The following is a 258614-nucleotide window of genomic DNA, read 5'->3' as shown; positions in this document are numbered from 1 at the left end:
TAACCCGCGATCGATGGTCAAATCGGCGGTAAACGTATACAGGTAATATTGGTACAATTAGTGGAGGAAAAGGTAAATGGGTGATAGAATACATCTGCAACAACGGCTCCAGATAAAACCTATACCCATGTTCCTTTTTGAAATCACGCCAACACACATTTATTTAACAAAGTTCGTAAACGACATGTAACCCGTGATCGTTGGTCAAATCGGCGTTACACGTGTACAGGTAATATTGGTACAATTAGTGGAGGAAAAGGTAAATGGGTGTTAGAGAGAATACATCTGCAACAACAATAGCTCCAGATAAAACCTGCACCCATGTTCATTTTGGAAATCAAGCCAACACACATTTATTTAACAAAACTCGTAAACGACATGCAACCCACGATCGTTGGTCACATCGGCGGTGAACGTATACAGGTAATATTGGTATAGTTAATGGAGGAAAAGATAAATGGGTGCTAGAGAGAATAAACCTGAAACAACAACAGCTCAAGAAAAAACCTGTACCCATGTTCTTTTTGGAAATCACGCCAACACACATTTATTTAACAAAACTCGTAAACGACATGCAACCCGCGATCGTTGGGATCGTTGGTCACATCGGCGGTGAATATACAATGAGTTTTGTAGTCACATTTTATTATTATTGTTGAAAACTTTAACGAAGACACACAAAAAAAATAAAGTAAATACTACAATATACTTGCTTCAAAATTTGTGGCAGCACCTGAAAAGGTATCATAAAACATACCAATAGACTTAACGGGGATCAAATACCATATATGTAATGTATTTTATTGGCCAAACAAGAAAATTAATAAAATTTGAAAACTAACGCCCCAGCGAATATATTCGACATCCCAGGCCTGTGGGAATTTAGGTGGACGGGGGGGGCAGCCTGCCCCGCTTGCACTCAAGGACAAAAATAAAGTAAAAATATGGCTTGTGTCCCATCTCCACACTATGGGGGCTGTGATCCCCCGCTAAGTTGTGCACCCTACCCCTATTCCTACGGACCTGGGAACCTGATTCCCTCCGACAAATAAAACAATATCCATAGCTGCCCATGACATTCGTCACTAGGCAAAAGCAAACGTATTATTATTTTTAAATATTTATTAACACGCAGTATGCCCCCCCCCCCCCTTCTAAAAACACTTATTTTTATCATTTTCTCTTTTATTATTATTATTATTTATTTAACTTTTATAAATGTAGTAAACGTAAAAACAGATTCGACACCCCTCACAAATGAAATGAACTGTCCGCTGCTGTGCTAATTGTCACGTACGCAAAAGCAAGCTTATTCTTTCGTTTCCCCCTTTTTCTCTCGATTTCACTTCTTTCCTTAGTAAACCGAAGAACTCTTCCTTCTCCATACACTCCTGTTCATTGTTTGTTTATTGTAATCGTTTCCAACTGAACGATTTACAAGGGCTATTGGTTAATAAAAATCTATTATTTAATTATTATTTTAAATGTAGTGTGAATGCCTTGTAAACACGTCAATCGCGATTTAAAACCCCCCACGTGAAATAAATATATATATATTTTTTTTTTTTTTTTTTTTTTTTTTTTCATAACATCATGTAGTGGCAATTGACAACCCACAAAAAAAACTTAGAGGCTCAAATCAAGTAGCTCGTGCACGTTTTCAGTGTCTGCAGCTACCGCCGATCAACCGTCTAAACAGGAAATTTTAAAATTTTGCCGACTAGTCTAGACGCCGTCTAGCTTGGACTGAGTCGCCGTCTAGACGCAATTATGGTTTGTTCGTGTACTGTAGGTCCATATAGTTACCGCACAATTGTTTTGGGGGACTGTGTCGATGTTCTAAAAAACGGTTGATAACTGTTGCATGGGAAAAAAATTGGACCTCGCAGTGATGGTGTGTATATCCCTGACGCATCCACACCAATTGGTACCATACAGGCCTGATGTACTAATCATAAGCGTACGGGATCCTGTTTTGTTTTGTAGGGGTAGAAGGGCAGGCTAATCTGTGCCCGAATTAAACGAAAATATCACCAACTAAAAATACTACATTTAATAGTTTTAGCGTTACTGCCAGCCAGCTATATATAATATAGGGTTTCAAACGAAGCACTACACATTTTTACATGGATTTAATTACAACTACCGTATTGTTCATATTTGTAGCGCCCGGGCGCGATGCAAAACACAAAGGGGGCGCGCTAATTAGAGTACTAGAACATGTTTCGTAATATGTGTGAAAAATCCTCGTATCAAACTGTCAATGCATCTGGCTCGCTGAGACATCAAAAGCTTTGCCGCCGAGTCACTCCACCAGTTGAAATGACGTAGCGTACCGTACATCGTCAGCTGATTTATCGAAATACATGGTACTGTGCACGTAGGCATATAGGGCCTGCGGAGTGTATTTGATAGCTCTGGCCGGTAGTTTGTAACTGACACGTTTCGATTGTCACTGTGTACACAAATTATTGTCATTTGACTCCAGTTTGCAGTTTAAAGTTATTATTTACCAGTTTTTTACCCATTTACCCATTTTTTAAGCGGTGTTACGGTGTCGGTGTAAATACCTACCGGTATGTTTGTACTTCCTGTTTTGAACAGCGTTAACGGAGTGTCGTGCGTTCATTCTGCGTGGCGATAACAGCGACATACATTTGATAAACGACATGTGTGACATACTGTTAGCCCATACTAGTGTCGTAGTGCTTCACCTGTTTGGATTTTATTTGTTTACCGATTATAATCATTGCAAGTCGGCAGTCAGGTAAGCCAGTTTTACTATTTTACGGGTACCGTTTCATGATACATTTCTCGTGATCATAGGGGGCGCTTATATTAGAGGGGGCGCTACAAATAGGAACAATACGGTAGTATTGTGAGAGAAATGTTGGAAATACTAGTACATGATGAAAAGGTTTCTGGCCAGCTCAATTTGCCCGAATTTTAGATTTTGGTACTAATAAATTTATCAAAATACAATAGATCCAACACAACTACAGTTTACCTCATGATGATTAATTTATCTTGATAACATTTGCAGATGTGTGTGCAGGGAATGGGTCGACCCCCCCCCCCCCCCCCCCCCCCTTCTGGTCTCCGCTCGAGCAGATTAAAAAAACAAAAACAAATTCAATATATATCCCAGCGGAGCATGACTGAACTCCCCTTCACTCTCTAAGACACCCCTACCTTAAATCCCAGCACACATGCCTGATTTTTTTTAAATTGTCATCCACCATACAAACATAATTACAAAACATTCACTGCTTATATACGCTAACTTATTTATAAAAAGCCATGCACGGCGCCTTCCCCCCCCCCCCCACACACACACACACACACACACAATCCTTGGATCCGCGACTGGTACAGTATATTACATGCTTTAATCTATTTCAATAATAAAACAAAAAACCGGTGGCACCACATAATTGTGTGACACGCAACGAGAATGTTTTGTGATTGGTTATTGAAAATAATGTACATCAAGGTATTCCCCAGACTAAAAAATGAGAACAAATATATATCCACTCAGTAGAGATTAATACCAATGTGAATGTAATATGTCATGTTGAAAAAGGAAAAACTAGCAGAAAAACAACACACAACAAAACGACGACGAACACCAAGTACATGTACGTATTCGATCATATAGTCGACATAACTGTTCAAGCAAACATAGCTAGTTCGAATATCGTCTGCTGTAGTATAAGTAACCACGTTGTAATTATTAATGAAAACAGTTAGCAGCACATGCAAGCAATGTGTACTACTGCTGTCAAATTGTATGGCGGGAAATGTGCTGTCACATGACCTGTTGTTTATAAATAGAAATAGGGAAATGGCGCTTTTTGATGACTGTTTATGTCGTCTGATTACAAATATTTTATTGTGTTTGTACCTTTTTTTAGGCATTAAAAGTGATACTTGTTCTCTTTTAATGCAACTGTCATAATGTAGTTCATATATAATAGTATGTTATGACAACTTTGTAGAGATAAAAGAAACCGCTACCAAAAAACAAGGAACAATAACAAACAATAGCATGCATCATTTGACGGGTCATTTTTGTTTTTAAAAAAACATAAGATGTACAACAATTTAGCAAATATTTGGATATGTCATTCTAAGACTATTTATTGACATTTTCTTACTTTGTTTTTGACAAAAATGTCTACAATTAATTTAGAAAAAGATTTTTAAATGAAAACAATGCAGTGACGTCCTTGTGATGAACGTCAATGGCAGGAAACAGGTTAAATTAAAGATTTATTCATTCATTCATTCACGTAGTTATTTTCATGTTTATATTAAGGATCAAAATCTATTTTACTGTATACTTGTATTCCCAATAACGAGTAAAATGTTGTACTCCTAAGTTTGCTTTTACGCAAGTGCGTCAAAAATCTACTTTAAATGTTCCAAATATTTTCAGAAAACGAGGACGCCTTATAAACATGTGATCTGTCATTCTAATGTTTTCAGTACATACACTATACAGCAAAATCAAACAAATTATGTCACTATTCAAGAAATAAATCATAAGAACTGTGTCATTATTTAAAAGAGTTAACGATTTCCTTTTAACTAAAAAGCTATATTAATGCAGGATTTTCAATATTTTTTAAAATAAAATTTAAATAGCCTTTATTGCAAATGAAAACATATGTAATGTAATTTTCCGATATTTGACTACAACTTGGTAATACATTTTCGGTACGATTTTAACTTTTCTTTATGATAAAGTTAACCTCTTTAAATACAGTAAAGGTTAGTAGTTTCTAACTGTGTTTAGCATTTGGGAAACAAAAAAAATTTGCACATGCGCCGTTTAACATTTTCAATTTTTAAAAATAACTACATGATAAAATATATATTTCTGAACTATGCACAATGGACAAACGCTTTGTTTAATTTTTGTTTTAAAAGGAAAAAATCAGTTTGCCCAGCATTCTGGTCTGGTCCGCGTTTTACCAACGGTTCCACAGGGAACACCTTTTTTCATACTATGAAATTTACTACATGCTATTTATTTCTGAGCCGATTGTTTTATAAATTGGACACAAAAATAGTATTTAATTTTTATTTCCAAAACACTTTTACTTGTCTTCTTACATCAAACCAAACTGGAATTATTAACAAAAAAAATGACCCCCAAAACCCCCACTTAAATTGTAGAAGGATGGGACGTACCATAGTAGCCTAAACTTAATAGTTTTAGGGGTTTGTAAAGTTTTGTATTTACATACTTACTTGTCTGAACTTTATGGTTAATGGAAATCTTCACTAACTGTGAAGAAAAACCTCACAAATTAACGACAAGCAGACAACAACAAATCAGATGTTAATTGCGCAAACCAAGCATAACACAATTAGGGACGTTGAAGATATACTCTTTACATTCCAGCAAAACAATTATTTTACCCAAACTGCCATTATGCAACTATGATGCTGCACAAGTCCCTTTAATTTTCAAATCATCTTCACAAATATGCAAAGCGAGCAAAACAGCATCTTATTCACTCATTGTCATTGGTGTTACTCAGTACCTGGTAACAACAATGATAAATAAGTGCATAATTAATTCATGCTCTCTAAAGAAACAGTTGAAAAAACTGAAAAAGTGCATGTTGTAGCAGACATACGATGTCTACAATAATATACAAAAAGTTTATTAAAATTATTAACCATTACATAAATACGATCATAACACCAATGACAGTGAATAAACCTTCTTTTATATTTTGACAACACATTCATTGCATTTAAAGAAAACTATTCACAGCTGTTCATATATCTGATGTGTTTGACAAATAAGTCTGATGGCCGATATCTACCGGTGGAATGTTTCATCCAGAGAGCATTTAGTTTCTTTTTTCTCATAATTATATACAGTAACACCAATGATATAGAACTCCAGGGACAAGCTTATACTGCCCACCATCTTTTGAATACGGAAAATATTTACAAGATTCCTTCTTTAGTAAGTCAGCCATCAGTACGTATTACATTAAAGGTGTTTAGTGTTATGTCTTCTGTTATATATTTTAACAGTGCATGTTATGTATAGTGTTGTGCTTGGGACTGGTAACAATAACATCCATGACATTTTACACTAATCTCAAATAAAATCTCTATCAAAGCTGATTACCAGAGAGAAAAAAATGCTATGACAGGATGATATTATTAATAAGGTATTATTACAGACAACAACAAATTTAGTTTTCTATATATAAATAAAAAAGAATCTGTGCAGGGACATAAAAGTGACACTTTCTGTAGAATGACCCTATTATGTGTGGTATGTGCTTCCCCATTTTTAACCTGTATTTTTTTTTTTTAAAGTGTGCATAATATATGGGAAAATACGGTACTGCTAAAACAATACAAAACAAGGCCCAAAAAGTTCAAGGGCCACAACTCTGTGAAAAATGGGTAAATTGTTATGAAAGTCAAACCTAATTTGTAAATGAACATGATAAAGCTATTCACAAACTTCCAGCTCAAAATTTTGAGGCATTGCCTCTATTTTGCCGCCCTCCTTTCACGTTCCCCACCCTCCTTTATTTTTGAGCGCCCTCCTTTATTTTTGAGCGCCCCTCTTTATTTTCCAGCACCTATCTCTGCTATTTCCAAATGCACTTTTTTCCACACAAAATACAACGATCAGTCTGCACACTGGACATCAAAGGAAACAAGCCGCGTTGTGTACGAAAAAGCAATTGACGAAACATTTACGACAGTTACCGTAACGTAATTTAACAGTATTTTTAACAGCCTCTATTTTGTCCAATATCTGTATCCATTTGTATGTTTGATAGACACAATAAAAGTTATATTTTATGTAAGCAATGAAAACATTTTATTTTTTACGGATTCGACAATCTCCGATTGAAAAAAAACCTCTTATTTGGCGCCAAATTTGTCATGTGATCAGAACAGTCATTCTGTCTTTTGTTTCCACTAACTATCGTTTGATATTTTGTCCTCAGTTGCAGATATAATTGGTTGAAACTGATGATTTTTACTTTCTGTTATTCTGTTTATTCAGCAGTTCTTTATAAAATATTGTAAACTTTTCATTTTGAGGGGATATGAACGCTTATAAAAACAACGGAAGTGGTAGTGTTTATCATTAAAATCATTTATCTTGAGTGCCAAATAATATATACACCGTCTTTACAAAAACGAAACTACTTTTTATCAGCTGGCGATAATATTTTATCACAGCGATCGATTCATTCGATGAAGATGGAAATAACAAAAATGTATCTGACATTAGGAGATCACTTGACAAACATCTTTATTGTTTTTCGTATATCTTGAAATCTTTATTAAAAATAATAATATTAAAACTTTGATCGGTCCAGCAAAAAAATGTCAGACCGATATCATCTTCGGTTCAATTAAAAGACGAGTCATTTTATAAACCCCATTGCACTTTTTTGTAGGCAAAATAAGGAGTATGTCTTTTCTCAAAGTCTACCAGTCTACCAACACACAACAATATGGTAACCAAACTACTCCCCCCCTTTCGTTTATTGGTGTGGGTTTTTGTGGGTTTTTTTGGAAGGGTGTGGTGCCGAGCGGCCGCCCTCCTTTAATTTTCACCCAGCGAGAACACTGTATATATGTACCAAGTTTTGACTTTGTGGCTCAACTCCTTGATAGTTAAATGAACTTACATTTATAACCCCTGTACAAGAGCTCGTGAAATTGTTATGTGATTTCGGAGGCTTTTTGGATGCTAGTAAACTTTTTAATTATAACGATATCAAGTTGCAATTTGCTGTATTAGCTAATTCATACCTTGGGAAACTATAATTGTACTAATTTTTTACATATCTGTCACAGTTTCTGATTAGGAGACCCCTAAAGTTTAGTTTTTTGTCATTCGGAAATGATATTTTTAAAATTTTGGGGGACTATTACTCCCCGATTATTTATCACTGATACAAACTGTTATTTGACTGATTTTTTTTCTCTCGTTACAACCAGTGCACCACATCTGGTCAAAGGCTGTGGTATGTGCTTTTCTGAATGTGGGAAAATGCTTAAAAAGATCCCTTGCTGCATTAGAAAAAAATGTAGTGGGGTTTTCTCTGATGACTACATGTCAGAATTACAAAATGTTTGATATCCAATAGCCGATGATTAATGTGCTCTAGTGCTCTCTGTAAACAAAACACTTTAACTTTTAACAATATTAAAATACTGATAAATTTTCACAAAGGGTCAATTATTTAAGAACAATACAGTAAAATTGAGTAATATAAACATATATTATGTAGTAACATGAAAATAACTGCGATTTAGCGTAGTTGTTCTCGGCTCTATTTTTGACGTACAAGCCCAAATCAAAACCAAAACAATGTCTATTTCTGAACAGTTCTAACAGATTGTCTGGCAGGGCTAGCCCTGGGTTGCTATTTTTGTTCGCCAAAAAAATCGCCTATCTTCAATTTCTTTCGCCAATCTAAATATATATTCGCCAGTAACGTATCGGTAAAAAGATTTTTAAAATTTTCAATCTCGTTGTTTATGATAATATAGTATATGCTAAAATGTACTTATTATTCAGTTTACGTCTTGTAATCTAATAATGAAATGCTGCTGATGTCAAGGGCTGGCTGTAGCCCAGTGGTAAAGTGCTCATATGATGTGCAGTCGGTCTAGGGTCGATCCCCGTCCGTGCACCATGAGTGGTAGTACCCAGTCTAATGCTATGCCATAACAATATCTCACCCAACTTGTACCCAGTCTAATGCTATGCCATAACAATATCTCACCCAACTTGTACCCAGTCTAATGCTATGCCATAACAATATCTCACCCAACTTGTACCCAGTCTAATGCTATGCCATAACAATATCTCACCCAACTTGTAACCAGTCTAATGCTATGCCATAACAATATCTCACCCAACTTGTACCCAGTCTAATGCTATGCCATAACAATATCTCACCCAACTTGTACCCAGTCTAATTGCTATGCCATAACAATATCTCACCCAACTTGTACCCAGTCTAATGCTATGCCATAACAATATCTCACCCAACTTGTACCCAGTCTAATGCTATGCCATAACAATATCTCACCCAACTTGTACCCAGTCTAATGCTATGCCATAACAATATCTCACCCAACTTGTACCCAGTCTAATGCTACATTGGAGCAATAGCAGCATAGCAATGGACTGGGAACAGGTAAGTCGCTGTTGTTTTTGTTGGATGTTTCCTTCCTTCAAATTTTATTTGAGATATTGATATATCTGCAGAAAATTGATACAGGTAGATTTATCATTAGTAATGTCAGAAACACTTATAGATTACTGTTAAATATTAATTTATGTCAGTATTACTCAAAAATAGATGCAGCGATTTTGATTACGGCGTAGCAATAGACTGGGAACGAGAACAGTGTCATCCAAGTTTGTTACGATGTTATTTATGAATTTCATTTACGTTGGATACTAAATTCTCAGGTGGGATACCAGATTTTGAAATGTTAGTATCCAACTGGGATGCTGCCCAAAATTTGTAATCTCGAATACTGATACATTTGCCTATATTTTTTCATAAAAGATTCTGTTATGCATACTCGAACCCATAAACTGATCTGCTGGCAGGGTCATGGATTTTTTTAATTATTAAAGTGACCACAAATAAAATTCATTCTTCCTGTGTTATTATTGCAACTGTGTTTTTAAATTCCTGACATTCTTGATATGTGTTTTGATAGCTCCCCCTCCCTGCTTTGTTTAACACGTGCATGTGAATTATAGTTATTATTAATTAATTTGAATACATATTTTATAATCAATTAAAAAGAAATTAAGACATTCCCCTCCGTAAACTCTTAATGTATATTTCACAAAATTATTTATATTTTGCCCAATGTGCTGAGAATGTATTAACATTACCTGGTAATGACCTCAGTTTGAGATCTGTTTGGTTCCATTTTGATTCTAATTGATATTTATATGTCTGTCTTTTCAGATTACCTGAATTTGGCAGTAATCTTTGGATCCTGATGAAAGACGACTGAACCAATGAAAATTTGGCTTCACCCTTTATATAGAATAGCTGTCGCATTTGTACCATTATATTAAATAAATGTATCAATGTACTTCTTTATATCAAGGAAGAATGTTTATTAAATAGCACTGAAAATGCATAGCAGTCCAAAAGTTTTACCTGACTATTTCTGAATATATAAACAAAATTTTAATTCAGTAAACGGAAAAGACATTTTATAAGCGGAATTGGCAATTTTCATAAGCGGAATTGGCAATTTTTATAAGCGGAAAATCAACACCGCTATATAGTTATTTGATAAATGTCAAAATAATCAAATGATATACAATAATGTGACACCACAGCCAGCACAATGACATAACTATAAGACATCACAACCACAGCCAGCACAATGATATATTATAAGACATCACAACCACAGCTAGAACAATGACATATTATAAGACATCACAACCACAGCCAGCACAATGACATAATTATAAGACATCACAACCACAGCAGCACAATGATATATATACTCTGTTAAAAAAGAAACTCAAAGGTAAAATATTCATGGAATTATCTCTTTAATACCAAGTGGCATAATTTTGTTATTTATGATCGTATCACAGTAAAATTTGACATGAGTATGTGACAATGTTCACCAAAAAGCGTCGCACAAGGGTGCTGAAATCAGTACCTTGTGTGGCCACCAGCAGCAGCAATCACTGTGCGACATCTCCTTAGCATAGACTGAATGAGTCTCTGAATCCGGGCACATGGAATCCTAGCCCATTCTTCCTGCAATGCATGTGACAGTGCATGTGACAGTTGCGGAAGCGTCTGAGGCTCCAGGTCACGCTGGCATACACGTCTGTCCAGTTCATCCCATAGATGTTCAACGGGGTCGAGATCTGGCGATCTTGATGGCCATGGCAGCACATTAATGTTCTCATTCTGTAGGAAATCCATTGTTACACGTACCATATGCGGCCTGGCATTGTCCTGCTGAAAGAGTTCTCTCTGTCCATCCAAAATGGGAAGCATGTGACGGCACAGAATTTCATCCTGGTAGCATACAACTGTCAGGTTGCCGTGTACGAACACGAGTTCACTTCTGCCGGTGTATGAGATGGCTCCCCATACAGGCATCGAAATAAGCATTGTGTCTGGTAACCCATTTACATGTAACCAGAAAATATAGCCTGGTAACCTAGTTAGAACTGAATTCCTGTTATTGGTAAGACTAATGAAATCTGGAAGTAAATTTATTTAGTGGGCGCTGCTTAAACACAGATTGCTGAAATTGCTTTGCAATTGCACAAGTGTGCATGACCATCGGTGCAATTTCATACGAGAAAACAAAACGCGGAAGTAAATTCAGCTAGCGGACGCTGCTTAAACGCGGAATGACTATAATTGCATGTGAATATCGATGCAATTCCTTACAAGAAAATGAAACACGAAGTCCGGAATGAATTGCCTGGTTTACATTCGGAATTGAAACTGCCGTTTTTGAAACTTTTGTCGAGAATGAAAGACCGTTCTTAACTTTTCTTACATGTGGTAACCTCCCGTTAACCTGAACGACTGTTTTCACCTTATTTCGATGCCTATCCACATCATGACACTCCCTCCACCGAGTCTGTCAACTTGGGCGACGCAGTTGTTGGCAAAACGTTCATTGCGGCATCTGTAAACTCGTTGTCGTCCATCACGTTGCTGTAAAAGGAAACGTGACTCGTTGCTGAACCATACTCGCAGCCAGTTCCCCAAGTTCCACCCCTGTACATTCGTGCACCAGCGAACACATAAATGTCGATGTTGACATCACAGGACGGAGCCAACATATGGTCTCCTAGCCCGTAAACTTCTCAAACCAGGTATGCATCCAGCAGTGTTCGTTGCTGTGGCAGTTCAGTGACGCAAGTGCAGAACCCGGATGTAGTAATCTTGTGCTGCAGTTGTTATGCAAGGTCTTCCACTTCTGGGCCGGTCTTCAGCTGACTGAAACTGCTGGTACCTGTCCGAGAGATGTGAAATGGTACTCTGATGGACGTTCATGTGGCATGCGACTGCTGACTGCGATTCACCTAACTGGAGGTAGCCTATTGCAATGTTTTGATTCGGTAGGCTTAGTCTTGGCATCTTGCAACTCGTCCACGTCAAAATGGAAATGAGGCATCACTGCGAGCATTGCAGGTTTAAATACCCATCACTACCCCAAACTTTTCCCCAAGTTTCACGTGCATTTGCCAAAATCTGGCCATTTCACGCAGATTTCCTGCAATTGTCACACAATGTGCCACAACGTGCATTAAATTTGTTTTAGGGTGCATTTGGGCATGACGTCCCATTCCAGGAACATTAAGAAACATGGTCATTCAGCAACATTGTACAAAAAAACTATATTTTGTAAAATCAAACACTTTTCTTCTTTCCCTATCACCTATGTGATTCTTTTTTGACAGAGTATAATTATAAGACATCACAACCACAGCTAGAACAATAACATATAACTATAAGACATTACAACAACAGCAGCACAATGACATATTATAAGTCATCACAACCACAGCCAGCACAATGACATATAATCCTGTTTAAAAAAACTAAACTTTTCCGGTGAGTGCCTTGTGCAAAATGGCTAAACTATATACAGTGCATTCCCCAATTCATACTTCCCACCAATTTGTTCAAGGCACTCACCGGAAAAGTTTAATTTTTTTAAACAGGATTTCGCCTCAGGTCTCTGAAAATTGTGAGACCGAGTTTCATTCGCCGGCTAGACTAGAGCCTGCCACCATTACAATAATTTTAAAAAACAACATTTTAGCTGTGGATCAAGTTACTATGAGATAAAATCTCTGCCAACATACCTCCTCAAAGTGATCTTTTAGAGACTTTTTCTTCATTTCCATCTCCTCAGCCAGGTCGGCACTAGCTTTCCCTGGCGTACCGATTTCGTCTTCTGCATCTTCGCCCAGGAAGATTCGCTCATCGAAATCACCAACACTCAGTACATACTCCTCATACCGGCTATTCATAACTTTGCTGAAATCACCAAAACACACACTTAATTAATCTATGTACTATTTGAGGTCATTAACAGCTGCTGTAGAGTTGTGAATATTTAGAAATGCATGCCAAGTTATTTTAATCTAATTAAAATTTTTAGTTGTTTTGAGGTGAAATATTTTGAGATCAACATGTTTCTACTTAAATTTGGGCGTGAGGGCTAGGATATTTAAAACTTTAGACTACTGGATTAATTTTGGATAAAAAACACATTTATAACTTTTTCTCACATATTTTTACTTAAATTTGGTTTTTAAATACATAAAACAAAATTCATATATGAAAGAATAAGCATTATTTACTTGGGGTTTTCTCATTTTTATTTTAATGTTATTTAAAATAATATCTATTTTTCCAATCACTGTATTTTGCTGACCACAATTTTTGTTGGAAACAAACCACAATTCATATCCCAATATTTCGTGATTTTCGTTGATGGTAAAACAGTCAAATTTATTATCAAAATAGCGGTTACAATTAGCTATGAATATCTCGCCTGCAGTATCCTAAAGGTTAGAAAACATTTATTGAGCCTGATGCATGGTCGGTCTCGGATCAATACCCATTGGTGGACCCATTTGGCTATTTCTCATTCTAAGCAGTGCACCATAACTGATATATCAAAGGCTGTGGTATGTGCTATCCTGTCTGTGGGATGGTGCATATAAAAGATCCCTTGCTACTAATGGAAAAATGTAGTGGGTTTCCTCAGACTACACGTTAAAATTACCAAATGTTTGGCAAGCAATAGCTGATAATTAATAAATCAATGTGCTCTAGTGGTGTCGTTAAACAAAACAAACATTAAATTTATTGGATTTGTGCTCAATTTTTATTTTTATTTTAAATTAATTTTTGAAAAATAACACTGAAATTTTGCATTCATGGTCTTATTTCATTATCATTCTACTTTGTAATTTTCTACTACTAAAAGTTTGTTTTTAACAAACCTATTCACTTCAAAGTTTCCTATTTCCAGCATTGCTGACAAAGTTTCAACTTTTCCCTTTAAAATCTGAAAAACAAAAACATAATTTAAAAAAATATTTTGTCTGCCAGAGCACAGATGTCTAAAATAGTATTTCATCCTTAATGCAAAAATTATTCTTGTATTTTAAAATCCAACACATTATACGACACCAACCACACTTCTATTTTAATGTTATTCTTAATGTTTATTCATCCCATGTTTATTATGTCGATTAAAAAATTTAAAAAATGTATCTATATGTAATATATATATATATATATATACAGTTAAACCTGGTCTAACGGTCACCTGTACATAACGGTCACCTGCCTATAATGGCCACTATAAATCCCCCCAATGCGTTTCCTTCTTTATTTGACCTGTACATAACGGTCACATGTCCTTAACGACCAGCGGTCACTATTTTCCACCCAAAATCACAGGTTGAACTTGCTATAACGGTCACAAGATAATCGTCGTAAAGACGTTTTTTGCTTTATGTTTTGACGCTGGTTATGTCTTTACTTTTTCGGTCATCTTAAAAATTATAAATTAAATGTGTTTATATGGCCATGTCATGTAAAAGCTTTGGGTTTATTTTCTGTCAAAGTAAAGTTCCATTGTAATTCTCTGATCGTAATTGAAAAACAAACGGACACTCAGTAACTTCCGTTACTGGTGGGGTAATTCGATTGGTTCTCAGCATCCTTACTGAATAGTAGACGACTTCCCATTGGCTGTACATAATGTAATCTGTATGTATGGTCACTCTATTGAGTCTCGAGAAACTAAACAAATGAGGTATTATGTTAGGTGTTTCATTGTGTCTAGCCAGTCATGATTGTTAAATAAACATGAATTGTTGAAGGCGGCGGTCATTGCAGATGTCCCGTGTTCGGATTATTTAAGCGACTCCTGATCTTATTCAGCTGTAATCAACGGTCATACTCCACTGAAGGATTAGCAGTGACATAAAACAAACAAATGAGTCAAACATGTCACATGGGTAATAACCTTCAATTACACAAAATATCTTCTGCAAGTCAATGTTAGCGTTTGTGAAATATATCAACGAATATGCAAAATGCCACCGAAAAATCGTACTTTAATGTTAGAACAGAGAATCGACGTTAAACAAATCTGAGAAAGGCAATTTAAGTGCGCGAAAGATCGCCGATCATTTTGGTGTAGGACGTTTTCAGATTAAGTCTATTTTAAAAAGGAAAGCTGATGTTCTGGCCGATTTTGACAATAATGTTTCAGCCGAAAGAAAAAGGCAGAAGAAAGCAACAGGCAATGATGACATAAACAAGCTAGTGTGGGAATGGTTTAAAAATGCGACATCTTTTTTTATGACAGTTGTGATATTCTTTAATATATGGGTTCTAATTTTGAACTTGTATATAAGGGTCACCTCTCTATAACGGCCACTTTTGTTAGGTCCCTTGGACAGTTTCTTCTTTCTGTTCATCATTATCTGATAGGCCAAACTATCAACAATGTATATTAATATAAACTGTTGATGGATGACAATAGATAGGATTTCAACGACACAACTGATTTGAATTCCCCCAACCCAAGTTTTATGTTCCACATATATCTTTATCAGTTACATCCTTCACTGGAGAAATGTTAGTTTATATATTCCAATTCATGTTTGGATACCTGTATCTGCCAAGGAATAAACTTAAGATTCTAGCAGCACATTGTATTTGAACAATTCTTTGACACAATATTTATTGTGCGTATACACCAGTTTGGATTCACAGAATGGAACATTTGGTATAAATACAATATTCTTTAAATTGGTGGATTATCAATAATTCATTATTTGGGTAAAACATAGACACATAGAATTAGTTGATAACAGTATTTTTGTTATGCTCCCCCAAACGTCCAGTTTCTCTGTTTTCGATTCTTGATGGTGAGAGCAAAAATATTGAAAATAAAAGTAATTTCTTTTAGGTACATGTGAATTATCTAGCCAGTTTTGCCAGTTTCTCTATATAGAGAGATTTAATACATTTTTAATCTTTACTCAGTTTAACTTGCCATCTTGAATGTCACGTCCTGGCTCAAAGTTTGAGGTGGTTATTTTAATCATTTAATACAACCATTCATCATTATACCTTTTATTTATACTTGAAACATTGAGAAGGAGGAGAATTAAAACGGATTTTTATTTCTGAAAAATAGTTTTTAAATAAAACTAACTTTTATATGTCAAATCAGACAGGACGTGACATTAAATATTTAGAAAAATAATTTAAGATACTAATTATGATATGAAAGAAGGGAAAGTAATATTTTCATTTGCAGTATATTTTAGATATGATGTCCTGATACCTAATTTTTAAATTTAACATAACAGTAATGAAATATTACCAAAAAACAAATGTCACGTCCTGGCTTACAAAAATTATTTTTTCAAATAAAACTGTCATTAACACCCATAAAACGTAAGTAAATTGGCAATAAAAGTATATTTGTATGTGCTTAAGGGTGTTAATTCTAAGCTATAATAAAAATTTAGTATAACGGATCATTTTGAAATTTTCACACCCATGGACCAAATACCACGGAATGGCCGAAATGTGTAATGTCACACTAACTGGTAATGTCTTTTACAAAATAACAAATTACAAAACTCTATAAGAAAAGGAAAGGAAATATTTTATTTAACAATGTGCACAACACATTTTATTTATGGTTATATGGCGTTGGACATATGGCCAAGGACAAAAAAATAATGAGAGGAAACCCGCTGTCGGCACTTCATGGGCTACTCTTTTGGATTACCAGCAAGGGATCTTTTATATGCACCATACCAGACAGGATATTAAATACCACGTCCTTTGCTACACCAGTTGTGGAGCACTGGCTGGAACAAGAAATAGCCCAATGGGTCCACCGAAAGGGATCGATCCTAGACCGACCGCGCATCAAGTGAACGCTTTACCACAAATCTCTATAAGATGCAAACACCACCTGCAACTCAATAAAAATAATACTAGTAATAAAGATGCAAATAAATAATATCCGGCCATTTCGTTCTGTTGATCAATGCAACTTGAAATATATTTAGTTAAATAGTTTATTATATTATCACGTCATTTATGTGGTTTTACAAGTCAGATTGATCAAAGAGAAGCGCCTTGTCGTAAATTACTTGTTTACACTATGCATACAGGAGTTGGTCGGAACTGATGTCACTTCACCCCAAGCTAGAGTACTGGACGCCTCGAAAACAAAAGAAAATGGCTGCCCCCAGTTAGCAGGAATAATCACGTTTTTTTTTTTAACTCTAAAATTACACATTTATCATTTGTTAAAGTGTCAGTATGTGTTGGTGGTCCAGGTATGCATCTTTCCAACACGTTTGAGTTTACTCTCCCTTTAACAACCAATTTTCATTGTACATGACCTTCCTCAATCCTAACTCAATATTTCACGACTTTCCAGGCCTAGAAAATGACAGTTGTAAATTACACACAACTTTCCACGATTACCATGACCCGTGTGAACCCTCATACTCCAGTTGGCGATTTTGAGGAGAGTCCGGCAGTCTGAGGCTCGCAAAAATCATATAAGACTCTCTAGCTTGGTTAGCATATGAGCCCGGCTCTAAATTTCTTCCAACTTTTATTGGGAATATTCACATACTCTTTTTTGTCAGTCAGTCTGTGTTAGTGTAATGTCGTCTGATATATTTTTAGTGTTTTACTTAATGGCATGAATATTTTTCAATACCAAAATTTCTGTATTTTGAGGTTTACCCAGTATAGTAAATCGGTACTGATACTATACCGATACCGAACGATATACCACCCAGCTCTAAAATAAAGTATAGCAAGTATTGTTAAGAGATCAAATATTGCAGTTATCATTAGAGGTAGCAGAAGTGGTGGTCTCCATTGTTAAAACCACTGTACTTACTTTGCGGTCGAAGAGTTTCTTTATGTGTGGTTTCCACCAGTGTTCTTTGATAGTCTTCGCCTCGACGACCAGTCCATCATGTTTCTCACAAAGCAGTTTAATAACACACGGGGGTTCAGCAGGCGGCCTCCAGTCTCTCGAATGATAGCCACTCGGTAGGCCTGAAACAAACACAAGACTGATTTCCACTGTAGAATTTAAACAGTACTCATCCAGAGCTGCCAACCCTTAGCCACAAGTGAGAGTAGCATACTTGACAAGCTGAGCGTAGCAAATGATATTTGAGCGTAGCATGGCCGAATGTCATGAACAACAGCAAAAGAAAACACCAAATAACACCAAATGACTACGTCATTGTAACTGTAAATGACTGGGTCGTGCAATTTTTAGCATAGATAAGGCTTGTTGTCGGTTAAGGGATACGGACATACCCGAAATGTAACGAATGTTGTCAAATAAGTCGGGTGATTTGAACAGGATTATGAATTACCAGAATTTTGTTTTTAAAACAGCATCGAAATGCAATAAACCCAAAATTAACTGTCGTGCGATAATGTGATCAATACTAAATTTCAATGCTTATATTCTTATTTCAAATTAAAATTAAAATTACTCTATTCCTAACTGGCATACGTTCACATACAAACTTCTATATTCACGACATGCAAGAGTAACATAACTAAAGAACAGTTCTTTGAAGGTTTTACAGTATGCGACACTGGGGTCAGCCTACAGTAAAACTACATGTCGGTTATTGAATACATCTTACTGTAACTGTTTTAAAATGGTTCTTAATCCGCAAATTATACTTTTATATGTTGGAATAAAAAATTGAAAAAGCCACAGAAATGTATTCTGTAGACCTATAATTTGTGATAAAGATAAAACGTATACGCTTGCCAAATAAAACAATTTGTTAGCAGTTATGTTTATCTGTTGCAAAAGTTATTACTGGTTTTCATTAGCGTATCATACTTGATTTTTTTCAACTGAGAGTAGCAATCTGGGCATGAGCGTAGCAAATGTCGACTAAGCGTAGCAAACTACGCCCAAAGCGTAGCAGTTGGCAGCTCTGCTCATCAACTGAGCAACACATCATAATTCATGGAGGGTGGCTTTACTGAACCCACATTCTTGTGTCTGTAAATGTGGAGAGTTGAAAGTGGGTTACAAACAACAAATAATGGCCCCCATTCAGAATGTATGCAAAGCATCAAGTGAAACCATAACCAGTGTTCGAGATTAACGGTATCCCGATATCCCGGGGATACCAGAATTTAATTTTGGATACCAGACTTCAATAAAACAGTATCCCACCGGGATACCATATAATGTTGTTTTTTTGTTTTTTAATCCTGCATTTTTATTTTTCTCTGAAACAATGAAAGTCATTATTTACTGGTGAAGTTAAGTGACAGTGTCGTCCAAGTTTATGAATTTCATTTAAGTGGGATACTAAATTCTTAGGTGGGATACCAGATTTTAAAATGTTAGTATCCAACTGGGATACTGCCCCAAATTTTTAATCTCGAACACTGCATAACCAGGGCTAGCTCTCACCAAATGAATTTTTTTTTAAACTTTCATATAGTTGTGGTAACCTATAGGTTTTTGGGTTTTTTTCTCCAAATTCTGTATTAACCCACAGGGCTAAAAATTTCAGAGAAGAACTATCAACAGTGTCAGTATATAGCATATGCTACTAATTGTATAAGGATTAAAAAAAAAAAACCTTATTATTTACTGGAAAGAATAACCAATTTGTCAGTAAAAAACCAACAACATTTTTTTTTAGTTGTTGGTTCCATTTTTTCTTCACAGTCGTTTTTAGGTGTCTTACCAGCCCCAAGTTAGCCAGCAAACGTTTCGCAAGCTATCTGATTGGTTTCCAGTGTGGCCATTTGGTTTACCGTGAACCGCACAAACCAGTCTGGCCGACGTTTTTCCGCTCGGTCTGACTGACGCAGCCCATTACTTTTCGAAGATTGCTTGTTCATAAACAGCGTATGGGATACTTTTGCCGAAGTATTTTGCGCATTGGTTCAGTGTTTGTATTGATATTACTGAAGCACATTTCCACAACCGACAAAAAGATGTATTGATGTAAAGAGCAGGTAATTCAAGGTTAGGAACATAATATCAGCTAACTAACATAGGAATGTCTGATGTATTACTAAATTTGAGAAAACTTAATTACTGTCTATTATTATGTAAGAACTGAACAAACATGTTCCTTTCAGTTCTCTTCGTTGGCAATTTGGTTCATAGAAATGGGCCAACCACCACTTGGCTCCATGCCAGTCTCGATAAAGCCAGGGGTTCTAGAATATTCAGGGCTAAAAATTTGGCTTTTTTCACAAGAATCCATGTGGATTCCCATGGAAGCAGTCCACAGGAATCCTCCGATTCTAAACATTTCCAGTGAAGAACTTTATCAACAGTGTTAGTGCAGTGTTCTCGCTGCTCCATTTAAGCGGGGCGCCCCACCCCGCTATTCCATTTTGCCGCCCTCCTTTCACGTTCCCCACCCTCCTTTATTTTTGAGCGCCCTCCTTTATTTTTAAGCGCCCCTCTTTATTTTCCAGCACCTATCTCTGCTATTTCCAAATGCACTTTTTTCCACACAAAAAACAACGATCAGTCTGCATACTGGACATCAAAGGAAACAAGCCGCATTGTGTACGAAAAAGCAATTGACGAAACATTTACGTCAGTTACCGTAACGTAATTTAACAGTATTTTTAACAGCCTCTATTTTGTCCAATATCTGTATCCATTTGTATGTTTGATAGACACAATAAATGTTATATTTTATGTAAGCAATGAAAACATTTTATTTTTTACGGATTCGACAATCTCCGATTGAAAAAACCCCTCTTATTTGGCGCCAAATTTGTCATGTGATCAGAACAGTCATTCTGTCTTTTGTTTCCACTAACTATCGTTTGATATTTTGTCCTCAGTTGCAGATATAATTGGTTGAAACTGATGATTTTTACTTTCTGTTATTCTGTTTATTCAGCAGTTCTTTATAAAATATTGTAAACTTTTCATTTTGAGGGGATATGAACGCTTATAAAAACAACGGAAGTGGTAGTGTTTATCATTAAAATCACTTATCTTGAGTGCCAAATAATATATACACCGTCTTTACAAAAACGAAACTACTTTTTATCAGCTGGCGATAATATTTTATCACAGCGATCGATTCATTCGATGAAGATGGAAATAACAAAAATGTATCTGACATTAGGAGATCACTTGACAAACATCTTTATTGTTTTTCGTATATCTTGAAATCTTTATTAAAAATAATAATATTAAAACTTTGATCGGTCCAGCAAAACCGGAACTGTCCGTGAATGTCAGACCAATATCATCTTTGGTTCAATTAAAAGAGTCTTTTCATAAACCCCATTGCACTTTTTTGTAGGCAAAATAAGGAGTATGTCTTTTCTCAAAGTCTACCAACACACAACAATATAGTAACCAAACTACTCACTGCGCCCCCCCCCCCCCCCACCCTTTTTCTTTCTTTTCGTTTATTGGTGGGTTGGGTTTTTTTAGGGGTGTTTTTTTAAGGGTGTGGTGCTGAACGGCCACCCTCCTTTAATTTTCACCAAGCGAGAACTTTGTAGTGTAGAGAATTATGTGTCATATGCTGCTAACTGTATATGGATTAAAAAATAAAAAAACCTTACTATTTACTGCAAAGAATAACCAATTTGCCACTGACAGTTTATTCAATTTTAAAGCAAAAAACAACAAAACCTAACAGGTTTTTTTAGTTGTTTGTTCCATTTTTTTTCTTTACAGTCAGTTTTTTTAGGTGTCTTACCAGCCCCAAGTTCAGCCAGCAAACGTTTTGCTAACATTAGCAAACTACTTGATTGGTTTCCAATGTGGCCATTTGGTTTACTGTGAACTACACAAACCAGTCTGGCGGACGTTTTTCCACTCGGTCTAGCCAAATTCTTAACATACAGCAATTTTGAGCATGCCTACAGCAATTCTTAACCAGTAACTTTTGAAACAAATATAAAAATGCAAAAGGTTGTCTCTTCAACCAATGACAGTAATATTTATCCAGCGTCATAAAACTGTCACCTGTAAAGTGTCTGACCTGTGACGATTCATATCTCAACAACGACGACTGTTGCCCGTGCCATCGTTCAGTTCAAGCCCTGTAACACCATAAATGGTTTATGCAAACTTTTAATTCTCAGAGGCCAGTGCACGTAATTTCAAAACCGTATTTCAAACATTGATGTTACCCATTCTAAGTTCATATTAATCATAAATAACATTCATCATTCACTGACCCGAGAAACCCGAATTGAGCAGATCTTTGCGGGCACCAAGCAGAGCGTTTGCATAGAACCAGTCTACACAGCACAACAGCAAGTGGTACGAATTCACCAGATCATCACTGATTGCAGGGAAATGTCCTGAAATAAACAACCATGCATTCAATTATAATTCAAATTTAAAATACTCTGTTGCTATACATGCTTGAATTAGTCCAAATGATATCATGTGACTTTAACAGTAAACGATATGATTCAAAACGTGAATCTCAATCCTGTGTCACTTTCAACAATGCTTAGAAAACAAAGTAGATCATTTCAGCCGTTTTCATTTGTTCATATTAATAAAATGACAGTTCAATGTTGAATCGGTAAATATTATTGTTTAAAATTGTTTGCATTAATGTACGACAGAATGTGAGAATTCCCTCATTTGAAAAAACCCACCTACATATATTTAGGAGAACAGTTTACTGCTCACCTGATTTCAAGCCATAAGAATTGCTAACATGCTTTAGTTTTTGTAATTATGTACCTTTCACTTGAACAAACATTGTCCAGGCAAAGTTGAAAACATCATTTGAAGAGCAGGGAAGTCTCCTACAATTGAAAATTAAAAGGTTAATAACAATTATGCTTGTAAGGCCAAATACCAAAAATACATGTAGTTCCAAGTACTTAACTGACCCTGTATTTACCCAGCCATTTTCACCTACCGTAAACTTTACCCCCACCCCCCACCCCCCATTTACTGATCTTCATAACAGTGACAGGATGCAGCATTTGTTTGAAATGTTATTTTATTGTACTTTGCCAAGACCAGTTTCACAAATTTTAGGAATAAACAAAAAAAAATGTGTTAAGTTATAGCTTATCCTAAAAAACGTTCAACATGTAACCAGAACTACATTATTTTGTTTGGCCTATTCACATTCCGATCAACTAAAAACATTTTTTTATCAATATACACTATAGGCATTTGTTATGCAATTCTAAAACATTAAATACTTGTTGATAATAATTTGTAAATGGTTTAGAAGCTGTCACTAAAATGAAACTAAAATGTTACTTCTCAGGGCTAAAAATTTGGCTTTTTTCACGAGAAACTGTGGATTCCCATGGAAGCAGTCCATGAGAATCCTCCGATTTTAAACATTTTCAGAGAAGAACTTTATCAACTGTGTTAATATATAGAATTCTGTATCATATGCTAATAACTGTATATGGATTACAGTGATAGAAATAAGCCAAAAAAAAATACAAAATCTATTTGTCCGCCAATATTTTCACATGTCCATTAATGAAGGGCTGGAAAATAATTGTTTGGCAGCGATTGTCGAAATGACCTATCATAAATGAAAATGTGACTCACCAAATGTTAAAATAATGTTACTGCTGTCCTTTATTAATTATGTACTGTTACACATACTAGTACGTATAAGTTTACATGATGCAGTGAATCTCCTCTAAACTGTAGCCTAACCCAATGTGCCAAATTGGGCCCAAGTACATTCAATGGATATCCAGTTTACAGGGGAATTGACGTAAGTCTTTGTTGTATTCTGTTCACTGTTAAATATGGAAAAAGTAATAAAACTGTCAAATAACAACTACAATCAAATGTGGTTAAAGTGATGCAATTTATTGTGAGGTCGGGGTGTTTTCATCATCAACCGGGTGCGTTTTCGTCATCAAACAAGTTGACGTTTTGTGAAACATTTGATATGTTGTAATTTCATTTGAAAATAAAATACGGTCGACATCTTTCCACAAATCCAAGCCAAAGTATTTACTTTGTAAAAGACACGTTAAAAACTTAAAGGAATGCTAAAGCAAGGCTTTTGGACTGGTATGCATATTCAACGATACATAATGCACATTATTGCTTAATATTAACAAGTATTTAATCGTATAGTTAATTAATAAAACAGTTAAATTTGACGGCTATTATATATAACGGGCGCAGTCAATGTATACCACCCCAGTGAATACACCCTCTGGCGAGCTGGTGGTTACTTAATACCTAACTTGTCACATCAGGAATTAGTCTTTGAACTGGAGAAACAAAACATACCTGATTTTTGCAGATGCATCGCAATGTTCTGTAATAATATCCATCCTAGTAACACAGCAACGTGTATATGTGGTTTATTTTTCAATACAAAATAAACCACCATTGTCAAAGTGTTGAAATAACTGTATTATGTTTTGTACACAACTTAACCCCCATACTGAAATAATAGTCGGAGTGTTTTCTTGGTTAATTGGTCTTTTCTTTCTGTGGTTCCTGATTGGCAGGTGTATATTTAGACGGTCCCCAGACACTGTATTTAGACAAACTAAAAAGACGTGCCTCTTTTATTAAGATCACAGGGTATTGTGTGATAATGTCAAATCATAATGGACTTGATCAGCCGTCTGCTTTATTACTGTAAGTAATTCTGTAAAATCCTTGATTAAGTAGACTTTCCCATCTAAAATCACAAAACTGACCAATTACGTAGTTCCCCCAAAAAGAAAATTATCACTTGGGTATTTTGAGTGGTCATTTTTGCTCGAACGTATCCTACCAATAGGCCTAATAACATGCATTTTTTCTTTGGATTTTTTAAAAGAAAAAAATACTATTGATATACAGTCGAGCACCGTTGTGTCGATCTTGCTTGAGTCGATATATTGTTTGTGTCGATATGACTGGCAGGTCCCGGCCGAAACGTGTATTAAAAATCATGTTTTTTACTCTGTTGAGTCGATACGATCGAGTCGATATTACGTTTGTGTCGATATATTTTTTGGTCCCTAATTAAACGATGTGTCGATAGTAAAATTATTTGTTAAAATAAATAAAATATTTAAAAGGGTAAGTATAAATTGCACGATCTATAATTAACGCTCTGACGGTATTTTGGGCATGTAACCAAACCATTGCCGACATTCCACTGTAAACAGATATGATTTGTAATTACTGTTCACATGTGAGATCAATGAGTGAAGTTATATAAAACAGTAATCAAGGTCAAGGTAATAAATGGCCTCACCGATCTTAAAATTAACCGCGGTAATCGAGCAGACGAAATGATTGTTACAGAATGCAGCAAGCCACGTGACTTATGGCTTTCATAAATTGAGGACTGGTAAAATGAACTGGGATTAAAGTAGCATTAATTCGTGGTGGTCGGTTATTTGGTTGTTAATTAACAAATAAGCGATGTCGGTGTTTCTTTAATGACACCTATTCTATTTAAGCAAAGTGGACCGTTGGTCACTTCACCAGAGCACCACGTCTGAGCCATCTAGTGAAGGACCTGGCTTATCTGGGGGGAAAACTGGATCAGATAATGCTCCAAAGAAACGTTGACGGTAAAATCCATTGAAACAAAATTAGAAGCTATCCAAGCTGTTGAGAGAGGTGAAAAATCAAAAAGCGTTATTGCAAAAGAATTTGGCATTCCTCAAAATACTTTTGTCTACATGGTTAAAAAATTCTGATAAAATTAAAGGGGCTATTGCAATTTCATCCTTTTCTCCATCTAGAAAAAGAATGCGAACAGCTAAGTTTGAAGATGTAGACGAAGCTGTATTAAAGCTGCACACCCTAGTTCCATCCAGCGAAAATAAATTATAATTTGGTTAATTTACAAACCTGTAACACACTTAGATCACGTTTTTATCAAATGGAGTGAAAAAGCAGGTTTTATATCAATAAATACCATGGGAATCTCCATGTCCCAATTGCTTGAAATAATTTTGAAAGTTAGTATTCTGATGTCACCGGTAGATGTCGCTCGAAGCACAACAATGCCTACGTCACGACAAATTTCACAGACTTGGGGTGCGTTCGTTTCACCTCTCCTGGACATGTTCCAACTGTTCTGTCCTGGTTGTATCCCCTCTCCAGATATCGTAAGACTTAGCAAAATTATTGGTTTTAAGGGTTTGTAACGTTTTGTATTGAGACACTTACTTGTCTGAACTTTATTGTTACTGAAAATGTTCACGAACTGTGAAGAAAAATCTCACAAATGAACAACAACAAATCGGATGTTGATTGCGCGAACCGTGCACGAGAAAACAAACCGAACCAAAATGATAACAGTCACGTGATATACCAACATCTGTTGGACCTCGCTTGCTTAACGTTTTTCTCTCGACAGCACGTCTTGTGAAAAAATGCAAAAAATGCATTTCGTGGTTTTACAAACATCAGGATTACCAAAAAGAACTTCAGGTGAATGGAAATGTGTATTCTAAATAATAAAATGTAAGTAAGTGCAATTTTATTTGTGAAAAATGGGGTTTAATAGCGAAAAACAACGCCGTAATGGTTAACAAATAACCTAACTAGGGTGTGTCCCTTTAAAATGGTTCAAATTAGCTAGGGACAGCAATGTTGCAATTTCTGGGGCTCACATAATGGCTAAAGCAGAAGAATTAGCAAAGAAATTGGGTAGAAATTATTTTACTTGTTCGACTGGGTGGTTGGATAGGTTTAAAGAAAGACACGACATAACTTTTAAAAAAGTCTGTGGTGAGGCGAACTCCGTTAACAATCGATCAGATGCTATGAATAACTGGAAACAGGCTTTGCGAACAGTACTCATGTCTTACAGCGAGGACGACATCTACAATGCCGACGAGACAGGCATTTTCTTTAAACTAATGCCAGACAAAACCTTAGAGCTTAGGGGTGTGAAATGTCACGGTGGCAAATGCAGTAAAGATCGCATTACCGCTCTAGTAACTGCCAACATGTCTGGCATGGATAAGCTCTCACTTTTGATTATTGGCAAATCACAAAAGCCACATTGTTTTAAAAATGTCAAATCATTACCCACGGAGTACCTGGCCAACAACGGCTTTTTAAAATTGACAAAAAATTACGTAGAGAAGGACAAAAAAATCGCAATGATTGTTGATAACTGCCCCGCCCACCCTCATGTCACTGGTCTTACCAATGTAGAACTGATATTTCTCCCCCAAAACACCACGAGTCATACTCAACCAATGGATCAGGGTATCTAAAAGTGCACTATCGAAAACATATTATTGTCAGACACCTTGCCGCCATAGAAAAAAAAAACTGAAGTTAAACTTTCGGTTTTGGATGCCCTCCGATTTTTAAAACTTGTGTGGGATAACGTATCAGTAGGGACAATTAACCACTGTTTCCGCCATGCAGGCTTCATTAATACAACTGAGTCGGCCGATCCGGAGTATGAAAGTGACCCCGACGACGATGTTCCCATGTCACACCTAGTAACCAACAGTGTGACTTTAATGGAATATGCACGTGCCGATGACAGCCTGGAACCTGTGCTCCCATGTCCGACGACAGCATTGTTGAAGAGGTGTTGGCTGCCCGGACCCATGTTGTAGCAGAACCAGAGCCAGAGAGTGATACGGAAAATGACGACACTGCCGATCTTCCCCCCGCCGTTGTTGACGTCAGCAACAGAGGCACTGGAGTTATTAACTCGATTTGTGGACAGCAGAAATTCCAATGGAAATCCCGTCCATGCTATTGGGGACTTAACAAACTTTCTGAGCTGAGTACCTTTCATGCCTTGTTCTAATGTGTGACAGACATTATTTAACAGACTTTGTGTATTAAGTGTTGTGATAGTTGTGATTGTTATTTATTCTTCCAGTGTGTATAATTGCATTTTGTTCTTAATCCTTTATTTATTTAGTAATTTTTTGTTTAATTGTCTCCATATCCAGTCATTTTGATTCCACAATTTATAAAAACTTTTAACAGATTCAGTAAGCTTGTGCACATTGGTATTATTGATTGATTACTTTGTTATTATTAATTTCAGAACATTTTTCTTTGTGTTACATTATGTTATTGTGAAATTAAATGAAATTCTTGATTTGATTTAAACAAATAAATTATATTTCATTTTTAAATTTGACATCTTTTGTTTGTAAGTTTTTATTTACATACTTGACTGAACGTTTGAGTCGATATTTGGTTAACTCGATATTTATATGCGGTCCCCACGATATCGACACAACGGTGCTCGACTGTAACTCCATTTCGTTATATTGATGCAAATTGAAATATATTTAGTTAAATAGTTTATTATACTATCAAGTCATTCAGTGTTCTCATGTCATCCCACCTTTTCCAGGGTTTGTTGATTGATCGTAATTTTGTTTTGTCATACTGAAGAGATATATGCAAATATAACTTACACCTAAATAATAAAATGATCAATGTTAACTAATATGTTTCATAATCGTAGATTAACCCGTCTAACAGGCTTTTGTTGTATCACAATACCGATGATGTAATCAGTAATTCACATAAATCAAAGGAAAACTGCCTTTTACATTTGTGGTAAACAGACAACTACTTCGTTTTTAAAAACGAATATAATTTGTTAATCAAATAAATTATTCATGTCAGCCGAGATGTTCCAAGCGGGGAATTTGGAACTCAATTGCAACGCCAAGGTATTCCGAATATTCACGACCTAAGACTATTGTGTTATCAAGACCATGTTTATTAACTCTCAAACCACAATATTTGTATAACATTTTGCGACGAGACACCACTGATTTCGGCTGTTGTTTTTCAAGTACAGCCATTGCTATAAATTATGATACTGTTCTTTAAAAAAAAAAAAAATTACATGTCCGCCGGATAACCACTAAAGTAAATTATGTTTGTCTGAGTAAATTTTCACTTACTATTTACTGGAAAGAATAACCAATTTGTCAGTAACAGTGTATCCAATTTTAAAGGTCCAAGTTTATCAAAAACGTAATTCACTATTGTTTGGTATATATGTATACCTTTTACAATATATATGAAGTATCAATAAAATAGATTTTAAAACATTTACCCGTATTTAATATATTCGCAATAAAAAGTCACGTTTCCCCCCCCCCCCCCCCCGTCACTTGCCAAAACGCCTGTCGACTCCAAGAGCTAAGTCACATGACCTCGTGACACACTAACCGGCATAATATGAAAGCGTGATTCACAGCCTTTAAGACATTTTACTGGGAAGGTGGAACACATGTATTTTTAAAATGCGAACATTTTATTTTATTGAATTGAATTGTATGGATGGAGTATTCTTTTGGAGACAGTTTTCAAATGTAAAAATATGGTAAACCGTTATTTAGTGTTTCAATGTATCAAAGCAGCAGTTTTTCCAAACTTTAAACAAACCGACAATCACAGGGTTTGCGTGGAAGTGGTTCTTAAACAGAACCTGTGCGTAATGGAAAGGACCATCACGATGGAATGGGATCTGCAATGACCACTTCATCCCTGGGGATTATGACAATTATTTAAGGTGGTCAATAAATATAACACCTATATATATTTTTTTTAAACATATCTGTTCCAAGCCTGCATCCCCACCTGCACATTCTAGGATTGCACATGATACAGCAAACAAGTAACTACGAGGAGCATGAGCTAAACAAGAGCTCAAAAGGGTGAGGGGGCAGGATGCATGGAGGGTACCAGAGCAGGGGCGGCAGTGTAAAATATAGTGGTATGACTTGAGGATGCCAGACTCTTCCTTTCAAATTCATTTGAGGACATTTTCACAGATAAAACAAATATCTGCAGTGCCGTAGGGATGGGGCCACAGGAACACCCCCCATCAAACTTTTTTTTTAAACTATTAAATTTTATATAATCATACATACACATGTATACACATATATGTGGGTTGCCCCCCCCCCCCCCCCCCCCCCCATCCCAATATAAATTCCTGCCTGTGCCAGTGGAAGGTCCCAAGCCTAGAACAATAAAAAAATATGGTGTGTGTGTGTATGTGTGTGTGTATATATATATGTGTGGCTGCACGACAAAAGGTGCCGGATGTCGCGCATTGTAATATCGCGTAACAGCCAATTATAATAAAATACATGAAACAAATATTTTTTTCGTTTTTAGCACAAACAGTTTTTAAAACAACTTAACTTTCATACTAATACATAGTTTTTCCAAAAATAAAACAATAAAACATGTTATTTGGTGATTGTGTACAACCTGTCAAATTCTAATTGTCTTTAATTACGCAAGAATTAATCACTTATTTGGCTGAGTTTATTATAAATCTTGGACTTTTCAACGCCAAGTATTGCATACCACTGGAAAGGTCGTGAACTCTACTTTCTAAATATAGCAAGTGCGCAGATATATTTGTCACGTAGGAGTAATGCGCATTGAGACAATTTCCGTGGCAAAATTCAACAATTACTTTTTCCCAAACTACAAAACAAGAAAAACGTGCGATCGACTGTTCAATTTATGAAGTAAAAATGCATTTGAAGTAGTACTAAGACTGTGTATGTTGTAATGCGAGACGTGAAACGTATTTAAATCGAGCTAAATTGAGACGAACATGTAAAAAAAACAAGTGCATGCTCGATTCACGATATCAACTGAAAAAATAGCGGCGCCCGTGAGACCAGCATGTGTAATGACAAAGGAATCTGAGGTGGCTCGCCAGTTGAATTCGCTGTTAAACATCAATGCCAGTATGAGAAACATTGCTTCTGACGATGTGTTACAAGACATTATTATGGACTACTTTGTAAGTAGAAATCTGAGTGAGTCAGAACCGGATTTCGAATCAAACGACAGTGAAGGCGAAATGGAGGCACCATCATTGGAGACTACACAAGATGAAAGTGAGTATTTTTAATATTTCGATATCTGATTACATCTGTTTTCATTATTATGCTATTAGATTTCGTCATTTGATTTCAGAAATGCAGTCACAGAGGTAGATGCAGGATTGGGTAGTTTTTTTTTACCCCTACCCCCACCCCCCCCCCCCCCCACCCCCACCCCACCCATACCCCCAATGTATAAATTATTATAATATTTTTTTTAATGTTTGATATAGTGGCTATTTCCTGTGCCTGTTTTGGGGTTGGGGTGGCCAGATGGCAGGTTTTACTTTCCATTTAGGGGCAATACTTATAATGTGAAATATTCATTTTGAAATCAAATTTATGCAGAAGCTTTGCCCAATTTTTAATATGCTTTAAAAACTTAGAATTATTTATGGCATGTGCATGATTCAGGCTAGAGATGTAACTAGAAAACAATATTTAAAATGTTATTAGGTAGGTGTGATATTTGTTTAGAAATCCAATTTTGGCTGGAACTATGCCCAATTTGTTTTTGATTTTTAAACACTACGCGGGAGCTATGCTAAAAAAAAGTTCATGTTTAAACACTGCGGGAGCTATGCTGATTTTTTTTCTGATTTTAAAACTACGCGGGAGCTATGCAAATTGTTTTTCCTTTTTAAACACCATGTGGAGACTGCTCATTTAAAAAAAAATTTAAACATTACGAGGCAGCTATTCTTTTTTTTCTTTCTTTCTTTTTAAACACTACGCGGGAGCTATCCTAATATTTGTTTTCTTTTTTAAACACTATGCAGGAACTGCTCGTTAAAAAAAAGAAGTTTAAACACTAGGAGCAGCTATGCTCTTTTTTTTCCCCTTCTTAAACACTACGCAGGAGCTATGCTCATTTTTTAAAATCATTTTTAAACACCAGGTGGGAGCTATGCTCATTTTGTTTCCATTTTTAAACACCTGGGATTATTTATGGAGGATAGTATTGAGCAAGATGTAACTACACTTGTTTTAATTGATGTTATTAGGTAGGTGCAATATTTGTTTAGAAATTCATTTTACGCGGGAGCTATGCACATTTTTTATCGTTTTGTTTTTTTAAACACTTGTCTTCCATAACAAAATGCATTGGTTCGATATTTGTAAATCCAGTAACGTGCGAGTTAAGCTTGTTTTAATTTTTAATTTTTAATTTATTAGCTTATTATTGTTTTTTCCAGGTGGAGCTGAAAGTGAAGATGCTTTTCAGCAATGTACAATTGAAAATCTTGTTGATGGGATGGGTCTGCAGCTCAATCCGGAACTACAAGAGGAAAAAGAATTCCAATGCAGTTGCAAGTATTACGACGGCCAACCATGTAGCATTCAGTTTACAGTTGATGAACTGCAGAATGTTCGGCTTAGCTTCATGGAGTTGACACGTGAGGAACTAGATGTTGCGATTCTAGCTAAACTTTCATGTGGAATGCATCTTAGTACATCAACCTCAAGATCGCGGAAAAAGGTGCAAACTGAACGTAAGGCTCACCGAACAGATTTTTATTTTCATGGCCACCGTATTTGCAGAGATACATTTAAATACCTTCACAACATCGGGCAGAAAAAGCTAAACAACCTGATGAAGCACTACAAGGAAAACGGTATCCAGCCACGAGCCCATAAAAATTCAAAGTCAGTACCTCGTCATGCACTGAAGTTGGACGAATCAAGAGCTGTGGTGGATTTTATTTTGAACTATGCAGAGATAAACTGTATAATACTGCCTGGCCGTGCCCCTAGGCACTGGAGAACGGATTTGAAGCTTCTGCCCTCCAACTGCAGCAAGCGTACAGTGTACGATAAGTACTGTGCTGCAGTCGAACTGACTGGTATGCGAAAAGTTGCATTACGTACATTTCGACATCTGTGGGCAAAGCTTGTTCCATTTGTTTCAACAATGCGTCCTGCCACTGACCTATGTTGGTTCTGCCAAAAGAACTTATATAAAATCACGCGATCAGTGAACTTGCCTGATGAAGAGAAAAGTAGTGCAATAAGAGAGGCAGAAGACCATCTTGAGAGAGCCAGCATGGAGCGTAACCTATATGTTGGAATCACCAAGCAAGTATTAGTCAATCTCCTACCTGGCAGTGTACTTGGCCCTCATCCCATTTGTTCGTACAATGGCTTGATGCACTACAGTTTTGACTTTGCACAGCAGGTTCACTACCCCAGTAACCCGTTGCAACCTGGACCTATTTTCTTTAAGACCCCAAGAAAATGTGCACTCTTTGGTGTCTGCTGTGAAGCTTTTCCAAAACAAATTAACTATCTTATTGACGAAAGTGTACAAACCGGCAAAGGTGCTAATTGCGTGATCTCGCTACTCCATCACTTCTTCGAACACTATGGCCTTGGAGAAACAGATGTGCATCTGCATGCAGATAACTGTGCAGGTCTAAAATAAAAATTCGGTGATGATGTGGTATTTGCTTTGGCGAGTCTTGACTGGTAGGCACAGATCGGTGAAAATCTCTTTCCTGCTGACTGGCCACACAAAGTTCAGCTGTGACTGGTGTTTTGGTTTAGTGAAAAGGCTCTTCAGGAAGACAGAGGTGAACTGCCTGGCCGAAATTTCCGAAGTCGTTAATGCTTCATCAAATGTTAACATAGCACAGTTGTGTGGACATGAAAGTGGTGAAGTGATTGTCGATACATTTGACTGGACACATTATCTTGGTACTTACTTCAGGAAACTTGTTGGCATAAAGAAGTACCATCACTTAACATTCCATGATAATAAAGTGACAGTTATGGAATTTGCAGACAGTGAGGCAAAGGAAATTGACTTATTCAAAGGTGAAATTCCTCCTGGTAGCATGCCAAACAAGATTAAGCCAAAAGGGTTGGATGCCAAGCGTCGCTGGTATCTGTATGATGAAATTCGTCAGTTTGCATCTGAGGAAAGTCGGGATACTATAGCCCCGCTTCCCCAAGTTCCCAAACCTGGTCGTGGTACAGCTGCTGACGGTATTGGAAGTAACTCCAGTGAGGATGATGTTCCCCCTCCCCCGAAACGTGGACGTGGCAGGAGCAGAGCTCTTAATCGAGGTGGTCGTCAGGCTCGAGGCACTGGCCGTGGTACAACTGCCGACGGTGTCGGAAGTAACTCCAGTGAGGATGATGTTCCCCCTCCCCCAAAACGTGGACGTGGCAGGAGCAGAGCTCTTAATCGAGGTGGTCGTCAGGCTCGAGGCACTGGCCGTGGTACAACTGCCGACGGTGTCGGAAGTGACTCCAGTGAGGATGATGTTCCCCCTCCCCCGAAACGTGGACGTGGCAGGAGCAGAGCTCTTAATCGAGGTGGTCGTCAGGCTCGAGGCACTGGCCGTGGTACAACTGCCGACGGTGTCGGAAGTAACTCCAGTGAGGATGATGTTCCCCCTCCCCCGAAACGTGGACGTGGCAGGAGCAGAGCTCTTAATCGAGGTGGTCGTCAGGCTCGAGGCACTGGCCGTGGTACAACTGCCGACGGTGTCGGAAGTGACTCCAGTGAGGATGATGTTCCCCCTCCCCCGAAACGTGGACGTGGCAGGAGCAGAGCTCTTAATCGAGGTGGTCGTCAGGCTCGAGGCACTGGCCGTGGTACAACTGCCGACGGTGTCGGAAGTGACTCCAGTGAGGATGATGTTCCCCCTCCCCCGAAACGTGGACGTGGCAGGAGCAGAGCTCTTAATCGAGGTGGTCGTCAGGCTCGAGGCACTGGCCGTGGTACAACTGCCGACGGTGTCGGAAGTAACTCCAGTGAGGATGATGTTCCCCCTCCCCCGAAACGTGGACGTGGCAGGAGCAGAGCTCTTAATCGAGGTGGTCGTCAGGCTCGAGGCACTGGCCGTGGTACAACTGCCGACGGTGTCGGAAGTAACTCCAGTGAGGATGATGTTCCCCCTCCCCCGAAACGTGGACGTGGCAGGAGCAGAGCTCTTAATCGAGGTGGTCGTCAGGCTCGAGGCACTGGCCGTGGTACAACTGCCGACGGTGTCGGAAGTAACTCCAGTGAGGATGATGTTCCCCCTCCCCCGAAACGTGGACGTGGCAGGAGCAGAGCTCTTAATCGAGGTGGTCGTCAGGCTCGAGGCACTGGCCGTGGTACAACCTCATAATATGAGAACTTATTTATGTTCAAAGCTGGAGAACTATCAATTTAAATGTATATTTGACTAAATATCCCTGTCTTGTCATAGTATTCATAGTGATGGTGGATATTATTGTGCTCATTTCTATTTACTGAAATCGAGGTGGTCATCGGGCTCATAGTCATACTGTATACATGTTCAAAGCTGGAGAACTATTGACTTATGTTTGACTAAATATTCCTGTCTAGTCATAGCATTCATATTTGGTGTGAGTACTGATAGTTTCTCATTTTATTGATGGTGGATAGTGCTTTTTTTTTATTTTATTTTTATTATTATTATTATTTTTTTTTAAAGGGGGGGGTGGGGGGAATGTATAATGGAGGTTCAATATGAAATTCTTGTCAATGGCATATACTGTTAAAACAAATATTACATGGTTACAGAGTACAGAATAACTTGGTTGGCATATATTATTATTATTAATGAAGATTTCAAGCAATAATGAATCAGGTTTTTTGTGTAAAACTTCGGACTTCATTTTCGCAAAGATGGTCCTTTGGAAAAAATCATAATTGTCTGTACAAAAAGTTCAATATTTCGAAAAGTTTGCATCCGATTTTCATAATTAAAACAGAATTTTGCTCTGTAGAATGTGCTTTATCTTATTCCTTCAAAAACACCTCTTTTTTTTTTTTTGACCATGTGGCACCTTATGTCATGCAGCCACACATATATATATATATATATATATATACAGGGGTAGAACTAAAAAAAATTCAGGGCAAGGCCATTTTGGCTTTGGGTTTGAGGAATGCTGCAAAGTTCAATTTAGTTGGTACCAGGCATGAGAAGGGCACTAGGGCATACAAGGAAGGCAACCACGGCTACTTATGGCCGTGGACACGGTCCAATTTATCAGGGCACCGCGTCCAGTAATAAGGGCACCTACGGCAATAGCCGTAGTGCCGTGGGCCAAAACGGCTGCAACATGATGGCGCCATGTTGACCTTGAAGGAACGGGAGCACATGCAGTCTTATGATCTCATCCCTGTAGCGTACGGCAGTCAGATTTCCAGCCACAATCACCAGCTGCATCCTCCCGTATGATGTGATGCCTCCCCAAACCATGACGCTTCCACCGCCGAAACCTGCACGCTGCACAACGCAAGCGTCAGCGTAGCGTTCGTTAACACGTCTGTAGACACCATTTCAACCGTCACTACCGTCCAAATGGAATCTGGACTCGTTGGTGAATAGCACACCTGACCAGTCGCGACAGGTGAATCGTAAGTGCTGTCTATTCCATGCTAGACACGCATTTTGGTGATGTCATAGCAGAATAGGACGTATTGCTGGGCGTCGCGGCCTGATGTTTGTGCTCCAATAAACGGTTGTGAACTGTCCTGGCACTGATTACTCTCAACCCAGGGATGGTTCTGGCTGTCAAAGTTGCCGCCCGAAATCGATTCAGAAGATGTGTTACCCGAATATGGTTGTCCTGTGCTTGTGACGTCACACGCAGACGACCTGAACGTGGTCTGTCTGTGGTGTTACCCTGCTGTTGGTAACGTCGCCACAAATTCTGTATCGCGTTTCGATGCACACCAAAACATCTTGCAACCTCGTTATGCGCCATTCCAGTTTCGAGCATACCGACTATGCGGCGACGTTCAAATTCAGATAGGTGTGGCATGGCGTCAACGCAATTTAGAATTAATCAAAGGTTTTTTTCTAGCCAGTGGTTTTGTCCTCTACCGTTTTCCGTTGCAAAATGAACAAGGACATGTGCACCTGTACCACGTGATCAGCAAATCAGGTTACGAGTTGTGCACGTGCAGCACATGACAAACACGTGCATTTGCAACATAATGGTTGGGCACGTCTCCTGAAAATGTTATTATTTTACAACTTGCGATTATGATTTTATTCAACTTTTTACCATGCACAGGAACTTTTTTTCACTAGTATATATATATATATATATATATATATACATATACATACACACACACACATAGTGGACTGTCTAAACCGGACTCACTTCGTACCGTCGAAATAGTCCAGTTTTCATAGAGGACTGGTTTAGACATAATTCATACAGAGTTATGGTTCTTGAATGATCGACAACTCGCAATCAACAATGCCATTTGAACCCATGGATAGTTGGGAAACACAGTCATACAAGCCAGACTTGCAATCGATTATTTCACAGACATAAAAAATATACTTAAAGGGACATTCCTAAATTTGCTGCAATTTTTAAGATGTTGTCTACTAACAGAGACTTTTTAACGATTGTAATTACATATAAAATAAATTTTTCTGCATAAAATATTAGTGGCTGCATATTAAACGCGTTAATTCTTATATTAATTTGACTTTAGTTTCTAACGAAAGTTTGATACGTTGCCGTTTTTTGGGTCCACCATTATAAATGAAATAAGGCAACACAAAATATATGAGCAACTCGCACCTATTTATACATGCGTTAGGTTGACAAGTATAACTCGCCGAATTCATAAGAGTGAAATCAGTTGGGTATCAACACACACACACACTAACATTAATCTGATTGATCTAACGGCCTACCAAAATAAGAGTAAACTTCACACAAGTGTGATTACATTTTGTATTTGATCTTGTGACGGCGTCCTGATTACTTCACAACTGACGATCATTGTTCAACTAATTAAGCAGCCCGTCGTTCAGTCAAATCCCAATCTGGTGAAGACAGAGGTAATTAATGCGTGTACTGTTCTTTCGTTCTTGATTTTTTATCCGGAGTCCGGAGTAGACAGAATACGGCAGAAATGGACCAGTTTACACAGAGATCCGGATTACACAGAATCCAGTTTAGACAGAGTCCACTGTATATATACACACCCACACATACACAAAGTTTGTATATATACACACACAGTTTTTGTGTGTGTGTGTGTGTGTGTGTGTGTGTGTGTGTTTGTGTGTATATGTATGTGTGTATGTATGTATGTGTATATATATATATATATTTGGTTTACTGTGAAGCGCATAAACCAGCCATGCGGTCGTTTTATCCACTCGGTCTGGCTTAGGGGTGCACCGGGACAACCAAAATATGTTGTGGGCAACCATTCTTTGTCAAACAGTTGCTCGACGGGCAACCAAGAAAATCATAAAACAAAACTTCCCGACACTCGGACAGTCACGGGCAATTCAAAAGTATCGAAACTGATAACTTGACTGACAAATATAAATATCCACCCTAACGCTGCCATCCACTCAGCGTCCACCGTGCATGTTTTGACGAGTTCAATGCAGACAGATACGTTTCAGAATGGTGGCTATTAGCAAAGGGCACAAGACATGTGAAAGGCCACAAACTACGCCAACAACCATCCAGTTCTGAGCTAAAAATTTGGCTAAGCCATTTTCTATCTTCCGATGTGAACAATCGGTTACATAATCTATCCGACACCTAATATAAAAGATCCCTTGCTGCATTAGGAAAAATGTAGTGGGTTTCCTCTGATGACTACGAGTCAGAATTACTAAATGTTCGACATCCAATAGCCGATGATTAATTAATCAGTGTGTTCCAGTGGTGTCGTTAAACAAAACACTTTTTTTCAGCCTAAGCGAAGATGAGCTGTAGATAAACAATGTTAAAAAAGAAATAAAACTAAACTGATAAGTAATGATAATAATAAAAACATTTTAAATTTCAGTTTCATTTTAAAGACGGTTCAAAATTATATTCATAAAACGTTTTATGAAATATGTGGGCAACCAAGAGATGATGTTGGGCAACCAAACTTCAGCTACTGGTTGCCCACCGGGCAACCTATCACAATTTCACATTTGTGCACCCCTGTGGCTGAACGCAGCCCAGGTTACTTTTCGAAGATTGCTTATTCGTAAACAGCGCATTTTTGTATGGATATTACTGAAGTACATTTCTGTAACCGACAAAAATATTTATTGATTAAAAAAAGCAGGTATTTCAAGGTTAGGAACATAATATCAGCGAACTAACATAGAAATGGTTGATGTATTATTAAATTTGGCACACTAAATTAGTCTTTGTTATTATGTAAGAACTGAATAAACATGTTCCTTTTGGTTCTCTTCGTTGGCAATTTGGTTCATAGAAATAGGCCAACCACTGCTTGGCTTCAGGCCAGACTAGTCTCGATAAACCACTGTTTCGAACATGCATGGATTCGAATGTATGGTAAGCTTTTGAAGCCAGTTTAAACTGGAGATTGATAACCAGACTTTTTTTTTTTTAATTCGGTAACGTTTTACTCACTGACTTCAATTTAATAAATTTGTGGAAATAGTTCACACGAATCCAAATAGATTCAGATGTTTTATGCTTGCGCGAATTGGATTCACACATGAATTTTTAGCCCGGCTTCCTTTTACTTTAGTCGTAACTACTGACTGAAATAAAGATTGTTCTAGAAGGTACTTATAGGTCCTGATGACGTAAGACATCAATTTCTATTTTTCATGATCAGTATTCAAGATATTTTTTTTTTAATTACAAATAGCTAAACATATTCTGTAAAGCTCTATTTTTTAAACAAATATTCTTATCAATTTCATTTAACTTTTTAATGAAGTATGGTTTAGGTTGGATAAATAAATGTTATCAGTAAATTCTAGTTGAAAAAGTGTAGTCTAATTCTATTTGAATTAATCTAAAAAATAGTAATTTTAAATGCTAATTCTTAAATTCTGGTGTTTTGTTTTGGGGTGGGTTTTTTAAAGGAAAATTCATCATCAAATATTTGCACAAAATCCAAATGTATATCAAACAGCTTGAAATTAAACCCTGAAATATAGATCTAGAGTTGTATAATGCTTGGTCTGAAAAAGTAACAAGGAAATTGCCAGAACACATATATCTTGGTTGCCATTAACATCCATGCATATAAATTCAATATTCATCATAAAATTAGTGAATAACTGAAATTAATATACTGAGATCTATCAAGTGCATTACAGAACAATCAGCTGAAATAGAAAAATGAAGACCATCACCATGAATAAATTAGTGTGAATGGATCCAGATATTCTGCAAACTTGTAACCATCGCTCGCTCACACACACACACACCCAATATAACTGATTTTTTTTATTCTGACAGTCTTTGGAATGGGACAGTGTTGAAGTGCTTGCTTGATTCACAATCGGTCCAGGATCGATCCCCGCTAGTGAACCCTGGGCTATTTCTCTTTTTATTAGTGTACCAAGACTGGTACATCAAAGGTTATGGTATGTGCTATCCTGTCTGTGGGATAGTGCATATGAAAGATCCCAGGCTACTAATGGAAAAATTTATGTTTCCTCTCTAAGCCTATATGACCCAATAACCAGTGATGAATAAATCAGTCCTCTAATGGTGTCATTAAACAAACCAAACTTTTAACTTTCGCCATGAGCAAAATCAAGGTAAGCTAAAAATACACTCTCCTGAAAAAGTGCTAGGTGAGCAGTCACATGAAGTTTCAAATAAAATGTATTAAAAATACTATTGCTAGGATCAATTTGCCACTCTCGTAAAATATTCCAGGCAAGTGTAAAGGTGAACAAAAGTGAGCACTCTTTTCCTTGCAAAGAATGCTTGATGGGTATCACATCAAACTGAATACAGTACCTCACTGCTTATCAGTTTGTAACAAATTGAAAATATCAATCAAATATTAATTACAGAATCATGTTTGGATTAGTTGACTCACTTATTATGCAAACATACTTCACTCAACCAAAAGACGGTGATAAAAGTCATGTGAACCAACTTCTAGTTACCTAAAATTATGAAATATTTTGCTGTGATACAGTTAGACTGTAAATTCTGGATCCATTCATGAGTTAATTCAACAATTAGTTACACAAAGATGCAAAACAAATGTCAGCTGGTAGTAGACTTCAAACAAGTTGCATTCAGAACAGTCTCGTTAACTTTGTTTTAAGTCAAATATAATAAAGTGCATACAAAAACAAGTGTTGGTCTTTTCAAACAGTCATGTATGCAAGTCTTGGTAATTTCAAATAGGTATATATATAATTGTCATAGGTAAAATGTAACGGCATTTTAACTGTATTCTAACCTCTAATTTGACAGCCGTGACATAAACTTTTTAAGTTAATTTTGTTCCCGAGTCAAGCATGACTGAGGCAACTTAAATATAGTCGTATTATTTTGTTCCGAGTCAAGGATGACAACAGCACCTTTGTATAGTGTCATGAATGTTGTTCCAAGTCAAGCATGATAGCGGCAACTTAAATAGACTTGTTAATTTTGTTCCAAGTCAAGCATGACTACAGCAACTTAAATAGTCATATTAATTTTGTTCCGAGTCAAGCATGACTGCGGCACCTTAAATACAGTCTTGTTAATTTTGTTCCAAGTCAAGCATGACCGCGGCAACTTAAATACAGTCTCGTTAATTTCGTTCCGAGTCGAGCATGACCGCGGCAACTTAAATACCTGTCACTGTTGGATAAAGTTAACTGCTGCCTGTTACTCCTGCATGGTCTGGAAGGAAAGTATGAGAAGAAAAATGTGTTTAATGACCAGGGATATAATAAACAGGGATGTGATACCCAAATTTAAAATTAAAATCTGAAATGCTCTTTCTGATGCTGAAACACAGGTAATTTTTCAGCATTTCAGATCAAATTAAATCCATTTAAAAAGTATTTTATGCGAAAGAAAATAAACTGAAACTAAATAAAAGGCTGAACAATCACCTCCCTGAATAAAGAATTAACCTATCTGGGTTTGGTCTCTGGAATTGAATCTTAAACTCCAGACTTTTGTAGTAAAAATATAGAATGAAAGAATAAATGTTTATGGATGCCACAGCATATAAATTGGATAGCCATTGCATGTCAGGCAAAGGTAATAAAGTTGATTCAAATATTTTGTCAAAAATGTGTATAGACAGCTGTAGTGAATGAATGGAACCGTAAAATATGTTTGTATTATTATATTTTAAAATGTTATCATCAAAAATGTTTTATATACAATTGACATGCATAAATAAAAGTTTAACAAGCCTCTAAGAATTGAAAATTTGTGTAACCCATTTATGCGTTAAGCAAAATTAATTTCAGGTAACCCATTTTCTCTTGACCAGTGTTTCTGCTAGAAAGAAAAGTTTGGGTATGGCACTATGGAAGTGAATGCAACCACAGTCAACAGGGTGTATGAGAGGCCTCCCCCAGAAAGAAAATGGGTTAGGGTTAAGAAAATAATACATTAATGATAAGAGTAATTAATTTTGTCAAAAGGTTAACTTAAAAAAAAAAATCTGCCCAAAAATCGGGGTATGGCGCCATACCCATTTTACCCTCTGGCAGAAACCCTGTTGACCTAACCTGTTATGTCAATGTAAACAGTTCCCTGAATTTTGCGCAAACAAAAAATAGCTTACGCAAAATTTGATTTGCACGGAGTTCGCACAAATGAAACAATCGTTCTCGTATTTAACAACATTCAGCACAAAGTTATATCAATTAAAGATCCAACGATACAACAACATTCAGCACATAGTTTTTTCAATTAAAAATCCAACGATACAACAACATTCAGCACACAGTTTTATCAATTAAAGATCCAACAACATTCAGCATATAGTTATGTCAATTAAAGATCCAACGATACAACAACATTCAGCACATAGTTATATCAATTGAAGATCCAACGATACAACATTCCGCATATAGTTATATCAATTAAAGATCCAACAATATAACATTCAGCACACAGGTATATTAATTAAAGATCCAATGATACAATATTCAGCACAGTTTTATCAATTAAAGATCCAATGATGTACAACAACATTCAGCACATAGTTTTATCAATTAAAAATCCAACGATACAACAACATTCAGCACATAGTTTTATCAATTAAAGAATCAAAGATACAACATTCAGCACACAGTTTTATCAATTAACGTTCCAACAATACACACAAAACTGAAATAATCTATGGTAAAATCTTAGCAACAATGTATATTTTTTTCATATTCAGACAAACCATGATCAAACTAACAGGTATAAATATCACTGGCCAACATTATTGTACTTGTTTTAAAGCCATTAAGAGACCCCAGTGATCGTGTGCTGTATTGACAATAGGATGCAGTTCGAAAAAAAACTTAATGCAGAAATTGCAGCAGAGACAGAACACCACAAAAAATGTCATGTCTAAGAAATAACATAAAAATGACATTATTTCAAAAAGCAATAGTCAGGACAATCATTTTTTAAAAGCCAGAAATGTTCGCTAACAAAGTTGTCACGTCCAGAATAGCAGCCACACTGCAACACAATTTTCAAAAAGAATAAAGCAGGGGTTATAATTGAGTTATTTGCGATAGTTTGAAAGTAAACCAAGCTCTACAAATAAATAGTGATATACGAACCTCTGTTTCCTACTCCGCTGTTGTTTGTTGGTTTCTAGGGGGTTTTGAAAAATGTCCAGAAATATTGGTTCGAACTTTTTGAATATCACTGTGGAAACTGCAAAGTTTCTCTCTAGCTTGTCAACTTTATCTCGGAACTCCTGTGGTAAATTTGCCATGTCAGACCATTTTTTCATTTTGCTGAAGAACTGGATAAGACTAAAATAACAGAGAGAAAAAGAAACAGAAATATTTGTTTGGGTCATCAAAGGCAATTACATTTTTGAGTAGGCACCTAGGAATAATAATGTTTAATTGCCAATGGCTTCTAAATTGTCCTCTGAACCTTCTCATATTACTTCAAACCTTCTTTATGATCTGCGACATGAAGACATGGTGAAGTCAGCAGAGCAATGCTATAGCTAGTGGAGGGGTGGGATTTAACACAGTTGTTTGAGTGCTTGCTTGAGATGTTTGTGTCACAGGATCGAACCACCTTGGTGGATCCATACAACTGATTGGGGTTTTTTCTCATTCCAACCAGTGCACAACTGATCAAAGCCGCTGCATGTGCTTTTCTGTCTGGGAAAGCGCATATAAAAGATCCTTTGCTGCATTAGGAAAAATGTAGCAGGTTACCTCTGATGACATCCAATAACCGATAATAAATAGTGTGTAGTGTAAATCAAATGAAAGATTAATTTGATGGAAATATTTCTTAACTACTAAAAATCTAATTCAAGAACTAGCTACACATTTCAAGAGGATTTATTTTGTTTGGTTAAGGAAATTAAGGAAATGTTTTATTTAACGACACACTCAACACATTTTATTTACAGTTATATGGCGTCGAACATATGGTTACGGACCACACAGATATTGAGAAGAAACCTGCTGTCACCACTTCATGGGCTACTCTTTTCAATTAGCAGCAATGGATCTTTCTATATGCACCATCCCACAGGCAGGATACCACATACCACGGCCTTTGATATACTAGGTGTGGTGCACTGGCTGGAACGAGAAACAGCCCAATGGGCCCACCAATGGGGATCGATTCCAGACAGACCGCACAGCAAACGAGCACTGTACCACCGAGCTACGTCCCGCCCCCTTGTTTGGTTAAGATGAGATGCATTTGACTTGCTACACTGTTCAACAATGACAGATTGCATGCCATCTGTTAGTTAAAGCTAGCAGTTTCAAATGTCTGCAAAATGTTTTATTAGTATTAGCTAAGAATGTGCAGTTTTGCCCTTAGTAAGTCAATTGCTGTACAATCCTGGGCTTGAATTAGCAACCTGCGAAAAACAAAAACCAGTCCCATTTTGTAGACGTAGAATCTGTAATATTTTAATTCCATGATGCTCTAAAATGTACCTTAGAGGAACTTATTTTTCACACACTATGCAAAACCCTCCCATTATCCTATGTTGTTTTATTTTCAGCAGGCCACATTTCTTTTGGCCTCCTATTTTAAAAAATAATAATAGGCCATATTTTACTTATTTCGAGCGTTGTGACCTGACCTTTAACTAATTAGACTACGGCTTAATTACCTGAATCTTGCCGATCGAAGAAGACGAGTGAGAGAAACACAATTGCCTTCCACTTGACCTCGACCTACTGTGGGCACGACACTTCGCCGACACGACTCGTACAGAGCACATGCAAGCCAGTGCATCTGATCTCCCTGTAAGACAAACATTTTCACTAGAATTTACAGTCAATCATGCTTATATCCACTTCCAGCATAAGGGAGTTCGAACATATTGTATTTAAAGGTCCATATACTTATTTATGTAGCAAATTCCATGCCCGATATGATGAAAACATTTTATGTAATAAATGACATTTTTAAATAGAGCTGAGTGGTATTGAAACAAAACCACCTTGTTCACTTAGAAATATAATTATAAAGGCTGTCCAACTTCCCGCCATACACAGAAGTTATCTTGAATCCAATGGTGTGATATTGTTACCAATTGTTAGGTTTCAAAAATCCATACAAACTTCCCATATCTCTATCGACACGGTTGTCAGCTAAGCGGTTCTCTCAGCGCTGAGCACGTACAATGTGCACCTGGTTCAGGCGAGATTTCACTTTCGTATGTTCTCGGACCAGGGTTCGACAAATACACTAACCCTCAGTCCCAGCTAGTGAATTTTTAGTCTGAGCTAGTAGAAATTATCACCTGTATTACTATAATCATAAGGCACTAGTCAAAAAGCTTCTGTGAGGGCTAGTGACTTTCTCAAACATTTGTTCAAAAAAAATTAAAAAATTGTCAAACACTGGTTTTCGGACCAAAACAAGGCAAATTATATTGAATGGTAAAATTTGGTTTCTACATTTCGAATAGGCCAAAGAGTTCCATGTGAAGGCTTTTTTTTTTTTTTCTCTCTCTCTCTCTATTAGTTTAACGAAGGCATTAAAATGTGCCATTGCATATCAATTTTAGAGTAACTTTTGCAGAAGCATTGCCAGTTGCCACTCCAAAATTTCGAATGGTATGACTTTCCAGGATTTCCACAACTCAAGCAAGCCATGTGTATAGTATCACGCTGCAATTCAGCATTCTCACTGCTGCAAGATTGTCTTTAAATCAGTGGTTTCCTGATGTTTAAAAGTAGAACACCCAAAATTAATCAAAAATTAATCAAACATGTTGCATACTCCAATTATTACTGCTATGGTTTCCTTAGTCCGAATGGACATAGAAAATACAGAGTTAGGGGAGATTCGGGTAATTGCGGACACTCTGGCTTCCGCTGTATTTCCCACATGGAAACAGAACACTACATGATTGGCTGTTTTTCCTGTCACTATATATCACAACCAGCCATTGGGTAGATTCTATTTTGTTACCGTAAATTACAATAAAGTACGAATGGTAAGAGGAGGCGAAATGCGGACGTACGTCGGCAAAATGCAGACATGGTCAATGGATACAATTTTCTTTTGATCCACAGCATTTTTAAACATTTATTTTGTTACAAAATATAAATAACTAAACTAGTAAATCTGTAAAATTATCTTTTATCATCTTCTGAAGAAACAAACCAAGTAAAACAGTAATTATATGCAATTAAGTTAAAAGTTATTTTCCGAACCCACGTTTTTGTCTATTGTGCCATTCAAACCGCATATCCAAATGTTGCTATTTTAAAGGGATGCAGTCGATTCGTCCACTGGACAATTCGTCCACAGACGATTCGTCCACTGAAAATTCATCCATTGAGGAACTCGAGACGATTCGTCCACTACACAAAATCAGTTCCGGACGATTCGTCCACTGGGTTTTTATTTCCCCAGTACATTTCGTCCATGGCCTAAATAATGTGTACTACACGTACGTGGGGGCTAAATAAATTATTAGATATATTTTACCCCGTATTTTTTTTGCTGTGTCATAAATTTACAAAGGTGAAAATAAATGATATTGCATTAGATTACGCTTGGTAGATGTTTTTGTAACAATGCTCTGCAGACATAATTCTTTGGTGTTTCTATTTATTCGGTTATTGTTTGTTTCTATAATGTACGCCTTTCACGCTACATGTCGTAAGATGTTTTTAGTACAATATGTGCTGAATTGGCCATTCTCAAAGAGAATGTTACACCCCTGCACCACGGTGAGGTTACAGCACGCTCAGGGTTGTATGGACGGATGCAACGGCTGAATCATAGGACCCGGCAGTGAGAATTCTTTGCCATTTGGAGACGCTACACCAATGACGAAATTATTGCCAAAGAATTGATTCGTGCTGTTACGAAATTATATTCATTAGTCGGCTGACTGTTGGACGTTTCTCTTCCAGTGATATTTGAATGGATAATCTCCTACAGTGATTTGTGCAGTTAACAACGACGAAATACCATTCATCGATTCTACACTGATTTAATTGACCAAAAACATTCGCTTGTGCATTTCTACTACTGTCAAATATGTTAACTTTTGAATGACATTTGTTGTTTTGTTGAATTGTTTTTTAATGTACATTTAATTAAATTGGAATAGAAGCCAACAAATTTAAATTTTATTTCGAGGTTATTAGGCATATGGGGATAACGTGACGAGGGAGGGTACAGTGGATAGAATTTACGCCATTGAAGGAGAACATGACGGGAGGGGGGCGGGGGGTAATAAAGTCTTCCGACGCGGAGGCTTGCATTACCTATTTACCACATTGTGTACGAGCGAGTGGACGAATCGTCCGTGGACGAATCATCCGCATGATAATGAGTACAAACAGTTAATAAAAACAGGATAGTAATGTTGAATTCTAACTCTATTTTACTTTTTTGGTTATAGTATACCACAAAATAATGTTAAGAAACGATTACAATGTCAAAGAAATAACTATCAATTTGTTTGAAAAAAATGCAGTCGAGTGGACGAATTGTCTGAGGTGAGTGGTGGAATCGTCTGTGGAAGAATTGTCCAGTGGACGAACCGTCTGGAAAGCATTTTAAACACAATTGAAATGAAATAAAAATGAATTTATTATTATATAAAACAAATATTTATTTAGAATAGATCCATCCCTGCAGTGTACTTATTATGTTGTCCGCAATTAAACTACTGCTGTTTATGTAGTCGTTCAACTGCGGACAAGTTTATTCTGTTAATTTTATCAATTATTATTGTTAATACGATTGTTTTTGCTTTTTAAAAATTAAGCTATACATGTATCTTATTATAAAAGATTCTTAAAATACACAAATGTATTCTCATTCTGAAATGTTTTACTCAAATTTTGGTAGACCTATCCAGTGAAAACATTTGAAGAAATAAATTATATCACGTGACCAATGCCAGTGTACATGTGACGTAAGATACTATTTTTGTGAATGTTGTTTGTTTTTCTTTTTAAAGTGACACCGGGATAAAATAGAAACATGGATTTTCAAGAACTATCTGTAGTCTCATTACAATTTGCAGACAATAAAATGAAATGTTTAATGTATAAAAACGGAATGTAGCGGCAGTATGGTTGAGACTGTCCGAGACTGTCCGCAATTATCCGAATCTCCCCTAATATGCGCTATGGTTTCCCAACTAGAATTTTAAGACAAAACAATTATTGAAAAAAGGGGGTTTTGAAAGACCCCAATGGGCAAATGCTCTCATATAGATCTACAAATAAAATTGGCTATTTAATGTTTTTTCAACAAAGCAAAAAAGCCCACCAACTGGAAATTAAAAATGCTTCATTCAATGTTTGTGTATAAAAACATGGCTAGAATATTATTAACAACTAACATGTTATAAACAGCAGTCATTCTTGAGTAGGTGGCCTTCGCGTTCAATTTTTAACAAATTAATTTACTGTTACTGAACCGGTTACGAAATGTCAGAGAACTAAACCCGAGATTTTCTCCTCTTTTTTTTAAATTGTAAGCAGTTATCTAATTATTGATATAACAATTAAAAGTCAACAAAAAGACTGCTGAAAAGTCTAACTGCTGTTATTAGAACACAAGCGCAATAAGTCCCGTTATAAAATAAGCGATCGTGAAATGGACAACGGTAAATATTCGGCTTTGGTCATTTAAATGCAAGCAACATGGCTGCTCGACAGCCAAACATTACCTCGAGTGTGAAGTTTGTCCGTATTCTCTGATACGACTGCCAAGCATCCTCTTTGGCATTTTTGTCCATGTTCAAGTCTAAACATAATTCTTCGTATCTCTGTAAGACACTTTCTTCTCCCTCGTCAGATAAACCCATCGCAATTCCTTTAATCGTACGAGCCCTCACAATGGCCGCGCAGACATAAACATTTTCAGTCCCGCACTCAGTGGCGGGAAAATAGAGGACATGTCTACGTCGAATTGGCACGTTCCGAAGACTCGAAGCGCGGGAAACATAGCGCTGCCAGCTGATTAAATATGACTGGTTTATTTACCAAACAAGCGGGCAGCCTCGTGTACTTTGTTGTTATATAATATTTTATACTAAAAATGTACATTTGTCCTAAAACAGAACTGATATAGAGGATATATAAAAAGTTCTGTCTTAAAATGTAAACATTGGGTCAAATAAGGTCAACTATAAATAGATGTTACTACGTTGCCGGTTTTATATATTTTTAATTTATGCATGTAGAATATAATACATAACATCGCTAAAATTTTGTGGTAGAGATGTAATTAACGTGTGTGATTAGGAATATATTCAGTTAATAGTTTAGTCAAGACGTAACAAAAAAAGTTATATAGGCCCTAATGTGTTCAACAATTACGTAACAGTTTGTTTTGTTTAACGACACCACTAGAGCACAGTGATTTAAATATTTTAATCAACGGCTATTGGATATGTCAAACATTTTTGGAATCTTTATATGCACATACCACGGCCTTTCCTACCAGTCGTGGTGCATTGGCTGGAACGATAAATAAGCCAATGGTAGGTATGACAAAGTTTGACGTCACTTTGCGCTGCATATCTGCCACCAGCTTAAATGACTCACTTTTCAACACACATATTACAGCTTCCCAATGAAATACAGTGATATTAAATAGATGTACATACACAGCGTTTTATCGTCTTTCCAACAGATATAATTATTTAATTTGTAATTCGGTTAAAACTACACCAATAACGATTTTCAAGAGAGCTCAGTCAATGACGTCGCGTAACAAGTATGACGTCGCGGCCATTTTTACAGCTGATAGGGTCACATGATAATTTTGTCTGACGTCAATGGCTTCTTTTAGAAGTGTTTTGAGGGATTTAAGACGTGGCTCATTATAGAGAAAGGTCGATTTTGTCACTGATAACGAAATGAATTTTGAACATATTTCTATACTTCGGCACATCGAGTTCATATATTCAGTTGTTAAATTGAACATATTTCTATGTTTTCTTTGAAGTTTCAAGTCATTTCACCCTAGCGCATTTGAGCGCAAGGCGTCCTAATTGGGGTTGTCTCAGCAGTCATGGCGGCAGCCATTTTATCAATTCCATAATGCATCGCTTCAAGGTGGCACTGCCTAGTATGTTACATGTGTTTTAGTTTTTAAAAATAAATATTAGGGCCTAAGTTGCTGAAATTGCGTTTTGTTATAACTGACCATGTGTCAACTATCGGAGGTGAATCTAGCCCGAATACATTATGGCTAGCGAGCTCTCACCCACAATTACATTGTTTTGGTTGTTTCTTGCATGGAAATTGTCTTCTTTTTTTTAAAGCTGCAATCTTGCCTCACATTAATTAGCATAACTTCATAGAAACACACCTACAGTTTTTATAAAGAATTGTGTGTGACAGTAATACAATTTTAATAGTTAAATAATTTCTTTTAGATATTTTAGGTAATATTCCGATCAGCACACGGTACCTTCCCCACATGCTATATTGTTCTTTTTTAATGTATTTTCCAGGGAAACATGACCCCACCCCCACCCCCACCCCACCCCAAAACATACACAAAAACCTTTGCTAGCCAGTCTAGACCTCTACACAATTTCCTGCACAGGCGCCTGTTTTGCAAAATATTTCGTTTCAATGCTTCAAATTTTATATGTACATTAAATTGTATTATAAACATGCTAAATTGCATATTTTGCTGTAATAACAGCAAAAATAATTTATCCTAAAAACATCGACTAAAAACTGTAACATTAGTATTTGTATAAACATGTTTATATTGGTCTTGCATGTCGATTTTTCAAGATAGGTAGGGCCTAGATGTCCAACATGTTAGAATGAAGACATTGTTGTACCCATGATTGTAAGCATAACTGGCAGGCAAATCAAAATAAATAAACATAAATAAAACAAAAAACAAACGAATAGCCCAATCCACCACCTCCCCTTCCCCAAACCACCCCAGTAACAACACCAACCCCACCCCAAAATAAAATACAAAATACCCCCCCCCCCCCGGCAAACACACACTCACGCCCATCCCCCCAGCCACCCCCAAAAAGAACAAAAACAAACATATAACCCAGACGAACACGCACATTTTCTATCTATAGTTACAGTGGCATGCAATAATCACATTTGTATTATTATTATTATTATTATTATTATTTATTAATAAACAACTTCTTTTTTTCTCGAAATATTTTCACTATCATTAATCACATCTGTATTATTATCGTTTAAACAATTTTTTTTTAGCCTTTTATATTTTTTTTCAAAATGTATTTTTTGTTACTCAGCTAAATCAAGAAATCTCCCACCAAAAAAAAAACCCAACCCCATCATTACCACCACCACCACCACCTCCCCCAAAAGACCCACCACCACCCCCAAAAGACCCACCACCAACTTTATTTTCTTCAAAATATTTTCACTATCATTAAACACTGTTTTACCCTATTGTATTATAATGGACTAGTCCCTGTCACGTGCTCATTCAAACGCCCATGTGGAGTACCTTTATTTTTTAATGTAACATTGTTTCACTATTTATGCATAATAGAAGTTGGAAATGAATGGGGTATCGTTGCATTGTCCTGATATTTAAGTTGTGAAAACAACAACGTCGCTTTGTATTGCTTATTTTCCGATTTTACGTTTATAACGACGTTAGGGTTCATGACAACATTTTAACATTATAATGTTACCATTTCCCAGTGGCTTCAAAACCACTATTACATATTCCAGAATAATATTTGGCGTGTTTCAGTTCCATTTTAAAGTGAAATATACACATGGCGATCAGTAGTTAAGTTTAACCGGCAAGTTTAAAAAAGCGAGTCAAAATTTGGCAGACATATTTCACAGCGCGCCAAACTTCAAAGGGCTATAACTTTCTAACCACTAAATATTTTTCCGTTCGATTTTCATTAATTTACATTTTTGTTTAAAATGAAAAACTTCACCACATATTTATTTTCTAATTTTTCGTTGTTCTACCTACCATTGGGCCCCTTGACGGGAATCGATCCTAGATTGACCACGCATCAGTCGAGCGCTAAATACCACTGGGCTGCGTCCACAATGACGTGAAAATGACCTTGGGTATCAAATAAGGGATAATGGAAAAATGTTGTGTATGCAGTGTTCTCGCTGGGTGAAAATTAAAGGAGGGCGGCCGCTCGGCACGACACCCTTCAAAAAAAAAAAAAAAAAACCCACCAATAAACGAAAAGAAAAAAAAAGGGGGGGGGGAGGGGGAAGTAGTTTGGTTACCATATTGTTGTGTGTTGGTAGACTGAGTAAAGGCATACTCCTTATTTTGCCTACAAAAAAAGTGCAATGGGGTTTATAAAAAAAAAAAAAGACTCGTCTTTTAATTCAACCGAAGATGATATCGGTCTGACATTCACGGGCAGTTCCGGTTTTGCTGGATGGATCAAAGTTTTAATAAAGATTTCAAGATATACAAAAAACAATAAAGATGTTTGTAAAGTGATCTTCGAATGAATCGATCGCTGTGATAAAATATTATCGCCAGCTGATAAAAAGTAGTTTCGTTTTTGTAAAGACGGTGTATATATTATTTGGCACTCAAGATAAATGATTTTAATGATAAACACTACCACTTCCGTTGTTTTTATAAGCGTTCATATCCCCTCAAAATGAAAAGTTTACAATATTTTATAAAGAACTGCTGAATAAACAGAATAACAGAAAGTAAAAATCATCAGTTTCAACCAATTATATCTGCAACTGAGGACAAAATATCAAACGATAGTTAGTGGAAACAAAAGACAGAATGACTGTTCTGATCACATGACAAATTTGGCGCCAAATAAGAGGTTTTTTTTCAATCGGAGATTGTCGAATCCGTAAAAAATAAAATGTTTTCATTGCTTACATAAAATATAACTTTTATTGTGTCTATCAAACATACAAATGGATACAGATATTGGACAAAATAGAGGCTGTTAAAAATACTGTTAAATTACGTTACGGTAACTGTCGTAAATGTTTCGTCAATTGCTTTTTCGTACACAACGCGGCTTGTTTCCTTTGATGTCCAGTGTGCAGACTGATCGTTGTATTTTGTGTGGAAAAAAGTGCATTTGGAAATAGCAGAGATAGGTGCTGGAAAATAAAGAGGGGCGCTCAAAAATAAAGGAGGGCGCTCAAAAATAAAGGAGGGTGGGGAACGTGAAAGGAGGGCGGCAAAATGGAATAGCGGGGTGGGGCGCCCCGCTTAAAATTAAATGGAGCAGCGAGAAACTGGTGTATGTCTACCATCTACAAACTAAAATTGCATATAAACCAGAGGGAAAAATGCAGTAGGCCTACAGACCCACTGAGTCCGGCATAAAAACTGAATGTGATAACTGAATTCCTTGCATCCTAAAATCTAGTGTTTGATATTCTTGTTGTGTGTGTGTGTGTTTGTGGGGTTTTTTTGTTTGGTGGGGGGTGGGATAAAACAGAATGTAAGATATGGTCTCTTTGTTCTCTTGGTGATCATTTTTGTGGCCATATTGGATTTAAATGATAATGCAGTATATCAGAACTTACAAAAAGATATAAAAATTGTTTCCTTGACGTCAGCATCTCGCCCTTGTACTACTGATAATGTGGTGGCCATCTTGGAGTTAAATAATCTTGCGATGTCTTATTACTAATATTAGCTGAGAGTAGTTCGGACTTAATTCCTTGACCCACTGATATCCAGCCAGTTCTGTGTTTTGACAGCTATGTTGAGTAATTCAAATGCTTAAGGTGTCCAGTTTGTATTCTTTGGATCCTCAATTAACATTTTCAAAAGATGCAAAAACCACCAAAAAAAACAACAACACCTAGTTCAATTGTGAAAATTTTATGCTTTTTTTTCTGCATTTCTCAATACCATTTTAGTTTGACCGTTGATCTCGACCTGACATCTAAATTTGCGAAGTCGCATCTTAAATGTGTTGTACATCTTATCGAATAGCCCCCTTTTAAAAAAAAGTGTGCTGCCCTAAGGTATAGGCTAACTGCTCCAAATTTGGTGGTTTGGGTCAGCTATAGTCGCGATCATTCCCCTAAGCCTGTCCACTATTAAAATCCTCCATGTGCCAATTAGAAAATTATATTATATATTATAATTATTATCAAGTAGCTGGGTGAGGGCAATTATTAATTCACCGTAAAGGCATATTGTCATAGACCACTGACCTATTTAATGCTCTAACAAAGTATTACCTGAACAAAAATTATTTGATTTGTACCTAAATGTATTTTATTCAACCATCTTCATAACCACCATACTCCATTTATTAATGATATTTTGTAAAAATAATTAAATTATGGCTATGGTCCATAATTAAAAAACTAAAATTGCCGAGAAGGTCGACATGAATTTCATCCATCATGGTTCAGTTATGGTGATGCAACAGCTAGATTTGGTTTCCAACAATTAACGTAATTTTTATTTATTATCAATTTTTAGAGAAATAAGGTCCAGGGGTTCTAGAATATTTTTAAAATTCACTTGCCATAGGGCCAGTTGATTTGAAAATTCACTGGCCATGGTGAAAAATTCACTTGCCCAGTTTTTACTGTTAATCAAACAAAAAAAACAGTAAATTAAAATAATTAACTTTTTAAATGTCCATTTTTCATACTGAGATCATGTTTAGTCAATTTGTCAATTTACACAACAGATTGGCTCATTGGGCATGCCTTATGGTTTGTTTAGAAAAATATGCACATAATTTTCATCAATTTAGAATAAAGTTACCGTACCTATTAAAATTTTAAAATAATTGTTTCCACTAAAAACACCTAAGTTATAAAAAATAATCCATGTTACCGACATATTGTTGTATATTACAACAATTAACAGCATTATTTATTTACTTATGAATGGGAACTCCCCCTCCCCCCCCAAACCCTCAAAAAAAAAAAAAAGGAAAAGAAACTTTATTAGCATAAAGTGTATGTATTGCAGTTTAAGGCTTAATTTTTCAATTTGGGAACTTTGTTAAATTTATCTATTTCATGATACTGTGTTCCTAAGCTTTTTAAAAACCTTTTTTGCAATGTATGTCATATTTTATAAATTAAATTAATAATTTACACATTTAAAGTATTTGTAAATAGTGACATGCAACCTTTAAAACTAATAAAAGACTGGTTACCGTTTTGCATATTATTAGTATTAGAGTAACAAATCTTTGGATTTCAGTGTCAAAAACAAAATGGCGGCAAAACAATGAATTTTTATTTTTCCAATGTTTACACTTTATAACTTTAATAAAGTTATATCAGTGGGTATATTGATGTTATGGATGGGTCAGAGATTACTGGTGGCCAACTGTTTGTTAGTGAAATATTGCATGTGATAGCAAATCGAAAGAAGTGACTTGTAGATGTTTATTTTGTTTTTGTATGATCGTAGGACGTAGCCTTGTATATATATATTTTTTTTTTACCACTTGCCATTGGGATTGTACAAAATAACTTTTACTGGCCCGAATCCAAAAAACACTGGCCTTGGGCATCGGGCCACCGTATTCTAGAAGGCCTGAGGTCCTTAAATCTGGAACAGTATGCCTTTAATAGTTTATTATTTAGTGAGGAGTACATTTATAACGTACGCATAGGGAATAATAGCCTACATGAGTGGGTGTTAGATACCATTTATCTCACGAGCTGTTTTAGAATGTATCTAACGAGCGAAAGCGACTTGATACGTTTTTAAACAAGTTGTGAGATAAATGGTATCCAACGAACACGAATGTATTATTCTATTTCTTACATATCCGCAAAAAACAGGTTTTAAGTAAATTTTAACATCGTTTTCGACTAAAAGTTATTTACAGTGTCACAGACCCATGGTTGTCAGGTTAACTATACATCACAATGTAATCGATTTCCATCGTGTAGTTTTTCATTGGATGTATGGCAGTGGTGACCTGGCCAGTCGTATGTCTTGAAAGTGTTAACACATGTACATGTTAGTTATAAAAAATAACACATGGTGTTCTCACCAATAGGTATGTAAGAAAATTGTTTAGTTCTCAAAGTACTGAAATGAAGGTGTGTAAACCACTTTATAAGTAATTGCATTCCACTATTGACACCTACCAGGAATGTCATTCTACTACCACCAGGACGGACTCTATATTGGGGTGGGGTTCGGTCGTGTTATGCGGAGACCGGCAAAAATAAATGGTTGTAGTAAATAAAAGGTGTGTGTCCGATCCCAGCTATGTCAGTGTACTCTATGGAATACTAGTAGTAATTAACTTATTGGACATATATAGATTTGTGGTGTGAGCACTGCGAGGCCGTAACAACACGTTGCTTTAAGCACAAAATTGTTAAATTGAACAAGTATTTTGAGAGTACTGTTAAAGCAATGCATGCATGTCCAAATATGTGGGACAGACTGACCGACGGAATGATACGAAACCTATAGTTCCCCCCCAGATGAACGGGCATTTTGCTTTAGGGGGCGGAATTTAGCTCAGTCGGTTGAGTGCTCGCCTGAGGTGCTAGCATCGCAGGATCGAACCACCTCAGTGGATTCATTCGACTGACTGGGGTTTCTCGTTCTAATTAGTGCACCACAACTGGTCAAGGGCTGTGGTATGTGCTTTCCTGCCTGTGGGAAAAGATCCCTTTCTGCATTAGGAAAAATGTAGCGAGTTTCCTCTGATGACCGAGTCAGAATTACCAAATGTTTGACGTCCAATAGCCGATGATTAATCAATGTGCTCCAGTGGTGTCGTTAAACAAAACAAACTTCTTTTTTTGCTTTGGACACAAATCAGAATTTGCCATCAGAACAGATATGCCTGAACATTAATTGGCATGTTAAAAAACAGATTCTTCGATGATGGTGGTTAAATGCGATCCCTGTCTAAAACATCTATAATGGTGTATGTAAAACATTTGAACAAAACACATACTTTTTGGCATTTTGGTAACTCTGAGCTTGTCCAAGTTAGGAAAAGGAAAGAGATGATTGTTTAACAACCCATTGGCACAAACATAGTTATTTCAACACCTTTTCTTTCTTTCTTTTTTCTCTTTTTCAAAACCCAAAACAGTGCCAGGGTGGGTTTTTTAAACACTGTGCTACAAAGGATACCCCTAGCAAACAGCAGCAAGGGATCTTTCCTATGCACTTTCCTACTGACAAACACACAAAAAACCTTTGATGTACTAGTCACTGGACAAAAATTGTGATGAAAAACAGACTTGAGTCCTGTCAGCACAATACACAACTGTAGCATGGTTAAGAGATAAAGAACTTGACTGGTCTTCCATCATATCACATTCAACTAATGTCAGAAACAAAAATCAGGCTAGCAAGCGACCGCGATCACTCGGCCTCCTGAACGGTTGCATGACGTTTCGTACTCACTCCGGAACAGACAACTGAACTAATCCAGTTTTATTTTAACAAGAAATCCCCGACAATATTACTCTCTCACTCACTCTCTCTCTGCAAAACAAGAAATCCCACCCCACCCCATATAAAACCCAGGTGTGGATCCAAGGTGTGTCACTGGGGTCCTGTGACCCCTCCTTTGGAGAAAGTTAAGGATCACAAGCCTGCTGCGACCCCTAAATATTTTTCATTCATGTTGCACAGTAGCTAAACATAGTATATTGCATTAAAACAAATGTTGTAGTTTATTCAAAGCTCAACAAATTGAACACACTTAAAATTATGCTAAATCTACTTTTTTTTTCTTCTTGTATATTTTACAAGTCATAGACTCGCTGATGTAGATGAAAAGCATGGTCTATTATAAATGGTTAAAAAAATTAAAGTATATTACAAACCCCGAGATTGCAGCTTTAAAGGGAGGATCAACTTAAATATGAGCCTGATGTGTTGGAAAGATGCATACCCGGACAACCAACACATATCGACACTTTAAGAAATGAAAAACGTGTAACTGTAGTCAATTAAAAAAACGTGATTATTTCTGCTAACTGGAGGCAGCCATTTTGTTTAGTTTTTGTGACGTCCGGTGGTATAGCTTGGGGCTTAGTGACGTCAGCTCCGTCTAACGCCTCTATGCACAGTGTCACGGGGATTCTATAATTCCCGTAACCGAATAAAACACGATTATCAAAATGTCTCTCCTATTTGTATATCTATTAGATCTCTCTGTAACAGGCTGTTAAACCCTAGTATGGCTCGTCTCTAGGTATGATCAGAGAAACGATCTTATATAAAGTATATATTAATATAGCACGTAGTTCTCTAGAAACACAACAAAAACACAATACACTTTGGAATCTGTATTATCCTACGCTGACAAATGTACAACCGTAGTAGTAAATTAATAACAGCAATAATAACAACCCAGAACTGATCACTTAATTAGTTAATCTCTAGGTGTCTAGTTACACAATATGCGAATTACTTCACCGTTACACCACACCCACACGTGATAATTGAGAAACGCTTGCAGGAGAAGTTAATTAATAAAGGAATTACAACACCATTCCTAACTGGTTAATTTTTAATTAACCCTTACTACTCGTTCAGTAACGTGTGATAATTTAGGAACGCTCATTGGGGAACTTAATTAATAAAGGAATTACAGCTCTATTCCTAACGGGTTAATTTTTAATTAACCCTTAACTACTCTTTCAGTAATCTGTAACACAAAATTAATACTGGTACCTATCACAATAAAGACAATAACCTAGAGTTTACCTAGGGTCTTCTAGGATGACTGGCTAAGCTTTATATTACCAAATACTCATATAATGTTAGAACAAAAAGTCTACGATTTACTTCGTCAGATGACCGAAGACACGGTCTAAAGAATATTGGTATAATACAGTATTAAAATATTTAAAGTCACATCAATCACATCAAGGTTATACACAGAGCAGAAATGACATTTACCAAGTCCTAACGGACTACGTTCGTGATCCCCTGGAGCCGTCCTAATTCGTTCTCCTAGATATCTCTAAATTCTAGCTATTTATTATAAATCAGGATTTTGCCTGGGAGTACAAGGCGGTACCTCACGTATCATCTCATAGTCGGACTCTACTAGAGTCGGTATTATTTCTCTCCGATCGTCGGACTTACTGACGCCATCGTCGCCAAAATCACGGTTGTAAAACCGCACTCGCAGAGGTATTACGTAACTACTCGCCACATGGCCTCCGCAGCTGGACTAAGTGCATATTGGAATGTCCGATCGTGCGAAGTATTACGTAACAAGTTGCCCACCTGGGCTACGGGCAATAAACTGCACACAGCCCTCCAACACAATTAAAATCACCACAGGCGAAACAAATTTAAGAGCATGTACCGTGACACACAGTGTAAACAAACGCTCTAATTCACGACAAGGCACTTCACTTTCATCAACCCAACTTGTAAAACAACAAATGACTTGATAGTGTAATAAACTATTTAACTAAATATAGGCATATTTCAATTTGCATCAGTAGAACAAACCGGCCTCGGTGGCGTCGTGGCAGGCCATTGGTCTACATGCTGGTAGGTACTGGGTTCGGATCCCAGTCGAGGCATGGAATTTTTAATCCAGATACAGACTCCAAACCCTGAGTGAGTGCTCCGCAAGGCTCAATGGGTAGGTGTAAACCACTTGCACCGACCAGTGATCCATAACTGGTTCAACAAAGGACATGGTTTGTGCTATCCTGCCTGTGGGAAGCGCAAATAAAAGATCCCTTGCTGCTAATCAGAAGAGTAGCCCATGTAGTGGCGACAGTGGGTTTCCTCTCAAAATCTGTGTGGTCCTTAACCGTATGTCTGACGCCATATACCGTAAATAAAATGTGTTGAGTGTGTCGTTAAATAAAAACACTTCTTTCAATGGAACGAAATGGAGTTCTAGTATTTTACTCTTTTAAAAAATCCAAATGTTAAAATGCATATTAGTAGGCCTATTGGTAGGGTAAGTTCGAGCAAAAACGACCACTCACGATAACCAAATGATAATTTTCTTTTCTTTGGGACTACGTAATTGGTCAGTTTTGTGATTTTAGATGGGAAAGTCTACTTAATCAAGGGTTTTAAATTATTACTTATAGTAATAAAGCAGGACGGCAGATAATGTCCATTACGATTTGAGGGGTGTTCGCGCAGTTATCACACAATACCCTGTGATCTTAATAAAAGAGGCACGTCTTTTTAGTGTTTCTAGACAGTGTCTAGGAACTGTCTAAATATACACCTGCCAATCAAGAACCACAGGTACAGGCCACAGAAAGAAAAGACCAATTAACCAAGATTATTATTTTAGTAAGTGGGTTAATTTATGTACGAAACATAAGACAGTTATTTCAACACTGACAATGGTGGGTTTATTTTGTATTTTGTTTATTTTAAGATGGGTCTTGGTCTGGGTTTGACGAGTATGTTCAATTATCATTTGGTACCACCACTGAATTGAATGTGACACAACACAATTAAACACCGCGTCTTTGCTGCAACTACAGATCTGGCAACAGATGGTATAGAACGTGCTATCAGACTGCACAATTTGAAACATAACTTCTTTTTCGTTTCTTTTTCCTAAAGGAACAAAAGGAAAGATATATTAATCAATGTGGAATTCTCTTAATTATTGTTGATGTTTATAGAATATACATGTAAATCTAAAGGGAATACATAATGATAACAAGTAACAGTTAAAAGTCTGTTTTGTTTAATGACACCACTAGAGCACATTTATTAATCATTGGCTATTGGATGTCAAACATTTGATATAGTCTTAGAGAGAAAAAACACTATATCTTTCCATTAGTGGCATGGGATCTTTTATATGCACCATCCCACAGACAGGATAGCACACACCACAACCCTTAATATACCAGTCACGGTGCACTGGCTGAAACAAGAAATAGCCCAACGGGCCGACCAATGGGGATTGATCTTAAGACTGACTGCGCATCACCCATGTGCTTTACCACTGGGCTACATCCCGCCCCCAACAAGTAGAAGTTACAGATGACCTAGATGTGAAAATACACCAGACATGGTCTTTGCCACACTTGCTAGACCCAAACCTAACTCCAGTGTGCTTTAGGTCTAAGAAGGAAATAAAAAGAAAACAACTATTTTAACACCAAAGCCATATTTTAATAAAAATAAGTATACATACAAAATTTTTCTCCTCCAATAAATACACACAAGCTGATCACACAGGGAATGAAACCATTCAACCATGTATTTTTTTTTTTTTAAATCAGCTCCAGATAAATTAATTGGTCAGTGAATAATTTATCATGAAAAATAAGTTATGAAGATGTTTTACTTGCATACACTCAATTGTATGGAGTGAGTGAGGTATCTTATCAATGTGGGCAACATGAAAATGATATGACCTGTTATCAAGTATGCAAAACAGTTGATGTCGGCAACTCATTTAACAAGCAAATAATTCAAGTTAAACATGGTTAGGCGGATGCAGGGGGAGGGTTTTCGGGTGTCAAAACCCATTCCTTTCTCTAATGTATTATGGGGAAGTATAACTTGACCCTCCTATAACTTCTCACCAGTATAAACCCACACACATAGACAAATGTCTGAATGCATGCAGTTGTGAACCCTTTGTACAACAACCACCTGTCTATGAAAGGGCATGTCTGATAAAATACCTTCTGCACACAACCTTGTATTCAAAAGTGCATGTGCGAACGAGAAAAAAACGCATTCTCGTCACATCACCATGTGAGTTAGTGTGGGATTTAACAATGGGAACACATTCTCAGCTTTTTGAAACATTTAGGAACAGGTTCTCTGTAGCAGAACATTTTCGAACACAGATCATGTATGTGGTATTTCTCTATATATAGATCACCTTATATAACCACCACCTGTTTATCAAAATTAAATGTGCATGATTTCTCTTTATATAAAAGCCACCCGTTGGTGCAGACAGACAGTCATTTTGGAATTTTTACATTATAGTTTCAAAAAAATAGACTATGGTGTATATCATGAGATGAAAATTAATGAATGCATTTCTAGATGATCAATAACTTTGACTAGGACTGAAAGATTTTATTTACAAGTGTTAAGCCTATTATTACATTCTCATTTTTGTTTATGCTGGGATATTGTAAAATATTAAGTCAATCATCACATGTATACATACGTTATTGCATGAATGGTTGAATGGTTGGAATCGGTCAAAATTCCTCAATTTTAAAAATTATGTACACACACCCGGTAATTAATTTTGAAATATTTTTAAACATACATATCTTCGCTCCAAAACAAACAAACAAAAATTAATAATAAAATTAAAAAACAAATTAAATAATAGTAAGATTTTTCTTGTAAAACTCAAGTCTGACATCCAAAAATGCAAATCACCCTTCAATTTTTACTAATATTACAAACTGTTTTATTTGCTCACAAAATGAGTCAGCGACAAACTGTCTAGTTGATGAAACATACAGATACACAAAAGGAATGTACAATATCCACATAAGTTACACAGTACAAAGTTTTAAATGGTTGCAAATAAGAAACTCACACTACCAGGAATCATTTACAGACTGGAAATAAAATACAACAAAAGAAAAATATCTATATTCTACACAGCATTGGGGGTTTTTTGACACCAGAATAGTGAGAAAAAAAACAAATGCACTGGAGGACCACCTTCCTAAAAAAAATTAAGGTACTCAGGCTGTGACTTAAATACACATACATGGTTTTGTTTTAAATCTGAATTGCAATCACTTGCAATCAAACAAAGGGTGAAAGAATGACAATGAAGAACAGATGATGAAACAAATTTGTATTGTTATGTAACATGATTTGAAAGGAACAAGATTCACTATATTAATTCAGTGTTAACCTCTGTTCCGGATGGACAGCCCAGAGAACAAACACGTATGTCCAGGGCCCCATTTCGGGGTCCAGGACAGTTTCAACCGTAATTGGATAATAAGCATAAAAATAAATAGAATATGAATAATTCACAAACTGTATAACCCATGTAAAACACACACACAGATGCACACACATTTGCTTTGAAGAATGTCAGATAATGGTGAAAAGTTTGGTAACGTATCAAGACTACAAAGTTTATTATATATATAATAATTTACAGTTTTGCTCAGTTATATAGCATACCCGCTTGATTCATCTTGAGCAAACATTCAAATGATTCAGCAAGTTAAAGAAAAGCTGCAGTGAATTAATCTTCACAAATAAAAATTAAGATTTTTATTATTTATTTTCATATTTGTAATAAAAAAAAAAAAACTTTTATATTTCCCAGTTGGTGTGCCAAAATTGTGTTATTTTAAGTTAAAATAAGACCAACTAACCAAAACATTCCAATATGTTAACTCTCAACTGAGAACATTACACTTGACAATACAGCAAATCAAAACTAATTTATTCCGACAAAATATATAAAACTGCAAAAATTAAAAAATAAAAACAAAACCAGAGGCATGCTATTTCTCCAATTTTCTATAGTTAGTACATACAAGGTTCAAACTGGCAGTCGACTGGTTGCCCAAGGTGACCTTTAATGACTACTAATTTTAGAAAGATGGTCCAATGGTTGACCATGAATTTTACAAGATGCAAATGTTTCCAACACAAAAATGTGATACAATAACTTCACCATTTTGTTTCTTGTAACCACTAGTAAGGTCAACTTTTAAAATAATAATTTGAGAGCTAGTTGATTTATTAAGGGCAAATAACAGTTTTTTCCATTTTTCTTTTTTTAACTATCCCTGTTGGCCACTACAGTTTTATGTTACGTTTCAACTCTGTACAGAAACAATAAACACACAAGTACAATAGCAAGTTTTGCATTTATATAATGATTACAACAAAAGATGTAATGCTTATTTTAATCAACAGAATGCCCTTATCACATTCAGAGTCCAGTCAAATGATATGATAGAAAACTCAACTCATAAGGCAATGTAATGACATAACACAATGACGAGGTGATGAAAACATGACACTCGACAATATTGGAGGTTTCCCGTAGATCTGACATGAGCCAATAACACTGTATCCTGGTGACCTTATTTAAAACCCCATAACTCAGACAGATTTACCGGGTATGCAAGCAATATTTTCCAAGGTCAAAAACAAAAGAATGTGGAAAATTTTGTTCTCTCTTTAACCTGACCTTCAACTAATGACATTTTCCCTCTACTTCTCCTACCAAAACACAGCAAGTAGTCTTATATGGTCTTTCCCACAGACAGGATAGTACATACCATGAACCAGTCGCAGGGCAATGGTTCGGATGTGCAATCAATTCTACTGCACCTCGGGGGAGCACTCTACCACTAAGCTATATCCTGCCCCTTGATTGGTCAAATGAAAGGTCATCTGGTCACAGAATAACATTGGCGTTGCTACTAACCGAGACAGGTGGAGTGGTCGGTAAGATCCAATTAAATCATGAGATTGTGAGTATCAACACAACACATTAAATACGATAAATCAACTGTGGATGAAGAATGTTATGAGCTCTGGTTTACACTGACCACTAGAATTCATCAACACGATGGTCACTTTGGTCAAATTCTATGCATCAATTGTCCCAAAGGAGGAACAGCTTAACTTACACTTGCCACCCAAAAATCGATCTGGGCACTGGTTTCACAAAAATGATCATAGGAGTAACCAACTGTAGTCACGTATGGTCAATGTTATGTTTGTCATATGCAAGGTTTACAGCTGTCCCATAAAGCAGCTTTTGGCCAATTGTAAAAACTTATGAAATTATAAAATCTTTTGTGATAGATTCTTAAGGACTTGGATACTAACATTTTGAGACTTCTCAGAAATGTAGATTGGCTTTGGAAATCTGAGTAAGTTTTGTTAAAGCTATTTCAATCAAATGAGTAATAAATATGTATGAAAGGTAACACTGAAATAAGACGAACCAATCACATACATTTTAAAATAACTTAAAGTTAATACTAGTGTTTACATAAGTCTTTTTTCTTCAAATATTAAATTTTCATATCACTACTTTTTTAAATTTCAATTTTGTTAGTCAATGGCAATTGCTTTAGATCGATTGTAAACATTCACTTAACTTATAACAACTGTATACGGCATCAAAATAAGCAGTTTGGTTCTCCATGTATAAGTTACTATATAATACGAATGTATTAAGTACAGCAAAAATTTCTTCACTGACACATTAATATGAAAACTTAATAGCAATTTGGCGAATTTGATCCAAACAAATCTGTAGACTATTTCTAGTAACATTGAGCTTAGTAATTTTTTTCGTGAAATCATTGTTATCTTTGCTAAATTAACTTTTAAATCACAAATGCGATTTAAGAAACGACAGCTTAAAACCAGATCATATGGCATAGTTTATAACATATAATCCCAACAGTAGCCACAATAATTCTAGCACTATGACCATTTCGTGAAAAAAAAACCTTGTGCCATGATGAAATACCGGTAGTAATTAAATCTGGAAACATCCGCCTCCTGCACTGATTGGCCCATTTGAAAACAACAACATGTACTTGACTATTTCAATAAATACTAGTCATTCATGTTAAAAATATAGATACAGTAAATATGCCCTGAGACCAGTGTTTTTATTTTTCAAGCAATATACAAAGCCAAACAAATGTTACGAGACTGCAAAATACATCCCATGGTAGTTATATACAGTAGAATAATTAATGCACCCAGCTTCATATGTTCTAAACTCGAAACGTTTTCTCAAAGCAATCCACTGTGATGTTAAAAAAAAATTGCCCAAAACCACAGAAGCATTCTTCATAAAAATTAAATTTGTCTGAGCAGACTGAAACTGCCTTTATATACAATTATAAAATTACTGAAAGAAGCTAGTGGCATAATACAGGTTTCAAAACAGTTAAATTATTACTTTTATATTACAAATGCATATGAAACAGAACATTAAAATTTGAAAAATTCCTCAAAAGGTTCATATAAATTTTGGAGAGAAAAACTTCAAAAATATACCTCAGTTTGCAGTTTGAACAGTCAATAATAATGACCAATACTTTATATGACACATAATTAATCACTCAAATGTATTTGAATATAACCCTAAAAATTCTTCATTTAAAACAATTTCATTATCTTGTTTTAATCTCACATACATAATCTCTAAACATGTCACATTTTTGTTGATGCATGATTATTAATAAAGTTTATAAAATGAACATTATAAATAAATTCAAATTATAAAAAATACATCATTAAACTCTGAGATACACATTTAAAAAAAATCAAAATCATCCCTGCAACATTATCTTAATTGTTTTTTATCCTTTAAAAAAAAAAAAAAAAAAAAAAAAAAAAATCTGCAACCTAAGAACACAGGCATTACATTAGCCATGGAAAAATATCTTTTAGTACAGCCACAATGAAAATATTCAAAGCGAATACTACAACATGAAACTGGGATTTATTAAATATTTGAATGTGCTCCTACTGCTGGAAGGGAAACAGACAGGAACACGAGTGATGCATAGAGGGAGAACAGCAGTATAATACTGAGGTATTTCATCTGTTTGTCAAGGCAGGGAACAGTCGAGTCTGGAAGATAACCATGACCCATGATTGTAAAACTTTTAGGCCCAATTTCTCATTCAAATTTCGGCTATAATGCACAATTCAAGTGAAAATTCAAAATCTAGATTATTTTTTTGTCAGCTGATTCAAGAATAAACTGAAAAATACATGGCAGCAGAGTCATAAGAAAGTATGCACTTTATTTCAGTTTATACTTACACGAACCATAAAATCTAAGTGGTCGAAATTTTACTTAATTGAGAATCATGATTGAGAAAGTGGGCTTTACAATCTTAAACTTACAGCTCAACTTAGGGAGTTCACATTTTAACACTGTAGCAAAAGAAATCAAAATGTGATAGCATGATATAAGTTGAGCATTCAGTCTAATTTCTAATGTCACAGCAGTGACATTCAATCTAAAACAGTCACTATCCGCTAAAGATTTTTTTTAAATTTGTTTTACAAACATGGGCCAAGTATGGAGTTATCGTATTCCATATACCCTGTGCTCAACGTTCTTAAAACAGTTTATCAAAAATTAAAAAAAAAAATTCATGGAGATCTTTTATCATTTTCAGTTCTTTTGGAATCATCACCAACTTGGGTGTACTGTACAATAACAACAATTTTTACAATCACTCTTCAAGGAGCATATGTGACGCTCACAACACCACAAGATTAATACTAATATTCAGTAAATTAACAGGCCAATAGCTTGGTACAATTCACATACCAACATACTGACACACACACACACACATTAATTTTGTTTGTAAATCTTTTGTTTCAAAAACTACATCAGTATATTTGTGAACATGAACAACTACATATGAATGACTAAACATTCTGTGACAACATGATATCTGGTCAATGCCTGTGACAAATGATATCTAACCGGTCAATGCCTGTAACAAAATGAAACTGGTTAATGCCTGAGATTCATTCAGGTTTTTTACCATTCTATCTTTGGGAAACTGACTTGTTCATGTGAAAAGTAACTGAAAGAGACCTCATACAAATCCAGCTATTTTGTCAGTTTTCTTCCAACTTTTCAAAGTAAACCACCTTGGAAGCAAGCAATATGGTCTTCAGCAGTAAACCTGTGACTTTTTTAAGAAAACAACAAAAAGTACACCTCAAACTCCAGACTGCACTGCGCTGCAGTTTACAGTTGCTAATTTACAACATGTGCCCGACTCTTATTTACAGACTATATCTCTCCAATACAAGATGTGTAAAGACATTTAATTTACTTTACAGACCACACCTCAAATTCACAAAACAACACCTGAGACTTTAGTGCCTTAATTTCAATGACAGGGCAAATTACACTTAGTTTTTTTTTTACACAACATGCCTGGCTATCTTTAATCATCACCATTAAATCTAATTCAAAGACTGTTCAAGACACCAGTTAACAGCCTTCATGTAACTGATGGTGACTGGTTACCTTAGCCATCATCAGATCAATGCAGCAATCTTATCGGACCATATCGAATGCTTAATCAAAGACTGTAAAAGAAGCCAAGTTAACAGTTTCAATCCAACACTAAATCCACTTGTTCATCCCAGTTTATAGACATTATCACAAAAAATGTCTGTGTGGAAAAAGAACTAAAATGCCTTCCACCTTTTACGAGGATGATTTGTTGCTTTCTGATTTGTTTACAGCCTTTGGACTAGTCGTTTTGGCAGCATTGTCAAGATTATCACAACCCACTTCACTAGTTTCCTCGGAATTTTTTATTTCCTTCAACTCTCTAGTTTCCTCAGAATTTTTTATTTCCTTCAACTCTTTAGTTTTTGCTGAATGTCTACTTTCCTTAGTTTCATTTGAATTATTAGCTTCTTTAGAAGGTCTACTTTCCTTCGTCTGCTTAGTTTCCTCAGAATGTTTCATCACTGGTTTCGCCGAATGTTCTGAACCCATTGTCTCTTTCGGTTTTTCTCGTTTCTCAATTTTCATCACTTTGTCTTTCAAAGAATCCACGATTTTGCTGAGCTTAGAGGAACTAAACATTTTTGATTTGGACTTTTTAATTTTCAAGTCTTTTATAACTTTGAGATTGTCTGTGTTGAGTATGTGTTTTGTTTTAGTTTTTATCGAGAGATCGGTCGCTTCTTCTTGTGGAACTAGCGATGGTGTACGTGTAGGCACTATGAGTGGGGCTTTCACTTCTGATGTGGAATTATGTGAATGTCTCTTTTTCATTGACAAGTCCTCTGCTTTGGTTTCTGACTTAGAATGGTGGCGATCTCCTTTACTTGAAGACGAATGAGATCTGTGATCATCTGATTTGCGTTGCAACGAATGCGACTTTTCACCCGATTCGTAGTTTGACAATTTCGCCTTTTTATGTGAGAATTCCTTAATTTTCTCCAGCGTTTCTTTTTCCAACCGCTGTTCTTCATCTTCCTCAGATTCAAGTCGCCCATTAATGGCACCCGGGTTGACAAGACCGGCAAGTGAGGCCGATAGACTAGTTGGAATGGGAAAGCCTGGCAGCCCTTGGGCTGCCAGCAATGGATTGTACATTAGCGGATTGTAATAGAATGATGGGAATGACGGATGTGGCGACGATGTACTCGAAAGATCAGACTTCACGTCACCATCTTTGTCGCCCGATGTTTTATCTTTTCCATCACTGTCCGTGGTTTTCGTTAAAGCCGATGTCAAAGGAAATCCAGGCAAGCCCAAACCACCCAGGCTTAACATTGGGTTTGGCAGAGCAAGGTTTGGCAGTGCACCAAAAGGCATGTTGAGAGGTAGTTTGGGAAAGGCACCCATCAGTCCTGCAGTGACAGGGAAGCCAGCCATAGCTGACAGCGAGCCAGGGTATGCCATTTCACCTAGAAATGATGGGTGGAGCATGCTGTCGCGAGACTTGCGACCTCGACCAGAAGACTTCAGGATTCTCGAGTCCATGCTCTTTGGCAAACTACCCTATAAAACAAAAACATAAATACTGGTTTTTACATCACAGAAAACAAAAATTTCAAATGTACAAAATTTACACCACCTTCCTCTAACATTTCTTAATGCATCTTAATGAGAAGTTATCTACTTGGCTGATGAAATAATTGAACACACCGAATAAAGGACTAGGACACAGATGAAATGAAAGCTGTGTAAGGACACCCAGCATATTGTTCACTAGCTAGTCTCTACCACAGAGTATCTGCTCCACTCTGGTCCAGAAATGAAACCCATTTCCCCACTAAGGCTACTCCTTCCTGTAAGCTGCAAGACTTCTTTTACATATACTTACTCAAATAGCACATTGATTGTCAGCCATAAAGCAAGGGCTGGAATGGGAAATAAACAAAAGGCTTGATTGAATGGATTCAGTCTTACAATCCACTTATCTCTAAAAGTAGTTCTACCATTAAGCTGCATTCAGAGTACAAGGTTTTTTTCAACTATAATATAAAGTTAATTGTTATTTCATCTATTTCGATAGGTAGTCTGTTCTGTCATAGTTTTACTTCGCTGACAACCAGAAAGGGTTTGGGGTGTATGTTGGAAGATACCAAAACACAAGCAAAAACCACGTAATTTGAGGTGGTCGGGGTCAAGTATTAAGGTCATAACAGAATTTCTCACACTTTGGGTGGGGGTGGGGGTGCTGGTGGGTGGAAACGGGACACAAATCAATATATACACTTGCCACCAACAATTTAAAAAACCCACCTAAATCCCCAATGTTTTCATTGTAACCAAGTATGTAATAAATCAGATATGTGGCTGAACCACCCAGCATAAACTAATTATGGAGACTCCCTTCCCTCTATGAGATGAATTCTGAAAAATCCTCTAATAAAAGCAGCATGCATCTAACCTTTGCTCGAACAAGCTCTCCCCATTTAGCTTCCACATCGTATGTTGGATTCTTCTCCAACCATTCCGCCAAGTGTCGTAATGGAGGAGCTTTCGCTCCAGTGATCTGAAAACAAATTCAATACTTGAAACAAAGGGTAGAAAAAGGAATGTTTGCTTGACGATCCCCTAGTACTTTTTTTAACTACAGCTACAATGATAAGGGGAAGCATTTGATAAACAGGGAAAATAACCCAAATAAAAGGAAATGTTTTATTTAACAATGCACTAACACATTTTATTTATGGTTATATGGCGTCAGACATATGGTTAAGGACCACACAGATATTGAGAGAGAGGAAACCCGTTGTCTCCACTTCATGGGCTACTCTTTTCGATTAGCAGCAAGGGATCTTTTTTATGCACCATCCCATAGACAGGATAGCACATACCACTGCCTTTGATGTACCAGTCGTGGTGCACTGGCTGGAGCGAGAAATAGCCCAATAGGCCCACTAAAGGGGGTCAATCCCAAACCGACCGCTTTACCACTGGGTTACGTCGCACTCTCATAACTCAAATGAGGCAAACTAGGGCCGTCTTTGCCATGAACAAAATCAAGGTGAGCCGTTGATCATTATTCTGAGTTGGGAAATTTTTACCAGTCGTTCAGGTTACAATAAATATTACTTGTTTTCAAGTTACCATATATTCAACATTCCATCTATGAACATGCAATGGTAAGTGGTAGTCTAAAATCTATCTCTAAAATTATATTACAGACTGTCAATGCAATATTAATAATTGACAATGAATGACAGGACATTTACAGAATAAAATATTACACCATGCACATACAACACAAAAGCAATATTAAAACTAAAACACACAAATTATGGATACAAATGTGCCCTATTAACTGCTGTACATAACAAAAGTTCACTAACGGTTACAAGAACATTGTTGGATCACACACAGCTTCAACAAATGATGTTTTAAAAATACAGTCTCATGGTAATACATAATGCAAACTAAGAAAGAAAATGTTCTTCATACAGTATGACAACAGAATAAAAAGCAGTTAGACAACTGTTATTTAACGACAGAAGATTATTAAAGATTACACAATTAATAATGCAGACACCATATTCCACTGTTAGAAACGATACAGTGCATACAAAGCATGCCAAGTTGTTTCCTCTAGTAAACCCCAAGTTATGACTATACTGTTAGGTTAGCAGAATAACATTAAAAACACATATTTCTGAAGACTCCTGCTCTATACAGTTGTCCTCCCAACAGATGGACTGTAGCCAATATCTGCCTCTGACCGGTCTTCTCACCTTTTTGCCAGACTCTCGGTCGATAACCGAGACGTTTTCTTCGCCTGTAAGAGTACCTAAATCCAGCATCCGTGGGTCTAACTTTGGTCGGCGCCCCCTGCGCGGTTTTTCAAAGAGCTCCTGAAATGCGGGACAATGCAAAAATAGCATACTAAAATGCACACAATGAAGTGGATGAGCCATGCAGGTCATGCATGCATTGATCTCCGATTTTATTAGTGATGGGAACCTCGTGGACATTGGTTATCAGTCATCAGTTTACAAGAGAAAAAGAATATTTTTTAAAACCCATCAGACCATTTTACTATTATATTCATTTTACTATTATATTGGCTAATCTGTTTTTGTCACATAGTCACATCCTACTAAGAAACAGCATTATACACTTTAGACAGGAAAGTAAAGTTAAAGTTCAGTTTGCTTAATAACTCCACTAGAGCACATTGATTAAATAGAGCACATTGATTAAAGGAGCTCAATCATGGATTTAGTGGGCCTTATTTCTCTAAATATGTATTATAAATGGAATACCAAACCTGTTATTGTATGATCCAAAACATTTTAATTGAACTACGATCGAGGGAATTCCATGACACAATTCAGTTTTAAAATTTGGAACTCTTCTTTAAATGAGACATTTAAAATATGGAAAAACAGACTCGTAGTGATGAGGCTATATAATACGACAACCATATAATGTATTTTTGGATTTTATATAAACGATCGCCGTGTATAGAGACTTGGGAAATGAGGGCCGGCTATATACATGGCAAATAATAAAAAATATATTATTTCATGACAAAAATAACCGCGAATACACTGAAATAAAATAATAAACAGTCGGAACATGAACTCACCATTTATTATTATTATTATTATTATCAGGTGTGTGTGCAAATTATTTTGACTGGTTCGCAAAGTGGTATTTCGGTTTTAATGTATAGCGTAAAAAAACAACAGTGTACTGTTGCATGTTTTGTCGTCCAAAGGTTGGCTAATTATTACTTAACCCAGTTGAATCCAGTTCTACGTGCAGGGACAAGTTCAGTCTGCCGTTTGTGTGTGCGCGCACACACGTTAATCTTGCATTTTTATAGCCAAAACTCCTCCAGATAAAAAAAACTCGCCCCTCCACTCCAAAAAGGTAGTAGTAGGCTAATAATAATAGTAATAGTAGTAGTAGTAGTAGTAATAGTAGTAGTAGTAATAGTAGTATTAGTAATAATAATTGTGTATTATTATTATTATTATTATTATTATTATTACATGTATTATAATGTTGGTAAAATCACGTCATGGTGGGGTGGGGGCGTTCGTTACAGAAACATTACATAAATTTAGAGGGGGACCCGGGAGTGGTCTCAGCTTTACTAGTAACCTATAAAAAACAATTATTTTGAGTTTTATTGCCCCTTACAATTTTTTAGCATTTGAAATGTGACTAAATACAGCAAAATAACCTTTTAGTCATATTTATTTGCTGTAAAATTAACTCTTTTTTTTATATAATTTACATAAGCAGCCTCCAAATTGCACTCCGTGAAAAATTATTAAGTTCAAACCCTGTTGTTAAGTTTGTGTACTGTCAGTAGTTAGTTTCTCTTTCAGTTAATCTACCTCAGCAGCTGATAATTTGTAATAGTTTTATTTATTAATTCATCATCATCATTATTATTATTAATTTATTTACTTATTTATTTATTATTATTAATTTTTTGTTAATACCGTAGTGACATATCAATATGACGCTATTCATATATCTATGGAAAACGTACACAAAAGGGTCCGCTAAATTCATATACTTCCCCACTCCCTCCCCTGTTCAGAAAATGCACTGTTCGTACAGTACTTAGTATGTATTCCTCCTGTTCCAGATGGTTCGGTAATATGGATCAATCAAATACCTGTACTTATCAACCACCTAGATACAGTTTTGCTGTTAATATAGCCAGCCCTCATTAGTGGAGGCTATATACAGGGCCTTCATATATATAGTCACATCGTATATAAACACCGTCTACTTCAGAGTATTCTTTAAAAATGTAACAATTCCTATCCCAAGTCAGCTGTTATGGTATATTTTGCATGATAATGAATCTGACAAGGTGGAAAATAAAGGTGTTCATGATCCAGATGTTGAGTTTTTTGCGTATGACTAACGATAAATTTACCTATAGATGCAAAGGCCTAACTATTCGGGATTGTCGACGACATGCTTCTGTTACTAAAATAAATTAATGTATAAGCTTATTATCATTCAGTACCTGTTTTTATTATTTTTTAATAACTTATTTTCATTGTTGTTGTTTTTCTATTTACATTACGTCGCAGAAGACAGTCAAGCGTTCTCGTTACACAAGCTTGGTAAATCGTTTTGAAACTGCAGTTATTCAGGGAATGCCTATCACATGACTCAAAATAATACGTCACACCTCTGCACTCCTAACAGCTGTTATTTTTCTCAGAATTATGGACCGTACCCATAATTCAATTATTTTTATAAAATATCAATAATAAGTGTGATATGGTGTTCAATAAAGTACTTTTAGGTACAGATCAAATGTATATATTGTCATATAATACCTTGTTGGGTCAATAATTAGGTCAACCATCTGTGAGAGAGCGCGTTTAATTCATCATTTACTGTTGGATATCAAACATTTGATAATTTTTACTCGTCTTCAGAGGAAGACCCGCTACATGTTTCCATTAGCAGCAGCCAAGGGATTTTTTATATTGACTTTCCCAGGCAGGGCAGTACATACCACGTCCTTCGACATACCATTTGTGGGGCACTGGATGGGATGGGGGAAAATCCAATCAGAGAATGGGTCCACCAAGGAGGTTCGATCCTATGACCAAGGCACCTCTGGCAAGTGCCCTACCGACTGAGCCCTGGACTGGAAAGTAAATGCCATAGCCAACAAAAGATTTTTACTTGGAATTGGTCAGCTGGGTAAAACAAGCAATGCTGGACTAATATGATTAATAGGAACATAACTAGTTTTAATTATTACATATTCAGTTTTAATTATTTCAGTATGTATATTCAGTTAAAGTTAGGTTTCCATGCATAGACATCTGTATGGTTATGTTTTTAGCATTTACAACCTATCAACCAATTTTTTCCCCCCTTCTTTTTATCAACGTAGAAATAATTCACTATGTTGATTAAACAAACACTCCATTACTGGGGTATAGTTTCCAATTAGACTAATAACATCTGAAGGGACATATATATTTGTTAAGTACTTGATATGGCATCACTGCAAGGTCAACAGAGTGAACTGAGAAAACAAAGGAAAGCAGTGGGAGTAACAACACCCAAGTGAAGCAGAATAAAAACACAACATGCAGCTATCTAGTCATTCCCACAGCCTCCCTCCAGTATCTCTTAGTTCTTATTACAGCCTAGCTTTATTATGGTCACAGTATTACATATACCTCAGCGCATTTTAAATTATGGCCATTTGGTGTTTTTGACATTTGGTTGAGAAAGAGGAAACCCACTGCATGTGTGTGCAGAGCTACAAGAATTTTTTTTTTTAAGTTAAAGTGTTTTTTTGTGTATAACTACACTACTAGACCACAATGATTTATTCATCATCGGCTATTGAATGTCAAACATTTGGTAATTCTGACATATAATCTTAGAGAGAAAACCCTCTACATTTTTCTATTAGTAGCAAGGGATCTTTTATATGCACCATCTCAGACAGGATATCACTTACCACAGCCTTTGTTATACAAGTCATGATGCACTAGCAGGAACGAGAAATAGCCCAATGGGCCCATCGACTAGGTTCGATACAGTTTCTTTTTTAAATTTATTTCACACACACAAAAAAAAACCTTTGCTGGTCGGTCTAGACCCCCTGCAAATTTTCTGCACACATGCCTTCACTGCTGCCACTCCTAATGATAAAAGCAGCAAAGGATCTGTTATCTTTCCCACAGAAAGAACATTACAGACCACAATCTTTGATGTACCATTTGTGGGGCACTGGTCAGGACCTTCAACAGCTTTATTATAGCACTATTTTCCAACAGATGTAAAATATGCGGCAGGTATTTAATTTTAAATATTCTTTTCTTTTTGTGAGTGGGGTTTAGTTATAAATTGTTAAACATTTATACTGAAAATCTTAAAAATATTTGATGATTCAACTTAGCATTATTTGTTAGACTGTTACATTAGTCAACCACAATGAACAAAGGATGACAGGAGAGATGAAAGAGCTTAGGATTTTTGTTTATCCACTATGTTACATAGAGTACGTATTAGATTAGCTTGCCAATACAGGTATAGATATGTATTTTAGCCAATATGTTTTTGGTTAGTACTTAAATATAAATTTTACTGACACCAATGTTTAAATATCACACTGCAACATACAATACTAAAAAATATATATGCAGCCACATTTTACAATAGATGCATATAAAACATTACTTACAAAGGATGCATAATGAAAAATACAATACTTTTCACAGCATGCCACATTATTAAGAATGGACATCTTACTGATACTGGTTATACGACAAGAAAAACACCATTGAATACCGGTGGAATAGCGTGATGAGTTATCTCCCCTGGTTCCTCTTCATCATCGGGCTGGTCCAAGATGTAGTTGGGGTGTTCCATGAGCCAGCGTTCGGCATCTTTCTTCATGGGGGCCTCCTCACCTGTCAGTCTACTGCCATCCTCTATACATATCACAGGCACTCGACCCTCTGAAAAACAACATTAACGAGTGTTTAACATCACCCCCAGCTAACTTGTTAAGATCAGTGTTCGAGGTTAATGGTATCCCGATATCCCGGGGATACCAGAATTTAATTTCAGACTTCAAGAACCCAGTATCCTACCAGGATACCATATAATACTAAATTTTCAGGTGGCACACTAGATTTTGAAATGTTAGTATCCAACTGGGATACTAGCCAAAAATTTTAAGCTCGAACACTGAAGATGCATTTTAATCTTTAAACAGTTTTTAAAGTTTTAAAAACTAAAAACAAACCTGTTCTATTTTAACGTGCATTATTGGTGAAGACTTAAATGTCATCGCTTTTCAAAGAATAAACATATATTTTTTCAACTGCTTTATACTCTTATACTCTGAAAAAAAAGAAGAGAAAAAACGTTTGTTTTGTTTAATGACACCACTAGAGCACATCGACTTCTCATCGGCTATTGGATGTTAAACATTTGTAAAATTCTCCTATAGTCTTAAGATAGGAAACCCGCTACTTTTTTCCTATTAGTAGTAAGAGATATTTTATATGCACCATCCCACAGACAGGATAGCACATAACATGGCCTTGATACACCAGTCTTGGTAAACTGGCTAAAATGAGAAAAAGCCCAATAGGTCACCGACAGGGATCGATCCTAGACCAACTGAACATAAAGTGAACGCTTTACCACTGGGCTACATCCCAACCCTTTTTCCTCCATGAAGCAGAACACATTCGTCTCTATTGTTTAATATTGTTTTCTTTTTATCTTCACCAATTTGTTTTACAAACCGTTCATAAAAACAGAATTTTTTTTGTTTCTTTTGATGTCAAGCCAAATGGAAATTACTGATGAAAAAAACAATCCACCCTGCATCAAATAACAGTTGTTTTAACTTACCTGGGTCAAGACTGGACAGCAGTCGAGCTTGGTGACGTTTAGCAAGAGCTTCAGCCATAGCAAGCTCAGCCAATTTTTCAGCTTTACGCTTTCGTCCTCGGCGCTTCCGCTCAGGAACCAGCCCATCTGCCAGCTATTTGAATTAAATCAAGAATTCAGCTTTTAAAAAAATTATTTATCAGGAAATTGAATTTAATATCCAGTGAATTTTGAATGTTTTTGCATTTCTGTCAATATTTTATTAAGAATAAAATCTTTCAACAATTCTTAGATATTAAAGCATGATGCTAGTTACTTATATTTGCTATTAGTACTATGAAAAAAAAAGTGATCATTCAGGCTGGGTGGTTAAACTATTTCAAATGACAATGCATTTCTACCTAGAAAACCATGGGCGCTATGACATATGACCTTTCAAACATAACATTTCACCCGTGAAAATCATCAAAAACTTACAAGTTTAGCAGAAACTTGGGAAACATCCAACATACTAGGACTGTCTCCATTCTGAATACTCTCGTTTGGGGTCTGCAAAACACATATATTAAATAAATTACATATTGTGCCAAAACAAATCAAATACCTGTTAGTAAGTTGTCTGTCGACCTAAAACTGTTCAAATGCATAACTTCATGATGATGGTTACTAGTTTAGTTGTGTGGACTGTTGTCTTGGTTTCCGAGATCAGAATGTCTTTCCATGACGCATTTTGTAAACAAAACAAAGCTGATCTAATGCCCCTCAATAAAGTTATAAAAATTAATTTGTCAAATTACTACATTTCAGTATAAACACAGAGAATAAAACAGTAATCTTTTTTGGTGTCATTTTCTGTCTCTCTTATTAGTCAACCCCCTACGGTACTTATTATCAGGACTATAGGTCGTCCCATCCTTCTGTAAGTCTTTTTGTTAATAATTTCAGTTTGGTATGAAAAGTAAGTGTTTTGAAAATAACAAATAAAATTTGTGTGTGCAAGTTACAAAACAATCAGTTCAGAAATAAATAACCTGTAGTAAATTCCATATTATTAAAAAAGGCATTCCCTGTGGAACAGACTATAGCTCTGGCACTCGCGAAATAATTTCCTGTAATAGTTGTTATTTTATTAGAAAATAAATAGGTTTCTTCCATTTTTTTAAAGTTTAAAAACATAATTTGGCAAAATTTTCTTCTAACCCTGAATATGTAATTTTAGTCCTTACCTGTTGGTTGTGAAAATCTTAACAGCAAACTTGGGCCAGTTTCATTAATAGATAAACTGTAGCCTGCATACACAGACTTGTAAATACTCACCGGTACACTACTAGAGAGATTCATGGGTTCTGGCTGGCTTTCGTTGTCACTGGATGCAGCACTAGCAGCCGACTGGTTCAGCAACTGTTGTACCTGCGCAGCTGGAAACAATTATAAATAACACATCAGTGGAGATGTAGTTGGTGTAAAAATGTTTAGGGGTTCTAGATTTTTTTTTAATTCACTTGCCAAGGGGCCAGTGGATTTGAAAATTCAATGGCCATGGTGAAAAATTCACTTGCCCAATTTTAACTGTTGATAAAACAAAACAAAACCAGTAAATTAAAATAATTAACTTTTCATGTACATTTTGCATACTGAAATCATGTTTAATCAATTTGTCAATTTGCATAACAGACAGGCTCATTAGGCATACTTTATGATTTGTTTAGAAAAACATGCAAAGAATTTTCATCAGTTTAGAAATAAATTACCTATTTCAGGGCTCACCCTGGATCAAAAATACCTGTAGCCAAAATATTAGCCAAATGGAATTTTTATTAGCCATATTGAAAATGCTTTAGCCAAATTTGTTTTACGCAGTACTGTATAGAGTATTTGTATATGAATATGAAAATGTATCTTTTTCAGCTAATTGTGTACAAACTGGAATAAATAGGAATAACAAAACCTCAATTGGGGTAGGGGCAGTTAATATATTACTTAGATTTTTCAGCAGGAGTGGGGTGGGGTGGGGATGGGGTTATGCATTATCTTCAGAGTTTGAAGTCAGTACCCCATACACCCACTTCTAAGGCCTATGACATTAAATTAACAAACATACAGAAATATGGGGGGTGGGTGGATGTTTATTGAGGGTAGTTTTTTTTTTTTTTCTTCCTTTTTTCCCCAAATAAAAATTTGAGAGCTTTTTTTATATAGAGCTCATTATTTCTTTAAATAGCAATCTTTATGTTAATATGTTAATTTGATTTTTTTTTTTTTTTTTTTTTTTGGACCTATCAAATTCCCTACCCCGAACAATTTCATAATTTGTGCCATGTTGTTGATGTTGATTTCAGCGTCGTGTTAAATGCTTGTAATGATTTCTGCTTGCAAAATACCTCGGCTAAGAATGCCGACTTCACAGTATACTCCATTTATTTATATAAAAAGAAAAAGAAAAAAAAAAGTTAATAAATTAAAATTTGTGGTCTTTTTAAAATCCAGCTAACTTATTAAATATCACCTCAGTCTTACAAATTTATAGCTAAAATTATCTAACAAATATGATTATTGTAAACTACTTTTATTCAGTGTACATTTAAGTTTAACTGCAATTTGTATAAATTCCACATGTTCATTTCCCGCGATAGCGATCTGCATGCGTGCTCTCGACCATGGGTATGAAATTAACAAAGACAAAGGAATAAACAAAAACTGCAGTTAGGTATTCATTAATGCGAACAACTATTGTTTTTCTACAAATTTACATCAAGATTTACTTTTGTGTAATCGTATTGTTTAATGTCCGCAACGATGTCTCTCGACACACGGGTGTCGGCTGACTCTTAAGCGTGACATATATTCGCGCCGAGAGCTGTCCTCAGTTCAGCCAACGAATGTTCTTCCTAACGTTCGCAAACTATTTGATTAGTGTTCGTCATGTCCATTTGGTTTAACGTGAAGCGCACAAACCAGTCTTGCGAACATTTTGTTTTCGCTCGGTCTGGCTGAACTCGGCCCTTGAGATAGCCTACATGTCTTTCGGCCCTGAACTGGCATGTGTATTAAAATTGACATTAAAATAAGCAAACATTATAAGGCCTACGCTGAATTCTGCATGACACCATTTTTTGGTTACCGGTCGCGAGATCGCTATTACGCTAATTGAATATTTGGTATTATTATTATGTTTGAGGTGTCGGATAGATTATGTAACCGTTTGTTCACACCAGAAGACAGAAAATGGCTTAGCCAAAACTTTAGCCACTTGCAAATTTTATTAGCCATTTTTTGTAAAAATTAGCCAATGGCTAATTTGGCTACCGCCAGCGTGAGCCCTGCTATTTGTTGTGTTGTTTAACCAAACAATTTTTTTTTGTAAACCGTATTTAATTTCCAAAATGTTTACAGGAAAATCAGTTTACCTCTTTCAGGATATATGTCATATTTTCTTCTCCTCCCTCGACCTCTTTTCTGGAATGTCATTTTCAATCCCTCATTCTACAAATGGAAAACATTTCATTTAAACAATCCCATTTTTAATAACATAATATAATGATACATGCTACAATAAAACTGACTTTAACAGAAGACCTAATATGTTTATTTACACCAAGAATAAAAAAAACCTGGTCATTTTACAGGAAAAGGTTTTTCTTGAAAACTTAATAAATAAATAATAATTTATAATTAGTGTTAAATACTGGTGGAACCAAGATCATGCTGAAGATAGTGTCATTTAAAATACTAATAATAATAATAATAATAATAAATCTTTAAGCAACAGAATGTCACTTTAAACTTTATTACATCTTTAACATTAAAATGTCAAATTTAAACTGACAATTTATGCATATAAACAAGTATAAAAGTTTTGTGAAAAACAGACACCAAGCTGAATTAAAGCTAAAGCCATGCATGAGATACTGAACTGGCACCATGTCAGACGATACATAGCAAACTGATGATATTATATTAACTTATAGTCATGCTTACATTCAACTATTTAGGTCAGTTCATACTTCAGTGGCCAATTTTAAGCAAAACTAAAATTTAGGTCACGATATTGTATGTAATACATGCAAATTTACTTTAAAAATGTGGATTAGGTATGAATCAAAGCACAAATGAGCAATTAAATTGATCTACTATACAATTCACAAACAACCAATGACAAAACCACAATACAAGTGACCACACGTTAGAACCAAAGAAAACACCACAGGACAAGTGACCACACAATAACAGTACCCGATGAAGCACCAGAGCAAGTAACGACATGTACATTATACATTATAAACTGCATTACAGTAACAATGCCAGCTCTTCTCAATAATCAACAGTATGGAACACTGTACATTCACTTTCCCACAGACAGCACAGTTCTAACATTCACACAAGAACTAGATTTATAAAGTGGTCCTGCCGAAGTTAAAACACAGAACCCAAAATGTTACCATACTCAGTGGAATCTTATATTAACAAGCATTCCGAGAGTACACATCCCCTTACCATGTTCAAGGGCCATAACTATCAATAAAAGTAAAGTTTGTTTTATTTAACGACGCCGCTAGAGCAAATTGATTTTTTATCTTATCATCGGCTATTGGACGTCAAACATATGGTCATTCTGACACTGTTTTTAGAGGAAACCCGCTGTCGCCACATAGGCTACTCTTTTTACGACAGGCAGCAAGGGATCTTTTATTTGCGCTTCCCACAGGCAGGATAGCACAAACCATGGCCTTTGTTGAACCAGTTATGGATCACTGGTCAGTGTAAGTGGTTTACACCTACCCATTGAGCCTTGCGGAGCACTCACTCAGGGTTTGGAGTCGGTATCTCGATTAAAAATCCCATGCCTCGACTGGGATCCGAACCCAGTACCTACCAGCCTGTAGACCGATGGCCTGCCACGACGCCACCGAGGCCGGTCTAACTATCAATAAAGTCTAAACATTTCTCAATTAAAATATCACAATTACTGGCTATACCCACTGCATACAAATATTTATAAATAAGTATTCTGTGACAAGCTAAAAAAATATGTTCATTCAACCATTTTGCATTGCCTATGTGCCATTTTTCTGTTCATTAAAATACCACTTCACACTTCTGGAAACAACAAATAAAACACACTTCACACTTTGGAAAACAACAAATAAAATACCACCTCACACTTTGGGAAACAACCAATAAAATACCACTTCACACTTGGGGAAAACAGCCAATAAAATACCACTTTACACATGAGGAAAACAGCCAATACAATACCACTTCACACTTGGGGAAAATAGCCAATAAAATACCACTTCATACTTGGGGAAAACAGCCAATAAAATGCCACTTCACATGTGGGGAAAACAGCCAATAAAATACCACTTCACGCATGGGGAAAACTGCCAATAAAATACCACTTCACACTTGGGGAAAACAGCCAATAAAATACCAATTTACACTTGGAAAAAAACGGCCAATAAAATACCACTTCACACTTGGGGAAAAGCACCAACAGACTATCATGAGACAAATGACAACAGCAGCAGTAGTGAGGCAACATATGAGCAGGATGATGCGTGCCAGCAGCCTGGATGCAGCAAAACGTTGTCAAGTGCCTACCTCGGAGTATAGAACCTCAAAGTCCTTCTCACTATCCCCCCTCATCACCTGCTGAGGATCAGTCGCAGAATCGCCAGCATCAGAATCCGCTAGCGACTGGTCACTCTTTGGCACTGATGACCCCACTGGGGTACCGCTGCGAGAATCAAATGTCGTCGGAGGAAAGAACTGTGGTGGTGGCTGGCGGCGTGCAAAGGGCCACTCTCCGTTTTCGATAGTGTAACAGATATGTTCCAAGCGATGAAATACAACTCGGTCCTGAAAATAGTTCAATAAACTCAGCAAAATTAGTTAAGAGCCACTAGATATATTCGGCATTTTTCTTTATATATGGAACATTAAAATCACAACAACAAACATAGCATTACATGCACGATTATTGCATCCATCACTGGTAAAATTTACTCAAACAACATTTAAAAATAATCTGTGACTAAAGATCAAAGTTAACATAATATAACACATATTGGCCCATAATTCTGTTAAAAAAAATAACTTCATAAATTTTTAGTGAATGCTAATTCTTTAAAACATTTGCAGACCTACTAATTGTGATAGAGAGCATTAGCTAAAGGTAATGTACACACAGTTTGTGTTTCTAGTACCATAATCTGTGCCACTCTACCTTTGTTTCTTATATCTAATTAAGGTTCAAGCTTATCATGTCCTGAACATACACCTCAGCTACCTGGGTTGTCTGTCGAAGACGGTGCTTAATGATTAGTTGTTAGTAAATGACAAAATTGGTATAGTGGGGTTACACTTCCCCACAGATCCATTAGAACTTGCTCTAGGTGGTAACACGGTACAAGGTGCAAACCCAGTACCTGCCAATGCAATGGCTTAATCACTAGACCACTGATACTGGTTACATACCCTGCCTTTACTAGATCAAATGTTGTGCAACCCTTCCGTCAATGAATGAATGAATGTTTAACAACACCCCAGCATGAAAAATACATCGGCTATTGGGTGTCAAACTATGGTAATGCAAAAAAATAAAGTGATGATCAACATCAATATAAAAATTCAAGATTTAAATAAAAAACAGTGTAAAGAACTGTGCAAAAATTCAAATATCACAGATAGATACTGACTTTTACTCAAAACTTCAATTGTATCCCAAAGAAAACAAGGGGATTTGTGCTGTATTGGCCATTCTCAAAGAGAATGTTACACCCCTGCACCACGGTGAAGTTCCGTCAAGAAAGATATCCAATGTGAGAATTAAGATAGGTAAACAATGTGAGAATTAAGATAGGTAAACAGTGTGACAATTAAGATAGGTAAACAAGGTGACAATCAAGATAGGTAAACAACGTGAGAATCAAGATAGGTAAACAACGTGAGAATCAAGATAGGTAAACAACGTGACAATTAAGATAGGTAAACAACGTGACAATTAAGATAGGTAAACAATGTGAGAATTAAGATAGGTAAGAATTAAGATAGGTAAACAATGTGAGAATTATAGGTAAACAGTGAAAATTAAGATAGGTAAACAGTGAGAATTAAATAAACAGTGAGAATTAAGATAGGTAAACAGTGTAAGAAAATTACCTTTGGCCAGTCAAGAGTCGGACCCAGGACTCCCCCTCGTCCTCCCATCATGACCTCCCCCGGTTCCATGCCCTCCATGTCAATGTAGTTTTCATCAAGATACATTCCAGGATATGGCTGTGAAACAGAAAATGTCAAAGTTAAAGCACATTTGGCAATTTTTACAGTCTTAGAGAGGAAACCTGTTAAATTTTTCCATTAATAACAAGGGATCTTTTATATGCACCATCCCACAGACAGGATTGCACAAAGGAAGGAAGAAAATGTTGTATTTAATGACACACTCAACACATTTTATTTACGATTATATGGCATCAGACATATGGTTACGGACCAGACAGATATTGAGAGGAAACCCAATGTCGCCACTTCATGGGCTACTCTTTTCGATTAGCAGCAAGGTATCTTTTATATGCACCATCCCACAGACATGATAGTACATACCATGGCCTTTGGAACGAGAAATAGCCCAATAGGTCCACCGACCGTGCATCAACGAAAGCTTTACCACTGGGCTACGTCCCATGGCTTCTAATATACCAGTCGTGGTGCACTGGCTGGAGCGAAAAATGGCCACAGGGATCAATCCCAAACCAACCGTGCATCAAACAAGCACTTTACCACTGGGCTACATCTCGCCTCCTATATTTATTGAGACCAACAGAACTGAACCAGTATTCAGCCATCAAAAAACCCCTGTGAAACTGTGAACTCACTGGTAAATTCCTCATCATGTCCTCCTCCATCTTGACAATCTCGGGTTTCGTCTGCATCATGCTGTGGAAGTTTGACTTCTCACGCTCTAGCTGCTCCTCAACCTCCTTCTGCTTCAACTTGACAAATTTCTCGTTATCTTTCAATTCTTTCTCAAATTTGCTTTCCGTAGCAGATTCTTTCTGATCACCATTCTCTTCCACAGGTGGTACAACATCGTCTTTTTCCAGTTCTTTTATCAATTCAGAATTGGTGCATTCAGTCTTGATGTTGTGTTTCAGTTTGTCGTCGTCGTCTTCCATCTCGTTCTGCTCGGCTTTAATATCACATTTGTCTTTGTGTTCGTTTTCTTTCACTTCATTCTCATCCTGTGTCTTTTCTTCATCGGTCTCGTTTTTCACACCACCAGTCTCCTCTTTCACAACCGCATCAACCATTTTCTTCTTGACGACTTCTTTCTCATCCACAGTTTCTGTCTTAATGACCGGTTCCTTTTTGACGACTGCTTCATCAGTAGTATCTTCTTTTTCATTCTCATCAGTATTGTTAATTTCCTTCTTAACGTCTCTGTACTCTTTTTTCAATGGGCTGTCAGTTTCTCGTTTCACAATATCGTCATTTTCATCTTTGATTTTAGCACTTTTTTCGTTGATTGTATCACCATTTTTACCTTTAAGACAATTTTCTTCAGAACTGGAATGTTCCTCGGATTTGATTTTCTCAGATTTAAATTCTCCTACATCACCAAGTTCATTTTTCACTGGAGTATTCTCCATGGTATCAGACGGAACTTTCATATCACTCATCGACATTCCTGAACATACAAGACAGAGGAATCATTAGCAACAAATCAATTGAAAATATGGTCAAAGGTGTCAAAATCATGTATATTAGTTAACCAAATTTTGATTAAGACTATTTAAAATAATAATGTACAAACAGCATGGCAAAAGCACAACAGTCTACTCCAAGATAAAAATGGAACTGGATTTAAAAAAAAATATAAAATATATTATTCAAAATCACTGAATATTAAAGCTTTAGTTTTGACTCTATCCTATAATCCTGCTTACCATATTAATATAACTGCTTACCATATTAATATAACTGCTTAGCATATTAATATAACTGCTTACCATATTAATATAACTGCTTACCATATTAATATCAACTGCCTTGATGCAACAAATATTTGCCTCTTTTTTTCTTTTTGTTTAATACATTGTCTAACTAAAAAGTTCACTAAATGCCCTGCTTTCAATACTTTGATATGGTTAACAATGCATTTTAATGTTAGTTTGTTGTTTAACAACACCACTAGAGAACCTTGATTTATTAATCATTGGCTATTGGATGCAAACATTTTAATGTAACCTAAATTAACCACAGCATCTAAAATAAGTTGAGAAATGCACATTAAGGGTAAACCTTGATTTATTACAAATTCTTACATATTAACTTTGAGATTGCCACTAAGTGTGTCTGACTTACCTCCAGGCATACCCATATACATGCCAGTGTACGGACTGTTTAAACCTCCAAACTGTGGGTTAGCACCTCGGAGACCTCTTGAACGGAAGATCTCATGGAAGGAGAGAGTTGGGTCCCGCAGAATGTGGTAATCCGTTCTAGCTAGACCATGCCTGTAAAATAAGAGCATTTCCTATCTAAACATTTCAGTTTAACCTTCTGAGTACTGCAGACGAGATATCTCGCCCGACGTCACATCAGTCGACATACTGTACACTGTATACAGTGCATTCCCCAATTCATATTTACCACCGTTTTGCACATGACACTCACCGGAAATGAAAATATAATAAAAGAAAAAAAGATTTCTTTTCAAAATGGTGGCTTTTGTTTTGATTTTATCAATTGAAAATACTTTGAAATTTTTAGTTCAAAAAGTTGTTTTCGGGAAAGTATTTTCGCTTGACAACAATGGCAGCACGTCGCGGTCATTTTCAGTGATTGATAGCTGATTGTGACAGCAAACTTGATAATAAATTTGATCGTTTTACCAACGACAAAAATTACCAAATATTGCAATATGAATCGTAGTTGGGGTTTTAAAAAAAATTCTGGTCAGAAAACCACTGTTATCGGGAATAATGGACATAAATATTGGGACAGCTGGCCACAAATGCCCATAAGACAACGCAACTTTTTCGATTTTTTGCCTAATTTTAATCACCATTAACTGATCTAAAAATAATAAAAATTACAAAAATAATACTTATCAATTCATATATGAACTTTATTTCATGTATTTATGAAACATTTAAGTGAATATATGTGAGTAAATATTATAAACTTGTACCCACTCAACGTGGTTTTTGTTAAAAATTAATCCAGTAGTCTAAAGGTTAAATACAAGCCATAATTTCTATCTTACGAAAACCTTTTTAAAACGTTATTCTGACCACACATATGCTTAGATAATAACAATCATTACACATATACTCTTGCAACAAACTAGTTCATCTAGAGTAACATGCTCTTCTAAACAAAATTTCAATTAGGAATACATTAAACCAACAGTACCAACAGTACCAACTCCATTCCTCTCATTTCAACCTCTAGGTAACCTATGTCCCATGAATCAAACAAGGATGTACTTACATTCTCGTGTCAAAAACAAACTGTTCCTATACAAATAACTAATGCAACAAATAATGTAAAGACCAACAAAGGATTTTTTCTACATGAAAAGTTAATGATTGTTTTAACACCACCACTAGAGTATATATTTTTTTATGAATCATCAGCTATTAGATGTCAAACATTTGATTAAATTAACAGTCTTAACACTTTGAACCCTAAATTGATTTTTTTTTTAATTTCCTCCACCCTGGGCTCCCAGTAGAAATTCAGGACTTTTTAATTTTTATTTTCTCTTGGAAATTAAACACTGCCCAATTATGTATATGCCTGTCACCAAAACCTGTAGTGTCCCTAATCCACTGATACTGTTGATTATTTTCACTAATACCATGTCTCCTGACTCGCCTATGACAGTTGCCTTGCCCTCGCCCACAGCCATGCCCACAAACATGCACACTACTAAAATCACCTGCGCCTATGGAATCTTTATTTACGTCTTTCGATTCACTGTCATTTTTGTAATTGTTAACACAGTCAACATTCACACCATCTATTTCATCATCACTTTCAGTTTTAAAGTTGCTTTCATTGCCGTATGTGTCATTATCGAGTTCATCTTCATTGTCAGACATTATTAACTTTCTCGGCGCTGACATGCCCATGGTTCATATTTGTGGAAAAATACACTTAAAAATGCCAAAAAACTTCAGAAAATTTACAATGACACAAGCAGACAACTTCCACTAATACCTATGCTGTAAAACGAAATCTGATAGGTCGAAAATAATGCCTAACGGTTGGCAGACAGTTTGTTTACAAACAACACCACGTGGAAGCCAGAAAGGCGGCTTCTCGAGCATACGTCAAATGATGTCAAGCTGCAAAACAGGCTTCTCGGGTTCACAGGGTTAAAGGGAAAAACCACCTACATTTTCCATTAGTAGCACCATCCGATTGACAGGATTTTCATCATAAAGGCCAACTCAAATAAAATGATTCACAACCTGTTAAAACTGTAAAATCCACAACAAATCTAACAAAACCACAAATCTGTACAATGATATAATTGTGACAAAAAACAGACTTGTACAAGCTGATGTAAATCCAGCAGGTGGTCATCGAACCTCATACAAGAAACCGATATTGTTCAACAATACATCGCGTACCTTGCAGCACCAATGAGCAGTTCTTTGTCGTTCTTTCCACACTGCCACCATGACGGCATGTCGAAGGATGGCTGACACAGTTTGATGTGCTCGTCCAGTTTCGGGTGTAAGAGAATCTCTTCGCGGATCTTGTTGAGGAGGTCGATTCTCGCCAGGCAGCGACTGGCTCGCTCTTCCGATATCGGCTCCACGTACATGTTATGAGGGGGTTTGGCTGTAATTAACAACAATATGTTAATACAAATATATAGCATAATAGATATTAACAAACTGCGACACAAATGAATATATGAATATATTATGTTATGGTATTATGTTAATTCTTAAAGTTACATCACCCTGGTTTTGTGACTTGACCGATAAAATTAATCTCCACTGAAATGATTCAAACCTCATACCCAGTAACCAGGGGCTGTAAACTCTGGAACAATACCAACAGAGCTAAAAGGGAAACTCCCACTACCTACTGTTAGTAGGAATAACGAAAAATCTTAAAGCCGCACACCCTAGTTCCATCCAGCGAAAATAAATTATAATTTGGTTAATCTACAAACCTGTAACACACTTATATCACGTTTTTATCAAATGGAGTGAAAAAGCAGGTTTTATATCGATAAATACCATGGGAATCCCCATGTCCCAATTGCTTGAAATAATTTTGAAAGTTAGTATTCTGATGTCACCGGTGTCACCGGTAGATGTCGCTAGAAGCACAACAATGCCTACGTCACGACAAATTTCACAGAGTGCGCACAGACTTGGGGTGTGTTCTTTTCACCTCTCCTGGACATGTTCCAACTGTTCTGTCCTGGTTGTATCCCCTCTCCAGATATCGTAAGACTTAGCAAAATTATTGGTTTTAAGGGTTTGTAACGTTCTGTATTGAGACACTTACTTGTCTGAACTTTATTGTTACTGAAAATGTTCACGAACTGTGAAGAAAAATCTCACAAATGAACAAGCAAACGACAACAAATCGAATGTTGATTGCGCAAACCGTGCACGAGAAAACAAACCGAACCAAAAATGATAACGGTCACGTGGTATACCAACGTCTGTGACGTTTACACGGGAAGATTCGCTCTAAAAGTAGATTGGACCTCGCTTGCTTAACGGTTTTTTCTCAAGTGCACGCCTGTTGTTAAGAAATACAAAAAATGCATTTCGTGTTTTACAAACATCAGGATTACCAGGATTACCAAAAAGCACTTCAGGTGAATGGAAATGTGTATTCTAAATAATAAAATGTAAGTAAACTGCAATTTTATTTGTGAAAAAATGGGTTTAATAGCGAAAAACAACGCCGTAATGGTTAACAACTAGCCGTAACTAGGGCGTGTCCCTTTAATAATATTTACTGATAAAGAAAAATCATAGAACATCATTAGGATTTCCCCCATAAATAACTTAGTCTCAAGTCATACTTTTTAAGTCTTAAGTGCCCAAAACCTTCTCTTTTAACTTTTGTTGTTATACAGATGATTATGTATTAAATATCTTCCTGCTTTGTACAGAAAAGAAAAAATATAGAGAGGTTATTACAGAGTGTTTTTCGGTATCGTCAATATCATATATTAGGAATAAATATTGTATTATTTGAGCGTCTGGCGAGCATAATACGTTATTTTTATTCCTAATATATGATATTAACGATACCGAAATACGAGGGTAATAATCTCTTTATCATATAATCTCAAGCTTAATATAAAAAAAATTTGTAAACTGTACACGCAACTTTAATTCCAGTCCGCCATTACTAGATATTCAAATGACGTAAGAATATGTGGTGCTGTGTATTTTTGAATGGAAATAACGTCAAACTCGAATGACGTCATTTTGGATGTCCTTACATCAAAACAAACTAGGGCTTAATGTTTTTTTGTTTTCTGAACGCTGGACAGCTTTCAGTGTCAAATTGCCATTGAAATGTTTTTATTCGATGACTATGAATGCATACGTCAATTATGGAGTGTCACACAAGTACGTTTGCTTGAATGTCAATAAACCTAGTGCCGTGACCTCGATTAATTTACATCTAATTTGCTAAGTTATCAAATTCTTAAAGTATGTGATCTTAAAAATATCACATACTTTGATTGCACTGAAAATGTAAGATATATGATAAACAAACTTACCTTCATCAGTAGTTTTGAATTTGCCACAGACCCGCTGACACATGTGATAGAAGGCTTGGAAGTATTCCACCAATGTATCGTCATATTTCTTATCGAGACGCGCAAAGCAGCGGAATCTATCCCAACGGTAGCGGCCGGCGGCACGGTTGTACTCGACACCGAATGTAGACACCGTGCGGTAGAAGTCAGCTTCCTCTCGTCGGGACCATCGACTACACAAATTTTGCATTAATTTTTAATTAATATCCTTAAAATTTAAACATGAATAAAAAAAATACACACATTTTTATTTAAACAATGCTTTCCCTGTAAGGCTGCTAATTGGAATTGTGTAGTACAATAAGAAAAAAAGAGAGATGGATAAATAAATTAATTTTAACAGGGAATCTGGGTTTAAAGAGTTTTAAAACAAAACACATATTCTATATGGCTATGAATGGTTACTGAGGATCCAGGAATCTATAATGAATTAAGTCCAAATATAATTTCCAAAATGTTCATGCAACAATAATCTCATGAAAATTATCCTCCTCAAGTTATCTATCACTTAACTTTAAAAAGTGATGTCAAAAATCTATTTCATTAATAGCTTTGAAAACTGGCAAGTTGTTAACACAAAGTAAAACAATACCAAGAAATATCAAGAAAACAGACCGGTTCTACAAACATTAAGGCAGATGAGCACTATTAAAATTTGAAATTGAGTGTATCCACCCAGTCTTCACCTGACATACCTTTCATTTATATTTTAGCTGTAATCTATTAATGTATTAAAAAAAAGGGGGGGGGGGGGGGGGGGAGGGAGGAGGAAGAGGTAATTTCTATGGTTATAAAGCAGAAAGTTTCTCTCTAACATTTAGTGGGACAATGTATTAAACCAAATGGTAATAACAGACCTTTGATTTAAAATTTTTAGGGCAACACTTCTTCAAAAAGAACAAACAACCTCTTTAGATAAAACCAGTTTTGTTGGTTCTTTGAACAGAGAGAGGGTTAAGTGCTGGCTTACCTACTGGCTAGCTATTTAGTTTAATCGTGGTCAATTTGTTCCAGCTGCACAAAACTATGACGAACGGGCAAGTAGTAGGAGGCCAAATGCACCCATTAAAAAAGACTAATACAATATTAATACGAACATCGACACTAACTTCTGTAGATATTCCTTCTTTTTCACTTCTCTTTCCTTCAAAACAGCATCAGCTTTTTCTCTTCTTTCCATTTTCTGAAAAGTATTTAAAAAGTAAAATTATTGATATTTTTAAATTGTTGTAGCAACAAAAACAAAAAAAAACACAAAACAAACATGCAAAATGAGTATGTAATTTTAAAATGTGAACAAATTACTTCATATTTTATGTCAGCATTACATCATGCAGAGAAATAAATGTCGGCATACAGGTGGCCAAAGTCACCTGCTAATTTTATATCACTATTACTTCATACCTGAATATTCCTTTTTTTGCATATATTTTTTTAATGTCTTCGCAAACTGGACTGTTATCAAACATGTTAGCCTATAATATTATTGCACAAAAGTCATGAAAAGATGGCTAAAGCTTGATGGTAATTAATAAATGCCATCATTTCAAAGTAAACTTTAAATGTATTTTCATAATTTTAATGGTGTTGACATCATGCCATTTTTAAAAAAATCAGGTTTCTTAACACTTAAGCAAAACATGCAAAAATCATGGAAGTATAGAAGTATAACAGATGTTAAAATGGCCAAAGTAAGCATTCTGTCACAGAAATCAAGTGGATAAAACTCACCCAATTTAAATAGACATCTTTTAAAAACTACTTTGAAGTTAATATTCAAAATGAAGTTTACACAAAATACTACAGACAAACACAATAAACCATACATTTTTAAGGGATTATTTTTGTACATTCTTTGATAAAATTAAAATTACCTTTGCCCTTTGTTGCAACCGGAGCTGCACTTTCTTGTTGTTTCTTTGGTATCCTGTTACAAGTCGACGAAGACGCGTGTTTAGGTCTGAGACGGTCGGCCATGGCAGTTTACCAACTTCTTCAACTGCAACAAACAGAAAATGTGTTATTTTAAACTTCTCTCAACATTGTGGTAGCTAAAATACTTTAGTACTTTCACAAATCAAGTTTCCACATCTACTCGCTCCACCCCAAATAAATCTAAAGAAAAAACATACAAAATCACAAAATATCTAGGCTATTTCAAATGTAAATGATAAAATTACAGGAAAGAGCTGCAAACAAACATTGACATGACAAATAAATCTGTTATTCACATGTTGCTTAACAGACTCCTAAATTTAAAATAATATTAATAAAAATAAACTCTGTGAAATATGGGTAAATCTCTATAAAGTCTAATGTAATTTGTAACAGTACGTGACAAAGCTATACACAAAATTTCAGCTCAATATCTCAAAGCATTGTGAAAAAAAGTATGGAATTTTTTTCTTCTTATCTCCAATGTTAAAGTTCATGAAATATGGGTAAATCACCATGAAAGTTAAAACTTGAGCTTAACTGTACATGATTAAGCTATACATGTAATTTCAGCTCAATATCTCAAGGCATTGTGAAAAAAACTTCCACAAAACTATATGTGGGACATACAAACAGACAGAAGGACGGAGATAAAACCTACAGTCCCCTCCGGTTGTACTAGTAGGGGACTAAAAAAGTAACAGCCACATGACATGCTAAAATGTGGGTCAGATTACAACCCACCATTTGTTTAAAGGGTGATAACTCTGCTTGTGATAAAATAATGGTGAGAATGGCTACCTTCTTCTGTGGTTAGTTTCTGTGTTTTCTTGGCGGACTCTGGCGCTGAGCCGAGAGAAGCTTCCTCCTCTTCATCTTCATCCTTCAGATTCATCAGCTTGTCTTCCATTTCTTCTTCATCTCTGCACAAACAAATACCATGTGAGAATATCTGCATACCGTAGGTTCTACAGTATAACATATCACAGTGTGCGATTTTGGTTTAAAATGTTTAAGTGTTATAAGGACTCCCTGTTTGCAAATCTTTAGAGCCCACCACCAACCCAGCGAGCCCTGCCATGCATCTCCAGTAGAACAGAAGATACACTAAATGTTTTGCAGGAAACCATGGAAAAGATCACTATTCAAGACTGTGGTTTCCCAGGATTTTATAATATATACACCTCGTCATAAATATCGCACCACCCAATTTTGTTCACTAAGTAAAACTGGATCTTCAGCCTCATAAAAATGGTGCTTAGAAAAGCACATTAAACTGTTTATATGGCCTCATGTGAGCGTTCAGTCAGAAAATTTACAACACAAGACCGAATTTGAGCACTAAATGAGGGTTTAATTGTAGCAAAGTAAAGTTCACTAAAATCACCGTAAAATACGGTGAAATAAGTATGGCTGCCGGGGTCGTTACAACAGACACACAACACAGTTCACATTTCATTAATGTCAAACACACTAGTAAGGTCCACAATGACTGGCTAACTCAGTATCTGGTGTAACCGCCTCGCACTTGGATAACATGTTCTACACGCCTTCTCATGCTTGTCACCAGATGTCTGATGCTCTGTTGAGGGATCTGCTGCCACTCATCATGCAATGCATTGGTCAATTCCTGAAGGTTCTGAACTGGAGGATCCCTTGCTCTCACCCTACGTCCCAAAATGTCCCACAAATGCTCAATAGGATTTAGGTCTGGACTTCTGGCAGGCCATGGTAGTGTCTCAATGGCGTTGTGTTGGAGATGCTGAACAACAGCTCGAGCACGATGTGGTCTGGCATTATCGTCCATGAAGACTGGATGTGTGGCGAGAGCATGGTTATCGAAATGAGGCACAACAGCACCGTCCAGGATCAAGTTCTGGTACATCTGTCCATTCAGTGTTCCGGGAACTGTGATGAGGTCAAGTTTACAATCATAGGAACAACACCCCCACACCATGACGGATCCACCCCCAAATGGAACCTCAGCTTGAATGTTCCTCTGATCATATGCTGTGCCTCTCTGCCTCCAAACTCGTGCCCTCCGTCTGTATGATGCAGCAAAAATCTGCTTTCATCGGACCAGTGGATCCTTCTCCATGTCCTCAGGTTCCAGCGATTACGTGCTTGGCACCAGGCTAAACGGGCATGGTGGTGCTGATTTGTGATGAGTGGACGTCTGATTTTTGGTCGTCTTGCTCTCAATCCTGCAGAATTTAGGCGTCGTCTGATGGTGCTGATGGACACTATGTTGTATGGATGCCATCCATGTCGCAGCTGTGTACAAGTAGACTTTGGGCTTCGTATGGCTTGGCGTACGAGAGCACGGTCTTCCCTGTCATTGGTTTTTCTGGGACGTCCAGACCTCGGTGCATCCTTCACTTCACCGGAAGCAGTATGTTTACGTATTAGCCTGCTGATGACAGTGTGATTAATGTTCAATTGTGTTCCAATAGCACGACATGACATACCAGTCTGGTGCATACCAATAATTCGCCATCTTTGGTTCAGAGGCACTGGACGCTTGGGCATTTCACTGGTTGGTCAAAATAAAGCTTAATTTATGCCTAAAATTCTGTGTCTGCCAACATAACATACACCAAAAGAGGCTATGTGCATACTGCATTGTTAGCAAACCGACCCCCGGATCAATCATGCTCGACTGAGCATGCACGTGCAGCTCGGAACAGGGTGTGTTTGTGATATTATGTTCACAGATGTTGTAGTATATTAAATATATACTTGTAGTTTAAAAAACCGAAACTTATATTTTCTAATTTTACTTTAAAATGTGTGGTGCGATATTTATGACGAGGTGTATATATTGACTGTCAAGCTAGAGAATCATGTATGATTTTTGCAAACCTCGGGCTCCAGAACTCGCCTCATATCGCACACTGCATCAATATACAACAATTCATTTCTGCAGAAAGAAATGACATGTGCAAATATCTATATAGGTTCTACAGTATAACACATCAATATACAACAATTCATTTCTGCAGAAAGAAATACCATGCGAGAATATCTATATATGTCATACTGTCTCCTGTTTAATACATCTAAACTCAAGAATTACACTACAAAGCCAAAACCATCTACATTCTTTTTTGCTGAAAGAAATATGCATCAGTTACGATGTCAGAATACCTACTAGTGTAACGGTTCTACAACACATCAATCTACAAGAATTACATTCACAAACCAACCAACCAACCAACCAACATTTAGCTCTGCTGAATAAAATGCACATCAGTTTTGATGTCTGTATATCTACTGTACAATATATAAATCCACAAATATTGCACTGCAGAACCAAAACTCATCTATCTTGATCTAAACTATATGAAATATGCATCGGCTATTGTGTGAATGCATCAATATATAGGTTCTACTCCACACGAATTACATTATCACCTCATCTCTCCAAAGCACCATTTTATATTAGAGTAGCATTCTTCAGTCAAGTTAACTTTCACTCACAGAAGACTGATTCCAGCACATCTGGTCCCAGCTCTTTGTATTAGCATGACAAGTCATCATCAGAATGTACAGGGTATGACAATGTTTTAAAAAGTCACTAGCCACAGGGCTAGTGGGTTTGTAAATTCCATTAGCCCACCAAACTAAAGCACTAGCCCAAATTTCTGATAAATTATAACACACTTTATATAAGGCTGAAAAACCAATGTTTCAAGGAACCCAACCCCTAATAGTACCTAAAAAAAATCCGGCTGACCTGTTTTGTTGTCCTTTTTTTTTTTATGTATACGAGTATAAAAAAAAAAAAAAAAAACATTTTTTTATTTAGCATTATTAGTATTAGTATTATTTTGTGAAAATTTATCTTGACCTGTACAGGTGAATAAAGTTTCAAAAATAAATTAATAATGACCTACCCTATTTTGTCATGTTTTATTCTAAACTATTCTCGTTTTTGCTTTTGCAACCCTCCCCCCCCCATTCCCACCCCTTCATCCAGAGTGGGTAAGCAATTCAACAAACTCCTCTCTCTAACCACCCAAAACAAAAGAATTTAATGCACTATACAATGTATGGTCTTGTTCAGTGTATTCGGTAGTGAATTGTCACCAGGAACGGTGATGTCAGTTGCTCAAATAGTCAACAGGGTAATATATCCCATGTTAGAGAGATATTAACAAATATATTGGCAGGATTCAACTCGTTAATTGATAGACAAAAAACATATTCTCTTTGTACAGATGTGAAACGTTGTCCAAACTGCTACGCACATTGAAGAGGTCAAGCCAGCGGTGGTACCTGATTGCCAACATTTCCATTGCAAGTAAGCGAGGCATTAAATTAGAAGACCATAGATACAAACACAGTAATTCTAAACATGACTGGGGTTGTATTTCAGTTATACTAGCCTGGTGATTAATTGGGACTGGTCACTCACACCTTTGTTACCTTGTTGACATGTGCGAGATTTTACTACATGTCCATGAAATGAAAAGAAGTCTGTATTGTGTGTATTGTTGTAATTGACGATGTAGAAACTTCTTGTTACTGCATTTCATAGAAATCTAGTTCAAGTTGAATATTAATGTATACTTATTGATTTGTTGACATTATGCGATGACCAATGTCAAAATAATATTTATCAAACGTACATCAGTGGAGGAAAAAATATTGTGTTTCAGCGGTGTGTGTTGGGTTTTTCTTTCTTTAAAGCCACTAGCCCATTGGGCTACTGGTTTTGCATTTGTCACTAGCCCTGTGTTAAAAAGCACTGGCCCCGGACGTCGGGCTAGCGGATTTGTCGAACTCTGGAATGTACCACATTCACCCAAATGTCTTGTTTGACACCCAATAACCAATTTTTTGTACTGGCTCGTTGCTATTCAACGTTCACTTTGCAATGTAATTCACACTTGAGCGTGTGCGTATGTATGTGCATGTGTGCATGTGTGTGTGTGGTGGAGTATAGACTGCAGCATTATGGTTTAAAATGCATTCTTCAGTCATGCGAATATCAACTCATGGTAGACTGGTTCCAGCACATCCGGTTCCAGTTCTCTGTATTAGCATGGCAAGTCATCATCAGAATGCAAAACAACTACTGAACTCAACAGCTACTTTGTTGATGTATTCCACACTCACAGTGGTGATGGTTTGAGCATTCGGGGATAAAGTTCTAAAATATTGTTAGTTGATCTAACTCAATACACTGTTGGTGTGTGTATTCAGGGATTCATATAGTGCTTCTGCCAGAAATACATTTTTGGGCATGGTGCTATAAAATTGAATGCAAACAGGGGTTATGGGGGGAGAAGCTCTCCCAGAAAGAAAATGGGTTAAGTTTAGGATTAGGGTTAAGAAAATCATACAATAATGATAAGAGTAATTAATTTTGTCAAAAGGTCAAAAAAATCTGAAAAATAATAATTTGGGTATGGCACCATACCTATTTTACCCTGGTGGTGTAAAAAATCTGAAAAATAATAATTTGGGTATGGCACCATACCTATTTTACCCTGGTGGTGTAAAAATTCTCAAGATGTAAGTTGATGTATTCCATACAGATTATACATTATTGGTGTGTTGAACACATTAAACACATTTTTAATTTACAATTTTTACAACAAACATTTGAAATAGTTCAAGTGCATTTTTCAGTAAAGCGAATATCACTCACAGTAAATATGATCTGATACCAGCTTTGAAAAAGTCATCATTAAAATGCACAACTGCAAGTAAACTTAACAACATGATGGCATTTCTATATATGTTTATCTGGATGTCTAATCTAGGGGTGAGGGTGAATGTGTGTCTGGGAGTGTGTGTGGGGGGGGGGGGGGGGTATTCCATTTCAAAATAAAGTAGTTAAAAGGAATGTTTCATGATGCTGTGGTACTTTGTTTAATCAGTTTAATTTGTAACAATTTTTACAATAAACATTTGAAATAGTCCAGGTGCATTTTTCAGTAAAGCGAATATCACTCACAGTAAATATGATCTGGTACCAGCTTTGAGAAAGTCATCATTAAAATGCACAACTGGAAGTAAACCTAACATCAACATGATGGCATTTCTATATATGTGTATCTGGACTGTCTAATCTAGGGGAACAGAGGATGTGTGTGTCTAGGGATGGGGGTGTATTCAATTTCAAAGTTGCAATTATCAATTATGATCAAATGAACCAAAGCTTCACAATAAGATTGTTAGTTGATACAGTGGTGGTGTGTATATCCAGGGAAACGTTTTTAAGATGGAAACATTCCACACTCGTACAGTGGTGGTGTGTGTATCCAGGAAAAATGTTCTCACAGATTGAAATATTCCACACTCATACAGCAGTGGTGTATGTATCTAGGGGAGATGTTTTTAAGATTGTTACTTCAAATATTCTAAACCCACACAGTGATGGTGTGTATATCCAGGGGAAATGTTTTCAAGATTTTTAATTGAAACATTACACACTCGCACAGTGGTGGTGTGTATATCCAGGGGAAATGTTTTCAAGATTGTTAATTGAAACATTACACACTCATACAGTGGTGGTGTGTGTATCCAGGGGAAATGTTTTCAAGATTGTTAATTGAAACATTCCACTCATATACAGTGGTGGTGTGTGTATCCAGAGGAAATGTTTTCAAGATTGTTAATTGAAACATTCCACTCACATACAGTGGTGGTGTGGTGTGTGTATCTAGGGGAAACGTTTTTAAGATTGAAACATTCCACTCACATACAGTGGTGGTGTGTGTATCCAGGGGAAATGTTTTCAAGATTGTTAATTGAAACATTCCACTCACATACAGTGGTGGTGTGTGTATCTGGGGGAAACGTTTTTAAGATTGAAACATTCCACTCATACAGTGGTGGTGTGTGTATCCAGGGGAAATGTTTTCAAGATTGTTAATTGAAACATTCCACTCATATACAGTGGTGGTGTGTGTATCCAGGGGAAATGTTTTCAAGATTGTTAATTGAAACATTCCACTCATATACAGTGGTGGTGTGTGTATCTAGGGGAAACGTTTTTAAGATTGAAACATTCCACTCACATACAGTGGTGGTGTGTGTATCCAGGGGAAATGTTTTCAAGATTGTTAATTGAAACATTCCACTCATATACAGTGGTGGTGTGTGTATCTAGGGGAAACGTTTTTAAGATTGAAACATTCCACTCACAGTGGTGGTGTGTGTATCCAGGGGAAATGTTTTCAAGATTGTTAATTGAAACATTCCACTCACATACAGTGGTGGTGTGTGTATCTAGGGGAAACGTTTTTAAGATTGAAACATTCCACTCACATACAGTGGTGGTGTGTGTATCCAGGGGAAATGTTTTCAAGATTGTTAATTGAAACATTCCACTCATATACAGTGGTGGTGTGTGTATCTAGGGGAAACGTTTTTAAGATTGAAACATTCCATTCACATACAGTGGTGGTGTGTGTATCCAGGGGAAATGTTTTCAAGATTGTTAATTGAAACATTCCACTCATATACAGTGGTGGTGTGTGTATCTAGGGGAAACGTTTTTAAGATTGAAACATTCCACTCACATACAGTGGTGGTGTGTGTATCCAGGGGAAATGTTTTCAAGATTGTTAATTGAAACATTCCACTCACATACAGTGGTGGTGGTGTGTATCTAGGGGAAACGTTTTTAAGATTGAAACATTCCACTCACATACAGTGGCGGTGTGTGTATCCAGGGGAAATGTTTTCAAGATTGTTAATTGAAACATTACACTCACATACAGTGGTGGTGTGTGTATCTAGGGGAAACGTTTTTAAGATTGAAACATTCCACTCACATACAGTGGTGGTGTGTGTATCCAGGGGAAATGTTTTCAAGATTGTTAATTGAAACATTCCACTCATATACAGTGGTGGTGGTGTGTATCTAGGGGAAACGTTTTTAAGATTGTTAATTGAAACATTCCACTCACATACAGTGGTGGTGGTGTGTATCTAGGGGAAACGTTTTTAAGATTGTTAATTGAAACATTCCACTCATATACAGTGGTGGTGTGTGTATCTAGGGGAAACGTTTTTAAGATTGAAACATTCCACTCATACAGTGGTGGTGTGTGTATCCAGGGGAAATGTTTTCAAGATTGTTAATTGAAACATTCCACTCACATACAGTGGTGGTGTGTGTATTTAGGGGAAACGTTTTTAAGATTGAAACATTCCACTCACATACAGTGGTGGTGTGTGTATCCAGGGGAAATGTTTTCAAGATTGTTAATTGAAACATTCCACTCATATACAGTGGTGGTGTGTGTATCTAGGGGAAACGTTTTTAAGATTGAAACATTCCACTCACATACAGTGGTGGTGTGTGTATCCAGGGGAAATGTTTTCAAGATTTTTAATTGAAACATTCCACTCACATACAGTGGTGGTGTGTGTATCTAGGGGAAACGTTTTTAAGATTGAAACATTCCACTCATATACAGTGGTGGTGTGTGTATCCAGGGGAAATGTTTTCAAGATTGTTAATTGAAACATTCCACTCACATACAGTGGTGGTGTGTGTATCTAGGGGAAACGTTTTTAAGATTGAAACATTCCACTCATACAGTGGTGGTGTGTGTATCCAGGGGAAATGTTTTCAAGATTGTTAATTGAAACATTCCACTCACATACAGTGGTGGTGGTGTGTATCTAAGGGAAACGTTTTTAAGATTGAAACATTCCACTCACATACAGTGGTGGTGTATGTATCCAGGGGAAATGTTTTCAAGATTGTTAATTGAAACATTCCACTCATGTACAGTGGTGGTGTGTGTATCTAGGGGAAACGTTTTTAAGATTGAAACATTCCACTCACATACAGTGGTGGTGTGTGTATCCAGGGGAAATGTTTTCAAGATTTTTAATTGAAACATTCCACTCACATACAGTGGTGGTGTGTGTATCTAGGGGAAACGTTTTTAAGATTGAAACATTCCACTCATATACAGTGGTGGTGTGTGTATCCAGGGGAAATGTTTTCAAGATTGTTAATTGAAACATTCCACTCACATACAGTGGTGGTGTGTGTATCTAGGGGAAACGTTTTTAAGATTGAAACATTCCACTCATACAGTGGTGGTGTGTGTATCCAGGGGAAATGTTTTCAAGATTGTTAATTGAAACATTCCACTCACATACAGTGGTGGTGTGTGTATCTAGGGGAAACGTTTTTAAGATTGAAACATTCCACTCATACAGTGGTGGTGTGTGTATCCAGGGGAAATGTTTTCAAGATTGTTAATTGAAACATTCCACTCACATACAGTGGTGGTGTGTGTATCTAGGGGAAACGTTTTTAAGATTGAAACATTCCACTCACATACAGTGGTGGTGTGTGTATCCAGGGGAAATGTTTTCAAGATTGTTAATTGAAACATTCCACACTCATACAGTGGTGTGTGTATCCAGGCAGGGGCAAAGCTCTGAAGATTGTCAGTTGATGTATTACACACTCATACAGTGGTGGTGTGTTTAACAGCAACCACATTACAATATTGATCCATTTATACCCTGGTATGTGTTCATGTGGCAGTTGGGAAGACTGATAAAGCTGTTTTTTTCATTATGATATCCACTTTAAAATTACATTTGAAGACAATAAGACGACAAAATCTCTAGTTTAAATTAAATTACAGGAATTTACTGGCCAGATTAAGCTTCTGACTACTGCAACCGAGATATCTCACCTGACGTCATGAAGTAGACATACTGTACATTGTATACAATGCATTCCCAAATTCATATTTCACGCCATTTTGCACACGACACTCACCAGAAACAATGACCATTCACAGAAAGTAGATTATTTGACAGTATGGCATGTTTAGTTTCTTGTTTTTCGGCAAGTATTTTCGCTTGACAACAATGGCGGCATGTCGTGGTCATTTTCAGGAATCAATAGCCGATCGTGACAGCCAATTTGATAATAAATTGGATTGTTTTACCAACAACAAAAATCACAAAATATTGGGATATGAATTGTAGTTAAGTTTTTTTTTTTAAATTCTGGTTAGAAAAAAAGTCATTTGGAATAATGGACATAAATACTGGACACATTGAAACACATTTTTAATTTATAATTTTTACAACAAAATTTTTAAATAGTTATGTGCATTTTTCAGTAAAGCAAATATCACTCACAGTAAATGTGATCTGGTACCAGCTTTGAGAAAGTCATCATTAAAATGCACAACTGCAAGTAATCAGTCCCGGGTTGGGTTTGCAGCTATCCTGAGGCAGAACCCGGGACGGACATGCTCTAAACCTCTGTGGTATATGAGCAGATTAAAAGTCACACACACACTGCAAGTAAACTTAACATATTGATAGTGGTGAATTCCATATCTGTGTCTGGAATGCCTAATCTAGGGAAAGGGATAATGTGTGTGTTTGGGGGTGAGGGGTGTATTCCATTTTAAAGTTGAAATTATGATCACATGAACCAAAGATGATATACCAGTCATGGTGCACTGGCTAGAATGAGAAATAGCCCGTGGGCCCACCGATGGTGAACGATCCTTGACCGACAGTGGATCGGGGTAGCGCTATACCACTGGTCTATGTCCTTCCCCACTTTCCTTTGCATTTTGCTTTGAAAACTAAAATAAACAGCAGTTTCGTATAGTAGATAGGAAGACAGGAAGATTTAGCAGATTATTTGTTACAAATATGATAACCACTTCACAATAAGACATAGGTCTGTTGCCACTAGGATCAAATATATATATATATATATATATATATATATATACTGTAATTTTTCCACCCCACAATAAACTAGCACAACAATTGTATAGAAAAACACATTTATTTACTTATTTATTTTCACATCCTTAATTTTAAAGGTGGGTGGGTAACAAATACTCAATCCAGTTTACACTTCAATTATTTGCTTATCCAGGATTTTTCACCAGAGTCCCATGGCTGATTCGATTAGGCCACTTAGAAATCGGGGGTTTTCTGAATTAAATTAAATTGGTAAGTAGATTAATTTTTAGATGGTATATATTGATACTGATTAGATTTTGATATGAGATTGGTGAATAATTGGGAATTTATAGACAAGAAATTGGGAATTTTCTGTGACATTTGCTATTGGGAAGGTGCCAATGTTCAGTACTGTACAACGCCTGAATAAATCCCGGACATCTTTCTTAAAAAAACCTAATAAATTTAACATCTGCTTAACAAATTGTTAAATAATTTTTACAATAAAATTTAAATAGTTTGTATGCGTTTTTTAGTAAAGCGAATATCACTCACAGTAAATATGATCTGGTACCAGCTTTGAGAAAGTCATCATTAAAATGCACAACTGCAAGTAAACCTAACATCAACATGATGGCATTTCTATATATGTGTATCTGGAATGTCTAATCTAGGGGAGAGGGTGAATGTGTGTCTGGGAGTAGGGGGGTGTATTCCATTTCAAAATTGGAATTATGATCAGATGAACCAAAGCTTCACAATACATTTGATGATCCTAAATATATGTTACATTTTACCGTTTTCATCCCACAAGTAAACATCACAATTAACATACTATATTGTTAAACTAATACTCACTGATTAAACAGTGTTCTAGGGGTCTAAAACCAGTGTATGAGATGGGGGATAGCTGGATAAGTGTTAGTCAGTAGAGCTAGAGTGTTTGTGTATTGTGTGGGTTATGAACCCAGATCCTACCAGTCTATATGTGCTGGTATAACAACTATGCCACCAAAGCTTGGACAACTAATACCAACTGATTAAACAAAGTACCACAGCATCATGTGCTTTGAAAACTAATATAAACAGCAGTTTTACATAGCAGACAGGAAGATTAGCAGATTTCTTGTTACAAAAGAATTGAAAACATATTTATTTACTTATATAATTATTTATTTATTATTAATAATCGTAAAATTAATAATCAACATCTTAATATTTCCACAAACTAAATCTTTTTTTTTTTTTTTTTTTGGAAACTAATTTTTAACAGTTAATAAATACTTAATCCATTTTAGAATTCAATTACTTGTGCAAATAAAAAAAAATCAATAAAAGTGACTAATCATTGTGAACTGCAACTTGAAAACGAGTCCACTGATGTGACCTGTGATCTTAGATGAATATGTGACCTGTAACCTTTGAAATATTGTGCTCAGGTCAACACGTGAACTGTGACCTTTGAAATATTGTGCTCAGGTTGACATGTGACCTGTAACCTTTGAAATATTGTGTTCAGTGAACATGTGACCTGTAACCTTTGAAATATTGTGCTCAGGTCAACATGTGAACTGTGACCTTTAAAATATTGTGCTCAGGTAACATGTGAACTGTGACATGAAATATTGTGCTCAGGTTAATGTGAACTGTGACCTTTAAAATATTGTGCTCAGGTAAACATGTAAACTGTGACCCAGTGTTCTTGCTGCTCCATTTAAGTGGGACAGCCCGCCCTGCTATTGCATTTTGCCGTCCTCCTTTTTCACGTTCTCCGCCCTAATTTATTTTTCTGCACCCCTCTTTATTTTCCAGCACCCAATTATATTTTCCAGCACCTATCTCCGCTATTTCCAAGTGCACACTTTTTTCCACACATAAAACCCCCACAACGATCAGTCTGCACATCAGAAATCAAAGGAAACAAGCCGGGTCGTGTACGAAAAGGCAACTGACGAAATATTTACGACAGTTACCGTAACGTAATTTAATAGTATTTTTAACAGCCTCTATTTTGTCCCATACCTGTATCCATTTGTATGTTTAATACAAACAATAAAAGTTATGAGCAATGGAAACATTTTAATTTTTTATGGATTCGGCAATCTCCGACTGAAAACCCCCCACTTATTTGGCGCCAAAATTGTCACGTGATCTGAAAGGTCACTCATCTTTTGTTTCCACTAACTGTCGTCTGATATTTTATCCTCAGTTACAGATATAATTGATTGTAACTGATGATTTTTATTTTCTGTCATTCTGTTTATTCAGCAGTTCTTATAACATATTGTAAACTTTTCATTTTGGTGGGATATCACCGCTTATAAAATCAACGGAAGTGGTAGTGTTTAGTATTAAAATCATTCATCTTGGGTGCCAAATAATATACACACCGCCACTACAAAAACGATAATATTTTATCACAGCGATCGCTTCATTCGATGAAGATGGGAATAACAAACAAAAAAATTCGACATTAGGGGATCACACAACTGTCTTTTTTCTTTTTCGTATATCTTGAAATCTTTATTAAAATAATATTAAAAGTTTGATCGGTTCAGCAAAACCGGAACTGCCAGTGAATATCAGACTGTTAACATCTTCGGTTCAGTTAAAAGACGAGTCTGCTTGTATTTCGTATAAACGTTTTGTAATCAAAACAAGGATTATGTCTTTCCACAAAGTCTATCAACACACAACAACATGGTAACCACCAAGCTCCCCCCACCCCTTTTTTTATGGTTTTGGTTGAGGTTTTGGGGTTTTTTTTAAGGGTGTGGTGCTGCACGGCCGCCCTCCTTTAATTTTCACCCAGCGAGAACACTGGTGACCTTTGAAATATTATGCTCAGGTAAACATGTGAACGGTCACATTTGAAATATTGTACTCAGGTTACCATGTGACCTTTGAAATATTGTGCTCAGGTTAACATGTGACCTTTGAAATATTGTGGTCAGGTTAACATGTGAACTGTGACATTTGAAATATTGTGGTCAGGTGAATGTTTCCAATTGATGTTATCGATTAGTCAACAGGTTAATTTTGCCGGTTTTCACTGGCTGAACGACTACTTACTTGTCGTTGTCATCGTCGTCATTCTGCTCGCGAGCCAGAGCGTCACCATCTGGTGGACCACACCGCTGCAGAAACGCCAGCGCAGGGTCCGATCTCATCTGGTTAAACTTCTCATACCCTGAAACAGTTTATTAAACCAGTTTTATTGGCAAGTTTGTGAGAAATGGAGCTACACGAAAACCTTAACTGAGCTAAATACAAAGAATTTTAATTAATAATAAAAGTTTAACATGCATTGAAATAAACATATATAGTTACAACCATAAATCAAGTTTCATTGGTCTCAAATTAATAGTGACAAATGGAGCTAAAAATTTAAAAACTTCTCGTTGAGCTAAATGCAAAGATTGACACCACAGACATTGAAAAAATTAATACCTAGATAATGTTTGGCAGTGGTTTAATGCTTTGAATTTTATTGATGAAATAATTTTTACTGTGATAAAATATTTCTGACTGTAAATGGTATAACTCCACATAAGTAGTTGTTAGGATGTCAATATTTGGCTGACATATTTACCATGTTTAAAGACTCCAATGATGAGAGATTTATCACAGTCTTCATCCCACCACAATGCAGGAAGGTCGCCGTCCGCAATGGGAGCAGGAATGTCAATTTCACTATAACAACAAATTAACATCACATTCAACAAATGTAAATAACATTTTAAAACCTGCTTACTTAATGTGGAGATAATGTTTTAAACTGTTATTTGCTATATAGATGTTAGTCAATTTATCAACTGTGGTCAGAACAGATAAAAAAAACCTGTTGTGCTCGAATTAGTGAGATTCAAAATTCCCCCACATTTTATCCAGATAAAAATTGTGAAAAAAGCATTACCGTATTTGACCGGAAATAAGCCCACTCCCATTTTTAGCAGATCTAAAGAATTAGGCCCATATCCTTGAATAAGCCCATACCCAAATATGCAGCAAGTTTGCTATCAAAATTCACTTAAAGTTCAAAAGATCGTTGGGTGACAAACTGCTCCCAAGATAAAAAGTATTAAAATGATTTAAAACAATGTTGTCGTTTGTAGTTTTTTATTTTTATAGCTTAATAAATACGATTATATTACCAATAAAGTGTATAATTTTAGTACCATGTACCCCCACCCCACCCAGCCACAAACACACTACAGTTATATGCAATCAACAATTCCACTGTCGGCTATTGTACTTTGATCAACAAAGCGACCATTTCGTGAAACCTGAAGTATCATCTATTTCACTTGTGTCACACGCTGTCTTTGATGAAAGCCGACCTTCCTGGCCTACAGTAAAAATAGCTACAACAGAAATCTTTCTGATTGGTTGATTCGTAATACTACCTGTGACGTCCCATGAACTGACTGTTGTGACGTATTGAAGATTGATTGACAGCCAACTCATGATTGGTTGAATGGTGTGGTAAGCCTTTTAATTAATTGACTGTTGTTTTTGTTGTTAATTCTCAGCTGAGGGACACTGACTTATTAATGAATGAAATAAAGAAATAAGAGTTTAACACAAGCAGAACAGAACAGAACAGAACAGAACTTGCAGCCACATCTGGGTTGTTATAATATCATTAGGTTTATTTAGCACTAATCACAGATCAAACGAAATGAGAGAAAATATTTTGCATCAAACAAAATGAATAGAAAAGGTGAGTAATATTGATAAACAAGCTCGCTTGGGGTAATTACTCAGAAATGCTATATAGTGGGTCTTAAAAATTACACATAGTTTCTGTTTTCACCAATATACACTGAACATGCCTTTTGTACGCAAACGGTATACTGTAAAAGATAAGTTAGATGTTGCTGGCTGGTTTAGACGTAATGGCCGAAATCTGTCCGCGGCTGAAAGAGAATATGACATTTCAAGAAAACAGGTTCGACTGTGGGACAAAGATTATGAGAAATTGCTGATGTTTTCAAAAGGCAAAGATAGTGAACGAAAGAATATTGGTAGTGGAGCGGAAGCAAAGAGCACAGAAATGGATGAAGCTGTCTTCGAATGGTTCAAAGATGATCGGGCAGAAGGTAGATGTGAGTCCAACTACTTTTTGCAAAGCAAGGCCTGAAAAGTTGCCAGTCAGCTTAGAGTACAGAATTTCCAGGCATCAAATGGGTGGCTACACAGGTGAAAGCAGCGATATTCGGACATGCGACGTACAGAAAATCCTGAGTGATTACAAGGAGAAAATTTCCAGTTTTCATTCAGCAATCCGCGCTTTAAGACAGAAATGGGACTACACAGATTACAACATAGTGAATATGGACCAGACGATGATTAGATTTGACACTGTACCGAAATACACAAATGAGGTGAAAGGAGCGAAGACTGTGCAAATCTCTCACACCGGCGGTGCTAAGAAAGGGGTGTACAGTAGCTTTGATGGCGAGTGCTAATGGGGACAAACAGAAAGCTTTGATCATCTTCAAGGAGAAAAATGGTGTTATCGGCCCACGATTGCTACCCATGTTGAAAGTGCCAGACAATGTAATGATAACTGCTACGGAGAACGGTTGGATGACAACAGCGAAAGTACACCATTTCATCCGACATGTCTGGGGACCTAACAACACTTGACGACTCCTCATACTGGACGCATACAAGCCACACATGTGCCAGTCATAAACAGATCGTTTCGATGAGTTCGAAACCGACATCGTTACAGTACCAGGAGAGATGGGTTTTTTTAATTTGCTATTCATACAAATTAAAATGAAACCAAAATTATTTTGCGTCAGTATTTTTTTTTTTTTTTTTTATAGTATTAATTTATACATTGTTTTTAATTTAGTGGGAAACTGGCCTATGTTTGTTGCGTTGTTTTTTTTTTTTATTCACAGCGGTTTTTATCTTAGTCGTCTACTATTATGTTATGGAATGTAATCAAATTAACCAGTGTGTGTGTGTGTGTGCTGGGGATGGTCGGTCTCATTATTTTGATGATGCATTAATTGGCATTATTTAAATGCATTAATTACGTGAAGCAGTAAACAGATGGTTTACAGTATTCAATATTTTTTTTCAGGCTGCACGGGACTTGTCCAGCCAATGGATACTCACGTGAACAAGGTGTTCAAAGAGAGAATAAAGCAACAGTGGTGCGAGTGGTTCAAATCGGCAAAGCGGAACTGCAGAAGGAATTATGTGCAACCGACAAGACAGAACATTATAGACTGGATAAGTGTCGTGTGGGAAGCTGTTGAGGAGGGGAGCTTTTAAGTCCTGTGGGATTTCGCTACCATTAGATGGAAGCAGAAACTATGTGTTACGTTCTTGCTTAGTCGACGATGTTGGACTGGAAATTGAGGCAGTGCCACCACATGAAGCGATCAAATCATTTCATTTCGACGATGAGGACAACGACACTGAGGACAACGACACTGAGGACAACGAGTTTGTTGGGTGGGACCAGGATGAACTCGACATGTGATTATGTACTTTCACTTTGTGTACCGTATTTTGTGCTGGATTATGTGAGTGTTCATACAAATTAAAAAACGATATTCTTTGGATGTTGAAATGAAATTTATTGCCGCTTTTGTTGTTTTATTTATTGATAATTTTCAGGTTTTTATTCATTAGTGGAATTTTTTTTTTTTTAAACTGGCCCCATGTCTGGAAATAAGCCCACCCCCAACAATGCTACAAATGAGTTGTGTTGGCCCCCTGGGCTTATTCCCGGTCAAATAAGGTACAATGACACAGATTCCACATACTAGATGGTAACAATGTCACCTTCGCTTATATTTCCTAGGAAATCTTAGCAAAGTTAATAGAGATGACATGGTTACCATCTATTATGTAGAATCTTTGCCAATGTAATGGGGAAAATCTAAAGGCTATTAAAAGTAGAAGAGTAATTTATTATAGTTGTTAACAATGTGGTTTGGACTTTCGGGTGACTAAGCCTATGATCTTTCCCACTACCGGCAAACTTTCTACAACAGAGGTACATCCCACTCTGTATCTTGTGTAAAGTACTAACTTGAATGGTAAAAGTTTGAAGACTTTCTCTGCTTCTTCTCCAATAACTTCTTGCCGCAGGTAGTACAGAAGTCGAACACGTAGTAATACTCTGAAAAATTAAAAATACATAACTCCTGAAATATGTTCAATCATCTTTAATAAAATGTCTGAAAAATGCACTTGCTATATAGTATATTTACACCAAATACTCAAGAAATGGTCTTTAAAAAGTGGTGTACATTAGCATATATTTATGCCTGAGAACTGAAAATGTGTATAAACAATTTACGAATTACACCAAAAATATTCAGGTAACCCATAATCCATTTTAACGAAGAAAATGATGTCCTAAAGGAAAAGCTCAAATTGACACAAATATTCTATAAACTTTTTGTTTTTATATATTTAGGGTAGTAATTAAATATTCAAATTATTTTACATTTTTAAAAATATCTTGGTAAAGCTAAGGCGGGCTAAATAGTCCAACTATTTAATGGTTTTTGTTTTCTTCCACAACATGGTCTATTTTTAAATCAAATTTAAAACAAGAAAATAGATAAATGGCTACATGAATGAATGAATGAATGATAACACTCCAGCAGGAAAAATACATGAACTATTAGGTGTCGAAATGTTTTTAAAAGATCTTAGTTTGCATGCTACATTATTGCATGATCTAAAGTCACATCATATTTGGACCTCAAATTAAACTTACTTATTAGAATGTCTGTGTAGATGTCGTTTGTAACCGTGATCAAGGATAGCATCTGGATCAAAGTCGAGATTGGCCTTCTCAAGCTCTTCAGAATAGCCCCGATTATCCTGTTTTGCCTTCTTTCCTTTTCGGCCACGCGGTACAGGAGCAGATAACCCTGTAAAACAAATTTAAATTATTTTTGTGCTGAGGAAAACAATAAAAAGGATACATGTAATTTAAAAACAGTCTTAATTAGAATTATACCCATCCATAAAACTGAAGTGAATACAAACTTGAATTACTGTAAAACGGGTATTATTCGTGGCAGTAAATTTTCGTGATATCAAAAATGAAGGCAGCTCGCGGTTTTTAATTTTTGCAGTGTCATGTACAAAACTATACTTTGGTACATAACATTAAATCGACACTAGAGTGGTCAACAGAGGTATACGTAATATTATCCCTATCTGAGCGACTCCACCAAGTGCTGCAGCCACATGTCCAGAAAGTGTGAAATAAAGACAAACACTTCTACTTGTAATCTTGTTTTAATGTTTAAACACCGGTTGTTAAAAACATCTCACCTCTTTTGTTTTTGTCACTTGTCGATGACGTTTTTCCAGAAGTTTACAAAACCATTTGTGTCCCTTATTTTGATCGGCCAATTAAAAATGGCTCATTATACTAATTCCTAAATGTTTATTCACAGCTTAACAATACCAGTAAGAATGTCTGTTCCAAAAATCAACTACATTCATCATTCTTCACAAAAACAGCGTTATCGCAGGTTCAATTTTGCAGTGGTTAAAAAAAGCGCGGACAAACCTGAAACTGTTGGTTTACCTGACTGTTCAACGTGTTTAACAATTGAAGAAGTTCAATCGACACAGGCTGCCAATGATGCCGTTGATAAATTAAACACTTCTACAAATCGTAAACAAAAACACGGTGAATATAGACTGAATGATGCAGAGCAGCATGCCAAAATTGCTAAACTGTTTTTCGTTTTCTTTTTTTGTTCTAATGGATTTTATTATTTGCGCAAGTAATTTTCGCGGCTAAATTAAAAACGTGAAAAACGCGAAAATTACACATTCTCGAATAATACTCGTTTTACAGTATTTTAAAGTTTGTTTTGTTTAATACCATCAGAGCATGGTGATTAATTAATCATCGGCTATTGGATTTCAAACAGTTGATAATTTTGAAAAAAAGTCTTCAGAAAAAAAAAAACATTTTGTATTTTATATTATATACTCTTCAAAAGAAGAAACGCAAAACCACATTGTCGTAACATTTGGAGAATTGATTTAATTATTGAATGGTGAGTCCGATAATTACCAAATGTTGCAGGATTGTTCACAATTCACTCTAGTCCATTGTGAGTAAGTGATAGGACACACCACCAAGGTCAAGGTCATCTGGAGTCAATACCGGGTGTGGCCTCCGCGTGTGTTGACAACTGCCTGGCACCGCCTGCCCATTGAAGCAACCAGAGTACGGATGACGTCCCGGGGGATGGTGGCCCACTCGGCCTGCAAGGCTGCTGCCAGCTCGGGCAGGGTCTGGGGCTGTGGTTGTCGCTGTCGGAGGCGTCGGTCCAACTCGTCCCATAGATGCTCAATTGGGTTCAAATCCGGTGATATCGATGGCCAAGGAAGGACATTAATGTTGTTGTTCTGTAGGAAAGCCGTTGTGAGACGTGCTGTGTGAGGCCTGGCGTTGTCATGTTGGAACACTGCGTTGGCGTTGGCCATAACTGGAACGATGTGTGGCCGGAGGATCTGGTCAATGTAGCCCTGTGCATTCAGGTTGCCAGTGTGTGAGATGGCTGCCCACACCATGACACTACCCCCACCGAATCTGTCCACTTCCTGCACGCAGTTTGCCGGATAATGTTCACCACGACGCCTATACACGCGACATCTTCCATCATGACGTCGGAGCAGAAATCGGGACTCGTCACTGAACCACACCTGTCTCCATCGCAGTTGAGGCCATTGTCGATGAATCTGGCACCACTGCAGTCGGAGTCGACGGTGTTGTGGTGTTAAGATGACACCTCGAACTGGACGTCTGGCACGAATTCCTACCTCACGTAGGCGGTTCCGTACGGTCTGGTCGGATATCCTGCGCAAACCTGGTATTGCTGCGGCTGTGGAGGTGGCAGTAGTCAATCGTTCCCGAAGGTGGCGTACCCGGATGTAGCGGTCCTGCCCGGGGGTAGTGACCCGTGGTCGACCAGATCTAGGGAGGTCACGTGTTGATCCATGTTGCTGGTAACGGTCCCACAGTCTGGAGATGGTGCTTGGGGACACATGGAATGCCCTGGCAACGGCCGTTCTGGATTCGCCTGCGTCTAGTCGGTCGATAGCAGTTTCTCTGCGGTTCACCGAGACGTGGCATGTCCTGGATTGTCAACTGTCGGCCAGATACAGAGGCCAGGCAAGCGAACTCCCTGCACTTTTATATTGTCGGTATCATGTTGCACGTGCAGACAACGCACGTGCAGTGGTGACATGGTTTGCACGTGGCTGCGTTTTTGCGAATATTCACATTTTGGAACTTTATTGTACAGTAGCTGCGTTTTATCGAATGTAACCGTGGGAATGTGTTTGGGACATGCAATGACCTTATATTCACAAAGCATGAACCGGTAGGAAACATAAAATCGGAGTTATAACCCATTTGTACCCTTTTGCATTTCTTTTTTTGAAGAGTATATTACATTTTCCGACAAAAAGGACCGCATACATCATGGCCTTTCATATACTAATTGTGCGACAGTGGTTGGGATGGAAAAAACCCAACAGACCCACTGAGGAACGATCCTACCACCCATGCACCTCTGGTATGCATTATAATGACTGTGTTAAATCCAACTTCTAAAGGAGATGTCCTATAAACCTAATATAAATACAAACCTGAGTGATTTTTAAGTTGGTCTTCGTTGTCTTGAGATACAAGATCCCAGATGAAACCTTTGATTCTCTCATCTCCTTTGTAGAACTGAAGGGAATGGACCAGCTATAAAAAAATAAATAAAAAAAAACCCCATCGAAATTGACATGAAAAACATCACAACCAGAGATAATCATAAAAATCTTCATTTTACAATAAAATTAATTTTACATCAGCTATAGTAATTTTAACAAACATAAAATGTATCAAGAATTCTGTAGAATTAAATGTCTCACCCACCATAAATTTATTTAGTGTCACCAATAGTTCCCATCCATAATTGCTAAAAAAAACTTTTTTTAATTTGAACTAGTTCTATTTTATTTATTGATTTTAATAAAAACAAAAAATCAGTAATTATATAAGAAAAAAAAAGAAGAAAGAAATGTTTTATTTAACAATGCACTCAACACATTTTATTTACGGTTATATGGCATCAGACATATGGTTAAGGACCACACAGATATTGAGAGAGGAAACCCTCTGTCACCACTTCATGGATTACTCTTTTTTCGATTAGCAGCAAGGGATCTTTTATATGCACCATCCCACAGACAGGGTAGTACATACAACAGCCTTTAATATAGCAGCTGTGGAACGAGAAATAGCCCAATGGGCCCACTGACGGGATCGATCCCAGCTATATAACAAATTAGAACTTTTTTGTTATTTTGCCTACAATAGATGCAAAAATTAAGCTATTCTTGAAAAATACTTTAGTGGATGCTGGGATATATTTCTGGGTGCTACTTTTACTTACAATTGCTTTAGCTATTGACTTTACGTCTTTATCCTCCAGGGCTCTCTTAAAATGACTGTGTGCAACAATTTCTGACCATCGGCCCCACCTGCAAATAACACAATATCAAGTCTAATTAAACAACACTAGTTGTAGCAATATCAATATTTAAAGGAAAGAAATATTTGTTTAACGACAACTTGGCACATTTTAATCTAGTTATTTTTTGTCTAACATGTAGTTATTTTCAAACAAAAAAATTCTGCTGCTGCCATTTTTTTTTTTTATAAACAACACCACTAGAGCACATTGATTTATTAATCATCGGCTATTGGATGTCAAACATTTGGTATTTCTGACAATCTCAGAGAGGAAACCCGCTACATGTTTTCATTAGTAGCAAGGGATATTTTATATGCACCGTCCCCAAAAGAGGATAGCACATACGACAACCTTTGATATACCAATCATGGTGCACTGGCTGGAACGAAAAATAGCCCAATGCCCACTGATGGAGATCGATTAAAAAATTTATATGCACTTTCTCATTGATAAAACTGTACACAGGACGACTTTTGGTGCACCAGTCATTGGGTCATGGGTCACTGGTTGGGACAGGGTAAAAACAAAATAAAAATAGTTTATGATGAGTGATTGATCCTATGATCTACTACTAAGGTACAACCATCCACAGACCAAGTTCAAATAACCACATAATTAACCAATAAAAAAAATAAACACACTAGTCTTTACAAAACATTCGCTGTTATACTTCGACTAGACAGCAGAGAATAAAAATGAAAGCTGTGTGTGAGAATGTAGAATTGCTATTTTGAAGTCTTAAATAAGTGATCATGAATGATAGCTATACATTCTATTTTCTACAAATCATAATAACTTTTTTAACAGACTTATTACAGGAAATAAGTTGGAAAAAAACCAAAACCACCTACATATTCTTTTTTCAAGAATGCTTAACCTCTACATGTTAAGAAACAGATGCTAGCATATGAATAATTAAAGACAGAATATCTTTAATTTAAAAGTTAAGAAAAATAACATACCCGTATACAAGAAGGTTTTTCTCCACCTTGAAACACTCCGATCTCCAGTAATTCTCTCCCTTGACTAACTCTTCACCTGCATAATCAACATCATCATCATTTTTTTTGTTTTTCTTGCGTCGAGAGGACTTGCGATTCGATCGGCCTCCGCCATCTTCATCAGAACTGGAGCTCGACTCAACGTCACTGATCTCCATCATACCATCCTCGTTACCATAGCGACTGGTTTGCTTACGCCGTCTCGGCAAGTCAATGATAAGGTTGTTCTGAGAGAAAAATATCAATATATTGCAGCATACGAAATTTACTGGACAAATTTGTAAAAAAATTAAATTAATATTTATTCAGCTATTGGGTATTTAAGGTATTCCTACAAAATAGTATGAAGGGATGAATTTTCCTATTGACACAGTTTTTAACACACACTGGGGCACTGGTTTAGCCGAGATGGGATAAAAACCGACCTAGTTGGATCCGCCTATGACCCTTTACATCTCTTGTTAGTACTCTACCAGAATTACATCTCCACTCTGGTAAAACTGAAAGAAAAGTTTGTTTTCTTTAACGACACCACTAGAGTACATTGATTTATTAATCATCAGCTATTGAATGTCAAACAATTGGTATTTTAAAAATATAGTCTAAGAGAGGAAACCCTCTACATTTTTCTATTAGCAGCAAGGGATCTTTTATATGCACCATCCCACAGACAGGATAGCACATAACATGGCCTTGACATACCAGTCGTGGTGCACTGGCTGGAACAAGAAATTGAAAAAATGCATACTATAATCATTATGGCTTATTTTCTACATTTTTCTCTTAATAAAAAGTGCAGCTGATGCTTGTCATTTTCATTTGCCTTAAACGGCACTTCTGTCACTCTTTCGTTACCTTTCCTTTTATTTCATCAACATCAATGTCTGCTTTCTTGGCCCATTTCTGCCAGAAGTTTGGATCATTAATGTCAATATCACTCCGTTCCGAGGACATGCTGAAGCTTGCCTAAAAAAATAACACAAAAATATATATATCAATATTATTTATTTTGCTCCCCGATCATATAAAAAACTGTACTGTATGTAATGAGTTTGAAAAACACCTCGGCACATTTTACACAATGAGAGGAAGGAAGCACTCTATACAATTTTATTTAGTGACATGGCATAAACATATGGATAAAGACCACAAAGATAATAAAACAGCAATACCCCACTCCACGTATATATTATGTATATAGGAGAGGGCTTCAAGGGTATACTAGTTTGAGGATACTGAAAAGAAAAAGTTGATTTGATTCACTGGCTAACAAACCTTAGCAAAGGTGGATCCCTTGGTCTCACTCTCTATCTGAATGACCTGCGTTCTGCGCTGCAGGATCTGGTCGATGTCTTCCTCACAGAACTCATCACCAGCATTGTCGTCATCCATCAACGCACCATACGCACCCTTCTTCAACAAATCTTCTATCTCCTTCTTCGACAGTTGTGATTGCTGAAATATAAGAAAATTTTTCATTGTTTTAAGTTTCTATTTGGTAATTTTGACATTTAGTCTTAGAGAGGAAACCCACTACATTTTTTTCCATTAACAGCAAGGGGTCTTTTACATGCACCATCTCACAGACAGGACAGCATATACCACAGTATTTGATATACCAGTCATGATGTACTGGCTGGAACGAAAAATAGCACAATGAGTCCACCATATTTCATTGTTTTACCATTGGAAACCATAAGATTGATTTTAAATAGGATAAGAAAATGTATCATTGTTTTAAAGCTTTTATCACCACTGGAAACCATAAATTTGCTTTTAAATGCATTTGTTACTCTGTTGGTTAACAGTCCAAAGTGTGACGTGAACATTATTTAAAAAGAAGTAAGTACTCACCGGATTGACAGATTTGTCGGACTGTAGCACTGCTTTATCAAGACCCAACTTTAGTGAAGCTCTGTCAAACATTTCACGCTCATACGAGTTCCTTGTAATAAGTCGGTACACCTTCACCTCTTTCGTTTGACCAATACGATGACAGCGTGCTTGAGCCTACAAATAGAAAATAAATAAAAAATTCATAGTATACAGTGTTAAAATGTAGAATATTAATGTTTTTTAATATGGTTCAGTCAAATACTCTGCATTGCTATATACTGAAATTGGAAATAGAAAAATATTCTCATGTGCTTTGACCTCGATTCTTAGTTATACAGGAGTGTGTGAAGGATTTTAACAGGAAGGGGGTCTATACTGTCGTGAGTGAAGTTTACAGGGTGGGTCGAATTATCCATCCCCGGAAAATCTATTCAGGGGCCGACCCTCAGACCTCCCCATGTACGTGTCTGTTGCATGCTTTTACGAAGGTGTTTTTCTACAGCACATTATTAGAAGAAAATGTGGAATATTTAAAATCCAAATGTAATCATTTATAATTAAACACTAAAATAAGTTAAACCAGAAAAATTAAAATAAAGAATAAAAATAGAAATATTCAAAACATTTTATCTACCAAAGACCAAACGTGACTGATAATTTACACACCTGCAGATCATTCTGCGGGTTCCAGTCAGAGTCATATATAATGACCGTGTCTGCAGCTGTCAAGTTGATTCCAAGACCCCCAGCTCGGGTACACAGCAGAAAAACAAATCGATCAGAATCTGAAAATAAACACAATGTGGATTCCTTCATTTTTCTAGATATCAAATGCACAGTTTGTGAAACATTACATGCATCAAACGGTGTTCTGGTGCAGGGAACGTATTCCTTTACATTTTTGTGAATGTGTTCCCATTCTCAAATCCCATATTACCTTGCATAGTGATGTGAAAAGAATTGGTTCTCAACCGTTCACGAATGTAGTTTCAAATACATGGTTTAATGCTCGGTAAAACATTCCAAAGATAATTTAATATCTAATTTAATATCTAAAAGCTATACAGACTGGACAATTAATCTATGTTTAAAACATATAAATCGGTGTATTTACTTTCACGCGTGAAAAACAGTAACAGAATGAAATAAACTTACCAGGTTTTGAAAATCTATCTATTGCCTCTTGCCTCAAATTGCCACGAATCCGGCCATCTAATCTTTCATACAGGTAACTGGAAAAAGGAAAACCAAGAAATGAAGAAATGTTTGCACCTTTAGCAAATACTGGTTTAAAGGGACATTCCAGAGTTTGCTGCAATTTTTAAGATGTTATCGACTAACAGACATTTTAACGATTGTAATTACATATCAAATATATTTTTCCTGCGTAAAATATTAGTGGCTGTATATTAAACGTGTTTCTGATTGTTCTAATATTTGTACTAGGTTAAATTTCATTTTATTTCCTAAAAAGTAATTTTTTCGTACGTACAAAATTATTTGAAGACAAAATCCAGTTTGGGCTTCTTACAGATATTGAGATGGCCAGAAACACATTGAATATGCAGACACTGATATTCTAAACAAGAAAATATATTTATTATGTAAGTTTAATCGAAGAAATATTTTATTAGTTGGAAACATCTTACAATGCAGCAAACTCGGGAATGTCCCTTTAAGAGATGCAAAAATGACAACAAATGCCTACAGGGCTTGACGTTAGTGGTAGCCCGGGGTGTTTTGGCTACTGATTTCTCACTGGGACTACCAGTTGTTTAACCCCGGTAGTCTGCCGGGCTAACAAATGTTTTGACATGTCCAGTCACTCCACAATCAACAAGACGTTAAAGTCTGAAATTCCACACTTCATGTGCGTGCTCTCTACTGCCACGAGTTGCTCTAGCTGTTAATTGCTCCCCTAGTCTGACCAACAGGTGGCAGTTGCGCAATATGTTTCAGTGAAACAAAGGAATATATTTGCCAGTGGTATGATTTTTTTTTAACATAGCGGACTAAGACAAATAATTTGAAATAATTCAGTGGTTCGTAGGGTCATGGAATTTCCATTTGAGTCATGGGTTATCTATTCGTAGTCATTTATGACAATCAACAACACGGCCCGTTGTTTGGATGCCTATTTATAACTAATGCCTTGTATGATCAAGACTATTGACTGCCAGCTGAAGTCTAAACTAAACCATAACTCAATCGCGGTTTATTTCCTTCTAGATTACCTATTATCTATTATTATGTTAAAGAAATGTATAAAGTGACAAATGTTTTCTATGTTAAAAATATTAATCTTGTTTAAAAATTATTTTAAATTAAATCTCTCTCATCATTTACTATTGCTTTGCGCAATAACCTTGCTCAAAATGGCATCTGATCGTGTCACGTGATAAGTTCATAACACAAACACACATGGCGATCCCCTGTCTGGGATAATTGGCTTACAGCATTTACAGGTTTACTGTCATCAATAAAAACTGCTATTCTTTTGAAATAAAGGCAAGTTTTGTTCAGATTCTTCGAAAAATGACACCTATTAAAGATAGTTACAGCCATTTCAAGTATTAAGATAAGCAATATCGATCTTCAGGATTAGCAGACCGTTCTACATTAGTGCAGGACACACATTAAAATACTTTTCTTAAGAATCACATTTTTTTTCTACGTCTACACGTGAAAACCGCGTGAAGTGTTTCAATAATATTTTGAAGCCTTCATTACGTGATTAGGCCTAAATAATTTTTATTTAAAAACCGCAAAACTATTGTGTGTTTCTGGAATCATACCAAACAAGATACTGTAGGTAGGATAGGTCGGGTTTTTGGTGGTGGTTGTTTGATTTAAAAAAAAAAAAAAAAATCATACCATATTTACCCCACCTTTGAGGCCATCCTTAAAAATAGTTTGTTTTGTCCATTTCCGACATCTATATTTCACAATATATTGCTCGTAATTTTAAAAACAACCACCCTTAAACACATGTTTAAATAAAATTCTAATACAACTTTCATATAAGCCTTTTTTCCATTGGTTAATGTTCGTGATAAATCAGACGATAAATGTACTGTCATGAGCAACCAGGATTTATTAGTATGACAAAATTCCGAGAACTCGTCCGATATGCTGTCACTTGGCCTCATGTGTGGTGTTTTTATTAGTATATTAATTCCGCGTCTTCCATTATATTTAAACATCGATATAAATAATTTTCAAAAAAATTACTAACTTCAGATGAAAATTATGTTATTGTTACTATTTTGTGCCATTGTAACACTTCGTATGCAGCAATGAACGTGCACCCACCCCAAGTAAGGTCCGGTCACTGATCGATCACAGCAGTCTTGTGGACTGCTCTTCTAGTTTGTGTTCTCAAAAGGGTACAAGCGGGTTCATCAGAAATAATTATATCACAATCTGAAGTACCTTATTTTTTGTTTCGAACATACTTTTTGGGACAATAAAATTGATAAAGAAGACAAGATGGAAATTACTTGATGTTTAATGCAATTTTAAAGAACATTAACTGCTTTAAAATATCGCACAATTTTGGAAAACCTTTGAAAATAATACTTACACTTTAGTAAATGCATATTATTTTCTAAAATCTTTAAGTGAAAATATGTTAGCAACAGTTATAAACTTGTAGACCTACCCCATCAACGTTGATTTTGTACAACATTAAACCAGGCGAATTCCTCGAAATACTTCAATATGAGGTTGAAACACCACTCACAAATGTAAAGCCCAATCATATCAATATGTCTTGCAACAAAAATTAACAGCTAACGAAAATATTTCTTTCAGTGTATCCTGTATTACAATAAATCATATTCAAAACAGACTACAATACCAATAAATTTGCCTTTGGTTCGCTCCTAAGTCAGTGATGTCATGTAAACACAACGAAAAAAAATATTACATCATACTTTTACTTACTACAAGTGTTTTCATTGAATATCGTAAGGAGAATAGATAATTAGGTTTTTAAAAATTGTGGGATTTCTTTAATAAAACCACAATAAAATTGCTTACAGATACTACTAATAGGTGTAGTATTAGAATAGGGATAATATCACTGTGTTTCGTTGTTAACTATAAAGATTTATCACCAAATTTTTGGATTTAAGGACTCGACTTCGTCTCGTCTGGAAAAACTTAAGGTCAAGGCCTGGCCTATGAGTAGCTTCATTCACTTGCTCTGGATCTCATGTACGGTGCCGTCTTCTTAGTGAATATATTTTAAGACCCATAATGTAAAACAGTCTAGCTATAATACCAAAGAAAGGAATGTATTTAACCACACAACAGCACCATTTACTGTAATATTAGGATTGTATATACTGTATATCTTCGCCTATAAGTCTTTTTTTTTCACCCAAAAATTAGTTTATAACTTGGGGGGGGGTCGACTTATTAGAGGGTAAACAAATTTCACCCAAAAATATTACCGTTTTTGAGATTATTTTATAAGTTTTTGTTGAAATATGCCCTGTATTTATACTCAAATATGTTAATTTGACAAATTTATTTTTTATAACCTATTTTGGGGGGCATTAGAATGGTTTTGGTTATGCGAAAAGGCATGCGATCTCACTCACATGTCAAGACAACAGTCCACATAGTTAAAATAACAGTCATCACTAATAGTAAAAATGTAAACAACAGTCCAGTGTTCTCCAACCCCAGTAAGTGGCTTGTACACCCGCCAAGCTGAGAATTTGTGCCACCAAGCTGAAGATTTTCGCAGACGGGTCCGCCAAGCTGATAAAAAATGCCGCCAAGTCGAAAATCAATCCGCTATGACGAAAAAAACTTTCGTCAATTCTATTCACCTATCGCTATATTTAGCCTGTACTTGGACTTGGAGTATATAATAATAATATTTCTAATTCAACACATTTGCAAGAACGAATCTGATTGGATCCCTGCTAAAAATTTCAGGTGGTAAAATCACCGAAATAGCGGTCGCAAATTTAAGCGAGGAACAGGGATGTTTTGTAATGACGTCATAAAGACAATTTCTGTAGCGTTCATATTATGTACAGAAGTCGTTAAATACTGAGAAGTTTTTATGTCAGAAATGAACATATTATTCTTTATCTAATCATGAGAGCAGATTAAATATGTCAAATTACACATCTATGTTCGAGCCGCTAACTGTCCGACCACCCATCGTCTGTTAACCTTCTGACTACTGCAGGCGAGATATCTCGCCCGACGTCACGTCAGTCGATATACTGTACACTGTATACAGTGCATTCCCCAATTCATATTTCCCACCGTTTTGCACACGACACTCACCGGAAACAGAAATATAATTAAAGAAACAAGATTTTTTTTCAAAATGGTGGTTTTTGTTTTGATTTTTTCAATTGAAAATATCTTGAAATTTTGAGTTCAAAAAGTGGTTTTTGGCAAGTATTTTCGCTTGACAACAATGGCGGCACGTCGCGGTAATTTTCAGGGATCGATAGCTGATTGTAACAGCTAATTTGATAATAAATTTGATCGTTTTACCAACAACGAAAATTACCAAATATTGCAATATGAATCGTAGTTCGGGTTTAAACAAAAATTCTGGTCAGAAAACTGTTATCGGGAATAATGGACATAAATACTGGACAGCTGGCCACAAATGCCCGTAAGACAATGCAACTTTTTTGATTTTTTGCCTAATTTTAATCACCATTAGCCGATCTAAAATAATAAAAATTACAAAAAAAGACACGAAAATAATACTTACCGATTCATATATGAACTTTATTTCATGTATTTATGAAACATTTAAGTGAATATATGTGAGTAAAAATTATAAACTTGTACTCAACGTGGTTTTTGTTAAAAATTAATCCAGTAGTCTAAAGGTTAATGGGCTACCTAACGACGTCACCATTATTCTTACTACAAATGTGACAATTTCCTATTTAAAATCAACCAGCAAACAGTTTAATTAGAATAGGGATAACCCTACTGTGTTTTCCGATTTGCTAACGCGTCGCCAATAAAACTAAATTTGCGACAGTAAAACCACCGATATACGACCGCAAATCGGAAAACACATTAGGGTTATCCCCTAAATAACGTTAGAAAATTTACTGCATGAAGTTAGACATCAAAGGACCTATTGAAGAAACCAATGGACCTACTGAAGAAAGCTCGGGCTTCATATCTGAATGCTCGTAGTGTATTGTTTGTAATGCAATTAGTGTCGTGCACACTCCTCTAATTACTCCAAGGCCTATACGATCCCTGGTTTGTTTCATCAGCATGCAGTTTACCGCGATATGACGTCACGACCACTCCCTATAAAATCCTGCACAGGCTAGCCCATTGTGTCCTGATCGTTTATACCGACGTAATATTTAATCATGGCAGGGAAGAAAAATTTGTGCGCTTTCGGATTTATCCGTAGGCCTACATGTACCAACGATAATGCTTCAAGGCCCCTCCCTAATGCCGGCACTAAACGACCTTCGTTTTCAGATGCCTACCGTAAGAAGTACCCCTGGATAGATTATAAAGGCCGTGATGAAGGTACATGTGTATGTAGCCTAGGCCCTATTTAAAATATTTTTATTTCGAATTCGATACCAAACGTATTTTATTGATTTTATAACATAGATATTAATTGCCGATTGTGATGGTTCTACCCTTCTTGTGAAATTTGACGTAGGTCTAGTTTAATAAAGCCCAGCCCACAAAGTACCACGTGCAGCATGAGCATTTTGGCGCGTGGCCACTGACCTGCTGACCTTTCTCACTGCATCCAATCTGATGCGGTTGTCAATGGAGGCGGGGCCACACTGAATTTAAAAATGAGTTCCGTATAATGGTGAATTGTGGGCATGTACATAAAAAATGACATTCATCCTCATTTCTTTTATTTTGACGTCGGCCGATAGATGCACTTTCATCACGGAAACACTGGCGGGCATGGTGGATGGTTGAACCGCTGCTAAAATTAACTTTATAAGCCAGAGGTCAGGTTATCTTTTACCAAAGTAAGCTCCGCTTGGATATTTTGTTGATAAAATAACTGAGTCGCGCTCAAATGCCATTCATCATTGGGTTTTCTTGATTGATGTTTAGATTTTTAAAGCCTCCAGAACTGTTATCAAAATCATGGCAATCGGTAATTAACAAGTTTCATTAGTGTCACTGTGCTCAACAATTGTTAATTACCCCCTGCTAAGGTTTATTTGCATCAGGTTGCTGGCTGGCCGATCTCACCGGACAGGCCATTGCATACTAAAATGATCGTAAAAAAATAATGTAGTTTGAATTCGCTCCTCGCCAACCGCTCTAAGAACAACGATGAATGCCCATCAAAATGTCCACGTGTCGAACAAAATTAAAACCAGGCCTCCCCAATATCCAGCAGTGATAAAGCGGGAGTCGTTAATATAAGCTGCACAATCTCAGCGGTGCAACGTAGATTGCCTCTCAACAGCTTGGCTCCTCTAATCCAATCAGCGAGCGGTAATTTTTGACAGACAGCCGCCCGTCACTTCATCATTGGCAATTTGCATATTATGATTTTTAGTAAATCTTAGTCCTTGCGAGTAATTGACAAGGGTCCAGGAAAATTTCATGCAGGGGAATTGTCTATTGCTGGCTGTTGGCATGTTGAAAACCATAAATCGAGAATAATATTTTATGCAATGAAAGACGGCAAAATACTATCCCCAGATGCCAGGATCGCATCTATATGAGCTTTTATTTTCAAAATGTTCAAGGTGAGATTAGCCCACTGGCCGCACACATTTAGGCCTATGATCATCTAGGCCCTACTACTTCAGCGTGACCGGTGATAGATTATGGTTAACTTTATTTAAATCAACTATTAAATGCCAGAAAAGAAGCACCTTTTGTGACTTAAGATTTACAAAATTTTACGGTGCAAGAGGGGGCGAACCCCTCTCGAGCTCACCCCTCCTCGTCGACTTCGTCCACTCGTATGTGAGGCCTGGGCCTCACATGTCCACCAACCTGGTCGCATAAAAGTTGGAGAACACTGCAATACTAACTACCTGTTGCCTAAGTTTATTTTGAAATCTGGTCACTGGCATTAATGGTTGTTCAAACAATGTTTTGTCGATGATTAACTTCATGATTATTACTGAGCTTTTCCTTAAAATGGAGAAAACTTGGAGTGTTTTCTCTTTTATAGATACATTACCTGTCCTCAAACAAGGGCACCTCCCCCCCCCCCCACCCCCCACGCAAGTGGTCTGGTCCAAATATCCCAACAGCCAATGGGATGGCCTAAATTCTTCTACTGCATACTGCTCTCTAGTTCCAGTCACATGACTGTAACTTCCTTCTTTTTCTCTGAGCGCATCGCATGGATAACAGGAAGCGGGGAGGCCCGGGCGGGATGAAATCTTGAGGACAGGTAATGTATCTATAAAAGAGAAAACACTCCAAGTTTTCTCCATTTCTTTAGACATTACCTGTCCTCAAACAAGGGCAGCATTCAACAGATGGTGGTGGGTGCCGAGATCCGTAGATGCTTGTGATAACTCCCCAAACCGGAAAGAGGCTGACTAGTGGAAGAATGAGGCCAACCCTGGTAAGCCCTCCCCCTAGGGATGCCCGTCACAGACCAATGCAAGTGATGTTAGTAACAACAACCAGAATGGTGGCATCCGTCAGCAGTGGCAGGTACGGCTCCCAGAACAAAGGACCAGGAGGCGGCTGCCACATCTCATGCTGGTTCTGACAGGGTGGGAAGTCGTAGCCACCAGGGATGCAGGTGTTAGGTAACCCTCACGTATTGAAGTGTTATTTTCTTAATAACAAGCGACACCCTAATGATGTGCATCCGTCAGAACATTGAACAGAACAAGACCCCCGAGTGTTTTCTGTCTAGTACACCAAAAAACTGTTAGTTCAATAACGACAACAAATAACCACATGCAGTGCAGGGTAAAGGTTATCGAGACAAAAGTTCCGGCACCAGTGTGTGAACTGTGCAAAAGAACAAAAGTCTAAGCAATCCTCACCTGTCGATTCGATGGACATCTCGGTATGCAGCCCAGAATCAGACAGACATCAACGGCGACGAAGACGGATTGTATTCAACAGAGTCTGTGCAGCAACAACCGGACCCAGATGATGGAACCCCTCAACGCCTTCTGTGGAGACATCCCTCAGATAAGATGGCGTCCGTAGCCCAGAAACAACCAGTGATAATGTGCTGAATGGGTGTGTTGCAGTGCAGGGACATCGTGGCAGCCAAGGCACGGAGTTCATGTGGATTAGAAGCAGATGGAGCAGGTAAACCCTCCTTCTGATAGGCGGTCAGGATAGAAGAAAGGATCCAGGTGGCCACCGTGTTTTTGGTAATATCCCTCAACCGACTCTGGTTACAGGAGAGGAAAAGTCTTTTGCGATGTTGTCGAAAAGATCTGGTCCTCTCGATGTACTGGTGCAGGGCTCCGACAGGGCACAACGCCAAGTCCTCAACGTCCGCTGGACCAACGATAGAGGTGAGAGCCTGCACAACATACGAACGAGTCTGGTAACTGATTCTTTGCAACAAAGTTCATGAGTAACCCCAAGTTGACTGCACGCCGATCTCGGTGAAAACGTACCAAGTCTACATCAAGAGCATGGAGTTCTGAGACACGGGTAGCTGTGGCAAAACCGAGTAAAAACACCGTCTTCCGTGTCAAGTCTTGCAGGGAAGAGTATTTTATCGGCTCATAAGGTGCGGTCGATAACGCTCGTAACACCAGATTCAGGTCCCATCTTGGTCGCCGAAACCGGTGTACTTGATCATCAAGGCGAAACCCTTTGATCATCTTATGGATCTCAGGAATACCCGAGAACTTCGTTCCAGTAGCGACATCACGAACAGTAGCGATGACCGAAACGTACCCAGCGATGGTAGACCCCTTCAATCGTAAAGCGGTCCGCAGATACAGCAAAAAATCAGCAAGACGAGGTATCTGGATCGTCTGAGGTTTGAGTTTTTGCCGGACACACCATTGGTGAAAGCAAAGCCATCTGACGTTGTAAGCCGCAGTAGTAGCTGATCTGTGCGCTTTCAAAATGGTCGCCGTAGACTGTGAAGAAAAACCTTTCTTCCTCAAACTCTTCGAGATATGTCCATGCGTGCAGTTGGAACAACTGCGGACGTGGATGGTATAGTCTTGACGTGGGATGCAGCAACAGATGATCCCAGTCTGGCAGCGGTAAAGGATGTGGATCGGCAAGACGTATTAGATCTGGATACCACATCCTGGATGGCCACATCGGAGCAATGAGTAACAGGCGACAATGGTACAGCTGAAACCTCTTAAGCACCCTTGGAAGGAGGATTGGTGGAGGAAAATCGTACGCGTCCATCTGTTCCCAGCTGATGGCCAAGGCGTCGAGATCCAGAGCTTTGGGATCCGGCACCGGACACACGTAAACCCTCAGCTGATGGTTGAATCGTGTGGCGAAGAGATCGATGTTTGTGTCCAAAGTCTGTCGCACACCCATCCAAACGCTTCGGGATGGAGCATCCATTCCGTCGGCTGTGGAGACGACGGTCGAGACAGTATGTCAGCTAGTACATTGGACACCTCTGGAATATGGCGAGCACGAAATTGCAACGGAATCTCGTCGACCAGCTTGTAGAGACGATAAGTGGGTTCCGCCCTGACGGTTGATATAAGCTGCCGCGGTGGTACTGTCTGTGGCCACCATGAGATAGGCCCCTGTCAACATCTGTCACCAATGAAGGATAGCGTAGTAGACTGCCAACAACTCTAGAAGGTTGTTGTGGAGTCTGAGTTCGCCGGGAGACCACAGCCCTGAAGTAGTCTGGTTGCTGAGATGGGCTCCCCAACCTTCCAGTGACGCGTCGACGAACAGGTGATGAGTGGCTAGGAAGGGCCGCATAGAGGGCCGCATAGAGACACCGTCTAAGACGTTCGATCGGAGCTGCCACCACTGCAGGCTGGAGCGTAGATTGTCCGGGAGCGAGATGATCAAGTCCGGATTGTTGAAACGAACAAACGGGTTGAGAAACATCTGCAAGCGCCGCAACTGGAGACAACCTCTGAGTGTCAAATCTGCATGCATCGGAACGTGAAGGTAGGCGTCCTTGAGATCTAGCGAGGCAAGCCAATCCCCCGGTTTGATCACGGCAAGGACATCTCGCAACGTTAACATCTTGAAGGACAGAGTAAAAGCCGGGTGTTAAGCGTGCTTCCGAAATGCTGCTCCCTTCTCCACCAGTTTGTTGACGGATTCCTGTAGGACCATGACTTGTGATACGGAATGCCGCGGTTCTCGAGGTGAAGTGGTCAATGGAGGGATGGCAGACAATTGCAGATGATACCCTGTCTTCAAGATCGACGTGACAAACATTATCTTGGCAAAGTGTCTGCCAGTTTCGCCAATAACGGCGAAGTCGACTTGCGACCATGGATATTTCGACCGGTGTGTTGCACACCGGAAGCGTCAAAACAGACTCGTTGTTCTGGTTAAAAATCATGGGCGGGCGTAGGTCGAGACAATCTGAGCAGTCCAACATTTGTTGGCTGGCGTCAACGTCAACCAGGCTTCCCCTGGGTCCGAGCTGGAGGACCGGATGGTCGTCTGTCCGGAAACCGTCGAGAAGGCTGACCTCGAAAGGAACCTCTCCAGTGCTTAGATGGTGGTTGTGCAGTGAAAGTAGACTTTCGCTTCGTGGATTCCAACGTCGAAATAAGTTGTAAAGCTTTGAAAGTTGCTGTCGACTGTTGGTCCTTATCATTGGCCGTAACCACGTCAGAAACCTTGCCTGCAAACAGCTTTGTTGCGGACCACGGTTGAGGTAACAGCTCCTTCTTATGCTGGAAATCCAAAGTTGACTTTTTCAGATAAGCCTGGCGACGGTACTGCATCAACATCGATGACATAGAGGTAACCAAAGACGTCAGGAAAGCCAGCATCTGCGCCGATTGTTGAAACAGCGCGTAGCACTGTGCATCTTTTGCCTGGGTGGCCATCGCAGCAAGGAAAACGTCCAAGTAAGACAACACAAACAAGCAACGTCTCTGGGCAGTATCCATGGCTTGGACCTGTTTGTCCGTCAAATCCACAGTTGACGACTTCCCAAGACGGTGAACATCTTCATCCACAGACGGAGCCCCATCTTTAAAGGGTATGTCAAACACCGGATACATACGGTGATTCCAAGACGGGAAGGCGACAAAGGACGCTGTGTCTTTAAAGGTGCAGTCTAAATCCGCCGCCACGTTGGATATGAGTGTACCGGCTGCCAAGGAACGGATAACCACATCTTCCAGAGGGACATCAGTCGCTATCATTGGTGTCGGTCCCTTCTTGGACGGCGTTGGTGGATGTGGCAAGGACGCCAACATGTCATAGACGGCCGCCAAGCAATCCCTCATAGCCATATGGTCAGGAGAGTCAGGCTCATCAATGATAGAAACCGCTGTAGGCGCTGCATCTCCAAAGTCTCGGAGCACTCGAGCACAGGCTAATCGATCTGCCGAAATGGAAGCTGCTGTGGACAGTCCCGATGAGAACCCTCGGAGGCCCTGGAAGTCACATCAATCGAAGGTCGGCGCTGACAATCCATGGAACCCGTAGGGAGCTGTGCAGGTCGTGGGGAACGGCTACGGTCCCGGCTCCGATGCGCCGAAGATGACTTCCCCGCCGAAGATCGGTGAGCCTGGGAGTCCGTGGAACGTCTAACTGCATGAGTCAGAGGGCTGCGTAGGAACCGCAGGCCTGTCATCCGAAGTCTTAGGTATCGGTAGAGCTGAAGAAGCCGCACCCCCTGAAGAGGGGACTTGCACCGTACCTGACCCCGAAACCGCCGGTTTGGGTAAGGTCGCCATTGATGCCATTGTTTCTTTCAGCATGGTCGGTAGAATTGAACGTAATACTTCTGCTACGGAGTCAGCAATTGAAGGCGAAGATTCCACTTTCTTGGTTCTCGCTGACACCACCTTCAGGTAAGCCGCGAACTCGACATCAGACAACCCCGAACACAGGTCGCATCTCGAAGAGAGGCCACACGGAACACGACAACCCGGACATAAATCATGAGGGTCGCCGCCGGCAGTAAATTTTTTACAGCGTAAACACGCTCGTACAAGTCACTGAACATTAACATCAGACATGATAACAATTTTTCAATCTGTGAAAGAGAAAGAAAAAACCAACCATGACACAAACACAAAGCTGACACGACAACCGGCAATATAAACAACATTTCATGTAAATAAACTCTTGGAAAGTCAAGCGAAATACGCGAAAAGACATACGAAAGCTAAAGAAAATGAAGGTGAAACACATTTCACCCAAACACGAATACAAAACCAAAGGTCTTATAAAAAAGTTGACTCCAAAACAGAGCCAAGCAAAAGGACGTCCAGACCCTTTAGCGAAGAGAAAAAGAAGGAAGTTACAGTCATGTGACCGGAACTAGAGAGCAGTATCCAGTAGAAGAATTTAGGCCATCCCATTGGCTGTTAGGATGTTCGGACCAGACCACTTGCGTGGGGGGGAGGTGCCCTTGTTTGAGGACAGGTAATGTCTAAAGAAATAGCTTAGACTGATCTCTGCAGTTCACTAGAGCAACAGGGACACACATCATTTGGTACAAAAACCAGTGTCCTTTCCAGAGTTATCCTCCTTACATGTATTAATATGGCGGCAAAACATGTGATTAACTGATGATACTTTCAGTTTTATCGTAGTGATCTGTTGACAGTGTTCATAAATAAAGTTGTTGTCTGTGCACAAAACCATGCTGTACAGTGCCATACGGTAACAGTCTAACAGCTTTCACCATCTACTTAGGAAATATTTCGTTTTGATGCTATGTAGTTTGATTGGAATACTGCGATGTACAAAACGTGAAAACAGAAGTTTGTAAAATAATTTTCTTTTGTTCAAATATTGTACATTATTTTTCTCGCTGAAAATAAGAAATACTTCAATATTAATAAGTTGTATTTTATGGGTCGACTTATAAACGGGTCAATAAAAAAAAATGTTTTCAGGGCTTGTAATCAGGGACTCGACTTATAGCCGAGATCGACTTACAGGCGAAGATAAACGGTAGGCCCTCCTTATTAAACTGGAATCTACATTTTTCTGGATGAGTATATGTCCCATTCCCCCACCCATAATCTTAGAGACTTTCTTTTTTTAGATATGCATATGCTCCTCCCCCACCCCCAATATATGAGAATCCTGACTGTACGTACTGTTTCTGGATGAGGTAATCCTCTAGGATGTCCAGCACACGCACCATCTGTGAGAAGATGAGGATCTTGTGTCCACCCTGTTTCAGTTTGGGCAGCAGTTTGTCGAGAAGAACCATCTTACCACACGACTTGACGATGGCCTGCGAAAACTGCTCCAGATTGTTACCGTACTTCACACGCGTGTCGTCCAGAATCTTCTCTTCAGCACCTGCAACCAGTAAACACAGTTAATCACTCGTTTTCAAACATCTACCATCAAATACATTTAATAACTCATTTTCAAACCACCACCATCAAACACATTTAACAACTCATTTTCAACAACCATCAAAAAAACACATTTAATAACTCATTTTCAAACCACTGCCACCAAACACATTTAACAAGTCATTTTCAAATCACCACCATCAAACACATTTAATAACTCATTTTCCACCTACAACAATCAAACACATTTAATAACTCATTTTCAACCAACAACCAACAAACACATTTAACAACTCATTTTAAATTTATTTATTATTCAAGGCAGGCTTCTAATTATTTAATGTAACATTTTCCAACATAGCTTTATTGTAAGATCATCTTCTAATGTAGGCTTGCAAACTTATTTGCACCCTCAATGAAAAATCCTTCTTCTGTTCTGTTGTTCTTGCTATATTGTTATATACTGTTGAGGTCATGCAACATAAGTGCCGAGTATAATGTGGCCATTAATCTGACAAAGCTACAGTAGCAGAAAGAGGTCTTTATTCAAGACAAGGTGTCTATTCAAGGCAGGCTTCTTTTTTTTCTCTGATCGAGGCAGCTTCAAGGGTTTACAATATGTAAAATTTATTTTCAAAGTAATTTATTTTACAAGTGTACTCTTCACAAATTAATATGAAGTAAAGTATGTTTTATTTAACGCCGCCACTAGAGCACAATGATTTTTTATCTTATCGCCTATTGGACATCAAACATTTGGTCATTCTGACACTGGTTTTTTAGAGGAAACCCTCTGTAGCCACATAGGCTACTCTTTTACGACAGGCAGCAAGGGATCTTTTATTTGCGCTTCCCACAGGCAGGATAGCACAAACTATGGCCTTTGTTGAACCAGTTATGGATCACTGGTCGGTGCAAGTGGTTTACACTCACTCAGGGTTTGGAGTCGGTATCTGGATTAAAAATCCCATGCCTCGACTGGGATCTGACCCCATTACCTATCAGCCTGCAGACTGATGGCCTAACCATGACGCCACCGAGGCCGGTTCACAAATTAATATAACCTAAGGATGTCTTTTCCAGATTAAGAAGTGGTTCTAAAAATGGTAATGCACATTGTATTTTGAATTTAGTTGTGATGAATTAAATACATGACCTATTGTAAGGCCTCATGTTAAACTGTATTAATTGTTACATCAACGTTAAATGCAATTTTGAATAACTAAGATGCAGACACAGATTCATGTGTGGGAGGTACATGGGTGGGCAATATTTTGTTTGGGAAGAATTTTTACATTTATATCATCATGCAATCACTGGTAACAAGCACACCAAAACTAAATAATGAAAGATGGCCATGGAGGAAGTACTTATTAATTATGCATTCGATAATTCAGATACACAGGCTTCTGAGGAAATCCATATTTTTTCTTAAGTAGCACAGATATTTTATTTCATCCAGTTTCAATAAAATAATTATGATCATGCATTAGTAAACACCTATAAATATGCTACATAAAACCTTACCATTGACAAGGTAAGGATGATTGCAGCATTTCCTTAGCTCCATCATTGTGTTCATAAGACTAGGTACACCAGCACCGGATTTGTCAAGAAAAGTAAAGTTCTTCTCTAGGATAGCTCGATAATATTTCTTCTGTATATTGGTCAACTCAACCTGAAATTCGAAAACATTTTCTTAATTTTTTAAAAGATATTTTAATAGTTTCTTTGGCAGGTACAGCCTTCTACTGGTTTTGCACTCCTACCCTGCATTTCAATGAATTAAGCATTTTCCTTACATTTTATACTTTTAGACAAATTACATTGCAACTTACTTTAAATCTCGCAGTATTTGTTGCGACAAAAGTTATAATTATTCTTTTATGACTTATACATGTCCTGTATGTGTACAGTGTTGGTCTAACCTTTATCAATAAATATATTTGTGCAATAAAGATACCTGTTTCAGGATATTTCAGAATGTTTCTATTGGTTACAATTTTAGACAAGGGAATTAACTCCTTTATTTATAAAATTGTAACTAAAATGGAAAAACTTAATATACCAGATTCCACTCCAATCTAAAATGTAGGATGTAAAGTGATCCAGTTTAGGCAGGTTCCACTGTTCGTGTTTACATGACTTTAGTAAGTTTTATAAATCATTCTAAAAATTAGTTTTTCACTGTCACTAAATACTCTTACCCACAAACCCATTTTTTTTTTAAAACACCACCAATATTACACGTCCTGAAAAATACCTACAATAATTTAACACTATATCCAATATATTCAAGCACTTTTTGCATACCTCAATAATGGTCTCCTCTTTTGGTGCCAAATTTTTCTCCACATCTTCTTTCAGTCTGCGGAGCATCATGGGCTTTAGAATCTATAAAAAAAACTTCAGATAATAAGTTTTTAGTTTTGGCTTATTACCTGGTAGACAAAAAGACATGGATTAAAGTGTGGGTGATCACCCCCTCAACTTGGAACTCTTCAAATTATTAATCTGCTCAAATCCCCATCATAATAAAGTTAAAACAACATTATTTTGATATTATAACACAAATGTACACTGCCTAAAAGTATAGGTACAGGTATCAATATAAGTATCCTATCTGGTAACCTACGTACAGATTATCACAAAATTCAAATCTCATATATGTTTTGGCTGACCTTTTTGAGATCATCCACTTGTGTCTCTGTTTTCAGATCTCCGAAGTCAGCAACAAAAGCCTGAGCATTACAGTATTTCTTTGAATCCAAGAAGTTCAACAGGGAGAACAATTCATCAGTGTTGTTTTGAAGAGGGGTGCCTGACAACAAGACTCGATGTTCCTGAAACAAAACAAAAAAGTGGTAAAATGTACACATTTAAAAGGAAGCTTTAAATACAAGACTTACAACTAGCCCAATTAACAACCTGTGCCCCCTGAGAATAGAATAAGTTATGCAGAAAAAAGTTGACGTAACTCATTTTGTCTCGAGTAAACCACCATGACCATGTAAATTTAATGCGACCGGAAAATGTGTTATCAAAACTAGACATACGCATGAACAAAACTATCATTCTTGCAATTTTCAGAGGTCTGCATAACAATGTTACTTTAAAACAACTGTATAGTAATGCTTGTTTATGACACCTAACATTTTAAACTACAGCTATTTGGAAAGAAAAAATGTTTTTTATTGAACGATGAACTCCACACATTTTTCTATGGCATCAAGGATCACACAGATAATGAGAGAAAACCTGCTGCTCCATGGGCTACTCTTTTCTATTAGCAGCATGGGATCTTTTATATGCAGCATTCCACAGATAGGGTAGTACATACAGTTATTCAACACTCTAAGGAAATGCACTGATATATCATAGGCTACTCGTACCAAATAACAGCAAGCCATAGACGAGAAAGACTTTGAAAAACCAATTGCTAGGCAATGGAATGAATGACACCCCACGACAAAGAACACATCGGCTATTGGGTGTTCAAGTACATGAAAAGTGTTGATCAAAACTAAATATAAAAATTCAAAAGTTAAATAAAAACAGTGTAAAAAACTGTACAAAAATATAAATATCACAGGTAAGAAATCTTAACTAAAAGTAAAAATTAAAGGTGGAATTGAAAACATTCTACATTTCTTTTAGCTAATATATGAGGTAATGGTTGCAGTCTACAAATAGGCGTCTTACCTGCAACCCATCATATCAGAGACAAGAGTTCTACCACTGAGCTACATATCACATATTAGTTCGAATTTATACAACAAGTATCTACTTACGATGTCGAATTGTCGCAACCCATCCATGAGTCTGCAGTTTCTATTTTTGAGTCGATGAGCCTCATCTATGATTAGACACCTCCACTCAATAGAACTGAGCACCTCCCAATCAGTGATTATCAGTTCGTATGTTGTGATCAGTGCATTGAAGCGATAGATGTCAGGAATTTTCTTCCCCTTAAATAATAAAAATAATCATTATATGGTAAAAATTGTTGGTCTCTTCTTTATTTAAAATTTCATTAGTGAAACCAAGTATTCTGTTGACATATATAGTTTCAAGCAATGAATTTTTTTTGAATTTTTTTTAAAGTTAGAAAATTATACCTTTGCCTTTCATTTCAGTAATTTACAGACATTTTTCGGTTAGAAAAGTTATCACAAATGCATTCAAATAAATATATTACTTTAAGAGTCAACATAATTTAACATAATACATACAGTTAGACTTACTTCACTGTCTTTGTAATACATCTCGTATTCTTGAAGCATCAGTCGACTAGCAGTCCTGAAAAGTAAGATATTAATATACATTTAAAAATGTTAACTAATTCACCTTTTCATATCTATTCCCAAATGACATCAAGGACTAATTCCTTCTGTGATGTCATGGTACAACACTAGTTCAGTAACATTATGAATGCACAGGTAGACCTATATTGATTAGATTCACTTATTTACTTTATTTATTTGCTGTTGGATAAATTATCATCTACATGTGAATCAGAAATAACATACCCAACACCTGTCAGTATATATCTTGATCTTTTCACTGCCAATATCAACAGATACCATGGTTCTTTCTTTGTAAATGCCTCACTTAACCTTCTGAGTACTGCAGTCGACATACTGTATACTGTATACAGTGCATTCCCTAATTCATATTTCCCGCCGTTTTGCACATGACACTCACCAGAAATGGAAATATAATAAAAGAAAAAAGATTTCTTTTCAAAATGGTGGCTTTTATTTTGATTTTGGTTTTCAGCAAGTATTTCCGCTTGACAACAATGGCGGCACGTCGCGGTCATTTTCTGGAATCGATAGCTGATTGTGACAGCTAATTTGATAATAAATTTGATCGTTTTACCAACAACGAAGATCACCAAATATTGCAATATGAATCGTAGTTTGGGTTTAAAAAACAAATTCTGGTCAGAAAACCACTGTTATCGGGAATAATGGACATAAATACTGGACAGCTGGCCACAAATGCCCGTAACTAAACGCAACTTTTTCGATTTTTTGCTTAATTTTAATCTCCATTAACTGATCTAAAATTAATTTTAAAAATTACAAAACCCACAAAAATAATACTTACCGATTCATATATGAACTTTATTTCATGTATTTATAAAACATTTAAGTGAATATATGTCAGTAAAAATTATAAACTTGTTCCACTCAACGTTGTTTTGGTTAAAAATTAATCCAGTAGTCTAAAGGTTAAGAGAAAAGCACCCCCATAAATACATCAAAGAACAGTTAATGTCGCCATTGTATTATCAGGGGATTTACATAATGGACAGAGGTAACTATAGTGAAAATAGTAACAGTACCGTAATTTCATGCTTATAGCCCACTGCACCAGATAAGCCGCATTAGGTAATAAATAGTTATTGTGTAAAAAAAGATGACCAGATAGCCCACTCCGACACACAGCCCACATTAGCTTGAGCAGTTAATGCCTGATACGGAAACACCAGCCATCGTCAGCTTAATTACCGATATGTGCGTGTAGCTTGCACTGTTATTTTGCTCCGAGTGTTAGCTTACGTACATTGGCAAATTAGTGAACTCAATTAGGGAGTTGTTTTCACCTATGAATTGCTATGACTGAATTAGTATCATTAGTAATCTATTAGATCAGACATGGATACAGCCTTTCCATCAAGTCCGATGAATGGAAAGAAATGAAAACGAAAAAGTAATACAGTAGAATTTAAACTTAAAGTTGTAGTTTATGCTGAAGAGCATGGAAATAGAGAGGCTGGGCGTGTTTTTGAAATGGATGAAAAAGTGGTGAAACTGGAGAAAACTTGGAGTGTTTTCTCTTTTATAGATACGTTACCTGTCCTCAAACAAGGGTACCTCCCCCCCCCCCCCACCACGCAAGTGGTCTGGTCCGAACTGTCGGCCAGGCTCCACCCGACAATTGGGAGGAGAAAATATCCAGTTTTCACGATTTTATTTGCCGTTTCAAGGCATGTAACAAATCGGCTCCAAATTTGATTGGAAATATGGATGAAGACCAATGTCTATTATTGCCCGTCCTAATAGAACAGTAGATACAGTCGGTAGTCAGATGGTGAATATCATAATAACTGGTCATGAAAAAAAACTATTTTGCCCATATTATATATTTATGTATTTAAACGGTTGACTTTTCCAAGTGATAAATTTCCCCACGATGTTGTTGTTTGATGTAATAAAAAAGATTGGATGAATGAAGATGAAACGTCTGTTTGAACTGAGGGTGTATGGAAAAAACAGCCTGGATTATTTTTTAATAAAGCCCAGTCACTACTTATTATGGATAGTATGACGGCACATAAACAGGAGTGTGTTAAAAATTATCTAAAAGCTCTGAACACTGACATCGCTATTATTCCAGGTGAGCTTACGAAAAAACTCCAGGCACTTGACTTGACTGTTAATCGTGTTTAAAGTGAAAACCGGGTGCATGCAAAGAGCAACTTATGGCAAAGTTGTAAACTGGGTCATCACAGCGTGAAACGCAGTAGACAACCATATCATTGTAAAGGTGTTTCGGAAAGCGGGCATAATTGGATCCAATGTCCCCGTAGGTGACGACACTGACAGCAATGATGATGTCCCGCTATCCACACTAGCGGAACATTTAGAAGAACAGCTGCAACTATTCCAAAGTTCCTCAGAAAGCTCTGACTTTAGTGGGTGGGATTAATGTGTGCGCGGTGCCATATATCCACTGCAGTTTATGTGTTCATCAATATAAACAGTCAATTAAATTTTGACATACCATGCTTTTTTTTAGTTTGTCTGAATACTGCATTTGGCAATAAATGGTTATTGGGTAAAACTAATTTTTTTAAACCAGCAGCAGCAGATAAGCTGCAGGAGCCAATTTTCAATGTTTTAAAATTATATTTTTATTGATTTTTAATAACACATCTCATCCCCATCCCCATCCCCTTCCATCCCATCTATCCGAAGCACAAAAAAAAAACAAGTAAAAATTCACTTACGTTCCATGATATGTTATGACATTCAAATCTGTCCACATTTCAAACTCTCGATGCCAGTTTGCGATGGTTGAAAGTGGTGCCACAATCAAATATGGGGCCTTAATTCCATACTCATACATTTGTATAAGGAATGTTATACTTTGTATGGTTTTACCAAGTCCCATCTCATCAGCCAGTATACAGTTCTGTCTGTAAAACAAAAAATAAAATACAGCAGTTAAAAACAGAGTATTAATGGTCACAAATATGCATAGTTTATGAACACGGTGTTATCACAAAATGCTATTAACTGCTGAATGGCTGTTTTGATTTTAATTATAAACAAATTAAAATGAAATATTTAGATTTTTCCCCCCGTTAAACAGTTAACACATTAAACAAAATTTCATGACCTTCACAAATTTGCTAGGATAAAGCAAGTAACATATTGCTGATAATACTAGTCATTTGGGGAGTTAGAACCAAAAGTATACATCTACAAGAAAAACAGCCTACCTATTATACCAGCAGAATGTCAGCCAGTTTACTCCTTCTTGCTGGTATTCACGCAGCTGGTTACCTCCCTTGTATACAGGTGCTTCATCCAGTTTCTTCCACTCACTCGGTTTTGGTCGAGGTAGAATCTAATCAAAGTAAGAAAAAACTTTAGTTTATATGCAACAGGCAAACACTGAACATAAATGATACATTTTTGGGAGATGAGACCATGTTTACCCAACCAGAAATTAAAATGACGGTTGATAATAAAAGATTCTGCTGAATTAAATAGCTTGCCTACTCATACTCTACTGTTCTGTGTAGCTCATTGTTCAGCTCAATGCATGTTAAGAAATAAATTAAATAAATTGTTCATTTCATACATTATAAATAACAAAAATCCTAAAAAATAAAGCATGATTTTGGTAAAAATGTGATATTATCAGGTTTTCATCAAAGAATAGGAACAGGAACAGTTTTCGTGTAGAACTAAAATCCAGAATTCCAGAAACATTTGCAGGATATTAACTTCTTTGGAAGTCCAGACATAGTAATTAGCTTTTGGACATTACGTTGGATTCCTTTTATCAGCTAATGTTTACCATCAAATGTTCCAAATTCATTCAAGGTTACTTTAGCCAATTTTGAGAAGTGTTAACATAGCCACCACCTACTTAGCATAAGTAACCACTTCCTTAAAACTATAATAAACTTTCCCATATATTATTTTATGGTGTTCCATGTATTTTATGTAAAAACAGTAGTCAGGGCTCACAACCTGTCCATTGCCAATTAGTCAAATGCTAATTTTCATACAAAGTGGTTAAAACATTTAGTGTTTGGCTATAACATGTTCTTTAAATTAGCCACTTTCGAATAACCTGCAATAAAAATTATACTCTACATATCTGAACATTAGCTCAAACAAAATTAGTTCCACTGAGACCTGGTTAGTCAAAATTATATATTACACAGAATGTTACAAATTTAACTTTGTAAAATAATAAATTTGTTATCATTTTGCAATAAACTAACAAACTTTTCTTGGTATTAAATCCAAAGTTGACCCCAAAATTTGGCTTTGTAAGATAGTAAAGTTATTAATATTTTATAACACACTGACACAATTTTTTTCTTGGTATTAAATCAAAGCTTGCCAACAGACCTCTGTTTATTTTAACTAGTAAGTTTATTATTACTGCCATGTTTAACACACCTCTCTTTCCTCTTCCGGTGGGGGAATACGCCACTGGTTGAAAAGTTCAACCTTCTTGGGGTCAACATCTTGCAGCAGTTCCCAAGTGCTCTCTTCATATGACAAGCCGCGCCACTTAACGAGGTAGTGAATGATTTTGTTCTCAGTCATGGGGTCCACTGTAATAGATTCCTCCAATACTCTGTCTACTTCAACATAATCAGGGTTAAAGTATTCCTCGTCTTCAGGCTAAAAAATAATTGATTTTATTATCCACATTATCATGTGACAAACAAATGAAGTAATTTTGGGAAGCGACATCGTAACATAATGTGGCTTCCCCATTCTTAGCTCTGTGTAATTGCTTACCAAACGGTCATTTCATCCTCTCCTAGTTACGTTTGAAATTTTTTGATATATTGATATATACAGTCCTTGTTATTCATAAAAAAAATTTAATATTATAGATAATATCGATAATAATTTTTTTATTACACTCTCGTGTTAATCATACTGATTTAACGAAACTTGTGTCAGGATTCATGTATATTCCCTCACTGACATTTGTTTAGTAAAATTAGTATAACACACAATCTCATATTATAATCTCTATATAAAAACCAATCAAAATGTTTAACAATGTACACTAAACTCACTGCGACAGATTTAACTTGTTAAATCAATACAACAATATTATAAAACAAAACTTAAAAGCACAGAGTAGGTGATCATTAAGGTATCATGGAGTAATCAATAGTTTTGCATATTAATAGTTGCACACCTGTCATTTTTTTAAAATCTAGCAACAACACACGAACCCAGGACATCACATTTATCAATAGTTGAAGAAATAACACTTCCATGTTGATTATCAAATGTTTTCTCACCATATTTAACAAGTTAATCAAGTTGTGTCGCTTCACTTTGAATCTCTTTATTTTGCCTTGAATCCTCTTATCACATTTCTCTAGTTCAGCCATTGTCTTCCACTCGCAGTGAAGGAATGAACTGGAAAACACACATATGATGTTACAACGAAAAGGAAACGAATGTTTTCAAAGTTTTAGTGACACCTGAAAAGTGTTCCTTGTTCTTTGATGAAAAGCTCACAGAAACTGGCTAGTTTTCAACACCTTGCTATTACTACTCAGTAATGGAATTAACCATATGAACTCTCTAAATGTCCCTATTAAAATATGTCCGACATCCAATAGCCATGATCTTCTGTCGCCAAATTCACAGGACGGGACGTAGCCAGTGGTAAAGCACTCGCGCGATGCGCGGTCGGTCTGGGATTGATCCCCGTCGGTGGGCCCATTGGGCTATTTCTCGTTCCAGCCAGTGGACCATGACTGGCATATCAAAGGCCGTGGTATGTACTACCCTGTCTGTTGGATGGTGCACATAAAATATCCCTTGCTGCTAATTGAAAAGAGTAGCCCATGAAGTGGCGACAGCAGGTTTCCTCTCTCAATATCTGTGCCATGCTCAACCATATGTCTGACACTATATAACCGTAAATAAAATGTATTTATTTTACACTGAAAATTAATTATGAAATATGGATCACAATAAAGACTAAAGACAAAAGAATATTAATATATATCTTGAATGTTTTTAGTTGAATATTTTAGTAGCCTAGTTTTTCACATAAACTAGAATTTACCACTAAAAATATGTTATACTTAAAACAGTACAAGTATTACCAGTGTTCAAGATTAACGGTATCCCAATATCCCAGGGATACCAGAATTTAATTTTGGATACCAGACTTCAAGAACCCAGTATCCCACCGGGATGCCATATAATGTTGTTTGGTGTTTTTCAATCCTGCGTTTTTAGTTTTCACTAAAACAATGTTAAGTCCTCATTTACTGGTAAGTTAAGTAAAAGTATTTTCGAGCTCGTAGCTAGTCTAATGCTATGCCTTAACAATATACCCCCCCCCCCCCCCCCCCCCCCAACTTGTACCCAGTCTAATGCTACACTGGAGCAATAGCGGCGTAGCAACAGACTGGGAATGTTTTCTCACTTCAAATTTTATTTGAGGTAATGATTCCACATCTGCAGAAAATTGATACAGGTAGGTTTATCATCAGTAATGTCAGAAACACTTATAGATTACTGTTAACTATTAATTTATGTCAATATTATTCAAAAATAGATGCAGCAAATCTTTTAGCTGATTATTACAAATTCCGCATAATTCAATTGCGGCGTAGCAATAGACTGGGAACGAGAACATTGTCATCCAAATTTGTTATGATGTTATTTATGAATTTCATTTAAGTGGGATACTAAATTTTCAGGTGGGATACCAGATTTTTAAATGTTAGTATCCAACTGGATACTGTCCAGAATTTTTAATCTCGAACACCGATTACATGTCAAAATATACTTGAATAACTTTCTTTGTCCATCTTCTATATTGATGTAATTTCCTTCATGTAATAGATGCCAAATGTACGACTGCTAACCGTAATTGGCAAGTGACAATATTTTGTCAATAGGCTTCTGGTGTGATATAAATATTCTGTAAATGTGTTTCCACTGCATGGGAATTAATCCTATATCCATTCTGCATCTTGTAAGCACTCTTAAACTAAGCTACACTCAGCTTCGTTCACAAATAGCACATTTGACTTCATCCTAATTTTATTCAAATGCAGAATTAGCAGTTATTGGGGAATAAGTAAGTGGTAATATCAACAATAAACCGGAGGGGACTATAGCTTTCATCTCTGTCCGTCCATCTTCCATATGTTTTCCGGATGTTTTTTGCAGAAGGCTTGAGATATAGAGCTGATATTTTGTGTAAAGTTTCATCATGTACTGTTACAGATCAAGTTTGACTTTTATGATGATGTACTGCTTTAGCAGTACTCTCAAAATGCTTGTAAAAAGTTTGTTTTATTTAACGACGCCAATAGAGCACATTGATTTTTTATCTTATCATCGGCTATTGGACATTCTGACACTGTTTTTTAGAGGAAACCCGCTGTCGCCACATAGGCTACTCTTTTTACGACAGGCAGCAAGGGATCTTTTATTTGCGCTTCCCACAGGCAGGATAGCACAAACCATGGCCTTTGTTGAACCAGTTATGGAACACTGGTCGGTGTAAGTGGTTTACACCTACCCATTGAGCCTTGCAGAGCACTCACTCAGGGTTTGGAGTCGGTATCTGGATTAAAAATCCCATGTCTCGACTGGGATCCAAGCCCAGTACCTACCAGCCTGTAGACCGATGGCCTAACCACGACGCCACCGAGGCTGGTAAAATACTTGTAAATAAGTGGTAATATCAACAGCAATTGCATGGAATTAAGTATTTTCCAAACATAAACTGATTTGGTTAATCAAGAAATAATTTGCAATGCATCATTAAGGATTAATCTACTTCTTAAAAACAAAAACTTCAGCCCCAAGAAAAACCTGCAGCACACAAAGGCATTTGTATGAGCCATTGGGGTACCTGCCTGAGCGTTCAAAGAATGAAGAAATTGTTTTAATAATAATAAATTTAATAAATAACAATTTAAGGTTAAGCTAAATGCAAAAGTTGATCCCATTGCCACCACCGCTTTAAAAAAATTAATACCCATAACTCACTTTTTGACTTAACCTTCTGACTACTGCAGGTGAGATATATCGCCCGATGTCACGTCAGTCGATATACTATACACTGTATACAGTGCATTCCCCAATTCATATTTCCCGCCGTTTTGCACACGACACTCACCGGAAACGGAAATATAATTAAAGAAAAAAGATTTTTTTTCAAAATGGTGGTTTTTGTTTAGATTTTTTCAATTGAAAATACCTTGAAGGTTTTCGGCAAGTATTTTCGCTTGATAACAATGGCAGCACGTCGCGGTAATTTTCAGGGATCGATAGCTGATTGTAACAGCTAATTTGATAATAAATTTGATCGTTTTACCAACAACGAAAATTACCAAATATTGCAATATGAATCGTAGTTCGGGTTTAAAAAAAAATTCTGGTCAGAAAACCACTTATCGGGAATAATGGACATAAATACTGGACAGCTGGCCACAAATGCCCGTAAGTAAACGCAACTTTTTCAATTTTTTGTCTAATTTTAATCACCATTAGCCAATCTAAAATAATAAAAATTACAAAAAAAAGACACGAAAATAATACTTACCGATTCATATATGAACTTTATTTCATGTATTTATTAAACATTTAAGTGAATATATGTGAGTAAAAATTATAAACTTGTACCCACTCAACGTGGTTTTTGATAGTCTAAAGGTTAAGGCAAGATCACAATAAAATATTTTCAGACAGACTCACTAGTTCTTGTACTTGACAATGAACTCTTCTTCCTCTTCTGGGGCATCGGGGTTTTCTTCAAGTTCCTAAAAATTCAATTCCTTTTATTCAAATGGAAACACATTATAAAAATGTTCTTAAAAATGCTTAAACAAAGCTGGAGGAGGAAAATACAACAGGAAATAAATCCATGCTCTCTCCTAAACAAATGGCTGTACATAATGTACTTCCTTGTGAAAGAAAGCAGTCAGTACTTGGATGCATAAAACAGACCTTACCAGCTTTACAGCCAACAGCTTAACCACTATGTCACTGAGACCAGTTTAAACCAATAAAATATTTACAGATATACATGCTAAATTAGGAAATGAATTTGTATTATTTTTTTCTTTCGGATTCTGCCCGAATCTTAATTTTTTTTTTAGATTTTGTGTCATAATCTGGGATTCGTGAAAGCATGGAATGTTCTAAATTCGGTCAGTAAATGTTAAAAAAAAAATCAATGATGTATATCTTCAAGTACCCTTTATAGACAAGTACTTAGTAAACAGCGATCATTAAAGCCTGTGTTGGCAAATACTATTAAAGTAAAATTTTGGTTTCTCCACTCACCTCCTTATCTCTCTTCCTCATTCTAACACCAAGTATTTTCTCCACCACAACAGCATCCTCATCAGAGTTGTCCTGATAAAGAAAACACCTATATAAACCGCAGATATAAACAGTACATTAAAGGCAGGGTAGCACAACTGCTGTCCTGCTAAGTAGAATAAAATAGTATTATTATTTTTTTTATTTATCACCAGAAGCAATGGGGGACAGTTAACACCTAACATATAAATTTAATGTTGTTCGCATCCAACTTCAAGTTGCAAAATTTATACACATGCATAATTTTCTAGACTAGCATAATTTACATGTATTGTGTATATGCTGAAAACCCCCCTAAAAAACACCTTTATTCAACCAGCTACATGTCATCATATTTCACTGGTTATCAGTATTTTGGTATAAAAGTGAATTACAGTTATATATCTATAAAAGGAGCTGCCCTTTTAAAACCAATGTTAGCTTTTTGAAATGTCTGCAAAAAAGCTTATGGAAATGAGTTTCAGAATACACCGATGTATCAGTGTATCACGATACTACTGCTGATGATATGATACATGATACCCTTGCTTGTGTATCGATTCATATTTTAATTTTGTTGTGAAGAACCTTCAAGAAAGAACAGTGAAGTAGATGGAGAATATGTGCCTTGTCTATGATGCGGTCTTTCCACATTAAAACTGTTTAATCTGTTTCACTTTTATCATGTTTATTTCTTATTTAAAAATTATTTCACCCAAGCTTCAATTTCTTGATAAAACATTGTGAATCCAATATCATGATAAATAGTGTATCACGGGTTATGTATCGTGATGTGTATTGTATCGTGAGGTAGGTGTATCGTGACACCCATACTGTCAACTGAAGAGAAACATACCAATGTAATCCGTGCAAATCTGTCTGTAGTAGGTTATCTGCCATATGTGACACTGCATTTAAAAAGTAGTCACTTATCGAAGTATTAACAGTAAACAAAATTGAAAATATTCAGAAAACCTGGAAGTAGAGCTATTTTGTTCACTGTATGTATGTAAAAACAGTTTACGAAACTACAAAACAGTAGTATTGGAGAAATCCTTGATACAAATAAAGCCACACCGTTTTCATAGTTAGAGGTCCATCCATGCCTTCTATATCAACGTTAGTATTCTCGTCATCCGACAAGTTAATATCCACATCATCCAAGTACTTCTTCCTATTGGTGTTTCTGGATGAACGACGCTTCTGTAAAATCGTAAAGATGAATTTGTCGAAAAAATTTCATACTTAAATTGTCAAAAGACCAATTTGAAAAGTAAATAAACTTAAACTTGGCTATAGATTTTTCGACTAATTTAGTCAAATAGCATATTTTCTGATTAAACAATATGTGATATTTTTAAAGTTTACAGTGCACACATTTGATTAAACAATATTTTAAACCACTTTTAAATAATAGGCAGGGTTTTTCAGTTTTTTGGAATTTTCAATGACATAAAGTAGCAAAAATGAAATATATTCCAGCAGCTTTTGTTAAATATAACTTGTTGCTTGTAGGTCTATAATTATTCAGGGTTACTTTTTGTACCCAATTTTATTATTTATTATGATGATAATCAGCTGCTTGAAATGTATTTTCATCACAAGATTCATCGTGAAGTCTTCTTTGAACCTACCAGAGACTCATCTTCTTCCTTGGGAGAGCTAGGAGGAGATATATCGAGATCCGAACAGTCGGATGATAATCCTCGTTTAGACTTTTTCTTCTTTTTCAGAAAGGTAGGTGGCGGTCTGAAAATATTAACTGTATTGTAGATCTACAAAACATACATGCAGTAGACACTGAAGGGACCAAACCTACGTAAACGTAACAGTTGGTGGTGGAAGTAGATATCTTGAGCTCATGCAGTAACAGAGGTTTGTGTATATATGGATAACATATAACTTTTCAAAGATAACTTGTGGAAAATGAAAAAAAAAACTCCATAATAATAGTAGTTAATTAATGATGTAGAATAAAGGCTTTATCCTGTGAAGGAAAGAAGTGTTAAAATCTTCCAGACTAATGGAATTCCATATTCTTACCTTTAAAGAATATGTCATTAACAAGTTATTTTACTTAAGTTGTGATAATTAAAAGTAATGCTCATACCCCAGGCAAGTAGAAATCGCTGGTGATTACAATTTATATGATGCTAGTTTTCCTGACTAGTTGATATATTCCAATATTGATTTAAATTTTTACTTATTTCATTATTTTTAAGGTTGGCAGATCCGTAATACATGTAATTAAAAACGTTTGAGATTTGTCTTCTCAGAATAGGCTATAAATGTTGTTCATCTTTCAGACAAATAGTTCTAACCAATAATGGGGACATGGAGCACTAATGGGGTTTTTAAAGGAGGATTACAACTTTTCTAGGCTACTATTCCCCCAAGGCGAATGGAAATATTTCTTAACCTCTACTCCTGTCAAAAATCGACAGTTAACACCTAACATATTGATTGGTGTACACAGATCTAAAAACGAGAAAAACTGTATTTGTTTCATTAAGTTATCAAATGGTTGAAGCTTTCCATCAGCGACTAATTTAACATCGACCGAGTGTGCACTTACTTCTTTTTCTTTGGTGTTTTTGGCTTTGGTGTTTTGGGTTTCTTTTCTTTCTTGATATCTTCCTTCTTTTCTTTCTTCTCACCAGCCTCTGCGTCTAATACTGTTAGCAAAGAAGGAACCGTGGAACCCACATCAATGACCAATCCGTCCACCGACAACAACCCTTCAGTACCAGCTGCTGGGTCCAATTCGGCAACTGTGACCGCAACCACAACCGCTTCTTCTTTCTTCTTCTTCTTCCGCACCCGTGGACTTTTCTCTTTCTTCTCCGGCTTTTCCCCCTTCGGTTTTGGCTCTCTCTTTTTACGCGGTTTCTTTGGCGATTTCTTTGTCGTGTCTGATGAATTGAGAATTGTTTCTGTCACAAGACCAGGGACAGTTGATGGAATTGGCACAGGCGAAAATGATCCTGCTGTGACCTGTGTGTTACTAGTGACCTGAACCTGACCAATAGGGTCGACCACAGCAAGCTGAGGCTGACTTTGAGCTTTGGTTTCATCGACTAAAATCTCCTGACCACAGTTCTCCTTGTCGTTATCGGCAAATGATGTCAGGGTATCAAGGGTGGGTGGACTCAGAGGAATGGGGTCCTCCAGGGACGGTTCTAGTGATTCGGACATGTTTAGCGGAGGTACCACAGATGAGGTCAGAGGGGGTGACTGGACAAAGGAATCCAGTTCCATTGTTAGAGGTTGTGAGGTAGATGGTTGAAAAGACTGTTCTGACTGATTGTTAGGTGTTGAAGGCTAAAATGAAGAAAAGAAAAAACAGTTATTATTGATATGTACAAATTCAGGTTTATCTTTAGTCAGAGAATGCAATGTAGATTGATCAACTGCTTACAAGTACATGTATATTAAATTTTGGATTCAAGATGCATAATTTTTAATGGGATGAGAATGGGTCCACCAAGGGAGTTCAATCATACAACCACAGCACTTCATGCAAGCACTCGACTTAATGCACTAAATTGAAAAATTATAGCTTTAACCACACAAATTCATTACTAGCATTGTGATAATTTAAAAAAGAAGTTTTAATGTTGACCACAAAAGTTTTGTATTAAATCAGTGTAAATAGTTACATATATGCAAATTTCTGTCATATTGAAGTGCAAAAAAAATCAACTTTCTTGTAACTATCGCAGAATACAAAAAAAAATTATGCAAAAATTAAAACATACTCATATATGAAAGAGAATCACATCTTGCTCCAAAATGCTGGCACTTTTGAATTCAGTAAAAATGAACTCACTTTATCCTTGAGCGAGCAAACTCAAAACAACTATTACCTGCATAAATGGTTGCTGGACTCTCTGCGGTGAGGATGTAGCTATCATTTGGGGCGTCCTCGGTGGTGTTGGCGACATGACTGCTGATTGAGATGACTGAGAGAGTGGTTGTTGTTGTTGCTGCTCCACCACCTGAATGACTAGCATCTGCTTCTGTTGTGGAAGAACCTGCTGCAGTGGCATGCGTGGCCGCTGTCCCATAATGATGCGTCCCGGCTGTCCCGATTGTGCCATACCCATTGGCTGCTGTTGCCTCTGCTGCTGCTGCTGCTGCTGCATCTGGAGAATCTTCTGCTGCTGCTGTGCTTTGAGTATCCTCACCCTCTCCTGCAGGTCGAGCATCTGCTGCTGAATCTCCTGGGTCTGAGACATGCTGTACAGCTGCTGAATCTGTTGCTGCAGGTGCTGGATCTCAATGTTCATGTTCTGCTGATTGGGCAGTCCTTTCATAATGTTTTGACTAGGGCTTACGGGTCCAAGAGAATGATTGGGATTGGGTATATTCACTGATATACCCATCCCTGATTGCACGGAACTTGGCACCTCGCTTGAGGAAATCACAGTGGTAGCTTGGAAGCTACTGTTGCTATAAACCGGAGCCTTCTGACCAAGGTTTACGTTCGACCCGGGCGAGGTCTGCATCACACTTTGAAAAGGGTTTGTATTGGAGATACTTCCCATCTGAGGAACGAGCTGTTCTAATTGTTGTAGGCTCGATTGACCAAATGTGCCTTGAGTGTTGTTAGAATGGTTCACAGCCAGCTGAGTCGGAGGAGTGGGCACTGGTCGTGGGGAAGGCGTAGTGGCTCGTTGTTGAGGTATACCAGAGAAGTTGGGCCTGTAAGTAACCGGCATGTTTGCTGAAGTCTGATTTGGGAAGTGTGTCAGAGAGGAAGTGTCGTTAATGTTCGGTGAAATTTTCTGAGAGGTCTGCTGATTTGGAGCTGGGTAGGAGTAATGCTGAAGCTTGCTTGTCTGTGCTGACGATACCGAATTCATCTGTCCCCTCTGAGCCATGTAGTCACTTGGATACTGCTGGGCCACACCAAACCCAGACATCCCCATTGAAACTTGCGACTCTGCAGGACCTTGTTGAAAAACCTGAGACGGTTTTCCAGGACCCTGCTGCATTTGGCCCATCATATTTCCAGAAACAGGACTAGATGATGGTGCCATAGGAACATGACTTCCTGCAGGTGGAGATCCCATGTATGGACTAGTCTGTCCCGTGGGCTGTCCTGTATCAGGATAGTGGGCAAGACGTTGAACAGGAGGACATGAGTTGGACATAGAGTAGTCGTGCTGAGGAACGTACGACATCTGACCTGTACTGCTGTTCATCTGCTGCTGCTGAGAAACGTACTGAAGATGGGTTGGACTCATTTGTGTCTGATTCCACCCAGAATTCTGCATGGCTCCCATTTGTTGTGGTTTTGGCATACGAGGACCAGGAGACATTCCGTAATTCTGATAACCACCATGACGTGGCTGCATCATATGTTGAGCAGACGGTGGACTTATAAACTGTTGTTGCTGCTGCTGTTTTTGTTGCTGCTGCATCATGTTGGAGCCCGCTTCACCAGACATCATCTGATCATTGATATGGTGTAGTTTCGGTACAGATGAATACTGATTATATTCATCCGCTTGGTACTGCTGATTTGCTATCACAGTGTTCTGAGATCCAATAGTTCTAAAAGATTCCTGAGAAAAGCTTTGCATCTGGCCGTAAGACGTCTGTCCAGGAGGCTGCTGTTGTTGTCCCATCATCATGGCTTCTGGCTGTTGTTGTGTCACTTGCTGTTGCATCGCTGGGCTCATGATGCCGTTGCCCATCCTCGACATCACCTCAGAACCCATTGCCGTACTCCCCGGGCCAGTCAGTTCCTCCAAGAAACTCGTGTCTGACTCAAATAAGCTCATTGTTTGCTCATTAGATATCAAACGAGCACTCCCAATAGAGGCTCCTGCCAATGTCAATCTTGATAGGCAACTTCCTCAGTTGTTGTCCATAGTCTACATAGTACAAGACTGGACCAGTAGATAGCTCCACCAGTTCCTGTGACAAACAAACAAAACCTTCCATCAGTATATGTTATTTTAGTGTTAGATTTTAACTTTGGACAAGACAACTTCAAAAGAATGGTTAAATATTCAGTGAAATAAACCTAGGGTTTCAAAAATACATGTTCTCAAATAATGCCAAGATAGAAAAATGGGTTATTTTATTGTTTTCTCATTTTCAATACAAAAAGACCAACTTCACAACCCAAAAAACAAAACCAAGTTACTGCTATTGTTTTGCACTCATACCTTTGCGATCACTTGTTTTGGACTTACAAAACATAAACCATGGTCATATTTAATGTGCTTTTGTGTATTTAATACTGTATTTGGCTGTACATTTTCATACAAAATCCACTACACTGCAAACTATTTCCTGTCAACCAAGAAAAGAATCTAAAACATAAACAACAAATTGGTCTTGCTATTGCTTACTTTGAATTCAAAAGAAATATAAAAATCTAAATAATAATAATAATTAAACTTGCATATCATGGTTCAAAAAGATATATTATTTAAGCCCTTTCAGCTCAATCATATGAACTTGTGTTAGAATTATGCATACGTACAGTAGCTACAGAAAAATCTCTCTCATGGAACAGTCCATGCATTGACGAAAATGTTTTGGTTTTAAATTAGGTTTCTAAGTTGTTGCTAGGTTGCAAGTTCTTTAGCGATTTTTATTTTGTTAACAGGAAATAAAAGGTTAACTGATTTTAATACTTATAGTCTACATCCATGTTCTAATTTCAAATTAGATTTTTAAAAAACTCTTTTGAAGAGGTTGAAATATAGAAAGTTTTATCAAAGTTTTTTAATTGATATTTTGAAATTAAACAATTCCAACACATTTTCAATACAATTCCAAAAAAAAGAGTTAAAAGCCTTTTAAAAATATATTAACAACTGGATGTAACACGTGCTTCACAGAGGAAAGTTTAGATGGGCTGTGGTGGCCTTACACTGGCCTTTTCCCCCAAATGAGGATGTATTTATGGAATTCATTTTTGTACGCAATATTTAACATAATATTATGTCGATTGGACCCGAAAAGATCCTTGTAAAGTGCGGTATCTATCGGGTAGGTACAAAGAATCAAAAGAGAAGAAGCGATCAGAATAATCAAAAACTGTTAAAAAGGTTTTGCATATTTTAAAATTATTTTTAATATAAATTTCCTATACAGACATACTATTAAACATGACTGATGAGTATTTATGTCACTTTTAATCTTGTTATTCATATCACTATTCTTATTTTCTCCCATTCCTGGCTATGCAAAAGACTCATTCCATGACGTCAGCCCATATGGAATAAATCTGTCTTGTATAGTCTATGAAGCCATCGAGTTTAACTGGGGAGTTACGTTGTTGGCAATATATGACATTATATTAATGTGAATTGATTAGTTTTAGATTAATATTTTGTTATTAAAACCTTCATTATAAAAGCTGTCTTGTTAATTTGTAGTGTTAAATTATATTTAACATGAAACAGACGCGGAAAACAGGATAGTGTAGTTTATTTATGATAAAATGGTCAAATATTTTTTTTTTGTTTGTTTGTGTAAAATTATGATTTATTTATCAAATGGATGGGAGAAAAAGACTTCCATCATATAAAGTACAACCTCAGTGGTGGAAATTTTGACCCTAGCAGTTGGCAAACCTCGTTCTGGGATGAAATTTCCACCACCTCTGTTGTACTTTTTCTATCCTACATGAACACACATGATGGCGTCTATTACTATTAGTACCGACACTTGTTATGTGCATCTTATAGTTATATACCTAGTTACTGAGTAGATCTACATTAGGATGTATACTGCTGTGTTGTGTCTGCATCTAAAGAATGAATATATAGGAATTAAAAATGAAACTATATTTAATGTTTATGTGCCAATATATATTTAAATAAAACATGAAAATCATTAATAAAAGAAAAAAAGATTTTTTTTTTTTTATTTAACGACGCACTCAACACATTTTATTTACAGTTATATGGCGTCAAACATGGTTAAGGACCACACAGATTGAGAGAGAAAACCCGCTGTTGCCACTTCATGGGCTACTCTTTCGATTAGCAGCAAAGGATCTTTTATATGCACTATCAGACAGCACAACGTGAATGTAGGGTTTGGAACAATGTGTGGAAAATTAGGACCTCTGATATGTAGTTTAGATCGAGCATTATAAAATTAAAATGTACTAGAATTATGAGCTCGGCCTCAGCTAAATAGAAGATGAGATGATCGTACTTACATGTCTTTTTAAAAATGTCTTGCGATTTTTAGTTAATTTTAAGCAGGTGAATGTTTATTTAACTTGCAAGATTTAAAAAAAAGAAAGACTTCTTTTCACTTTTTACAGGCCACTATTTCAAGCTCTGTAGATATCTATAAACATATACAGGGCCCAGAAAGTGGAAATGTAACATAACATATTTACTTGAATCAAACTTTAATTTTACTTTATTCAAAGGCATTTATTGACTGTACATGTATTTTATAATTTATATTTAAATGACAGGATATCCAGAAAATGGAAAGTATCATTCTAATTACGAATATTATGCTTTTAAATGTATATAGTTGACAAAAAGAAAGCAACCGTTTTATAGTGTTAATACTGTCTTTACAAGGAAATCTAATTTGAGTAAAATTCTTAAAATGGCCAAAAAAGAAAATACTGGTATTTTAAACATTTTCATGTATGTTACCATAACCTCAGATAGATGAGGAATTTTATTATTACTAATATTAGGCACAATATCTTTCACTTACCGTAATACAATCTAGATGTTTGACGGTCACTCTATATAATTGTAATTGGCCTGTGTTCCTCTGACCTGGTGTAATTCTCTTTGTCATTAACAAAAGAAGTTTGTTTTATTTAACGACGCCACTAGAGCACATTGATGTTTTATCTTATCATCGGCTATTGGACGTCAAACATATGGTCATTTTGACACTGTTTTTTTAGAGGAAACCCGCTGTCGCCATTACATGGGCTACTCTTTTACGACAGGCAGCAAGGGATCTTTTATTTGCGCTTCCCACAGGCAGGATAGCACAAACCATGGCCTTTGTTGAACCATTTATGGATCACTGGTCGGTGCAAGTGGTTTACACCTACCCATTGAGCCTTGCAGAGCACTCACTCAGGGTTTGGAGTCGGTATCTGGATTAAAAATCCCATGCCTCGACTGAGATCCGAACCCAGTACCTACCAGCCTGTAGACCGATGGCCTAACCACGACGCCACCGAGGCCGGTCTTTGTCATTAACAATGTCACTGTTCAAGAATTATATATTTTTTCAATTGCTGTCAAACATTTTAAACATTTACTATGTACCGTAATATGTACACAGTTTAGTGCTAGTTTAAATCTCCACTCATATACATGTATGTATACATGTTACCGATATTGAAACTAGTTATCATTTGAAATATTAGTATGAATGCTTAAAACAAATATACTGAATTATTATTTAACTTAGGCGTAGTAAAGAAAATAGTTTGGTTCCGGTTACCCAACCGTCCCTAGATTTTTGGTGCCGACCCTAAACTTTTTTTAACCTCCCCACCCCCCCCCCTTTTTTTTCCACCTATTTTATTTAATAATCCATTAATATCAATCCTAATTTTCGTCGACTCTAAAAACAACAACTGCAGAGAGATGCCACGAGATCTGTCAGTCCAAGATCTCGTTACCAGAAGACCCGGAACACTTCGCGCAATTTTACTTCAGTAGAGTTCCAAATGAAAAGCTTCCGAGAGCCATTCGGAACTCCTCGTACATTTCCACGAAATATAAGCGTAGCAGAATGTGACGAGGTGTTCCGATTCCTTGAATGTCATTTCATTTGAAATTGATTTAAATACATGTGTAATATTATTTAATTTGAATGAGCACATTTTTGACATTTTACTCTGTAAATGGAAGACGCCATTGACACCACATGCTCTTGGACGTATTCTCGTACTCATTCGGAACTTGTACATCCAATCTTGAAAATGTTACGCTAGTTTACTGTTAAAAAGCAGAATGATACAAATTTCCAGTCTATTTTGGTAGGGGAATTCCCTAAAACGTAATCGAACTTCTAGAAATACCGAGTTACGATTCAATGTTAAACAGAGTAAACATGAAAATAGCCAATTATGCTGAAAAGATTACTTAAATTAAATATTTAGACATCAACTCTATCAATATTTTGCATTTGTTTGACAAATAACCCCTGTATTTATTATTAAATATGATGATATCCATGGCATTTGAAATGAACTGGTAGTAACCAAAACCTTAAGAAATGACAACTCTTTTCACATTTAATAGCGTCTTCAGTGCTGTAGTTGTGAGGGGGTGTAACCATGTGGATCAGACCTTTAAAAGCAAAAATACAAACCTGTTTCACCTCTTTGTCAACAGTGCAAAGATACTGTGCAGTGTCCATATGGACGACCAAAAGGGAAACTGTTTTCCTGAAAATAGTTGTTTTCTTTTGATATCTCTGCTATGAGGATAGTTAGTATGGAGATCTTTTTGTTAACTTATTTTGTTAATTTTTATTGACATCTGCGTTGTGTTCATGATGTACATTTTGTTACTGCAATACTGGCAATGAAATAGGCCGGGAAGATCAGTGTTGTTGCTGTAGTTGTGAGGGTGTGTAACCATGTTGTGGATCAGACCTTTGATATTAAAACTTTTTTCCAATGAACAAATTATAGTGTTATTTTAGTGTTATCGTAGTTTATAACCATACCGTGTAGTATTAGTTTTGGGTGGTGTTTACATTAATACCGATTGTGGTTGCACTAGGTTTCGACATGTTTTTCTTTTTATAGAAAATAATTAATGATTCTCATTAGAGTATGTATTGTCAGTTGCACTGTAACACAAAGAAAGAGCTTTTAATATATTAATCTGCTATACTAAAAATTCAGGAAATATTAGCTCGAAAATGGGTGGAAAAAAAAAAGAAAAAAGAAGTTTTCCCTAACTACAGGAACCAAACAAATTTTTTTACTTGGCCTTATAAAATTATGCAACATATTTGCAAATCAAATTTAAAGTAAATAAATATTGTTTTTTAAATGTAAATTCAGAGCGTTAATTCCGTTACCGAACTGTGTAATTCCGTTATCGGCATTCACTGTTGTACAACAAAATTATGAAAAGATAATTTGTAATATAATTTCTATTTTGTTAATCACAAGTCATTAGGTCATCATTCCATCATGAAAATAAATAATTATTTCATCACACTTCACAGAGTTTGTTGATGCTTTGCGGTGCCCGTAAAAATGGTGTCCATTTTTACGTAATTCCGTTACCAAACTTTAATTAAGTACTCATCCACTACACCTTGCAGTAGGGAGTCTCACTTCTGCCCATAACAAGCACTAGTGCAGTACTAGTGTATTAATTACATAGTTACATCATTATAATTTTTCTTATGTGAACTAGCCAAGTTTAATGCCTGAAATATCTCTTCAACTCGTAATTCCGTTATCATGGAATTGCCCAAAAAGAAGAGAGATGAAGGCTTGGTGTATGGAATTTAATTTTATTTTGATGAAATTAGTGGGTGAGACTTACCTCGGGCAAGCATTTTAAGCTGAGTATACCGAAAATACAGCTCGATATCGGTATCAGTATTGTATCAGTACCGAATACCGTACCGATACTGGATATTGAGATAAATCACCCCAAAAATACTGACACCAAATCTGAAATTTCAATACTACCCAGCTCTATAGGTTGTTTGCAAAAAGGTAGGTGAATAAATCTGATGAAAGCAGTAACTTAGATATACAATTAGTATAACTGTATGCATTCAAATATTTACATCACTTGAATTCACAAATAGTTAAAAGATACGCAAATCACAGGACTCTGTAAAACGTCCGGTTTTGAGGGAATTCCGATTTAATGAGGGTCCGGTTTTGAGGGGCTTCACTGTATAAGTAATATAATTAAAAAAACTAAATTTAAACTATGTTGTAATATCGTTTTAATAATATCAATAGATACATACATATACATATTATTATATCTAAGATTTTTTTTTAATTGGCAGATGTTAACTTATGATCAATAATTTCCGTCGTCAACATATGTTGCATTAAGTGAATGATATCAGAGATATATAAATATATATATAAAATTACTGGTTACAACCTTAGCCTGGAGCTAATGGTAATAATACTAAACATCAGAATATACTACATGTGTGTTTGTGTATGTCTCAAGTAGCAATTTTATACTCTTTTTTTTTCACTTTCTGTATTTTTTTTTTTAATAAGAAAACAACATTTGTTAAGTATCGCGTCACAATTCTCTACACAGATTTCATAATTTTAAAGCATTAAACAGTAGATGCTATTGCTAATCAATTTTCAATTGACTAGAAATATCGCTAATCTAGATTTTGAAAACAAAGTGTTCCCTGTAGTTGTTTGGAAAGCTAAAAGAGGTATTCATAGAAATCAGGTGGGAAAACTTTACAAGTTTTACAGGTACAAATGTAAATGTTTTCTTACCAGTAGCCAATATTTTTACACATGGGTCTAAAGATTGTGGAACGAAATCCATATTCATAAAAAAAATTCCATTATCCATAACATAAAATATTGTTGGTTTCTGACCAAACGTAACAAAACGATCATACAAAAAAACATGAATTATCAAACTTAAAACTTTACTGTACATTCAATGACAATTATTTGCAGTGTTTCTGCCAGAAAGAAATTTTGGGGTATGGTGCTATGGAATTAAATGCAACCAGTCAAAAGGGGGTATGGGGGCTTCCCCCAGAAAGTAAATGGGTGAAGTTTAGGGTTAGAGCAGGGCATGCACTTGGGATTTTTTATGACTGGTCAATCGGGCCACTCACAGCAATACTTTGACTCGCCCATACAACTTTTGAATGGTCTGCAACCGAATTTCGTTAAAAAAAAAGAACTTAATTACATTGCACTTTAAAAACATGTTGTCATATCATACAAACAATAATAACAACATAAAAGAAGGAAACAGAACTTGTTTTAGTTTTATTACAAATTGTTGTAATTAAATTATAATGTTGTCACTGGACCCACACAATCAAACATCTGGAATGTTTTACCAAGGCTCGGTCTTGAAATGAATAAGGTGTGTTTATGGACGTATTAAAAAAAAATACTAAGCTGACAGCAATCTATACAAACAATAATCACATCCACTAGAGAAATAAACACACAACACAAGTTAATCACTATTTACTATCACTATTTAATTATGAAAGAGATAGTAATGATAACAGTATTTCTAAACCATACAAAGTAAACCACTATAATAAAGTAGTAGAATATTGTATGAATACCATACAATAATGTGAGCTATAGTGCTGTCGATTATTTTTTACATATTAAACAGACAAGTAAATATTTTGTAAATATCTATTTAATTATAGTCTACCTAATTTAGCATTCACTTGTTTTGGCTCTCATGATGTACAAGATGGTGTTTACTCTTGAAATTAAAAGAAATGTGTCAGTAAACAGGTGATTTATGCACTTTATTGGAACAGACTATAACAAAGTTTGGTCAACATATGTCAATTTCACTGTTGTTACAATATGTGAGGGACCATTTCTGGTGATGTTTTACCCCTATTCCTCTCCAAAACAAAATATTTGTAGACATTTATAAGTAACTTTTGAGCAAAACTGTCAAGGACCATTTTGAGTTTGTGATCTATTTTCCGGTATTGAAAGTGCTATCTCAAAGTTGCATAATGATTGGAGAATCTTTATCACAAACAGATGCTCACATCTAACTTTTGAGATTGTGTAAATTTCTACTGTATTTATATTGAATTTATATTCACTAAATATGCTGGTCAAAATTAATAATTTATGCTGCAATTCAAAATAATCAGTTATCTTGTAGTTTTAAATTAAAAGTAAATGAAATTGACACATATCCATCAAAATGTGTTATAGTCTGTTCCAATAAAGGTCACAAATCTCCTGTTTACTGACATCTTTATTTTAATTTCAAGAGTAAACACCACCTTGTACATCAATGAGAGCCCAAACAAGTAAATGCTAAATTAGGTAGAGTATCATTAAATAGGTATTTACAAAATATCTACTTGTCAGTTTAATATGAACGAAATAATTGACGACAATCATTTTTATTCTATTTCCGATACTACTTTAGTATCATTCGTTAATGTGAGCCAATATCAAACGGTGAACTAATTACAAAACCGGACTGTTTAGAAATCTACAGACTCAGAGGACAGATTAAAAGTTTAACCAATAGATACTATTACATTTTGGAACAAGTTAGAACATATACTTTATCTATTATTCTGTTAATAAATTAATAATAAGTGTGATTGACAACACTCGCATGTGCACAGGCAATGATAGCTGTTGTTGACATCGTTTGGTATAGTAGACTCAGTATATTCCATAAGAAATGAAAACGTTCCAACACAATGTAACTTTGAAAAACTTCAGGCTCGTAAACAAAATCTTTCTGCGAAACACAGCGTAGCGGAATGTGACGAGTTATTTCGATTGTAACTCAATGGAAAGTAAAGACAGAAATAGCCGAGGTGTTCTGATTGAACCTACAAATACATTTACGTGGCCGAGGTTTTCCGAATACATAATCAAAACTGGCCGAGGCATTCCGAATGGTTTTAGACTGTTCAATAGACTGGGGAAGTGTGTTTGGTTGCGCAGATACTAATAGGGAACCAGTTGAAAATAAATAATAAATAACTTTCCGATCTCTTACAAACATTAATTATTTGCATTTTGATACATGATACAATATGTGGGAATTTTCGGTCGCCAGACAGGCGACACGTGATAAGGCTTTGACTTCCCCAATGCTATTTTGACTCGCCATAGGCAATCGACCGACCGTAAAGTGCTCACCCTGTTAGAGTTAAGAAAATCATACAGTAATGATACAAGTAATTAATTTTGTCAAAAGGTTAACTTTAAAAAAATATTCTACAAACAAATTTGGGTATGGCACCATACACATTTTACCCTCTGGCAGAAACCCTGATTTGTCTTCGTACATAATCAGTTTTTGATATTTTACCTTGCACATATCCAATTTTTATTGGTACAATTGTTGAAATTAATGCTTTTTCATTAATCAAATACGATCAGATGCATTAGTAATCATCAAAAAAAAAAAATTGTGAAGCTATACCGACCTCAACATCTGTTCGAAATCGTCCACGTTCGGGAAGACCCTGAAGCACTACAAATAGAGAGGACCGCTACATCACCAATATGGCTCTACATCAACGCACAACCACTGCACGCCGATTACGTGACAATCTGCGGACCGCGACTGGAACTCGAGTGTCTGATCAAACCATACGCAATCATCTGAGAGCCAATAATCTACGCTGCCGTCGCCAGGCTGTTCGACCACCACTCCTACCACGTCACAGAACGACCAGACGTCACTGGTGCACGCTTCATCTGCGGTGGCAACGTGTTCAGTGGGGTCGAGTGATGTTCACTGATGAGTCCAGGTTTAGTCTCCAGTTCAACGACGGTCGGGTTCGTGTCTACAGACGTCCTGGGGAGCGCTTCGCTGACGTTAACGTTAGACAACGTCACCGGTTCGGTGGTGGCAGCGTCATGGTGTGGGGCGGCATCTCTATCCACCACAGGACCCCCCTCTATGTGGTGGATGGCAATCTGAATGAGATTATCCGGCCGTTGGTTCTCCCAGGCCTTCAGCAGATTGGTGGCGGTGCAGTTCTGCAGGATGACAATGCCAGACCCCACCGCGCCAGGGTGGTAACGGACTTTCTCAGACAACAAGGTATCGCCAGGATGGATTGGCCAGCATATTCACCTGACTTGGCCCCAATAGAGCACGCTTGGGACGAATTAGGCAGGAGAGTTCGGGATAACCATGCCCCTCCGGCCAACCTTCATGATCTGGGTCAACTTCTTATGGCAGAGTGGCAGGCCATTCCCCAAGAGTTCTTCAGACGTCTGATCAACAGCATGAGGCAACGATGTGTCGAGTGTATTCGTGCCAGGGGTGGATTCACACACTATTAAACGAATGTTCTAATGTGTAAAATCCATGTTTGACAACCTTCAACTTTGACAGCATGTCATGTGACTTTCTTGTATACAGTGACGTTTATTTGTGGTTTTTTGTAAATATGGAACAATAAATTAAATTTTTGGTGTAGTTTACATCATCAATCTAATACACTCTGAAACTTATTTGGTTATAAATTTTTGACCCTTAAATTCTTTTGAGTAGTATATATATATATATATATATATATATATATATATATATATATATATATATATATATATATATATATATATAATAATAAAATGTTTTTTCTACCTACCTACCTTTTTTTTCAGAATGCAAATAGAACAAACTAATTCTTTAATTTTGCTTGCGGTTTAATGGAAGCTGAATCCCCATCATTTCCACAAGACTAGTTGAAAGTTGACAGTAACACAAGAATACAAAAGGATTAAATATTAATGCTAAATATGGTAACAGAGTTCATAGCCTTAAAGACCAAACAAATTCAAAGACTTTCAAAAACTTTTACACAGGGGTCAAAGACAATAGAATGCAATAAAAATACCAAATCAGTTTGTTTACATTGCTGTCCATGACAAAAATTGAGCTTTTTTACATGCATCTTGACAGATTAAACTAGAAAATATCAAATGCATACAGCTGTAAAAGATATCAGCATTGCTTTGGCTATGATTTGTGAGAATTTAAAGACTTTTATTACAATTCAAAGACCCTGGGTAATATCTTAAATGGCTGACCATAATCTAAGTCAGGGGAGCAGTTAATAACCTCAATTTTGTTCACCACGAGGTCTGGGCTAGCAATAAGTTATGTTTTATAAGGTACTTTATCAAATAGGACAAGACGACATAATGGACTTTGATATATGAAGCAAGAAGGTACTATATATATATACCATATATATATATATATACCATATATATATATATATATATATATATGTATATATACCATATGTATATATATATATATATATATATTTGACTGCATGGTTTATTTTCTGTACGCTTTAATATCATTATGATACAAAATATTCTCAACAGTGCATTTTAAATAACCTATAGTCTGTCTCTACCTCCTACAAAAATATTTTTACAAGTGGGACTACTCATTCATTATGCGAGACAAATGGAGATTACTGTTTTACTGTGCACAACCAATGAGAAATCATCTTGTAGTTGACTGACGTGATCACCGACTGCTTACAGCTTTGTGAATCGGTTCTGTCAGTTTTATCAAAGGTGCGAAATTATCAGGATGACTGAGGCCCCTTAGACCAATTACTGTTGTGACAACTACTCTGATTGCTTTTTGTGGGCGCATTTCTCATTAAAGATTATCCATTCATGATTTAAAAGGAAATTATTATTAAATTTGTTAGCGGCCATGCCGTAACACGTAAATTCAACTACAAAACAATTGTCGTCAAAACAGGAGGCCATCAACTAATACTATAGTTTTGATAAGGTCAGGTCAAGTCATCATAGGGCTTTATGTGCACATTCAGAGCAAGCTATTGTAGCACACACCTGTCCTGGGCACAAGAGCCGGCCTTGGCATAAGCATACTGATAGTACATGTAGAAAAAAAAAACTTTTTCATTTTCACGCCGGTTTCGAGTTTTGTATTTCTGTGCAAGGGGCGGACGGATGTATCATATCGGCACTAATATTATATCAGTAGATATAGTACAAATGAATTATAATTTTACCATGTTTGAAATATAATCTGTTACTGTAAACGTGGAAAGTTTCAACTAATAATGATTGTATATAAGTGAGAAACTCATCAATGCACCCAGTTCGTGGAAATGAACTCAACCACATGATCCAGATTTAGAACATTAACCGGCAAAACAAAACATGACTAATAAAAAGTAAAACTTGTTGTTGCTAGTAATCAAACATTTAATATAAAAAATGCAACATGTCTTAAACTATTTTATTTTATTTAAACACATTTTCTAGCTTTACGGCAAGCAGCTGGTAGTACACCACTGAATAGTAGACTGGCCACGTGGACATGCAAACACACGCGTATACACACCATGAGGCAGATCAATTGAACAAAACTGGTTGAAAGAAAGAAATGTTTTATTTAACGACGCACTCAACACATTTTATTTACGGTTATATGGCATCAGACATATGGTTACGGACCACACAGATTTTGAGAGGAAACACGCTGTCGCCACTACATGGGCTACTCTATCCGATTAGCAGCAAGGGATCTTTTATTTGCACTTCCCACAGGCAGGATAGCACAAACCATGGACTTTGTTGAACCAGTTATGGATCACTGGTCGGTGCAAGTGGTTTACACCTACCCATTGAGCCTTGCGGAGTACTCACTCAGGGTTTGGAGTCGGTATCTGGATTAAAAATCCCATCCCAACTACTGGGATCCGAACCCATTACCTACCAGCCTGTAGACCAATGGCCTAACCACGACGCCGGTAAAAAAATCACGAAAGAAAACAATATTTCGCAAATTTTTTCGCCAAAACAAAACTTATTTTTTATTTTATTTTTTTTAAATTCGCAATTAGCAAAACATTAATAATAGTCAACAATTATGTTTTGTTATATCGATCTCGTTGAAAATACTTGTTGCTATAATTACAAACAAAAGTTTATTACAACAAATTTTAGTGTGTGGATTGAATTAGTAACCTTGACAGAATGGTGAAATTTTATTTTAGCTTCTGGGTTTTTTTTAAAGATGTTGGCAAGGTGGTAGTGAAAATATTTTGTATGTGGGGCATTCTGTATAGAATATATAAATACATATGTATTTGAGTTCTTTTGTGTCATCAGTTGAATATATATGAGTTACCTAGTATTTGTTTTATATTTTATCATACATTTTAATGTAGTGATTTGAAGAAATTTAAAAAAAATAATAATTATAAACTCTGCACCCACAGGCATACCTGCCAATTACTTATGGAAGACTTTAAAAAAAAAATAATAACAAAAACAAAAATCCCAAACATATGATTATCAATATTATTAGCAATCACAAGAAAATGTCCAAAACTCCCATCCCAATAAATCAAGCCAATAATACACACAGGTTCCATAAGAATGCACTGAAGAAAAAATAATTTAAAAAGCAAAATCCCAAGGACAAATGGAATAAACAAAAGAGGCAATTTGCTGTGCTCTGCTTTTCTGCACTGCATGTAGATGAAGAGTATACCGTCTGACCTGGTGCTAATTTGAGATTGAACAAAAGCACTCAAGTGTGTCAGTGTCCCCTGCTTGGAAGGTATTCGTAACCCCGGTACTCTTGCGCTGTTTACATCAGCACGTGTGTGAAGGATTAAGACCGATTCGAACATGGAACCACACACATTAAAAATGGAATTAACACCCAACAAACACTACCATATCTCAAATACGAATTCACTTTGGGGTGTCTAATTCATGACAACAATGGAAAAAGTTTCCTTTGAACGCCATTTCGTTCGTACTTTTGAAGAAAATTATTACAACAGAAGCTTGACAAACACGGACCGTATCCGGAACAGAGAGGGACTAATGGGACCACAATCTTACAAATAAGACACGATATTTATATTAAATATACATAAACGTTACTATAAACCTTTCTTACCTGGTCTTTGGCCAAAAAAAATCACTCATAGACAGTACTTGATTTTGTGCACTTTAGGCCGCTAAACCCTCAACATCTTGCATGGTGTGTAAAAGCAAACAGCCACACACAACGAAGCCCACCATTGGCTGAAATAGCTTTGGCTTCAAATAGCTTGTCATCATATTTATGTCAGATACAATTAAACAATTTACAATATTAACCATGAAAAATAAAGAACTATATCTAAAACAATTCGTGCTTATTTTTTCTCATTTAATATGCTTAATGTAATGTATATTTTATATTTAAGCTGGACATCGTCAGTTGTCTTTAACCAATAAGAATCGCTCTTGTTAAGAGCAATGGTAAGTTCTAAATATTAGTCCTTTGGGAGAATGCACCAATCAGTGGAGCGTATTTTGACAGGTGCCCGGATGACGTTCTAAATTTGTTTTAACAGGCGTCATCTCGTAAAACAATAATAGCCAGGCCTTTGTTGTTTATTTATTTATTTATTTATTTTTGGAAGGAAAATGACATACTAAAAGCACTATCCATTAGAATACGATAAATTGAACAGTTTTTTTTTCTTAAAAAAAGCATTTTAACAACAAAGCATTAGATTCTCATACCGACTGACAAATTTTGTAGGCCCTATGTCTATTTATAGCCAATATGGTTAAGGTTCAAACTGCTATAAACTCACATAAGCCCCCATCCCCAACACACACTTGTATCAGTAGCAGCGATGGTTTTTATATATATTTGTGTGTGTGTGTGTGTGTGTGCCGCCCCCCCCCCCCCCCCCCCACCCCCATAAACACACACATATACACGTTTTTGGACCTCCCTACGCCCGTGGGTTTAGCCTAATTATACAATTCAATTTAATTAGGCCTATTTATTTCTGTACATGAATTATACAGACATGAATAATAATATCAACATTAAGAAAAGAAAGAAGAAGAAGAAAACAATACATGTTATAATGGTTACAATATACAGTGTAGCGTATACTGCAGGCGACATAATCGGTTCGGAAGATGCCAGCAATCTCTACTCCACCCCCAAATGATCGAGGCTAATATATTGAGCTATCAAAAAAAAATGTTGACAAAAGTGTCCGCTAGGTTCATATTCAAACACCCAGGCCCATGAGTGTTGAAAAACAACTTTGGACCAGTGGTACATTGATTTATTAATCATCGGCTATTGGATGGCAAACATTTGGTAATTTAGACATAGTCTTAGAGAGGAAACCCGCTAATTTTTTTCATTAGTAGCAAGGGATCTTTTATATGCACCATCCCACAGACAAGATAACACATACCACGGCCTTTGATATAACAGTCGTGGTGCACTGGCTGGAACGAGAAATAGCCCAATGGGTCCACTGACGGGATCGATCCTAAACCGACTGTTCATCAAGCGGGCACTTTACCCCTGGGCTACGTCCCGGCCCCTGAAAAAAAGAGAAGAAAAAGAAACCTACCCCAGTGTATGATGTATCTGCATTTATAGCCCGTAAAAGGGATTTTACAATAAATGCCCGAACATGTTAAAATTTGTCTTTGATTCTAATCTGAGTGAGTGAATAAATGAATCATTGAATGAGTTAATTGATGAAGGTAGGCCTATCGGATATATTGAGAAAGGCGCCCATATGGATCACCTTCTCTTTCTATAGTTATTTTTGTTACCATTTTAAGGGGAGGGGGGGGGGGGCGTAACTCAATGCTATTTTGCTCGCCTAATGCGCTTCGGTCTGGGATGTATCCTCGTCGGTGGGCCTTTTGAGCTATTTTTTGTTCCAACCAGTAGGCAATAAATTTACAGGCCTGGCCCCAGAATTATATACAAGGCTTAGTGTTATTGTGTTACTATAAAAGTAACTCCATAAATGTATAATAACTGAAAATTGGGTGGTGCGTTTTCACTGGAGTTCAACAGACCTATCAACATGTACATGGTTAGAGTTTGTGCGCGCTTTAGACCTTAAAAATGACGAAATTTTGTAAACAATACGCGTACATGTATTCCGTACTGGATGGTCAAGTCTGACGCGAGCGGTCTACGATCATTCTCCATTAGCCTATGTGGGCCAACTGGGCTATTTCTCATTCCGACCAGTGCAACTGGTATATCAAAGGCCCAATCTGATTAAAATTAGCTCTACTGGTCTAGATATTAACCAGTAGAGCCAATTTTAATCAGATTGATCAAAGGCCGTATGTTGAATGGTGCATATAAAAGATCCCTTGCTATGTACAATATAATGGGTTTCCTCTCTAAGACTATATGTCAGAATTACCAAATGTTTGACATCCAACAACCGATGATTAATAAATCAATGTGCTTTAGCAGTGTCGTTAAACAAAACAAACTTTAACTTTTGTTCTTCTACTTAACCCTTGGTTCCTTTCATGAAACATTTCAGTTTTGGGAACAGAAAAAAGTCACATGGGGCGAGATCTGGCGAATTGGTTGGGTGTTCCATTGTGATTTGCTTCTGTGCAAAAAAATGTTTCACCGATAGATTTGGTCTTTTTCGACGAAACGTTTCCCTTAAACACCCCAGAACCTCTCTGTAAAAGTGCTGGTTGACCGTTTGCCCAGATGGAAGATATTCATGGTGCACAATACCTTTAATGTAAAAAGCCCCACAATTAACATCGTCTTCACTTTGGATCGGGACATTCTTGTCTTTTTCGATCAAGGAGATGTTATCGTTGTCCACTAGAGGCTTTGTCTTTTAGTTTCCGGGTCATACTGGAATAGCCATGACTCATCCCCTGTGATAACACTGTCTAGAAGGTTTGCCTCTTGTTCAGTTCGCTCAAGATCAGTGCAAATGTCCACTCTTTTCTCTTTTTGTTCATCCGTCAGACGTTTTGGCACCATCTTTGCACACACCTTTTTCATGGACAAATCTTCAATTAAAATCTTCCGAATCGGTTCCTTGTTCATGCTAAGCATTTCAGCCATCATTCTAATTGTTAAACGGCGATCACTACGAACTAGCTTTTGAACTTTTCTAATGTTTCATCAGTTTTGGTGGTTTTTGGTCGACCTAATTTTTGGTCATCGTGCACATCTTCTCGACCATCCAAAAATATTTTATGCCACTTAATTACCCAAGCACGAGACATTGTCTGATCACCATAAACATTTTTTAAAATACTGTATGTTTCAGTCACACTTTTCTTAGATTTAATGTTATTGCGCTGTTTCAAATTTCTTTCACTCATTTTCTGACAAGAACACACGTCTTATCAAATTGAACGTAACAAAATTTCTATTTAGCCGAAACAAGCACTTGAGCACTTCTTGAAACCAGGAAAGTCTCATTTCTATTTTTTTGCCACACCTCGTATATGCTGAGATCTATACTACGTGAGCGCCATAGTAAGAGACAACGTTCCTGGCCCAAAAAGTGGTACGGCCGTAACGCTTCCGACGCTCTGATAGGAGAGTACACATCGTGGTCTTTGTTACACGAGTACTGGCTGGTGAGAAGAGATAGAGAGAGCAGAAAGACACACACACACACACACACGTAGAGGGAGAGAGAGGGAGAGAGGGAGGGGGAGGGGTAGGGGGAGGGTAGGGGAGGGGGAGGGGAGAGGGAGAGAGAGAGAGAGAGCAAGGGGGGGGGGGGGCAGACAAGACAGAGCGCCAGCCTGTCTGTCTACATCGCCTGCCACACTGCCGTAATAACTCAACATAGCTGTTTTCCGCAGTTTGTGGAAAGCCCACGTTGTACTGTATATCACCGACTCTTTCGTTCAACTCGTCTCATGTGTACTAAATCGGTGCCAAATCGGACGGATTTGCCATCGAATCCATTCTAACAACACGTTGTTGCCTGAGAAAGTCCGTCAACACTTTGAGACACAGTGGGATCTGGCGTTGTCTCCCTCCCGTGCACAGCACCGTCTCGTATCAGGTCTGGTGCAGTCCTGAATGAGAGAACCAACGGCTGGATAATTGTGTTGAAATAACGAATCTCTTAACTGCATCAGTATGTTGCCGCCACTGAACCCGTTACGCTGGTTGACGTTGATGTCAATGAATCACACACCTGGTCGTCTATACATACGAATCCGACTTTGTTTAAAACCTGAATTCTTTCGTAACATTCAACCCCACTAAACGTCATCACATCTTCAAAATTTACATTTGGCCGTTCTTTGCCGTAATAGGAGTGGTGGTCGAATTGCATGGCGACGTCTACGCAAATTATTGTCTCTCGGACTTCATATGGTTTTCTCAGAAACTCGTAATCGAGTTTTTGTCTGTTCATGGACAATGTTCGTTGCTAGATAGCTTTATTTGCTAAATATCTAACCGATGATGCCAGGCGCGCGTGCGAGGGTTCGGGGGAGGTGAAAACCCTCCCGTTTCAAGCGATTTCATTTGTATTTACATACATATACACATACATACATACATACATACATGATTTTTTTTTTTTTTTGGGGGGGGGGGGGCGATATCATGACCCAAACCCACTGGAAACTCCCCTCACCACCTTTTAGCTCCCCCCTCTACACATGCGCCTGAATGGTCATAATGTTTATGTGGATTGCCATCATGAAGCAAAGCAAAAGAACCCTCCGACAATTAAGTCGATGACCTCGCCATCGATGAATTTAGAATGTGCACTTTATGCTACCAATATAGGTAGCACCAAGCCAAATAACTTCCTGATTGGTTATAAATGTGAGTGTGTTGGTTGTAAAAAAATAATTAGTTTCATCTGGGCTAAATTATATGCAATTTTATTTCATCCAGTACCACTGTGTTAAGTTGCCTTGTGCTTGTAACATGTATGGGGTACCTGTAAAAAAAAAGTACTCAAATTTTGTGCGAAACTTGGGGTGTTTTAAAAACATCTGCTAATACCGAAAATGAGCCATGGAAGGTACCATTTTCTTCAGTTAATACTTTGAGGTAGGGTTTGTAGTACTGATATTTATGGGTCATAGTTTGGTTGATATATCGCATATAAGTGTTTTTAAATACAAACGTTAACATGGTCGCCTATGGGATTTTATTTGGTATAGTCATACCTATAATGCCTGCAGGGCACTGGATGCACATGCAAAAACAACTGATATTTAATATGTATTTTAATATGAAGTCATTTGTGATGGGGGTGAAATCTAGAGTACTCGCATGTAGTGCTTCGGTCTGAGGATTGAACCACATCGGTGGACACATTCTCGGACTTTTTCCCCCTTCTCATCCAAAACACCAAGATTGGTATATTATAGACTGTTGTATGTGATGTACTGTCTGTGGGGAAGTGCATATAAAAGATCCTTCTTCCTGCTAATGAACAAATACAGCAGGTTTTCTCTAAAACCAAGTGTCTGAAGTATCAAATTATCAAAAAGCTGAGGATTAATCAATGTGCTCTAGTGAGTGTCATTAAACAGCAGAAACACACACACTCTGTCCACCAGTAACACACAAGCAGCATCTGGGTTTGCTCCAAACAGGTTTTCATGTACAGTATTTCCTGGAATATTCCATTGCAGTTATTGAGAGTAAGGATTCCATTGTCTTCAAAGTATATTATCAGACAAGGAATCAGAACAAGAATGGTAGATAACCAAATTAAACCTAGCCTAAAATGGGGTGGCAGTACAAGAATTAGGGCCTAAAAATACTGAATCTTTTACAGGTAGACAGCAAGGGCATTTGTAAACTAAAAAGGGCACTTTTTCATCTTTTTCTGGGGTGTAAATGCCCCCTTTCCCACCCCATCCTCACCAGGTATGGTTTTAGAAATAAAGGTCATATCCCAGTATCAACTGCACCTTACAGTGAATGAATATCTCTCAAACTTCTCTTTCAATGGGACAACACTACATAGCTGAGGTGTGAGGCTGATCAACATTTTTGAAGTTTAATTAGATATACAGGGTAAGCACGAAAGTGTCAAAAATAAATAAATAATGACAGGAACAGGTTTCAAAATTGATTTATAAAGAAACAAATGCTTCATTTGAAAACCCTTTATTGCCGTAACAACATACTTGCATGAATTATTCAGTCTGAAAACTGTCATGCAACTAATTCAAAATAAGATCTTACTGCCAGTCAGTCTTGGAAGTCCAAGAGACCCTACAAAAGCTCTTCATTATACTATCCACCCATGACTGTCATTAATATTGTTAATTTTGTTACACAAATAATAATACTCCAGTGACATCTTGATCTTGTATAGAACCAGGGTAAAATGTCCATAGAAACCCACGTTCTAATTAAATATTTATTTGTTCAAAAAGTCATGTAGCTTCTTAACCTTCTATTATATATTTATTCAACAACTCATGTAATTTCTATATAGGATTGATCTAGTGTCGTCGTTAAATAAAACAAACTTTTTTTTTATAGGATTGAGTGCATGTATTGTATTGTAAACACGCTCCAAATGGCCACCAACAGTCTTGCCCTCCCAATATTCAACACACTGCTGTTAGTGAAGGGTGGTTAACAGTGTGGAAAGGGTTAACCAACACCAAATAGCTGTTCACGATGAAAGGTCACCGGGCATAAAATGGCATTGGCTGACATAATATTTATTAAAGAAGAACTCCAGTGGTGGTAAGATCAAATTTTAATCAGATTGAAAATCCAAGTTTTGTTTCTGGTTTGAGAATCGGTTAATTTGTAAATAAAATAAACAGTGCAGCTATTCTAATCAGTTGATAGATGAATTCACAAAGACGGTATACAACAATATTCTAATTCTTATTTTTCAGCTAATAAGAAAAATATATTGGCTTTTATTTAAATATATAACATGCATGACCAATAAAATAATTTCAGTCTGAAAAATGGTAGACCCTAGTTAAGAAAGGAAAAAAAAAGTTTGTTTCATTTTTGAAGTTAGACGCAACTCAAGTATAGTAAAGCATCTACCATGGGCTATTTTCCATTCCATCTAATGCTCCACAAAATGTATATAGTGAGTGCAGATATTACACAGCAGGAATTACAGATTCTATGTACCCAGGCAAATATGGAGCAAAGCACTGCTATGTAGTCCCATACAGAAACTGAAATACTGAGATGAGACATCTGAATACTGCGAGAATAATGGTTTCGTTCATGCATCATACATGCAAGACTTATTCTGCGTAACTCATTTTTTGTTTGCACATAAAATTTAGATGATGGATTATTGCCAAAAAGAAATGGAGTACCTGAATTTGTTTTTGGTTCATGTGCAAAGGTTAAAGCCACCCTGCTCTAAGCTAATTTGTTTTCATAGAAAATAGACAAAGTATATTCTGTACCATGATAAACAAAGTGATTTTAAAACTGAATTGGTTGGCTATCCATGATGAAAAAAAAAAAATATATATATAAAGACCACACTAACTACTGTAACACTTTTGTCTTAATATACAAGTGGATTTTATATACAGGTTCAATAACGTGCATTTTAAAGCAAAAGAAACATACATTATGTGCCCATAATATTTTTAAGCACATCTAACAAATATTTTTACAAAGAAACAGGTCAGGTCAGGTCAGGTCAGGTCAGGTCAGGTCATAGGGTTTAACATGCCTCAGCCAGCTCCTCTGTCCAGGACAGGAACCAAAAAAAACTTTTATTACTCTTCTTATATACTCTTGTATATATGCAAAATCATGACAATGTACATTATCGTATTATTCATGATTGGTTGATCTGTGAAATTTGTTTGATCTACCAGCTCTCACCTCATTCCTTCCCATAATGAAATAATGACAAATAAATAGTGTGTTTTATAATAGGCAAACACTTGAAGGTAATGTCAGGCACCATTCCCTACTAATATCAAACCTTTAAATGGTATCGCATACTCTGATGTAGAATTTTTTTTACATAGCTGTAACTCTTATAGCTGAGTAGGCTTACCAAACTGCATATGTAAAAACTAGTTATACTTTTAATTTGTTATAAATACAAAATAAGAAATAACAAAGGATAAATGTTTTATGTGGTTTTACATGAAGTTGCAAACAAAAACTGCCTAATTTTTTAAAACATGCAAATGCACACACAATAAACATGGAATGCTTAGTACATAAAGTTCAGATATTTTGTTGTCATGATTTAGATGTCACTGTTTAATATCATATTTTTTTTACATGAGTTGGCATTTGGTGAATAACTGACAATAGTTGTACATAATAAAAAATAAACATTAAAATTACAGTATCATCATTTCCATTAAGTCCAGCCCATCTCATCAATTACCCTAAACCAAATTTTAAGAGTAAATTATTAATTTTGGGTTCGTAATGGATGCACACCAAACTGAAAGTCTATCAAATACTATCTAATGAGTTTGATGCACAAGTAGGGTCTAAACAATGCATGGTGAAAAAGGAGGAATAACTCTAATGAGAAATCATGCACATGTAAGGATAATGTATAGTCTAGAACTATGGTTCATAGATTATGTATACAAACATTAAACATTTATTAATGCAAATACGAGTCATAAGCATTAGACACACAGTGAAATCAGAAACGGAGCTAAAACAATAAAAACATTTTTTCACCTGCTATACCTTTATGATCAACTGTTCTGAACTTCCAAAACAAGATTTCTGCCAAACTCAAAATATTTTATATTGAACTGAATTGCTATAAAAAAATGTTTAATTATCATTCAAAATTATGTTGAACAAATCGATAATCGACACACTAAAAGGCAGCACATTTGGAGCAGCAGTGGCTAAAACCACTGGTGTAGCTGGGGAGGGGCATGGGTGCTCATAGACAGTGTAGGTGTCCCAACACAAACACACACCAATATACTGTAAATCAGGAAATGTTAGGGAGCATAAAATATTAGCGAATTTAGCGAGGCTATGCAAAATGCTAATATTTCATGATGCAAAATTCAAGGAGACATAAAACAGACTGTTCAGAAATACATTTGTGTGATCATTGTGTGGATGATTAACTAATGCAGAACACATATCAGGTCAAACAAACTTCTTGTATTTTTAGCACCAAAAGATAAAGCAGATTGTTTTTAAAAACCAAAATAAAAAAGTATCAGGTTTTTATAATTTTATAAATATAACTTTGGCATATTTTTTTAAAATATCTCCGACTTGGAATTTAGGGTTGCATGTTCTAATGTCACCAATGCATCAACAATAAATCCTTGGAATTTCCTTTAAGGTTTTGTTTATCATGCATCAACACATTCAGAGGTGCAACCATGACCAAAGTCTCTGAATAGTCTAGAAAGTTTTAACAAATAAAGCTACATGCAAATGATTTTATCGTCACCTCTGGCAGAAAAGAAATGTGTATCTAACCTTCTGAGACAATCACCAATAACTCAATTGATTCCAATAGTGAGAACTTAAAACCATGATGAAAAGCAGAAGCATGTATCACATATGGCCCAATGAAATATAGCAATATATCCACATTCCTATAGCTTAGCTATAAAGTTCAATCTAACAATACAAACATCAGATACTCTTGACTGCAGCTTTTTGTTGACACTGTTTTGCTAATATGTTATTTAAAAAAAAATCTATACTGCCATCTATAATTAAAGTTTGGACTTTGGGAGCATACATTATTACTGACCCCCAATACCAATATACATGTACAAACATCTGCCTTTTTCCAATAATTACTGATTAACCCAATTTTCATCAGACACAATCTTTAGAACATTTCCATTCATCTGCTCAAACAATATGTTACCTATAAATTAAGAAGTCTTTTCCACATTGAAATATCTTTAGAAAGTCTAAAAGTTGCACAAAACGTACTGCTGATAGACACTATCAAGGTAGTCAGTTAGCACATGTATTAATTAAAGATGTATTAGTTGAGTTTTAATGTTAATGAAGAGGAAAACAGATACATAGTTAACAAATACCAACAAACAAACGTTCAGCCCTTAGATGTAAATTTATTTGACAAAATATTTCATTAGTAATCTAATATTCCAGTTGCCGAGTGTAGTTGGGCACAACTAAATATTAATTTTCAAATAAATACATTCAGTACTCTTTCCAAGGCTTCACAATATGACAATAAATTAAAATAATTCAAATAGGCACATCCACATAATCAGTTTTTTTTAGTTAATGTGCCTCTCCAATATATGTTTTACCATATGTTGCTTTAACCATGTTTATTTGAAATTAGAGAATTAAAATATTGCACCAGATCCATAAAAATTTTACTACCGGCTAGTTCAAATATTTTAAAAACATGTTGTTTCCTGTAAATCAATTTGAGAGAGAGAGAGAGAGAGAGAGAGAGAGAGAGAGAGAGAGAGAGAGAGAGAGAGAGAGAGAGAGAGAGAGACATCAACAAAAAGTGAATTGCAATATGTTCATGAGTTTTCAAAGTTAAAGCAAAATAATTTGTGGAACAACCCAACAGGTGTGCCTAGCGTGAAAAATTCAATATTATTTATACAGCATTTAAAACGCCTTTTAGTTTAGTTTACAATGCCATGTAACATTACAAGCAACCCCAATCCAAAACATTTTAAAATATTACATCCAATCTAAGTATAATATCTTTGAGTTAAGAGATGCACTTTGTCACAGTTTTTAATAAATGTAGAGAAAAGTTTGATCCAATGGATAATGAGTTGCAAAATGATTTATTTAGAGCATATTACTTGAGTAATGGGTTGTGAGATTTCATTTATGTTTGGTTTATAATATGGAAGTAGCAGCATCAAGAGTTAATCTGGTATCACAACCCCTGCACGAATGTGAAACATACTGAACCTACAAATTATGTTAATTTGGATTTCATCTAGCAAAATGGGTGTTCAAAGATCTTAAAGGAAAATAAACATTATGGAAACATTATTTCAAAATTATTTTTAGTCTGTACACTATTGGCATGACAAATTGTACCTGAATTTCACAAATAACTGATTTCCCTGTAATTAGGTTACTCTAGAGTTGCTGACAATATATATATATATATTTAATAGGTTCATTCAAGAATAGTGGATTCCATCAAAATGGGCATCTGTGCAACTGGGATTGCTGTGGAATTTGTGTCTTACATCCGTAATTCTACACCATCTCAACTTTCTACAGTGACAGTTAATTCTTATGTGCTAAGATCAGCATTCATTCAGTTATAGTTATTTTGTGCTTATATCCAATTAAGGATCAAGCACGCGGTCCTGGATACAGACCTCATCTGGGCTGTGTCCAGGACAATGGGTTTGTACTAGTAGTTAGTGAAGAAAAATGAGTTGTTAAACTAACACTGGGTTGGAGACAATACCGGAAGTTGAACCCAGTATCTATCAGCCTCATGTCTGATGACTTAACCACTACACTATTGAGGCTGGTCTAAGATCTGCATCAAATAAATGTTGCCTACTGCAGAATTAATGACCAATTAATAATAATTAGCATTGTTGTCTATATTTGCACACTGTTCAGTCACACTATCAGTCCGTCAAAGATCAACAGTTGAACAACGGCAGGTAATTCATGAGCAATTCAACACTTAATCGGTCTTCAAAGGCTGAATAAAAGATAAAAGTCTTAACCCTCTTGTAATCACATATTGTATACTCAACATGTTCATGATCTTTGAAACTGAGAGGCATGTTGAGAACAACAGACAGGGTGAGGTGTACAATTGTAAGCATGAAATATAGGTGAGAGTGATGGCAGCAATCGTTGCAGTGAATATATTTGAGTAAATTTATAAACTTGCACCCACTCAAGGTTGTTTTTGTCAAAAATTAATCCAGTAGTCTAAAGGTTAAAGTTGCTGCCCATCACCTACTATGAACTTTTGGGATCAAAAGTAAATGTCTGGTCTGCATGCATTTCTCACTCAATTGGGTCATTGGCTGTTCTTATATTTGGTCATCTTGAAAATAACAGGTTAAAAAAAAGTTCTGTCAGCACTATATTATGTCACATTTCTACTTATTGCTCTGTTTCTTGGAAAATAAAGTTATTACTCAAATGAACAAGAACATACACTTTATTGAAAGAAAAATGTTTGTTTCTACACTTGTACACTTGGTTTTTGACTAAAGCGACATCAAGAATAATAATTTGAGTAAATCTTTCTAACCTGGTACTGCATAAATCTCAGAACCTTTTGTCGGTCCCACAAAATCCAGCTTAAACAGAGTTCATCATAAATGTTTGGCCCTACTTCCAGCTAATGTTATTTTGTACAGATACAACAGTAAATGCTAACAGGGAGACAACTAATATTCAATTAAGTGAGATCACATGTATAAGAATAATCAGTCAACAGGCTTATTCCAGTCTGTGGTTGAGAAAGTTAAGCTGTACTATTATGAGATAATATATTGTACAAAGTCAGTATTGCAATGCCCATCATCAATTCGTTTTTTGCTGCAATAACATGCCAGAGAAAGATTAATGACCACTCTACACAGACATGATTAGCAACTGAATTAAAAATGTTAGGCCTACTAGTGAAAGATTTTATTAAAAAAGAAGGAGAAAAAAGCTCATTTTCTTAGACCAGATGAAAATGACCACGGAACAAGGTCTTAAAAAATAGTGGTAGCAGTGAACTTTTTTTTTTCAATAAAGAACAAGACATTTTCAGGTGTTTTTTGTATCTGTTACATATATCCCACCATACCCATAAATACAGTATGTAAAATTATTTTTCCACATCAAAAGGAAAGAAAAAAGCTTTAAAAAACAGTTCCTCATCTGATGCAGTAATATAGATGTATGACTTTCAAGAAATAGTTCAACACAACAAATATAATTTAATGGAACATAAACAAACGAAAATACACGCTACTACAAGAAATGAAAACAGCTGTGCTGCACATACAAGGAATTATGACAATGAGATGTGAACAGAATATATAAGTGTTGCAGTAAGAACAACTATGACATCTACATAATGTACATTTGTCAACATACAGATATTTATATCAGCTTTTCAGCCAGCCAAAACATTTACTCCAATCACTACAAACACTTTTCGTTTTAAAATTTAGTACATTCCACCAGTGTGCATGTTCCAACACATTTAGAGTTGCTTCCCTTGATTGGGAACAGTCAAGGTTCAATATTGTTAAATAGTCTTAACAGCATCCGCCGCCTTGGTTCCCACCTCCACCACCAGATGGCATGTTTTGACCAGAAGGTGAGTGCTGAGGGCCAATCTTGATTCCATTAGCCTAGGAAGAGAAAAATAATGTTTTATTAATCATAGGTACTTGATGACAGGATAATAAACCATTTCCAAATGACACTAGTACATGATACGGTGGTTGCTGCATTGAGTTAGTCACTGTGATTAAAAGCCCAATGTCCGATAAACATTCAGTACTTTTTTATTTTTTTTTATTTTTTTTAACAGCACCCTATCCTAAGCATTTTGATTTGCGTTTTATTCCCGGGCATGACGAAATGAGGATTTTACCCGCCCATAATGCAAATTTTAAAACACGAAACAACACGAGAAAAATTTAAAAAAAAGTAAAAAAATACTTTTACAGCTTAATTTGTATCATATGCTTCTTGAAAAATACCTTATGACTTTGATATAATCAGGTATTAAAAACACTTCATCAGGACCATAAAAAGAAGAAGGTTTGCAACTCCGACCATCTCGGACGGAAGTAAAGTTTAACCTTTCAGGTCAACCAATCGGAAATTAAATAAATAACGCCGGAAAAAGATCGTACAAAATAACAAAAAGTTATAAATATTAAAAACATGTAATTTAAAAGTTATTGTCAATATATATGTATATATTATTTTAATTTTATTTTAATTTTATTTTATTCCAGTACTAATGTCGCTATACCTGTTCGGTACTTTTGGCTTCTTCTGTTCACTTTTTGTTATTTTGTACGATCTTTTTCCGGCGTTATTTATTTAATTTCCGATTGGTTGACCTGAAAGGTTAAACTTTACTTCCGTCCGAGATGGTCGGAGTTGCAAACTGTGATTAAAAGCCCAATGTCCGATACAACTTAAATCAAAATAATGCAAAATAATGTGCTATCGTGGTATTAATTAGGCCTTAATCACGGAGTTAGTGCTGAATACAAAGCAGACGACAGACTAAAGCTTAGCATGGTGAGGGTATAGTTTTAAATATTTCATCTTGAAAAAAATATTAAATCGATTCACTGGTGTATATAATTGTTGTACTCACGAAAAAGGAAATCATGTGTGTTTTGCTCTAGCTACATCTGACGCAGGCGCGTGTACACAGGTTTTTGGGGTCGAACCTTCCCTCGAGCATTTTTTTTTTTGTAGGCGAGCATGATCTGACCCCACCCAGTGTTCGAGATTAATGGTATCCCAATATCCCGGGGATACCAGAATTTAATTTTGGATACCAGACTTCAAGAACCTAGTATCCCACCGGGATGCCATATAATACTAAATTTTCAGGTGATTTACCAGATTTTGAAATGTTAGTATCCAACTGGGATACTGGCCAAAAAATTTAATCTCGAACACTGCCACCCCCTATAAAGTTTTATTTATGTGTAGGGTGAATAATACATTTCTAACAACACCACTAGAGCACATTGATTTGTTAATCATCGGTTGTTGGATGTCAAAATTTTAATTTTGACAGTCAGTCTTAGAGAGGAAACCATGTACATTTATCCATTAGTAGCATGGGATCTTTTATTTCCACCACCAGATAAGATATATACCACGGCCTTTTATATACCAGTCATGGTGCACTGGCTGGAACGAGAAAAAGAGTAATGGGTGCTGACCAGTTGTCTTGATGCTCCCAAACATTTCTTCAAACCCAAGGCCGAAATCACTTTGCCCTAAAAAATGTTTTATTATTTCAACCACTGTTTATCAGTTTAGGGTTGCAAAAAAAAATTTAATCGTGTTTATAACTGCAGATATGAACATACCGTCCCAAATTTCAACCATGGCTACGCCAGTGGCGGTGTCACAAGCAATGGAATTGAGGTTTCTAACTTATTGCGTTCCAGTTAAACATAAGCTTGTGAGATGGGGACAGGAGCGGAAGGTGCAACTACCTCAAAAATGCTGGAACAGAAACTCAAAATCGGACTAAAAGTGATCGAGATATTCGGCCAAAATGTGCTAATATGAGAAACTTTTTACATGTATTTCCATCATTCTACCCTCAAAATTAGCTGTGCTCCGTGTAAAAATTCTTAATGGATCGTTTGCAACCCTATATGTATGCCTAAGCGTTTGGTAGTATTACTAATAGGAATAAATGTCGTTATTCAGAATTGGACAAATTTTAAATCATCTTTTATAACTGTTAAACATAAGAAATTATCACACAAGGAGTTCCAAACAGAACAGTAGCAAAGTAACACTATATTGCCTCGAAAAGGCGTCTCTAGGCATATATATTTGAAACATTTCCTGAGGAGGCATGGCCCCAGACCCCTCCCCCCCCTCCCCAAGATATGTCGCTCCCTTCAGTTGCCCTTTTCATAATTATTGAACCCAACCCTGTTAAAAATCCTTAATCAGCCCTTGTAATATATATATTCTTATTCATACAATAATTTATTCACACTACACAAGGTAAAAATAATACCATAAAAACAAATGTGTTTCGGTATCTTGCTTGACTTTAGGCATAACTTCCAGTGAATTCGATGTGCGATAATAATATTAATGATGAAATATATATAAATAAATTATTTCAACACAGAAATAAACAAACACAAATTGAATTAAAACAAATAAAAGTATGTGAATAATTATGTATTAAATAACGTATAAATGTGAAAATTAATGTCAGTATGCAAATGACACAATTATGTAATGTTCATGGAAATTTCGAAAAGTGTAACATTATACAAAATTATAAAAGCTACTGAATATGTTCATGGTAGTACACTACTGCATTAAACAAGTTTTCCATTCTGGGGCCATCCATAAAGTACGTATACAAAAAATATGAAGTTTTTACACATTCACACACACACACACACACACACACACACACACACACACACACACACACACACACTCTCTCTCTCACTCTCACTCTCACTCTCACTCTCACTCTCACTCTCACTCTCACTCTCACTCTCACTCTCACACGCACACACACACACACACACACACATAAAAATGTATTTTATTTACTTTTTATAATTTTATTTCTTTGGCCTAGCACAAAAATAAATATTAATATAAAAATATAAACAAGTATACGTCGTACAATTGTGTCTAACACTGCCTTACGAGGACGTAAAATGGGACCGTTTTGAATAAATGCTAACAATACTAATAAATGCTAATAATACTAATGGAAATGATAATGATAATTTTTGCAATGACACACACACACACACACACACACGCACGCAAATAAAGAAATAACAAAGTAAACTACAAAGTACGCTACTGAAAATCAATTAACGCTGTTGTGGCATTTCAAGGTATTTCCTTGCAGTAAAAACCCAACACCAGTATAAAAATGTAGACTAAATTAGGTTATAAAGCAACACGTTATGAAATAATTCTATTGTTCACCACATACCATCACATTAGATAATGAAAAACAAATGTACCACTTGTTCATTACTCATCTTTACGTTGATGTGACGGTGCTAACACAAAATTATCCCATTGGTTGACCTGGTTGACCTGGAATATTAAAGGTCACTTCCGTCCTAGATGAGTACTAAGTTGCATGCCTTTTCTATTATTATATATTTGACTTTGAAAATGTAAGTTCTTTAATTATTTTGTATAATATCTACATTTGACATTTTATTGCAACTTCATAAACCAGTTCAGAGATTTAAAATGTTTAATTAATTAAACATCAATTATTTCAAGTCAGTTTTCAAATTTATATTTTTGAGTTCAGTGTAGGGAAAACGCTTGTTAAGCCTTGTAACAATATAGGCTACGTGTTAGTGGTTATCATTATTTTTATTATTTTATTTTATTTGTTTTCTCTCCCACTTTGACAACAGCAATATTTTCAGGGGTTTGTATGTAGGCTAGTGTGTGCTAAGAGGGTTTTTGAGGGGTATATTGTGGTATATTGACAATATTTACATTATCCTGTCATCAAGTGCCTATGTTATTAATCTGTCATAAATAGATGTTAAGAGATTATTATACGAGCTTGTGTCATACTGATTTTACGAAGCAAGTGTCAGGATTTTTGGATTACCCAAGCATGAATCCTGACACAAGTTTTGTCAAATTAGTATTTATTATCCATATTATTATTATTATTATTTTTTATGAATAACAAGGACGGTCTCAAAATGTTTCAACCACAACAATCAATCTTATAACCAACTAAACTTCAAGCGAGCAATCTACAGGGCTACTTTTTGCCTCTGACCAGTGGGAAAGCAAGTTTATATAAAGTTTGTTTTATTAATCACTGGCTATTGGATGTCAAATATATGGTCATTTTAACAGTGTTAGAGAGGAAACCTGCTACTTTGTTTCATTAATAGCAGTTTCTTTTTTGTGCACTATCCCATAGACAGGATAGCATATACCATGGCCTTGGATATACCAGTCATTGTGCACTGGCTAGAATGATAGGTAGCCCAATCGGGCAGTTTTATACAACCACATGACCTTCGTTAGTCAACAAATAATAAATGAATTGAAGTGACCATACCTCATTATTAATGTCAAAGACTCCATCCTGAATCTTCTGGTAGATCTCCTTTGCAGTGTTGATAAATGCCTGTAAAGAAATATGGTTGTCAAAATACAAGCCAAGTGGTCTTTTTCATTCTTGTCCATATAAAATTTAACTTGAAATTGCCCATCTTTTGACATACATATATATAGTATAGAACTCAACTTTTTTGAGAAAGTAAACAATAGCCCACCAAACAAAAAATCAACAACTCGAAACATTATTTAGTTAATATAAGAAGAAAGTTTAAAGCATGACATTTAAAGTTTTAAGTCATCAAATAATCACTACAGACGCAGTATTATGAGTTAATCAAAAACCTCCAATTCCAAGCCATCAATTTTGATGGTGAAGCATGCTGAAAAATAGAAGTACCATAAAAGCACAATACTGGTTTAAGTAATGAGATTAAGGGTGACAATGTGGAACAGTAATATAGCTAACAGAGACCTACCGGTACTTCTGACTTGGTGGTAGTACTCAACCAAATAACTTCAGGCTGGGTCAAAGTTCGCGGGGCACCAAATGTTTGATAGAGAAGTTAACATCACAAGTCCTTTGATTGGTGATAAATGTGAGTGTGTTGATTGTGAAAAAATTAGTTTCATCTGGGCAAAAAATTTATGTAATTTTATTTCATCTAGTACCACTGTGTCAAGTAGCTGTGTGCTTGAAACATGTATGGGGTACCTGTGAAAAAAAGGTACTCAAATTTTGTGTGAAACTACGGATGTTAAAAACATCTGATTATAACAAAAAAGGGCCATGAAAGGTACCATTTTCTTCAGTTACCATAAATCCTCGACTAGAGACCTGCCTTCTATACAGTCCAACTTCTGCTACTGTAGCTTTGTCAGGTTAATGGCCACATTATACTCCTCACTCCCATTGCCCGTCAAAAGCTAATATAAAAACTGTGAGAATAACAGGAAAGAAGAAGCTAGGTGTGTGAGCCGACATCAGATGTTACAACAAGGCTATGTTAGAAAAGGTTTGCGTGAAAAAAATAGAAGCTTGCCTTGTATAGAGACCTGACTTGGAGCGACGCGAAAAAAACTAGGATTTACAGACCTTGCTTTTTAAGGTGCACGGGTACAATTGCGCTCGTACAACACACATAATTTAAATTTAACGAGTGTGAAAAACAGCGCACGTTACATTCAATAAACGGCGCACGTAAAATAAATGGGTATATTTATTTCCACTGTTTACAAAAATCAACTGTTTTCATAGCTCATTTAGCCGATAGGAAGATCCTTTTATTTAAACAATAAAAATTTAAAACATGGCTTCCATGCAGTCGTTAAACTGGTATTCCTCTTTGTTGAACAAATAGACAATTTTGTAGACGTACCAGTCAAAATCCAATCAGAGCTACACTGCCTATTTTATTTATTGTGTAGAGTGATTTTTCACTCGCCTTAGCATATTAAGGTGTGTGATTTTCCACTCGCCTATCATTTTCAAAAACCAAGGACTGGATTTATGGTAATAGTTTGAGCTAGGGGTTGTAGTACTGGTATTTATGGGTCAGTTTGGTTCATATATTGCATGGTCGCCTATGGGATTTTATTTGGTATAATACACCCTGGTGATTCAGAATTTGTGGTTAGAAAAGTTCTATAATCCATATTTTGTTTTAAAACTGGAGTTACTCCCCTTCATGAATCAAGTGCAATCTGTCATTTTCACATACAGATCAAAGGTATTTTGTCTCACAAATATTTAGAGCTAAATTTACAAACTGGACATCAAGAATTTATTTCAAAACATGCAAAATTAAAAAAAATTAAAAAATTGTTTAAAGTTGAGATAAATACTTTTCATGAATACTTAACCTGGCCTGTCAACCATGGCACAATGGAAGATTTCAACTAATCATTGGCTGTTATAACATTCCAGTCACTTTAACAAGGAACTTCTCAAAGGCTAAAAGGTTAAAACTTAGTTATGTATGAAAATATAATATATGTTTGTTAATTAACGTACCTCTTCCACATTAGCCGCCGTCTTGGCAGACGTCTCCATGAATATCAAACCATGCTCTCTAGCAAAAGCCTCTCCCTCTTCTTTCTTCACTTCCCGTCTAGCCTCCAGATCACTAAAATCATAAATTTGTGTTAGATACTTGCAAAAATATTAACAGTTGGCCATCCTTAAGAGTGCATACCACGAAATTAAATAACAACAGACACATGTGACTAAAGTTGTTAGAAGTGAAACAAAGATTAAAGTAAATCAGAAAAAATTAGATGGGTGTTCCGATGCAGAAAGTTCCTAAACGTTTTAAGGAGGGAACATGTTTGTGAATGTGTTCCCATTCTGAAGACACTCCCTCGTATGATGGTGTGATGAGGACGCTTCTCAACTATTAGCGAACACAGTGTTGAATACATGTAGAGGTTGTGTTGTTATTTATAAATATAAGGAATCATTTTTAACTACCCAAGTTCCATTCAAAAATTGTCATTCTAAGACTGATAACTCTTTATCCAATACTTTACCCATAATATCAAGGTCATAAACCAATCTGATATTTTGATTTATTAACCCGGTTAAAGAAAAATTTGTTGTCAATGGTTACAAGCAAAGAAAACATTTATACTTGAACATAACATTTTGATAAGATAGTTCAACTACATTTGTGTTAATCGCGATGATGTCATATTACCGATGGAGGTGACTTTATAACTGTCATTTACTATATATTGACTTAAAATGTTATTGTATAAATTGAATTCATTACTCAGGGTTTTTTTGGTATGTAAAATATCCACCTCATCTAGTAAGGGGTATGTCTCCTCTATGCATGTTTTCAAGTCGAAACTAGTTTTTATGAGAAGATCAAGCTTGACCAAATACTATACTATATCAAAAAAGAAATGCATAGGTGATAGGGAAAGAAGAAAAAGTGTTTGATTTTACAAAATATAGTTTTTTTGTACAATGTTGCTGAATGACCATGGTTGTTAATGTTCCTGGAATGGGACAGCATGCCAAAATGCACCCTAAAACAAATTTAACGCACGTTGTGAGACATTTGCAGGAAATCGGCGTGAAATGGTCAGATTTTGGTGACTGCACGTGAAACTCTGGTAAAAGATTGGGAGTAGTGATGGGTATTTAAAGCTGCAATGCTCGCAATGATGCCTCATTTCCATTTCAACGTAGACGAGTTACAAGATGCCAAGACTAAGCCTGCAAAATCGAAACATTGCAATAGGCCGCCTCCAGTTAGGTGAATCGCAGTCAGCAGTCGCACGCCACATGAACGTCCATCAGAGCACCATTTCACGTCTCTGGGACAGGTACCAGCAGTTTCAATCAGCTGAAGACCGGCCCAGAAGTGGACCTTGCATAACAACTGCAGCACAAGATCGCTACATCCGGGTTCTGCACTTGCGTCACCTAACTGCCACAGCAACGAACATTGCTGGACGCATACCTGGTTTGAGAAGGGTGTCTGCACAAACCATTGGGAACTGACTTCGAGAAGCTGGCTTATGGGCTAGGACACCGTATGTTTGCCCCATCCTGCGACGTCAACATCGACATTTACGTGTTCGCTGGTGCACTAATGTACAGGGGTGGAACTTGGGAAACTGGCAGCGAGTATGGTTCAGCGACGATTCACGTTTCCTTCCACAGCAACGTGATGGATGAAAACGTGTTTACAGATGCTGCAATGAACGTTTTGCCAACAACTGCATCGCCCAAGTTAACAAATTTGGTGGAGGGAGTGTCATGATGTGGGAAGCCATCTCATACACCGGCAGAAGTGAACTTGTGTTCGTACAAGGCAACCTAACAGCTGTATGCTACCAGGATGAAATTCTTCGCCGTCACATGCTTCCCATCTTGGATCGACAGAGAGAACTCTTTCAGCAGGACAATGCAAGGCTGCATACGGCACGTGTAACAATGAATGAGAACATTAATGTGCTGCCATGGCCATCAAGATCGCCACATCTCAACCCCATTGAACATCTATGGGACGAACTGGACAAATGTGTATGCCAGCATGACCCGGAGCCTCAGATGCTTCCACAACTGTCACATGCATTGCAGGAAGAATGGGCTAGGATTCCACGTGCCCGGATTCAGAGACTCTTTCAGTCTATGCTAAGATGTCATGCAGCGATTGGTGCTGCTGGTGGCCACACAAGGTACTGATTTCAGCGCCCTCGCGTGACACTCTTTGGTGACGAAAACGCCTCCACTGCCGTCAATCCATAGCAAGAACATTGTCACATACTCATGTCAAATTTGACTGTGATACGATCATAAATAACAAAATTATGCCACCTGGTATTAAAGAGATAATTCCATGAATATTTTCTTTATATATATATATATTTATTTTGAAATTGTTCTCATCACCTTTCAGATATCAGGGTAGAAACTAATAATTTTGCCAACACCAAAGGAATGTAAACATTGCTGGACAAAAAGTATAATTTAAATGACACTAGGACCTCAAGCCTGTTAAGATATGTTCTTCTGTGGTTATTATGCAGTCATAAGTAGTAGGTTATGTTAAAGGGACACGCCCTAGTTGTTAACCATTATGACGTTGTTTTTTGCTATTAAACCCATTTTTTCACAAATAAAATTGCACTTTACTTACCGTTTATTATTTAGAATATACATTTCCATTCACCTGAAGTGTTTTTTGGTAATTCTGGTGTTTGTAATACCACAAAATGCATTTTTCTTATTTCTTAAAAAGCCACATGCCTCTGAGAAAAAACTGTTGAGCAGACAAGGTCTAATCTATTTTTAGAGAGGATATTCCCATTTCAATGTCACAGACGTTGGTATACCACATGACCATTATCATTTTTGTTTGGTTTGTTTTCTCATGCACAGTTCGAGCAATCAACATCCGATTTGTTGTTGTTTGCTTGTTGTTCATTTGTGAGGTTTTTCTTCACAGTCCGTGAACATTTTCATTAACAATAAAGTTCAGACAAGTAAGTATCTCAATACAAAACGTTACAAACCCTTAAAACCAATAATTTTGCTAAGTCTTACGATATCTGGAAAGGGGATACAACCTTGGGGGGTGGGGGTGGGGGACACAAGCTATATTGTTACCTTTATTTAAATAGAGTAAGAAAAAAAAATCTTACATTTTCGTCCTGGGGAGGGGAAGTGCCTCTCCACCCCTGACGATGACGATGACTTCTACTGCTACTACTACTGCTACTACTACTGCTACCACTACCACCCACCACCCACCACCAATAATAAACAGTGCATCTAATTGCTAATAACAATAGGTTAGGCACTAGTACCCGGTTCCGAATAGCAAATGTAGGCTAATTGCGGTTTATACAAAATATATAAAATTTATTATTTCAAACACTGTAGTATAGTCAACATGGTCAGTGTCGTCTTATTCCGATTCAAGTATCATGATTGCTGCAGCAGCCACTTCCTAAACAGAAGCACCCATGTTCGTAAAGTAACTTCCTGTTCCAAACTCATTCCTTTCGATGTCCAGGACAGAACAGTTGGAACATGTCCAGGAAAGATGAAAGGAACGCACCCCAAGTCTGTGCGCACTGTGAAATTTGTCGTGACGTAGGCATTTTTGTGCTTCGAGTGACATCTACCGGTGACATCAGAATACTAACTTTCAAAATTATTTCAAGCAATTGGGACATGGAGATTCCCATGGTATTTATTGATATAAAACCTGCTTTTTCACTCCATTTTATAAAAACGTGATCTAAGTGTGTTACAGTTTTATAGATTAACCAAAATTATAATTTATTTTTGCTGGAAGGAACTAGGGCGTGCGGCTTTAAGTTAAGTAGGTTTTTTCCAAGGATGGGCCATAAATGCTACATACCCATCAGTCAACTGGTTCCAATAATTTTATTTATTTATTTTATTTTATTGATGTTGTTTTTTCGGGGGGGGATACTAATCTAATTTTTGAACACTAAATATTTCCTGCTATGACCCACCCTTCCTCAAAAATACACTATTTAACAGTTAGATTTTTTTCTATTTAGATTTACCTTTTGTTTCCTATTAACATGATGACCATGTTAGAGTTGGAGTGTTGTCTGGCATCTTCAAGCCATGTAGTCAAGTGGTTGAAGGTATCACGTCTGTAACAACACATAAAACATTCATTTAAATATTATTTAAAGGGAGACTATCCCATTTTTATAACTACTGAAACATGGCTTTGAATAATATTGAGCACCGACAACAAAAACTGGCAATGTCACAAAAACACATTTTGTCAAAAATTATCTAAAAAACCCATACCCAAAGTTATTCTGTACGTACCTATTAATTTTACCAAAGAAACTACCAAAGAAATTTGAAATAATTGTCATATAGGAAATCCTGAATGTATTTATTGATAGTATGCTTTGCATCTGAAACTCTTAATACAGTTTACTACCCAGCTGTATTACATATGAGTACAGTAACCAGTAGTCACTTTTAATAGTACAAACTTTTAATAATATAGACCATTATATTTTCTTTCTGTTCAAGCTACATAAACACTGACAAGATGTTATATCACCATTATCACAGACAAACAGACACTGACTAACATCCATACCGTGTGATGTCATACACCAACAGAGCACCTGCAGCTCCCCGGTAATAGGACCGTGTGATAGAGCGGAATGATTCTTGACCAGCCTGTAAAAAATACAAACCAATTAAAGATCTACATATATCTTTTTTAATACATTGTATATGGCAGGAGACATTTTGTTCAGTATTGCATCATGTTTTGCTACACGTTTCAGAGATCGCTACACAATTTTAAAACATTAAACAGTAGTTGCTAATCAATTTTCAATTCACTAGAAGTATCGCTAATCAAGTTTAAAAAAAAAAAAAAAAAGTTCTCTGTATTGCAATCTGACCCACTAGATTCAACATAAAAAGAACACAAACACATAAAACTGTAATCATATGTAAGATGTTTGCCTGTATCACAAGTCAAATGTGACTTAAATACTATTTAGAAGTCATGAATCTGTGATCAGAATGTGCTAAAATAATGATATTATCAAAGAATTTCCAAAATGTCTATTGTCCTATTGTCCTTTAATTAATTTTGTTTAACCTTCTGAGTACTGCAGGCGAGATATCTCGCCCGACGTCACGTCAGTCGATATACTGTACACTGTATACAGTGCATTCCCCAATTCATATTTCCCGCCGTTTTGCACACGACACTCGCCGGAAATGAAATATAATTCAAGAATTTTTTTTTTTTTTCAAAATGGTGGTTTTTGTTTTGATTTTTTCAATTGAAAATACCTTGAAATTTTGAGTTCCAAAAGTGGTTTTCGGCAAGTATTTTCGCTTGAAAACAATGGCGGCACGTCGCGGTAATTTTCAGGGATCGATAGCTGATTGTGACAGCTAATTTGATAATAAATTTGATTGTTTTACCAACAACGAAAATGACCAAATATTGCAATATGAATCGTAGTTCGGGTTTTAAAAAAAATTCTGGTCAGAAAACCACTGTTATCGGGAATAATGGACATAAATACTAGACAGCTGGCCACAAATGCCCGTAAGTAAACGCAACTTTTTAGAATTTTTGCCTAATTTTAATCACCATTAGCCGATCTAAAATAAAAAAATTTACAAAAAAAGACACGAAAATAATACTTACCAATTCATATATGAACTTTATTTCATGTATTTATGAAACATTTAACTGAATATATGTGAGTAAAAATTATAAACTTGTACCCACTCAATGTGGTTTTTGTTAAAAATTAATCCAGTAGTCTAAAGGTTAAGCAACTCCAATGTATATTATTCATAATTAACATATATCAAATACAGTGCATGATGTATGTCATAAAACCAGTGATAATTGGCTTCATTTCACCAGATGCCACAGGGTCACTTGGAATTAATTACAGTTTCATGTCACACAGCCACCTGTCACATGTAAATGACTAAAATAGCTTTCACAGGTTCATGGCTCAAATTCACATGAGCCATGTTATTGTAACTAAAGACTGTTCTAAAAATAATCACAGGAGATATGGTGGATGACAGAGAGAGAGAGAGAGAGAGAGAGAGAGAGAGAGAGAGAGAGAGAGAGAGAGAGAGAGAGAGAGAGAGAGAGAAAGAGGGAGAAGAAACATGGTTTACTGACATGCTTTTTAAAGTTCAGTGATCAAATAGCAGATCTCCATGTACCAAGCATAATTTTGAGGGAATGCATACTGCTCAGGACAAAAACACAAAAATAGGCCTAAATTGAAACGAAATGAATGAACGAATGTAGAAATACTGTAATGTCTGGAAATCATTCAAGGAACAGCAGACATGTGTCATCAATATTAATTACGCTGCCAATGAATGCTGAAAATATCTAAGCTGATAGGTGGTAACCACATTATGGATCCGAAGAAATATTTGATTAATGAAACCAAGATAGATTACTTATTAGGCTTAGCTACAACTGCAAACTAGTAGATTCATAGTTTCGTCTAACAGCATACTCACAAAAATAAATATTTTGTTGTCCCTAATAATGAAAAAAAAAAAAAAAAAAAAAAAAAAACCCAACCTAATATAACATTTCTCACACTGCAATTATTCTCCAATAAATTAATTAGCTATTTAAAAATGTATGTTTACAGATAGAGACGAGTAAAATCAGAAAATAAAGAACATGTATATTTGGACATGAATTCTTGGCTTCAAATGTCAATTAATATTTTTACGTACATGTACTACATTATTAGTGGCTGCCGTAATGTTTTCAAGTACTTGCTTAAAGGTAGGGTCAACTCAAACAAGAGCCTTATGTGTTGGAGAGATGCATACCCGGACCACCAACACATACTGACACTTTAGCAAATGAAAAACGCGTAATTTTAGAGTTAATAAAAAACCATGATTATTCTTGCTAAATGGGGGCAGCCATTTTGTTTCGTTTTTGTGACGTCCGGTGGGATAGTTTGGGGTGAAGTGACGTCAGCTCCTGACCATCTCCTGTATGTACAGTGTAAACAAAAGCAGTAATTTTCGACAAGGCGCTTCTCTTTGATCAACCTGACTTGTAAAACAGCATAAATGACGTAATAATATAATAAACTATTTAACTAAATATATTTCAAGTTGCATTAACGGAACAAAATGGGGTTATAGTATTTTTCTCTGTTAAATAATCCAAAGAAAAAATTTACACTATTAGGCCTATTGATATGCTACGTTGGAGCAAAAACGACAACCCACGATACCCAAGTGATAATTTTCTTTTCTTTGGGACTATGTAATTGGTCAGTTCTGTGGTTTTAGATGAAAAAGTCTACTTTATCAATAGTTTTACAGAACTATTTACAGTAATAAACCATGTCTAGGTATGTGGGAATGACCCACTTATGGCATGTCCATTACAATTTTAGGGGCGACAGGTAATATTCCACAATACCGGTATGTATTTTTGTGTCTAGACAGCGTCAATTAATTGGCTCGTCTGGTTACTAATCAAATACACACCTGCCAATCAGGAATCACAGGTAGAAGCAACTAACAGCATAGACCAATTAACTAAGAAAACACTCTGTGTATCATTTCAGTACGTAGGTTAATGCATGGGCAAAACATTGTTAATTGTTTCGACTTGTTGTGTAGCCACTTTGACAATGGTATTTTATTTTGTATTGAAAATTATATATATAGTGCTGGATATACTTATTGCTGGCTTACTGGGATGTGTATTATTACAGAACATTGCAATGTATGACTATTTATCATCCCGCAAAAACCAGGTAGATTGTGTTTCTCTAGTTCTAAGGCTCATTCCTGACGTTACGCGTTAAGTATTACATAACCACCAGCTTGCCAGAGGGCGTACTCACTGAGATAGTACAAAATGGCTGTGCCCGTTATAGATAATAGCCGTCACATTTAACCGTTTTATTAATTAACTATACGATTATATGTGTTGATATTAAGCAATAATGTGCATTATATATCGTTGAATATGCATACCAGGCCAAATGCCTTAACTATCCTCTCCTTTAAATTCAAAGTAGTTTTTTCTTTAACTCCCCTCTCCTCCAAGAAAAAAACTTGGTGTTTAAGCATGTCATGTTGTTTAATCATTTAGATTATATCCAGAACAATGCTGTCATGTAACAATGGCTTTAAGTTATTGTTTTGTATTGACTTTTAGATGTTGAGTGAGACCTGCTAGTGAACATGTTTATTGTGGTGTGAGACCTTTAGTTGGTCGTTCAGGTATTTCCGGAATAAAGTGTTCTATATGCAAGCGCCATGTTTGAAGTGTTCTGTTTACAAACAGATCTATTAAGATCATTAACCAAAGTTAACCAATACATAAAAGTTATATAATGATTGCATAAACTAGGTCATATAATGATTTTTTATAAGTATATATATATTATTATATGATAATGTATAATTTAAATAACCTACAATATTTTTTATCTCGTAACACACCATTCTTTGATATTACAAACTTTACATGCAACTGGGCTGTCTGGACAGTCTTTCCAACAGTGATGCTACAGTGAAACCAATCAAAACCGGACAGCCATGGGACCAAGAAAAAAGTCTGGTTTTGAGGGGTATCCGGTTTACCGAGGTTTCAGTATTGAGGTAAAACGTTTGTTGGTTGGTGTTCTCTACAAAACAACAACAAACAAAAAAGGGTTCAAACAATTGGAAAAATGAATTAAATTCCTATTTGCTTTGCCATTCAATGCGGTAATCGTGAGATGTACATGTAGACTATGAAAAGGTGCTCAATCAAATTCGTAAGTTAATCTAACTTTGTAACAATTAAGCTAAGAATAAAGGGAGTACATGTGTTTCCTCCAGTTATTTAAACATCAAAGCTGTTAATTAATCACTTATTTTGGTATTTGTCAACTGCACAACAGTGACACTGGAGCATGCGCACATGTAATTAGCTCTGTGTACGCAATCACGTTATCGGCTGAGTGGGTATTCAAAGTAGAAGTAATGCAGTAATGATTGACATTGGTGTGACCGTCCATTTTTTTAAGGTAAAATTTGCATTAAAGGAACACAATGGGACCGGATAATTTTCGGGTTTTCCGGTTTAGAAGGGTAAATTTTAGTCTTAAAAGATACGCAAATCACGGGACCGTGTAAAACGTGCGGTTTTGAATGAATGCCGGTTTACTGAGGGGTTTCACTGTATATGGTTAGCGTGAAGAATTTAAGAACATAAGCAGGGTTTTAAGCTGGACTTAAAACATTATTAGCAATTTGGCTAATTTGACCCAAAAATCTGTAGCCAAATTCAGGTTTCAATTAGCCAAAACAAATATGACAAAATTAAGGCTCTTTTTAAAGTAATTTATTTCTAACCCATAATTTCTGAATGAATATACTACTTCAACGTATCAATCAGTCCTGCCCCGCTTTAAAATCCACATTGTGAAGTGCATTTCGTCGCTACTCTGCAACATTTCTAGGCGCAATTTGAACGCATTGATAAAATTGCTAATTATATATGTGCGACGATAAAAAATATTACATGCAACTAAATCGCAATTGTCTGCCATGGCTTACTGCACCCAGTTTATATATTGCTATTGCTAGGAGTTGTAATGACTATACATTGTTAAATATTCAGCAAAAATAAAGATAGAGATAAACAGTTTAATCAGCATTTTAACGATCCTTTATGATATACCCGGTAAGCGCAGTGGACACTATTTCAAAATCTGAGGTAACTGCAAGTTGGTTCATGTGGATTTTATCTAGGTAACCAATTGTTCGGTTACATGAATTATATTTGTGTAACCTGTGGGTTACCTGATCGGTTACCTCAAAGTTAAGTTCATTTGTGAGGTTTTTCTTCACAGTTGTAGAACATTTTCATTAAAAATAAAGTTCAGACAAGTATCTAAACATAAAACTTTACAAACCCCTAAAACCATTAATTTTACTAAGTTGTTTTTGTTTATTCCTTAAAATTACCGATGTCGGGTCCACATGACTCGTAGAAATTGACTTAAAATGGAGGAATGTGAATTAACATTCGGTGCATGTCGCATGTCCTCACACGTGCCAGATCAACAAGGACAAATCATTTAATGTTTACGATTTTTAAGCCCTCTGTTAGAATTTGTTTTCAATTATTATATTCGATCTGCAAAAGGTACATTATGCTGCATTTGTGTGTATCTACTGTAGTGAATAGTATTCATAATCCATTCATAACGATTGTAAATAATTTTGAGTGTATAAATTTTGTTAATTAAAAATCAATTCATTTAAAAAATGATATTTTACAAACTATTCTATGGTATGAACGTAATACCTATCCATATTGACATCAAGTGTTAGCGATGGGTGTTGGTAAAACGCGGACCGGGCCAGAACACTTGACAAACTGAATTATTCCTTTAAAAAAAATAAAATTAAACAAAGTGTTTGTCAACTGTGCGTAGTTAAGAAACAATTTTTTTTCCATGTAGAGGCCTTAAAAATAGAAAATGACGAATCACACATGCGCAGTACGATACATTTAGCAAACGCCTGCGCCTGCAGTTTACTGGAGGGTGCTTTACTTTTGTTTACTAGAATGGATTTGTTGTACGTCCACATTGTTGATTTGTGTACGTTAACTGATTGCAATATATTTTATTTCATGAATCGTATATCTGAAAAATGTACAATAGTATTTCCGTAAATATCATATTCGTGTTTTTGTCGTAGTTTGGGACATCAATGGTACATAATTTTTAGCTCAAACATGAAGTTAAAACAAAATACAAAAGAAAACATTTTATAAAACAGTTTCTTTAATGCTTGCTAACATTAACAATATTGTAAAAGGACTAAATGTCAGTCCCAGTACTGAAACAATAGATACACTTCCAGATTCCTGTTCTCCTTTTGCAGTGGCCAAGTTACTTTCACTTTATCGATGGTACTTCTACATGTATACTACAGTGACGTTCCAATTTTATTTTTTTTAAAGCTATTATCCGATGTTAGTATTTTTCAACTTTTATGACACTTTTGGATTCCTGTTTATGTTAAAACTGTTTTCAACATTTGTAAAATATTATGTCTAATATATATGAAATTGGCAAGGTTTAATTTCTGAACGTCTACAGGTCACGACGTAACTGATTGGCGGTTTGCGTGAAATATTGTGCCCTGTAAGCGGTATTCCATGAACAGTGAATCGAGACATGTCGGCTTTTTCTGCACGCAAGAAATTACGTGACATTGGCCACATGGAGGAAGCGAAAAGGAGCGAGCTATTCTGATTGACAAAAATAAAGCCAGTTTCGAAATCCAACGGAAGTGGCTCAAAACAAGCATGCGCAAAGTAGATGTACAAATAACAAATAGCGAGACTAATGCAGTGTTCGCGTTTACTCGGAAGTTGTTATTTCCGACTTGTAAACTTATATCCGACCGTTATGCATTTTAATGTATTAACAAATACTCCTCAAAAACAAATAGCAGAAGATAATGAAACAGGATTTTCTAATTAGCTTTTTGGCAATTTGATAATGAAATATTTTCGCCAAATTCAATATTAATTTGCATTTGGTGATTTGGCGAACGACAGCTTAAACCCTGCATAAGATTAAATTATTTTTACTAATCACTGGCACAGACATGCCTGAATCTTAAGAGCATATGGGCATTATAAAAAAAATACCCTACCCTAGAACTGCCCTCAGTTATATCCTGGCAACAGCTGTGATAGTGATGGCAAAACCCAAATGAACCAAGGTCTCCAAACAATACAACTACAAGCTGGTGGCAGAATACTGGTTAAATATAGCCTAACATAATGGCTTTATCACAGGGTCAGCGTGGCACACAACCACCACTAGTCATTTATCTTCTGATACACCATGGCAGTGACTGCTTATTTTATTTCTCCTGCAAATCAAATTACTGCAGAAAATATAAACTGCCTGAAACTGGTTATACTGGAACACCCTAAAGCACCACTCTGGACAGTGCAATCTATGCATGGAAGACAAAAAATAACAATTATACTGCAGAGATCACAGCTTGTTTGTAAATGCCACCACAACAATTACATGCCATCCTCTACTCTATGTTGTCAAAAGAATGTGGGACATCAGTCTTTTTTAGAAATTAATATTCAACTGGCTGATGATGATAGCCAAGAGGCGTGAAACTCAGAATAATGGCTACTTAAGTTAAACACAGTGATGTGTGTGAGTGTGTTAATTTTTTTGACAGCACTAGAGCACATTGATTTATTGGATGTCAAACATATGGTAATTTGACATTCTATTAGTATCAAGGGATCCCGTTATCTCACAGACAGGATAGCACATACCATAGCCATTGATATACCAGTCATCTGGAATGAGTAATACCCCAATGGGCCCACTTATGGCCATCATTCCGAGACTGACTACGCATCAGGTGAGTGCTTTACTACTGGGCCATGGTCCGCCCCTGTAGTATGATGTATGTATGCATATATTTATAAACGGGTATGACATTTGGTCTAATTACTTGCTAATAACAAGGGATATTTTATATGCAATGTCCCACAGATAAGACCACACACACTAAAATTTACGATAAATAAAATTTATTATAATGAAAAATACGGTCCACTTGATCATCAAAATTCAAGGGAGCACTTTATTAACAAGCGTTTTGAGAATAGCACAACTAATTTTCTTATATCCTAAATTCAAGGACAATAACTCCGTGAAAAATTAGGGGTAAATCACTATGAAAGTTAACCTTGACGTGTAACAGTACATGATAAAGCTATATACAAAATTTTCATCTCATCTTCAGGTATTGCAAAAAAAGAAGAAAAAAAAGAAGTCTGGAAAACAAATTTTCATATTTTCTAAGTTCAACGGCCATAACTCTGTGAAATTCTGTGAAACACAATGTTCAAGCAATATACTAAATCTCAGAAAAAAGAAAGAAAGAAAGAAAAAAAAGAGTCTAGAAAACAATTTTTTTTATCTCCTAAGTTCAAGGGCCATAAATGTCACAAATGGATAATCACCATGAAAGTCAAACTGGATTGGTAACAGTACATGATAAAGCTACACAAAATTTCAGCTAAATATCTCAAGGCATTGTGAAAAAAAAAAAAACATCACGAAAAACTATATGTGGGACAGATGAATGGGCAGACACCTATAATCCCCTCCAGTTAGACAGGTAGGGGACTAATAAGCTACAAAATACAAATATCAACTACTTCTGTCAGATACGAGATAAAACGAAAGTAAAATTTGGTTTAAAAACCCAACAAAAATTCTGCAAGAACCTCCCCCACCTTTTAACGCAACATTATCATGCAATAATTTTATGATTTATAGCATGTACCAAGGCATTTGATATTTTGTCAATAAAATGACTGTTCCCAGCTGGTGTAGCAAGTGGTCTGAACCATGTCTCCATGGACACCCACTTTCAATACAACCAGGTGACAATAATTATATGTAATCACCCAACTACCAGCAACTAGCAGACACACTAACAGCTTGCTCAATCTAGAACAAAACCCCCTACTGGATTGCTGCACAATGGCTTTACCAATTTATTTAATTTTATGATACTACTTCCTAAGAAATAATTAATACAACTTCAGTCAATTGTTCACTATGTTAGTAGTGGGATGGTTGGTAGATTTGCATGTGCTTATTTAAAAAAAAAGGAAAAAAAGAATTAAAATATATTTTATAACAAAAACTAAAGAGTCAGGTTGCAGAAAACAATGTTTCTTTTTTATCTTTGAAGTTAAACTTTTCTCCCCATCACTCCTCTGAGACTAGTTGAAAGAATCATTTTAACCTCTCCTTAGCTTGCAAATTTGTATGGTATAAATATGGTAATATTTTTATTTTTTAAAATTTATTTTAATTTTATTGTCCCCAGCTCATTTTGATGATGCCAGGGTTGGGGTGCCCTGATTCATCGCCTCACAGAATATGAATTAAATTATACACGCTAAATACTGGGAGTTGTAGTATGCTGATAGTAATATTAATAACACATTATAAATGGCTAGTTAATAGAACTATATTTAAATAGGCTGGTTGATGTAATGGGGACATAAAATAAATATATAAGTTTAGAAAGAAAGACTGTTAAAAAGAAAACGTTATAGTAGTTAATTATAGTGATAAGTAATAATGCCAAAATTCACGCCAAGTGCTCGCTTGATAATTGTTTATATTTTCTTCCATCAAATTACTTTCTTGACTGAAGAGTCGTTTCCATGGTGCCCAGATTGTATTATACTCTTCATATTTACAGTTTTTAAAAAGAATATATTTTTCTATTTCGTATTTATTTTGCAAAAAGTTTTGAGCAGCTATTATATTTATTTCATTTTTTTTCCATTTTTGTCTTGTATATATAATATTTAATATTTATTAACAGCCAGTTTATAAATATGTCTTTTATATCGCCTATTTGTCCAAATAAAATAATTATTTTATTTAATTTTATTCGAATTCCTTTTTTGTTTAAAATCCAATTTACAACATCATGCCACAGATCAGTCACTTTATTACAATAGTATATAAATAAATGTGTTAATGTTTCTGGTGAACTGCCACAGAACGTACATTCATTAGTATCTATGTATTTAATTTTATGTAAAAAAGTATTAGTTGTTAGTATCTGGTATATAATTCTGTATTGAAACCATATCAAGGTTGTATCTTTGAGACTTATAAAAGGTACTCTATAATAGTTTCCCCATTCTTTTGAGTCAAAACAAAACATTGGTTGCTACATCTTATTTGTGATGTTGGTGTAATAATTTTGTGATTTAATAATTTATACATGTCTGTCACGGGGATTCTATAATACCCGTAACTGAATAAAACACGATTATCAAAATATCTCTCCTAACTGTATATCTATTAGATCTCTCTGTAACAGGTGGTTAAACCCTAGTATGGCTCGTCTAGGTATGATCAGAGATACGATCTTATATAAAGTATATGTAATATAGCACGTTTAGTTCTCTAGAAAACACAACAAAAACACAACAAAAACACAATACACTTTGGAATCTGTATTAATCTACGCTGACAAATGTACAGCCGTAGTAGTTAATTAATAACAACCCAGAACTGATCACTTAATTAGTTAATCTCTAGGTGTTTAGTTACACAATATGCGAATCACTTCACCGTGACACAACACCCACACGTGTGATAATTTAGAAACGCTTCCAGAGGAACTTAATTAATAAAGGAATTACAGCTCTATTCCTAACGGGTTAATTTTTAATTAACCCTAACTACTCATTCAGTAACCTTGTAACACAGAATTAATACTGGTACCTATCACAATAAAGACAATAACCTACAGTTTACCTAGGTCTTCTAGGATGACTGGCTAAGCTTTATATTACCAAATACTCGTATAATGTTAGAACAAAAAGTCTACGATTTACTTCGTCAGATGACCGAAGACACTGTCTAAAGAATATTGGTATAATACAGTATTAAAATATTTAAAGTCACATCAATCACATCAAGGTTATACACAGAGCAGAAATAAAATATTTACCAGTCCAAACGGACACGTTCCCCCGGGATACCTTCCTTTTTGGTTCTACTCGATATTTAAAAAAACTAGCTATTTATTATAAAATCAGAATTCGCCTGGGGGTACAAGGCGGTACCTCCCCCTATCATCTGATATTTCCACCGCGACCAAGCGGTATTATTTCTCTCTGATCGTCACTTACTGACGCCATCGTCGCCAAATCACGGTCGTCGAAACCGCACTCGCAGAGGTATTACGTAACTACTCGCCACATGGCCTCCACAGCTGGACTATGCATATTGGAATGCTCGATCGCGCGAAGTATTACGTAACAAGTTGCCCACCTGGGCTGCGTGCAATGAACTGCACACGGCCCTCTAACACAATTAAAATCACCACAGGCGAAACAAATTTAAGAGCATGTTCCGTCACAATGTCTTTAATACCTGTTTGACTTTTAAGAATAATATTAAATTTTACCGGAAATACAGGATTAGTTAGCAATGTAAAGTGGCCATTTCTAACATTGTCTGCTTTATTTATAAATGCCTTAATGCTGTTTATAAGCGATGAATATTCTAAAAAGTGTGAATTTAGGTTATATATATTTTTTAATTTCTTAAATGTAAAGAAATTTCCATCTTCGTCAAGAAGATCGTTTATAAATATTATTCCCTTTTCTAAATAATTTTTATAATAGAATGGTTTTGTATTTATTGTTATATTGCTGTTGTACCAAATATTTGAGCTTAAAATATCTTCTGTTTTTTTTCAAAATTTGTTTTTGTTGAATTAACTCCCAACTGTATAAAACATCTTTCCAAAACATGTTTTTTAATTTCTTTCTTTTTATATTCAAATAATAATTTATTACAAGGTCTCTAATTGGATAGGTTAGTAGTAGATTCAAACAGTTTAATCCATTTTGGGTTACCTAAAAATAGTCTCCTGAGCCATTAAGCTTTTAAAGCCATCATGAAATTATATATATTTAACATTTGTAAACCATAAATATGGTAATGGCTTACCATAATCATAATTACCATAATATTAAGGGAGTAATTAATCATTACCCTAATTTTTTAATGGTGAACTCTGATGCATGCACACACGCACATGCACACACTTTCATTTGCAATCATACACACACACACACACACACACACACATGCAATACCTAGATATACTAAAATCAAATAATCAGATTTCGACTCTACAATGCAGTGATGAAACAGCTGGCTGGAATAGATGACTGACGCAGCAATGTACATGGCTAGTGAGCAGACATGTCAAAATAAGCTGGTAGTCAGCAAACTTCAGTGGCGATTTTAACTTATGCACTGATACTGACTGTTCTGACAACATTACGTATTATTTGTACCCTTAGGCCTAAGAGGCGTGTAATATAGACATTGATTTGGGATATTGTCTGGAGCTGAAATAAGGTATAAAACTGCCAGATGAAATAAGGTATAAAACTGCCAGATGAAAGAATGGATTTCAGTTCTTCGATTTACAAAACATTAAAAATAACAAAGTAATAATTACTGTGTCCCAGATCTGTAGTTTGATTTGTTTCCCATCAATAGTAATCATACGAGCTCCAAACTCCACACCTGGAAAGAAAATAAAACATTGTGATTATATATAATGTTGTCCCATAACTTGTTCATTTTATTTGAAATGATGTTTGATTTTATCACGTTCATTATACTAAAGCAGTGATTAAAGGAGCTCAATCACAGATTTAGTGGGCCTTGTTTCTCTAAATATGCATCATAAATGAAACTTACATTCCTTTGGAATACCAAACCTAGTTATTATATGATCAAAAACATTTTAATTGAACTACGATCGATGGAATTCCATGATACACTTCATTTTTAAAATTTGGAACTCTTCTTGTGATAAGACCAAAAAACACACAGAAAAAAAAGACTCGTAGTGATGAGGCTATATATACGACAATCGTATAATTTTTGGATTTTATATAAACGATTGCCGTGTATAGAGACTTGGCAAATGAGGGCCGACTATATACATGGCAAATAATAAAAAATATATTATTTCATCACGAAAATACGCTGAAATAAAATAATAAACAGTCGGAACATGAACTCACCATTTATTATTATTATTATTATTATTAGGCGCGTATGCAAATTATTTTGACTGGTTCGAAAAGTGGTATTTCGGTTTTAATGTATTGCGTAAAAAACCCAGTGTACTGTTGCATATTTTGTCGTCCAAAGGTTGGCTAATTATTACTTAACCCAGTTGAATCCAGTTCTACGTGCAGGGACAAGTTCAGCCTGCCGTTTGTGCACACACGTTAATCTTGCATTTTTATAGCCAAAACTCCTCCAGATAAAACACCGCCCCTCCACCCCAAAAAGGTAGTAGTAGGCTAATAATAATAATAATAATAATAAAAATAGTAATAGTAATAGTAATAGTAATAGTAATAGTAGTAGTAGTAGTAGTAGTAGTAATAATAATAATAATAGTAATAGGAACAATAATTGTGCATTATTATTATTATTACATGTATTATAATGTTGGTAAAATCACGTCGCAGTGGGTTGGGATGGGTGGGGTCGGTTGTTACATAAATTAAACGTTACATAAATTTAGAGGGGGACCCGAGAGTGGTCTCAGCTTTACTAGTAGCCTATTAAAAAAAATGTATTTTGAGTTTTATTGCCCCTTGCAATTTTGAGCATTTGAAATGTGACTAAATACAGCAAAATAACCTTTTAGTCATATTTAACTTTTTTTTTTACAAAATTTACGTTAGCAGCCTCAAAATTGCAATCAGTGAAAAAGTATTAAGTTCAAGCCCTGTTGTTAGTTTGTGTACTGTCCGTTGTTAGTTTCTCTTTCAGTTAATCTACCTCAGCAGCTGATAATTTGTAATTGTTATTTTATTTATTTATTTATTTATTTTATATTTATTTATTTATTATTATTAATTTTTTGTTAATACTGTAGGGACAATATGACACTATTCATATATCTATGGAAAACGTACACAAAAGGGTCCACTAAATTCATATACTCCCCCACCCCCACCCCTGTTCAGAAAATGCACTGTTTGTACAGTACTTAGTAGAGTTTTTCGCGTATGACTAATGATAAATTTACCTATAGATACAACGCCTCAAAGGCCTAACTAGCTGGGATTGCCGACGTTTAACATGCTTCTGTTACTAAAATAAATTAATGTATAAGCTTATTATCATTCAGTACATGTTTTTATTATTTTTTAATAACTTATTTTCATTGTTGTTTTTTTTCTTCTATTTACCCTACATCGCAAAGGACGGTCAAGCGTTCTCGTTACACGAGCTTGGTAAATCGTTTTGACACAGCGGTTATTTGGGGAATGCCCGTCACGTGACTCAAAATAATACGTCACACCTCTGTTCTCCAAATAGCCGTTATTTTTTTCAGAATTATGGATCGTACCCATAATTCAATTACTTTTATAAAATATCCATAATAAGTGTGATATGGTGGTTATGTAGATGGTTAAAAAAGTACAAGTTTTGAGGTACAAATCAAATGTATATATTGTCATATAATACCGTGTTGGGTCAATAATTAGGTCAACCATCTGTGAGACAGCGCGTTTAAAATGTCCTTGGATAAATGAATCACACTATTGTTCTAGGGGGCAATTCATTTTAAGAATCAACACCTGTGAAAAAATGCAATTTGAACATTTTATGCGTTCAGGTGAGGGATTTGAACCCACTACTGACAGAACTTGTACATTGTAAAAAAGTACAATGCTTTAGGCCATGAGACCAAACATTTGCATCACATTTAATGACAGCCATCCACTACTGAGGATTTCCTGACCAAATCGTCCAGGTTAAGTTTGTTTTGGGTGATTGGTTTCATAAATATTCTTTGCCATTTTAACCAATATTTTCATTTAAAAAGAAAAAATAGAAGTCAATTTTGCAGTCACGTAATTGTTTTAATGAATAATGGATGCACTTGAAAGTGTAGGATAGATTCAGTAAAAATAATTTACTCACCCATATGGGGTTTGTGTTTGTTTTTCACAAATCTATACTTCCTCGTACATTATACACTACATAATTATGTAGTAGCCACCAGAATGAATTGGCTAATAATAAAGCACTGATTACTAACACTATTTGCTAATTCAGCTTGAAATATCTGAAATATGACTAGATTCCTTTAACAACTTTGGTGTCATCCACAACTATGTTCAAGTAAAAAAAAAGCTACAACTTTTGACATTTAAGGTACCAACCTCCACAATACTCATTAAAAAAAACCAACTAAAAAAACCCCCAGTAGGCTATTTCACTGATGAACATTTCTATATTCACAATAGTTTATTTTTAAATCTGTATATCATAAAAGAAATTCATAGATTTCTAACAAACATTATTGTTTCATTTTCTCCAGGACAATAAAATTGCACTTGGTATGAATTATTTTGATCTACAGGTACACGTATTACACTGCTGGCACAACACTGCCCAGTCCCATACAACATTTACGTGCACTGTATGAGCAGCCACAACCAAAATCAATAGTCCATCTTGAAAAGGATCAGCTGACAAATCAATACATTGATCTTTGCAATTTGTGAGAGCAACAAAGATATCTTTTGTGATTATTTCCAATGTGAATGGCATAAACCTTGATAAAAATACACAAGTTCTTTGAATTTATCCATCTAGCTAGAGTTTTTATTTTCGTCTCGACGTCATGAAGTCAGGAATTAAGTAATCAACTACATCAACGTCTTGTTTGGCAACAGCATGGTCTTTATGGTCCAGATTAATTTATTTTATTTTACACTAATTTTTGTGTCAACTTGTTGAAGAACAGATGGGACATTTCTTTACTGTCTGAAAAGGCATTGGCATTCCCTTCAGTCAGAATCAATATTTAGTTTGTTGTTTTATTGGGGGTTTTATACTTCAATTTAACATTATCAGACTATGATAAAGCATTAGTTTTTATCATTCGTGATCCATGTCAGATAAGCAAGATCTCCATTCAATAAGACATATTTAATTTAATTTTTATTTGAAATATTACACAAGCCCATAGGAGGCATAGTAACCTATGCACCACCACCCAATTTTTAGGCACAAAACATTAACTCCTTTTTTTAATTAGGATATAACTATATGGCGTTTTTAGATTTATGGGTGTTATTGTCCATTTGATCCCGCAAATGTCATTTTTGACCAAAGGCGTAAGCCTGAGGTCAAAAATGAAACATTTGCAGGCATCAAATAGACAATAACATACGCAAATCTAACAACTCCATATGGTTATGTCCATTGTAAACTGAATAGTTTTTCTACAAAACTAACTGTATATTTGGCATTACTTGAAAAAAATACCTGGCTACAATCTAACTGTAGACCCTTGAATCATCAACTTCACCTGTTCCAATTGCTAATGGCGTCACTTTCTAATGACGTCATTAGCTTTCTGGATGTTATCTTCATTTGATCCCAGAAAAAGAATGTAATTAACCAATCACACTACAGAACACACTCCAGTCAGTTTACAATGTACAGTCAACCCTCTTTAAATGGCCATGTTGGTGGTATACAGGTCTTGCCGTTATATCGAATTAGCCATTATTATAATGATCGTGAAAAGTTAGTTCCCTTAATTTGGCAAGTAACTGCTAATTTGGTTAAATATGCACATGGTGTATTATATTTATTAAAGTTCTGACAGAGAAACAAAACTAAACAAAAACATTATATTTTTTATATATATGTAACAATACATTTTGCTTACACAACAATCTGAATATTACATACTGTAACTAAATGTACTATATTTACATGACACCTTGGTGAAATCAGCTGAAATGTTGTTTTTAATTATTGTTATATTTTCATCTCTATAAATTCACAAAATTGCTTCTGCTCCCACCCACTATAGTTACACAATAATCAGGCTACTTAAAAACAATTGGCCTAGAGAGCTCCACTATTTAATTTTCAATTTTGTAATGACAGTAAATGAAAATCCATTAATTTATAAAAGATCACCTTAGAATATCCCTGTAGGAAGTTTAACAATAACAATCAATATAAATATTCAGTTAAAAATCTATGAGGCATATTTTTAGATCTGTAAAAATAAAAATAAAAATAATAATGTACAGGAATTTTACTTAGCAACTGTTCAGCGGTTACACACTGATTTATTTTATTTGGGAATAGGTTTGTCTGAAAGCCTTTGTAAATTTTATATGATTCAGCTTGAAAACAAGTAATATAAAATATTAATTACTCAGTGGTATACATGAACAAGCTAGGTCCCAAAGCTAACATTTTTACAAAGTATAGAACTATTTGTATGTTATCATATACATGTAGTACCAAGTTTCAGAACTATCAGATAAAAACTACAAAAAGATAGATTTTTAAATTTTGAATGTAAAAAATTTATTTGTCTTTTAAATGTAAAACTTTAGAAGATAGACTTGGAAAACTTAATTTTTTTATTTAATTGTGTTTAATTTAATTTTAAAAAAATTAAAATTCACAATTTCCAAAATATTTCTCTATTAGTTTATGAAAACTGCCCCTAAGAATCATTATGCTTTTTTTTTTAGAACTATCCAATCAATCTTTAGAAGAAGATAGACTATTTGCCATTGTAACAACACTGGCTGACAATTAGAACGATCGTAGAATCGCATAAGTTATTTTAATGTGGGAATCAGTAAACTGAATTTGATTACAAAACTTCTTGTTATTTCAGATTGTAAACTGATGGCGAGTGTGTTCTGTATTGTGATTGGTTAATTACATTCTTTTTCCAGGATCAAATAAAAATAATACCCGGAAAGCTATCACATCATTGGAAAGTGACATCATTAGCAACTGGAACAGGTGAAACTGAAGATTCAAGTGTCTACAGTTAGACTGCAGCCAGTTATTTTTTTTAAGAAATACCAAATATACAATTAGTTCCATAGAAAAATGATTGAGTTTACAATGCCCGTAAATGTTTCATTTTTGACTGAAGGCATTAGCCTGAGGTAAAAAAATTACATTTGCGGTATCAAATAGACAATAACACCCGCAAATCTAAAAAATCAATATGGTTATATGGTTATAAAATGTAACCAGACTGAAACTTCAATTTATAAGAACGACTGATATAATTTTAATAAAATATCCCAGTAGACAAAATATGTTTTCACTTCATGAACAGGACTTTTACACGGCCCTAAATAAACATAACCAGTTGTAAACAGCAGTTACATCATTATCATTTATGTCTAACAGCGGGCTGTTATCTGAACAGCTGTATGACAACTGTAAGTGGTGGTTGTAATCGGAGGAGGAACTTAGCAAGAAAGAAAAGACACCTGGCAAACCTTAGAAAAAAGGACTTTGGCAGTACAGGCATATTTATTCCCAGATATATTTAACATGCTCTTGGTTGTTAACCCGTATCCTGCACGTCAAGCGTCATCACAATGACGTCATTTTGCATTGTTTTCATTTAAAAATCGTTTTCTAAATTAATTGTTCACATTTTTGTCAAAAACAAAGTAAGAAAATATCAATAAATAGTCTTAGAATGACATATGCAAATATTTGCTAAATTGTTGTTGTACATGTTATGTTTTTTTTTTAAACAAAAAATACCCGTCAAATGGCGCGTGCTATTGTTTGTTATGGTTTCTTGTTTTTTGGTAGTGGTTTCTTTTATCTCTACAAAGTTGTCATAATATACTATTATATATGAACTACATTATGACAGTTGCATTAAAATAGAACAAGTATCACTTTTAATGCCTAAAAAAAGGTACAAACACAATCAACTAGTTGTAATCCGACGGCATAAACAGTCATCGAAAAGCGCCATTTCCCTATTTCTATTTATAAACAACAGGTCATGTGACAGCACATTTCCCGCCATACAATTTGACAGCAGTAGTATACATAATTACAACGTGGTTACTTATACTACAGCAGACGATATTCTAACTAGCTAGAACAGTTTGCTAGAACAGTTACGTCGACTATATGATCGAATACGTACATGTGCTCGGTGTTCGTCGTTGTTTTGTTGTGTGTTGTTTTTCTGCCAGTTTTTCCTTCTTCCTTTTCAACATGACATATTACATTCACAATGGTATTAATCACTACTGAGTGGATATATATTTGTTTTAATTTTTTTTAAATGAATTACAAACGATAGGTTAAGAATATTTTGTGATTGGTTATTGAAAATAATGTAGGTCATGGTATTCCCCAATCACAAAACATTCTCGTTGCGTGTCACACATAATTATGTGGCGCCACCGGTTTTTTGTTTTATTATTGAAATAGATTAAAACATGTACTATACTGTACCAGTCGCGGATCGAACGATTGTGTGGGTGGGGGGGAGGCGCCGTACATGGCTTTTTATGAATAAGTTAGCGTATACAAGCAGTGAATGTTTTGTAATTATGTTTGTATGGTGGATGACAATTTAAAAAAATCAGGCATGTGTGCTGGGATTTTAGGTAGGGGCATCTGGAGAGCGAAGTTTATAGGGGATATGTATTGAATTTGGTTTTGGTTTTTTAATCTGCTCGAGCAGGCGACCCATTCCCTGCACACATCTGCAAATGTTATAGAGATAAATTAATCATCATGAGGTAAACTGTAATTGTGTTGGATCTATTGTATTTTGATAAATTTATTAGTACCAAAATCTAAATTTCAGGCGAATACGACAGAGACATTCGGGCAAATTGAGCTGGCCTGAAACCTTTTCATCATGTACTAGTAGTTCCAACATTTCTCTCACAATGCTAGTGTGTAGTGCTTCGTTTGAAACCCTATATTATATATAGCTGGTTGGCAGTAATGCTAAAACTAATAAATGTTGTTTTTTAGTTGGTGGTATTTTCGTTTAATTTGGGCACAAATTAGCCTGCCTTTCTCCCTCTCCCACCCCTACAAAACAAAACGGGATCTCGTACGCTTATGATTAGTACATCATGCCTGTACGGTACAAATTGGTGTGGATGCGTCGGGGGTATACATACCCTCGCCGCGAGGTCCAATTTTTTGTTCACTTGCAACAGTTATCGACCGTTTTTTAGAACATCGACACGGTCCTTTTTTTTCGTGTTACGCAACACCCCCAAAAAATCGTGCGGTACCTATATAAAATGTGAAAATTACAATAGGATAATGGGCGCAAAAAAAAATCTAGAAAGCATTATAGAAAATTCTCTTCTTAACCGTTTAAGGAGTTTTAGACTATTAACTACTCAGTTGCCCCCCCCCCCCCCCCCCCCCCTCGCTCCCAAACAAAAAATCCTAGCTACAGCCCTGGGCATAGGCCTAAGCGTACGGGCTCTCATTTTTGTTGGGGTTGCAGATTTCTGCCAGAGTTGAACGAAAATCCCTGAATCTGGATAACACCAATTATTCATATTAGCTTTACTGCCAAACAGCAGGGCCTCAGCTAACGGCTAGAGGCAATGGTGTCTGTGTTTTATTTTTTATTTAACGACACCACTAGAGCACACTGATTTATTAATCATCGGCTATTGGATGTCATACATTTGGTAATTTTGACATACTAGTATTCTTAGAGAGAAAAGCCCCTACATTTTTCCATTAGTAGCAAGGCATCTTTTATATACACCATCCCAAAGACAGGATAGTACATACCATGGTCTTTGACATACCAGTCATGGAGCACTGGCTGGAACGAGAAATAGTCCAGTGAGCCCACCGATGGGAATCAATCCCAAACCAACTGTGCTTTACCACTGGGCTGCGTCCCGCCACTGGCGTGGGAGGAATGCATTGTGTGTATGTGTGTGTGTGTGTGTGTGTGTGTGTGTGTGTTAAAATAATAGAAAAATAGTTTATTGATACTGATGTTTTAAGTATGTAACCTCCCAGAAATGACTGCAAAATGGTGTCTTGCACCTTCCATGCTCATTGGTTCATTGTTTAAATCCTAGTTACAGCCCTGAACAGCTATATATATATATATAGGGTTGCAAATGAATCACTACATATTTTTACATGGATTACAACTAATATTGTGTCAGAGTAAAATGATGGAAATACATCGTGAAAAGGTTTTAGGCCAGCTCATTTGCCCGAAATGCTATACCTGGATAGTATTCAAATAATATATAAAGGCAAATAGATGACCAGTGTATATAACTTGTGAATGTCCCCTTGGTGGGGATGGAGTTCACAATAGTTACATAGAAATTGCATATCTGTGACCCATTTCCTTGTGAATTTGGTCATTTTACCCTTCTCCTAAGGGTGGGGCACAGATAGGGGAAAATTAAGCCAATTGTCGTGTCCAGAAATACCATAAAAATATAAATTTTGCGAATTTCATTAATGTTGTGTCCCCTGTCCCCCCTCCCCTCAGGTAGAAGACAAATTCATTAAACCATCTATCATATAGACAAATGCATTTAAACGATTATGTCTTCAGAAATACTAGACCATTTCCAACCAAATTTATTTGGAAAAACCAAAACCATAAATTTGGTCATTTTAATCCCCCAAGGAAAATGGGTGCCCCACACTCCATGTGTTTGGTAGTTGTGGTCAGCAATTTACTCGGGTGACCATTTAGATCTATTTTGTATCATGCATAAGTGTTCAACACTTGATACACATTATGTATATGGTACATATTTAATTAGGGCTCACATGTTGATGTTTGTTTCTTTGGGTTTAATTTTTTTTTAGGTGAATGGACATTTTACTTCTTTTTTTTTACAATTGTGACCGTGTGAAGCACTATTGCAAGTATCTTGTTTCACAATAAATTACTGAAATGCATAAAATACTTTTTACTATTTCTATTATTCTAATATCAGTGTTCAGGGTTTCTGCCAGAGGGTATGAAGGGTAAAATTATGTACCCTAAAATCTTGGGAATGAATGGATACGTTTTAATAATTTTTAGAATGATTATAGTAAGATAGCTGCTGCTTAAAGTGTGTACATGAAATGCAGTGTCCAATTTCAAAAGATTCCAAACCCCATAGTAATAGGCATAGCCACCTAGTAGTGGCAGTTATGATCTGGAGTTTTCAAGTACCCTCAAATTATTGATTACTGGTGTCCTTTACTTTTGACCTTATGACCCAAAAGTTGTATGCACACAGCAAATAGTTTCCAGTTTTACATACCTTACAATGATAACATAGTTTGCATTGGTTACCATGGTAACAGTTTCAATCTGGGTACCATGGTAACATATAGTTTTGAACTGGTTACAATGGTAACAAAATTAATAAGCTTCATATATCTTTTCTACAGGCATAGTACAATTATGTCACTATACATTGTTGTTTTTTCTCAGTCCTTGAAAATTAAATTTTTTTAGAAATTTGTTTTCTGTTATACATTAGTTACCTTGGTAACATAATTCACAATTTTCACACTTCTCTTGTAAACAGCTGGGGGCTTATTATTACATCATTATACAGTGATTTGTATTCAAATAAATTCATTTAAAACATTTCATATGGGAAATGGTTCCTCGTTTTGCATTGGTTACCATGGTAACAGAATTAATAATGTTCATTTGAAAATGACAAGAAGTGAAAGGGCATATACCTTTTTTAAAATCTTGTGTCATTTGACAAAGCTATATAAAGTAATAGAGATAGTATACATATTTTTAGTGTCTATGTAATGTTGGACACAATGTCCACAAGTTACAAAAATGCGTTGATGGTAGTATGTGCATTTGACCCTATTATTCAAAAACAAAACTGGCTGTCTACTTAATTCTTTTTCTAAATCGAGTAGTATGGTTAATAGATCACACCATAGACTTAAATTAAAAGCAAAATAACTGATTTTAATAATATTATCAGAAATGTATAAAGTTTTCATAATTATTAATAAAATGGTATATTGCAGCTGTTGCCATGGTAACATAAATAATATAACTGACTATAAAATGTTAGTGTTATGTTGGTGGATATTCTTAGTATATATGTGTATAATTTCATGCTGAAATGTCAACTAATTTAAATATTACCAGAAATGTATAATAGTTAATGTTGAAAATTATGTTCATAATTTAAAAAAAATGCGTTGATAGCCGAATGCGCATCTGAGACTATTTTCAGAAAAACCGCGGTTGTCAACTTAATTTTTTTTTTTTTTACATCAAGCAGTATGGTTAATAAATCACAGCATAGACTTAAATTTAATTTTTTTGTTTTGTTTTTAATTAAAGTTTTCATAATTATTAATGAAAATATGGCATATTGAAATTTGCAGGTGTTGCCATGGTAACATAAACAATATAACTGACTATAAAATGTTAGCATTACGTAGGTGGATATTCTTAGTATATATATGTGTAATTTCATGCTGAAATGTCAACTGATTTTAATAATATTACTAAAAATGTATAATAGTTAATGTTGAACATTATGTTCATAATTTACAAAAAAGCGTTGATGACAGTATGTGCATTGTACCCTATTATTCGGAAAAAAATGGCAGTCTGCTTAATTTTCTCTTTAAATCAATCACTATGCTTAATAAATCACAGCATACACTTAAATTAAAAGAAAAATAGTAGTGTTTTATTCATGTTTTCTTAATTATTAATGAAAAATTTGTATATTGAAATTTGCAGCTGTTGCCATGGTAACATAAATAAAATAACCATCTACAAAATGCTATCATTACGTAGGTGGATCATTATAGTACATCAAGCAGTATGGTTAATAAATCACAGCACAGACTTAAATTAAAAAAAAAAAATTAGTTTTTAATTAAAGTTTTCATAATTATTAATGAAAATATACTATATTGAAATTTGCAGCTGTTACCATGGTAACATAAATAATATAACTGACTATAAAATGTTAGCGTTACGTAGATGGATATTCTTAGTATATATGTGTGTAATTTCATGTTGAAATGTCAACTGATTTTAATAATATTACTAAAAATGTATAATAGTTAATGGCAGTCTGCTTAATTTTCTCTTTAAATCAATCACTATGCTTAATAAATCACAGCATACACTTAAATTAAAAGAAAAATAGTAGTGTTTTCTTAATTATTAATGAAAAAATTGTATATTGAAATTTGCAGCTGTTGCCATGGTAACATAAATAAAATAAGCATCTACAAAATGCTATCATTATGTAGGTGGATCATTATAGTATATATGTGTGTAATTTCATGTTAAAATGCCCATGAATTTTAATAAAATTACTAGAAATGTAGAACAGGTTAAAATTCTTTAAATTTAGCAAAAAGAATGCGGCAGGATAAGGGTTAAGGACGATCTTCAAAACTTAATGCCAAAAATATGGATCACAAAATTACACGATAGTGTTAGAATTGTGTCGCGATCTCTGAATCTGGCATAGCGATTCGCGACACGATACTAAACAAATGTTTCCTGGTTTACCAAGGCAACAGATTGTTTTGTTATGTGAATTATATTTATGTAACCAGCACTGGGTATCCAACTAATTGTAACACATACAACTGTTCTGACCTACACTGACATTCCAAATCTATTTTAATCAAATTTATTTTGCAAATGATATATATATATACTCTTCAAAAAAAGAAACGCAAAAGGGTACAAATGGGTTATAACTCCGATTTTATGTTTCCTACCGGTTCATGCTTTGTGAATATAAGGTCATTGCATGTCCCAAACACATTCCCACGGTTACATTCGATAAAACGCAGCTACTGTACAATAAAGTTCCAAAATGTGAACATTCGCAAAAACGCAGCCACGTGCAAACCATGTCACCACTGCACGTGCGTTGTCTGCACGTGCAACATGAACACCAACAGTATAAAAGTGCAGGGTGTTCGCTTGCCTGGCCTCTGTATCTGGCCGACAGTTGACAATCCAGGACATGCCACGTCTCAGTGAACCGCAGAGAAACAATGCCATCGGCCGACTAGACGCAGGCGAATCCAGAACGGCCGTTGCCAGGGCATTCCATGTGTCCCCAAGCACCATCTCCAGACTGTGGGACCGTTACCAGCAACATGGATCAACACGTGACCTCCCTAGATCCGGTCGACCACGGGTCACTACCCCCGGGCAGGACCGCTACATCCGGGTACGCCACCTTCGGGAACGATTGACTACTGCCACCTCCACAGCCGCAGCAATACCAGGTTTGCGCAGGATATCCGACCAGACCGTACGGAACCGCCTACGTGAGGTAGGAATTCGTGCCAGACGTCCAGTTCGAGGTGTCATCTTAACACCACAACACCGTCGACTCCGACTGCAGTGGTGCCAGATTCATCGACAATGGCCTCAACTGCGATGGAGACAGGTGTGGTTCAGTGACGAGTCCCGATTTCTGCTCCGACGTCATGATGGAAGATGTCGCGTGTATAGGCGTCGTGGTGAACGTTATGCGGCAAACTGCGTGCAGGAAGTGGACAGATTCGGCGGGGGTAGTGTCATGGTGTGGGCAGCCATCTCACACACTGGCAGAACTGACCTGGTCCACGTGCAGGGCAACCTGAATGCACAGGGCTACATTGACCAGATCCTCCGGCCACACATCGTTCCAGTTATGGCCAACGCCAACGCAGTGTTCCAACATGACAACGCCAGGCCTCACACAGCACGTCTCACAACGGCTTTCCTACAGAACAACAACATTAATGTCCTTCCTTGGCCATCGATATCACCGGATTTGAACCCAATTGAGCATCTATGGGACGAGTTGGACCGACGCCTCCGACAGCGACAACCACAGCCCCAGACCCTGCCCGAGCTGGCAGCAGCCTTGCAGGCCGAGTGGGCCACCATCCCCCGGGACGTCATCCGTACTCTGGTTGCTTCAATGGGCAGGCGGTGCCAGGCAGTTGTCAACACACGCGGAGGCCACACCCGGTATTGACTCCAGATGACCTTGACCTTGGTGGTGTGTCCTATCACTTACTCACAATGGACTAGAGTGAATTGTAAACAATCCTGCAACATTTGGTAATTATCGGACTCACCATTCAATAATTAAATCAATTCTCCAAATGTTACTACAGTGTGGTTTTGCGTTTCTTCTTTTGAAGAGTATATATACAGTAGAATCTCATTGGCTCGAACGCCCAACAGTCGAACCTACCTGTATTCTTGAACCATGAACAATGTCCCGATTTTTCTCTCTATTAAACCCTTTTATTTTGGTGCTGATTGGTTGAATACCCCTGGGATCGAACAGAAGCTTTCTCTCGAACCAGTTTATTGGTCCGAACTATAAAATTAAACATATTTAGCTCGAACGACTAAGTCTATCCGAAGAAATACCAAAAATTATTTATGTACGAATTTTTCATCGACCCTTTCACGTCAGTCACAAAGTAAGTTATTATAAATTCGGAAGTGGAATAAATTAATCCTAGATCATATGCCGGCTTATCGTGTTGTTTATTTAGCACCTATCGGTAATTATCTTTCTAGTACAGACAATTGTACTACGATAATCGTTAGCTGAATGAACCTTGCAGTAACACCAATCGATTGGTGAGCCTAGGCAGGCCATTGCCGGTTTACTTTAATAATTTTAAACGAGAGATCAATTTAATGTAGTGATTGCAACATTCTGCTACGCTGTTTCGCTGAAAGATTTTGTTTATGAGCCTGAAGTTTTCTGAAGTTACATTGTGTTGGAAAGTTTTTGTTTCTTCCGGAATATACCGAGTGTACTATACCAAACACCCAATTAGGGCCTCCATGAGTCCAATATATTGGACTCGAGTACTCGAGGGTCAAAGTCGACCCGGACCCGAGTACCCGACACTTACACAAGATGATAATGAGACAAAGGAATATAACGTAAAATAGCATTATATAGCTTAATTCCAGCACTGAACATGAATGCCAAATCATGCCATTGTATTGCATTTAGAAACCCGTTGATACGTTCGTCGTTCAGTATTGTGACGGATGAACGGACGGCCAGATTAAAAAAGAAACTAGCAAATAGTCATATAATTATCGTATAACTTGTATCGTTGATTAGTTACTGCTGAACTAGTTGCTCTACATTGTCTCACTTGTACGGGTACTCGAGTCCTGTGAATGGACTCGAGTCTTTGCTAGACTCGACCCATGCCCGAGTACTCGAGTACTCGTGGAGACCCTACACCCAATCGTCACTGCGAAAGATGTCAACAACAGCTATCATTGCCTGTGCACGTGCGAGTGTTGTCAAATAGTGATTATGCCTTTTAACTTATGTTGTGTGTTTATTTCTCTAGTGGATGTGATTATTGTGTGTATAGATTGCTGTGAGCTTAGTATTTTTTTTTTTAATTCCTCGTCATACAGCCATCAAAGCACCATATTCATTTTAAGACCGAGCCTTGGTAAAACATTCCAGATGTTTGATTGTGTGGGTCCCGTGACAACATAATAATTATAATTTAATTACAACAGTTTCTAATGAAACTAAAACAAGTTCTGTTTCCTTCTTTTGTGTTATTATTGTTTGTATGATATAGTAAGATGTTTTAAAAGTGCAATTTAAGTAAGGTTTTTTCATTTTAACGAAAGTTGGTCGCGGGTAATTCAATATTTATACGGGCGAGTCAAAGTGTTGCTGTGAGTGGCCCCGATTGGCCAGTGAAAAAAAATCCCAAGTGCATACCCTGCATTCATTAACCTCTGGCTGAAATACAAATATTTAAATGAAGTTTTATTTGATTTTTTTTTAAAGACAAAAAAGTAAAATAATAGATGTAAAAAAAATACCTATGCTTATTCCTACATACCTATTATCATTTCTTTTACTTCTTTTTATTATTCCGTTTTTTGTTTTTTTAAAGAAAGTATAAAATTACACGATTGCCATTTTTGTGACCTCACATAGGCTTTGTAGGCTAACAGTTATGAACTAATCAAGATAATTTTATCAACTTCGCTGATTTCATTTGTGTATGCTACAGAAGCCACTATTTAATTCAATCCCTTTTCTCTTTTTGTCATAACTATATGAACAGCATGAGTTATCAGACGTTGTGATCTATTACCGTACAAAAGTGGACTGTTTCTAATTCATAATAAATGAAATAGGCAAAGACGTTTTGATCGGATTGGTATGTCTTCGAAGATTTCTATTAAACCTGTGTTTTCCGATTTGTATAGCAAGGATAAGTACCAGTCATATATTAAAATCTTGCATAGACGGTACCGTTCTCATAACATATTTTTTTCTGGTATTATTAAACGGATCTTTCTATCGGCTACATAAGGTAAATAGTGGCAATCAATATACAAAATTATTTTACGTGTGCTGTTTGTTAAGTGTAACGCGTGCTATTTTTCACACTCACCAGATTGAAATTACGTGTGCTGTACAACGCGATCGCACCCATGTACCTTAAAAAGCAAGGTCTGGTTATTTCTGACAACTACAAATGTTACAGCAGAAAAACGACTGAAAATTGCAAGAACGGTTATTTAGTTTGAGCAAATCTAATTTATCGTTACCTATAAAATGTTGGGTTTTTTGTTCACACAAAATTTCTAGCACCATTTACACGGGTTACACAAAAAGGAAATGGGATACATGGATTTATTTCTGCGTAAATGACAAATGGGTCACGCAGATTTTCAATTTTCAGAGGCCTGCAAAATCAGATAGATACCAAACCCTCAATGACATGATTTTATTGATTTGTTTTAAATATTATCATTATGCATCGAGATGATGCAACTATAAAGCAATTACTCATATAGTTCGTGAGAAATGGGGCAAAATGCAAAAACTTAAAACATTAGAGCTAAAAATAAAGTTGACACTGCCAACACTGCTCTTAAATGCGTTATAAGATAACAATATTTCGAATGTCTCTGGGTACTGAAAAAGAGGTGCTGCCATACTCTCCCCGCCAGTCCCTTACCATATCTTTATTTCGACATCAACAATTCTCACAAGCGAAGACTACTAAATAAAAATATATATACTCAGCCAGTGAGCGTAATAACTGGTGGGGTTGGGTTTCCCATGTTATTTGTTGTATACCGAATTGCGATAAAAATAAGCAGAATCTTTCACTAGTCCACCGGACAAGTACATCTAGAAATCTACTTGTCCACCAATGTTTTATAAGAAATGATTTGTTTTATTAAAGTACAAGGACTATATTTGATTGCTCAAAATAAAACTGCATTGAAACTTTTTACTTGTCCACTGGACAACCATTGATGTACATTTTGCTTGTCTGAGCAGATTTTTTACTTGTCAGGACAAACGGACAAGTGCTTTTTTTTAATACTGTCAAGATATCTGTATCAAATGACACATACCTATAGTAAGATCATGGACTGGTTGAAACCTCTTGTCTGTAAACTGCAACAGCAAACATGATTTGCCAACACCTGGAAAAGAAAAGAAACTCCAATAAAAGTACACCATAAAGTGTTTTGAGTTCATTTATAATTGGACAGGGATTCAAAAGTTTTCAAAAAGTTGACTTGCCATATGCTTTTAAAAATAGAAAAAAAAACATTACCAGAAGTACTAAAGGAATCGTCTCCACAAAGCCAAATGTGATGAGACAGCCAGAATATGATTACCGTATATCTTCGCCTATAAGTCGATTTTTTTTCACCCAAAAATTATTTTATAACTTGGGGGGTCGACTTATAAGAGGGTAAAAAAAATTCACCAAAAAATATTACTGTTTTGGGGATTATTTTACAAGTTTTATTGTTGAAGTATGCCATGTATTTATACTCAAATATGTTATTTGACACATTTATTTTTTATAACCTTTTTTTTTTGGCATTAAAACGGTTTTGGTTATGCGAAAAGGCATACGATCTCACTCACATGCCAAGACAACAGTCCACTTAGTTAAATTAACAGTCATCACTAATAGTAAAAATGTAAACAATACTAACTACCTGTTGCCTGAGTTTATTTTGAAATCTGGTCACTGGCATTAATGGTTGTTCAAACAATGTTTTGGCGGTGATTAACTTCATGAATATTACTGAGCTTTCCCTTAAAATAGACTGATCTCTGCAGTTCACTATCTAGAGCAATAGGGACACACATCATTTGGTACAAAAACCAGTGTACTTTCCAGAGTTATCCTATTAATGTCGGCAAAACGTGATACTTTCAGTTTTATCGTAGTGATCTGTTGGCAGTGTTTATAAATAAAGTTGTTGTCTGTGCACAAAACCATCTGTACAGTACAATACAGTAACAGTCAAACAGCTTTCACTCTCTACTAAGGGAATATTTCGTTTTGATGCTATGTAATAATGATAGTTTGATTGGAATAGTCTGATTATATTGCGATGTACAAAACGTGAAAACCGAAGTTTGTAAAATAATTTTCTTTTGTTCAAATATTGTACATTATTGTTCTCATGTGCTGAAAATAAGAAATATTTCAATATTTATAAGTTGTTTTTCATGGGTCGACTTATAAACGAGTCAATAAAAAAAAAAGTTTTCAGGGCTTGAAATTAGGGACTCGACTTATAGCCGAGATCGACTTACAGGCGAAGATATACGGTACTTGACCTGCAGTTGTTTAAATAGAGAACTTAATGCAGACATTAACCAAAATGAGTTTGTTTTATTTATCGACACCACTAGAGCATACTGATTTATTAATCATCAGCCTATTGGATGCCAAATATTTGGTAATTATGACATGTAGTCTTAGAGATGAAACCTGTTACATTGTTCCATTAGTAGCAAGGTGTGAGGTGACATCTAATAAGTTAGCCGTTTTTAAAAATAATGTAAATTAAAAAAAAAAAAAAATTATAAAGTAAATGAAATAGTTGTAATAACGTTAAGTCGGCATTCTTAGCCTAGGTATTTTACAAGCTGAAATTAACAACAAGCATTTAATACAGTGTTCGAGATTAACGGTATCCAGATATCTCAGGGATACCAGAAGTTAATTTTGGATACCAGACTTCAAGAACCCAGTATCCCACTGGGATACCATATAATGTTGTTGGGTTTTTTAATCTTGCGGGTTTTTTTGTTGCTGAAACAATGAAAGTCGTCATTTACTGGTGAAGTTAAGGAACAGTACCTAGTCTAATGCTATGCCGTAATAATAGACTCGTATATGGTCATGTGGGATAGAAAAAGTATACCCAAAGTGGTGGGAATTTCGACTCGGGACAAGGCTAACAGTCCCAGGGTCGAAATTTCCACCACAGAGGGTGTATTTTTTTGTATACCACATACGACAGTCTTTTTCTCCCATCCATTCGATAAATAAACCATTATTTTACACGAACAAAGATTGCTGAAAAAGTAACTTCTTTATTTGACCGTTTTATCATAAATAAACTATACTATCATATTTGCAGCATGTTTCATGTGCTTAACACAATAAATTAACAAGATAGCTTTTATAATGAAGGTTTTAATAACAAAATACTGATCTAAAATTAACCAACTTGCATTAACATGACATCATATATTACCAATGCTGTAATACTCTCCATGTTAAATTCAATGATGTCATAGCCCATGCAAGACATGACCGCATATGATGGAGTTTTTTTTCTCTCATTCATTTGGTAAACAAAACATTAATTTACACGAACAGACAAAGATGGCTGAACAAGTAACTTTTTTATTTGCCCATTTTATCACAAATAAACTATGCTGTCATATTTAGCACTACAAATTAACAAGAAATCTTTTAAAATGAAGGTTTTAATAACAAAATATTAATTTAAAACTATATAATGACCTCACATCCCCATCTCACTTTAATATGACGTCATATATTACCAATGATGTCATGTTAAATGCAAACACATGATATCCCATGTAAAATAGAAATTTCTTACATAGTTTTCTTTCATGGGCTAGCTTAAATACAATAACGTAGCGCTGACATCGACACAACATTCTGTTACAATAATTAGGACTAGCTCGGTCTCATACACCTGAGGATGAGAGAAAGATATATTCCGTGTGGGCTAACATCATGGAATGGGTCCATCTTGCATGACTAGGGATTGGAGAACAATATCTCACACAACTTCATACCCAGTCAAATGCTACACTGGGAACTGCTAAGTTGCTATTGTTTTTGTTGGATGATTCCACATCTGCAGAAAATTGATACAGGTAGGTTTATCATTAGTAATGTCAGAAACACTTCTAGATTATTGCTAAATATTAATTTATGCAAGTATTACGCAAAAATAGATGCAGCAAATACTTTTGCCGATTCTGCTAGATTGCTAATTCCATGAATTCTGCAATTTTGATTACGGCGTAGCAAGTTTGTTATGACAATATTTATGAATTTCATTTAAGTGGGATACTAAATTGTCAGGTGGGATACCAGATTTTGAAATGTTAGTATCCAACTGGGATACTGCCCAAATTTTTTAATCTTGAGCACTGTAACATGACACTGAAATCAACAATAGCAACATGGCGCAAATTACGAAATTGTTAGGGGTGGGGAATTGATGGGTTACTTTAAAAATAAAATAAATAAATAATAATAAAAAAAAGCAATTCAAACTAACATAAAGATTGCTATTTAAAGAAATAATGAGCTCTATTTGAAATTTTATTAACTCTCAAATTTTTATTTGGTATAAAAAGGACCAAAAAAAACAACCCACCCTCCATAAACATCCACCCACCACCATATTTCTGTTTGTTGATTTAATATCATAGGCCTTAGAAGTAAGGATGGGTGTTTACAAGGGGTACTGGCTTCCAACTCTGAAAATAATGCATTCACCCCCACCTCTGCTGAAAAATCAAAGTAATATATTAACTGCCCCTACCCTCATTGCTGTCTTTGATTTTGATCATGGAATGCGGTTTTGTTATTCAGATTTATTCCAGTTTGTACACAATTAGCTCAAAATGGTGCATTTTTATATTCATATATAAATACTCTATACAGTACCGAGTAAAACAGTTCTGGCTAAAGCATTTTCAATATGGCTAATAAAAATTCCATTTGCCTAATTATGTGGCTACAGGTATTTTTGATCCAGGGTGAGCCCTGCAACTTAGAGATAAAAACATGTCTAACCAAACCACCCCGACCAGTCTTGGACCCGCTGTGACAGGTGTCACAAACCAATCTGTTGTTAAAAAGACTAAATTAAAACAATGACTGTGTCAGTATTATGAACATTATTTAATTAAATATGCATTTTTTAAAATGGCTTTAGCAAAATTTAGTTAAATTTAAAGATGGAAGTCTGAAGTGGTCTGGTGTATTTTGATGTTTGGGTGTGTAACTGTTGTTTTCAATATAATATATATATTATAATATATAATATATTATTATAATATAATATAATATATATAATTAACTGCATTCCTATCTTTAAAAATATTTTCTTCTTAATCTTTAAACACCAACAATAATTATGAGAATCCTACTTTTAATATAATAATCATAACTTTTCTGGGGGTTTTATTAGAAAACAATTAAAATGTGGCTCCACTAGAGCACATTGATTTATTAATCATCGGCTATTGGATGCCAAATATTTGATATTTTTAACATATAGTCTTAGAGAGAAAACCTGCTACATTGTTTCCATTAGTAGCAAGGGACCTCTTATATGCACCTTCCCACAGACAGGAAAGCACATTCCACTGCCTTTGATATACCAGTCGTAGTACACAGGCTGGAATAAGAAATAACCCAAATGGGCCCACTGACAGGAATCGATCCCAAACCATCCACGCATCAAGTGAGCATTTTACCACTGGGCTACATCCCGCAGCTGCCAGCACATGTTCTATGTTGTCTAGTGCCAGATCCATAGTTTGCCATGTGTTTCGTCACATTTTGTTTCATTTCAGCTTAGCTGAGTTTTGGCCCTCACTTTAGCATTCCTATAACAGGGCTCACACTGGAATGAATTTTTATTTAGCATATTTTCTGATATATATAGGGTTCCACCTAGTATCTGGAAAATGGGGGGTCATCATGACTCGCAGGGTTTTATTTTGGGAGTCGAGCATTCAAAAATGGGAGTCATCTATGATATATTTCTGAAATGACATAATTAACCGAATAACTGTCTTGTTTATATTACATGCATATTTTACATCCACTAATATATCTGTATAATACATATATACTCACGGAATTTTTTTCCTGTGCATCATTAAAATTTCAGGAATTTTAAAAAATATTGTAATTTACATAGATGTACTATTTATCTGTTAAAAGTACGGTGATCCTCTCCTGCCTTCTGAACCTGAAGTACTGTTTACACAATGTTTGGTGAGCCATCGGTGACGATGTAACAGAACAACATACTGATGTATGGTCATGGTCGTATTTTGTTATCACCTAATCAGTTGCGTTCAGTTCTACCACTGATTGGCCTTAACTCAGAGATGCATTAGGATGTTAAACGTATCATTTCCAAATGATTCCATATGTGTACCCGCTTAATACTGACGATTTGCCGACGTGGTATCACGTGTCAACTCCCTAAACATGGAAGATCCCTAGTACCCCTAAACTGTCGAGAACATCTCCGCAGATATTGCATCGTGTTCTGATGAACACCAATGAATACCAAAATTACTAGCAACAGCATTTGTGTCATTCTAACCTCAATCATACCCATCGTTCAAAGGAGTCCATTTTCTGGGAGGCGTGGCATCACACTGACGATGATACCAACAAAAATATTTTTCTGAATGATAAGAATCCACACAATAGTTTTAAAAGTCCAATGATAAGAAAAATGACATCAAACAGGAGCATGTGACTAAGAATGCTAGTAATGCAACGTGTGGTCACAAAGCATGAATAGTTCGTGCAATTGACAGGACACAGCAGGAATATCGACGGGAGTGGTTACACGTTCGCTTACTGAAATTTTTATGACCAGATTTCAAGTAAATTATATTCTATATGCAATTATTTGGTGCACAGGAACTTTTTCCACGAGTATATATATATCCATTGTTTTTCCTCTTGTAAATAATTTAGTACCCTTTTTATGTAACCTTTGGTGCGGCACATGCCCCCCTTGCACCCCCCCTCCACACTTCCTACGCCAGTGATTAATTATGACCAACTACTATGAGATATGCTCAACCAGGGTTGAAAATTAACATGAAAACCATGATCACCAGCTGGCAATCAAGGTTTTCATGCTATCTGATTAAAATTAGCTCTACTGGTCTACCAGTAGATCTAACAGCATTGCGTGGATTCCCATGTCCAGGTGACATTTCATCTATAAATAACAGTTTAAATAGCAACCAATTACACTTAGCCTTTTATTGCGTTATTCGGGATATACAAATTTTTAAAATATCGGGCGCGACTATTTATGCAATAGGCGAACTTGTTGGTCTATTTTAACATTAAAAAGCAGGGGAAAAGTGCAGTAGTAATAAACTAGTATAAAGTATACTAGTATAAACACATTTTATGGCTATACCACCACAGGGTTGCTGTTTTTTCGGTCTTGAAATGAATTTTATATCAAACTTTATATTGAAATTAGTTTATGGCATACTTCGTAATTCACCTGAATCATTTCGTAAACCCTCGGCATAATCCCGAATGTTTTCAAATCATTGGAATGAAAGGTCAACTGGACATGAGCTCCAACGACGCACTGTTAGATCCACAGGTAATAATAATTAACCAGTGGAGCTAATTTTAATTAGATTGGGTTTTCATGTTTCATGTGGCACTTTAAAATAAATCTTACTGGCCCTTCTCATATTGAACAAGTCCTCCAATTATCACATTGAAATTTACCTGTGTAGCCAAAGAATGTTCTTTGTTAACTATACAGTTGCGTCAAAAGGAAACCGATAATAAATAAATGAATACAGTTAAAATGAATATAAAAACATGTTAAGTTTTTAGCCCATACTAACTGAAATAACAAAATTTTAAAAAGAAATTCATCATAAACAGAAATGTTTCTTTACAAATTACCATTAAATTATATACAGGTTAAATTTAATTTTTAATTGACTCGCATTGTCTCTAAAGTAAAATATAATGCAGTACAAACAGAATTGCACATGCTTTAGTAAACTAGTCTGGGAGTGGCAGTCCTCTTTGTGGCAATGCAAGAGGGGAGAAATTTCAAGTAAAGTAATTCCTTGGGAGTGGCTGTCCTATAGATGAAGCATTTGATAGAGATCCATGGAATAATCCACTATTTTGCCAAATTCTCATTCAACTCTGCATTGTGCAGAGATACGGCCCTAATCAAATATGACGGTTTTGTCGTTCAGATTACCGTGGATTTTCCAACAATTGTCTTAAAACATGTAAAACAAAAAGATTTAACCTATGCAGTTTCATGGTAATTTGTAAAAAAAAACCCTCTTTTTAATTTACTGTACCCCCCCCCCCCCCCCCAATTTTTTATTTTAGATATTTGAAATTTGGGTTAGAAATTGAATAAATTGATGTTTTTTTATATGAATTATATCTTTATTCATTATGAAGATACATGCCAATTCATCGGTTTACTTTTGATGCAAATGGACAATAGCTGCAAAATTAATATTTTCTGCCTCAGTAAAATTTAATAATGTGTGGGTGTGAGTGTTGGTGCACGCACATGTGTGCGTTTAATTTGGATATTGTAAAGCTACAAAAGTAGGCTACTAATAAAATAAATTTTGAAAATAAATCTGTGAAAAAATCATACCAAATATTTTATAAAAATATATGATGTATCAGATTACAAAGCATAAAAGAGTATTTATAGTGAGCTCCGTGGTCTAGTGGATAAGCTGCTGGACAATCAAGCAGTGGTTCAAATCCCGTCAAAGCTGGCTCACACATTCATTCATTTTTCTCATCTATCACCCTCTGCCTATCATTCTCATTATTTTAATATAAAAAAACTTTCCAATTTCTCCCAGGATTTCAATGTGTTTCGACCCTTTCTGTCAGTTTCCTCCGACTTCTGAGCTGTCCACACCATCGCCTACCTGCTCAACTTCCTCCACAGGTGCAGTCAATGTGTATATCCCTGCACCCACCTGGCATCCTCGTCCTCTGCCACTAATAAAGCTGGTCTGACCCACGGCACTAACTAACGACCGCCGGTAGTAGGGGTGCATAGTAGGTGGTTACAAGTGCCTCTTAACAATGCCAGAAGTAACTACTGAACATTCCCCAAGTGGTCAGACCAAGCCCACAGCTAAAAGCCGATGGGGGGAATGGCAGGTGTGTGGCACAGATAGCCACAAGAGACAAGCACCTGTCGCGGTTGGAGACAAGGACTGGGATGTGGAGGTGGACAGCAAAAGAAGTTGAAAGATAGGATGAGTTGCCAGATCGGGAAGAAATGAAATGGAATTCAAAGGAGAGAAAGAAAAGGGGGCAGTGGGATAATAATTAAAAAAAAGAATAAAAAAAAAAGTATTTATTATAGTAATCTTTGGATGTAAGTCTTGGTGTCTTATTTCATGTTTTATGTCTTCTGCTGCCAGATCCGTATTTCGCACCAGCACAGACAGTGTGTTTTGTCACATTCGATTCAGTTTCAGTGCATTTCTTTTTCTGATACCATACTCGCCAGACCCTAAAATTGATGTTCGCTCAATGGACTATCTTTGCAAGATTCTTAGTTGCCCTTAACCAAAAAAGCGCTAATTTTCAACCCTGCTCAACCATCTACATTTATTAAAAAACAATAAAGAACAATAATAATAATTTAAAAAAACCCTAGATATATAGACTGAACTAAAAACTTGCGACTGGTTAACTATTACCCGATATCCGTAAACAGAATACAATGATCTAAATTTAGACAGAGGGACTGGCGCACTACATCAGCCACACTGTTGGGTTTTTTTTTACACTTACGTTATGTTAAACGTACCGATATGGTTGGGAACCAGTTAAACTGCTCGGCTATATTTATTCTGAAATTTCGAAGTTGTGAGGTTTTTAGGTTTTAAAATTATTATTTTTCATGTAAAAATGATTGACAGCAGGAAAAAACAACAAACAAACAAACAAACAAAAAACTATACATATAGAGTGAACTGAAAACTCACGGCTGATATCATCACATCTGACATTGTCACAATGATCTACATTTTGACAAAAGGACTGGCACACTACATCAACTACGCTGGTTTTTACACTTAAGGGAGAGTAAACTAAAACATGAACCTTATGTGTTGGAAAAATGCATACCCAGACCACTAACATATACTGACACTTTAACAAATGAAAAATGCATAATTTTAGTGTTAATAAAAAATGTGATTATTTCTGCTAACTGGAGGCAGCCATTTTTTCTTTTTGAGGCGTCCGGTACTATAGCTTGGGGAGAAATGACGTCAGCTTCTGACCAACTCCTGTATGTACAGTGTAAACAAAAGCAGTAATGACTTGTAAAACAACATAAATGACGTGATAATATAATAAACTATTTAACTAAAATATATTTAAAGTTGCATTAATGGAACAAAATGGGGTTATAGTATTTTTCTCTGTTAAATAATCCAGAGGAAAAATGTACACTATTAAAGGTAGGGTCAACTCAAACAAGAGCCTTATGTGTTGGAAAGATGCATACCCGGACCACCAACACACACTGACACTTTAACAAATGAAAAACACGTAATTTTAGAGTTAATAAAAAAACATTATTATTCCTGCTAACTGGGGGCAGCCATTTTGTTTCGTTTTTGTGACGACCGGTGGTATAGCTTGGGGTGAAGTGACATTAGCTCCGTCCATCTCCAGTGTCCAGCACAGTGTAAACAAATGCTCTAATTTACGACAAGGCGCTTCGCTATCAACAACCTGACTGACTTGATATTATAATAAACTATTTAACTAAATATATTTCAATTTGCATCAATAGAACTAAATGGAGTTACAGTATTTTTCTTTTTTTAAAAATCCAAAGAAAAAATGCATATTATTAGGCCTATTGGTAGGGTACGTTCCAGCAAAAACGACCACTCACGATACCCAAGTGATACTTTTCTTTTCGACGACGTAATTGGTCAGTTTTAAGATTTTAGATGGGAAAGTCTACTTAATCAAGGGTTTTACAGAATTACTTACAGTAATAATGCAGGGCGGCTGATAATGCCCATTACGACTGAAGGGGTATCCGTGCGGTTACCACACAATACCCTGTGATCTTAATAAAAGAGGCACGTCTTTTAAGAGTGTCTAGACACTGTCTATAAATATACACCTGCCAATCAGGAACCACAGGTACAGGCCACGGAAAGAAAAGACCAATTAACCAAGAAAACATTCCGATTATTATTTCAGTACATGGATTAATTTATGTACCAAACATACCGGTAATACAGTTATTTCAACACTTTGACAATGGTTTGCGGTGTTGGGAGCAAAAACGACAACCCGTGATACCCAAGTGATAATTTTCTTTTCTTTAGGACTACGTAATTGGTCAGTTCTGTGATTTGAGATGGGTGTCTACTTAATCAATAGTTTTACATAACTATTTACAGTAATAAACCATGTCCATTACCATTTTAGGGGCGACAAGTAATATTACACAATATTGGTATGTATTTTTGTGGCTAGACAGTGTCAATTAATTGGCTCGTTTGGTTACCAATCAAATACAACACCTGCCAATCAGGAATCACAGGTAGAGGCAACTAACGGGATAGACCAATTAACTAAGAAAACAATCTATGTATCATTTCATTATGTAGGTTAATGCATGGACAAAACATGGTATAATTATTTCGACTTCTTGTGTAGCCACTTTGACAATAGTGGTTTATTTTGTATTGAAAAATAATATATCCTTATTGGGATGTATAATATATTATTACAGAAAACTGCAATGCATGACTATTTTATCATCCTGCAAAAACCAGGTAGATTTGTTTCTCTAGTTATAAGAATCATTTCTGACGTTACGCGTTAAGTATTATGTAACCACCAGTACAGCCACCGAAAATCTGCGACTGCGGAAAACCTGTGGAAATCACAGAATCGGCCGTTGAAAACGGAATTCCCATTATCCACGGAAAAACTAGTTTTTTGTGTGTCAAAATCATAATTTTTTTCCGGTTATTTTTACATTTGTTTTTCAAAATCGTACGTTTGTCAATAAAGAGAGACCTTTTGACTTCTTATTCATTGAAATAACCTCGTGCTGTCTTACTTGACTGGTAACTGACAATAACTTAAAATATAGCGTAGCGCATCATAAACTTCAGTCACTTTTGGTTTCCGATAATAATGGTATTATTTTCAAAGGTACGCATATTCCCATTTCAACGTCATATACATTGTTCTTGTTTTATAAATTTATCTCGATTTGTTACAGGTTTGTAGATTAAACAAACTTAGTGTCACCTTTCACGGTTCATAACTAGGGTCTGCGTCTTTAACATCATATAGTCATGTGTTTAACATCTAATGGGAGGACCTAGGATTTTGAGAAGGGGGTGGGTGGGTTACCATCTATACTATGCGTGCTTTCAAATCCACATCACACTTAGCGGTGTGTATGTGTGTGTGTCTCTCTCTCTGTGTGTGTGTGTGAATATGCACGTTAAATTACGTTAAATGTATTGATAAGGTTGGGAACCAGTTAAACCACTTGGCTATTTTGGTTTTGAACTTCATAGTCTTAAGGTTTTTATGTATTTTATACATTTAAAAAAAAAAAAAATCAGTGTAAAATCAATTGACATCAAACATATTATGCGGCAACCATGACATATGCGGATTTTATTTATGAGTAATTTAGGTAAATATTGTGTCAAATACGCAAGATTTCTCCGTCATGTGAAACCCTGTATATATATTGAATATTTCCTTGCAAATTATTTAAAATGTGATTAATTTAAGGAATATTTTATTAGCCAACGACTAAATGTTGCAGCCACTTTGTGAAATATTTTGGCTAATTTGGCAATGTACAAGGAGAGCCCTGCATTAAGATGAGACAGATACATTGTTGCATTTCATTGATTTACTTTATTTTGTTGGAATATATTGTTTTTAAAATTTTGATTAGCGAAAGTTGGTGATAAGTTGAAAATTGAGTAGCAACTACTATTTAATGTTTTAGAATTGTATAGCATTCTCTGAAATTTGTGTACTGAATTGTAACTTGATACTAAAAAAATGTCATGTTTATTTTTAATAATTTTAACCCACAACTTTACTTAATATGAATAAAAAGAAAAATTGTCAAATATATATTTTAATATTAAATCAATGATTGTATATTGTATACACTGAATTTGTTGTAGCCATTTAACCAAAGTTTGGAGGAATGTTTTAGAATTATTCATAAGGCGTATCATAAAATATTGTTTGTTTCCGGTTACCCGACCGACACTAATTTGAACCTGCCGACCGTAAAACTTTCTTTGTATATCCACAAAAGTTTTTTTTATTGGTTTTCCACGAAAACATTCCAAAACTATCACAAGCACTAATTTGGTTTCATCTAGGGTATAACCCTACTGTGTTTTCAGATTTGCGGACGTATATCAGTGGTTTTACTGTCGCAAATTTAGTTTTATTGGCGACCCGTTAGCCACGAAATGTTTTCTTCTAACAATTGATTGATGGAGTTACTTCCCTTCAAATTGAAGTTCGGTAACTTTCGTGAGATATCGGGTGAAGAGTTGGAAAATTGTTTTCACGAATATATGCAATCTTTTCCGATTTACTCTACATCTAGCGTAGCGAGGTGTTCCGATTAATATTAATAATAATAATAATAATAACTATATTCAATGATTTACTCCAGCGACAAACTGGCCTTGTAGAAATTTAGTGACCTTCTGATAACTAGGGGAGGGAATGTTCACCAATACTGATGGAGTTTACTGCCAAATCAAATGATTAAATATGTCAGTAATATCTCGATGTGTTTCGTTATTTTTTGTAAGTGGTCACTGGGAACTTTGCGGGTTTGCTCTAAAAACAGTCAGAATGACCATGTGTTTGACGTCCAATAGCCGATAATATTAAAGATAAAAATCAATGTGCTCTAGTGGCGTCCTTAAATAAAACAAATTTTTCAACATTCGTTTGAGCATCCTAAGCATTTGTACTGCATTTCTATTCATTGGACCAATTGATTGCTTCAAACCAAGTGTGTACTTTAATACTGGATGCATACAGAATAAAACTAACATTGCAAATTATAAAATTGGTAAGTCTACCATTTCTTAGATACACTAGGAAAGATAATATTCATTAAAAAAAAAAATAATGTTATTGTTGGACAGATAAATATAGAACCCTTCTTGTCAGTTTTCATTAAAAGAAATTGTTATAACTTATTTACTGGATTCTATCCAATTAAGGTTTGACCAGTACAGAAGTTAAGTGTTAGTATGAGAGTAAACCTGCCTATTATTAAACAGCAAGGGGTCTTTTGTATGTACTCTCCCACAGATAGGTTAGCACCATGTTGCCCTCAAAATCAAAATGCCTTGCCTTTTATAAATTTATAAGTTGCCCATGTAAAAAGAAGCCTTTAAACACACCTATGTGGATAGTACTACATATTTCCTTTTCTTAATTAAGTTATGAAATAGATATAGAAAATAAAATGGTCATAAGGTTTTTGTCCTTTTGAAAATTGCATAATGGAAAAAAAAGCCCTTATTCTCGGAACCGGCGTGACGTCACACGGCCTACTTACCGATCATCCGGGTCTTTGGGGGTGAAGCAAAGCCTTAGTGATTACTGGTTTACATAGAATAAAGTTATCGTATTAACTTTTTACATGCCTTACATATTGTCATTTATTTTCTGTAGCTAACACATAGTTGCAATACGTCTTATGTGTATTATAACAGCTTGGGTTGCCATATAAGAAAAATGAACAACGAGAATCTGAATTAGTATAATCTAGTATAATTTAGTACCGATGTGTTTCCGTGTACTTTGAATGTCGTGGGGACAGGGCAGGTTGGGCAGAATATAATTTTTGTTGATGCAATTTTCAGGTAATGTTAATAATAAATTTTAACAATTTTGAAATAAGATAATTATTAATATAATAATTATGATGTGGGCTACAATATATATAATTTGTATTTATAATAAAATTTGTATGCATGATTAAGTTAATTATTTTTATGATTTAATAATTATTTTATTTCCAAATAATATGTAATAATTAAACAATGGCAAAGTTGTTACTTTACAAGTTCAAAATTACAATAGTATTATTGTCATATCTTATTATATAGATGTATTGGCAACAGTATAATGTTCCACTGAATACATTCTTTTATTCTTAAAACAAAATACAGTTTCTTGAAATAATGAAATGCTTTTGTTTTTACAGATTGCAAAATTACCACATGATGTTGCCCTTCCTTACCGGTTGAATGCAGGCAACAAAAAATAGCAATAATAAAATATAGCCATCCTCAGACCTTGACATCTAGGGGGAGCAATATCTCTCTCTACTTACCCATCACACCTGAGATTAGTTTCAAGGAGAATAATATATAGTTTCCTTTGGCATGTGAATTTATATACATGTAGTATCAATATGGTAATATTTTAAATTGCACCCCATAAACTACATTAGGGAGCAAATAATCAGTTCACTCAGTTATTTTCATGTCGAGGTCTACAACCTAATAAAACATACGTGTTACCTCGTGGAACAAACATGGAAATGTTTTAATAATAGGGTTTAACCTGGTATATTTAGTAATAAAACACAAAAACTTACCTGAGTAAATAATGGTTAATATATATATATGTATAATATTGGTGTTGTTTTATATCTAGTCACAATGGATATTGCAGATATTTTCTTGTTCAGTCTTGTGCTGTATTGGAATTGTTATTGCAGTTCAATTTAAGTAATGTCTACAAAACTAATTTTTAATAGTATACAGCTGAAGAAAGGAGGCAAATATGGTTGTTAATAAACTGATCTATATCGGTATGCCTTCTACTAGACTACACATATTTAACCTAAGTTGCTTTTAACCCGGGTTAAATTACCTCATGTAGATGCACTTATGTAGCATATTCAAGGAAAATATATAAATGAGATAGTTAAATGCTGTATTCTCCATGTCAAACAGTGTTTTCAAAATGGAAAACAAATGTCAGATATGGCAGTTGACCATTCATTTTATTGTAGGTAATTTCTAAAGCAGATTACACACACAAACACACACTGAACTGTAGAATACCATGAAACTACATATATATGTAAAAAGGTAAGTCCTCGAACTTGAACAAGTAAAATTTACAAATGTACCACAACCACCAAATTACATCGATCCACAATAGAATAGATTTTTATGTATTTTTAGATTTACGTACATATGTATTGTTTTCCCTAGCTTGTTTTAGCACGGTGCAGCACCATGCCTTAATAGTCTAGCACCATCTTGCCTTAATCAGTAATTTTTCACTAATTAATTCTAAAATTGCCTTTATAAAACACCCAAAAAGGTATTATTAATTAATAAAATATGCCTTTTACATTTTTTGCCATTCATTTATTAAAGCAAGCACATAAATTACATTAATGTTTATTTCAATTAATTTTTGTGTATTTTTAATTTAAAAAAAAGAGCCCCTAAAATGGTGAAAATGCCCCAAAAGTGTTTGGTCTACCATGCCTTTACACATTTTAGTGATTTCCCTAGAAATGTGGCATATATATATATATATATACTGAAACAAAGGCACACACATTATTTTCCCTCTGCACCAAAGTAAATACTAAACGCACGGAGAGGGGTGTGGGGGTGGGGATGACCTATATTTTCTTACTGCAGGCCTGCTACAGACACATTTGCAAAAAAAATAAAATAATAATAATTAAAGTTTAAAAAAGAATTTAGGCCTATATTATAATTATTATATGTGTGTAATTTAGCAGTATAAACTTTTATTTTAAAATTAAAAAATCAATAAATAAGATGTAGTAGCTGTGGTATAGCAAAATAAATACAAGTATAGATAATATCCAAGCAACTAAGATTAAATGAAAAATAAAGACCACACAAATTTAATGATAAAGGAATATACTCTTTATTCAAGAACTGGATGCATCGTTTTGTTGGGGTTTTTTTCATGGAAGACGATGGAATTGTGTATTTTATTTACAGTATAAAGTGGGATTTTTATCACTGCACATGCTTTAACCATTTTGTTTGCTAAATTAATCTCTGTTGGTGTCAACAAGCAACAACATTAAAGTCAACGTAGTCACATTCTGTGAGGGAAGCCATGGAATTCCATCAGGTTTGTCGTTTTAATGACCCTACCCACAAGTGGCGCTTAGTCTCTTCTTTTGGAAATTTGTAAAACGATATTATTTTTAACATCATGTTATGGTTTATGCAGCCAACTGCACAACATGTGTTGGGCATCGTGACCGTTAACTGTTGTAAATGATCGACCAAAGTTGCCTCATTTCACTATCAAATCATATGTAACTAAGGAGAAGCTTCACACCGCGTCACGTGATAAACAATGGCGGCCAGGGGTCGAAGTACCCGTATGTTCGGTTCCGAGAATATTTAAAACTGCACATAAAATATGCCACCAAAACGTCACTTTACAATGCCTTACTTCATTTCTCGGGAAAACACTGTGATGAATGGTATTGTTGGTTTGCATAATACATTTCTATACATGCAGAGGTTATTTTGGATACCGGTAGTCAACACCGTTATTTAATATCCATAAATAAAATGTTTTTCCTACCTACCTACCCTATATTTTTCCAGCTTGTAATCGGAAACAAGTAAAAAAAAAATTCCCGGCCTAAGTCAAATATTAAGTGGCTAATTTATGCACATATTTACCACATAAATACTAATTGTTTTAGTCTATCCATATTAGCTATTGGTTAACCTTACCATTGCGTGGGTAGGCTCTGGTCTATTTTTGTATATGTGGTCATCACAAATTCTTATTATAATCTTTTAACAACAATCATCAGTTATAATGACTGTCAAAGAGTTCTGCACTGCTAACCTTTTTACTAAAAATGCATTTTTCATTCAAAAAATCATATGCTTAATGAAGACAAAATTACTAATCTAAACAAAACAAGGAAATATATCCTTTATTTAGTAACTAAGTTAAACACGATCTCGGATATAAACGGAAAAATAATTATACACATGAAAATGATGAATAGGAACACATCACACAACGCCATTTTGGATAAATGTGTACTTTTCAGTCTTTTGCGAAAAGAAATGACACAAATCCTCTTTTTGTACGCTTTAAACAACCACTAACATATCGTATAAAAATAAATGCACTACTAAACGTTTTACCTGTGTCTCCTATAATAATATATTTAAATAAATATGCGTATGACATCTTGCAAAAACACTAAGCACAGAGACTATTTATGACGGAAAAGACACGTGACGTCACTGTGAACCGGAAACAACATGTGTATCACGTGATGACAATATTGACAGGTGCTTTCCACGCGACAACGGGAGATTCCTGAACTAGTAAAGGGGATGATCCATAATTTTATTTTGGGGTAGTTGAAGGAAAGGAATGTTTGGTAAAAGACTGATAACTGCAACGCTTGAGAGAAGAAACCCGCTCCACCTCATATATATGCTACTAATCTTATATATATATTATATATATATATATATATATATATATATATATATATATATATATATATGTATGTATGTATGTATGTATATATACTACTCAAAAGAATTTAAGGGTCAAAAAATTTATAACCAAATAAGTTTCAGAGTGTATTAGATTGATGATGTAAACTACACCAAAAATTTAATTTATTGTTCCATATTTACAAAAACCCACAAATAAACGTCACTGTATACAAGAAAGTCACATGACATGCTGTCAAAGTTGAAGGTTGTCAAACATGGATTTTACACATTAGAACATTCGTTTAATAGTGTGTGAATCCACCCCTGGCGCGAATACACTCGACACATCGTTGCCTCATGCTGTTGATCAGACGTCTGAAGAACTCTTGGGGAATGGCCTGCCACTCTGCCATAAGAAGTTGACCCAGATCATGAAGGTTGGCCGGAGGGGCATGGCTATCCCGAACTCTCCTGCCTAATTCGTCCCAGGCGTTCTCTATTGGGGCCAAGTCAGGCGAATATGCTGGCCAATCCATCCTGGCGATACCTTGTTGTCTGAGAAAGTCCGTTACCACCCAGGCCTTCAGCAGATTGGCGGCGGGGCAGTTCTGCAGGATGACAATGCCAGACCCCCAATCTGCTGAAGGCCTGGGAGAACCAACGGCCGGATAATCTCATTCAGATAGCGGATTCCATTCAGATTGGATGGTGGGGGTCCTGTGGTGGATAGAGATGCCGCCCCACACCATGACGCTGCCACCACCGAACCGGCGACGTTGTCTAACGTTAACGTCAGCGAAGCGCTCCCCAGGACGTCTGTAGACACGAACCCGACCGTCGTTGAACTGGAGACTAAACCTGGACTCATCAGTGAACATCACTCGACCCCACTGAACACGTTGCCACCGCAGATGAAGTGTGCACCAGTGACGTCTTGCCGTTATGTGACGTGGTAGGAGTGGTGGTCGAACAGCCTGGCGACGGCAGCGTAGATTATTGGCTCTCAGACGATTGCGTATGGTTTGATCAGACACTCGAGTTCCAGTCGCAGTCCGCAGATTGTCACGTAATCGGCGTGCAGTGGTTGTGCGTTGACGTAGAGCCATATTGGTGATGTAGCGGTCCTCTCTATTTGTAGTGCTTCGGGGTCTTCCCGAACGTGGACGATTTCGAACAGAATTCGTTGCTTGGTACCGTTGCCACAGTCGGCCAACGACACTCTGACTGACACCAAGTCTCAGAGCAACATTTCTTTGCGTATTGCCATCCTGAAGCCAAGCAATAGCCCTTCCTCGATCTTCGATAGTCAGTTGACGTCGTACCATTGTCGAATTTGGAGTGTTCACCGTACACGAACGCAAGCTCCAATTATACGGAAATTCAGCATTGGGAACATGGAATACACATGCAAAGCGTGCAAATGAAGCGCTTTGTGAAAAAGCAAGTTATGGGCACTTAGCAGACATTTCGCTTTCGCCCTAATTTACGTGCAAATGTAAGCATGTTTTCGCCATTAGAACTAGTCGACAGTGTCAATGACAGTGGATTTTAATTCATTTATGGGTTGCTTAGACCCACTTTCGTCAAAATGGAACAATACCATGCGTGACATTATGGTCTAGCTAATATAATTGACATTCAGAAAATAATGTCGAAAATATCGTCTGACCCTTAAATTCTTTTGAGTAGTTATATGTATACGCAAAATCCTAACATGACAGCACATTTCGTTTTAGTTATCAGTGCCAAAAATACCAGTCCTGAATGGAGGAAAAACCAGTGGATTCCCAGATGAAAAAAAAAAGAATAAGAAAAAAAAGAAAGATATATATAGATATAGATATAGATATATATGTGTGTGTGTGTGTATATATATATATATATATATATATATATATATATATATATATATATATAAAATAAAATAAAATGGGCATTTTAAGATTTTAAGCATTTAGTCGACCTAATTAAAATTAGCTCCACTGGTTAATTACTATTACCAGTAGACCAGTAGAGCTAATTTTAATCAGATTGTTGTACCTTTAGTCTAAGTGTACTGCTAAGGCTGTTCTAGCATTTTGTCTTTACCTCTGTATTAAAACTAAGATTACTTTATATAATTTGATAAGAATTTATTTTATTTATACAGAAATGTGTGTGGGTTTTTTAGTTGGTATGGGTTTAAAACTCAGTAATATTTTTTAATATAAGATATAACATTATTCATTATAGAGTTATATGCCAATTCATATGTTCCCTTTTTACGCAAACGGACTTTATTGTTTACATTATCTATGTCCGTACATCCAAAGTTATTCTGGTCATTCTGGTGTTTGTACTGTATTACCACGTAATGCATTTTTTCATAATTAAAAAAAACCCGCATGTACTTCTAAGAAGTAAAGGTTAAAGTGACGATCGACCAACAGTCTATTTTCAAAGGTACGCATATTCCCATTTCAACGTCATATACATTGTTCTTGTTTTATAAATTTATCTCGATTTGTTACAGGTTTGTAGATTAACCAAACTTAGTGTCACCTTTCACGGTTTATAACTAGGGTCTGCGTCTTTAACAATAAGTCATGTGTTTAACATCTAATGGGCGGACCTAGGATTTTGAGAAGAGGGTGGGTGGGTTACCATCTATACTATGCGTGCTTTCAAATCCACATCACACTTAGCGATGTGTGTGTGTGTGTCTCTCTCTGTCTCTGTCTCTGTCTCTCTCTCTCTCTCTCTCTCTCTCTCTCTCTCTCTCTCTCTCTCTCTCTCTCTCTCTGTGTGTGTGTGTGTGTCTGTGTGTGTGTGTTTCAAGTGAAATTGTATTTGCAAAACCTACATAGGCAAAATATCAAGCACAGCTGAGAATGCTATATTGTACTGTGTGATTTAGAGCACAGTGATTCACTCACATATTCGATGCACCGAATACAGACTATCCACGATACATATTCGTTATTCGATACCCAAAGAACCGAATATATTTGCTGGGTTTTTTCCTTATTATTATTAATAATTACATAAATTTAGAAAGAATTCTGCAAGATGTATGTACACACAGAAATATTTTAAGCACTCTACTATTCACTACCCAGGCCAACGTACTCACGATGGACAAATTACGTCAGTCATGCGATGTTTTCGATAAAGAAAATTGGTACTTCCTGAGCTAGGGTCTCCACGAGTACTCGAGTACTCGGGCACGGGTCGAGTCTAGCAAAGACTCGAGTCCATTCACAGGACTCGAGTACCCGTACAAGTGAGACAATGTAGAGCAACTAGTTCAGCAGTAACTAATCAACGATACAAGTTATACGATAATTATATGACTATTTGCTAGTTTCTTTTTTAATCTGGCCGTCCGTTCGTCCGTCACAATACTGAACGTATCAACGGGTTTCTAAATGCAATACAATGGCATGATTTGGCATTCATGTTCAGTGCTGGAACTAAGCTATATAATGCTATTTTACGTTATATTCCTTTGTCTCATTATCATCTTGTGTAAGCGTCGGGTACTCGGGTCCGGGTCGAGTTTGACCCTCGAGTACTCGAGTCCAATATATTGGACTCGTGGAGGCCCTAACTTCCTCTGTATAAGAGGCGGGACATAGCTCAGTGGTACAGCGCTCGCTTGATGTGCGGTCGGTCTGGGATCGATCCCCGTCGGTGGGCCCATTGGGCTATTTCTCATTCGAGCCAGTACACCACGACTGGTATAACAAAGGCCGTGGTATGTGCTATCCTGTCTGTGGGATGGTGTATATAAAAGTTCCCTTGCTGCTAATCGAAAAAGAGTAGTCCATGATATGGCGGCAGCGTGTTTCCTCTCTCAATACATGTGTGGTCCTTAACCATATGTCATACCATACGGCAGATATTAATAATAATATGTTAAACCGTTCATCATTGCTATGTCATAAACGCCGGCATTATGGGTATTTGAAAACATTTTGACCAACATGTATTTGTGAAGAACGAACCCCCTTCCCCCAAAAACCCCATCAATTAACAACACCTTTAAAACTTTCACAAATAATAAAAATTATGCACTTCATCGTTAACCAAATTATTATTATTATTATTTTTTTATTATTATTATTATTATTATTTTTTTTTTTTTATATATATTTTTTTTTTTTTCCAAAATGGGTTAATCATATTTGCAAATAGCTAAAATTTTGGTTTAGCCTATTTCTATCTAACATAATTACATAATCTAACTGACTCCTTAAACATATGCTGCCCAACATTCAACTTGCGATCTCACAAACAGTAACAAGAAAACAATGTCATCCAGTTATTAATTAACGGCCAACCTGCTTCCTTCCCTGCTCTGTTACCACTTCTTTGGGATTCTGCACTGTGGTGCATCCTGTTTCATCTGTGTTATAGATGTCCTCGGGCTGGAAGAGGTTCTTGTCCATGGCAGTAGTAAGGTTGTCATAGAACTGGTTGACAACTGGTCCGTTAAAAGCACAAGCTCGTGCAAAAGATGTTGCTTCGAGTTTTCGAATAGCCAGGTGATGTCTGGATCTGAAACTCATCCACCAGTCAGTACCAGCCTTTCCATTTTTCACCAAGTTTTCTGGTATTTCTAGCTTATGTCAAAAGCTAGGGTGCAGCATTTCTGGACAGACAAGCCATGGAACATGTCTGCTAATAGTTTAATGTGGTTAGCTAAGTCCTCTTCCATTCCTGGGGGTAATACAGCTTGCTTTCTTTCTGGCAACTTCTTTGTATCCTGTGACTCAGACTGCATTAGGGAGTTGTCGCTTTTTAATGTAACGTGTTAGAGTCATTCTATCAATATTGTAATCCTTTGCAACACTTCGTATCTTGCCTCCTCCTTCAACCTCTGCAGATGCACGCTTTAACACGTCTTCCGGCGTGCTTCCTCTGGCCATCTTACGTTTACAAGTACATCTTGACCTAAAAGTATAATTAAATTTAAAATAAATTTATTATATTACTATAATGACTACATATTTCCTAGTCTTGGCTGCAAAAATCACATTAATTAGTTGATTTAAAAAAACAATAAACCTTACGTTAGATATTACAGAACATGGGGCAAGTTGAGCCATAAATCAACTTACCTCATTTGGACTGGCTCATCTTACCCCAAATATACTATGAAACACATTAGCTTAGGGCATGTTACTGATGCATTGTAGTTCAGTTTAACAAGCCATGATTTTAGCTTTCTGTCTTAGGTATGTTATGTAATATATAGATTGCCAGAACTCTCAATAGTTAGCATGACGGCGCGGCATACTCTAGACCTAGTCAAGACTCAGTAACTGGATTGCTGTCTAGTAGCTAGGTCTACTGAAATAAGCTGGATTAATCATTATTTGATATCGATTTAAAGCAAACGCAATTTAAAACTTAAATGTTCTTTCTTTTTTTACTGCTTTTTTCTGAAAGTGGTAGGAAAGCTTTGAAATGCGGTAGGCGGTAGAACAGTAAATAAATCGGTAGCCTACCGCGTGAAGCGGTAGGGTTGGCAAGTATGCAAACCTGTTCCAACAGGAGTCACTCTTGCAAAAAAAGAAAGAAAAAAAGAAGACTTTTCTTCTGAACGCTTTCAGTCTATATACAAATAATGGTCCCTAACATCAAAAACAAAGAAAATGTTTGTAATTATCATAGATGGCAGCACATTTGAAACAACTCTGGTTATTAACCATGGGGATGGGGTGGATCAACTTACTCCATGGATCAACTTACCCCAGTCTCCCCTATTCTATTGTTTGACCAAAAATAGTGGGGACGAGGCGGGACTCTTGGGCCCCCGCCTCAGTCCCGTAGGAGGGGGGGGGGGGGGGGGGGGGGGGGGTGGATGACCAATATTTTTTTTTTTTTTTTTTGATAACCTATACATCTCGACTGAATGATGCCCCCGGCCCCCCCAAAAGTAGTACCAGGGCCTATTGAGCCTCATGTATGCAAATGAGGTCACATGACTTGGGTGTGTCCTCTTCTGGTTGGCTGACGACGTTATGGGTGGGCGTGGCGTCTTCTGATTGTCTGACCTCTAAGCGTGGGGGCGTGGCCTAATGACGTCACGGAGACGTTCAGTGCATTGACCCTCTGGGTCATGCAGCTGACTGACCTTTAAGCGTGGGGACGCTACTTTAATGGGGTTAATGGCTTTGGCAGCTGTCGGGGGTACTTTGATGTACAGGAAACAGATGGTGATGACGGATCAGATGACAAAATAGCGTGGGTTTAATAGGTTTGTTAACCGTTGGGGTTCCTTTGAAGGAAACAGATGGTGCGGAAGCCGTTAATGGCTATCAGATGGCAAGATAGCGTGGGGTGAATGGCTTTGGCAGTTGACGAACATCCGAGGAAAATTCCACGGCGTGGGGAACCTTTCTGGGTTAAGGTGTTTAGCTTATGACGAACATCCGAGGGGAAATTCCACGGCGTTGGAAACGTGCCCATATATGGTCATGGCGTGGGAACATCACGAGTCATTCCAGAGCATGTTCAGACACGTCTTGATATCTTGATAGCGTGGGGACGATACCGTGACGCTATAAAAGCCCCAGATTCAGGACTCTCGGCATTCGCTCAGCGACATTCTGTACTTTTCCTCAGACTTTGAGATCACGATGAGACAAGACGTGTGTCCATGCTCTCGAGCTACCCCCCCCCCCCCCCCCACCTGGGGGGGCTGATGGTCTCTTACGGAGCTTTGTTAGAGTACCGGATTACGTACACCGGGTCACGGGCAACCGTGACTTTGGTGTACGGAGACCCGGTCAGGAAACCACCTAGGAAGAGAAGGAGGAAGACGGACGCGCCAGGGGCGGACCGGGGGGGGGGGGACAAAACCGGCAGCTCAACTGCCGGCGGCGGCCCCTTCCGCTGGACACCCCATGCACCGATCTACACCGGTGAAACCAGAGGATCCAGCCCAGCCGGACCCAACTGTCGAATCACCAGGGGCGGAACTTAACCAGGCGGTTATGGAGTCGCCCCCATCAACTCCGAAGACTTCAGCTTCCGGGACTCCTGCGATGCCACCTCCACCTCGGAAGAGTGCCGCAGTCGAGTCCCAGGCCCGACCTGTGGCCGTTGCGAAGCGGAAGGCGATTGCGTCACCAGAGAACCAACCAACCACCAGAGGACCCCCGACACAACCGCCAATTCCACCTACTGACGCTGAGGAGCATTGGTCACTCAAGGCCGGCAAACTACAATCGCGCTACTCTCAGCTAGTCAAAACGAACATCGAGGACGTCAGGAAGCTCTTCACTCAACCAAAGCACTCGGCTTTCAGACCTGTACCAGCCAGCTCGACAGAAGGAGACTTCTGTATACACAGCGTCACAATGCGGGATGGTAGTGGACTATGTCTCACTCTGCGCCGGAGCGGGATCTACCAACAAGGACTGCTACTCCCAGAAATGGACAACCCGACCCTACATCGAGTTATTAAGATCATAGCCGGGGAAGATTATCGCACAGTAGCCAAGGCGATAGCAGGATCCACATACCGGCCAGCCATCCCGCATTTCGACTCGACCAACTACATCGGTTCTCCGTGACGTCCTCCCCTTTGCCAACCTCCTTGCCTCCGTGAGTATGGACTTTACTGACTTTAATTTTTTAGGCCGTCATTTCAAAAACTTTGTTTATTTTTTTTGTAAACAGTCGGTAACCCTTTATTTTCGGCAGTCCGTCTAAATTGCTCAAAATCACCTTAAAACCTTTTCGGCCGAGCAGTCATAAACTTTTTGGTTTTAACTTAGAGTCCAGACATGTTTTTGGATGCAGTTACTCTTTGTAGACTTAGGTAAATTACAGGCTTCACCGAGGAATTGAAATTCAGCCAATCAGAGCACGGCTCCCACTCGGTGTTACTTCAAGTTTGCGAAGTGTCTGCTATTCGGTCCGCGCTCGCGTTGACTCTACTAAATGGCTTTTTTCCAAATTCCGCCCACCTCAAACTTACCTCCCCCCCCCCCCCCCCCTGCTCCGGAGTTAGTCGCTGGCGAAGTCAGAGGCTAAATCCGTAGTGGGCGTGCCTGAACCTCTGTGGATAGGGGCACGTTAATAGACTTCCCAATCCCAATCCAATCGCTCAGCGACACTGCTAGTGTTTTATTTAACGACGCACTCAACACATTTTATTTACGGTTATATGGCGTCAGACATATGGTTAAGGACCACACAGATGTTTTTTAGAGGAAACCTGCTGTCGCCACATAGGCTACTCTTTTACGACAGGCAGCAAGAGATCTTTTATTTGCGCTTCCCACAGGCAGGATAGCACAAACCATGGCCTTTGTTGAACCAGTTATGGATCACTGGTCGGTGCAAGTGGTTTACACCTACCCATTGAGCCTTGCGGAGCACTCACTCAGGGTTTGGAGTCGGTATCTGGATTAAAAATCCCATGCCTCGACCGGGATCCGAACCCAGTACCTACCAGCCTGTAGACCGATGGCCTGCCACGACGCCACCGAGGCCGGTCAGGGTGAAGAAACTAAAGAAACTAAAGAAAAAAATTGAAAGACGAAGGAGGCTTTGGACCAAACTTTTGGCTTAAGTTTCAGCTATAAACCGATCGGACCTAGGACATGTCCTATTGATTATCTTATAACAAAACCTGACATTTCAAACCCAGTTTTTGATAAAATTGTGTGTGTGTTGTACGGTTACAAATATGTACCCATCAGTTGTTCCATTTGACTGAAGAATGGAAATGCCATCACACACCTGTAAATATGTTTTATTAGGACATTTATAATTAGCATCTGAATACCCTGGGAAAAAATACATTCAAAACAGATTCACTTGAAAAATAATTATCTCCAAAAAGAACTCTATATATTAACAAAAATAATCCTCCAAACATGTTTACAGTTTATTACTAGTGACTGTTGAGAATATTGGTAATTTTCAGACATTGATTAGTGATAACCCTAGCTGCACTGGTGAGCCCTGGGAGGGGCGAAACATGTTAATGAACTAGGTAATGGTGTAAGAAATATTGGTCGCCTGTGTTCTACCTAGTACTTGTTTATTAATCACCGGCTATTGGATGTCAAACATTTGTTAATTTTTACAAAGTCTTAGAAAGAAAACCCACTACTTGTTTCCAAGTAGCAAGTCACGTACAAAATCAACACTTATCCGTTTATTCTGACAAGTGTAAATCTACTCGGGGGGGTGGGGGGGGGGGAGATAAAATGTACCTGTGTATTGTTCAATGCATCTTCATTTCGAACAATCAAAACCAATGTCCATCTACTTGAATAAAACAAACCAGTTATTTGGACAGGTGACAATATTGGTGGAAAGTATATTTCTAGATGTACTTGTCCTGTGGACTAGTAAAACATTGTGCTTATTTCTATCACTGGCAAGGAATATTTTATATGCACCATCCCAGAGACAGGGTAGCACATACCACATCCTTTGATATATCAGCCGTGGTGCACTGGCTGGAACACGGAATAGCCCAATGTGCCCACAGACAGGGATCGATCCCACACCAGACAAGCAGTTTACCACTGGACTACGTCCCAGACCCTATGTAACAAAATAATGACACCTATATAGGTGCTGACAAAATAACTAATCACTAAAAAAGTGTTGTTAAATTATAATCATCATAACTGAATTTAACTTGCAATATTGAGGCCTGTAATCCCCCCCCCCCCCCCCCCCCCCCCATTTTTTGACTGTGTACACGTTTCGCCCTCCCAGGGCTCATCAGTGCAGCTTTGGTTTCATATCAGTTAGTATTGATAAGAAAACTGCAGACGTGTTTTTTGGCGAGTTCTTTGGTGAGTTTGTCATAGTTCACATAGTTTTATAATTAAATTCAATGTCCATAAATCCATCACCAGTGATACTAAATACCTGTAAATGTGTACAGTAGTTTGTATTTGAAAAGTTATTTTCTTTTAGTTTTATTAAAACATTTCACTTTCTTCACTGCCACTCCCTTCCTATAGCCAATACAATACCACTTTCCAGTGAGTGCTTTCTTTAATTTCATACAAGAAAAATGAAACCATTCAAATGGCTTGTGGGGACAGTCTCCTGAATCGCATGCGATAATTGAATCATCGCAAATACAATATAGTGCTGGATCTTCATCTATTTGTCAAGTGTAGCACCAGAATTGATGGATCTGTCGGCAGTTCTGGTAGTCTTTGAGCAAAGTACTCTGAGGATTTTTCATTTTCCACATTAAAACGTGTGTCAAGTGACTGGACAGCAGTTGATACTTTTTTCTTACTCACCAGCTGGGTTTTTTTTTTAAAGTTCTAGATGTAGTGAAGTTAATGTTTTTAAGTGGTGCATCTAGTCAACAGAAGTTCGTGACGAAGGCAACATTCAGTAGGCTGGTTCCTGTTTCACAGTGCTGCTTTCCCTTAACCTTACACTGGCTTCAATATAAAATAACGTGAATGCCATATAAGAAAATGATTCGCCAAGTCCTGCTTTACAGTTACAATGGGCACAAAGAACTTTACCAGCTTTATCGAAAATAATCCACGAATAAAGCGATGTGTTATTAAGCCGTTGTGAATGCATCTTGCACGTATCACATGGACTGAATCATGGATGTAAACACCAACATTCCTCACCCAACCACACACTAAACGGTCATATGCATCCAAATTTTTATAATTCTGGAAGTCCTTCAGCGTATAAAAAGAGCTTGGTTAAAAATCAGGTAATTTATCAGATCTGCATACGTAAATGATGGATAGAAATGGGGGTCCTGAAGCCATTTTCCACCGGCGATTTTGTACTGTACGAATCTTGCTTCCCAATATATGCAGTTTTTTCCATATCTGCTTTTTCTGTCTTATCCAGTGTATCAAAATAAACCTGCATGTTATCAAAATAATGCAGTGTCTACTAACAGTAAAAAATAATAATATTTAAAAGGACTTAAGTTATAAATCTTAAACTGCGAAGCTCGTATTTGTATACAATGAAACGCTATTGTTTGCCCTCCACCATGGCCGGCCGCACAGAGGTATGGGTAATATTGCTATTTTTAGCACATATCGCGGAACCCTCTATACTATCACTAACCCTAAATCTAACTTAAACCTAAATTAACTGAATGCTGGAACGATCGGAAATCTAACCTAATGGTGTCCAAGCAAATTTGGGCCTGTGGTTTTTGAACCGCGAAACATGATTGGTCCAGCGCGGTTGTCAATCACGCCGTACGGGGTGGGGTGGGGGGGGGGGGGGGGGGGGTCAATTAAGGCGTCTACACATTCCTTTCTTTTATTAATCATGTTTGTTTTGAAAGCCATGGGCTGGGGTGTCTTGCACACATTCCTTTCTTTCCCTTCTTTCTATTATGTATCTGTTTATGTTAAGGGGTAATATACCTCTTTCACATTCCACTGCGCATGTGCCCGTTGCGGGGTAACTTGAGGATGCAAACTGCGAACTCACGCGAGATCTCGCAAAAATAGTTGGGGGGAATAGACATTGGGAGGCCACGCAATAGGAATGTGAATATTTCCATGATTAATTATTCTATCAGTAGGGAACCCGAAAATTCTGTCGACATCCACATCACGAAATAAAAAAATATTTGGTTGTTAACGCTCGACAAACCATCGGTTCGGATTCGTACGCAATAAATATCGGATATAGGCTGAAATAATATTAATGTGCGCGCGCGTGTATATATACAGATATTTATTGTATTTAACATGATTTAAATATTTATAAAGCATTATACAGATAAATACATTCAGGATTCTTGTCGGGATTTCTTTTCACCAAGTTATTAAAAATTGTGTTCGGTATTTGGAATAAAATTAAATGATACATATGAAATTTGAACTATGGTATATAAAACATTAGAATCAGGCCCATAGGAACGATATCTGGAGTTGGGGAAGGGGAGGGGGCACAATCTGTAGTGGAAGGACACAGTCAGTTGATGGTGGGGGGGGGGGGGGGGGGGGCAAAAGCCATATTTTAAACCGGGTTTATAAAAGTGGGGCTATAGTCCCTACCCCTCCGACTTCTTGGTTGCTACCGACCTGAGAATGGTCAGAAATATAACTGTATTGCATATACAGCTATTTAAATTCGAAGCAAGATTATTTAACCTAAGAAAGATGTAAGTTTTATTTATAACAGATTAGACTAGCCGACAGCTTGATAATACAGCTACAAACTCAGGATGGTCTCTTTATTATAAACTCATGAGGGTTTATTATGCGCAGTCATAAGGTACCAGTCATAAGGTACTTCGTTTGAATTTTTGAAGCAAACATATTAAGTACCATATCAGGCTCGTAGCCGGGGGGGGGGGGGGGGGGGGAGGAGGGGTATCGGACAATCCCCCCACGTAGGATTGAGAGTTCCGCTCAAATGAAAACAAAATCGGATTTTACATATAAAAGTTCTTGTTCCCAAATGACCGGGATAACGTAGCAAGAACGTCTGTCTGAGGTTCCATTTGCTGAAAGTTTGATCCTCCTCAGTGGGCCCGTTTGATTATTTCCCGTCCCAACCAATGATCCATCAAAGGACGTCGTGTATGCTATCCAGTTTGTGCGTTGTGAGAAGTATGCCATGTATCATTTATTATAAATACATTGGTACGACTGAAAACAAACGGTTTCTTGTTGTAGCTCTGTGACCAGGCTATTTCACATGCATACCACAACTTAATGCAACTTGTTAACGTATATGTCGCAAAAGTTCGTGTAATATTCTCGAGTGTAACCGGCGTCATCTCATTGTTTGGCAAGGGTTTCTATATATCTGGGGACACCCCACCCCCCTCCCCCGTCTACGGCTCTGCGCCTTCGGCGCTCGCGTTTGATGAGTTCCGTTTACATGAAATTTCGACACCCCCCCCCCCCCCCCCCCCCCCCCCCCCCCCCCCCCCCCCCCCCCCCCCCCCCCCCCCCCCCCCCCCCCCCCGCTAATCATGCTGGCTACGGGCCTGAAGTTATATACAATATTCACAACTTAGACTAAACATCAAATTAGGATCATATCGGGTTGCATGGGTCTACCACTCTGGAAAAGTTGCTGAACTTTATGTTATGTATAATCATGTACGTTATAAAAACGTGTGATCCTTGCATACCATATCGTTATATAGGACTTCTCCCTATGCTTGTAAATGTTGTACATGCAGATATATGTTTACTTCAAACTGATCTTCATGTAAAGAAGAAGTCATCTTCTAAATTCTTTAAAACAAACGACGCAAACAGCCGCGTTTACTCGGTTTCTGACGTCATGCTAGGTTGTAGGTTTTTGCGTGTGACAGCTCAAATATGTTTTAAAACTTCGTAAATATCAGATATTATTTCAAGTGAAGTTGTATGTATCTGATATAAATGATAATGAAAATAAAATAATAAATAAAATAAGATAAATAAATAAGTAAGTAAATAAATAAATACATAAATAAATAATTTGTGGATAGACATGTATGTAACACTGATTAGTAGTTGTACGACTGTCTTTTTTAATGAAACGATAAGGGGAAAATAGAGCTGTGATAAAGGTCTATGTGAGTTAGTGGTTTTGTTGTTTTTTTTAGGGGGAAGGGGAGGCATATTTTATTAAATTTTAAATACTGATACATGTGGAGAATTAAACATCACTGGTAAATCCGCGTGAATATTTAGGCCTAACTATAATTCTAATTGTTAAAAGTAACAAACACATTCCACTGAAGTTAATTTTATTGTATGAATCTTAATTTTGCGCTGTTAAAATACCCTTGACAGGCGGCTCCAGAGACTTCGTCTAAGTAAATCTTTCACTGTTTTCTGTCTTAAACCATTCCGATGTAAACTTTAGTAGACCGTTTTTCGCAGCCATTTTAACATCTTATACGAAATATGTACGTTAGTCTCTAGAGATTCAGTCACGACGCTCATGGCAACTGTCGATCATGCCCCCCAATTTGTATATAGCCTCGATACCGTCCAATTCGGCAAGGGACGGTACTCTTCGCGCACATGCGCAATGGGAATGTGAAAGAGGTCTATTACTCGAACACTATTTTTTTTTTAATGCAGTTATTTCCCTTTGATCGACACGTGATACTCATTAAGCCCGTGGCAGCCTTTCGCCGAGTTACACTTTACATTTAGTTTATTCATAGTAATCAATGATTATTACAGATAATTGAAGTGCTTTTCTGCACATACTTGATAAATCAGTGCACTCTCGACAGAAACATTCACTGTAGAACCATTTATAAAAAACCCTGTTAATTTATAATTATCCATTTTTTATAAGCAATAATTATTAAGGTACACGAATCCATAAAATAAAAGCTATCATTATCTAAATTCAGACTGCTATTTTCAGTAAGCATATAGGCTAACGTCTTTCATTAAGCAAGCCAATGGTCTCGGGAAACCATAGATATTTCCACACCAGATCACAATTACACACGACAGATTGCCCAATGATATTTTCCAAATAAACACCCTCAGCGTGTGCGCGACAGACGTTCGCATAAAAACGTGCACCAAAGAGATGTATTCAGTAAGTCTTGAAGACGATCTTCAAAAGCTGAGACGGAACAGCTATTCTGTCAGACAAATAACAAATCGCAACGTGTGTAACATCAGTCTTGAGCCACAAGTATATAATCTTGTTTATTTTCGAAACAATCATTGAGCTTCTTCCAAATTGAATTTTCAAATGTTCTTCCAATGAACGTTAAATAAATTAATAAACACATCATAATTTTTTCAAAATTGAACATTCGTGACACAATTCTTTGTGTCGGCATCCCTTAAATACCGTATATATTCGGACATTTGGCACATGGAGCACTGTTTATATTTATTTTCCGTACCTCTATCCAATTAAGATCCAATCACGCTATCCTGGGCACACACACACACACACTTCAGTTATCTATTTCTTGTGACGTCACATCCCACGCCATCCATAGCGTACCCACGCTATCTAGAGGTCAAGACGTGTCTGAACACGTTCTGGGATGACTCATGGCCATCGCCGTATATGGGCACATTTCAAACGCCGTGGCATTTTCCACTCCCCGTTACCAAGACTCACATCTGGTTCTTATTACGCACACACGTCAAAACGATTAAACCCACGCTATCTTGCCATCTGATAGCCATTAACGACTTCCGCCCCATCTGTTTCCTGTATAGACCCCCGACAGCTAATAAACCCATTCAACCCACACTATCTTGCCATCTGATAGCCATTAACGACTTCCGCACCATGTGTTTCCTGTACACCAAAAGACCAGCTGTCACAGTCAGATAAACCCTCCGTAATCCGTAATCTATGGGTTATTAACAACTTCCGCACCATCTGTTTCCTGTATAGACCCCCGACGGTTAACACACCCATAAATCTGGCCGACATCCGGTGCTTCCTTATACAAAGGTCAGGTTCGCACGCCCATCCCACAGCTGTCCAAGTCATTAACCCAGTTAGGTCTATGCCGTGACGTTACACCCCACGCTTGGAAAGGTCAGCCAATCAGAAGAGGCCACGCCCACCCGTGACGTCATCAGCCAATCATTTGCATATCGTGAGGCTCAAGTGCCACCCCCCCCCCCCCCCCCCCCCCCCCACTCCCCATACTACTCCCAAATAACTCGCGCCTTGGGCGCTCGTTCAACTGAGGCCCCAAATAATGTCTACCATGCTACGGGCCTGCGCCTGAATTCTCGCCTGCAGCCCAGCAAACACATAACATTTTGAAATTATTTTCAAAAGATTTTGCATATAACATATTAATAATGTCTTAGAAATGTTTTAATGAAATTTTCAAAAGGTTTATTAAAAACATTTTCAGTATAACATTTTAATGTCATTGAAGTGTTTTGATTACATTTTCAAAAGGTTTCATTCGAATCATACATTTTCAGTATAACATTTTAATAATATTTATAAAAAAAACGTTGACAAATATGTATGTTTCCTACAGTTCTGGGGCCGTATGCCTGAGGGGCGGATAAGTCCACTATCCGGGAATAGTGCCTATCCGCCGGATAAGACTAGTATGGAAATTTGATCTGCATGACGGCAGGATAGAGTTCCCCGAATAGCCTAAACGCGAATAACGCTATTCGCTACATTTTCTGCTATAAAGGCTATCCCCTATCCGCCGGATGCGTCTGAAAGGAAAATGGCCGCGCTGGTGTGTCGCGATTCAGAAACTGGTTATTTTTGATCGAACAAAGAAATTTGACTCTTTTTATAATGTGGAAAAACATGAAGAATTTAAATTTAAACAACAAGATATTCTGAAGATCACAGATGAAATAGCGGGAAACAAAAAAGTGTCCAGTCGGTTGGGCTTGTTAACGTTGTTGTCAACTATTTTATTAGGGGAAATGAATGTTTAACGACAAAAAACAACAACAACCCAAACAACCCCAAAACTAAAACAAAAACAAACATATTGGCTATTGGGTGTCAAACAAAGGTTAATATTTAATTTATTAATATGATTTAGTAGAGTGAAAATGATTTAGTAGGCTGAAAACGCAATCTTGCTAGAGAGGAAAACTCAAGATAGTCCTTTCAAATTAAAATTAAATAAATTACAAAAATGGTCATGGAAAAGCACCTCCTCGTGGTGTAGCCTGGATGTACACGGTTATGATTATGTTTGTTTAATTGTAATTGAAGGTTTTAAACGAAGGAATTGAGATACTGCACTGATGCAGTTCTTCAACTCTTTGGATTATCTCCCTTAGCAATTGGCTGTCATTAAAGGAGACCGGACACCAAACCATATATAGGGCGTAATGAATTGTTTGCCGTCATAAACCACAACACGCAACAACCGCGATCCCTTATTGACTAAGTTAAGCGTGCCAGTCTTGGTTGGGGTTTTTTTTCGCCGATCTCCGATGTTTGCCGGAAACTGTCGACAACTGATGAGCTAAACCCGTGACGTCATCGATGAGAGGTAAAACTGAAGAAACTACCAAGCAGCATGGTCGAACTTAGCGATTCGAGTGACGAAGAATTGTGTCCAGCTTGTGCTAATGGCATCAAACCGTATCAGTTTGAACCACTTATCAGAGACTTTGTCTCTAATCCTGGAAATGTTGTCTTAGACGAAAATTCGGATGAATCAACTGCCGACGAAGACGAGGAAGCCACACGGTCATAGACTAGCATACAAGCATTTTTTAAAACATATTTTTTTATGACATTTTTAATGTAAACTGAAGCAAATGGACCTAATTAGAAGAAAAGCACACAAAATGTAATAATATTTCATCATAAATCTTGTTCAGCATAGATGTAAATATGACACGTCACTGGATATTCCAGAGGCCGATTTCGCAAATTTGCAAAAAGAGTTCCCTCCTCACTAAAGGAAAATATAATAATTTAACAAAAAACTTTGTTCTCTTAACTAGTTACCATCCAAGTTTTAATGTGTTTGGTTAAACCGTGTACTTTTAATTATTAAGAAAATGTGTTACCAGTCTGCCGAAACTGTCCACAGCCGGGTACAGAAACACAGAAATGTTGGAAAATATACTGTTGCCACATACTGACAATCACTTTACAACTAATATGTCTTATCGACAATATTATTATGTAGTCTTTGCATTTACTAATATAAAATACAACAGGCCCGTAGGAACTGGGGAGGGGCGGGCCTAGGGGCTTGTTCTCCATCACACACTCTAGGATGAAAATGTATGTTTTAAACTTTCACTACTTTGCATAAATAAAGATGATATAAAGATAAAAATCTAGTTTGTATCCTTCACTAGAGACTGTATCCCCCCCCCCCCCCCCCCCCCCACACACACACACTTCAAATATCGTTCCTACAGGCCTATACAAATGTAGATAATATGTAAAGGGTGAAGTTAGGAACCAGTTCCTTTTATCTTTAGGATTTTGTAATCATGATTTCAAACCAACTGTTTCAGGTTTACTGACATAAAACACATTTGTTATATATTGAAATTTTTAAAAATTTTTTTTACAATATATCCAGTGTTATTTTCTTTAATCATTCATGGAGGAAGAAGGAAGTACTGATGAAAATATATTACAGGTCAAATATATTACAGGTAAAACAAAATAATATATGATGTTTATTCCATATGGTAACTATTGTTAATTTTGCTTTAAATTGCTAGATGCCCAAAGTGATTAATTATATTATTTTATGAGGTTAACAAACCAACTAGATCAAGAGACGTTAGTATGGAGTCGTTATGGGCTGTCGGTGAAAATTAATTTGGTAATTATAGGTAAATAAATGTGAAGTTTAAATATTCGTATGTGAACAAATTGCAATACCTTAATGTATATCTTAAGTACATACTTGTTTTAATTTTCACATTGTTGGTGTAAAGCCCGTTCGACGACAATAATGCGTCCATGTTTTAAAACAACTTTCGTTTTTTTGGAAATCGAAACCATGATGTTGGCCGTTTCTTGGGATGCATTGCTGTTACTGTTGCAGTTAAACACTGCGCAGTTAACCATCATATAATTACGTCGAAAGTATATAATAACACTAATTATCTTGTAAATTAAATTTCCAATAAACCTGGAGACAAAAAAAGAAAAGACGACTAAAAGGCACAACCAAAGAATCAACACGTGTACCGGTATTGCTTGGTAACTCTCACCAATGACGTATTGCCTCGCTTTCGTTCAGATCTATGCATAATCCCGCCCACTTCTGTTTTTACCCCAAACCTAAGACGCGCAGCTGACCGGTGCCTCGCAGCGTGCCGGGCGTTAGAGTAATGCGGTCTTTGACGCTAACTTAATCCATTACACACTACATGTCTTTTGGTGTCCGGTCTCCTTTAAGGCTTAGTTTAAAAAAAAAAAAATAACTTCATTTTCCACTAAATATTTGATAAAATGGTACACTTTAATTTTTTGTTTTTTTAAACAATCAGCAATATTTGTGTTTTCTTGAGGTATTTTGGTGGTGTCTTGGGGCATCTTAGGATGTATTGGCAGGCCAGTAGCCAGTGGAGGGTCGGTCGACCCCCCCCCCCCCACCCGTATTTGCTTTTCAAATTTGTTTCCCCCGTACCCCCTTAACCAACTCGGGCGTGTCTCACCATAAGCCTCAACGACCCCTACCCCTCTCAAAATCCTGGCTACGGGCCTGATTGGGGTACCTTCTAAACATAATAATGTAAGCCATTATAGGGCCGTCCATAATTTTCAACATTTTCACGAGCGTACAAACCGTACGCTTTTGACCACCCCCTCCCCCCCCCCCAAAAGTGTACATCCCCAAATGAAAAATGTTGATCGACATTTTTCATTTTCAAAAAAAGTGTACGCTGGCCCCTTAACTCCCCCCGCCCCCCGGCATACGGTTTGTACGCTCGTGAAAATTATGGACGGCCCCTTAGCACTAGTCTGGTACGTTTCCTGCTGCTTTTGAAGGAGTTTTTAAAACTACGATTTTGGATTCCCGAATAATATGAAGCATTTGAATCTGAACGACAAAACTAAAATGTCATAATTATGTTGTAAGTTAATTTATTTTGCAAAATATCATTCGGATATATAATGAAAGATATTCCACCGTAATATCCATTAATTAGAAGTAAATTAAAAATTATACTCAATATTTATTAGTAGATTTGTGTTTAAAATATATAGACTATGACTCATAGGTTAAACGCGTGACGTCAGATTTAATTCAGATACATATATTATTTTACATACACCCTTAAATTGTTTGCGGTCATTTCAAAGAACTAACCTAGATGCCAAAATACTTAGGAGAGGGAGGAATTATTTACATCAGGTCGTGTCAGATCAAAGGGTTCAGCGTGCATATTCAGAGCCAGCTGTGGTAGCGCACACCTGTCGTGGGGGAGGGAAGTGGGATGCTCGCTTACGACTTGTGCACTGGAGGAGGAGAATGTAAATCCGGTTGGTTATCGAAGGTAAACAAGGCAGAGGCGGAGGGTTTTGAAAGTTCCTCAATGGGAGAATTAAGCCAGAAATTGGAAGTATACTGACGGGCAAAAGAAAGTATACCGACAAAATATAAAACAAAAATAACTAAAACATATTTATTATAACATTCACATTTATTGAAAAGTTTATACATTTTTAGTTTATTACATGTAATTTCACAGTTGAACAATACCTACAGGTTGCATAATAATGTTTGATAGACACGGGGGATCAGTTTGTTAATTGACACAATGTGCTGAAATAAACACGGTCAACTTTTCCAATAAATGTGTAGGCAATGAATGTCTAATAACGGGTATGGCCATCCTGAGCATCAATACACGCCACGACACGACGTCTCATGGAACGCCTGATGACGTCGTTGGGTATTCTTCTCCATTCTTCTGCCAGAGCCTGTGCAAGCTGTTGTCTGTTACCTTGATCCCAAAGGTGTTCAGTCGGGGACATGTCTGGAGATCGAGCTGGCCAAGGTAAAACCATCGATGTTGTTAGCTTGTATAAAGTTCTGTACCATCCGAGCAGTATGGGGCCTGGCGTTGTCGTGTTCCACGTTGCTGTTGTTGAAGAAATGGAAGAACCATGGGACGCAGGATTTCATCACGATATCTAACGGTGGTTAGATTACCATCGATGACGACAAGTTCCGTCTTCTGGTCACCACAAATACCGCCCCACACCATCACACTGCCTCCGCCAAAAGGTTCAAATTCTTGAACACGGGCTCGTGCCGTTCTTTCTCCTCTACGCCTGTAAACTCGAACTCTTCCGTCGGACCTGTAGAGAGAGAACCTGCTTTCATCTGAAAACCACACCCTCTGCCACTGTTGAAGTCGCCATCGAAGTACTGTTCTGGCCCATCATAACCCCCGGACGCGATGATCACGTGTCAGAACTGTTCCTCTATATGGTCTGTAGGCACGAATTCCATGTGCTCTTAGTCGCCGTGCCACAGTGCGTCGACTTACAATATGACCCAAAGCATTAGATGAAGATGACGTCACGGTCAAGAACCTATTGCGTAGATGTAACGTTCGCAGATAGCGGTCTTCCCGCGGTGTTGTAACACGTGGTCTTCCGCTACGTGGTAGGTCAGTTGTTCTTCCTGTCTGCCTACATCGTCTCATTAATCTCACTATCGTTGTTTTGGTGCAAGCAAATCGTCGTGCAATATCGGTGTACGATGTTCCCACCCGAACCCCTTCAGACGTAGGCCTGGTGGAAATTGCCGGAGTGATGAGTCGTGATCAAGCAAGCTACCTGTTATGCCGTTCAGGATGAAGCTGTCTCGCTGGTGGTCGTAGTGGTGCGGGAATGTCTTCCTGGACGGTTTGTTCGGTAGCATTTCGTACATTGGGCTGGCAATTATTCAATGTTGCTTCTTGATTTGCTCAAACCAGTTAGCCCAAAGCCACACCGCTTCCTTGGCTTTTGCTCTGCGTGGCGGTGAGCTTGGTGTCAGCGGCACCATATGTGGGTGGAGCATGGTCCGGGCTGGCCGGCGGGTCAACCTCAATATAAGACACTTATTTGTGTGCTTATATCCAATTAAGGTTCAAACACATTGTCCTGGACACACACCTCAGCTCTC

General features: G+C 36.5%; 4 protein-coding genes and 1 non-coding gene across 8 annotated transcripts in view; 1 reads left to right on the top strand and 4 right to left on the bottom strand.

The window, feature by feature from the left end:
* LOC121388249 (retinoblastoma-like protein 1) overlaps positions 1 to 49246 on the bottom strand; it is a 158398-nt gene extending 109152 nt beyond the window's left edge. The window contains exons 1-9 of one of the 2 annotated variants that reach the window (XM_041519515.1): positions 49051 to 49246; positions 45013 to 45146; positions 43475 to 43672; positions 41529 to 41576; positions 22846 to 22910; positions 22326 to 22451; positions 18004 to 18164; positions 14048 to 14112; positions 12899 to 13073 (exon numbers count right to left, since the gene is read on the bottom strand). In XM_041519515.1, coding sequence (XP_041375449.1) covers positions 12899 to 13073; positions 14048 to 14112; positions 18004 to 18164; positions 22326 to 22451; positions 22846 to 22910; positions 41529 to 41576; positions 43475 to 43672; positions 45013 to 45146; positions 49051 to 49188 — 1110 coding nt within the window. In that variant the 5' untranslated portion in view covers positions 49189 to 49246. The remainder of the gene's footprint in view (positions 1 to 12898; positions 13074 to 14047; positions 14113 to 18003; positions 18165 to 22325; positions 22452 to 22845; positions 22911 to 41528; positions 41577 to 43474; positions 43673 to 45012; positions 45147 to 49050) is intronic. The other variant, XM_041519516.1, reaches the window with a different exon arrangement.
* Positions 31784 to 36907, top strand: LOC121388250. Its single transcript, XM_041519517.1, is given in 2 exon segments — positions 31784 to 33372; positions 33374 to 36907. Coding segments are annotated over 2 exon segments (2862 nt in total). The 5' UTR covers positions 31784 to 32211; the 3' UTR covers positions 35075 to 36907.
* Positions 49247 to 61432: 12186 nt separating the features above from the next.
* Positions 61433 to 166295, bottom strand: LOC121389006 (chromodomain-helicase-DNA-binding protein 8-like). Of its 3 annotated transcripts, none has more exons than XM_041520596.1 (46): positions 166215 to 166295; positions 150420 to 152478; positions 149129 to 149874; positions 148188 to 148302; positions 147631 to 147756; positions 146536 to 146607; positions 145945 to 146009; positions 142512 to 142632; positions 141646 to 141873; positions 140448 to 140575; positions 139953 to 140141; positions 137179 to 137233; positions 136726 to 136902; positions 135616 to 135777; positions 135248 to 135328; positions 134462 to 134612; positions 132728 to 132935; positions 119652 to 119728; positions 119163 to 119281; positions 118515 to 118670; positions 117936 to 118115; positions 117516 to 117626; positions 116622 to 116887; positions 115579 to 115666; positions 114782 to 114884; positions 111876 to 112032; positions 111180 to 111269; positions 107712 to 107812; positions 107192 to 107309; positions 94217 to 94338; positions 93355 to 93479; positions 92578 to 92663; positions 91442 to 91653; positions 89307 to 89520; positions 87028 to 87179; positions 85539 to 86350; positions 84823 to 84939; positions 83263 to 83520; positions 81069 to 81144; positions 78979 to 79079; positions 78139 to 78210; positions 77683 to 77815; positions 76606 to 76775; positions 72042 to 72161; positions 70721 to 70825; positions 61433 to 69825 (listed from the first exon to the last, which is right to left on the bottom strand). In XM_041520596.1, exons 2-46 carry the CDS (start codon positions 152340 to 152342, stop codon positions 68515 to 68517), a joined length of 10299 nt encoding a protein of 3432 aa, XP_041376530.1. In that variant the 5' UTR covers positions 152343 to 152478; positions 166215 to 166295; the 3' UTR covers positions 61433 to 68514. The 3 variants fall into 3 exon arrangements, with proteins under 3 accessions (XP_041376530.1, XP_041376531.1, XP_041376532.1); XM_041520597.1 differs by having other exon boundaries at positions 83311 to 83520; XM_041520598.1 differs by lacking the exon at positions 72042 to 72161.
* LOC121389575 lies at positions 98389 to 98482 on the bottom strand. The gene has a single exon (XR_005960090.1). It is a non-coding gene; the product is annotated as a small nucleolar RNA U6-53/MBII-28 (small nucleolar RNA).
* Positions 166296 to 172204: 5909 nt separating the features above from the next.
* Positions 172205 to 236866, bottom strand: LOC121387982 (ras-related protein Rab-2). The gene is made up of 8 exons (XM_041519168.1): positions 236747 to 236866; positions 219772 to 219843; positions 202978 to 203045; positions 190466 to 190548; positions 189906 to 189998; positions 185866 to 185977; positions 183853 to 183921; positions 172205 to 179404 (listed from the first exon to the last, which is right to left on the bottom strand). The coding sequence occupies exons 1-8, from the start codon at positions 236790 to 236792 to the stop codon at positions 179309 to 179311; spliced, it is 639 nt and encodes a 212-aa protein (XP_041375102.1). The 5' UTR covers positions 236793 to 236866; the 3' UTR covers positions 172205 to 179308.
* Between the last annotated feature and the right edge of the window lie 21748 nt (positions 236867 to 258614).

The sequence above is a fragment of the Gigantopelta aegis genome, chromosome 14, assembly GCF_016097555.1.
Source record: "Gigantopelta aegis isolate Gae_Host chromosome 14, Gae_host_genome, whole genome shotgun sequence".
NCBI lineage: Eukaryota > Metazoa > Mollusca > Gastropoda > Neomphalida > Peltospiridae > Gigantopelta > Gigantopelta aegis.
The sequence above is the reverse complement of the archived record's forward strand: the minus strand, read 5'-3'. Positions and strand labels throughout refer to the sequence as shown.

Bases quoted from the DNA above. Each gene is read 5' to 3' on its own strand.
- LOC121389006 (XM_041520596.1), bottom strand. From the start codon at position 152,342: ATGAGCTTATTTGAGTCAGACACGAGTTTCTTGGAGGAACTGACTGGC. The intron at 147,757-148,187 runs GTAGGTTCAAAG...ACGATTTTACAG, and splicing joins AGGAAGAAGATGAGTCTCTG to AAGCGTCGTTCATCCAGAAA. The intron at 76,776-77,682 runs GTAAGTTAAAAC...GTTGTTTTTCAG, and splicing joins GCTGTCCAGTCTTGACCCAG to AGGGTCGAGTGCCTGTGATA.
- LOC121387982 (XM_041519168.1), bottom strand. From the start codon at position 236,792: ATGTCATACGCATATTTATTTAAATATATTATTATAGGAGACACAG. The intron at 185,978-189,905 runs GTAAATCTAAAT...TTATGATTTTAG, and splicing joins ATGTTAATAGGAAACAAAAG to TGATCTGGAGGCTAGACGGG. The intron at 179,405-183,852 runs GTATGGTCACTT...TTCTCTTCCTAG, and splicing joins TCTTTGACATTAATAATGAG to GCTAATGGAATCAAGATTGG.